This window comes from Chrysemys picta, chromosome 1 (genome assembly GCF_011386835.1).
Source record: "Chrysemys picta bellii isolate R12L10 chromosome 1, ASM1138683v2, whole genome shotgun sequence".
Classification (NCBI taxonomy): Eukaryota; Metazoa; Chordata; order Testudines; family Emydidae; genus Chrysemys; species Chrysemys picta.
This window is the reverse complement of record NC_088791.1, coordinates 256,775,929-257,019,721: the sequence shown is the minus strand read 5'-3', so window position 1 is coordinate 257,019,721 and position 243,793 is coordinate 256,775,929. Positions and strand designations below refer to the sequence as shown.

Genomic DNA, 243,793 nt, shown 5'->3' with positions numbered 1-243,793 from the left:
TATGCCACCCACAACACTACCACTACATATTCTCAAATGGTAGAACTGACTCTCTGTTGATTTCTGCATTGAAAAGGGTAAATTCCTCATTTCACTGCATCAAGATTCAAATGCACATTTCCAGTTAGTAAAGGGGCAGTTGTGTGTTTATTTCCTCTAGATTAAACTATGTCTTCATAGCTTGAAGAGCACACAAAATACTACATAATCATTAAAATGATAATTAAGTTGAGAGGGTTGAAAAACAGCTCTTTAGTTCATTATATAGGAACCACACCGTTTAACAATCAGCCTTTCCCTGGCAAAATTATGCTATAGGCTGGCAGGTATAGTGTATCTACGTTATTCATTTATTTCATTCGCTTCCAAGAGTCATTTGTTTTCTAGTTCTAAAATAATGTGAGAACAGATAACTAGAGATCTGACAATTACATTGCATCAAAAATACACACCTGACGTGTAATTATCAATTTGTGGAGTAAAACAAGACAAAATCCTCCCTCTCCTGCCTACCAAAGAAACAAATTACTTATTTCTGCCCTTGGTAAAGCAAACGATACTAAACTATATAGTAAATACCACGAAGAGATGTCACTTCACAAAATACATACAACTACCATTTCCAAGGAGACTGAAACACTTAATAAAGTTATTCAGAAGTGACCACAGCAGTGCTGGAGATTTTCATTTCAACCGATCAAAATTCACATACTTTTTTGTGATAGAGATTATGGAATACTCTGTACTTTGGGCCCAATCCTGCAATACTGATGTCTGTAACTCCCATCAGTTTCAATAGGAGATGCATAGACTTAAGGACTACAGAATTGGGCCTTTCTATATACTGATAAATTCAATTTTTTTCCTTTTACTCCCCGAGACAATTTCATTTTATAATTAAAAACAGCTGCCCTGTCTATGAAACATTTATCCACTCTCTGAAAGCCAAGGTTGTAAGATATTTCAAGATTTCAAAATATATGTAGGTTATAAAATTTATTTATGTAAGCATTCAGATATGTATAGATGTAAAAGGTATTTAGATTTCACAACAAGCTTCAACAAGTATATATTACTAAACCTGGACAATACATATGATTCAGAATCTACACGGGCACAATTTAAAACTGAAATGTAAAAGTGAAAAAATTCTGTAGGGAAAAAATAAACAATTTAAAGCTTTATATGAGACAAGATGTGTTAAATTTAAATAAACCAAAAGTAGTACCATAATCAGAAAGCCAGCTTCCAAGTGTAAAAAAGAGAGGGATGCAGGACAAATGAGGAAATTTGGATACGCTGAGGTACAAATAGGAGATTTCCATAATAGGGCATTTACTATCTTTTCATGGTGAACCCGTCAAATACAAAATCAAACCAAAATCACTTGTCACATAATTGTAATTTTACATGTAATAAAGGCAACGCAATACTCAGTTATGGCCTGTCAAATATTTACCTCACTAACATTATCTACAGAAGATTTGGTCATTTTGTACACAGTGACTCCTTATACAGGTTTAAAGGGTTTCAGTACAAAAATGACACTATATACAAATCTGTACACAAATCCAACAGAACGCTTTTCTATCTCCCAAAGGAGTTATCTTAAAGCAAAATACCTGAGATTTCACAATATCTTCAGTGTCCTTATCACAAACGTAAATATACATTGCAGATGTCATAAAAAGACACTTCTCCCTTAAATATGTGCATTATGGTTAAAAAAAACTATAGCTTTAAGGAGCTGAAAAACAACACCCCATCTGAGAGACTTCATTTTTGCTGTTGCACATTCAGGAATGTCCTTTCACTGAAGAACACTCCATTTATTGAGCGGTAGATCAACATTAAAGAGCACTTCCTCAATGCAGACACCACAGGATGGCCTGTTGACTTTGAAAAATTCAAAACCAATACTTCAGTGAGACGAAGTATTTCCTCCAGTTAGTGAATATCTGGAGAAGAAAAGAAATGGTTATTTTTGGTCACTTTCAAACTCTTGTTACATAACAAAGAACGATTAAAAAGTCATTAAATTGTGCTGTAAGTAGGAACTTAAAGCTTTCTTCCTTTCAGGATCATACTTTGACACTCTGACTTTAAAAAAAAAAACAAGCTACAGACCTGAATATCATATAAATAAGACATTGCAAGTGCATAACTATGGTTCTGTTCACCAGAATGACAACAATCAATCCTCAAATGTCTTTTAATCGGCACACAATCATTTAATAAATCCTGTGTGTTTTCATTCAAATCCCCTACCTTGGGAAACTTGGTATCTCAGCCACCTCAAAGTGTTCTGGGGCAGGAAAAAGTTTTTGAACTAGACCTTCCTCCCTCCCACCAAAAGAAAAAATAGCTTTGCCATTCCAAAGCTATTTGGGGGGGAGGGTGTGGGGGTGGAGAGGGGAAGAAAAGTTTAATACATTAAGTTTCACTAAATTTTAAAGAATATTAGAGACCAGAATATGCTCTTTCTAATCACTACACCAGAACCCGTTTAAGAATTTCTACTGTTCCTCGGTACTCACCACAACTCGCTAGGGCTAGGTATTGTACTTTAAAATATAAAATCTTGTTAATGGCAACAATTATCGTGATCACCAGTGAAAAGATAGTTTTAGACATTAAAATGTGTAAAGAAAAGAACTTGATACTATAAAAAGACTACACTTTTGTTCAAAGATGTGATCAAATGGCAACAGTATTTAATATTGAGAGTATACTGAAGTGTGCACAAATAAGTGATATCATTTCACCTTTATAGCTGTGTTAGAGAGGAATATCTGAAATTAGTAACTTGGATCATCATTAATGATTTGGATAATGAAGTGAAGAGTATGCTTATAAAATCTGTGGATGACACCAAGTTGGGAGGGATTGCAAGCATTTTGAAGGGCAGGACTAGAATTCAAATGACCTTGACAAACTGGAGAATTGGTCTGAAATCAACAAGATGAAAATCAATAAAAGACAAGTGTAAAGTACTACACTTAGGAAGGAAAACTCAAATGCACAAATACAAAGAACTAGCTAGACTATAGTATTGCAGAAAAGCACCTGTGGGTTATAGTGGATCAAATACAATGCATTTGCAAAAAAGGCTGGTATCGTTCTGGGATGTATTAACAGGAGTGCAATACATAAGACACGGGAAGTTATTGTCCCACTCTACTCGGCACTGGTGACACCTCAGCTGGAGTACAGTGTCCAGTTTTGGGCACCACACTTTGCCAATATCTTTCTTACACTGGAGAGTCCAGAGGAGAGCAACAAAAATTATCAAAGGTTTAGAAAACCTGGTTTCTAAGGGCTATTATACAGTGACCAATTCTTCTCCATGTCCATTGAAGGTAGGACAAGAAGTAATCGGCTTAAACTGCAGCAGGGAAGATTTAGATTAGATAACAGGAAAATCTTTCTAACTATAAGGATAGTTAAGCACTGGAATACATTTCCAAAGGGAGGTTGTGGGAACCCTGTCACAGGGAGGTTTTAAGAACAGGTTAGACAAACACCTGTCAGAGTTCGTCTAGGTATATTTGATCCGACCTCAGGATGGGGAGTTGGACTAGCTGACCTCTCAAGGTGCTTTGCAGTCCTACATTTCTATGATTATCTGAAACTGACAAAAAAGATGAATATGCCTGAAAAAGCCTTTTATTCAAATGCAAAAATATTTTTCTGATGGAAGTTTAGTTTTAAAGTCTTGAAATAATTTTTTGTAAAGACTTTTTGATCAAACTCTCAGGCTTACTCAGCTTCAATCTGCTAACAGAGCATGGACAGCAGATTATCCTACACAGAGGGGGTTAAAAATTATGCACAGTCTCAGATAAAGCTTTTCAATTTTTCTTATGACAGCAGGGTCAACTTAATAAAGTTGATAAACTTTATAAACTTAAAAAGTGGTCAACTTAATAAAAATTATTTTAAAATGTATGGCAATAAAAATTGAAAATGTAATTAAAAAAAGAAAGAAGAACTGATTTTATGTTTTAGGAAAAAACGGTTACTCACCTTCTCGTAACTGTTGTTCTTCGAGATGTGTTGTTCATGTCCATTCCAAGCAGGTGTGCGCACGCCGCGTGCACGCCAGCCAGAAGATTTTACTATAGCAGCGTCCGTAGGGTCGGCTTCGGTGCCCCCCGGAGTGGCGCCTTCATGGCGCTGTATGTAGGGGCCAACCGACCCTCCACCCCCTCAGTTCCTTCTTGCCGATACGCCGACAGAGGGGAAGGAGGGTGGGTATTGGAATGGACATGAACAACACATCTCGAAGAACAACAGTTACGAGAAGGTGAGTAATCGTTTTTTTTTCTTCGAGTGATTGTTCATGTCCATTCCAAGCAGGTGACTCACAAGCCTGAATCTAGGCGGTGGGGTCGGAGGTTACTGCAGACTGGAGGACTGTGCGGCCAAAAGCAGCATCATCTCTGGCCTGGTGTATGATGGCGTAGTGCGCCGTAAAGGTGTGGATTGAGGACCAGGTGGCCGCTCTACAAATTTCCTGCGTCGGCATCCGGGCCAGGAACGCAGCGGAAGACGCCAGCGCTCTTGTGGAGTGGGCCGTGATAGGCAGGGCTGGTATATTGGCCCGACTGTAGCACTCCCGGATGCAGGTTCTGATCCAAGCCGAAATTCGCTGTGACGTGACCGGTAGCCCTTTTATCCTGTCGGCCACAGCAAAGAAAAGTTGGGTTGACTTCCTGAAGGACCTCGTCCTTTCGATATAGAAAGCGAGAGCCCTGCGAACATCGAGGGAATGCAACCTACGCTCCCTCGTAGAGGAGTGTGGTTTCGGATAAAAGACTGGGAGAAAAATGTCTTGACCCATGTGAAAAGGGGAAACCACCTTAGGCAGGAACACTGGGTGCGGCCTGAGTTGGACCTTGTCCTTGTGGAAGACGGTGTACGGGGGTTCAGATGTTAGAGCTCTGAGTTCAGACACCCTCTGGGCTGATGTGATAGCCACCAAGAATGCGACCTAATATGAAAGATATAACAGCGAGCACGAACCCAGCGGCTCGAAGGGGGGCCCTGTGAGGACGGACAGGACCAAATTGAGGTCCCAAGCCGGGACAGGTTGGCGGATGTGTGGGAACAGTCTGTCAAGGTCCTTGAGGAACCGGGTAACGAGTGGGTTCGCAAACACAGAGGTACCCCCCTGTCCCGGGTGGAACGCCGAGATTGCAGCAAGGTGTACTCAAACCGACAAGAGAGTTAGTCCCAGATGTCTCAGATGTAGCAAATAGTCCAATATGAGAGGGACCGGGGTGAGCAAGGGGGCCTGACCCCATTGTGTGGCCCAGAGGGAGAAGCGCTTTCACTTGGCCAAGTACGTGGTCCTTGTAGAGGGTTTCCTGCTACCCAGAAGGACCTGCCTGACCTGATGAGAGCATTGCAACTCCACCGGGTTTAGCCATGGAGCATCCAGGCCGTAAGGTGGAGCGACTCCAGGTTCCGGTGAAGCAGGTGACTGCGATCCTGTGTGATCAAGTCCGGCAGTAGGGGCAACCTGAGTGGCTCCCGCATAGATATGTGCAGGAGAAACGTGTACCAGTGCTGGCGCAGCCACGCCGGCGCTATCAGGATGAGCCGCGCGTGATCTCTGCGGGCCTTGAGGATTACTCGGTGAATCATGGGAATCGGGGGAAAGGCATAAAATAGCCCGTCTGCCCAAGAAAGGAGAAAGGCGTCTGTTAGGGACCCCGGACTGTGTCCCCTGAGGGAGCAGAATTGTTGACACTTCCTGTTCTTGGTGGAGGCAAACAGGTCCACCTGGGGATGACCCCAGAGCCAGAAAATTGAGAGAACTATATCCCAGCGGATAGACCACTCGTGACCTGGAACGAGTGGCTGAGTGTGTCCGCGAGCCCGTTTTGCGCCCCCGGGAGGTAGGATGCTGTCAGGTGAATGACGTTCTGTACGCAAAAGTCCCATAATGCGACGGCTTCCCGGCAAAGGGGAGAGGAGTGAGCACCACCCTGTTTGTTGATATAGAACATCGTTGGAGTATTGTCCGTGAGGACAGAAACGCATCTGCCTGCCAGCTGGGATTTGAAGGCTATGCATGCGAGGTGCACAGCTCGTAATTCCCTGACATTGATGTGGAGCGAAAGGTCCTCTCGTGACCAAAGGCCTTGGGTTCTGAGATCGTCCAAAGGAGCACCCCATCCCCGATCCAATGCGTCCGTTACCAGGGAGAGGGAGGGTTCGGGGTCAAGGAAAGGAACTCCTGCGCAGACCACCCGTGGGTCGAGCCACCATTGAAGGGAGTCCAGTACCGGCCAAGGTAACGTCACCAACGACTCTAGGGAGTCCCTGACTGGCCGATAAACCCATGCCAACCAAGACTGGAGTGGGCGCAGTCTGAGTCTGGCGTGTCTCACCACGTAGGTACATGCTGCCATGTGCCCTAGTAATTTGAGGCAGCCTCTTGCTGTGGTGGTGGGGAAATATTGGAGGCCAAGGGTAATGTTGGATATAGTCCGGAATCTGGCATCTGGGAGATATGCCCTGGCGTGTGTCCAGAACCGCTCCTATGAATTCGATTTTTTGGGTTGGAGATAGTGTGGACTTGGCCTCGTTGAGTAAGAGGCTGAGCTCGAGGAAGGTTTGCCTGGCAAAGACCACCTGAGCCTCCACTTGCGCTCTGGTCCTGCCCTTGATGAGCCAATCGTCCAGGTAGGGAAACACCTGGATCCCGTGTCTGCGTAGGAAGGCAGCCATGACTGCCATGCACTTCGTGAAGACCCTTGGGGCCGCTGACAGTCCAAAGGGCAGAACCCTAAATTGTAGATGAGCATTGCCCACGAGAAACCTGAGGTAATGTCTGTGCCGAGGGATTATCGCAATATGAAAGTATGCGTCCTTTAAGTCGAGGGCGGCATACCAGTCTCCTGGATCCATGGAAGGAATGATGAGAGACAGGGAGAGCATGCGGAACTTGAGCTTCTTCACAAACTTGTTGAGACCGCGCAAGTCTAGAATGGGTCTGAGGCCCCCTTTCGCTTTCGGTATTAGGAAATATCGAGAATAGAAGCCCTTGCCCCGTAGCTCCTGAGGAGCCTCCTCTACTGCCCCTGATGCAAGGAGGGACTGAACTTCTTGAAGTAGAAGTTGCTCGTGAGAAGGGTCCCTGAAGAGGGACGGGGAGGGGGGCTGGTGGGGCGGGAGGGAGGAAAACTGGATAGAGTATCCCTCCTCTACCGTGTGAAGCACCCAAGCGTTGGACGTGATCCGGGCCCACGCACGATAGAAGGGGGACAGACGTGACAAAAAGGTAAGGGTGGTAGGATCCAGAGTTCTGACCGGTAGGTTGTCCTCGACCGGGCCATCAAAATGGTGATCTAGGCCCCTGTGTAAGCCTTGGTTGGGTAGAAGACTGGCCGAAGGGCTGTTGTTGTTGCCTCCGCCTGCCAGCCCTTGGCCTTCTGCGCGAGGCATCCCCTCGATTTTGAGGTTGGTACAGCCGAGGGGCCTGCGGTGGCCTAAACGGTCTACGCTGGGTGACAGGGGTGTGGAGGCCTAGTGAACGGAGGGTGGTCCGTGAGTCCTTTAGGCTATGAAGCCTCTTATCGGTTTTCTCTGAGAAGAGCGTGGGTCCTTCGAAAGGGAGGTCCTGGATCGTTTGTTGGACCTCATGAGGGAGGCCGGACACTTGAAGCCAGGCTCCACGCCTCATGACCAGACCAGTCGCCAATGTGCGTGAAGCTGAATCGGCCGTGTCCAGGGCCGCCTGTAGAGAAACCGGGTAATCAATCTTCCCTCCTCAACCAGGGCGGAAAACTCAGTTTGCGACTCCTGCGGAAGGAGGTCCATGAACCTAGACAAAGCCGAGCACGTGTTGTGTCCATACCGGCTCACTATGGCTTGCTGATTGGCAATGCGCAACTGCAGGCCCCCCGTTGAATAAACCTTGCGCCCGAACAGGTCCAACTTTTTGGCCTCTCTATTTTTAGGCGTAGCCCCTTGAAACCCCTGCCGTTCCCTCCGGTTGGCAGCATCCACCACTAGGGAATCTGGGGGAGGGTGTGTATAAAGATGTTCATAGCCCTTGGTTGGAACGAAATATCGCCTCTCAGTCCTTTTGGCCATAGGAGCCAATGAGGCAGGGGTTTGCCACGAGGTGCGGGCTGTGTCCGTAATGGTCTTTATGAGAGGTAGGGCTACCCTGAATGGGCCTGACAGGGTCAGGATATCACTCACCGGATCCGTGTCTACCTCGATCTCCTCAGTCTGGATCGAGAGGCTTTGGGCTGCTCGAGTAAGCAGTTGTTGGAGGATCCTATTGTCCTCCAAGGCCGGTGCTACTGAGGTTCCTGCTACCGCCTCGTCCGGAGATGAGGAGGAAGAGATCCCTTGAAGAGGGCCTTCATCTACCTCTTCTCCCTCCACGAGGGCCTGCGGCACACGGTACTCAGGCTGCGTGGCCGGTGCAGACTCGGGATGCGGCACCGCGGTCGGTACCGGGGTCAACACCGAGCGACAAGGCGTGCTGGATGGTGCCTGCGGTGTTGGGAGCAAGGTCCCAGTCGGTGCCGTCGTCTGGGTAGGCGGTGCCGTGTCACTTTGTGGCACACTCCTGTCAGACGGCGGTGCTGATGGTGGTGGCATTAGCGGCGGTACCGCGGACGCCGAAGAGACAGATGCAACTCGTGAGCGGGGTCCGTATGCCTGACCCACTGACTGGTGGTAGGCCCACGGCGTCCAGAATGGCCACTGGGGGGGCGGTTGCCACTGCTGCTGCTGCCACTGTGGTGGGTATGGCAGGGCACTCGTACGCAAGGACGATTGCCTACCGTTCGATCTGTTAGAGCGATACGAGTCTGCCTCCGAGTCCGAAGTTTCCGAGTAGGAGGACATAGGAGGCGTGGTACCCACTGTCGCCGTAGAGGGTGCTGTCTGCACCGGTGCCGCTAGAGTGGCGCGGCGCGGGGAACGCGGCGAGAGCAATGCCGGCTTACCCCTAGATTGATAATGGGGCCGAGTGGTAGCCGAAGGTTCTCTGCACCGGTGCGGCGACTCCAGCACCGGGAGGTTCAAGAGGTCTGAGGCGGCCTCGAACGCCTCCGGCGTCGATGGGAGGCGCACTTCCTCCATTGTGTCCGGGGATCTGGGCCTTTCCGGACTCGACCGTACCCTCTCCGGGGCGGGAGTCAACGGGATGGCTAGGTGGGTCTGTGGCACGAGTTGTCCTGCAGTAGACATGGATGGCGCAGGCCCTTTAGAGTCCCGGTGTGGAGAACGATCCCTCACCGGACTGTTCTTTTTAACCGGCACCGGCGATGGGGAACGGTGTCTCATAGAGGCCGGTTTCTTGTGCGCCGACTCTCTCCAGTGCCGAGGTTTGGCGGCCTTGGCCTCACAACTCATCGCCGGAGCACTGCGCGCCAAGGATGAAGTGCTTGGTGCCGTCTCAGTAGGCCTGGGATCTGATTGCGGTCACAGGGCCGTCTCCATTAGGAGGACTTTAAGTCTCTGCTCTCTATCTTTGAGAGTCCTGGGGCGAAAAGCCCTGCAGATACTGCACCTGTCTTTTTGGTGGCTCTTACCTAGGCACCTCAAGCACGAAGAGTGCAGGTCACTCTTCGGCATGAATTTCCCGCAGTCCAGGCAGAGTTTGAACCCCAGGGACCCGGGCATGCCCCAGCGGGGCGACGAAAACTTGGGGAAACCCCCCCCAAGTAACAACTAACTAAGCTAACACTTAACAACAAACTAACTAACTATTTACAACAACGACGGAACACTGCTACGATTGCTGAAGAGCAAGTAAAGTTCCAGCTATCCGTCACCGGCAGTAAGAAGGAACTGAGGGGGTGGAGGGTCGGCTGGCCCCTATATACAGCGCCATGAAGGCGCCACTCCAGGGGGCGCCAAAGCCGACCCCACAGACGCTGCTATAGTAAAATCTTTTGGCTGGCGTACACGCGGCGCGCACACACCTGCTTGGAATGGACATGAACAATCACTCGAAGAAGAATATTAATTATTTTTAACTACAAAATCATTGCGTTAATTACAGTATCATTAAATGAGTAATAATGCAATGAATTTCTTTGAAGTAATTTATACAGCACCATAAAATTAAATAGCAATGTGCAAATGCAGGTAAAGATAGTCCCTACTGCAAAGAGTTTACAATCACAGTAAGATAAGAAAAAAGACAAGACCCTGAACAACAGATAAAGTATTATTAAGTAAAGTAAGATAAAGCAAGTATTATTGATGAGAAGAGGGATTGTCTGAAGGTGTGAGTATAACAGAGGGATTCAGATGAGGAGTTAGAGGGTTGGTTAAGGGATATGTATTAAATAGGGCTGTTGATTAATCACAGTTAATTCACGCGATTAACTAAAACAATTAATCGCAATTAATCACGGTTTAATCGCACTGTTAAACAATAGAATACCAATTGAAATTTATTGAATATTTTGGATGTTTTTCTACATTTTCAAATATATTGATTTCTATTACAACACAGAATACAAAGTGTACAGTGCTCACTTATAGTATATTTGATTACAAATAGTTGCACTGTAAAAATGATAAATAAAAGAAATTGTATTTTTCAATTCACCTCATACAAGTACTGTAGTGCAATCTCTTTATCATGAAAGTACAACTTAATTTTTTTTTGTTACATAATTGCACTCAAAAACAAAACAATGTAAAACTTTAGAGCCTACAAGTCCACTCAGTCTTATTTAGCCAATCGCTAACACAAAAAGGTTTGTTTACATTTACAGGAGATAATGCTGCCCACTTCTTAATTACAATGTCACCTGAAAGTGAGAACAGGCGCTTGTATGACACTGTTGTAAGATATTTACGTGCCAGATGCGCTAAAGATTCATATGCCTATTGATGCTTCGGCAACCATTCCAGAGGAAATGCTTCCATGCTGATGACGCTCATTAAAAAAATGTGTTAATTAAATTTGTGACTGAACTCCTTGGGGGAGAATTGTATGCCTCCTGCTCTGGTTTACCCATATTCTGCAATATATTTCATGTTACAGCAGTCTCGGATCATGACTCAGCACATATTATTCATTTTAAGAACACTTCCGTTGCAAAATTTGACAAAATGCAAAGAAGGTACCAATGTGAAATTTCTAAAGATAGCTACAGCACTTGGTCCAAGATTTAAGAATTTGAAGTGCCTTCCAAAATCTTAGAAGGATTAGGTGTGGAGCATGCTTTCAGAAGTCTTAAAAAAGCAACACTCCAATGCGGAAATTACAGAACCTGAACCACCAAAAAAGAAAATCAACCTTCTGGTAGTGCCATCTGACTCAGATGATGAAAATGAACATGCGTCGGTCCACACTGCTTTGGACGGCTATTGAGCAGAACCTGTCATCAGCATGGACACGTGTCCTCTGGAATAGTGGCTGAAGCATGAAGGGACATGAATCTTTACTTCATCTGGCACGTAAATATCTTGCGACGCCGGCTACAAACAGTGCCATGCAAATGCATTCTCTTTTTCAGGTGACACTGTAAACAAGAAACGGGCAGCATTATCTTCTGCAAATGTAAACAAACTTGTTTGTCTGATGGACTGGCTGACCAAGAAGTAGGACTGATTGGATTTGTAGGCTCTAAAGTTTGACATTGTTTTATTTTTGAATGCAGGTTTTTTTTGTACATAATTCTACATTTTTAAGTTCAACTTTCATGATAAAGAGATTGCACTACAGTACTTGTATTAGGTAAATTGAAAAATACTATTTCTTTTGTTTTTTACAGTGCAAATATTTGTAATCAAAAATAAATATTAACAGAGTACTGTACCACTTTGTATTCTGTGTTGCAATTGAAATCAATATATTTGAAAATGTAGAAAACATTCAAAAGTATTTAAATCAAAGGTATTCCATTATTAACAGCACAATTAATCGCGATTAATTTTTTTAATCACTTGACAGCCCTAGTATTGTATATTAATTCTTTATACTTGTTTCTTATAATTATAGACAAACATATTACAACTCAAATTCTTCCTGTACGAAATTTGGCTTATGTCAATACAGTACAAAAACTGATTAGCTGATGTACATATTTAGCTGTGAAATATACATTTTCCAGAGGTTTTTATACACAGCATTTCCTACTGTTTGAAATATTCTGATAGAGGGTTGGTTTCTGTATGACTCATCTGCTGCTGCAATGCACAGGTGCATGAGGTCATGCTCAGCAACATCCTTTGTCCTTAATATTCATTTAATATGGCTTTTTTTTTTTTTTTTTTTTTTTTTTTTTTTAAGGTGACTGGTTTTGTTCATTCTCTAGACAAGTTTACTATGAATAAACTTGAACTGCATCAAACAGATTTACACTAGACTTTATAAAGCAATTACATATTTTACCAAATTTGCATTTGTTTTTAATTTTACTAGTAAACATACAGTGGTTGGTCCTACAGAAACTCTCTGAAACAACATGTATAATTCATCCCATTACAGCCATGGATGTTCAGTTACTATCAATATATTTGGGGATTTCTGTAAAAAACTCAAAACTTAATTTTAGTTTAAGTGGCCCTTTTTAAATTATGTAGAACTTTATTTATAAAGAAATAATCAATTTCAATATACAAATTTAAATTCAACCATAATTACGTTTCTCAAACCAGAGTATGAACAAATGCTTCACATCTAGAAATATTAATGGTTTCTTCATTAAACTCCACTTAAGATGGAACCCAAGACATACTGGTATATTGCCAAAACAGATGTATATTATATTATAACTGTGGGTTACAGGCATTGAGATTATTTAAAAAAAAAAAAAAGTATATTATTATACAAGCACACTAAGGGCTCAATTTGCATACCCTTAATCACAAGTGGTCTTTAACTTTAATGAGATTGCTTAGACGAGTAAGAACTATTTACATGAGCACCCAGATCCTAAAAACAAGAGTATCTGCATTAAGGCAGAAGAATTTAAAACAATGAGGCAAAAAATATGGAGGTCCAAAAATCAAGGGAACCATAGTTATTCATATCCACAACTTACTACTTTTATGTTAAGATGGAAGACTTTTTGAAAATTTGTTGATATGTTTATACAATCTCTGTCATGCAAGATTGTTCCAGCAGCAGTCTGAAGACAATAAACCTTGAAACACTGGCTTAACCTCAATGAGCATTTTCCTTGTGATGAAAGGGGAAAAAATGTATTAAGTTAAACATATTGGACAACGCTAATGAACATTATTGTGCACTCTGCATAGTATTTTTTTTAAATTGCTTTCAACTATTATCCTGTTTTTTTTGGTTGTTTTTTTAAATATTGGTAAAGTGCACACAATTCATTGATGTATCCTTATTAGACCACTTTGAAACATATTTCTTTTGGGCACTAGTTATTTTAGCAACTAAAGAGATTTAGTTTGAACTTTTCCAAAATTACACTTTTGGACAGAACTCAAGAGTGGAAAGAGAATGATTCACAAGTTCACAACCAGAAAAGAAGAGGGTTTTAAAATGCAAACAGTTTTTACCTTTAATTATAGTGGGCACAACAGCACTTTCTATTTTATTTTCATGTAATATTTAATACACCCCACACACACATTTCCATTGAGCTAGTATCTTGAAATTTGGAATCCACATTCATTGTAGGCCAATGAGTAAAGGAAATTTCCAAATCTGATATTTGATCTCTTCCTTTTCTACCAGGAGACAGCAGAGGTCAATAGTCATGAATGTAAACTATTCAAGTACTCTTTTTAAAATACACACACACACACACACACACACACACACACACCCCACTAATCACTCTCTCCTGGGACTATATCCCACATTGAAAATCTCTGAGCAGTTTCATATACCTACCATTTAAAATGTAACTCATGGTAGTGTTCTTTTTCTGGTTTGGCTTTGCAGACAACACATTCAACATACAGTATGCAGTGTGTGAAAGTGAGTTTATATAGTGAAGACAGGAAAAAGAAATTTAAGTTCCTGATAGGCTGAGAATTTTTCTATTAAACAATTAAATTTTCATAAACAAAGTAAAAGCACATCAGAAAATATTTTATCTTTATAATACAGAAATATCAGTCGGCACTTGTATTTTACAAAATACTTGGCAAATATTAAAGTAAGTCTTGCAATTTTCTGTAAGTCATAATACAAAGATATTTTTATTGTTACCTCTGAAGCCTCTGTACAAGCTGCGACACCATGGTATCTGAAATGCCTGGACAAGCCTCCTCAGCTAAATAAATAGCTTCTCTCAGTTCTTCTATGGACCCCATGTTGTCACCATATGCCTGACTTTTCTCTTTCAACTAAAAAAATGGTAAAACTACATTAACAATGTAATTATCTGCCAAATATTTGAACATGTAATATTATGTATTGATTTCTATGTTTCCACAGAGCTAGACTCCTGAGAATTAGTACATTCATTTTTTTTAAATGTTATCATAAAAAGTCTAGCTATAGAAACACACTATTTGTAACGTGAGATTTTTATCACAGGCCACTAAAAGAGCAGTCTAAGCATTCACAAAAATAAAGTGGTCATGTGGGATGTGAAACCCCTAACCCAAGAAACCAAGGATTATCTGAGGTCACCGGCAATTCTATTTTCCAGATTTTAGAAAGGTGCTGTTGCGTACAAAGTAAGAGTTAGTCTTACTAATTTTGTACTACACTTTGTACTTTCATAGGACCTTCCATGTGAGGATTTCACAGCACTTTAAAATGTTAGTTCGCTGAGTGTCTGTTACACAATAACTTTGAACATTGCAGCTGACCAATTCTAAAATTTCAGTGAATGTTCTAGGTCTCACTGGACAGAATCCTATTTATTTTGGTTCAAATCAGAATACTGGAAAAAGCCTAGGTCAGAGGAAAATCAGGTCCCCCACACTCCCTGATGCTGCAGGAATGGAATCTGCTGCTGCCTACACATGAGAAGCAGCAGCTTAACTGGCTGCATTGGGAGTGTCTGTAGGTTGGATTCTAATAGGAATCAAAGAATCTTACAGACAGAGTGTGTAAGGAGCTAAATGGAGATAAAAGAGTGGAGTAGCAGGGAACACATGAGGGAGAAGTGGAAGCAGGAGGGAAGAGAGAGATGAGGCAGTGGTGATGGGGGGAAACAGGGACCCAGAGGGGAGTGAGGAAGTGGACTTGCTCTTAGGGGGAAGAGAGGATGACTAAGCAGAGACCCACAAGGAAATCAAGTGGTGAGGAGTGGTGGTGATGGGGGATGCAGGAATCCAGAGGTGGGGAGCCAGGTGTGTGGCTGTGAAAGCAGGAAACCAGAATAGGGAGAGTGGAAATTGGGGAGGGGAAAAAAGCAGGGCCCCAGAGGGAGGGCAGAAATGGGATGGGGAAACTGCAGTTCTGGGAAAGGAGGGAAATACACACACACACACACACAGTGCCCCTGCCATGAGAGAAATGGGATGAAATGCAGTCCATGACATGGGGGTAGGAAGAAAAGATGGGAACAGACAGAATCCCTGGCATGAGAGATGGGGGGAGGGGAGCAGCAGGGAGCCCCTGAAATAGAGGGGCATAGGAGGGTGGCACACAGGGAACTTGTGGAGGGGAACAGAAGAATGGAAGGAGCCTCTGGAGTGTGCAATTCACTCAGCCTACAAGCGTCCAACCCCTAATAAATTTAAGACCCAACATCCCCATGAGGAAGGAAAATGCTATTCACCATTTTACAGATGAGACTGACAAGTCGACTCTCCGCTGAGTCTGAATAAGCTCTGGTGCAGAGACCATTCTTCTGGGTAAGTATCTGCTCTACTGTGTTCAATATGCTTGCTACGTGGCATGGAAACCTTCCAGGAGCCTCCTCAAGACTGGGGCTCCTTTGATTAGGAAAATACTTTTGGAGCCCTCTGTTTTTTCCACCCACAAGGGAAGCACAGTCGTAAAGATTGAAACGTGGTTTAAAAGAAAATCTTGTCCTTATTCTACAGCAATGCTAGGGTAGGAAAGGACTGCTTAATAATATCAAATACAGTTCTATAGATTTTTTTTTAAAGTAACTGACTCTATATTATGTCTGTATTCCCCTTCATATGTAAATACACTTATAAAAAATTAAAGAACCATTCTACAGAATATCTGCATAAAATAGTTTGTTAGATTCCAGTACAAGTTCAGCATTTATACTTCAGGGCTTTGAACCTTTTAAACTCTCTTAGCCTAGTCCACCAAGCAGAAGTTGGGGAGAAGTGAGGAGCTGAATGCAGATTAGACAAAAAGACCCAATAATAGGAAAAACTGGTGCACTGCAGTCCAAGCAGTAACACACACCTCCCCTCTTTATTGAATTGTCTCCCAGCTTTATTTTCTCTCCTCATTCTCTTCAATTAGTGTAAGTGATGTGGTTGCTCTGCACAAATGAGCATTGCTGTAAACAAACTAGGAAAGAAACAGATGACATACCAATAAACCAGAATGCTACTGCTGGACCATAAGGAGAGTTAACCTATCAATTACAGTATCCTTGGATATGCCATTCTCCACAGAGACATATATATAGATACTAGAAATAACTAAGTTTTCAGAGGCAGCTTACCTCCACAAATAAAGGAGATATAATTGCAGATAAACACTGAGACAAAGGACGCCTGGGGGTATCTTTTTCCTTTAAGAGAAAAAAAGAGTGTCATCTGTAGAGTGAGTGCGATTAACATTTACATTGTAGCTTCAAAGTAACTCTAACTGAGCCTGAGCTATGCATCCTCATTGCTTTCTATATTTGTTTCATAAAAAAACTAGTTCTAATACACATCTAAACATAAAAATGAGTATGTAAACATGCATACATATGAACTAATTCATGTAGTACATTACGTTTTAATACCATCTATCAAAGTATGTGTAAAGTGATTACATTATGTGTGGGTGTGAATTCAATATGAAGAATGATTAAAGATTAGGATTTTGTACGACAAAAGTGCATTACATAACAATGTTTCTCCAAGAATGTATAGTGAAGCTTACTAAAAATGAAAAGGTTCTGATCTTACTCCCAATGTCTTGACACACGCAGGTACAAAATGCTAAGTCAACCATAATAAAACATATAAAAACAACATCACACGTATTTACAAAAAATCAAACTGTAAGAATGAAAAAGTATTACAGGATGAAATCAATTTGATAAGAGCTGTGCAATATAAGCAACAACTGTAATCTACATAATTTAAAAGTCTTTTTGCAGATTTTTAAATATTTAAACTGTCAAAGGAGTATCTTAAGTGAAACAAAAATTGAAAAAATGTTGGATGACTAAACTAGATTCGTATGTTTAGATGTAGATCTTTCAGCATTAAACATTAATACCTTATTACTTTCTAGTTCCTGTGGCTGGGCTGCTCCATTCTCTACATTCTTGGGGTCTTTTTCTCTGATTGTAAAGATCCAGTCCCCTGACTCACGACCGCCTGTGGCCTGGCCATCGGTTTCACTTTTAAAAAAAATACTAAGACATTTCAGAATTTTTCCTTTACTACATTAGTAATATTGATTTAGTAATGCCAAAATAAGCTTAAAACCTTCACATTTGAGAGTGAATTTAGAACACCATGCTTCTCAGGCCAGTGAAAACAAGGCATGTGGTAAGAATGATTAGGTTGGGTCTTAAGTAAAGATTTTGTTTAAATATTGAACAAAGATGTTTTTCTGTATTAAATAAAGATTAAGGAGAAAGACATACGTTCATTTACTACCTCTGACAATGGTTTCCCAAACTGTATGACACCAATGATATTACTTTTTAGCAGTATAACAAATGCCAGCAGAGGGCTCCAAATTACTGGAAAGTTGGCAAAAGTTTTTGGAAAGTTGGAACACATAATTCAGTCAGTGCTCATTTAGCATTGTAGTAGGCTATGTAGAGAACCCAAATAAGAACGAAGTCAATGTCTTATTTATTTATTTAAATTTAAATAAATATGCCTCTCCAAATGTCTAGAGGCCCAAACATAATTATACAATCAATAAAATTAAATTAAACCTCAGCTGCATTAAAATCATCAGTTCCACAGTAACTCAGCCAACCACCAAGCCAATGCTCCCTTTAAGCTGCACAGCAGTGCATCTTAGGTGGCTGCAAGTGCAGCCAGCACCTACTCTGCCTGCCAGGCCCTCTTGTTGGAACTCATGGTGGGTCCTCTCCGCACCACATAAAGCTTGGGGCCAGCAGGAAGGGTAAAGAGCTTAGTGGGGTGCAGGGGGAGAGGCAGACACTCCCAGCAGGTAGGAGGGCCTGGCCCGCATAGGGTCCTGCTCTGCCTATTGGCCCAGGCGCTCCTTCTGGAACCCACAGAGGCTCCTCTCCGCACCACAGGAAGCCTGAGAGCAGGGAGGGTAAGGAGTGGAGGGGGAGGGAGCCCAGTCAGCCAGCATAGGGTCCCACTCCACCTGCCCGGCCCTCCTGCTGCAACACTTGGCAACTCCTCTCAGCCCAGCAGGGAGCTATAGTGCAGGAAGAGGGGGCCTGTGCAGTTGCTGCTGATGGGGTGGAGGTGCCCAGTTTGTACCCTCCTACATGCTCCAGGCTGTGAAGGCAACTCCCTCCCGGGGGAGGGAGAGGAGAGAAGAGAAGTGGGATTGGATCTGGGGCAGAGAGGGAGGGAAGCAGGGCTCAAGCCAGCAGAGATGGGTAATGAGTGGTTGTGGGGAGGCAGAGAACTAGGAGTTCCACCAGTCTTGCAATTTTTGGGAGCCAGGAGTTAGAATCCTGCACAGATGATATCTTTGGGGAATTCTAAGATACTTATATTGGTGCCATAAGAAAAAGTATTGATTTAAATAGTTTACCAGTGGCATGGTCATAAGTCCTGTTATTCAGTACAGCACCGGAATATAAGATACATTTAAAATAACTTGGTATGATCTTAAACCTCTTCAACTCAATATTTAACAGAATGGAAGATGCCGTGACTAATTACAAACTGACTGGGCAATTTAAATGAACGGATTGGAGAGTCAAAGGTCTATCTAAACATGATGAAAATATGATATGCACAACTCAATACAAACGAAATCTAGAGGAAATGTTGCTCCTTCCTCTTAGTCATCTGGGAAACACATCCTCAGCCTTTTCTAAAAACCTTCTCAAAACAGATTATCTTTTGAAGCATGCCCCTAAAGTTGCCAAATTAGGCAATTTTTGGACCAAGGCAGGGAGCAAGTTCCAGAGTCTCAAAGCCCTCCCAGAGAAAGCCTTTCCAGCTGCTCTCATAATGAGGGGATCTAGCTTGAGTGCTCCTGCTGACTACAGTTGTGGCAATATAACATGGGAAGAGAGGCACTCTCTTATTTAGGGCTTTATAGTTCATAAACACCTTAAACTCTACCCAGAGATCAATGGGCAGACAGTGCAGATCCTGCCATAGTGCCTTAAAGGGGTCCAGAAGCCCTTTATTTCTCAGAAAGGCAATGTGTGCTGGGCTCATTGCAGAAAAAAACCTCAAAGAGTTTGTGTGATTTCTCTGCAATGTCAGAGATTTCAATCTCCAGTGTGTCTACTATCCTCAAAAAGAGGTATTGAAAGGCCTTAAAATCATTTGGTGCTGGTGCCAGGGCCAAGGCAGATGCCTCCTCCTAGACTTCTTTAGGAGGTGAGGTGGAGCACTGGTGTCTCTGTACCTCGGATCCCTGCTCCTCCTGACAGTTGTACATCTGGGGTCTCACCAATGATGCTGTGGAAGAGGGTTATCTTCTCCTCTTCGGGGGTTGCACAGTTCCTTAGAGCTGTAGCCTGTTTTCCACAAGTAGTCCCAAAAGGGCCACAGTGGCGTCCCAAAAGGGCCACAGAGGGGATGGCCAGTATTCGGACTGCAGTTTACCTCTTGCGGAGAGGGGCTAAACCAAAGGCTACAGTGGGTCACAGCGGCAAGTGGATGAACTAGAGACAGCCGATTCCCCCAGAAGGGGGGAGAAAGCGGAGTGGAGCACAGCCAGAGGGCCATGCCCAGAAGAGGATGCTGTGGTCCAGGGAGCGACGCAGGTTTTAGAGGTGGAGTAGAAGTGATGGCAGTGAGACACCACTAGAGAAAGGCGCACCAGCAACCAAGAACTACTTCTCAGCACAACCACCAAGAGGCGCCGAGGTGGTGAGTCCCACCCTGTCACTGCCCATGAGGAAATTAATAATTTTGTCTTCAGATTAGGGTTTGAATAGTATGCAGTAAATGAGACATGGAATCACACATTGAACAATTAGGAAAAAAAAAACAAGATATTGAACTGGTCAGAGAACCACAAACACAGATACATGTGGGACAGAGAAGACTGTTCATGACCATTACAAGATATTGTATCCTTGCTTTGCACTGTTCATGTTTTTCAAATAAGGTGTTAATACACATTGCTTCAAAGCTGTTAACAGTGACATGACAAATCTGCTGCCACCTTGCTCTATCATGGGCTGTTGGTTTCTAGTTGCTGTGGTCAACCTGACATGCTTTCAAGTTTGATTTCAGTGGGTCTTTATACTGTTTGTACTGGCCACCATGAGAAAGGTGTTTGTAGCTGACCATAAAATATAGCCTTGAGTATTCTCAAGTCCGCCATGCCAACGAGATGCCCAGACCAATCAGCTGAACTTTCAGAGCATGCTCTGAATGCCAGATATCCAACGATTAAGGACTTTGATATTGAGAATCCTGTCCAAGCATTTGACCATGTAGACAGACTGAAGACATTTTGAGACATTTACATTTACACAGAACAAGACGCGAGAAAGTGTACAGTATCGAAAAATCCTGCACTTGCAGAGAGATTGACTAAATGATTTCAGTTTGATATTTTTATTCTCTTTATAAAATCTTGAATATAAAATACAATTAGCTTTTTCAATATAAATTATTGGTTTAGAAGTACCCATCAAATGGCAGAATTTCTCAACTCAAATGACCTATTACCTATTATCTTCTCCTTTCCACCAATCACAAAAAGGAGGAAGGAACTAGTAATACTTTATCCTGTTCAGGTTCTTATACTACACTCATCATAGCAGCACGTGAATACCTTCACAGCAGCACTTGTAGAAAATTTATTCTCCATGAGTTCCCCTCTAACATCTTTCATGGCTTCAGTGGATGTACCTACAGTGCCACCGGGAGCAACTATTAATACCCTCTGTTCATGAGCCGAGCCAACCCAATTTTCTTTAGTTCTCCCTAAGGAAAGGAAGTCCCACTGAAAGGCATATTTCCTGAAGGCATTTCTAAAGGTTAAGACACCAGAAAATGATCCCCCTCCTCCTCTTTCTATGCCTCAGAGTGAAGAAGCAGATTTCCATTAATCATCATGACCTTAAGTATATCAATTCCTATAGCCCTAATGACTTGTTGCCAATATTTGGAAGCCTTAATTGTGAACGTCCATACTTTAAAACTGTGCATGTATCGAAATAAGATCTGGGGAAGTGCAAACCATGTCCCAAAAATCCCTAACAAATCATTCAGCAAAACCAAGAAATATCAGACTTGATATTCCTGCTATTTCTAAGGTAAGAAATAAACAGAACAGCACCCCTCCCCCTTTTTAAATTTCCTTTCAGGACCTCTTTAGACAAGATTATCAAAGAAGCATGAGAGAGCAAACCCTCATTTTTTCTCCTTTACAAGTCCCATTTATCTCTAGACGTCTTGGTTTCTTCATGATTTTTAAAGCACCAGGAATGTACTTGCACATTCTTTAGCTTTCAGTTGCTGATACGTACTCTCAATCTTAACTTCAGGTTAATAGAGTTGGTTTAATTTAGTCATGAATATAATTTATTTTTTGTACTTTCTAGTATGACAGAAAACTGTGTGCTGAGCACTGTATGACTGAAACTAACAGTTTGAGATGCCAGAGCAGATGGAGCAAACTGTTTGCAACATGAAATATTACAAAACACACCCTTCCTCAACAAAAAAAGTAGATATTTTATAATTAGTCTTCTTTCACCTTTCTGGGCTTGAAAGCCCTCAAAATATTTCAATTAAGTTTTTAACTTCACATGCCTGGTGAGCCCAATGTTTTTTAAATAAAGAACATCAGCTAACTAGACAAAATGATACACAACTACTTGAGAAAATTCCCCTCCTCTATTCCTGTGTTTACAATTATGTTATAGATTCAACAAACTTACGCATCCGATTCTTCAGAGCTGGAGTCATCCTGGCTCTGTTCAGACTTCCACCTCTTGTGCCTATCAATGAGTTCTGCCAGGTAGGATGTTTTCTTTGCATTTCGTATTATGAATTTGTGTTTCAAGAGCTCCTTTGCTGTTGGTCTCTTAAAAATAAAAATTAATTGTAAGCTACAGTAACTTTTTTTCCTTTATATTTGAGACAGTTGAGATGACTCTCATATCGTGATTTGAAAAACGAAAGAGGAAAACTCATGACAAATAATATAATCAGAAACTTTGATGGCTTAATACTAAACACAGAAACATAGAAATGTAGGGTGGAAGGGACCTAAAGAGGTTATCTAGTCCAGACCAGCACCAAGCATACCTACAACCATTCCTGACAGGAGTTTGTCTAATCTGTTCTTCAAAACTTCTAATGACAGGTTGAAGCTTATTTCAATGCTTAACTATTCTTAAAGTTAGAAAGCTTTTCCTAATATCTAACCTATATCTCCTTTACAAGCTGATTACTTCTTGTCCTACCTTCACAACAACTGATCACCAGCAGTGCAAGTAGTCCAGTACGCCGTGCCAGCAAGCTATTTATAGCTGGTACGGTGTACCGGAAAGACACAGCAGCAGCCCAGCTGGAGGAGAGGGCCGGGGGTTCTGCTCCTTTCCCCGCTGGGAAAGGCAGCGGGGAAAGGAGAATACCGGCAGCTCCTCCAGCTGCTGCCCCCACCTCCGGCCTCGCCCTCCACCGCCCCCGCCCTCCCGCCCTGTCTCCAGAGTTCTGCTCCTTTACCCGCTGCCCCTCCCAGCAGGGAAAGGAGCAGAACTCCCAGCTTCTCCTCCCCCACCCTTCCAGGCATGGAGCTGTGTCTCTGTCTGTGTACTACAGCAGCAGCAGCCCTACCAGACACATCTGCATCATCACAGTCAAGTTTGATTTTATCCCGAACACTAGCGATCGCATTGACAGAAATCTGTCCTTGAGAAAGCTAGGCTCTCTCTGAATCAGTCAATTAGGACTTCTATGAACTCTATCATCTGTGATGGGATAAGACAATTTTTCATAGTTCATGAGAAGACCCTGCTGCTAGAATAGGTAGAGGGAATATTCTAAACTTGATGCCAATTTCTGCTGGGTTCTGTCACATATCACTCAATTGTCCAGGCAGGGTAAATGTGTAAGAAGGGTGTCTTCTGCCTTAGTTGGAGTTGATACACGTAAGGCTTCTTTTAGGAGTTGGTTTATAAATTCCCAGGGACTTTAAGATAACCCTTGAGGGAAAGATGCGCTTCATCTGTTCTCTGGCTGAAGAGGACAATTCCCTCAAAAGGCAAGTCCTCTGTCATGACCAGTATGCCATGAGTAATCCCAAAGCCCACAGCCATGAGGCCCATTTCATACTAATGGCCTTTGCCATCAACGTTGCAGCCATACAGGAACCAGAGTCATCAGCACCAAACTATTGCTGCCGAGGTAACGTGGAGACTGTTGGTCCAGCTGGAGACTTTGCCAGTGTTGAGATGGCCGGAATCTATATTGTTGGTGCTGACTCTGCCAGTGCTTTCTTCACCATTCCACTGTCTGATCCCAGAGTGTGATGAATGCTCAAGGGAGTGCTGGCTGATGCTAGTTGATGCTGATTCTAACAGTCACTTCCGGGTCCAAGGTGACCCGCATGAACTGCTTAAATAAATGCATCTTCTGCATAGCATCCCTGGACTTACCGTGCAGGTCCTGGAGGAGAAGGACTTGCACACAAACCACTTATCCAAGATGTGGCTCTCTCCTAGGCAGAAAAGGCACTGACTGTGTTATCCTTAATGGAGATCAGTCCACTGCAGGACATGCAGAGTTTGAACTCAGAGTTTAGACTCCACCACAAGGAGTGCTGGTTGGTGTGAAGCACCAAACCCGGCTGAACGTGGCGGTGGGGATGGGGGAAGGAGAGTTGTGGACCAAATACTTTTCTTCTTCTTCAAATAGGTTGAAAAATCCTGGATTAAGGTCTCTGAAAACTAATCGGTCAGTCACTCTCTGGGTTCAATCTCACTGCCACAGGGTAGTAAGAGGGAACTGGGAAGAACCACGGCCATTCCCCTGTTTATGCCCTTGCATGGGAATACGAGGTGGTACAGGGTGTACACACAGACACTGCAATTCAAAAAAATCCAATCTCAAGCACATGAGCATATATGTTCCTACAATGGGATCTACACAGATAACAACGTCTGACTGACATGTCTACACTGACATATTCGAAGAACACTCATTCTCATCCAGTGAAATTGGGGTAATGTCTCTAGGGCTTGGAGATGCCTGAAAGAAAGTGTTGGGGTAAGTCAAAGATGAAGAATGAGGAAACAAAATAATAGATTTTAACAGACCTACTGGGGTCAACAGGGAACCACATAACTTTGCACTATGAGAATTCAAGAAACATGGAAGTTAATACTGTCTATGAGAAACTCATAGAGGCTGTTAAAACACCTGTATCACAAAGACACTACGTAGTCACTTTTAACACATTATAGAAGAAACAGAGTACAAACTGCCTGTCTTTCCACAAAGCCAAAGCGCTTGAAGAAACAATATGAACACAAAGCAAAGGGGCTTTAGGGTAAAAAATAGGCAACCCAAGAAATCATTATGGAGTACTGGAGAACTTACCAGGAAGAAGGCAAAGTAACTAAACAGGATATACAGTACTGCCCTAAACAAAGCCAAAGCCCAAAGGACTGGCTAAGAGCTGAAGTCAGCCAAGATACCAGTTCTGACTCAAAGCTCCTTTGCTGAGTCACTGGCTATTGGTCTGTTTTTGTGAGTTATGGTAATTCCCCCCTTTTCACACTGGACACACAGACATAAGTGTTGGAAAATAGGCAATATGGCATATTCAGAATAAAATCTTTACATTTCCAATACCTTTATTTAGATTGTACTGAAGGTAACAGGTCCACCCATTACCCTTATTGTCCATGCCACTAACTGGATAATTCAGATGTCAAACACAAATAATTTTTCCTTGACTATTTTCATGTAAGCAGTTTGTCCACAGGCTTGTTTCTACCACAAATGCAAGATCCTTGTTAGACTTAATACAAGAGTTTAAACATGAGAAAAGATTCCGTTATGAAAGAGGTAAAACCAGACAGCACTGGGTAAGCAATAGGTTTCATGTTAATTAAAATGGTCAAACATTTTACTTGGTCTGAGTTTTCACAAAATTGTATTGAAAATAGTATCCTGATTTTCAAACTACTGCATCTGCTCCCATATGGTCTCTTCAATTTTTAGCAAAAATTAATTTAGGTTTTTTATTTCAGAATTTTCTTTTGATTTAGTTACGTATCTACTCTACACTAATTTGAACCTTGGTTATTAACCTCTTGATACTTTCCTTCCCTGAGTCTTACATTTACAAAAAGATGCTTTCCTTTCTGAAATCATTTCAAGAACTTTATAATAATTTGCATTAGTCCTGGGAAAAGGAGTATCTGAAGATCTACACACACACACACACACACACACACACACACACACTATAGACTCGAGCATTCCAAATCTAAAATTTGAGCTGATATATAGTGTCAGAATATTTAAGCTGATCTAAAATTTAGGGAAAAAAATCAAACCAAAGGCAGGTAAACTGCTTCATGCTAGTTTTGAGCTCTTTCCAGCTCATCACTTGGACTTCGTGTAAATTAATAAGGAAAGAAACTATTGCTGACTGACAACTACAACCTTTACATTAAAAAAAAAAAAAAAAACCACCCGCCTCCCACTTTTCTGCAAAGATTTAACTAAATCAGATTTTCTTCAATATAATTTGCTCTGCACTGAGAGTCGACTATTCTGAATTTAAAAATAACATTCACATACAGTCCCAAATTTGAAAGTGAGCATACATATGTAAAAAAATTTGGCCAGTATTTTCCTAAATCATTTTACAATGACGACTGTTTAAACAAATATTTTCTTAACAATAAACTTCTGTTTTGTCCTACACAGGGCCGGCTTCAGCTTTTTTGCCGCCTCAAGTGGCGGAAAAAAAAAAAGAGAGAGAAACAAGAAAAACCCGATTGAGCTGCCACTGAAGACTGAAGCAGAGAGATTGAGCTGCTGCTGAAGTGCCGCCAAAGAGGAAGAGAGGGACTGAAGGACCCGCTGCTGAATTACCGCCGCAGACCCGGACGTGCTGCCCCAATAACGGACGGAGTGCCGCCCCTTTCTATTAGCCGCTCCAGGCACCTGCTTCCTTCGCTGGTTCCTGGAGCCGGCCCTGGTCCTACAGGGACCATTAGGAGGACAAGTTATTGACTCACTCTTAAAGATAAACATAGGGGACTCTGCAGTACAAATTTGGTCAGGGGGCTCCCTAGACAAACACCCCTTTCTCCACACACAAATTACCTGCTTTTAATTAACAAAGTGCTCTAAACCACACATGCAAAGCTAGGTAGGCCTGGAAACTGCTTTGCAGCTAGAAGGACTTGAGCAGAGATACTGGTGCAAATTTGGGGTCACTTGATCAAGGGATTTAAGAGATACAGCTCCTTCAAACGCACAATGGACTTGAATGTTACATGGTTCTATGCTATGCAGTGCTGCTGAGTGCAAGAACTCAAATGCAGACTGTGATGCGTTGTCATCCCCAGAGTGCAGTCTGAGAGCTGTTGGAACCATTGTGCCCCCTAACAAATCACTTGATTGGCCTCGCTCACACTGCTCTGCTGGTGTCTCAGGCAGCCTCTACAGGCCCTGTTATCACCCAACGCGATAGCAGGTGGTGCCACACACGCAACTGAGTTACCTGAGTTCTTTTTCCTAAGCCACTTATGAACAAACAGGAGACACCAGCCAATTTCCCAGCTCCCCAGCCTTGCACCCCTACTCGAGTATAAACCCAGAATTATACCATCTCGCACTGCACAAGGATCTATACAGCACAAGCTCATTAATATAGTTCGCTCTCCCCCCGGCTGTGGGGAAGATATGCAACAAGCCTGTGTTAACCAAGCTGAGATTTTCCCAAACATTTCACTCAAAACACACTGGTTAAGATAAAACATAAAACAAGTTTATTAACTACAGAAGGATAGATTTTAAGTGATTATAAGTGATAGCAAACAGATCAAAGAAGCTTACCTAGAAAATAAACAGAATGCAAGCTAAGTCTAATATATTAGATCGATGGGTGTGACGGTGCAGCCCCGCACCGTACTAGCCCCAACAGCGTCAGACCAGTAGCTCTGACTGAGAAAGTCCCGCCCCGTTTGTACTGGGCATGCTCCAAGTGCTCTGGGAGTATAAAAAGGAGGGAATTCAGCTCAGTCTGGGTGAGCAGCTGCAGGGGAAGAACCTAACCAGGAAGCTCCTGCGGAGGACCAGCCAACACTCTTGAAGTTGCTGGGAACGGAGGCTTCTACAGGCTGGCATAAACCCCTACTGCAGGAGGAACCTGGGGAGGCGATGGACCCAGAGACCCACAGAGAACTTTAGGATTCATGGGAGACCCCAACTCCCAAGCCGGTAGGAAGTGACCCAAGGGGGGGGGACGGACTGGTACCTTGCCCCCAGTGAGCTTCAGCATGGTTCAGTAGGACCCCCCTGCTGAGCCAGTAGTAAGATCCTATTGACCTGCAACGAGGGCTTATTCTATGGACTCTGGCCACTAGGCCATGCTGCCCTGCGACCAGGGGCAGGTCTGTGGACTCTGGCCACTAGGCCGTGCTGCCCTGTAACGAGGGGCGTAAACCCTCACAATGGGGTTTGAATTAGCAATATCTCACCCTGATTGATACAAGCAGGCTTGCAGATTCTTATGGCACAACCTGCATCTGCCTTGCAGCTTAGGTTCCCCTCCCCTGTTCCAAGTCCTTTGTCTTCCACAGCTTCTTTTAGGTGTTGAGTTGTGGGGCAGTGAAGACAAATCATGATGCCACTCTCAATCTTATATAGTTTCTCTGTATGGCGGGAACCCTTTGTCCCAAACTAAATTCCCAGCCCAGTTTGTGGAAAAATACAGGTACCAAAATGGAGATTAGTATCATGTGATCTGGTCACATGCCCTTGCCTGCTCCCGATGAGTCAGAGCAGCCACTGTCCATAGGCTGTCTGCAGCATTGCCAGGAAGGCTCACCAGGTGGGGGATAAGCTTCTCCTAAGGCTGATTGTTTCCCTTAATGGCCCATTACCTTGAATAGGCCCTTCACAATCAGTTGTCTAGACTGGAAGCATCTTGCCTGGTGGCTGTCATCCAGTTGTAACCACATTTGAAATACAGATACATAGTCACTATTCATAACTTTAGATATAAAAAATGATACGTGCACACAAGTAGGATCATCACATTCAGCAAATCATAACTTTTTCATAGACACCTCACATGAAATATTTTGTAAAAGATTCATCATAATTATGTCATAATCATATAATGATGATACCACTATGATGAATATGGGGTGCAATGTCACACAGACAACACTGAGAGGTTGAGCACCATGCCAGTTTCAAGTCAGTTTTACCAAGTGTTCTAAAATTGAGACAATCAGATCTGTTTGAAATTTGGCATGTCAACATTTGTGTGTATTTGGGGGGGGGGGGGGGTTGTTTTAGTAATCCTAACCTTGTTCCAATGTATATGTAACAGAACCTCTGCATTCTGAATTTTGGGAATTAAGCTCTCATGTTTTGAGAGGGCATAAACAATACCGGTCAGAACTGAACACCTATAAAGTCTTCTGTGTACAAATTTTACTCTGTGTGCAATATAAATCTGCTTGCAATTAAATTATTGTAATGTCACACAATAAGTCAAAATGAATATTTAGTGTGCAGCAAGATGAGGTGTAAATCTACAGCACATTAGTATGCTAGGCACTAATTGTTCATGTGGACCCTCCTGTGTGCATGAAAACTTTCCTAGTATATTCTAATTTACTCCCATTTGCTGTACAGTAACACTGTCCATACGGACAGTTAGCGTGTGGCACATTAGTCAACGTAGACTCAAGCCTGAACATATAAAAAGAAACACTCAAAGCATTGCAGGGAACAGAGATCTCAGCACACGAGAAACAAAGAACTAAGAGCTTGCCACAAGTTTTTCTGTTCACTTTAAAAAAAAAACCAGCACTCTAGTGCGTAGTAAAACATATGAAAAAATGTTAGAAGTACTGTACTTTGAGGCTTTAAATCTAATTTATCTAAAAGTTTTCTTCACGGTGAAAGTCCTTTTTAGTATACCTGTACACACACACACAGAAAAAAATCTCTACATAACGGCTGTATTCCCAATTTAGGCCTTTTTGGAAGAATTCTATGTACTAAGCTCCACAATTCATACACATTTTAAATTACAAAATCTTTGTTGCTTTAGCTAGCAGTCAGTCATCACTATAAAATGTAATTCAGCTTTAAATAAAAATGAATTTCCTTTTAAATCTTGTCCTGACTCCCCATGCAGTAGATTTCTATTCTAAAATTTCTTGGTGTAAAAAGCTCCTTGCAAGGAATTCATGCAAAACACTTAAATGTTTTACTACATGTTATTTGTATGAAAAACAGAATATATTTGTAAAACTCACAAAGCTTGGCTCCTTGTTCAAGCAGGCCTCAACAAATTCTTTGAGGGGTTTACTGTAGTTTCCTTCCAGTGTCGGTGGATTGTTCTTTGGGATGAGGAATAAAACCTTCATCGGATGCAACGCTGAATGCGGTGGCTTTCCGTTTGCAAGTTCTATGGCTGTTATGCCTAATGACCAGATATCTGCCTGTAATAAAAACAATATTTACAGAGATTGGGGGGGGGGGGGAGAGAAAGAGGAACGAGGAAGAAAGAAACAGCTTATTTTACAACTTTCTTGCAAATTACTGCTTTCAAGAGCATGATTTATTTTTATCAAGAAACACTGGTTACCTTGTACCCACTTCCCCTATTCTGTGTCTCCTAGAAAAATATAGTAGTTTGAACAAAACACAGAATTAACTCATCTTATGTTTCATTTACTGAATGAAAATACTATCTTGTTAAAAATGACTGGAGTCTGAACCTCTTCTCTGTAACTCCAGGCTTCTACTCTTCATATAATATATACCTATTAGTCTCTTTTATTCAACAACCTACTGCATTCCAATGGAAGTTTTAAGTATGGGACACAATAATTGAATAAACTTTCTGGAGAAGGCCAAGATTACTTTCACATGGGTCAATCTGATTTTTGGAACAGTGCCCTTAAGGAAACAAACATATGATAGTTGCACCTGATTGACTAAGTATCACATCTGATTTGCATTTTATGTTATAATTAATAAAACATCACTTTACAATCATCATGTTTATTTAATTAATTTAAACTCCTATCCAAACCTGAGGCCATATACAAGGATTTAAAAAAGCAAAAATAAAAATCCTTAATACAACTAAGATATAAAGATTTTCAGCCAAGCTGCAATACAATATAGCCCATGTAATAATGTCAAAAGTTATAACCTGGTATGTCCACAATGATCAGCACATAAACCCATAACATATCCACACAAAAAGCCTACTATAGGAAATAAAACCCCAAAACTATCCCAAATCCTTCACCCACCACATCCTGGAAGAACAAATATGCCTTGCAGTATCTTCTGAAGATTAACAGATCCAGGCCTTGAGAGATCAAAGAGAAGAAGAACAGAGATCCATAGCTGAGGATTCCTTACAGCAGACAAGCTGCCAGGAACTCCCCCCGCCCTTTAAATCAGAGGACTGTACGCTCAAATGTCTCTGCTGACAACACAGCTTCACCCAGAGAAGCAATATTTCTGATTGTAAGGGCCCAAAACATGTAGGGCTCTGTAAGTCAAAATGCTTTAAATTCCATCCAGAAACTAATCTGAAGACCATGCAAGTCTCAGAGTACAAGGATAATATGCTCTTCACATGCAGCACACTTAATATGCAGCTTTCCTAAGTTTCAGATAGACCTTAAAGCGAGATCATGGTGTGAAAAGTGACCAACTATAAAAGAACTGTAGGCTTCCATACTGTGGGGGACTGACATCAATATTGATGCAAAAATATATTAATAAATTATAGATAGAACGTAGGTGAGGCAATATCTCTTATTGGACCATCTTCTAGTGGTGAGAGAGACAAGATTTGAGCTTACCCAGAGCTCTTCTTCAGAGAGACATCTCACCAACCTTGTCTCGCTAATATCTCTAATAACACAGCTACAACAAACACTGCATTAATAAATCAAATGTGTTGGGACTTTACCAAATAGTAAAATTGACCAAAAGAATTGCAGGTGACAGAAAGCAGAAGCTCCTGCAATTCTTTTGGTCAGCTTCAACATTTTATAACATACATACATACACTCAGTTATATTTTCATGACTTAACTAGACCAGGGCATTCGTTATTTAGGAAAACACGTGATTGTGAAAAAAAAATGTAGGATTGTGTTATCAGAGCAAAAAATCTACATGTAAAGTGGCTTTTTTTGCCCTCCCAAGAAAAACTTCTAGGTAAACCTAGGCAAAAAATTCTAGAAATGTCCTCATTGAAGTGAATTTTATAATTTCTCTAAAAATTTCATTCAGAAAAGCTTCTAGGAAAAATGTGTTTAAGTTGGAAATGTGTTAAACCTACATATTCATGTTTTAAACTAAATGTAAAGTGCCCAACGTAATTTCCTAATATGATTGCTATGTACATGGTAAAAGACTTTATGTACAAACATGGAACCTAACTGTGTGTTTCAATCCTCTCCAGAGCAGATCCACACAGAGGAGGACAATCTACTACTGCTATTAATTACTCTACGAGTTCAAGTGGCAGATATCTATGTGATGGATCTGAACATAAGAACGGCCATACTGGGTCAGACCAAAGATCTATCTAGCCCAGATCTATCTAGCCCACCGATAGTGGCCAATGCCAGGTGCCCCAGAAGGAATGAACAGCACAGGTAATCATCAAGTGATCCATCCCGTCACCCATTCCCAACTTCCGGCAAACAGAGGCGAGGGACATCATCCCTGTCCATCCTGGCTAATAGCCATTGATGGGCCTATCCTTCATGAATTTATCTAGTTCTTTTTTGAACCCTGTTTGAAGCACGTCCTCTGGAATGGTGGTCGAAGCATAAAGGGGCATACAAATGTTTAGCATATCTGGCACGTAAATACCTTACAACACCAGCTACAACAGTGCCATGAAAACACCTGTTCTCACTTTCAGGTGACATTATAAGTAGGAAGCGGGCAGCATTATCTCCTGTAAATGTAAAACTTTTTCATGTTAATGATTGCCTGAACAAGAAGTAGGACTGAATGGACCTGTAGGCTCTAAAGTTTTACATTGCTTTATTTTTGAGTGCAGTTATGTTAAAAAAAAAAATCTACATTTGTAAATTGCACTGTTGTGATAAAGAGATTGCACTACAGTCCTTGTATGAGGTGAATTGAAAAATACTATTTTGTTGCAGTGCAAATATTAATAAAAAATAATATAAAGTGAGCACTGTACACTTTGTATTCTGTGTTGTAATTGAAATCAATATATTTGAAAATGTAGAAAACACACAAATATTTAAATAAATGGTATTCTATTATTGTTTAGCAGTGCGATTAAAACTATGAATAATCACGATTCTTTTTATCCTGTAGGGCTGTCATATGATTAAAAAAATTAATTAATTTGTTTTCATGTGGATTGAGGTACATGATGCAAAAAATTAATTATGAGCACCGAGCACCAACTTTTAAGGCACACACAATTATTATCCACATACACAATTATAGATTTATTTGCAAATGGATTAATGGCATAATGTCTTTTTTTTTTTTGTTACTTTTAGATACATCTTTTGTGGCTGCAAGGTATTTTTAGTGTATTTATTTTTTTAAGCAGGCTTTTAATTTTGTTTTTTATTTTGGGACCTTTTTTGTTACCGACGCCCTGTGGTTTATGGGTTTTATTGCTGTTTGAATAATAAGTCCAAAATAGGGGAAACCCATTTTATTTGTGCTTTTGACATCAGCAAGACAAATACAGTGATTTTCCTAGATTTTTTTTTAAATAGGTAAAATGTACCATTTTCTACCAGGATTGCATTTTTTTTTATTTTTTTTTTAGTCTGGGTGGAATTTTTTAAAATAATGCTTCTAATTTTTAATGGGAATATTCTACTCGTACCATCTTATATTATTGTCCTTTACCATATTAATAATTTACATTTGCATTAGCATGTATGCTACGGCCAAGGAAACATTACCCCGGAGGGCACCAACAGCCTGCAAGAGGCAAGGTTGGTCCTTTTTTTGGAATTGCCACCCTATCCTGTATGGAATTTAGCTGATTTAAGGATACCCTCAAGGGCGTTGATAAATTCAGAGGGGCAACGCCTAACATTTTATTTTATTTGCACTATTATGAACCCCCACCCGTGCGCCAATTGCTTTTAATATTATTTAATTGAACATTTTTTATTATAATTTTTTTCAGAACCTGGGGCTTTTAAAGTGCAGGGCAAAGGAACTTTCCAGTCCCCTTTTGTTACCACTTGCAGTTTTGCCTCCCCCAGACCTTTTCGACCAGTGTTTGGGGTTGAAAGGGATTGTTTCAGCCTAAAATGAACTGGCTTTTCTCCCGGAACTGTCTGCTTAGGGATTTCACTCCACAAGTGAATGCACTTGGGCTTAAACAACAGCCTGTCAGTTCCCACCCAGCAACAACTGAACCCATCTGCATAGCCTCGAATTCCTCCCACTAAAAAACCTGCTCCCCCACTAGCCTCTTATGCATACATGAGGATGGTGATGTTGCTACTGAAGTGGTAGGGATTCTCATAGTCGCCAGCATAGACCATTTGTAACCCAAAACATGATACATTGCTCATTCGTGCGCTAATATTTACTTTAAATTTAAGCCTTTTAATTTTACTGAAGTGGGATTATATTCGTTCAAGAGGCCTAAAAGAGTGATTTGTTCTTCCCGATGTTGGGATTAGCAGTAATGTCGAGGTATTGTTCACTACATTTTACTGTCATTTATGGGAAGTTTTCCTATGCCTCGAACACAACAGGTTTCGAATTCACATCACCAAACACCAGCAAAAGCAGCACACAGGAGTGCATTGTTTTCACAATCTTCTAGCATTCACACAGATAATAATTTAAAACACAAGACAAAACAAACTTTTTCCTTCCCTATATAGCAGGAGGTACATTCAACATTTAAGCTAAACTTATTAACTTTTACTTAAACCCATTTGGGTCTCAGTTTGTGTGTGTTTTGGTTTGTTTGTTTGTTGGGGTTTTGGGGGGGGGGCTTTTGAATTTTTAATTGTGCTTTGAGTACAGATCAGCAAATTTATTAGCCCTAGGTTTGCTTAGGGCTTGCTGGGGCTGGCCATATGGTCACTGTTAATTTTGCCAGTGAGTACATATTTTACTGGAAAGCGGGCAGTTTTTACTAACTAGTTTTAATAGCACAGGTGACAATTTCACCAGATATTTCCAATGCTGCAAAGCCCAAACTAGTGCCCAAACCCTTTTTTCACAGGAGGTGAATCCCCTGTTTTCCCTTACTGGAAGGTTAGGAGGCATATGCCACAAGGTAGAGCCCTGTACCATGGTTCTTTCTTAGACCTGGTCTACACTGGGGGGGGGGGGGGGGGAGGAGGGGAATCTATCTAAGATACGCAACTTCAGCTACGAGAATAGCGTAGCTGAAGTCGACGTATCTTAGATTGACTTAGAATCACTTACTTCGCATCCTCGCGGTGCGGGATCAATGGCCACCGCTCCCCTGTTGACTTTGCTTCCGTCTCTCGCCAAGCTAGAGTTCAGCAGTCGACAGGAGAGCGATCAGAGATCGATTTATCACATCTACACGATATGCGATAAATCGATTCCCCGATCCGGCGAGTAGTGTAGATGTACCCTTAGTACAGCTTCCACCCCCCTCTCAGTAGTTGCCAGTTGCAGCACAAATGGCTGTCCCCCAGGGATATGCTAAAGATGGAGCCTGAACCAAGGCCTGTTTTAACTGGGTCATGGCTTCCTGGCGCAGAGGGCCCCAGTTTTATTTTACCATCCCTCCCCCCCCTTTTTAATAATTTATGCAGCATGGTTGCCTTTTTTGAAAATTCCTCAATAAAATTGTGAGAAATTAACCATTCCCAGAAAGGATTTAAGAGCAATTACATTTGTGGGAGTCTGGAGTTTCAGAATCAGCCCCACTCTTTGTTGGGCGGGGAATGCCCCTCCTGTCCCAGAGTTACTCCAAGCCAATTTACTTGTTGGGAGCACAATTGGGCTTTTGGAGAGCTTACATTAAATGTCAAACTTTAAACTTTTTGATTTTTTTATAACACCCTGTTTAATACCTTTATATATTTTTTCCTGGTCTAAGTGCAACCAGGATATTATTTACATAAGAAATTACACTGTCCTTTTTAGGCATTCCATTCCACATCTTGATTACATGGACATGACAAATAACATGACTGTTCCAGCCCATGGGGACCCTGGCAGAACACAACTTGAATGGTAAAAGCAAATCTGTAATAACTCTCCTGATGTAAAGGGATAGCAAAGCAAGCATTGGCCAAATCCAAAACTGAAAACCACTGGGCCCCTCCTACAACGGAGACCATCACCTCCTGATGCTTAGCCACTATGAGGACCATCAGTGGCATCACCTGATTAAGGGGCAGAAATCAACTACCAGCCTCCAAGTTCTGCCATCACTTTTAAAGACCAGCCAAAATGCAGCATCATTGGGGCTTGAATGTTCCACTAAAATACCTGGGCTTAAAAGCCCATCAGTTGGATACCTATCCTGCTTCTGGGGTGGGGGCTCAGGGGCTATAACTAGGATTTCTGCCTTAATTTTACCATATTTTATTTTAGGCCCACACCTACCAGTGTGTTTTTGCAATTGCTAGAACTTCTGGGGGCCATGTCGGCCACTTCCTTTTTTCAGATGCCTTAAGGGGTGCTATCTGGTAGCTTGCTGAAATCGCCACTGGCTCTCAGGGTGTGCCAGGAGGCATTTCCTATAGGACCCTTAATTCCCTTAAAATATTAATGCCTAGGATCCCTTCTCTTCCCAAATCCATTAAGCCAATTGCCTTTTTATTTTTCTTTGCCCCATCAAATACAAAATCCTTCTGCATGCCCCCGGTGTCATTAAATTCCTTAAAGTCTTAACTCCAGCCAGAGGTCCAAACAGGTTTTTATTCTGGGTACATATTAAGGAGTAAGTGGCACTTGAATTTAACACCAAATTCTGTCTGAACGCCCCTCCTTCAAATTCCACATAAACCATGAACCTCCCCCGCTACCCATTGGTGTCCAAATGTGCCACTGTTAGGGGAGCTCAGGATGACTGTCCTCCTTAAGGAGAGGTGGTGGAAGGTGTACTCGGGGTCTTTCCTTCGTGCAAAGCCAACCTTAACAAAAGTTCCAGCATGGGCAAGCCACTTACTTTTTTCCTTTGGCTTGTACCTTAGGAGCCATTTTTAAAATTTCCACCCGCCAGGGATTAGGGGCTCTGACTCAACCCTTGAAGGGCCTGTCTCCCTTCTCTTTCCTTTCTTCCCCTTTGGTCCTTGCATTCCTTTAGAGTCTTATTTGGAAGGGCTATTGCTTTAATAGGGTTGCTTTATGCGGCGCCACAGCTCCCCTTATGGCCATGAAAATAAATGGCAGTCTTTTGGCCCAATCCTTTTTTGTTAATTTACGACTTTTTTAACAACTATTTTTTAAGGCAATAATTAAAATCAGTAGCAGAGTTAACATTCCTATTGCTTGGCAATCACATTTTCAAGGACAGTTAAAAATACTTCCAGTTGTGGCATTAACCATTAACTTATAAAACAAAACACACAAAAATGCGAAAGAAAAAAGAAGCAGCGGGGTGGGGTAGTGAATGGGGGAGGGTTTGTGGAGAAAGAAAAAGCTGAAGAGTAAGGTGGAGTTATGGAGAAAGAAGAAGCGGAAGGAGGGAGAGGGATGGTTGTGGAGAAAGAAGCAGCCGGGGGAGGGTGGGAGGGGGCACGTAAATGGAGGCATGTAAAGAACGACTTAGGAATGAAGAGAAACCTAAGCCTAGAAAAACTTTAAAATACAGGCAACAACAACAAATCTAACAAACTAAAAAGAAGTGGGGCTCTGTGGGCCAAAGCATCTGGGACCCTGTACCCTAACCCCTATCCTGGCTCTGAGAGGCGAGTGGGCATTGCCACCAAATCCGCCGGAGTTAAGACTGGGGGTGCCAGCTATCCTTGCCAGCCATCCCAAGTCCATGTTGTGGTTTAACAGGCCAACTGATTTCCCTGCTGCCCTGACCTGGTCAGGGGAGAAGGACCTGATCTCTACCCATTCTTCCCCTCCTTGGATTATAGAGGCTATGGGCAGGAGTTTCCGTATTTCTTCCAGTGTTTCAAGCAAAGGATCATACGGGGACTGCCCGGAAGCTCTTGGGGATCATCCTTCTCATAATCATAATAGGAAGGATACAAGCCAGGGTCCTTTTCTGACCCATCCCCAGACTGTTAGTATATAGGCTTGTTTGTCAGCCTGGAATAGGATTTGGGGTTTGACCTTTGATACACTTATATCCTTACTAATATGTGTCAACAAAGAACAAAGACACTGTATGTGTTGCTTCTGTCCGGCCGGATGGGTTTGTTAGTATAATGGGAAGAGGTAAGGGATAGAGCAGTTAAAGTGTTACAGGGCATGGTGGGAGTGTAATATATGAGCACACTTTAAGATTGCCTCAACCCCATCTCAAGGCAAGGTCAAACAATCAGTAGGCAAAGGGGATGTGGGGGGGGGGGGGTGAGGAAGGTATAAAACACTAAAAGACCAAAGAAATGCCTGTGCCTTGCACAACCTCACTCCTCACCCCTCCCATGGAATACAAAAGAGGTGGGATGAAGACCCCAGACCCACAAACCCCCAAAATGGAACATGACCATAAATTGTAAGAGGTGGGACTGTAGACGTGCATTGCAAGTATATTTGGGCCTGCTAAGAAGGCGGAGGTGGGAATGAGGACACAGGCAAGGCTCTGGGGTGTCAGAACTGGGAAAGGGGGACATGAGGTAAACGCTCTGAAGTGTCAAGAGCTGGGAACAGAACAGACTCTGCTGGTGTGTAGAGCTATGGATATGCTTGCTTGGAACCCCAATAAACATTGCATTGTCTGCACTTTGGACTTCTGATTTCTGTCTGCGTGACAAGAACCACGGGAGGGGGTGAATGGAAAGCCCTCTAACACAGACTACGACTTCTCTAATCACTGTCGCTATTCACTTCTGCTCTCCCAACATGGCTCTGAGAGCACAACTTTGTCTTTTACATTCCCGTGACCTGCCTGGGTCTTATCCTGGGATTCCTTCAGTAAGGCTCTAACCCTGCTTCTATCTGGGTCTGCTTTTTTAATCCAAATACCTCCTGCTTCAACCCGTCACTCTCTCTCTCATTGTCACACACCTGCTTCTGCAGTGCCACTATATTTGCTGTTTGAGTCAGGTTTGTTGCCCAGAGGGTGTCTGACTATCTTCTGAGTACTTTCTTTTCTATCTCAATTTTATTTTTCTTTAACTCTTCTACTTCTGCCTTTAACTGATTTATCTCTTTCTCTACTACCATTGTTACCATCTGCTTACAGAGCTGCAGGAACGCCCCAGGGACAGTGAAGACTCCAGGCTTCCAAAGACCATTACCATGCTCCTATATATCATCAGTAAATCTGCTCCCCAAAACCATTTCCAATGGTTCTTTCTTTCTAGATATTCCCTTTCCTTCTGACATAATTTCTCCCTCGACCAGGCCACCAGCCTGAGCCCTGAGTCCCAGTAATGGAATGTATATGTAAATTGACTTGTGGACTATGACATGGGGAAATTATAGGTTTCTACACTGCCTTGCTGTCCTCCCCTCTTGCACAGCAAACCGTTTGTATCAGCTGTCCTCTCCTCTCCATGTCTCCTGGCAACTGGCTCACCAAATCTGTTACCATGCGGTGTCAGGAACAAATCAATGGGGACATAGCTCCTCTGTCTGATAAATGATTGGTACAAACAAGAGTGCTTTTACCTAAAACTACTTTTTTATTGCGTTTCAAGCGCCCGTGCGCACACACACAAAGAGTCGCAGAAGGTTCAGAGCATCCCAAACATTTATATTTACCCAAAGTTTGAAATGGTTACGAGGAATCAGCAACCAGTCTTCTGTCCAGGGGCCCTCCTTCTGTCCAGCTGCTGGGGAGTTTAGATGCCAGATCCTTACCCAAAGAAAAGCTTTCTCGGACTGCTTCAAAGTTTATTATTTGCCTAATTTTTTTTTATAGTTAACTTAAGCAAAGCACATAACTCATAGTGACCCCTAGTGGGTCACCAATTTTCCTAATTTTAGCAAACTACTCATTTTTTATTATTAAAACATTTTTAGTATTTTTAGTTATAACAACAATAAAACTTAGGGGCACTAAACCAAGGTTGACTGTCCAAACATTCCTTTTATTTTTATGGTATATTAATTTTTTGTTTTTCAATCTAATTAGCAAAACTCCAAACAAGGACCTTTTAACCTTGCCTTTCAGAACCTAAAATTATTTCTAGCTATGTAGTATTTGGTTTCTAGCTAACAATAGCTAAACACACAAAAATGACTAACGACAGTAATATCAAGTTCTGGGATACATACAGTAATGTCAAATTCTGAGGTTACACACTGACCTGGATAGGAAAGCCTGACAGGCTAGGGGGACGTTGATATATATAGAGAGACTGGTCCTTTGAGAACCATAAACTCTGAGTTTGGAGGGGACCAAGATAAGCCCCCCACTCTAGGGAAGATACATCTGTCACCAATATCAGCAAAGGTTGAGGGTGAACAAAGGGAATGCCTGCACATACACTGACCGGGTCTGTCCACCAATCTAGAGAAGTCAATACTCATTCAGGACTGAGTTCAGATGGTGATAACTTGGCAAAAAAAAAAAAAAAAAAAAAAAAACAGAGGACAGTCAACTTTAAAGATTCCTGAGATGCAGTCTGGCATACCTGACTATGTATATGCACAAGGCCATACACCCCAGGAGCCTAATGCAGTTTTGAGCTCCTGTGACTGGGTAAGCCTTGAAATCTGCAACAAGAGATCAAATTGTTTGGAACTTTGTGTCTGGAAGGAAAGCTCTTGAGTAGAATCCAGTACTGCTCCTATAAAATCTGTCTTCTAAACTGGACAAAGGAGAGATTTCTATAAATTGATCAGTAGATCCAGAGCTTCAAATGTTGACTGGATGGGAGATACACACTGAACATTAACTGAGTCCTGGACCAGCGTCTTAGACTAGCCAGTCATCCAGATAAAGATAAACTTCAACTCAGACTCCTCAAGAAAGCAGCTATCACACGAGATGTTGCTGACAGGCTGAAAGGCAGCATGGTGAAGGGCTAATGAGAGTGCTTCACTACAAATATGAGATGCTTTCTGTGACCTTGATAAATCACCACACGAAAAAGACACCTTTTAAGCTGAGGGCAGCATACCAGCCTCCAGGATCCAAAGAGGGAATAATGGAAGCCAGGGTGATCATGCAAAACTTTATCTTTGTGAGATATCTGTTCAGCTGGCACAGGTCTAAAATTGGTCAAGACCTCCCTTTGCTTTTGGGATTAGGAAATAACAGTAATAAACCTCTTCCCTCTTGAGACAATGCAAAATATCCTCTATAGCTCCTATACGAAGGAGAGAAGGAAGCTCCTGGAGGAGAAGCTCCTTGTGAGAGTAGTCCCTGAAGAGGAACAGGCAGGGAAGGGCAGAAATAAACTGGATGGTATATCCCACTTCCACAGTGCTTAAGACCCATCAGTCTGAAGTAATCCAGGACTATGCACTGAGGAAGCGGTAAAGATGGCTTGCAAACACGAAGGAGGCAGAATCTGGCATCCTGGAAAGTGGGATGGTGTCATCAACTGACCCATCAAAACATCTGTTTAGCACCACCTGGCTGTTTAGATGGAGCAGACATTGATGCAGATGCAGGAGGAGGAAGTGGTCTGCATCTATAACCCCTACTTTTCTTTCTTTGCAGATCCTAACAAGGAGCAGGGACAGAGTAACAGTGGGTCTGCTGCAGGTAAAAATGTTTCCTGGACAGGGTTGGAATATACAACTCCAAAGACTTTAAAGTTGCCCTAGAATCCTTCACCCAAGGAGATTGGAGTCTGTTTCCACCAAAAAAATCAAGACTCTACAAAAGGCAGGTCTTCTGCAGCCAAGAGCGCTTGTGGCAGGTCTTGTGTTGTTTGTTGGACTTCTTGTGCAAGCCCCAAGACCTGCAGCCAAGAGCTCTTGTGCATGGAAACTGCAGAGGCCATGATGATCCTAGGAGCTGAATCTGCTGCATCTAGTCCAGCCTGGAGGAAAGTTCTTGCTCCAGATTTCCACTCATCATATAAAGAGGAAAACTCTACTCTAGCATCCTCCAGCAATATGTCCCTAAACTTTAATATGGACTCGCAAACATTACAATCATAACGTCCCAAAAAAGCCTGTTGACTGGCAATTCTGAGTTGTAACCCCACATTAGAATAAACTTTTCTACAAAATAAATCTATTTTTTTTGGATCTTTGATTTGGAGGTTTGCCCTAGAACTCCCTTTCATTGGCCGCTGACACCAAAGGAGAAACAGGGATCGGGGGGAGGAGGGGAAGCATAGATACTCAAATCCCTGGGAGGGAACATAATATTTACATTTGGCCCTTTTTGACGTTGGAAAATGGGATGAAGGAATCTGTCAGAGTGATTTAATGGACTTCAAAACTGCTTCATTAATAGGTATGGCCACCAATATCAATAAGGCAGTGGGAGGACTCCTTAACTTCCTCCAACTGGATCCCTGAACCTCAGGCAACACTCTTCAATAGCTCTTGGTAAGCTTTATAATCATCAGGAGGGCGTGAGATGCCTCCCAAGGAAACTGCTTCATCAGGAAAAGAGGAGGATGAAGCCAGCCTCGGTTGAGGCTATTCCTCCCCCGCTGTCAAGCAGGGTCCTCCTGAACCATCTCTTCCTGCTCCACAATGAGCCTGATGCCAGGGTCAGGAACAGGCGGTGCCAGGGTCAGGAACAGGCGGTGCCTAGAAAGTAGACTTCCCATGCTTCTCTGAGGTCACAGAGCACGAACACCTCAGGTATGACCTAGAAATCAGGGGGGATCCTCAGGGTTCCAGAAGGACCACTGGACCAGTGGGAAGACCCAGTGATTCCCTGACCACATGCCCGATCCTCTTCCAGCTGGAGGATCTCAAAGCAACCTAGGGAAGTAACACGTAAGTGGGGAGTAGTGTGACTAGCTCCAAGACTGGGAAATGTAAGAGCCAATCTCCAAGTCAGAGCAGTACAAATCACCTTCTATTGACCAAGGGGGAGCTGATGGTGTCAGAGACTAGTGCCGAATCAGCGAAGAGTGGAGAGCAGCCAACACTGCAGGCATACAATTCAACAGTATCAATGGGCGTGAAGTCTGAGGCAATGGAGGTTGTTGCAGTACCAACTACTGCACCAACAATACTGGTGACCCTCTATCTGCCTGTACCAGGGGCACGGTCGCCAGGGACATCGTCACAGATAGGCTCCGCAGATCTCTGCCACAAATGACTCTGATGGGGTCAGTGCCAAGATGGTCTCGGGTCACTGTGGTCAAGTCCAGATGCCCCTTCAGGCCCTGGATTTGACATTATTTGCCTCAGGGCTGGAATCAACATTGCTGGTTTTGGAACTACCAGAGAAGAGTGCTTGGATTTTGGCTGCACTCTACTCCCATCCCTATGCTTAGAGCAGGGGTAGGCAACCTATGGCATGCGTTTCAGTGGCACTCACACTTCCCGGGTCCTGGCCACCGGTTGGGGGGCTCTGCATTTTAATTTAATTTTAAATGAAGCTTCTTAAACATTTTAAAAACCTTATTTACTTTACATACAATAGTTTAGTTATATATTATAGACTTATAGAAAGAGACCTTCTAAAAACATTAAAATGCATTACTGGCACGTGAAACCTTAAGTTAGAGTGAATAAATGAAGACTCAGCACACCACTTCTGAAAGGTTGCCGACCCCTAGCTTAGAGGATTTTGATGCCAGAGACCTTCCTCTCCCAGTTGTCTGTTTAGAAGTCTTATGCCTCTTTTTAGATACTGGAGAGGGTGAGCAGTGCCAGGACGGGTAAATGAAAATAAAGGAGTTTATTTGCATAGATAAAATGTATATCTATATTTGGCACAACATTTATTAGCCTAGTTTTCAAGATCATTGCCTTATATCCAAAGTCTGTGTTTCCCAATGTAGTAAAGAAATACGCAGTTCAACGCATGATACATTTGCTTTATATAGAAGGCCTGGAGTGTGATCAGCACTTTCTACAGGCCAATTCTACAGACATCTGTCTACAATGAATTTTCAAATCTGTGTCCGAATAGTGTGGTAACTCAAAAACACAGCTGAAGTCAGTTTAAATGCAACTATGTATTATTAACTGAAAAAAATGTTTACAATTAAGTTAAAGTCACTGGAGTAGTTCTGAGGGGAAAAAAAGAAAAAGAAAAGACCTTAAGTTCATGATGTCTCAGAGTGTGGGGGGACACAAGGCCCTGCACCCCTGGCTTCCTGCGATTCACCATGACTCTCAGCCAGCCAGTAAAGCAGAAGGTTTATTTAGACGACAGGAACACAGTCCAAGACAGGTCTTGCAGGCACAGACAACAGGACCCCCTCAGTTAGGTCCATCTTGGGGTCCCAGGGGCACCACAGCCCCATGGGGGGCGAGGGGGGGGGCAGAGCCCCATCTGGGCTCCCTCCATTACCAGCCAGCTCCTGAAACCTCCCACTCCCTCCAGCGTCTCTCACCCAGCCTCCCCCCGCCTTTGTCCAGTTTCCCGCACAGAGGTGTCACCTGGCTCCAACCCCCTGGGTTCTCACGTTACATGCTCAGGTATCTTCCCTCAAGGCCAGTCTCCCATCCCCCAATGCAGACCGTCCCAGCCAAACCCCCCTGCCACCTTCTCAGGCCAACACTCCCCACTCAGCATTCAAAGACCACTCCCAGTTCGTCACACATGAGCAACAGCAGTAGTACAGAAAGTGGCTCAGGTGGGCCTCAGACCGCAACCATGTAATTCACAGCCTGCACAAAGCACTTAGTTTATCTAATAAATAAAATTGGATGGGAAGGGGCTGTGGGTAATGCCTGGAAATAGAAAAGTCTATTTTAATCTTACCTTTGAGTCATATGCTGACTGTTTTATTACTTCAGGTGCCATCCAGAATGGAGTTCCCACAAAAGTATTTCTCTTTATCTGTGTATCTGTTAGTTGTCCTGCTACTCCAAAGTCTGCTAATTTTACCTCTCCTTGTTCAGATAGCAAAACATTGGCAGCTAACAAAGAAAAAAAGGCAGTTTAAAAGTTTACAGCTTTGATGTTTCAAAGGTTTTCCTTATCTCTACTGTTTGAACATTTAACCAAAACTATTTTAAAAAAATGATTAAATAACTTACCCTTAATATCTCTGTGGATTTTCTTTTCTGAATGCAAGTAATCGAGTCCTTTAAGTATCTCTCTTAATATTGTAGCAATCTGGATTTCATCAAGACAGCCAGGCTCTAACTATGAGAAACATACAAGAAATATTTGTAAATACTTGCAAACTACAAATTTCAGAGACAACACAGAAACGGTAAGAAAAAATAAACTAAAAATGCTAAGTTCAAAGAATTCATAGAAACATAGGGCTAGAAGGGACCTCAAGAGGTCATCTATGCCATCCTCCCCTGTGCTGAGACAAGGGATACCTAAACCATCCCTGACAGGTATTCTTCCAACCTACAACCTCGCTTGGCAACCTATTCCAATACTTAATTATCCGTATAGTTAGAAAGTTGTTTCTAGTATCTAAGCTAAACCTCCCTTGCTGCAGATTAAGTTGATTACTTCTTGTCCTACCTTCAGTGGACATGGAAAACTAATTTGCACTAATGAATGAGATAGATATATTGAATTAATGAAACTTGAAATGCTAATAAAAATAAGGCTAACATCAAAAATGTATTTTATTCATTTGTCAATAGCAGTTTAGTTTTCATTATTTATCATACCTTTAAATGCACTACTAAATGTACTTTAGTATATATTACGTAATTAAATTTGAGTAATACAAGATATCATTACAGCATCAGCTATTACAATCTTAGAATAGAAGACTGGCCATACTGGGTCAGACCAATGGTCCATCTAGCCCAGTATCCAGTCTTCAGACAGTGGCCAATGCCAGGTGCTTCAAAGGGAATGAACAGAACAGGCAATCATCGAGTAATCCATCAAGTCATCCACAGCTTCTGGCAAACAAAGGCTAGGGACACTCAGAGCATGGTGTTGCGTCCCTGCCCATCCTGGCTAATAGCCATTAATGGACCTATCCTCCATGAACTTATCTACTTCTTTTTTTAACTTGTTATAGTTTTGGCCTTCACAACATCCCGTGGCAACAAGTTCCACAGGTTGACTGTGCCTTATTGAAGAAGTACTTCCTTTTGTTTGTTTTAGACCCACTTCCTATTAATTTCATTGGGTGACCCCTAGTTCTTGTTTTATGGGAACGAGTAAATAACATTTCCTTATTCACTTTTTCTACACCAGTCAAGATCTTATAGACCCCCTATCATATTTCCCCTTAATCATCTCTTTTCCAAGGTGAACAGTCCCAGTCTTTTTAATCTCTCCTCATATGGAAGCTGTTCCATACGCCTAATCATTTGTATTGCCCTTTTCTGTTCCTTTTCCAATTCCTATATATCTTTTTTGAGATAGGGTGATCAGATCTGAATGCAGTATTCAAGATGTGGGCGTACCTTGCATTGATATAGAGGCATTATGATATTTTCTGTTTTATAATCTATCCCTTTCCTAATGGTTCCTAACACTGTTAGCTTTTTTGACTGCCACTGCACAGTGAACAGATGTTTTCAGAGAACTATCCACAATGACTCCAAGATCTCTTTCTGAAGTGATAACAGCTAATTTAGACACTATCATTTTGCCTTTATAGTTGGGATTAGGGTTTTGCAATGTGCATTACTTTGCATTTATCAACATTGAATTTCAGCTGCTATTTTGTTGCCCAGTCAGCCAGTTTTGGGAGATCCCTTTGTAACTCTTCACAGTCAGCTTCGGACTTTACTTTCATGGAGGGTAAGTCCATCAATGGTTATTAGCCAGAATGGGCAGAGACGGTGTCCCTAGCCTCTGTTTGACAGAAGCTGGGAATGGGCGACAGCGGGTGGATCACTTGATGCTTACCTGTTCTGTTCATTCCCTCTGGGGCACCTGGCATTGGCCACTGTTTGAAGACAGGATATTGGGGTAGATGGACTTTGGTCTGACCCAATATGGCCGTTCTTATGTTTTTGAGTAATTTAGTATTGTGTGCAAACTTTGCCCCCCCCCCCCACCTGTTTAACCTCTTATCCAGATTTTTTATGAATAGGCAGAACAGCACTGGTCCCAGTACAGATCCTTGAAGGACCAAGCTATTTACCTCTCGCTGCTGTGAAAACTGACCCTCTGTTTCCTATCTTTTAAACAGTTACTTATCCATGAGAGAACCTTTCCTCTTATTCCATGACTGTCCACTTTGCTTAACAGCCTTTGGTGAGGGACCTTGTCAAAGGCTTTCTGAAAGTCCAAGTATACTACATCCACTCGATCACCCTCATCCACGTGTTTGTTGACCACGTCAAGGAATCACAGAATCATAGAAGATTAGGGTCGGAAGAGACCTCAGGAGGTCATCTAGTCCAATCCCTTGCTCAAAGCAGGACTAACACCAACTAAATCATCCCAGCCAGGGCTTTGTCAAGCCAGGCCTTAAAAACCTCTATGGATGGAGATTCCACCACCTCCCAGGTAACTCATTCCAGTGCTTCACCACCCTTCTAATGAAATCATTTTTCCTAATAACCAACCTAGATCTCCCCCACTGCAACTTAAGACCATTGCTCCTTGTTCTGAGAACAGCCTAGCTCCATCCTCTTTGGAACCCACACTTCAGGTAGTTGAAAGCTGGTATCAAATCCCCTGTCACTCTTCTCTTCTGCAGACTAAATAATCCAAGTTCCCTCAGCCTCTCCTCATAAGTCATGTGCCCCAGCCCCCTACTCATTTCCATTGCCTTCCGCTGGACTCTCTCCAATTTGTCCACATCCTTTCTGTAGTGGGAGCCCCAAAACTGGACATAATACTCCAGATACGGCCTCATCAGTGCCTAACAGAGGGGAATAATCACTTCCCTCGATATGCTGGCAATGCTCCTACTAATGCATCCCAATATGCCATTAGCCTTCTTGGCAACAAGGAGACACTGTTGACTCATATCCAGCTTCTCGTCCACTCTAATCCCCAGGTCCTTTTCTGCAGAACTGCTGCTTAGCCAGTCAGTCCCCAGCCTGTAGCAGTGCATGGGATTCTTCCATCCTAAGTCCTGACTCTGCACTTGTCCTTGTTGAACCTCATCAGATTTCTTTTGGCCCAATCCTCCAATTTGTCTAGGTCACTCTAGACTCTATCCCTACCCTCCAGCGCATCTACCTCTGCCCCCAGCTTAGTGTCATCCGCGAACTTGCTGAGTGTACAATCCATCCCATCATCCAGATCATTAAGGAATCATTAAGGAATTCTAATAGATTGCTGAAGCATGATTTCCCTTTACAAAAGCCATGTTGTGACTCTTTGCTGTGGGGAGAACCAATTTTTGAATGGACTAGATAGAAAGCTTGTCGTTCTGTGAAGTGTGTTTTAGCAAGGTTCTATTGTATTTAATCACAGAAAATATACACATCTAACACCCACAATGCAAGATTGTTTCAAAGGACATACCTACCAACCCTTCCGGGGAAGAGGGAAATTACATCACTAGGTCCATTCAAATCTTAATGAGACTACAGGCAGGGTGCTTTGTTTTTTTAAAAATGTGTACACTAAGGAACAAATGTAAGAGCACCATGAAGAGCCAGCAGACAATAACAACCTTCAGGTCATTAATATTCTATGGCTCGGTGAAGGTCAGAGTTTTGAGATGAAAGTTTTCATACCTTATTACTAACATCCTGAGTTACCTAGCCTTTTTGCACATGAACATAACCTGATGTCATCTCATGGAAAATGTGTTTTAATTCATAGATGAACAGAAACGTTTTCTTCTAACTACTGGGAATTTCTGCATGAAAACAGGGCTTTTGTTTCTTAATATATCTGGTTATGCCACTTTATTTCTCTACTGAAGCAATAATCCTGGGTTTGACAGCACAACTGCTATAGCAATAATGATGTCACACGAGGATTACAGGTGTATTATAAACAGCAGAAACATTCAAGAAATGCATTAATGAAATTTTAACTAAGTTTACTAAATTAATGACGTTCATAACTAGTTTACTTACTAGATCAAGAGCAGAGCCTCCACCAAGGTATTCCATTATTATCCATAATTTTGTATCCTGCAAAAATAGAACAGATGAAATCAGTAGCTTCACACTTTAGTTTCTTTCATGACTTGCTTCACTCATTTTGCTGCAAAATGAATTCTGTAGAATTATTACAGTAAATATGTAATGGCACTGAATTTCACTAAACTATATAATCTGTCATGGCAGAAAAATACTGCTCCTGCTCCACATTTTTATTTATTTGACGTTAACATACACTGACTTCATTCCACTTTATTCATTTTTTTCCATCTTAGATTTTACAATCCTTATTTCCATACACTGTCTTATCCTATATAGAAACATAGGAACTGCCATATCTGAATATACTAGTGGGCCACATGAAGTAGTCAGGTATTATGTCTCCATAACAGCCAAACACAGATGGATCAGAGGAAGGTGTAGACCCCTTAACATTGCCACAGTATACTACTCAGGGGAGTAGGAGATTTCTCTCTACTTCAAGCTAATGAAAACCATCTGGTGCAGTAGGGAAGCCCTACCTAGTTGAACTGCATATATAAAGAAAAGTATTACAAGTGTCTAATCTAGTGTTTCTCAACCTGAAAAGTAGGGGGTACAGGACAGAAGAGAGCACTCATGAACAATGAAAATGAAACAATACAAATATGCTCCAGAGGCTCGATAGAAAGCAGCTTATCGTTTCCCAAGAGTAATGTACTGTCCCTTCCTGCTCTTATAACAATCCTTAAATGTAGTTCATTGCAGAAGTATCTAATATTCTCTGACAAAAAAAAACAACTTAGTTAAGACCGATTAAAGGTGCCCAGTGGTATACTGTGCCTTCCCAGAAGAAGTATCGGAGGGGTAGCCGTGTTAGCCTGAATCTGTAAAAAGCAACAGAGGGTCCTGTGGCACCTTTGAGACTAACAGAAGTATTGGGAGCAAAAGCTTTCGTGGGTAAGAACCTCACTTCTTCAGATGCAAGACCAGAAGAACTTCTTCCCAGAAGAAGTTACTCACCTTGTGCAATAACGATGGTTCTTCGAGATGTGTCCCCCTATGGGTGTTCCACTGTAGGTATGCTTGCATCCCTGCATTGCTGATCAGGGAACTTCGGTAAAAGTGCCAGAACAGCCTAACCCCCGAGTTCCTTCTTCACTGCAGAGTCACTGACAAGAACTCTGAAGTAGACGGCAAGAGGGTGGGTTGTGGGTCACCCATAAGGACACACACTGCACAAGGTGAGTAGCTTTTTCTTCAAGTAGTGTCCCTATGGGTACTCCACTGTAGGTGACTCCTGAGCAGTATCCCTACTGGAGGGTTGGGGCTTCGGGGTCGGGTCAGTTACCGATAACAATATTGTGGAGCCGAAGATGGCATTGGAGGCAGAGACCCCAGTGATTGCATAATGTTCCGCAAAGGTGTGGACTGACATCCATGTTGCCGCTCTACAAATTTCTGAGATAGGGACATTCTAGAAGAAGGCAGTCACCTCTTGGAGTGTGTGCAAATACTATCAGCAGTAGCCTTGTGGAGTGTGTGCAAATACTATCTTGCGGGGTCATGCTGAAGATCTGATAACATTGTCTAATGCAGTTTGAGACCTATTTGGAGAGTCTCTGAACTATACTGATTGGTCCTTAGATTTTTCTGCAATAGAGAGGAAAAGTTTAGGGGATTTCCTGAAAGCCTTCATCCTATGCAGGTAAAAGGCTAGGGCTCTCCTGACATCTAGTGTGTGCAATATAGCCTCCCAGTAGTCGTGATGAGGCATGGGGTAGAAAATTGGAAGGTGAACCAATTGGTTCATGCGAAATGAGGAGGTTACCTTAGGGATGAATTTTGGTTGTGGCCTGAGCATAACCTTGTCCCAAAAGAATACTGGGAGGGGAGGGAAAGAAAGAAAGAATGTGCCATCAGAGCTGCTATTTCTCCTAATCTCCTAGCTGAAGTGACTGCTGTCAGGAAGTCCATTTTCATTGAAAGGTATGTAAGCGAGCAGGTGGCCATAGGTTTGAAGGGAGGTATAATGAGGCCTTTCAATACCAGGTTTAGGTCCCACATGGGAGTAGAATGTCAGGGTTGTGGGAAAAGGTTTACTATACCCCTAAGGAATCGTTTAGTGGTTGGGTGTGATAGCACTGAGTATTCCTCTACCGGTGAAAGGCTGCTATAGCTGCTAGGTGGACCCTGAAGAAACAGAGATAGTACTGAATTTTTTAGAGTTAGGACATAGTCTAGGATCTCTGGAAGAGTCACGAGCGTCAGAGAAATTTGTTGGGAGATGCACCAAATTCGAAACCTGGACCATTCAGGTAGCTATGTCCAGCATGTTAAGGACTTTCTAGTATGTAATAACACCTCTTGTACCTCCTTTGAGCAGGAGCTCTCCATGTTTGAACCATGAAGGAGCCACGCTTTGAGGCGAAGAACCCCCAAGTTGGGATGTAGGGTACATCCTTGGTTCTTCGAGAGGAGGGAAGAAGTGGATTGGAGAGAAATTGGTGGGCATGCCGCGAGTTGTGACAGGTAAGGATACCAAGTCTGTCTTGGCCAAGTAGGACCAATCAGCTAATTCTCTTTTTATTTTTAATAGGACTTTTGACAGTAGAAGAAATGGAGAAAAGGCATAGAGAAGGTCCCTGCCCCAGAGGAGGAGGAAAGCATCGCCCACTGAGTGCTGTCCTATGATTGGGATCACTAGTGTGGACATTTCTTGTTCAGGCAAGTGGCAAACAGGTCTGTGGTCAGCATCCCTCACTGCCTCAATAGGTTATGAAGTACCACTGGGTTTATCGCCTACTTGTGGTCATGTGGAAATTTCCCACTGAGATTGTCCATTATCAAGTTTTGAGTGCCTGGAAGGTAAGTGGCTGATAGTATGACATCCTGGGAGATACACCAGTTCCATAGTCTCACTGCCTCTGCACAGAGGGAGGGGTGATCTGCCTCCCCCCTTGCTGATTTATATAGTACATACATGCTATGTTGTCTGCTAGAACTCTCGTGTGTGATCCCTTGATCAGTTGGAGGAAATGGGCATAGGCATTCCTGACCACCCTTAATTTGAGGAGGAGGATGTGAAGGGATATCTCCATGGATGACCACCTGCCTTTTGTCATGAAGTCATTTATATGCACGTTCCATTCTATGAGGGATGTGTCAGTGAGGAGAATCAATGATGGGGAGGTTTGTGAAAAGGGGATCCCCTTGCAAACATTTGCAGGGTCTTTCCACCCGTCTAAGGACTTTTTAATCCTGGTGGGGTAGTGACAGATATTTGTCTAGCCTATCTGGTCTGTAAACTGAACTGAACCAAAACTGGAAGCATCACATGTGAAGCCTGGCATGTGGTATTACCACTGTGCCCGCTGCCATATGCCCCAAGAGTTGTAGGCAGTGCCTGGCTCATATTTGTGGGCTGTCTATATGAGTATGGCCAAAGACAGGAATCTGTGTAGAGGTACATAAGAACGTAAGAATGGCCCTATTGGGTCAAAGGTCCACCTAGCCCAGTATCTTGTCTTCGGACAGTGGCCAGTACAAAGTGCCCCAGAGGGAATGAACAGAACAGGTAATCATCAAGTGATCCATCCCCTGTCACTCATTCCCAGCTTCTAGCAAACAGAGGCTAGGGACACCATTCCTGTCCATCCTGGCTAACAGCCATTAATGGACCTATCCTTCATGAATTTATCTAGTTCTTTTTTGAACCCTCTTATGGTCTTGCCCTTCACAACATCCTCTGGTAAGGAGTTCTACAGGTTGAGTGTGTGTTGTGTGAAGAAATACTTCCTTTTATTTGTTTTAAACCTGCTGCTTATTAATTTCATTTGGTGACCCCTACTTCTTGTGTGATGAGAAGTAGTAAACAACACTTCCTTATCTACACCAGTCATGAATTTACAGACCTCAAATCATATTTCCCCTTAGCTGTCTCTTTTCCAAACTGAAAAGTCCCAGTCTTATTAATCTCTCCTCATACAGAAGCCGTTCCATATCCCTAATCATTTTTGTTGCATTCTTCTGAACCTTTTCCCATTCCAATATATCTTTTTTGAGATGGGGCGACCACATCTGCACACAGTATTCAAGATGTGGGCGTACCATGGATTTATATAGAGGCAACATGATGTTTTCCATCCTATTATCGATCCCTTTCTTAATTATTCCCAGCATTCTGTTTGCTTTTTTGACTAATGCTGCACATTGAGTGGATTGTTTTCAGAGACCTATTCACAATCACTCCAAGATCTCTTTCTTGAGTGGTAACAGCTAATTTAGACCCCATCATTTTATATGTATAGTTGAGATTATGCTTTCCAATGTGCATTACTTTGAATTTATAGACATTAAATTTCATCTGTCGTTTTGTTGCCGTCGCCCAGTTTTGAGAGATCCTTTTGTAGTTCTTCGCAATCTGCCTGGGTCTTATCTATCTTTAGTAATTTTGTATCATCTGCAAATTTTGCCACTTCACTGTTCACCCCTTTTCCCAGATCATTTATGAATATGTTGAATAGGATTAGTCCCAGAACAGTCCCCTGCGGGACACCACTATTTACCTCTCTCCATTCTGAAAACTGACCATTTATACCTACCCTTTGTTTCCTATCTTTTAACCAGTTACCAATCTATGACAGCACCTTCCCTCTTACCCCGTGGCAGCTTACTTTGCATAAGAGCCTTTGATGAGGGACCTTGTCAAAGGTTTTCTGAAAATCTAAGTACTCTATATCCACTGGATCCCCTTGGTCCATATGCTTGCTGACCCCCTCAAAGAATTCTAGTAGATTAGTAAAGGGAAATCATGCCTCACCAAAACCATGTTGACACTTCCTCAACAAATTATGTTAATCTATATGTCTGACAATATTGTTCTTTATTATAGTTTCAACCAGTTTGCCTGGTACTGAAGTCAGGCTTACAGGCCTTTAATTGCCAGGATCACCTGTGGAGCCCTTTTTAAAAATTGGTGTCACATTAGCTATCCTCCAGTCATCTGGTACAGAAGCTGATTTAGGAGAGCTTTGGCCTGTAAGGAGTTGAGGTTGGCGCCTATGAATTCCAGGTGCTGCACTGGAGTGAGGGTTGATTTCCAGGTGTTGATCTATATGGAAGGACCGGGCTCTGAGGAGGCAGTCAGTAGGGGTAAATCATGATCCCTTGGGAGAACAGGTGCACAGCCAGTACTAAGAGAATCTTGGAGAATACTCTCTGAAGGGATGATAGCCTAAAGAGGAGTACTCTGTACTCGTATGGGGTCTTGTCCTAGGGTAAATCTGAGGAATCGTCTGTGGGACAGTAGGATTGAGATTTGGAAGTAGGAGTCTTGAAGGTCGAGGGCTGAAAACCAGTCTCCCTGTTCCAATGCTGGGATAATTGTTGCTAGAGTGACCATCTTGGATTTTTGAGCTTTGACAAACTTTTTGAGTGTTCGGAGGTCTAGTATGGGTCTCCAACCTACCTTTCTCTTGGGTATTAGGAAATAACCACCTTTGCCTTGTAGATATTGAGGTACTGGTTCTATGATTCCTAACTGGAGGAGATGATCTCTTGTCTTAGTAAACTCATGAGAAGGGTCCCTGAAGAGGGACGGGGAAGGATGCTATGGAGGGGGATAGGGAGGTAAAATGGATGGCGTACCCATTGCAAACAATCTACAAGACCCATTGGTCTGATGTTATACATTCCCAGGTGCTGGGGAACATTGTCAGATGGTAGCCAAATGGGAAGGAAGCGGTGGTCAGCTGTAGCAGTTGGCGGGAGTGGTTTATCGTCGCCTCAACCAACCCATCAAAATTGGAAGTGAACAGTTGAGACATGGAAGACTGCAGGCCAGATGGTTTATGCCTAGAGAACTTAGTTTTCTGTGGCTTGTAGTAACATTGAATTGAGTATTGGGAGATGCGTGGTTTGTGCTGCAGACTAAATTTCCTCTTTTGTCCTGACCTGTAGATGCCCAGTGAGCAGAGAGAGAGGCATCTGTCTTCTCCATGAAGAGCTTAGGGCCTTCAAAGGGAAGGTCTTCGACAGTCGACTACACCTCCTTAGGGAAGCCCAACAGGTGTAGCCGTGACACAGGTTGGCTAACCACCATCGTGGAGATGGATCAGGACAATCTGTTAACTGTGTCAAGGGCAGACTGTAGCCCTGTCTTTGCCACTAGTTTTCCCTCTTGGATGATGGCTTTGAACTGGTTTTGGTGTGACTCAAGCAGCTGATCAATAAAGTTAAGTTTTGAATAGCTGACAGTCATATTTCGCCATCGGGGCTTGGTAATTGGCTATTTGAAACTGTAGCATGGCCGAGGAATAGGCTTTCCTCCCAAAGAGGTTAAAACACTTCCAATCCCTGTCGGGGAGAGTGGATCTCATTTGGTGTTGAGGACCATGACGATGGAGTTGGGTGGAGGGCGGGAGAAGAGAAATTCCATCTCTAGCTGGAACATAATTTTTTTAATCAGCCCTCTTGGAAGTAGGTGCCACCAATGCTGGGGTCTGCCATATGGTTTTTGCGGGGTCCAGGAGAGCCTCATTAATAGGGAGGGCTATTTTAGAGAATAGAGTCATAGACTTTAAGGTCAGAAGGGACCATTATTGATGGTCTAGTCTGACCTCCTGCACAACGCAGGCCATAGAATCTCACCCACCCACTCCCGCAACAAACCCCTAATCTATGTCTGAGCCACTGAAGTCCTCAAATCGTGGTTTAAAGACTTCAAGGTGCAGAGAATCCTCCAGCAAGTGATCGTTGCCCCACGCTGCAGAGGAAGGCAAAAAAAACCCAGGACCTCTGCCAATCTTCCCTGGAGGAAAATTCCTTCCCGACCCCAAATATGGCAATCAGCTAAATCCTGAGCACGTGGGCAAGACTCACCAGCCAGACACCCAAGAAAGAATTATCTGTAGTAACTCAGATCCCACCCCATCTAACATCCCATCACAGGCCATTGGGCATATTTGCAGCTAATAGTCAAACACCAATTAATTGCCAAAATTAGGCTATCCCCTTATACCATCCCCTCCATAAAATTGTCAAGCTTAGTCTTGAAGCCAGATACGTTTTTTGCCCCCTACTGCTCCCCTTGGAAGGCTGTTCCAGAACTTCACTCCTCTGATGGTTAGAAACCTTCGTCTAATTTCAAGTCTAAACTTCCCGACGGCCAGTTTATATCCATTTGTTCTTGTGTCCACATTGGTAGAGTTTAAATAATTCCTTTCCCTTCCTGGTATTTATCCCTCTGTTATATTTAGAGAGGGCAATCATATCTCCCCTCAGCCTTCTTTTGGTTAGGCTAAACAAGCGGAGGTCTTTGAGTCTCCTTTCATAAGACAGGTTTTCCATTCCTCGGATCATCTTAGTAGCCCTTCTCTGTACCAGTTTGAATTCGTCCTTCTTAAACATGGGAGACCAGAACCGCACACAGTATTCCAGATGAGGTCTCACCAGTGCCTTGTATGAGGTGTGTAGTATGTCAAGGAGCTTCTGATGAGAGTCCTTGACTTCTTCTAATGGTATCTGTAGTGTATCTGCAACTCTCTTTGCCAGCTCCTGGAAAAGCTGGATATCATTGGCCAAGGACAGTGGGAGAGGCATGACAGCTCGTCTGGGGAGGAAGAGGATATGTTGGTCCTCAGCACCTCTTCTTCAATGCCGCCCTCCTGTTCCTCCACAATCTGTTCTGGAAGTTCCGAGGCTCTAGATGCCATGGCAGAGGGGAAGCATCTTGGGGGTTCACGGGTGAGACTAGAAGCCCAAGAGGCGTGGGTGTGATATGCAGGCCAAGGATCCCAGTATGGCCACTGGGATGGTGGTGCCTATAGTTGGCCATACCATGGTGGCGATGGGGCTGTCTGGAGGTATGCTCTGGGGCCCTCTTGGTAATGGGCACCATAGGGATCATAAGAGGGGTAAATGAGACAACCTTCTCTGGTTCACTGTCCGAGTCTGCACTAGAGAGTATGGGTGCGTGGCAGAACAGTGGAGAAGACTCCCGTGTTAGGGGAAGACTCTATGCCGAGGTCCCGGTACCAAGAAGAGGAGACATCGGTACGTCAGATACGTGGATGTCTCTCAAGTGCTGGAATTCCAGTGCTACCAACTGACTCAGTGCCACTGGCAGTACCAAGGGGGTTGGAGATCTTGCCCGCACCAACTGCTCCAGTGTTGCATGATTGTGTTGATGGTACAGCGCGTATTGGCAGCGTCTTTTTAGTGAAGTGCTGGCTCCTGTCTTTGTCCTCTGGTGCTGCTGACTCAGTGCCTGTGCGCATTGGTTCCTTAGGCACGTCAACGGCACCTGCCGTTCCAGATCTTTATGAGTCACGGATACCGGACTGGCACTGTCTTGGTTCCAACAGTACCAAGGATACCGAGCGTGCCGGAGATCATTTATGGCTGGCTCAGGGTTCACTGTGGGAACTTCCTGCTCTCTTTTTTAATGACTTGTGAGCGGGGTCAGCAGCTGATTTCTTCAACCTACAGTCCCTGGATGATGACGGCTGTGGAAAAGACTCACTTCTGCCAGGTGACTCTCAGCATGGGTCTGGGAAGGGTTGGAGGGCTGCCTCCATGAAGATGATCTTCTGTCTCAACTCCCTGTGTTGTGAGACCAGGGTCTGAACTGCTGGCACAGACCACACTACTGTGGAATGTGGCCTTCCTCAAGGCAGCGTATGCACTGGGAGTGCTTGTCTGCTACAGAGATGACCTCTTTGCAAGAGAGATATTTCTTGAAGCCCTGTGAACTAGGAAAAGGGTCTCCGAAAAAAGGGGGGTAAATAAAGTCTTTTTGTTGTTGTTTTGTTCAGGAAGAAAGGTGGTACAACTAAGAATGGGGAGACTAACTATAGAAAAGCAAAAGATGATAATGGTCGCGAAGGGATTGCTAGTAGTTTTGTCTCTAGCCAGTGGTGGTTGAGAAGGATCTGAGGGGGTTAGCCCATGTGTGCTGCCTAGCCTCATGGCAGGGCACAAGGAGAGACAGCGCATATGTTGGCCTAATGGACACTGCTACCCAAGTTCTCTGATCAGCAGCACAGGTACGCAAGCATACCTACAGTGGAACACCCATAAGGACGCTACTCAAAGACGAATGTCAAGTTAAGCAAAAAAACTTCATTTCTTGGTTTTCAGAAGAGCTACGGTACACGTCCACACAAATGCAACTCTGTCCCATGGAGCTGGCCATAGCCACTGGGAATTATTGGCATGCACTCCAGCAGCATTCACTGCATAGGTGTAGCTGCATTAAGTGGTGGAGGGATTGGCTGGAGCAGCTTAGAAGAGCTGCAATTGCGATATAGGGCCATCCGGGGGGTCTGCGCGCCTTCAGGAGGGATATTAGCCCCTCTCCCTGACCCGTGTGTGTGACCAAAGAAAAAAGATTAATGTGTATGTTGTGAGACCCGGTATGCCGTACTTCAGTATTACATTGTGCAGCTCTAAGGAGTAGCAGGGCACACGGGTCTTCCTGCCATGAGGTCTGTCAGCAATGCTATTCTATTCTATATAGGTTTACATACCACACTTATCGTAGAATGTGAGCGCGTGCCAGTAATGTCGCATTGAGCAAAGTGACTACACAACTGCTATGTTTGTTCTCTCATCCTCTCTACAGAGGGAGATGTGTGTTTAGTGGAGTGTCTTGTTTTTATAGGGTTTTCGGGATTTTTTGTTTGTTTGTTAAATATGCCTGTGGCTATGGTTATATAAATAGACCTGTAGTTTTATTAGAGAAGGCAAGGTCAAAGAAATGTGCCTTGCACTTAGAGTGGAAACTTTTTGATGTTCCTTTGTTCCTGAGAGAGTTCATTCCAGTCTCTGACCATCCTCAGAGGAGCATTTGTCTTCTGCACAGATGAGCTTTACTTTTATTGTTGAGAGTTCCATTTTGCCAGACAAGTGAAGATGTCTACAAGGTCTCCATTCTGGACCTTTAGACCGGCTTGCATTTAGGTGGGAGATGAGAGTGGTCTGTGTCTTTAATTAAAGGTAAGTGAAAGTATAGCATTAGATGGCATCATGAACATAAGGATAGAGGGATGTAAAAGTGTATGTCATATGTAGCAGATATGATGTTCCTTCTGTGGAGTAGATTAAGTATTTGACAGTAGGGCAGACATAGGTAGCTCCTGCTCAGTACAGTGCAAAGACAGTGTACATGTTATGAGCGTATTGGGGCCTCGCTCAAAGAAGGGAGAGTTAAGGTGCCATGGAGTGTATTTCATGGTTTTCACAAATTCAAGTTTTGCTGAACCTGACATTCTAGAAGGGCACAGGGCACCACCGGGCAAACCTAACTCTGTGTGAAGGTTACGTTTTTTGTCAGTGAATTTCCTCCATTTTTTTAAACAGAAAGAAATGTTGCTGGTAAGGGTTCAGGTCTTTTAGGCAGTTGTAATTATCATATAGATTTGCAGCTGAGTTGTTACTGTGGCCAGGTAATGATAATATATTGCTCTTACACAGCACTTCTCATCAGTACATCTCAAAGTGCTTTAGCAAAGAGGGAAATGTCATTATCCCTGTGGTACAGATGAGGAAACTGGCTCAGAGAAGAAGATAAGTGACCTGATCAAGGTTATCCAGCTGGCTTGTGGCATAGCTGAGAATAGATCCCTGGTCTTCTGAATCCCACTCCACTGTTCTCTCCACTAGGCCACACATTTACAATGAGATTCCTAAATCCTCCTTTCATCTCTACCCTATACACTTTGTTATTGTGACATAGGGATGATGGTTGTATTTTGAAATGTTTGGAGTATGTAATTACTAACAGAGCCAGTGAAAGAAATCTCAGACATGATCTATGCCTCCAAAATTTTACAGTTTTATGACACGGTAGTTTACTGTAACTTTAAGCATACAAGAAAAGATTGGTGTGCCTCTCCCCCTCCACCTTTCTCCCTCACCACCCCCCACAACATAGAGCTCCTGCCTCAATTTCAAGATTGTCTTCCCGTTCCAGTCCCATTAAGCCATTAGCGCCTTAGAAGGCAGGCATCTGAATCTGTGAACTTAAAGAAAAACTTTGGGGGGCGGGGGGTTGTCTATATTTCATGGAACCTCTTGATTCAAGAGACCCAAAATTTGGATCACTAATCTATCCCATATCCCCATGAGAAAGAGCAAGTTCCAATAAAATCTGAATAAGCATGAAGATTTTAGGGTACTTAAAAGAATTGTCCTTTAAAACAGAAAAATCTTCTTAATTATAATAGTAATAACTTGGAAAGTTGCTCTACACATTCATCTGCAGCATAGGAGGCTATGAGAGGTATGAAGTGGCCCATTCATCTCAATGTGACATTCTCATATCAATAAGAACACCTCCCTGAAGGTGAACGAAGCCTGAAACCATAACTCTGAGATGGGTGAACAGATCCATTCATCTCAGTGGGTGTCCTCATCCTGCCTCCACAGTGCTTGAGAATCTCTGAGATGCATCAAGCATGTCTGTTCTCAGCTCTTCACCCTAATCTCAGTAATGTGTTCTTGCTACATGTTCCCAGCATGCCTGTCTTCAGCTCCCATCCAAAAGGATAAACGCTTTTTCCAGTGATGACTCACCTGCAGGGCAGGGAGAGGGATTCAGACATCCCCTGAGGGACAAATCCTGACATGCACAGGAAGCAGGGAACGGATTCAGGCCCCCAGAAAGTCAAACTCCCCTCTCCCCATATCCCAGATGCACCGTAGGGAGAGGGGCTCAGCCTTCCCCAGACTCAGGTACATACACACACAAATGGGGGTTGGGGGGGGAGGCATAGAGAATCATAGAAATGGAAGGCACGTTAAGAGATCTTCCAGTCGAGTCCCCTGCAATTTATTCCGGTGCTTAACTACATTAACAGTAAGGAAGTTTTTCCTAATGTCAAACCTAAACCTCCCTTGCTACAATTTAAGCCCATTACTTCTTGTCCTATCCTCTGCGTTTAAGAACAACAATTTTCCCCCCTCCTCCTTGTAACAACCTTTTATGTACACCTCTACCCCGATATAACGCGACTCAATATAACACGAATTTGAATATAAAGCGGTAAAGCAGTACTCCGGGGGGGGGGGGGGGCCTGCACACTCCGGCGGATCAAAGCAAGTTCGATATAACGCGTTTTCACCTATAATGCGGTAAGATTTTTTGGCTCCCAAGGACAGCATTATATCGGGGTAGAGGTGTACTTGAAAACTTGTTACATCCCCTGTCAGTCTTCTCTTTTCCAGACTAAACAAACCCAATTTTTTTCCAATCTTCCCTCATAGGTCATGCTTTCTAGACCTTTAATCATTTTTGTTGCTCTTCTCTGGACTTAACCCAATTTGTCCACATCTTTCCTGAAATGTGGCGCCCAAAACTGGACACGAGACTACACTGTTGACTCATATTTATTCAGTGATCCACTATGACGCCCAAATCCCTTTCCACAGTACTCCTTCCTAGTCAGTCATTTCCTATTTTGTATGTCTGCAACTGGATTGTTCCTTCCTAAAATTTCTTCTTACTAAATTTCATCCTATTTATTTCAGACCATTTCTCTAGTTTGTACAGATCATTTTAAAATTGAATTCTATCATCCAAAGCACATGCAACCACTCCCAGCTTGGTATTGTCTGCAAACTCTGTAGGTATACGCTCTATACCATTATCTAAATCCTCGATGAAAATATTGAACAGACCCTCCCCCAGAACTGATCCCTGCAGGTCTCTACCAGATATCCCCTTCCAGCTTGACTGTGAATCACTGATTACTACTCTCTAGGAATGTTTTTCCAACCAGTTACGCACCCACTTTATAGTAGCTCCATCTACGTTATATTTCTCTAGGTTATGAGAAGGTCATGCGAGACAATATCAAAAGCCTTACTAAAGTCAAGATATACCACATTTATCACTTCCTCCGATCCACAAGGCTTGTTAGTTGTTACCCTGTCAAAGAAAACTATTAGGTTGGTTTGACATGATTTGTTCTTGACAAATCCATGCTGACTGTTTACTTATTGCCTTATTATCTTCCAGGGGAACATGGGGCTAATAGGCGCCCCTGCCTCTATTCTTGCTTAGTCCTCTGGCCCCTCATTCACATGCTCTCCTTCTCGGTGTCCAATCCCTCTCTCTTCCCCCCCGCCACAATTTTTGCCCTAGGTTGGACCTGAACTGACATTGGCTGGGTATAGGTCAGGATCAGTAGCTACTGCACGTGACCTTGAACTACCAAGCTGCCTTGAAAACTTGGAGACTAGAAAGACTCTCAGCTTCTCAGTCTGTATGTGACTGTGTATGTGAGGCTTAGGAAATTCAGGCCCATGCCTAACTAGAGAGCTAAACTCTCATTAATTTAATTTAAAGTGTTGCTTCCCCCAAGCAGTAGTAGGCTCGGTGCACTGGCTGGGCATATATAGAGACCCCTCTGCCAGTATCAGGGCCAATGGTTTGATCCCTAGGTCTGCACACAAAAACACTGGCAGAATCCCTCAACTTTTCTCAAAGTTTTTTCTCCCGGGGGCTGTATCTTCAGAACTCCTTGGTCAAATGACCCCAAATCTAGATCACTTACCCTACCTATATGTCCCAATGAGGCGCACCAAATTTCAAGGCAACCCAAGTAACCATGCAGATTTTAGAGCACTTAGAAAAATCATCCTTTAAGCAGAAAGCTGTTCATAAACTTAATTATAGCACAGCTGACACCCTGTAACAATATGCAAAACTGTAGACTCAAGCAGCCCAATCATTTCAGTTCCCAAGACACTCAGCACAGTTGCAATGGCTCTGTTGATCCCCTACTCCAACATGTGTTGTTTTTTGGCCTCTGCCTTTCTCCTTCTATAAATGTTTGTAGTCCCCTTCCCCTTGTGTGTATGCTCCTGTCCTCTTCCCTTATTCTTTATGCCTCCCACCCCCAAGATCATAGCTGTAAACTGAATGTAGCATTTAGTCAGTTTTGTTCTCTTCCTGCTGTGTACTGAACAAAACTGACACAAGCCTAGCAAGTTTCATTCTAAGAACTTGTCTACACATATAGCCCTGCAGCTGTGCCACTGTAATGCTTAGTGAAGTCGCTATCTACGCCAACAGGAGAGCTTCTCAGGTCGACGTAGCTACTCCATCTCCCGGAGAAGTGGTAGCTATGTCAACGAAAGAAACCCTCCCATCGACACAGCGCCGACTACACCAGGGGTTAGGTCGATGTAAATCCATGCCCATCAACAATGCAGTTATACCAATTTAAGTCTGCAGTTAGACCAAGACTAAGCAATAAAGGGTTTCAAGCAGAAATGAGTGTGAAACTGACACGATGCTGCTCAGTTTTACCTGGGAAGAAAAGCTTTAGGATGATCAGCCCTACAGTGTAGTCCAGCAGTGCAATGCTTTTTGGTTTTGTTTGTTTGTTTGTTGGAGAGGATATGAGGGGAGGGAGGTGACAGGAGAACAAGGGACTGTGAATGCAAAAATCAGTGGGCTACCCACCTTTCCAAGCTTAATATAAACTTCCAGAGTCCCAAAGATTAGTTACATGTGACATGATTTCCTTCTAGCATTTCCTTTTGTCTTTGAGGACCCTCATGTGTACAGTTTAAACTGTTTCTCCAGTGTGCATGACATTTCTCTATAATGAATTTTATCTCCAGCTTGTTGACAAAACCACCCCATGCTATTAGATCCTAGAAGAGTCATTTACAACCCTCCGTGGTCTCTAACCTAAACAACTGTATTAGAAATTTTTACCACCTTATTATTTAAACACATACAACCCCAACAGAGGCACTATTCTATATCTCGTCCAGCAGAAGGTAGCTTATGATTTATGTTAGAACCATAGATCCATTTTATATCTCGGTGCATTTAGTTCATGGAAAACATTTTTTAAGCTATGCTAACGTCACCATTCTTTTTCAGGTTTTGATACCATGCTGAAACTCTTTCAATTCTGTGCATTAAACCAACAAATACTCAAAAGAGCTCTGGGGTAAAAATGTAAAAATTTATCCTTCACAAATTGAATACTGCCATGTAAGATGGCAAGGAAAGAATTACAAAATGTACCCTAAATGAAAAAACGACTTCTAATTTGAGACCTTAATAACTCAAAGGCAAAACAGCAAGTATACATGAGTTCATAGCCATAGAATTGTAGGCAGATTCAACACCCTGTCAAAAAGTTATAGAGCAAAATCTCTAATCTTTTTTATTTTTCTAAAAAAATTAAGTTTCTATATCTTACGGTTGTTATCACAGTTATAGCCATGAAGGCTCCGAGGGTGCTAGGATGTTCACCATCGGATCCGTGTCCTGAACCACCTCCTTGGCCTTGATGCCCAAACCTTGGGCAGCCCTATGGAGCAACTGCTGTAGAACTCTGTTGTCCTCTAATGCAGGAGCTATGGACGTCCCTGCCAACGCTTCGTCCAGCAACGAGGAGGAGAAAGTGTGTGCCAGTGGTGGAAGCTCCCTGCCGTCTGCCCCAGACAGGTCACGTGACTTCCGGGGCAGCGTTGGAGGAGGTGGTGCCGATGATGTTACCGGGGCCATAGGTGTTGTAGCCAATGTTGGGGTCGGCATCAGTCTCACAGGAGGGAGCTGCATCGGCACGCTCACAGGAGCCACTGGGTTGGGGGGCCAGGTGCCGACATCAGCACCTGGGCCGTAGGTGCCTACATCAAGGTCGACGTCGACAACAGTGCAGGCGTGGGAGCCGGTGCCGAAATTGGAGCCAAGCACGCTGCCGGTGCTGACGACGGTGCTGGAGGGAAAGGCATTGGGACCATAGGTGCCTGGTGCGTATGCACAGCAGAAGGCAGCATGAAAGTGGCGCAGGCAATTGAAGATGTTGTCGAGTGTGGGCCCTGGGTTCCTGGGTTTGAGGCACCGGCGAATAGGAGCGGTACCTCTTATAAGATGGGCCTCATGAGGAGCCGTGGCGGTGCCGACCATCCCTGGAAGAGTCCTTCCTCAGTGCCGAAGTCGCCAACGGCACCAGAAGGCTCCGTGTCGAGGACACCACTGTAGGGATCAGGTCTCTCAAGCCCGGGTCAGAATGGGGGCGCAAGGCTGCCTCCATGAGGATCACCTTCAGCCACTGTTCCCGTTCTTTAAGTGTTCTCGGGCAGAACTCACAGCCGTCACCATGCTGTGAGAGGCTGGGACCCCCAGGTTTGGGTGTAGGACTGTCCCTCGTTCTGAGACAGCAGGTCTGGGAGCAGAGGTAAGGTTTTGAGTTGTCCCTTCTTCTCTCAGTGTGTGTAAAAGAATTCCACATGCTTAGTAGAGGATGCAAAACCAGGCATCTGCCAAAAGATTTTTGTCAGGGTCCAGTATAGCCTCATTGACAGGGAGGGCTGAAGAGACCTGAAGTATATCCACTAACTCATGTGTCTGGTCCTGTACCTCACTGATGGAGATTTGGAGGGCCTCAGCTACCCTTTTAAATAGATCTTGGACATCCTTTTAGTCGTCCAATTGTGGAGTTGTTGGTCGCATGATGGCTTGATTAGGGGACAAGGAGGATAGAGTCATGAGGACCGGGAGATCACCTTCTGGTGTCTGTTCTTCATTTCTTCATTCTCTACCTATGGTTGGAGTGGAAGCAGGAGGGATTGTTGGGAGCTCTGTGGAGTTGTGCCAGATGTAGTGTTGAAGTCAAAAACAAGAGAAACTGGTTCCAGATGCATCTGCAGATCCATCTGTGTCAAATACTTGTATGATGCCAAAAAATGAGATAATGCAGATAGGTGGGCTGGACCCAAATTTTCTTTTGGTGGTATCACAATCTTCATTACAGTAAAGGAAGACCCCTTAGTACTCTGCCCTGGATGGCTTGGCTCCAGTGTCATGAGTGTCAGCACTGAGGCTATTAAAGTAGACAGCACTGGGATCAGTACCGAGCTCTTTCTCAAAGGCATGGTTTTCAGTGCCAGGTGAATCGGCACTGGCACAAGACCGAGCTTCGGCGGGACTGTTCTGGGCCACAAAGCCTCATAGGATATGCAGTGCTGCGGAGAGGTTTTCCTCTTAGAGGAAACCTTAGTAAATGATCTACCACTGGGGCCCCTGGCCCCTTGTGGTCTATCCAAGGAGGATGTAGTCTTCATGGTCATGGTTTGGGCAGCCACCACAGGGACTCTTGAAGGCAGAGAGCCCATATTTCTGCTTTTGGGCTCCAAATCCCTGTAGAGGTTCTCAAACCTGGTTAAGAAGTGGGGCCTCATGGACCTAGTCATCAGGAAGACCTGTCCTGTCAGCAAGACCTGTCAGCAAGACTCCCTGTCCTTCCTGACAAGAGAACTGAAGACAGAAATCATGAGTAAAAGTTAACCACCACCTAGGAAACCTGTTAACTATTAAAGTTATTAACTTGTTGAGAAAGGCTGGCAATCTCTCAGGCAGTCAGGGTTCTGCCTCTAAGCTGTGAGGTGGTGAGAGGAACTGAATGGCGGCCAGAGGAGCACAAGGTCAGACAGGTACACATGGGGCATTCAAAAACTGCTGGCCAAAATGACTCCAATATCAGGCTCATGAGGCACACACGCACCACCATCAAAGGAACACATATATGGACAAGCACTCAAAGGGGGTCCAGAGTTGTTGAAGCGCTAAACCTTTTTAGACAGAAGTACCCTATTCTGCAGGTGGAGGGAGAAAGTTTTCTTCATTTAGTTTATTCTCTTACTTCAGTTCAATGACTGGTTCATTCAAAGTTGAGAAGCCAATTGGAAATTGACAAACTAGGAAAGCTTGTTTTCCTCTTACAATCTATGAATAATAATGAGGTGAGAGGATGGGATTGACTAGTTCTAAAAATCTTGAAGACCACGGTGATCAGAAAAAAATATTGAATTCAATTCATTAACTACAGAGAATACTTCTTTTGTTTAATAGGTCTATTATAAATGAAAAACATTTTATAAGCTATTTTATTCCTTATTTATCCATATTTAAGGTTGTTTTTATCAGTTAAATACAACTATTTTAAAATGTTGATTTGTGCATTTTTAATTCATTTCCAATTTCCATCCAAATGCACCCTGACACAAATCATGAGTAAAAGTTAAACACCACCTAGGAAATAAGGAATTAGTCAATTATAATTTTCTAACAATTAAAAAATGTAAAAATTAAGCATCTGAATACATGTATGTTAACCTATATACTTGCTTAAATAAATGTGTATATAGTGTATCCTCCTGGTTAGCAAGAAGTAGCAGCAAATTTTACTAACCATTGAGGTTCAATTTAAGAAAATAACTAACTAGAAAGCACAAATGTAAAACAAGATTAAAACTATTTATTTAATTTGAGGTTTCCAGCTTGCTGGAATACATATACACATATAGCACATATTCCCCTTCCCTCCTACATCGCTCCACATTTTCCTTCATAATATCAATACCCAAATTTGTGTCCCTTTTGTACCTCATATTGCTCTGTACTCTCATCCATTTCCTCTTTTTTTCCCTTTCTTTCTTGGTGCGATGTGTTGTTTTTGAAAATAAATATTTATTATTTATGGTATTTTCATATCTGAAATGTTATCTGCCAGGAGATGACGAAGAACTAAACCTCCTTCAGAGAAAAAAAGTTACCCACCTTTTTGTAATCATTGTTCTTTGAGATATGTTGCTCATGTCCATTCCATTGTAGGTGTGCGCATGCCCACGTGCGTGGTCGGAGACTTTTGCCTTAGCGGTATCCATAGGGCCAGCTGTGGCGCCCTCTGGAGTGCCACACTCATGCTGTAGTATATTAGGCACCGCCGGCCCTCCACCTATCAGTTCCTTCTTCCCGACAACTGTGACAGAGGAACAGGAGGCCAGGTAATGGAATGGACCTGAGCAACACATCTCCAAGAACAACAGTTACGAAAATGTGGTTAACCATTTTTTTCTTTGGATGCTTGTGGATTCCACTGTAGGTGACTCACATGCAGAATCCTCGGAGGTGGGCTCAGAGTTCACAGTTTTGCAGATTGGAGCACTGGGAACATGTGGACGGATGATCAGGTTTTGGCCCAACAAATTTCTTGGATCGGCATTTGAGAGAGGAATGCTGCCGATGATGCTCTAGTCGAGTGAGCCGTCACTATCACCAGCGGGGGCACCTTTGCCAGCTTGTAACGGTAGCAGATGCAGGTCATGATCCAGGACTGCATTCCTCATCAGTCTCATGATACTTTGGACAAAGGACTGGTAAGTATGTGTCTTGATCAGTATGGAACTGGGAGACGACATTGGGCAGAAAGGCCGGGTGCGGAGGCAGCTGGACCTTGTCCTTATAGAAAATTGTATAAGGCAGTTCCGATGTGAGCACCCTGATCTTGGATACCCTATTGGCGAAGTTATAGTGACTAAGAAGGAGACCTTCCATGAGAGAAGCAGGAGGGAGCAGGAAACCAAGGGCTTGAAGGGGGGGCCCCCCCATATGCCTTGACAGCACAGGTCCCCGATATGCAGGTAAAGGCGCTCCAGACCTTTCAGGAACTGCACCGACCTACCTTGAAATCGAGGGTGGAACGCCGAAATGGCTGCCACATGTACTTTGACCGAAGATAGTGACAGGCCCTGGAGCTTAAGGTGCAGCAAATAGTCCAGAATGTTTTGCAGCAGGGCCTCTTCCACACAAATGTGACGATCCAAAGTCCAACAAGACAACTGCTTCCACTATGTAGCCCTGGTGGAGGGTTTCCTGCTGCCCAGCAGGACCTGCTGGACACCAGCAGAACATCGCCACTTGTCCCCATTTAGCCATGCGGTAGCCAGGCTGTCAAGTGTAGCACCACAAGGTTCAGATGCAGCAGATTGCCATGGTTCTAGGATAGCAGATCCAACTGAAGAGGCAGGTGCCAAAAGACTCATTAGCATGCCGAACCAGTGTTGACAAGGTCATGAGGATGACCGTCGCTTTGCCTTGCTTCACCTTTAGCAGGACCTTGTGGATTAATAGCACTGGCGGGAAGGCGTACATCAGTGCTCTCAACAATGGGATCAGCAAGGCGTCCGACATGGAGCCTTTTCCCTATCCTACAGAGAACAGAACACGTGTACTTTCTGTTCTGCCTGGATGCAAACAGGTCCACCTGGTGCGTTCCGCACCTGCGGAAGATTAGGCTGACCACCTCCCGATGGAGGGACCATTTGTGGCGAAACGAGAAGGTCCTGCTGAGGCGATCTGCCAGGACATTCTTAGTTCCGGGCAGGTGGGCAGCTACCAGATGAATGGCATGCTGCACGCAAAAGTCCCAGAGGCTGAGCGCTTCCTGACAAAGGGCTGAAGACCTGGCACTGCCCTGCCTGTTGATGTAATACATCACAGCAGTACTGTCCATCAGGACCTGCACCACCTTCTCTTTCAGGTGGGGCAAGAAAGCCTGGGCTCTGAGCTCCCTGACATTGATGGTGTTAAATTTTAATCTGGGCTTGAATAGGGACTGGGAGTGGCTGGCTCATTACAGAAGCAGCTTTTCCTCTCCTGGAATTGACACCTCCTCATCTATTATTGGGAGTGGACTACATCCACCCTGATTGAATTGGCCCTGTCAACACTGGTCCTCCACTTGCAAAGTAACTCCCTGCTCTCCATGTGTCAGTATATAATGCCTGCATCTGTAACTTTCACTCTATGCCTTAACCAATCATTTTACTGAAATTTAACTAACCAATCCTAACGTATTGTAACATGATTAGCTAACCAATTATATCCCACCACCTTAATTAGTTTACACCCAGCAAAATAAATTATACAGCAGACAGAAACAATCACAGAACCAGACAGAAACCATGCAAATAAACATACAAAACAATACAGAAGTGAGGATTTCACAACTACATCTATAAAGACATAAGGGTTTCCTAGCTGTGTCTATTCATAAGTGAGTTCTTACCAGACAGAAAACTATCAAACTAAATTTCCTTTTACATCTTCTAGGCTTTTCCCCTTCTCTGGAGGTGATAGATCGGATCAGCTTCCTAACAGCCCCAGATTGCCTTATTTCAGTATGACTAAACAGGGCCTCAGACTGTCACAGTAAGAGAAGGCCCTTAGACAGACAGACAGACAGACAGTGATTTTGATTCTTTCTTTTATACCGCTATAACTAGCTAAGTGATAAGAATACACCTAAATTCTTAAAGTATAGGCCTTTGCAGACAGGCCTGAATATCTATCCTGTTACATGTGGAGCAAGGCTTAAAACCTTAAGACCAGGGCATGCCCACCTGGGACAAAGTCCCCACCGGGACACACACTAACTAAACAATTAACAGCTACTTAACAACCGACTAACAACCGATTAAACTATTTACAGCTAGAAGCACTAGGAGAGAAAACCGCTGACCACTTGCGAAGCAAGGGACAGAGGCGCTCCAACTAACCACCACAGGCAGCAAGAAGGAACTGAGAGGGTGTAGGGCCGGCAGTGCCTGATATATGCAGTACGAGCATGGCACTCCAGAGGGCGCCACAGCCAGCCCTACGGATACTGGTAAGGGAAAAGTCTCCAACAATTGCGCACGTGGGCATGCGCACAATTACAATGGAATGGACATGAGCAACCACTTGAAGAAGAAAGAATTCCCCTCTTTCAAAATGGCTACCATTTCCCTAGTTCTCAATGAGCTAGAAGTCATACACTGCCCTTAGTTAAAATGTCCTCTTTCAAAATGGCCACCACCTCCCATTCTTCCCATTAAAATGAAATCAAGTTACACTCACAGAACATGGAAGCCCCATATGCTCTCAAGAGGCAGAGAGAGGGTATCCTGTGGCCTCAGTCCCACTGAAAGCAATGGGAGATAATGGCCATTTGGGAAAGGCCATCTTAACTAAGAACAGCTCCCATTTGCCAAAATAAAGCAGTCTGCTGAGGAACAAGGGAGCCTAGATATTAATGTCCCTGCCAGATACACAGTTTTGAAGTGAGAAGATGGTGCTTCAAGGCTGAGGACCTTGTTTCTTGTCTCTAGTTTGGTTGCTTATTTATGTTTCTATAAACACATTGTTGGTTCAAAGTAAAACGAATAATTTCTGGATCCAATGCTAGAACACTAACAGGGCAAAAAGAACATCAAACCACAGCAATCGGCTAATGTGCCATTTTAAAACCTCTACAATCCACAATCCCTGGGCAGAGAGGTTGTTCGGGGGTATACACCAGGTCCTTCAGATAGGTATCTATGGCAAGAGATATCCATCGCAGATCAGTCAGGGAAATAACAGGATAGGTTGTTTGATCCCTCCCACCATCTGAATTACTCCTTGTGACTGGTGGGATGTGACAAAGCACAGAATTGTGGATCCCAAGTGGAATCCACAAGTGAAGGCAATGGAGTACCACTCATGGAACTAGTTTGATTTCCAAGGACATCAGCCCCTGAAGGTGGAGGACATCCAGTGCTGCCAGATTAAGAAAAGATCCAAAGAACTTATTTCTCCTTGCAATCTTGATTTTAGCAAGCCTTCCTTTCCACTGTGCTGAAGAGGGCTTTCCAACAGGGAAAGGCATTGGAAGTGGAATGGGTCAAAGGTCTCTTTTCTAAGTTTATCATGAATCATATATAAGAGAGGAATAAATAACATTTGAGACATTGCATCTTGAGGGTCTGACATCAATGACTCCCTGTGCCAGCTAGTCATCTACGTAGAAAATTACCTGGATCTTTCCAGCCCAAAGGGAAAGTGCTGCTGCCACTAATGTTTATAATCCTAGAAATGTAGGGCTGGAAGAGACCTCAAGAAATCATCAAATCCAGCCCCCTGAGCTGAGGCAGGATCGAGTAAACCTGTACCATCCCTAATAGGAAGTTATCTAATGTATTCTTGAAAACCTCCAGTGACAGGGATTCTACAACATTCCTTGGAAGTCTATTTCAGTGCATAACTAACCTTATAGTTTAAAAGGTTTTCCGAATACCTAACCTAAATCTCCCTTGCTGCAGAGTAAGCCTGTTACTTCTTCTCCTACCTTCAGTGGACATGGAGAACAACTGATCATAGTCCTCTTTATAACAGTCCTTAACATATTCAGGTCCTCTCTCAAGCTTTTTTCCTCAAGACTAAACATGCACAGTTTTTTAACCTTCCTCATAGGTCAGGTTTTCTTAACTTTTTATCATTTTTGTTGCTTCCATTGGACTCTTTCCAATAAGTCTACATCTTTCTTAAAGTGTAGGACCTAAAACTGGACACGATATTCCAGCTGAGGCCTCACCAGTGTCGAGTACAGTGGAACAATTACCTCCTGTGTCTTACATACAACACTCTTGTTAATACCCTCTCCCCACATTACCCAGAATATTAGCCTTTTTTGCAATTGCATCACATTGCTGGCTTGTATTCAATTTGTGCTCCACTATAACCCCAGATCCTTTTCAGTAGTACTACTGCCTTACCCAGTTATTCCCCGTATGTACTTGCGGTTAATATTCTCGCTATTGAGCCCTGCTGCATGATACATTTGCACACAGCATGTGTCCCAGAAGCTTCAATCAGGTTTTCATTTGCATTACCAGTTGCGCATTAAGTCTTTGTTGTGGCAGGTATGCCTTTTGGCACCTTGGAATCTAACACTGTTCCTATGAATTCGCTGCTTTGTGTGGGAGTCAGTGTGGAATTGTCCTTCTTGACTCCGACATCCAGAGACGCAAAGAGGTCTTTTGTACAGAGTCTTTGACCTGTTGTGCAGAAGAAATTCATGTCAGCCACTCATCCAAATATGGGTACACCTAGACTCCTTGTCTCTTTAGATGAGCTGCAACCACAGCAAGGACCTTGATAAAGACTCCTGCCAGACTACTGGACAGACTGAAGACTGTACTGACAGTGTGATATTCCTATCATGAATTGCAGGAATCTTTTGTGTGGCAGCAATATCAAGATGTGGAAGTAAGTACACCCTGGTTGAGAGCCATTAACCAGCCTATAGGACCCAAAGAGATGATGGAGGAGGCTAGGATGACTATCCAAAACTTGGAATGTCAAGCGAAGGCACTGAATCTTGTCTTATCTAGGATGCATCATCACCTGCTCTTCTTTGGGATCAAGGTGTAGTGGGAGTAAAAAGCTTTCACTCTGAATTATTGACTTTGGTACCAGTCCCAATGATAAGTCTGCCAGTGTTAAGAAGTGTTTCAGCGCCAATGGGCTCCTTCGTGCTAGTAAAACACTCTGTTGCCTTGGCCACCATAATGCTCAGTGCCAAAAAGCTAAGCATAAATTTCCTCAGTGCCAGAGTGATCTACACTGAGTCTTTCAGTACTGGTGCGCAAGATGGTACCGCAGGGTCAGCCACTTGGATGGTATTGGGTGCAGTAGAGTGCTTACTTAAGAACGTGACTGACTGTGTCCCTTCTGTGGGAGGCTTAGAAGAAGATTTCTGTCTCCTAGAGAAGAAGCAGATCTATGCCATTCTTGGTATGGGTCTCCTTTTGGCCCGTGCTCTGCATCAAAGTGGAAGTCACCAAGGAGCAAAGCTTGTGAGCGTCCCTCGAGCTTAGGGTAGCAGATAGCACTGCAGCTCATAGGAACAACTAGAGGAGTGAGACTGGCTAGGAGGAGGTGGTCTCATAGCTGGCTTGACTGGGTCAGACAGCGTTTCCATAGAAGTCTCCATTAGATGTTCAGTCTACCTTCTCTAAATGTTTATGTGCAGTAGTCTAGCATAAGCTCTTAAGCACAGAAGGTATTTAGCATGACCATCGTTTATAGATATTGCTGAGTCACAGGAAGGGCAGATCCTGATTCCTGGAGCTTTGCCTTCAGCCATTTTGGCTTCCTGAACAGGACAATGGTTGCAAAATCATATCAGTGCCCTATTTCCACAGGGAATGTCTATTTATTTTTAAACCAACAGGTATACTACCTAACAACTGTAGATAATAAATTGGAACTGTAGCTAATAAATCTTTCAGGTTGAGACAGAGATACTGAATAGTTCTGTCCCACAGCCAAGGGCATTAAGAAGGAACCTGATAGATGGCTGAGGCTGCCCTATCTCTGCTAAAGTGGTAACAGGTCAAAGGCACAACCATAACAGACACTCTTATTCAAAAGGAATCTGATCTTATGTGCAAGAGGTGCATATGTATCAAGAGTGGAATCTGTATGGACACTTGAAGAACCACCTCCAAATCTCTGTGATTATCTTTGCCAACCTCTTGGGAGGGGAAACTTCCTATCCTTCTGAGTCTGCTCAGGGAAGTGTCTGAAGTCCCATTCTTCTGTAAATCCTTTTCTCAAAGTCTTCACTTTAGGTACTGTACAGCTTGTCAAGGATTTATTAAGGTTTATCTATTTTAGGATTTTGTTCTGCAAATCATTACCATAATATCTAAGGACTTGCCACATAAAATAAATTGGTAACCCGCATCCTTAGTGGACTTCTTGGAGTCTCTGGCTCTTTTGCCTTTTTAGGATATAAATATCTCTGCCTGGGATAAGTGAGTTTTGTTTTTAAAGGGGATGGTTGATATTTGTGAATGTCATTCTGGATGCGGTGGAAAAACTGTATAAAGAGAATGATTTTGCAGAATTTCCTAAAAGGTAAACACACACTGTATTCAGGATTATAGATCTCTGTTAGATTAATGATCTCAGGTCAGAAGAGGTGAAGAGGTAACAGCTAGGCCTTCAGGAGCAAATCGGCCAGCTTTGTGAGCAGACAGGGCTATGGACTCCTATATCTCTTGAACCACTAAAGAGAAATCCTCCTCCAGAAAGTGTTCCATACTGCTCGACAACTCCTCCAACACCCTTTGGCAACCAAACATCCAAGTTTTAGAGCAAAGCCTGAGAGAGATACCTTCTGTGCCTCGTGTGGAGGTGAGTGGGAATTAGGACATTGAGAAACGCGGTGTCCTCAGCCTAGGAAACTGATGTGCTGCCTTAAGTTTTGGGGAGTGGCAGAAAGAGTTGAACCAAGAGAGGATGCCAAGAAACCTATACTAAGAATAGTCTATTCTTATCAGAGTGAAGCATGAACAGGAATCTAATCATTCCAAAATGGAGTAACTGGTACCCAATTAAAAAATAAGGTTAAGACTATGTTGTAAAATGATTCTCCTTGTTTAACTCACAAGATAAATATCAGTCTAAAGGTACGTCTACAATAAATAAAAAAAAAAAAAAGCCATAGCAGCAAGTCTCAGAGCCCAGATCAACTGTTCAGGCTTGCATTACAGAGCTAAAGTTAGTAGTGTAAATGTTCCCACTCAGGCTGGAGCCCAGGCTCTGAGACCCCCTTGACAGATTTCAGAGCCCAGGCTCCAGTCTGAGCAGGAACTTCTATATTGCTCATTTTAGCCCTGTAGCCTGAGCCCCACAAGCCCGAGTCAGTTGACCCAGGCTCTGAGACTCACTGCCACAGATTTTTCTTTTTGCCATATAGATGTTCCCTTAAAGGCTCAAGGGGCAAAGGATATTACTTTTACAGTGCTCCAACACAATTAATCTAAGAAGTGATGAACAAGATTTACAATTAATTGGAGTTGTCCAAATATTATGCCTTCAGAAATCCATAAACTTGGAGTAATGCACCCCTTCTCCCCTGCTTCTATCTCACATACTCCACAAGACATTATTGTAATCTTGCACAGAATATCTTCCCATCAGCCTTGTAGGAGCAGGAGGAAAGAGACCATTGTGAAATCCTCATTTTTAGCTCTGTTCTTGCTGAGTTACTGGGAAAGAAATATTCATAAAAGCCTAGACAAAAGTTTTCAGCTACACACACAAATCAGAAAGGAAGCAGAGGAAATGCCTCTCTCTGCCCTTCCCTCACCATCATCCCACATAAACAGAGGAACTCAACAGTACAGAAAAACACCTATGATCCACCTGTACATAATCCTTCCCAGGCAACATATGCAGGAACAGAGTAAAACTGACATGGTTTACAATCTGCTGCTGCTCCTTTTGCCATGTTCAGAAAACTCTGTGGAGAGAAACAGAAGTCCTAGCACAATCGTCTGCAAAACTGTCTCATAAGATTTGTGTATTTTAAATCCAGGTAAAAATTATATTTAGGACTGACACACCTTCTTGTTGTTCTAATGTGCTTAAGTTCAGAGCCACATATCTTCTACACTGAGACGGTAGAGTTCCATAAGAAAATTAATTGGATGGTAATAAGATGATGAAAATTACAATACTATTTTGCAATTACTCTATATAGCACTTTTGACCCTAAAGGATCAAAAAATGCTATATAAACATGACAAGCTTCAACTTCTGATAGTTAAGTACTATGCCCATTTTACATATGGGAAAACCAAGCAAAAAAGGTTAAGTGAGTTGCCCAAGGTCACAAAGTGGATATTAGTGCAACATGTACAACTTGAGAGGTCTGACTGCCAACTATGTGCTCTAAACACACTCCCTACAACAGATAATTTTTCAACAAATGCACAACTAATTCCATATTAATAAAAAGTCCTGACTCATCCCCAAAGATGACCATACTGAAAGATTTGACATGAAAAAAATTCCTCATTTATGGAAGGATATGTGGTCTTGCTCCTAATTTGTTTCATATAATGCTCTCTGGAATAAGAACAAGAAAAGCAAGACCTATAATATCTGACCTTTCCTGTGAATAATCTTAATGCAGACTTCATCTCTGGAATTAAGACTGGGATCATGATTTAGTCGTTTTAGCTATCTAGTTCTTCACCAAAAAGTCTATGCCCTCTAAAGGGAAGAACAGCAACGGCAACTTAAAATGGTAAAGTCTGCTGCTACTAAGAACTTATCCAGGGAGCAATTATTATTCTGGAGGTGTAAACAGCAGCATTGGACCAAAATGCAAGTTTTTCTCAAGACTGTGCCTTAGACAAGCAACATGTTCCTTCAGGGACACATTTCCCTCTAAGAGAATAAAACGCACTGCATGCTGCTTTTGCGGGATTCAATTGTAGAACAATTCTTTCTAGCAATCTAGCTTGTACACAAAGAATTAAATGGAAGGATTTGGTGTCTGGGAGTCCTCCAGAGAGCCTTTAAAAAGTATTTATTTAATATATTGAGGGGAATGCTTATTGTTTTTTTCTCCCAACTTGATCCCAAAAGGACATGAATTCAGAGATGCTCAAGTGTTGAGACAGATCCAAAACATGAAAACCAAAAAGGGGTGGGGGACAGGAAATAACTGACTTTTGTACAAACCACAGGAAGTATAAAGTTTCCTTTCCTGTATTTGAGAACACATTCTGAGCTGAATGAACCAGGGCTGTTGATAGCGACGTTTATTTCCATGAACCTAAATGGGGCTAAAACCAGCTGACGAGGCCTTCGATAATTTTCATAAGATATGAGCAAATATTTTCATAGAGGAGCCATGAACAGAAATCTGAGAGAGATGGTAAAGATGTACTGAAGAATATTACCAAGTAGAGGTGCAGGACTGATGAGAAGTATTTGGCTAGGGAGCATTTCTGAGACGCTTACCTCCTTTGAAGTCTGTTGGCATCAGGATGAATGTTAGGTGTCCTCGGGCTGCCATCCCTTTGAGGGGAGGGAGATACAGACGAGCCCAAAGGTTCTCTTCTAAACACAAATCCTTACCCGAAGCTGGCCAAAAGGTCCCTGCAATCAAAGAAATCATTGTCGTTTTGCACGTGGCGCATTCAGGTCCTTTTGTCAAGGTTTGTCAGCCTTCTAACTTGTCCAGCCACAAAAAGAAAAAGAAAAATCATCTGTTGTGCAGCCAAGACAGAACAGAGACTAGGGAAAGAGAAGGAAACGTGGGCATTTTTAGACACTGCTGTAACTCATGTAAACACAGGCTAAAAGATCATACACACCTAAGCAGAACAACATCTGTTGGGAACTTGGTGAACAACATCTGTAAGCAATTTTTCTTTGGAAATGTATAATTAGCTAACATTTAGACAATCTCTGCCGTCCTCAGAGCTTGAACAATCTTCTTTTAAATTTCCATACACACTTACTGGTCAATGAGTCCTACAATCTAACCTAACCATAGCAGTTAATCAATAATAATCAAAAATCATTCAACAAAACTATATTCAGTTAGCTTTGGCAACTACAGTAGTAGTATATCATTAATCCTGTGAATTTATTCTTTCCAGTAAGCCAGTTCTAACAACATTACTTGCAAAATCACTTGCTAGAAAGTGCTTAATGCAAAAATAATCAAAATTCTCTCCCAAAAATTTGACACAGTGATTAGTCCACAATCCAACAACTCTCCAAAAATCAGGTTAAATTAATTTCCTTACAGAGAATTTCACCTCTCAGGGGGAACTGTGCTCCAACAAAAGTAGAGCATAATAAATGAACTTTATAAACTAACTTTATCATAAGCTATGATTTTATTTGCTGAAAAGACCTTTTCAGCCTATATAATCATCCTTCAACAAATGCTCATGGTAAGATTAATCCTTTTCACCACAGACACTTGCCTGTACCTGCAAACTTTACACATGCAAGCACCTCCAATGAAGTTGACTGAAATACATGTATAATACTTTCCAGAGTTGGCCCATCCAAAAAAACTTTATAAACAACTAAAAAGAGGTTCCCATAACCTTCCCCCCAGTCTCCCTTCAGATTGACATCTGATCTCTCTTCCTGGCTATACTGCCAACAATTTAAACACAACATGGGAAATGTACTCAATATATTTTACATGCACAAACATATGTTCTTACTCTTCTATATCCACTCAGAGAATAACTCCGTAAGCTTTTCCATGTCCCAGGTCTGCAATCAATCTATCATCCATGACTTGTCTTTTCCCTTTACTCATTGTGTTCAGGTTGTGGATATGGAAAAGAAGCAATGGGATTTAGAACAATCAGCCCTCACTTTCCAAAACCTTTGTCTATATCCTGATATCTCCTGCTTTGATTACTGTAAGCATCTTCTCTTTAGCCTTATCATCCAACCGGCTCTTTAGCCCAAAAACATTGCCAAATTCATCTACTTTGCCCACAACTCTCATCAGATGACTCTTCCTTTTATAAAATCCCAATGGAACTTATCTTCTTTTGTAGATATTTTACTGTTGTCTTTTCAACTAACCGATTTATGAAGTAGCAACACTTAGGAATTGTACAGTCATTCCTCAATACACAGTATAACGGCCGTCAAAAACACACCATCATGTATTATTAATTAACACAGGTAAAGATTAGTATTTCCCCCCTATCCTGCTCCTACAATTACCTTCCCTCAGACCAGTTTTAACTGGTAGAATTCACTTAAAGACCCAAACCAAATACATTGATATGTTAATCCTGCAATGCAATCACAAAGTTAGCTGACTGATTTTGACTACCGAGTGATGAAACTGTAGCATTAAAACACGTGATGTAATAAAACAGACAGGCTTACCGAATCTCCAATTCCATGGTAGTGATAACCAAGGAAGGAAATCACTTAATTACACTGGTCTACAATTTTTGAGAAGTCGTCTGCTTCAGAGATAAAATGTGCTATTTTGATGTGCTGAATTCAAATATGACAATTAAAACAACTGATTGGCTACGGTTTCTAAGATATTTAAGTTTTTACATTTGATGTCTATGTATATTGTGTCGATAGAGTTTTAATCATAAATTGTAAACCTAGGTCTTTTTGTGTGTTTATGGTTGCTTTACATGATAATAGTTCACCTGTCCTGTTTATGTAACACTTTAAAAATCAGCAAAAGGGTTATATAAATAAAATTTATTATGAAACAAAAGGCAAAAAACTATTAGGTACATAGTTTAGCCCTATTCAGTGTCTACTCGGCGCTTCTTGGCTTGTCTCTTGTATTTATTAAATGGAGCATCTCTTGTCACTGTCCAGCAATAATCTGCAAGCATTGATGGGCTCCATTTGCCCTGATAGCGTTTCTCCATTGTTGCAATGTCCTGGTGAAATCGCTCGCCGTGCTCATCGCTCACAGCTCTGCAGTTCGGTGGAAAAAAATCTAGATATGAGTGCAAAAAATGTATCTTTAGTGACATGTTGCAACCAAGGCTTTTGTATGCCTTGAGGAGGTTTTCCACCAACAACCTGTAGTTGTCTGCCTTGTTGTTTCCGAGAACATTTATTGCCACTAACTGGAAGGCTTTCCATGCCGTCTTTTCCTTGCCACGCAGTGCATGGTCAAATGCATCATCTCGAAGAAGTTCACGAATCTGAGGACCAACAAAGACACCTTCCTTTATCTTAGCTTCACTTGAGCTTGGAAATTTTCCAAGGAGGTACTTGAAAGCTGCTTGTGTTTTGTCAATGGCCTTGACAAAGTTCTTCATCAGACCCAGCTTGATGTGTAAGGGTGGTAACAAAATCTTCCTTGATTCAACAAGTGGTGGATGCCGAAGACTTTTCCCTCCCAGGCTCCAATGACTGTCGGAGTGGCCAATCTTTCTTGATGTAGTGGGAATCTCTTGCACGACTATCCCATTCGCAGAGAAAACAGCAGTACTTTGTGTATCCAGTCTGCAGACCAAGCAAGAGAGCAACAACCTTCAAATCGCCACAAAGCTGCCACTGATGTTGGTCATAGTTTATGCACCTCAAAAGTTGTTTCATGTTGTCATAGGTTTCTTCATATGGACTGCATGACCAACTGGAATTGATGGCCATTATGCAGAAGAACAGCTTTAAGACTCGTCTTCAATGAATCAATGAACAGTCTCCACTCATCTGGATCGTGAACAATGTTGAGGGCTGCCATCACACCATCGATGTTGTTGCAGGCTACAAGATCACCTTCCATGAAGAAGAATGGGACACGATCCTTTTGACGGTCACGGAACATGGAAACCCTAACATCACCTGCCAGGAGATTCCACTGCTGTAGTCTGGAGCCCAACAGCTCTGCCTTACTCTTGGGGAGTTCCAAATCCCTGACAAGCTCATTCAGTTCACCTTGTGTTATGAGGTGTGGTTCAGAGGAGGAGGATGGGAGAAAATGTGGGTCCTGTGACATTGATGGTTCAGGACCAGAAGTTTCATCCTCTTCCTCTTCCTCGACTGACTCAAGTGAGAATGATTCTGGTGCATCAGGAACTGGCAGTCCTCCTCCGTGGGGCAGTGGGCGTATAGCTGATGGTATGTTTGGATAATGCACAGTCCACTTTTTCTTCTTTGACACACCTTTCCCAACTGGAGGCACCATGCAGAAGTAGCAATTGCTGGTATGATCTGTTGTCTCTCTCAAATCATTGGCACTGCAAAAGGCATAGATTTCCTTTTCCTGTTCAACCACTGGCGAAGATTTGTTGCACAAGGGTTGCAGCATATGTGTGGGGGCCCCCTTTTGTCCCGATCTCCAATTTTGCAGCCAAAATAAAGGTGATAGGCTTTCTTAACCATAGTGGTTATACTGCGCTTTTGTGATGCAAAAGTCACTTCACCACAAACCTAGCAGAAGTTATCTGCACTGTTCACACAAGTACGAGGCATCTCTGCTCACTTTGGCTAAACAGAAATGTGTTCCTTTGCAAAATCAAACACTGACAAATAAGAGAGCACGACACTATGATTTCTAGAGCTGATATAGGGCAATCTGTTCAGCAGAGTGATGTAAGCTTAGTTATGATTGCATCATCCATGAATTCTAGGAATAACATGATGCAATTCATATCATGTATGATGCAATACCAGCTTCAGATTGCATCATTCACTGTTTTGCCTAAAAAGCAAGTACTGTCCAAACCCAGTCATAGATCCAGTCAAAGATGTATTTTAGTCATTTCTGGTTTAAACTGAGATCCCTTCCCTTTATAACTCACTTATCCTCCGCCATTCCCAAGTCAAGGGTCGTATATACTGACCCAATAGCATATCTTGAAAACTAGAGCCAATCAACAATTTTAAGCATCATTTTCGTTCTCAGTGACCGAGAATTAGTAAAGTTTGACTACATTTATTTCAGAAGCATTTTGGCTGAAGAGCAGTGTTATTTGTAACAAACTTGTGAAGTATATTATGAGTCCCCTTCAGTGGTGGGGGGTCAATAGTAGATAGCCATCTGCTACTGCTGCCAGTTAGCAGGCTTAATGCTTTACTTCAAGTATGAAGGTTTGTGATTTTGAGCTGAAAGTCCCAGATTCAAACTCTGCTGACAGTGCATGGGGGTGAAGGGTCATCATTTCATCTATTTCCCTGATAATAAAGCATGTTACAGGCAGCACTGTTTTCAGTGGGGATACTGAAGTTCCTACATCCCAGAAACAACAGGAATTATGCACATAACTCCTAAATTCAGATGAAATTTTGACATCACTCTAGTGATAAATTTAGGGTGTGGACGCAAACTCTCTCTTTGTAAAATACTGTATAAGAAGGGTCAGCAACTAAAGCTCCCTCAGAGTACTACTTTCATTTGGAGATGAGAGAGAGAGTACACATAGCCACAAGCTCAAGGAGGGTGCAGGGAGGGAACCAGTAAAGCTAAAAACTAAATTTGTATCTCACATTGGGGGTGGGATCTTTCACAGGGGGGAAGTTTCTAGCCAATCCTTTCAGGAATCTAATTGTCATAGGATTGGAAAAAAAACAGACCTGCCTTCCTCATGAGGATGGGATACAGAGATAGTTGCCAAATGAAATCTCAGAGAACTGATAGAGAGTCTTTTACGCTTAGGTGAAGCAGATAATCCAGAACGAGTTGTATGGAAGCCTGTAAAGGTCTCAGAGGTCCCTTTCTCCTGGGGCCACAGAGAGAACCTCTTCCCTCTCTTGAGGTGAGTATACCTGGTGGAAGGCTTTCAGCTATTTAAGAGAACATTCTGGAGTCCAAAGAAACAGTCAGTTTCCTGGGGAGTTAACCACTAAGCATCCAAGCACTCACATGTAGGCTGAGAGGTCTGTGATGCAACATCTAGACATGTTGAAGGTGAAGGTGAAGTCTGGCATGCTGAGTTATGTATGTACAAGTTGCCATATGACCTAGAAGTCTCAGGCAATTCCTCACTATTGTATGAAGATACATCTTGAAGTCTTGCATAAGAGCAATCTCATCTGAAATCTGGCGTGAGGTAAAAAAGGGCTCACTCTCCTCCCCCTCCCCCCCCCCCATACACAGCACAAGCAGCAGGCTCCCAGGGGCAGCTCCAAGGCAGAGGGCAGGAGCAGCACACGGCAGTGGGGTGAGGGACAGCTGAACTGCCCAGCAATTGATAGCCTGCTGGGCAGCTGCACAGGGAACTTAGGGGACCGGGGCATTGATGGGGGACTGTTGGTCCACTCTGGTTCCAAGCCCCCACCAGCTAGCTCCAACGGGCTGCTCTTTCTGCAAGCAGTGGACAAAGCAGGTGGCTGCCAAACGACGTTATAAGGGAGCATTGCACAACTTTAAACAAGCATGTTCTCTAACTGATCAGCGACGTAACAACGAAACAACGTTAACCGGGATGACATTAAGTGAGGAGTGACCAGCGTGAATGACCTCAGCATGCTGCCCTTGACTTAAAGGATGCCTATGACCAGCATGAATGTGCCTTTCATTTAAGGCCTCACATGACGTTCTTTGGTGAACGTACATACCAGGATCAGGATATTCTTGTAACCCCTTTGCCAAGTGGAATTAAGAGGTTCATGGGTCTAAGGCCTGGTCTACACAGCGGGCGGGGGAGGGGGGGCGGGAAGAGAAGGAAATCGATCTAAGTTACACAACTTCAGCTACATGAATAACGTAGCTGAAGTAAACATACTTAGATAAACTTACCGCGGTGAGTCGACTGCTGCCGCTCCCCCATCGATTCCGCCTGCGCCTCTCGCGGTGGCGGAGTACAGGAGTCGATGGGAGAGCGCTCGGGGATCAATTTATCGCATCTACACTAGACGTGATAAATCGACCCCCGCTGGATCAATCGCTGCCCGCCGATCCGGCAGGTAGTGTAGACATACCCATAGACTCCACTTCGGATTTTGTTTTTACAGTGGGACAGTTTATGTAGGTTAGTTACCTTGCAGTAAAAAAAAAAAAAAAAAGCATACTTTTTTCTAATCAACATAAGGTCATATTCCATCAGACCAATGGTCCACCTAGCCCAGTATCTTATCATTCAACATTGGCCACTGCCAAACACTTCAAAGCGAATGAACAGAACAGGGCATTATTGAGTGATCCATTCCCTGTTGTCCAGTCCCAGCTTCTGGCAGTAGGAAGTTGAGAGCCACCCAGAGCATCTTGATCTTCAAGCCATCGTTGGACCTATCCTCCATGAATTTATCCAATTCTTTTTTAATCCCAGTTATGCTTTTGGTCTTCACAACACCCCTTGGCAATAAGTTCCACTGGTTGACTGGGCCTTGTGTGAAGATGTATTTCCTTACGTTTGTTTTAAACCTACTACCTATTAATTTCATTGGATGAGCCCTGGTTTGTGTGTTATATGAGGGGGATAAATAACACTTTCCTATTAACTTTCTCCACACCATTCATGATTTTATAGACCTCTGTCATAACCTCCCTTAGTCACCACTTTTCTAACCTGATGAGTTCCAGTCTTTTTAATCTCTCCTCACATGGACGCTGTTCCATAACCCTAATCATTTTTGTTTCCTCTCTCTACCATTTCCAATTCAAATGTATCTTTTTTGAGATGAGGCAACTAGAACTACATGCAATATTCAAGGTGCGAGTGTACCATGGATTTATATATAATGACATTATTTATCCCTTTCCTAATGGTTCAAAAATTTTCAGCTTTTTTGATTGCCATTGCACACTGAGCAGATGTTTCACCCCTTTTCTAAATCATTTATGAATATGTTGAACTGCACTGATCCCACTACAGATCCTTGAGGAGCCCTGATATTTACCTCTTTCCATTGTGAAATCTGACCATTTATTCCTACCCTTCGTTTCCTAGCTTTTAAACAGTTACTGATCCATGAGAGGACCTTCTCTCATCTCATGACTGCTTACTTTGCCTAAGCCCCTTTGGTGTGAAACTTTGTCAAAGGCTTCCTGAAAGTCCAAGTACACTATATGCACTGGATCACCCTGTCCACATGTTTGTTGACTCACTCAAAGAATAGATTGGTGAGGATAATTTCCCTAAATCTGGGTTGACTCTCCCACAATATATTGCATTCATCTGTGTGTCTGATAATTCTGTTCTTTTCAGAACAGAATTTGCCTGATGCTGAAGTTAAGGTTACCTGCATGTAATTGCCAGCATCTCCTCTAAAGCCTTTTTAAAAAATTGGTGTTACATTAGCTGTTCTCCAGTCATCTGGTACAAAGGTTAATTTAAGCAATAGGTTACATTTCACGGTTAGTACTTCTACAATTTCATAACTGAATTCCTTCAGTACGCTTGAATGAATACCATCTCATTCTAGTAACTTGTTACTGTTTAATTTATCAATTTGTTCCAAAACCTCCTCTACTGACACCTCAACATGGGACAGTTCCTCAGATCTGTCACTTAAAAAGAATGGCTTAGGTGTGGGAATCTCCCTCGCAACCTCTGCACTGAAGACTAATGCAAAGAATTCATTTGCTTCTCCACAATGGCCTTGTCTTTCTTGAGTGCTCCGTTTGCACCCTGATTACCCAGTGACCCCACTGATCGTTTGGCATGCTTCCTACTTCTAATGTACTTAAAGTTTTTGCTGTTAGCTTTTGTGTCTTTTGCTAGTTGCTCTTCACATTCTTTTTTTGGCCTGCCTAATCATACTTTTACACTCAACTTGCTAGGGTTTATGCTCCTTCCTATTTTCCTAGTTTCTCAGTAGTGAAGACTTGAGAGATCTCAGAGACCCAGAAGTAAAAGGCAGCATCAGCCTGACCAACAAGTAGTTGGTGAAACATTGCTTTTGAAGAAATGCAAGGCATTTGTTTTCTTTTTATTGTAACTAAGTTAAGCTAACTGGATAAGGCATTCACGAGAAGTGTAAATTTAGATAGGTTATGCAAACATTTTGCTTTTCTTCAGTTTCCTCTGTATTTTCAATAAATCATGTTTTGAAGATGATTGACTACTGGCTGATAATTTCATGACTATCTCCTCGAGGAGACAAAAATCTCTTTAAATCTTTCAGAAGAGGTAGTGAGGGAAAGGAGTGTCTGGAGCCAACCACCCCTTTGATGTCCAAATTTAAGAGGGATGCAGACTGAGATGTCCTCTCCCATTAAGATGTTCCGCAAAGGGCTGTAAGCAAGCATGCACACAAGCAAAGAAACCTCAGGACCACAAATGATACAAAAAGTGGAGGGTAACTGGTCTCAGATAACCAGGGACCAATCCATCTTAAAGGTAAGTACCAAGACCGCAAAGCAGATTCTTTACTGGGTGAAGGAGCTGGTGGACACCAGCATAATGTGCTCTTGCTTTTTTGTATTATTTATAAGGCCAGACACCGCATGCTAGATCAACTGAAGCTTCAAGTTGGCCTTTAGATAGTTCCAAGTAAATCACATTTCAGTAGTTAACATTATTCACAGAATTTTAAGGCCACAGAGGACCATTATGATCACCCAATCCATTCTCCTACATAACACAGGCCATAGAATTTCAGTAATTCCTTCACCAAGCCCATATTTCTGGTTGAGCTACAGCATATTTTAAGAAGTAATCCAACCTTGATTTTAAAACATCAAGTGACCCAATCCTTAGGTAAGCAATTCCAATAGTTAATTACCCTGACTCAAAATATATGCCTTATTTCTAGCCTAAATTTAGCTTCTGCTTCCAGCCATTAGATATTGTTAAACCTTTGTCTGGTAGATTTCAGAGCCCTCTACTACCAGAAATCTTCTTCCCAGATAGGCACTTCTAAAAGGCTCAATCACCTACTAATCTTCTCTTGGATAAACTAAATAGAATGAGCTTCTTAAGTCTATAGTAAGCTAGGTTTTCCAGTCCTCAAAATTGTTCTAGTAGTTCTTTTCTGAACTCTTTACAATTTTTCCAACATCTTTTGGGAAGTGTGGACATCAGTATTGGGCACAGTGTCTCACTAATGCTATCTACAACAATAACACCACATTCCTACTTCTACTCAATATTCCCTTGCCTCCACATACGTAGCTTGTGTTAGCACACTGTAGCCCATAGGGCTAGCCTGCCAGCTTGCTATATTATATAATCTTCTTTATTGGATGGATTGATATTATTTTGGTTTATATTTCAGTAGATATTATTTCATTATATTTGGTTATAATGCAAGGAGCCTACAGGTAACCATTTTGAGAATGAGACTTGATATTAATATGAATGAACATGTTATTAATACGTAAGACTATGTTAGTCTACAGAATAAGTGTACCCTAAGATTTATCTGGGTGAAGAAATAAGATTTGGGCATGGAAAATTGGGCACTGACATGAATATTCAGCATAATGCCAAGACCCTATAAGAGGTCAGACCACCACGTGGAAGGATTCCTTCTCTTAGTTATCTTTCTTTAAGTTCTCTTTTGGTTAAGCGATGAGCTTCGCTTATGCAATATAGCTTAGCTACGCAACACCCGAAGCTGATCTCTACCATCCTGGGATTGAGGAACCAGGACCATCGAATTTATTGGGCATGCCAGAGATGAGACTGGTCCTCTGTCTCCTACTACCAGGTCCCCAAGGAAGGGTGTTTGTATGCTAGTTTAAGTGGCTCTTGTAAAAGGGATGTTACCACCAGGAACTATAGAACTATACTACTTCGTCGCTTTGTGGTTTGTAGCTTTGATTACTCTCGTTTTATTGTAATAAAAATATTAAAATTTTGGTTCTGTCCTCAGTGTGAATGTCCCTGCCGCACACCCCGAGGGTCCAGACAAAGTACTGATCTGTCTACATTCCCTAATTCTGTAGCCTGATTTTGGGACAAGAACCTAAGTATCTTCTGGTGAGATAATTGGCAAGCCTATAATAAATCAGCCTTATAAAATCAGGTTAACACAGTTAGCTACAGCACCACCTCAGGAGCTCATATTCAGTTTTTTATCCATCATGATCCCTAAATTCCTTTCAGCATCAATGCGTTCCAAAATTCAGTCCCCCATAAGTGTGACCCACATTCTTCATTCCCAGATTTATGATCTTGCATTTGGCTATACTAAAACATATTGTTCAAGTAAGTGCAGATCATTCTGCAGAAAAAAAGGTTACTAAGCTTCCATAATTGTTGTTCTTCGAGATGCGCTGCACATGACCATTCCACTCTAGGTGTGTGCACGCCCTGAGCACAGTTGTTAAAAAAATTTCCTTCAGTGATACCCGTTGGGGCAGCTGGAGCCCCCTCTGGTGCCACATGCTCACAGCACCGCTCCCCCTCAGATCCTCCTTTCTAGAAAACTCTGATGTACAGGACAGGAGGTGGAGGTGGTAGAATGGACATGGGCAACATATCTTGAAGAACAGTTACAGAAGGTTAGTAACCATTTTTTCTTCTTCGAGTGATTGTACATGTGCATTCCACTCTGGTGACTCCCAAGCAGTTGAATAGGTGGAAGAATCGGAGTTCACGGACACATGGACTGCAGGACAGCGCAACAAAATTTGGCATCATCTCTGGACTTCTGAGGATGGTGTAATGGGAGGAGAACATATGCACTGATGACCAGATCTGTGCTATGAATGCTGCTGAGAATGCTTGTGACCTTGTGGAATGAGCTGTCAAGATAGCTGGAGGAGGATCCCCCCCTCTATTGTAACAAGTACGAATGCAATCAGAACAAAATTGTCTGCAAACAGATTGGGAGGCCCTTCATCCTGTCCGCTACTAACAGTTAAGTGGACTTTCTGAATGGTTTAGTCTATGTAGAATGGTAGGGCTCGTCTAACATCCAATGAGTGATGGCACTGGTTCCTCCCTATTTGCATGTGGCTTTGGGTAAAAGAGAAGAAGACAGATTGTCTGATTGTTATGAAATTGAGAGACCACTTTCGGTCAGAAACGGGTGGGGATATAACTGTACCTTGTCTTTAAAGAAGACTGTGTTTCGAGGCTCTGATGTGAGGGCACAGAGCTCCGAAACCCTTCTGTCCGAAGTGATGGCCACTAAGAAAACTACTTTCCAGGAGAGATACAATAAGAAGCATGTTGTCAATGGTTCAAACGGAGGTCCCAGGAGCTTTACCACCACCAAGTTCAGGTCCCAGGGAGGAACGGACTTTCTTATTTGAGGGTATAACCTCTCTAGCCCCTTCATAAATGAGACGGACATGTCATGTGAAAACATGGATCAGTTATTCACCCGGAGGTGAAAAGCCAATATTGCTGTAAGGTGAACTTTGACAGAGAAGATAGCTAAACTGTGCTGCTTCAGGTGTAATGGATACTTGAGTATTTCCTGTAAGAATGACTACATGGGTAAAACCCCACGTTGGGTTGCCCAGACTGAAAACCGCTTCCACTTTGAAAGGTAAGTAGCCCTGGTGGAGGGCTTCCTACTACCTAGTAGGACCTGAGGAACTAACACCGAGCAAGCCTGCTCTCTGAGGTTTAGCCATGAAGCTCCCAGGAAGTTAGGTGAAGGGAGCTCAGGTTCAGGTGGAGCAGTTGACCATGGTCCTGAAAGATCATGTCCGGATGTAACAGAAGCTGAACTAGAGTCACCACTGAGAGGCCTAGCAGAGTGGCGAACCAACGTTGGCGGGGCCATACTGAGGCTATCAGGATGACCCAGTCCCGTTCTATCTTTAGAAGTACTCCCTGTATGAGTGGGATGGAGGGAGCGTAGTAAAGATGTTCCAGTCACGACAACAGAAAGACATCTATGATACACCCCGGACTGTGGCCTCACAGGGAGTAGAATTGGTGACACTTTCTGTTGTACTAGGTTGCAAATAGATCTATTTGGGAAGTCTCCCACTGCTGAAGATGTCCCTCGCCACGCCTACCACTTAAAATCTGTCTTTCTGTAGTTAATTTGTTCAGGGTTAAGTGGCTTGCGAAATCTCAGCTCAGTTTACAAAGGGTAGTGTGTGTCCATTTCACAGTGAGGGAGTGGCGAATTACTTAATGAACTTGCACTGCTCAAGGTGCCTTTGAGTAATATAAGACTATACAGTCTTGGGGTGTAGGTCTGGAGCTGGGGGGAATTGGCTGGAGTCTCTCTATTGATGGTTTCAGAGTAGCAGCCGTGTTAGTCTGTATCCACAAAAAGAACAGGAGTACTTGTGGCACCTTAGAGACTAACAAATTTATTAGAGCATAAGCTTTCGTGGACTACAGCCCACTTCTTCGGATGTAGATTCATGAGTAAGGCTGTAATTCTGTAATCTTCACTAGCAAATAAGAAAGTCCGTTCCTCCCTGGGATCTGAACTTGGTGTTATTAAAGCTCCTGTGACCTACGTTTGAACCACTGACAACATGCTCCTTATTGTATTTCTCTGCATGGAGTCCCACATGTTGAAATCATATCTATCCAGCAGCACCTCCGGTTTGCAATCCTGACCTGTAACACCCCCAGTAAAATAAACTTTCCTACTGAACAGATCCAACTTCTTGGAGTCCTTTGCTTTTGATGAACCTGCCACAGTTGCCAACTTTCATGCGGTAAATAAGCACTCCGACTTTCATAATAAGCCAAAAATCAAGCTAATCCCATTTCAAAACAAGGCCAAAACAAGCTAATCCCCAAGAACACCAACACTCTATGTGACTAGATCTCCCCGGCATACAGTCTGGGACTGTTGTGGGTCCGCTGTGCACACCAACTCTCGCTCCTGCTTGCCCCCACTTGCCGGGAGCCAAACGAAAAAAGAAGCAACAAGCTACAAGCCAAAAACTAGCCAACAACAACTCACACACCAATTAAGCCAAAAAAGAGCCCAATTTCTGCATTTCTTTCACAGGTTTGGCATGTCTGGAACCTGCCTCTCTCTTTTGCTGGCAGCAGATATTACCATTAATCCTGGGAAGGGGGTGGGGGGAAATGAGAGTACAACTCATAACCCCACACAGGAATAAAGTACTTTCACTCAGATCTTTCTAACACGAGGAGAGGGATGTGGGGGGCTGCCACAAGGCTTTAACAGGGTTCATAATGGCTTCATTGAAAGACAGGGCTACATTTGCTGAGCTGCAGCAGATAAAATATCAACCAAGGTATAGGAGACTCTTACTACCTCCATCTGTATGCCCAGATTTAAGGCCACTCTTTTCAACACTTCTTGGTGTGCCTTATAGTAATACAGGGGAGGCAACATGCCCACTCCTGAAACAGACTTGTTTCAAGTCTGCACCACCTGAAGACACTCTTTCACTCTTTCTCCCTTTCTGCCTCAGCAGGATCCCACTGAGCCGGCTCCTACTGTTCTGTGTCAGGGTCAATGCCAGAGTGCAGACTGGCTGCAGCCCGATGGCATGTTGGTGCCCTTCATTCCAAGGTCACCGAATAGGAGAACCCCCACGGGGTTCTAAAACGGCCACTGGACAAGCACAGGTCCCCAGTGATGACCTGACCATGCACTCAATGGTAGGTCTTTGGCAGGGTAGGAGTATCTTGGGGAGCAGCAGGGACAACTTCTCAAACAAGAGGAGTAAGACTCGACCTCTGACTCCAAAGATGAGACCAAGGACCACAGCGGTACAGTTCCCACCGGCGCCAGAAACTGGTGCTATCGTGAAAATGCCTGCACCAAGGTCATTATAGCCAGTTTCTCTTTTGAAGGTACCAAATGATGACCTGAGGCAACAGGTTCCGATGGCACCAATACCGCCAACTCTTGTACTGCTGGTGATACCAGTACCAACAGCGCTAGATGGTCTCTGGCCACAGTAAATGCCTCCGGTGTGTTCGGCACCAAGATAGTATCGGTATCATGCTATATTGCAGATGAAGACAGTTCATCCAATATGGGAGTCAACAGTGCCTGTGTAGGTGCAGGAGTCAATAGTGCTGACTTCTGCGGTAGAGTAAGAGGAGTGGCCTGTCTTAGGTCAACTCTACTCTGATTCCCAAGCCTAGCCATATTTGGTGACAGGAATCGACTCCTCTCTGCTGACTGTTTCTTGTGCCTTTTCCTAGTCTCTGAGGATGGTGAACTGTGCCCAGCTTCTGGTACGGTAGGAGGAGCTCTCCTTACCAATGCTGAGGCACTCTGAGCTGAGTCAGACTGGCCTAGCTCAGATGGAGGTCTCAGTGCCACCTTCATGAACAAAAACTTCAGTCTGGCTTCCTGGTCCTTCTTCGTGCGAGGCTTAAAGTCTCTGTAAATCTGGCAGCGATCCCCTAAGTGAGCTTCTCCCAGGCACTTCAGGCAGCTTGAGTGCAGGTCACTGAGAAGCATACTCTTGTTGCAGGAGGCACAAGGTTTGAAGGGACAAAAACGCTGCTAACTCGATAAATTACAAAAATTTCACTAAAACTGACTAAAAAACTACTTACAACTATATACAAACATGCAAAATAGAAAAACACTGAGAGGCTTGCCAAAGCAAGGACAGCAGTTCCAGCAACCGTCACAGGCTAATGTGTGTGTTATTTACCACTCCACTAATTCTTGTGTCATCTGCAAACTTTATCATCAATGATTTTACATTTTCTTTCAGATTAATGGACTGAAAAGCACTGGGCGAAAAGGAGATCCCTATGGGACCCGACTAGAAAAAAACCAGTTAACTGATTTTCCATTTACAACTACTTTGAGATCTCTCAGCCAGTTTTTAATCCCTTTAATATGTGCTACAATTATTTTTTAATCACGAATCAAGAACATTGTATGGTACTAAATCAAATCTCTTACAGAAGTCCAAATATAAATGAAAGTCATAGGGGAATGGATAACACTTAATACAAGACTATGTATGCAAAAGGAGCCAAAGAACAAAAGTAATTTCTGGCCATTGATGCTATTAGGGTGCCTAAGAAAATGGACTGTAAAGCAGTGAAATGCACCTTGATGGATAGAGAGGCACTCAGGAAATCCCAGACCTTCAGATCTCCCATCTCAGTCAGAAACAGCTGCACCCAAAGGCTAAGGGGTCAAGTCAGAAAATTCCAGCATCCCCAATCAGAACCATCCAGGGTTCTAAGGCCAGAAGCCTCCTCTTTCATTTACACTGGGAATTGCAGCAGCTGCCAATATCATCTTTACAGCCTCCTGACATGATCATAACTCATTTAACTCTGAAACCTAGACTAATTCCCCCCCCCTCATTTGTTGTATTGTCATTGATTTTTGACACCCCCACCCCCTTCATCCCAAGCCTGTCCTGCCATAGCAACCCTTCAGCTGGTCAACTTCATTATTCATGACCATTGTACTAATTGCCCTTGTCTCCATTTACCCACCTTCCTTCTCTTATACCTACAGCCACTTCCCCCCCGCTCACCATTCTTCTGCCCCACTTTGACCAATGAGTGCTAACACAAATGTATTCCCATTGCACACTCTCCCTATATATTATATATATACACACACACACACACACACACAAGATGTACCCCAATCATGCATGCCGCTGTATTTTGTCTGTAAGTTGCATCCCTTTCATCCATTTTAGATTGTAAACTCTTTGAGGTAAGGTTGGTGTCTACTACAATGCAAGTAGTAACACCTTCATCTGAAAAAGTAGTTCAAGCTCTTTTTTTCTACCAGCATTATTTCAGACTTATATTTTCTGACTGTCTCATGAAGTTGTGCGTTCTCAAGGAGAGTGTCACCTTATTGTCATCCTCATTGGGAGGAACTACATTCATGTCAAGACAATTTGACCATGTGTATTCAGAGCTGTTAAATAAAACCAGTTTAATGCTTGCAGTCCTCCATAAGAAGCACATTCACCACTGGCCCTGTGGGAGAAATGAACTTTATGGGAATTTGCAACATTTCCTTTGTGAGTAAGAATGAGGAAAAGATTGATTTCTCCTTAAAGAGGGAAGAAGGGTTCTGAATACTGTGAGAATCTCTGAGAGGAGAAATTCTTATCTTGCCCTTTCTGGAGTCCCCGTTTCACATATCCACCAACACTTAGTCAGGAGATTTCAAGAGGGGAGTGGAGAAAGACTAAAAGTAGACCCCAATTTATTTTGCTGGCTATATACCTTCACAATCTTTTTAGACTTACTCTATACCTAAGTTTGCATCAGGGCAGTGGTGAGGTATTAGGTCCAAAAGTTTGCATGCTGCCATTTGGGTGAATATTGTGATGGGCTTTTTCTCAAGTTGCCCTAGATAACAAGGCCCAGGCCACAGGAAGCACACAGTGGACTGTCCTAGTGGGAATGGTCATGTATCTTCTGGATCCTCAGAGCAAATCCGTTCTCAGTATGCAAGCAACTGAAAAGCCCAGAAATCCTGATTGGTTAATAAGGGTTTTTTGTTTTATTTTTTTGTTTGTTTGTTTTTTAAGGGCATTCATGCCTCAGAAATGAAGTAGAACGTTCCTAGAATGGCAAAAGTGGACCAAACTTTGTATTTAGGATATTTTCTGTCCTTTGGTAAGCTTATCAGCCATTTTTCAAGAGAAAAATGAGAGCTGTAAGCTCCTGCCTGCACTCTCAGTGAAAAAAAGAAAACTGAGTAACACAGATGGGATAAAGTCAGAGAAAAACAGTACCAAAAAGTACCAAGCACAGTTGTGCTACCTTCTATGTTAAAGCATAAGAGAAACCTCAAACATGAATCTTTCCGCAGAGAAGTACCACCTTTTTGTATCTGTCATTATTAAAACTCATCTCAACTGATTTACTGTCAAGAACTGGATCATTTCAGAGAAAAGAAATGAAAGCCAAGAGGTGATCATTAAAGCTTGTAATTTCAGATGAAACACCAACCAAAACCCATAAAAGATGCATCAGCCTTCATTTCAGGCTACTCTACTAACTAAATACCTTCTGCAAATAATTCACAGATAAACAAATTAATTTTTTGAGCCATTCAAGGTCAAAAACAGGATCAAGTCTAAAAAAAAAATCTCAGTCTTTAAAAAAAGACTACTACAAATCAAGGCCTGACAAAATTGTTAATCTTGATGAAAAGCAGGTACTGAGTTGTTTCTAATAGTTTTATGCAATTTTATTACATTTTCAATGCATTCTAAAATTGAACAATCTAAATATACTACTGCTTGACCTCAATGTCCCCAATGACAAGTCTGTTACTTACACAAATTTCATTTCTTCCTGCCTTTGGTAAAACAGACACATACACTATTTTATTCTTAAGATGGGTCTTGAAGCAAACTCTTCACAAACTATAAGAAGTTCACTCTGTTTTTAAGGTTAAGGGGAAAAAAATATTTCCCCTTCTACTGAAAACTATTCTGCTATTCTACTGATGTCCTTGTCCATAAAAAATTGACGTTTGAACAAAATCTTTCACTGTAACACACAAAAACAAGCATCATCTTACCTTTAAATAAGATCCATAATATTTGGTTACATAAGGACTGTCACACTGACTCAGCACTGTGATTTCTTGTTGTATGTCCTCTATTTCATCTTCCGCTTCCTCTAGATCAATAATTTTTATAGCAACCACTTTCTGAGTTTGATTGTCAATTCCTTTAAAAACCTCACCAAAAGAGCCCTTGCCAATTTTCTCCAGTTTTGTAAACAGTTCTTCTGGATCTGCTTGTAGATTCTGTTAAATTTACAAAAAGAAAAAGATATTCAATACTTACAGTGTTACAAACAAAAATGTTAACACTTCTAAAGACAAAGACTAGTGACTTTCCACAACTCATTAGATCCTATGGAATCTTATGTAGAATGCTACTCTCCCACCTCCGGATTTATCTGTCTTTTCTGCATCCTTTATTTTCCTATTTTTCCACATTTTACCACTGTGCTCTCAACCTGACCCTCCTCCAGTTCAGATGTAATTTCCGTTCCATTCTTTACTGGATACAAAGGTATCTTTGAATTACTGATTTTTTAGCAGATTTCTTTATACAACCCAAGTGCTACTCAGTACTTGTCAGCCTTCCTCCAAATTCTAATTTAAATGGTTACCCAAAACTTTGTTAGTTTTCTGTACCAGCATACTAGTTTAACTTAAAGTCAAGTCCATCCCTTTTGAAGAAAAGAGGGCTTATACAAAAAGTTCAATACTGCCTAATAAGTATAAGCCCCTCTTTTTTAATACCATCTACTCATCCAAGCTGTCAGTCAGGGTGGATAAAAATCAATTTAAAAAAATAAAACTTTTTTTTATTTAAATTGAATTTTTTTAAATTAAATACGGTTTTTAAAATGTGTAATTGACAACCTATGTTAAGGTCTACAGTTATTATAATCTATTAAAATACTTTACATTAAATACAGCAAATAATATTAAACAATACATGTCTGCTGACAAGTTTTAAAGAAAGTCAGACCACTGAACTGGTGAATGTAACTAGCTAAGCACCTAGAATCAGAGTTTATTATGTGCTAAGTAAGTTTTTGACAAGAGATAGCCTCTTCATTCATTTTCTTCATGCATGCAGTTTCTTCAACTACTTCATTTCAATGTCTAGTTCATTCAAAATTAAGAAATTGGGAGCTGAAAAAGCTGAAAAGCTTGTTTTCCTCCTCCAATCTATGAATAAAAACTAGGTGTGAGAGGATGAGACCTACTAGTTCTAAAATCTTGAAGGAAAATTTGACCAGAAAAAAATCAATAAGTTCAATACACTATACATAATGCTTCCTTTAGTTAATAAATCAGTTAGTTTTAAATGCAAAACATGTTTTGATAAACTTACTTTTTGTTTATTATATATCCAGAACATTTAAAGTAATATTATTCAACTAAAAATATTTGAAAATGTTTTTTGTGCATATTCATTTAATTCCATCCAAATGCAATTTGATACAAATCAAATGTAGAAAATTAATCTAGTTAAATAAGAAAATGCATCATTCATCATTTTCGAACATAAAGTAAAAAGTAAAAATCTGAATAAATATAAGTTACACTTTATAAATTGCTTAAACAAATGGGGAAGGTATAGTGCATCCTCCTGGTTAGCGGGAAGCAACACCAAATTCAGTGTAAAAACTATATATAGTTTCAAAGCAACATGTTTTAATGGTAATCAACCAATGAGAATCAATCTTTCTTAGGACAATAACTAAAAAGTACAAATGCAAAACATGATTAAAATTGATTATTTAAATCCAGATTTCCTGCTTGCTGACTTAAATCATTATTAAAATTGGTAATTTAAATTGCTTTAATTTAAATCAATCCACCATGCTTTCAATTTGGTCATGCATATGGAAATGAAAGCATTTCAAAGCATATCAATAGATCTATTTTTTTCCCCTAATAACTAGGGCCCTACCAAATTCACAGCCATGAAAAATGCATCACAGATCATGAAATCTGGTCTCCCCCTTGTGAAATCTGGTCTTTTGTGTGCTTTTACCCTATACTATACAGACTTCAAAGAGAAGACCAGAGTTACTCAAATTGGGGGTCCTGACCCAAAAGGGAGTTGCAAGGAGGGGTCACAATGTTCTCTTTGGGAGGGGTCACAGTATTACCACCTTTACTACTGCGCTGCCTTCAGGGCTGGGTGGCCAGAGAGCAGCGGCTGTTGGCCAGACACCCAGCTCAGAAGGCGGTGCCGCACCAGCAACAGTTCAGAAGTATAATACTATGCCACCCTTACTTATGCACTGCTCCCTTCAAAGCTGGGCAGCTGGAGAGCGGTGGCTGCTGACTGAGGGCCCAGCTCAATACCATACCATGCCATCCTTACTTCTGCACTGCTGCTGGCGGCGGCTCTGCCTTCTCCAGCTGCCCAGCTATGAAGGCAGACGCCACCAGCAGCTGTACAGCAGTAAGGATAGCAGTACCGCAACCACCACCCCTGCCCCCCCCCCCCCCACACACACACACAATAACCTTGCGACCCTCCCACAACTCCTTTTTGGGTCAGAAACCCTACGATTACAACACTGTAAAATTTCAGACTTAAATAGCCGAAATTATGAAATTTACAATTTTAAAAATCCTATGACCGTGAAATTGACCAAAATGGACCATGAATTTGGTAGGGCCCTACTAATAACCTAAGGCTTCAAGTATGAAATCTGGTCAAATGTAATTAGCAAGCATGTTTTCTTGAGTACCTCTAGTCTTTGTACAAACCCAGGCATTTCATTCATTAGTAGCACTGTCAAAGCTTTCCTAGTCATCATTTTATTGTTCACCAGGCACCAAAGGCTATCTGCAATCTATTCACCTTGACTTGGTTGAATTTCAGTTCAGCTCTCCACAAGCAGCTTTGATCTTCACTACAAACCTCACAGAACTGTGTATATACATATTTTCTTGGCAGCAGCACTCACACACATTTAGACACAATATGAAACCAGCTCATGCAGATCTGTCATAAAAAGCCTCTAGCCTTCAAATTCAATACATCGTTTCTCTTTACTTTGAAGTAATAGTTTCAACAGCATCAGCAACCATTACTTCCAAGAAAGAAGGGCCACAAAACTTTACTCTACAAAAATCTTTCTCCCCTCTACAGTCCACAACAGTTTTGCTTTCAATTATATGCAGGAAGGACTTATTTCCTGTAGCAGGTGGGAAACTTAAATTTAAGACAGAAGCAGGAAGCAGAGAATAAATTGTGGTCAACTCCACTCAGCTGCATCTAGTCTTACTATCATTTTTTTAAAAGCAGATTGTTAACTACAAATGACATTTCAAATATTTGGATCTATTATCTAGGGCTGCCATCTCTTCACAAATAAAAAAAAATGAAACTGGCCAACTAGCACTAGAATGGGTTACCTAGGGAGGTGGTGGAATCTCCTTCCTTAGAGGTTTTTAAGGTCAGGACTGACAAAGCCCTGGGCTGGGATGATTTAGTTCGGGTTGGCTCTGCTCTGAGCACAAAGTTGGACTAGATGACCTCCTGAGGTCCCTTCCAACCCTGATTCTCTATGATTCTACGATCTTATAAGATTTTCAAGGTGAATGGAGGTGTCATACAACTACTAGTTTTAAGATGACAGCTAAATACTCCATTAAATATGTTCCATTGAAAATAAGACAACATTAACCTTGTGAATTCCAGATTCATTTTTGGAAGTTTTTACAACAAAAGGGATGCACCTTTCATTTACAGTACTGTAAATTCATCTTAATTGGGGTAACTACAGTCCTGGGATGTGTCCTGGTGAACACACTTCACCTAATGATAGCAGTGACTGCTGCATTTTAAGGATTTTGAAGGAAAAAGTAGTCAAGGACATTGAGGTCAATGGTAATTGGGACAAAATACAACATGGTTTTACAAAAGGTAGATCGTGCCAAACCAACCTGATATCCTTCTTTGAGAAGGTAACACATTTTTTAGACAAAGGAAATGCAGTGGATCTAATTTACCTCGATTTCAGTAAGGCATTTGATACAGTTCCACATGGGGAATTATTAACTAAATTGGAAAAGATGGGGATCAATATGAACATTGAAAGGTGGATAAGGAACTGGTTAAAGGGGAGACTACAACGGGTCGTGCTGAAAGATGAATAGTCAGGCTGGAGGGAGGTTACTAGTGGAGTTCCTCAGGGATCGGTTTTGGGACCAATCTTATTTAATCTTTTTATTACTGACCTTGGCACAAAAAGTGGGAATGTGCTAATAAAGTTTGCGGATGACACAAAGCTGACAGGTATTGCCAATACAGAGAAGGACCAGGATATCATACAGGAAGATCTGGATGACCTTGCAAACTGGACTAATAATAATAGGATGAAATTTAAGAGTGAAAAGTGCAAGGTCATGCAAGGTCATGGATGAATAACAAGAACTATTGTTATAAACTGGGGAGGCATCAGTTGGAAGTAACAGAGGAGGAGAAGGACCTCAGAGTATTGGTTGATCACAGGATGACTATGAGCCGCCAATGTAATATGGCTGTGAAAAAAACTAATGCAGTCTTGGGATGCATCAGGCAAGGTATTTCCAATAGAGATTAGGAGGTGTTAGTACCGTTATACAAGGCATTGGTGAGACCTCATCTGGAATACCGTGTGCAGTTCTGGTCTCCCATGTTTAAGAAGGATGAATTCAAACTGGAACAGGTACAGAGAAGGGCTACTAGGATGATCCGAGGAACGGAAAACCTGTCTTATGAAAGGAGACTCAAAGAGCTTGGCTTGTTTAACCTAACCAAAAGAAGGCTGAGGGGAGATATGATTGCTCTCTGTAAATATATCAGAGGAATAAATACCAGGGAGGGAGAGGAATTATTTAAGCTCAGTACCAATGTGGACACAAGAACAAATGGATATAAACTGGCTATCAGGAAGTTTAGACTTGAAATTAGATGAAGGTTTCTAAGGCCTTGGCTACACTGGCCCTGTACAGCGCTGCCGCGGCAGCGCTGTGAAGCGTGAGTGTAGTCGCAGCACTGTAAGTACTCCACCTCTCCGAGGGGAATAGCTTGCAGTGCTGCGAGCGAGCGTGCAGCACTGCAGGCTCTGATTACACTGGCACTTTACAACACTGTACTCTCTGCGCTTGGGGGGGGGGGGCGCGTTTTCACACCCCTGAGCGCAGCAAGTTGCAGCGCTGTACAGCGTCAGTGTAGCCAAGGCCTAACTATCAAAGGAGTGAAGTTCTGGAACAGCCTTCCAAGGGGAGTAGTGGGGGCAAAAGATATATCTGGCTTCAAGACTAAGCTTGATAAGTTTATCGAGGGGATGGTATAATGGGATAGCCTAATTTTGGCAATTAATTCGTCTTTGACTACTAGTGGTAAATATGCCCAATGGCTTGTGATGGGATGTTAGATGGGGTGGGATCTGAGTTACTACAGAGAATTCTTTCCTGGGTGTCTGGCTGGTAGTCTTGCCCACATGCTCAGGGTTTAGCTGATCGCCATATTTGAGGTCAGGAAGGAATTTTCCTCCAGGGCAGATTGGCAGAAGCCCTAGGGGTTTTTCACCTTCCTCTGCAGCGTGGGGCACGGGTCACTTGCTGGAAGATTCTCTGCACCTTGAAGTCTTTAAACCATGATTTGAGGACTTCAATGGCTCAGACACAGGTTTGATATAGGAGTGGGTGGGTGAGAGTCTGTGGCCTGCATTGTGCAGGAGGTCAGACTAGATGATCATAATGATCCCTTCTGACCTTAAAGTCTATGATTGTATTAGCAAAATATTTGCTCAATGAAGATGCATTTAGCCAGTGCCAAGGAGTTAAATATTATTTCACCAGGTGTAAAACTGAGCTCCAATTATTTAACTCAGAAATTTATAAATTCTAAAAAGAAAATCATTTTTATTCAGTACAGTTATCTTAACACATACACACACCCTGTCCTCTCCATTTTCCGTCTTCCATACAAACTTAGACAATTACTATTCAATTAAGAAATATATTAGTGACTCTTTTTCAAAAACTATGCCTCAATTCAACTGGCTTTTCATGAAGAAAGCCAATCCAAACTAGTTAAACAAAAATTGAGACAATGTTACTACTGAAAGACCTGTTTAATTTGCACTAGATTTTTGTGGCAGATCTTTAAGAAGTCACAGCCAAAAGAAAAACTACTAAACTAAAATGTAGCAGAGAATAGTGTGGGATATCAACAATACTTATTACAGACACTGTCGATATTTATACAGATATAGATGTATACATACACACACATGAACGCAATTATATCTGTGTGATAAATTGCATTTGTCATGCACTTTGATCACTTTGCTTCATTCTGACTATAAGTAACATTCCAAAGGTGACTGTGAAACAAAAGCACCCCAGACTCATGCCCTACACCAGTGGTGGGCAACCTGCAGCCCGTCAGGGTAATCCGCTGGCAGGCCGCCAGTTTGTTTACATTTGCACCGCTGCCTGCAGCTCCCAGTGGCCGTTCCCGACCAACGGGAGCTGCAGGAAGCGGCAACCAGCACGTCCCTGTGGCCCTCGCCACTTCCTGCAGCTCCCATTGGCCAGGAATGGCGAACCGCGGCCACTGGGAGCTGCGGGCGGCCGTGCAAATGTAAACAAATTGTCTGGCGGCCTGCCAGCGGATTACCTTGCTGGGCGGCAGGTTGCCCACCACTGCCCTACACACTATTGAAATAATCTTTGTATAATATATGCCTTATGAGGTATAATTTGAAAACTAACAGCACACTCATTATTAATATTCTTGTGTAATGTGTGTACAAAATGCTTATTAAGAGTTATGAACATAAGATGAGATGATTAAAATGTGTTTACCAGACAAGTTTTGGGGAGGGGTAAATCTATTTCTCAAAGACAAAGGACAAGCCGGCACTTCTAGCCAGGTGTCATCAAAGTTGACTAGCAATCACCTGTCAAGTGACCAGTCTTTGGCAAAGAAGGGGGGCAGGAATAGATCATAGAATCATTGGGTTGGAAGGGACCTCAGGTGGTCATCTAGTCCAACTCCCTGCTCAAAGCAGGACCAATCCTCAACTAAATCATCCCAGCCAGGGCTTTGTCAAGCCTTCCTTAGAGGTTTTTAAGGTCAAGCGATTCTACCACCTCCCTAGGTAACCCATTCCAGTGCTTCACCATCCTCCTAATCATTTTTGTTGCCTTCCGCTGGATTCTTTCCAACTTTTCCACATCCTTCCTGAAGTGTGGGGCCCAAAACTGGACACAGTATTCCAGATGAGGCCTCATCAACACCGAATAGAGGGGAATGATCACGTCCCTCAATCTGCTGGCAATGCTCCTACTTATACAGCCCAAAATGCTGTTAGCCTTCTTGGCAACAAGGGCACATTGTTGACTCATATCCAGCTTCTCGTCACTGTAACCCCTAGGTCCTTGTCTGCAGAACTGCTGCCTAGCCACTCGGTCCCTAGTCTGTAGCAGTACATGGGAGTCTTCCTTCTTAAGTGCAGGACTCTGCGCTTGTCCTTGTTGAACCTCATCAGATCTCTTTTGGCCCAATCTTCTAATCTGTCTAGGTCCCTCTGTATCTTACCCTCCAGCGTATCTACCACTCCTCCCAGTTTAGTGTCATCTGCAAACTTGCTGAGGGTGCAATCCATGCCATTCTCAAGATCATTAATAAAGATATTGAACAAAACCAGCCCCAGGACCGACCTTTGGGGCACGCCGCTTGATACCAGCTGCCAAATAGACATGGAGCCATTGATTACTACCCATTGAGCCAGACAATCCAGCCAGCTTTCTATCCACCTTATAATCCACACATCCAGCCCATACCTCTTTAACTTGCTGGCAAGAATACTGTGGGAAACCATATCAAAAGCTTTGTTAAAGTCAAGGAATAACACGTCCACTGCTTTCCCATCATCCACAGAGCCAGTTATCATATCATAGAAGGCAATTAGGTTAATCAGGCATGACTTGCCCTTAGTGAATCCATCCTGACTATTCCTGATCACTCTCCTCTCCTCTAAGTGCTTCAAAATTGATTGCTTGAGGACCTGCGCCATGATTTTTCCAGGGACTGAGGTGAGGTTGACTGGCCTGTAGTTCCCCAGATCCTCCTCCTTCCCTTTTTTAAAGATGGGCACTACATTAGCCTTTTTCCAGTCATCTGGGACCTCGCCCAATCGCCATGAGTTTTCAAAGATAATGGCCAATGGCTCTGCAATCACATCCGGCAACTCCTTTAGCACCCTGGGATGCAGTGCATCCGGCGCCACGGACTTGTGCTCGTCCAGCTTTTCTAAACAGTCCAGAACCACTTCTTTCTCCACAGAGGGCTGGTCACCTCCTCCCCATACTGTGCTGCTCAGTGCAGTAGTCTGGGAGCTGACCTTGTTTGTGAAGACAGAGGTGAAAAAAGCATTGAGTACATTAGCTTTTTCCACATCCTCTGTTATTAGGTTGCCTCCCCCATTCAGTAAGGGGCCCACACTTTCCCCGACCACCTTCTTGTTGCTAACATACCTATAGAAACCCTTCTTGTTACTCTTAACATCCCTTGCTAGCTGCAACTCCAATTTGACCTTCCTGATTTCACTCCTGCATGCCTGAGCAATATTTTTATACTCCTCCCTGGTCATTTGTCCAATCTTCCACTTCTTGTGAGCTTCTTTTTTGTGTTTAAGATCAGCAAGGATTTCACTGTTAAACCAAGCTGGTCGCCTGCCATATTTACTGTTCTTTCTACACATCGGGATGGTTTGTTCCTGCAACCTCAATAAGGATTCTTTAAAATACAGCCAGCTCTCCTGGACTCCTTTCCCCTTCATGTTATTCTCCCAGGGGATTCTGCCCATCAGTTCCCTGAGGGAGTCAAATCTGCTTTTCTGAAGTCCAGGGTCCGTATTCTGCTGCTCTCCTTTCTTCCTTGTGTCAGGATCCTGAACTGGACCATCTCATGGTCACTGCCTCCCAGGTTCCAATCCACTTTTGCTTCCCCTACTAATTCTTCCCTGTTAGGGGCAGAGCTCTTCTTGACCTGCTGCTCACAAGTTGGTTCCTCCAGCACTTGCACTAGGAAATTGTCCCCTACACTTCCCAAAAACTTCCTAGATTGTCTGTGCACTGCTGTATTGCTCTCCCAGCAGATATCGGGGTGCCTGAAGTCCCCCATGAGAACCAGGGCCTGTGACCTAGTAAATTTTGTTAGTTGCCGGACGAAAGCCTCATCCACCTCATCCCCCTGGTCTGGTGGTCTATAGCAGGTTCCCACCACAACATCACCCTTGTTGCTCACACTTCTAAACTTAATCCAGACACACTCAGGTTTTTCTGCAGTTTCATACCGGAGCTCTGAGCAGTCATACTGCTCTCTTACATACAATGCAACTCCCCCATCTTTTCTGCCCTGCCTGTCCTTCCTGAACAGTTTATATCCATCCATGACAGTACTCCAGTCATGTGAGTTATCCCACCCAATTACATCATAATTCCTTGACTGTGCCAGGACTTCCAGTTCTCCCGGCTTGTTTCCCAGGCTTCTTGCATTTGTGTATAGGCACTTAAGATAATTCACTGATTGTCCTGCTTTCTCAGTATGAGGCAGGAGTCCTCCTCTCTTGCACTCTCCTGCGCGTGCTTCCTCCTGGTATCCCACTTCCCCACTTACCTGAGGGATTTGGTCTCCTTCGCCCGGTGAACCTAGTTTAAAGCCCTCCTCGCTAGGTTAGCCAGCCTGCTTGCAAAGATGCTCTTCCCGCCCTTCGTTAGGTGGAGCCCGTCTCTGTCTAGCAATCCTTCTTCTTGGAACACCATCCCATGGTCAAAGAATCCAAAGCCTTCTCTCCGACACCACCTGCGTAGCCATTCGTTGACTTCCACGATTCGACGGTCTCTAACCGGGCCTTTTCCTTCCACAGAGAGGATGGACGAGTACACTACTTGCGCCTCAAACTCCTTTATCCTTCTTCACATAGTCTGCAGTGATCCACTCAACGTCATTCTTGGCAGTATCATTAGTGCCCACGTAGAGAAGCAGGAAGGGGTAGCGATCTGAGGGCTTGATGAGTCTCGGCAGTCTCTCTGTCACATCGTGAACTCTAGCTCCTGGCAAGCAGCAGACTTCTCAGTTTTCCCGGTCGGGACGGCGGATAGGTGACTCGGTCCCCCTTAGAAGGGAGTCCCTGACAACTACCACCCGCCTCCTTCTCTTGGGAGTGGTGGTCATGGAATCTGCATCACTAGGACAGCGCATATCATGCCTTCCAATCGGTGGAGTCTCCTTCTGCTTGTTCCCTTCCCTCAGATGTATCATCTATTCCAGTGGTTCTCAAACTAGGGCCACCGCTTGTTCAGGGAAAGCCCTTGGAGGGCCGGGCCGGTTTGTTTACCTGCTGCGTCCGCAGGTTTGGCTGATCACAGCTCCCAGTGGCCACGGTTCGCCGCTCCAGGCCAATGGGGGCGGCAGGAAGCAGCAACCAGTACATCCCTCGGCCCACAGCACTTCCTGCAGCTCCCATTGGCCTGGAGCAGAGAACCTCAGCCACTGGGAGCTGCGATCGGCCGAACCTGTGGACGCAGCAGGTAAACAAACCAGCCCGGCCCACCAAGGGCTTTCCCTGAACAAGCGGCGGCCCGAGTTTGAGAACCACTGATCTAGTCCACTCTCCGCATTAGCATTTGGGCAGAGAACATGAAAACGGTTGCTCACCTATATCTGCATTGCTGGTACATGGATACTCCTCTTTCTTCTTCTGGAGGTCACATACTGCTATTTTTCGAAGCCAGATCAATCTGCATTTTAGCAAAGAACAGCATGGAACCTCTTCCATCACAAGACTCCATGTCTCTATCCTTACAGCAGGAATGAACTTTATATAGGGGTAACCCTCAGGAAAATGCATTTCAAAGGGTGACTGGACTATAAAAGTGAGGGGCAAAAACACCTCAAGCTATCTCTCTCTCTTCCCTAAGACGACAAAGGAACCAGCCTTTTGACTTAGGCGGGAGATCCTGACCTGAGAATTTGGTACCAATGTTGCTGGGAACCTGTGATAAGAATTTTACCTTGAACCAAGTCAAGCTTGTTAAGTTTTAGCTACTAAAAAGCATTTTATCTTTATTTCCCTTGTAACCATTTCTGACTATAATACCTTATACTTGTACTAAGGATGTAAATATTTTAAAGAGTACCCGTTTAACCGATTCGGGCCTCACAATGCTTAGGATGGCACTTCTCCCCTCCCCCCATGCCCCGGACAGATGGGAAAGGGCAGCTGAGCTCAGACCAGGGGTGACACAACAGGCCTAGCCAGGAGATCCTGGGCAGTTGAGGGGGCCCAGTACCCTCCTCACATCCTCAGTACCCTGGAATAGGGAGAGGTGCCCATGGCACCTAATTTGTCCCAATGTGGTCTCTGCAGTTTTTTTTTTTTTTTTTTTAAATGGAGATATCCTATCTCCTAGAACTGGAAGGGACCTTGAAAGGTCATCATGTCCAGCCCCCTGCCTTCACTAGCAGGACCAAGTACTGATTTTGCCCCGGATCCCTAAGTGGCCCCCTCAAGGATTGAACTCACAATCCTGGGTTTAGCAGGCCAATGCTCAAACCACTGAGCTATCCCTCCCCCCCCCCCCCCCCCGTTGCTCTGTGCCACCCCAGCAGCAGCTTCTCTTCCTTTCAATTATCAGCTGAAGCTGCAGCACCGACCAGCGCACCTTCCGCCTCTGCAGCCAAACCCCTTCCAGTGGTACAGGAGTAGGCCGAGGACTACTTTAAGCCCACAGCTCCTGCCCTTCCCTCCTCGGCCTAAACACGCTCCCCCTGCCTGGCTAGCCACCCCCCGCGAAGCCCTCGGCCTGGTGGTTTGCTCATCCTACTTCCCTGCACTGCCAGGCGTTTCTTGACCTTGCAAGTGGTATCTTTCCGTCAGCGTAATCATCCCTGGGTCCGTGCAAGTATTTCCCCTCCTCGCCACTGGGGCAAAGATCCCGCTAGACTAGAGCGTTAATATCAACCCAGCCCCTTTACGAGAAGGCTGGGCTCCCAGTGACCTCTCGTGATGCCCATCTCTTCCTGGTTGCCATGGTCACCTCTTGCCAGCATCCCAAAACGGCATCTCTGCTGCAGGAGAACCTGAGACCCACTCACAGGCCCTGACTCCCAACAAGGACTTCTACTAGCTGATGATCATCCGGAAGGAGGTGGGTGAACGAGGGAGGGTTAACTGTAAGAGTAATACTTATTGGTTAACTGTTTATTATTTTACATCCCTAACTTGTGTTCAAATAAAATCTCTTACAGTTAAATAAACTTGTTTTATTTTTAATCTAAACTAATCCAGTGTAGCATTTAAACTGAATTGTTTGATAACTCCAGGAAAAGTAGCAAACTGTTGAATACTGACCCTTCACCGGGGCAAAGGACCTTTAATGTCTGAACTGTCCAGGAAAGGGCTGGACAGTGCAGAACACATGTTTTGGGGGGAAATTCAGGACTCCGAGTGTGTTGGGATCACCCTGCAAGTAGTAACCAAGACTGGTGGAGGCCAGAGTGTGATTGAAGTATTGCTGACAGGATTCTGGGGTCAGAGTTGCTGGACGAGGGCTGCTGCTACACAGAGACACTCAGCGTGCGACCTGCATGCTCTTAGGCTGTTTGTGAGCAGCCCTGGTTGGGAGCTACAGCACCCATGACTGCAGGGCAGGCAGTGACACAACCCCTTGCTAGTCTGGATTGCACCCCAGAACGTGCCAGTAGGCTAGACCCACACAGGAACTTAGGCACATTGCCAGCCAGTGGATTTCACAGCCCTAAGTTAGGAGTCCAGGTTTCTTAGAATAACGCACGGGGAGAGTTAAGTGCCTAACAATGGGATCCACAAAAGCCAGCATGCTGAATAGAGAGCCACCTAAACTAGGAAATGCCAAGGAAAAATGCCTAAGACCCACCCCTCAAAGGAACTGAGGCTGTAAACCTTCTCTTCTGAAGTTAGGCACCTAAGCCCTTTCTCATTCAAAACACAGAAAGCTAAGGAGGCACCACCTTCCCTTATAACTTTTAGCCCAATGGTTAGAGCACTCACTGAGGATGTGACACACCCAGGTTCAAATCCCACCTGCCTGATGGGAAGAAGAGATTTGAACATGGATCTCCCCACTGCTAGAAGAGTGCCCTGACTACTGGGCTATCAGGTATTCTGGGTCAGGGCTCTCACTCTCTTCTGTTGAAGCTGTTCTACTGCATATAAATAATTAAATATTCATTGGAACAGGGGGCTGGAACTTGGGTCTCCCTCCTCCCAGATGAGGGGCCTAATGACTGGGATGTAATCTCTCAGTCTCTGGCCCAATAAATATTTAGTTATTTATACACAATGGAACAATTTCAACCGGAGAAATTAAGAGAGACCTACCCCAGAATACCTCATAGCCCAGTGGATAGGGCACTCCCTGGGAATGGGAGACCCAAATGGAAATCCCTTCTCCTTATCAGGCAGAGTAAGGAATTGAACTCAGATCTACTACATCCCAAGTGATTGCTCCAATTACTGGGCTAAACGTTTTAAGTAGGGTACCAGCATCAACTTCTCATCCTCCTTTTAAGCATGCTCTGAGAATACCTACCAGATCAGGCACCACAGGCAATGTAGGCAGGGCTATGCCTAATTTGAGGATCCCACTGGGAATTAAGCATGAGAACAGCTAGTGAGGAAGTTAGGATATATTCTCTGGCAGATTTTTAGACACCTACAGAACTTTAACAGCAGAAACCTAGGTGCCTAGAGTTAGGCAGCACCTAAGCAGAGGGTTTTAAAGGATGTCAGTGGCACCTAAAAGTTGGACTTAGGCATGTAAATCCTTTTGTGGACCTAGCCCAATTTTTTAAACATCTTTAAGCTTGTCACAAAAGTTTTCTTCCCCCTAATGTGCAAGTTCCCCTCCTTTCTTCCTCCAAGGAAGTTACACAGGTCTGAGGCCCATAATAGGCAACATTTAGTATCACCCTGCAGGGGAGATTCCCAGATACTCAGTGGGACCCAGATCCTGCTTCCAGCCCTGGAAGTTCCTACAATGCCATGTCTTAAAGTCACAACATTTTAAATACAGAAAGCTACATAAAGTAAGCTGAACGGATAGAGAATAGCCTGTTTTTCAGAAATTTTAACAAACCCAACTGAAGTTAATGGGAACTACAGTTTCAGCATCAAACCATAAACCACCTGGGTTTTTCAAAGAAAAGATACAAAATAGTACCATTAAAATGTTTTAAAATTCTAAAAGATCTGTTACAGAAAAGCTATTTTACATGTGACATATACAAAATACAGTGGCATAGTATTAAAGCCTTATTGAATGACGTGCCTACACACCATTTGTGAGTAATACAGGCATCTCAGATTTAAGCTGATAACTTTTATAGCACATCATGCATTCTCTCGCCACCCTCTATTATATTTGTGGTGGGTTTTTTAAAATAAACTACTGGAAGTGAAAAACCTGTTCAGTCATCAAATGCGTGATTAAAAACACTTACACCCCATCAGTATGCTACAAAGCACAGACCAGAATATTTTAGACGCATGACAGCAAGAGAAAGAAAAGTACATAGGTGCCCTCAAGAATTTTAAAATGCTGTAATAATCTCCAGCTCCCATTTTATTTTTAAAGAGATTACACTGGTCTACAATTTTTGAGAAGTCGTCTGCTTCAGAGATAAAATGTGCTATTTATTATGTATTTTGATGTGCTGAATTCAAATATGACAATTAAAACAACTGATTGGCTACGGTTTCTAAGATATTTAAGTTTTTACATTTTATGTCTATGTATATTGTGTCGATAGAGTTTTAATCATAAATTGTAAACCTAGGTCTTTTCATGTGTTTATGGTTGCTTTACATGATAATAGTTCACCTCTCCTGTTTATGTAACACTTTAAAAATCAGCAAAAGGGTTATATACATAAAATTTATTATGAAACAAAAGGCAAAAAACTATTATGTACATAGTTCTTGGCTTGTCTCTTGTATTTATTAAATGGAGCATCTCTTGTCACTGTCCAGCAATAATCTGCAAGCATTGATGGGCTCCATTTGCCCTGATAGCGTTTCTCCATTGTTGCAATGTCCTGGTGAAATCGCTCGCCGTGCTCATCGCTCACTGCTCCGCAGTTCGGTGGAAAAAATCTAGATGAGAGTGCAAAAAATGTATCTTTAATGACATGTTGCAACCAAGGCTTTTGTATGCCTTGAGGAGGTTTTCCACCAACAACCTGTAGTTGTCTGCCTTGTTGTTTCCGAGAACATTTATTGCCACTAACTGGAAGGCTTTCCATGCCATCTTTTCCTTGCCACGCAATGCATGGTCAAATGCATCATCTTGAAGAAGTTCACAAATCTGAGAACCAACAAAGACACCTTCCTTTATCTTAGCTTCACTTGAGCTTGGAAATTTTCCAAGGAGGTACTTGAAAGCTGCTTGTGTTTTGTCAATGGCCTTGACAAAGTTCTTCATCAGACCCAGCTTGATGTGTAAGGGTGGTAAAAGACGGTTACTCACCGTTGTAACTGTTGTTCTTCGAGATGTGTTGCTCATATCCATTCCATTAGGTGTGTGCGCGCCGCGTGCACGATCGTCGGAAGATTTTTACCCTAGCAACACCGGCGGGTCGGCTGTGGATCCCCCTAGAGTGGCGCCTTCATGGCGCTGAATATATACCCCAGCCGACCCGGCGCCCCCTCAGTTCCTTCTTGCCGGCTACTCCGACAGTGGGGACGGGGGGCGGGTTTGGAATGGATATGAGCAACACATCTCGAAGAACAACAGTTACAACGGTGAGTAACCGTCTTTTCTTCTTCGAGTGCTTGCTCATATCCATTCCATTAGGTGACTCCCAAGCCCAACTTAGGTGGTGGGGTCGGAGTGAGACATTGCTGTGTGCAAAACCGCTGATCCGAAGGCAGCATCGTCCCTGGACTGCTGCACTAGTGCATAGTGAGCTGTAAACGTGTGGACTGATGACCAAACCGCAGCTCTACAAATGTCCTGGATCGGAACTTGCGCCAGGAAAGCCGTCGAGGAAGCTTGGGCCCTCGTGGAGTGAGCGGTGAGGTGCGGTGCTGAGACACCTGCCAGGTCATAGCAAGTCCGGATGCAAGACGTAATCCAGGAAGATAGGCGTTGTGAGGAGACCGGTGAGCCTTTCATTCGGTCGGCCACTGCAACGAAGAGTTGCGTCGTCTTTCTAAAGGGCCTTGTGCGGTCAATGTAGAAGGCCAGGGCCCTGCGTACGTCCAGAGAATGCAAACGTTGATCCTGGCGAGTAGCATGTGGTTTAGGGTGAAAGACCGGGAGAAATATATCCTGGTTGATATGAAATGGAGAAACCACCTTAGGGAGAAAGGCAGGATGTGGGCGGAGCTGCACTTTATCCTTATGGAAAACTGTGTAAGGGGGCTCGGATGTAAGCGCCCTGAGTTCAGAAACGCGCCTTGCTGAGGTGATGGCTACGAGGAAGGCTGTCTTCCAGGATAGGTACAAAAGTGAACAGGTGGCCAGTGGCTCGAATGGATGACCTGTGAGCTTGGAAAGAACCAGGTTGAGGTCCCATGTCGGAACGGGTTGACGTTGTTGTGGGTACATCCTGTCTAAGCCCTTGAGGAATCTAACGACCATCGGGTTAGAGAATACCGAGGACGCGAGTTCCCCTGGATGAAAGGCCGATATAGCGGCTAGGTGAACTCTAATTGAAGATATCGCCAACCCTTGCTGTTTTAGGGAGAGGAGATACTCCAAAATGAGAGGAATGGGTGCCCGCAACGGGGACGTGGCTCGTTGTTCGCACCAACAGGAGAACCGCTTCCACTTGGCCAGGTACGTGGTGCGTGTTGAGGGCTTCCTACTGCTCAGCAGAATCTGTTGGAGAGAGTGCGAGCATTGCTGCTCTGCCTGGGTGAACCATGGAGCAGCCACGCCGTGAGGTGGAGTGATTGCAGGTCGGGGTGACGCAGCCGGCCGTGGTCCTGCGTGATGAGATCCGGATACAACGGAAGCGGGATCGGTGTCCGAACCGAGAGTTCCAACAGCGTGGTGTACCAATGTTGTCTCGGCCACGCTGGAGCGATTAGAATGACCTGTGCCTGGTCTCTGCGCAATTTGAGCAGTACCTTGTGGACCAGAGGAAACGGAGGGAAGGCATAAAACAGGCGGTCTTTCCAGGGAAGGAGAAACGCATCCGAGAGGGAGCCCGGGGCTCGACCTTGTAGGGAGCAGAACACGTGGCACTTCCTGTTGTCTCGAGAAGCAAACAGGTCTATCTGGGGAAACCCCCACTTCTGGAAGACGGAATGTATGATGTCCGGGCGGATAGACCACTCGTGCGTTTGAAAGGACCTGCTGAGTCGGTCCGCTAAAGTGTTCTGGACTCCAGGGAGGAACGATGCCGTGAGATGTATTGAGTGGGCGATGCAGAAGTCCCACAGGCGAATGGCCTCTTGGCATAGAATTGACGAACGTGCTCCTCCTTGCTTGTTGATGTAAAACATGGCCGTGGTGTTGTCGATGAGAACTAACACACAGCGGCCACGTAGGAGATTGAGAAATGCCTGGCACGCCAGGCGCACCGCCATCAGTTCCCGAACATTGATGTGCAGGGCTAGCTGGGGTGCAGTCCATAGGCCCTGGGTATGGTGTTCGTTGAGATGGGCGCCCCAACCCAGAGATGAAGCGTCTGTGACCAGGTGTAGAGAGGGTTGTGGGGCGTGAAACGGCATCCCCTCGCAAACCACATTGTGATCTAGCCACCATGAGAGGGAGGTCAGGACCGAGTTCGGGACCGTGACCACCATGTTCAGGCTGTCCCGATGTGGGCGGTATATCGATGACACCCAGGTCTGGAGTGGGCGAAGCCGAAGTCTGGCATGCCTGGTTACGTACGTGCAGGAAGCCATGTGACCCAGCAGGGTAAGGCACGACCTCACCGTGGTAGTTGGGAAGGCCTTGAGTCCTTGAATGAGGCTCATGATGGTGCAAAAGCGATTGTCTGGCAGGATGGCTTGTGCGCGTCTGGAGTCTAGAACCGCACCGATGAATTCTATTCTCTGGGTAGGTTCTAGAGTGGATTTGTCCTTGTTGAGTAGGATACCCAACTTGTTGAATGTGCGCACTATTATGTGGACGTGATCGCGAACTTGTTCTTTGGTGCGACCACGTACCAGCCAGTCGTCTAGGTACGGGAACACCTGTATCCCTTGCCGACGAAGGTACGCTGCCACGACAGCCATACATTTTGTGAACACCCGTGGGGCTGAGGATAGGCCGAAGGGAAGGACTGCAAATTGGTAATGCACCCTGTTTACCACGAATCGCAGGAAACGTCTGTGAGGCGGGTAAATAGCAATGTGAAAGTATGCGTCTTTCATGTCGAGGGCGGCGAACCAGTCTCCAGGATCGAGGGAAGGGATAATGGCTCCTAAAGAGACCATGCGGAACTTCAACTTTACTACGAATTTGTTGAGTCCGCGCAAGTCCAAGATGGGTCGCAGACCTCCTTTGGACTTGGGAATGAGGAAGTAGCGGGAATAAAATCCCCTGCCCCTTAATTCCACTGGAACCTCCTCTATGGCCCCCATAGCGAGGAGCGTAGAAACTTCCTGTATAAGAAGTTGCTCGTGAGAAGGGTCCCTGAAGAGGGACGGGGAAGGGGGGGAAGAGGGGGGAATAGAAGAGAACTGGATAGCGTATCCCCTGTCCACCGTGCGGAGGACCCAACGGTCCGAAGTTATAAGGGACCAAGCACGGTGGAAGTGGGAGAGGCGATCCCGAAAGGAGGGGGCTGGATCCTGGGGGATGACTGGGGCGCCGTCCTCGACCGCACCTTCAAAAGTTCTGCCTGGGGCCTGAAGGTGGTCTAGGTGGCCCCTGGTTCTGGCCAGGTTGAGGGCCGGTCCACCTTCTTCTACCACCTCGCCCTCGCCTCCGGGCCGAGTCCTGTCTCTGACGAGGCGGGGGGGGGGGTAGAAGCGCTGAGGCTGCGGCCTAAATGGCCTGCGCTGAGGGCCCACAACATGCATCCCCAGGGAGCGCATGATTGTTCTCGAGTCCTTGAGGCTCTGCAGGCGAGAGTCCGTCTTATCTGAGAACAATCCATGACCCTCAAAGGGCAGATCTTGTAGGGTTTGCTGCAGTTCCGGAGGCAAACCCGAAACCTGAAGCCAGGAGATCCTGCGCATAGCGATACCCGAAGCCAGGGTCCTCGCAGCTGAGTCTGCAATGTCCAAGGAGGCCTGCAGGGAGGTCCGAGCCACCTTCTTGCCCTCCTCTACCATGGCTCCAAACTCTTCCCTGGACTCTTGGGGAATCAACTCCTTAAACTTCCCCATAGAGTTCCAGGAGTTGAAATTGTAGCGGCTCAGTAGCGCCTGTTGGTTCGCCGCTCTAAGTTGTAGCCCTCCGGCTGAGTAAACCTTACGGCCAAACAGATCGAGCCGCTTAGCCTCTTTTGATTTAGGCGCTGCAGCCTGCTGGCCGTGGCGCTCTCGTGCATTCACTGATTCCACCACCAGTGAACACGGTTGGGGGTGGGTATACAAGTACCCATAGTCCTTAGACGGGACAAAGTATTTCCTTTCCACCCCTCTCGCTGTGGGTGGAATAGAGGCAGGAGTTTGCCATATCGTATCCGCATTCGTTTGGATCGTGCGGATCAGGGGTAACGCCACCCTCGATGGGGCATCCGCTCCAAGGATATTCACGATCGGGTCGTGCACCTCCACTATCTCCTCTGCCTGCAGGTCCATATTACGGGCCATCCTACGCAGGAGATCCTGGTGAGCCCGAAGATCTATCGGAGGGGGACCCGTACATGAAGTGCCCGCCACTGCCTCATCCGGAGAGGAGGAAGAGGATGCCTCCGGTGGTACCGGATCCAAGGGGGGGTCCTGATCCCCCTGCTCTTGGGCCGGAGCATCACCTGCACTGGGGTCCATGGTGTCGGGTGGCGTGGACACTGAAGCCTCCATGCCTCCTGGCGGAGGCCGAGAGATGGTGGATTCTGGGGCCCTTCTGACCGAGTGACCCGAGCGAGAGGTCGATGGTATTGGAGCCCCTTGCTCCTGGTGGTACGCCCACGGGGTCCAAAACGACCAGTGAGATGGTCCATGAGAGTGGTCCTCTGCCATCTCCTGCCAATGGCCCAAGTTTCGTTCCTCGGCTTGCCCTTGAGGGGGGTATGCCGATCTCGACAGGTCCTCCGAGGAGCGAGACACCGATCTTGACGGCCATGGCGGTGCCGAGAGAGATGAAACGATCCCCGTGGGCTGCGGTGCACGGTGCCGGTCCGGAGATGATCTATCTCTGCGCGGTGCCGGCGATCGGTGCCGGGACCGCGACCGGTGCCGATGACCTCGTCGGTGCCGGGAGTCGGATCTGGACCTCGACGAGGACCTGGAGTATGCCCGGTGCCGGGAGCGACCCCTCGACGTCGAGCGTCGACCGTAGCGGTGCCGAGAGCTACGTCTCGACGTTGATCGGTGCCGACGATCATATCGGTGCCGAGACGAAGAGCGGTGCCGCGAAGAAGATCTTGGCCGCGAGTACGACCGGTGCCGAGACGATATTCGGTGCCGGGACTGCGAGCGGCGTGGGGACCTGCTTCGGGACCTGGATCGGTGCCGAGGTTCCAGCCCTTGTGATGGCGGGCGCATCAAGGCAGGTTTCCCCCTCAACTGGACCGTGCGAGTCAACGGTGCAGTCGGTGCCGGTGGTTGAGGCGGTGCCGGCTCCGTGAGAGCTATTAAGTCTCTCGCCGCCGCGAAGGTCTCTGGAGTCGACGGGAGACACTGTATCACCGCCGGCCTGGGAGGAGACGCTATTTGCACCGGACTCAACGGCCTCGGCGCCAGAGTCGACGGTGCTGGAGGCACCTGTTTTCGTTGCTCCACCGGTGGACGCGGCTCTACCCCCGGCACTGGGGGAGCCGGCGTCTTCGGCACGGATGTCCCCGTCTTATGGGCTTTTTTATGCCCCGGGGATAATGACTGGCGCCGAGGCACTTGCTGTGCTTGCGGTGCCGACGAGGTCCGGTGCCGGGGAGGCTTGTCTGACGCCACTCGCGTGGTCGTCATAGCCGGTGCCGCCGGGGCGCTGCGCACCGAGGTGCTAGGCGCCGGGGCCTTGCCCGTGGAAGGAGCGTCCGGGCTAAGTGCCGCCTCCATCAGGAGTTGCCTGAGCCGAAAGTCCCGCTCCTTCTTGGTCCTTGGTCGGAAGGCCTTACAGATCTTGCACTTATCTGTTTGGTGGGACTCTCCCAGGCACTTCAGACAGGAGTCGTGCGGGTCGCTCGTGGGCATAGGCTTAGCGCAGGAGGCGCACAGCTTGAAGCCGGGAGCGTTGGGCATGAGCCCGGCCCCGCGGCCGGGGGAGAAAGGGGGGAGACGACCCCCTTAATCCCCTGGACTACTTAGAACAACTTTAAAACTACTTAACTAATTTACTACAAATACTAGAACTATAACTATAACTATAACTATGATACAACAATATAAGCTAGGGAGAGTGGAGAACAGCTAAGCAGCGCTCCACAGTTCCAACGACCGTCAGGGGCGGTAAGAAGGAACTGAGGGGGCGCCGGGTCGGCTGGGGTATATATTCAGCGCCATGAAGGCGCCACTCTAGGGGGCTCCACAGCCGACCCGCCGGTGTTGCTAGGGTAAAAATCTTCCGACGATCGTGCACGCGGCGCGCACACACCTAATGGAATGGATATGAGCAAGCACTCGAAGAAGAACAAAATCTTCCTTGATTCAACAAGTGGTGGATGCTGAAGACTTTTCCTCCCAGGCTCCAATGACTGTCGGAGTGGCCAATCTTTCTTGATGTAGTGGGAATCTCTTGCACGACTATCCCATTCGCAGAGAAAACAGCAGTACTTTGTGTATCCAGTCTGCAGACCAAGCAAGAGAGCAACAACCTTCAAATCGCCACAAAGCTGCCACTGATGTTGGTCATAGTTTATGCACCTCAAAAGTTGTTTCATGTTGTCATAGGTTTCCTTCATATGGACTGCATGACCAACTGGAATTGATGACAAAACATTGCCATTATGCAATAAGACAGCTTTAAGACTCGTCTTCGATGAATCAATGAACAGTCTCCACTCATCTGGATCGTGAATGATGTTGAGGGCTGCCATCACACCATCGATGTTGTTGCAGGCTACAAGATCACCTTCCATGAAGAAGAATGGGACACGATCCTTTTGACGGTCACAGAACATGGGAACTCTAACATCACCTGCCAGGAGATTCCACTGCTGTAGTCTGGAGCCCAACAGCTCTGCCTTACTCTTGGGGAGTTCCAAATCCCTGACAAGCTCATTCAGTTCACCTTGTGTTATGAGGTGTGGTTCAGAGGAGGAGGATGGGAGAAAATGTGGGTCTTGTGACATTGATGGTTCAGGACCAGAAGTTTCATCCTCTTCCACTTCCTTGTCTGACTCAAGTGAGAATGATTCTGGTGCATCAGGAACCAGCAGTCCTTCTCCGTGGGGCACTGGGCGTATAGCTGATGGAATGTTTGGATAATGCACAGTCCACTTTTTCTTCTTTGACACACCTTTCCCAACTGGAGGCACCATGCAAAAGTAACAATTGCTGGTATGATCTGTTGGCTCTCTCCAAATCATTGGCACTGCAAAAGGCATAGTTTTCCTTTTCCTGTTCAACCACTGGCGAAGATTTGTTGCACAAGGGTTGCAGCATATGTGTGGGGCCCACCTCTTGTCCTGATCTCCAATTTTGCAGCCAAAATAAAGGTGATAGGCTTTCTTAACCATAGTGGTTATACTGAGCTTTTGTGATGCAAAAGTCACTTCACCACAAACAGAGCAGAAGTTATCTGCACTGTTCACACAAGTACGAGGCATCTCTGCTCACTTTGGCTAAACAGAAATGTGTCCCTTTGCAAAATCAAACACTGACAAATAAGAGAGCACAACACTGTATGATTTCTAGAGCTGATATAGGGCAATTTGTTCAGCAGAGTGATGTAAGCTTTGTTATGATTGCATCATCCATGACTTCTAGGAATAACATGATGCAATTCATATCATGGATGACGCAATACCAGCTTCAGATTGCATCGTTCATTGTTTTGCCTAAAAAGCAAGTACTGTCCAAACTCAGTCAGATTTATTCATAGATCCAGTCAAAGATGTATTTTAGTCATTTCTGGTTTAAATTGAGATCCCATTATAACTCACTTATCCTCCGCCATTCCTAAGTCAAGGGTCGTATATACTGACCTAATAGCATATCTTGAAAACTAGAGCCAATCAACAATTTTAAGCATCATTTTCGTTCTCAGTGACCCAGAATTAGTAACGTTTGACTACATTTATTTCAGAAGCATTTTGGCTGTAGAGCAGTGTTATCTACTAATGCTGTGTATTCACCTATACTAATCTACATTTCAGAATTTAGTCACTCTTTCTATACATTGCAGTTCACTGGAAGACTGAATAGTAAGAAAAGCCACTGTTTCAGAGATGTTGCACCCTCACTGCAACATTACTGTGGAAGGAAAAAAACTTGCTCTAGTTGTCAGGAAATACTTCCCTCCCAAAACGTGAAGGGATGAAACTACACTTCCTGTACCTTCACATCCTGTGTCCTACCTGTCACTTTTTACAAAGAAATCCAGTCATTTGCCTCCTAGCATCCACATGGTTTTCCTGCTATAACAGCCTCATTTTTAATATAATCACATACAGCAAGCTCATGTTAAACATCTGGGCTGCAAAAACACCAAACTGTTACACCAGCAGAGTTCTGGATCATTTTTTATTATAATCTCTCTCATATCTATTTTTTTCACTAAGAGGAAGAGGCTAATTTATTCTGCAGTTGAGTGGAATACCTTTGATAAACAAAATATGTATCTTACAATGAAAGCAATCACATTCCACAATCTCGCATTCTTAAGAGCATTTTGTTGATTTTATATATAATAGGGATGTCAATACCGTTTAAAACATTAACCGTTTAAATATGTGTCATTTAAACGGTTAACTGTTTAAGAGGCTGGGCCCACTCCAGCTGGCGTGGGGGTTAATGGTTAAGGCAGTTAACCGGTAAGACTATGCTTCTACACATCCCTAATATATAAACTACTAAATTCACTTGTTCTTTTAAAACTATTGACTAGATTTCTGTAAGGATCCATGCTGAAACTATACTACAAAAAGAACCATGACACTACATTATTCTCCCCCTTTGTGCTTTCTGAATTTCATTTCATATAGTCAATCCTCTCTGGGAACCTATTCCATTCTGATTCTATGCCACTAAGAGAAAATAAAAACAAAAGAATTCGCTCTGAAATGTTTCTAATCCTTTACATTAATTCCTCCAAAGATTTCCCTATAGATATCTTCACTGCTTCCTTTCCTAGCCTCTCCACCACTTTGTGAATTTCCCGCTTTAAGTAAAAAGATTTAACTTTCAACTACATTACCACCATGTGAGACAAACTTTTTCTCTGACTGATTTTCCTCTTTTCACGTATAAGCAATATTCACTAATCACAAATGCAATTAAATCTGATTTTAGGACTACGTTCCCCATCAAAAATATTGTTATCTGAATCCAAACTTCAAAATTTGTCTAAGCCTGAAATAAACCAATGTTTAAAATTTACTTATTTTACTGGCGTCATCTTACCTGGCGGACTTGTCCATTTTCTTAGTATTTTATCAATTTTTGAGGCTGCGAAGACCCTTTCACTTCACACAGGAGGTCTTCCACATAGGCCTTAACCTTACACATAAGATCAGAAGATTTGACTCCGGAGTACCACCTCAGAAAAATAGGAACAGCCATGCTACAAGCCAGATCGTTGTAATTCACTTGTAGGACGTGCATAGACACCACATACAGTTGAGTCATTAGCTTTTTTTATTTGTTATTCTACTCTTCAAAAAGGAAACTGATTACAGGTAGCATCTATCCCCAAAGATTATGTTGGTTTTTGGTCATAACATCTTGGAAATTCACCATTCAGATACCAAGAGTACTTATGAGTAGACTGGATGAGGATTCCAGCAGAAGTCAATCTTTTGGGCATCCTTATCTCACAGGAAGGTCTGCCTGCCTCTGATTTTGGGTCTCCAGACACAACCTCAGGCTACAGATCCTCCATCTAGCACCCCTTCTGATAGCTGAGTCCCTGTGGTCCAACTACCTAGTCTCCATCACTAGTGCTGGCTATCAGAGGCTCCCCATTAGCTTAAGCATACCCTTTTCCAGAGCTCCAACCTGGAAGGCACTCTGGTTTATCATTTACCTCTTCAAGGACATGTGATAATTGAAGTACATAACACACAGGCTTAGCAAGGTTTTGTTTGATGGTTGGGTTTTTTTTTTCTGTTTGTTTTATACGCAATTACACTTTAAATAACCAAAGATATATACAAATCTAGACAAAACAATATAACACATATACACCATCTCTGGAGTGTTCTTTGGGATTTGAGTCATGGGCTTATAAGGATGACTAGGACACTTCCTCTCCCCTAACCTCCTATGCATGGCTTCTCCTCTGGTCTCTTATCATCCTCTCCAGCACAGCTTTTATAACTTCCAGTCCCTTTGTCAGGTGATCAAAGTCTCTCATCAGGTGATCAGCTGCTTAGTTACCAGTTTGCCTGGGCAGACTGGCTCTTTTGGGCAGTAACCAACTCCTTGTCCAAAATACTTCCACATGAATAGAGCACCAAGGTTTAATTACCTTTCGTTGTTAGCCCTATGTCACCACCCCTTGGAATTTTAGACAGAGCAGGAAACAAGCCCCATATTCAACATGGAACTCTCAAGTCTGACACAAATACACGCAGACAATCCCCAACATCAAATAGAATTCAAAAGCTATACATTGACATTCTCCAAATTGTCAAACCACAGTTATAAGTTTACTTTTAAATGCAGTCTGTTATGGTCTGCTCCTGTAATGCTATGTACAGATATCTTGCACATAAACAATCAATCAGGAAGAGAAAGTCCACCTTCCTGAAACAATTTGTAAATTCTGAAAAGAGAAAGAAACTGAATACTAACAAAAACATAACTTAATCTGATACCTTTTGAGATGCGTGGGGGAAGGGATGGGGGAAGGAAGACCAAAAAATTCCACCTGCATTATCCTTGTTTAGACTCCCTAACAGTAATATTAATCACGATTAATTGCACTGTTAAACAATAATAGAATACCATTTATTTAAATATTTTTGGATGTTCTACTACATTTTCAAATATATTGATTTCAACTACAACACAGAATACAAAGTGTACACTGCTCACTTTATTATTTTTTACTACAAATATTTGCACTGTAAAAATGATAAACAGTATTTTTCAATTCACCTCATACAAGTACTGTAGTGCAATCTATCGTGAAAGTGCAACTCAGAAATTTAGATTTTTTTGTCACAACTGCACTCAAAAACAAAACAATGCAAAAAACTTTAGCGCCTACAAGTACACTCAGTCAACTGGCATTCTATTGTTTAACAACGTGATTAAAACTGCAATTGATCACAATTTTTTTGAGTTAATCATGTGAGTTAACTGTGATTAATCAACAGCCCTAATTAATAGTATTTTATAGTAGAAATTCAACTGAAATTGGTACCTTCCACTCATCTGAAGGCTTGAGTTAGATCTAGACTAGCGGCTCTCAACCTTTCCAGACTATTATACCCCTTTCAGGAGTCTGATTTGTCTTGCGCACCCCTCCAAGTTTCACCTCACTTAAAAACTACCTGTTTACAAAAACCAGACATAAAAATACAAAAAAGTGTCACAGCATAATATTACTGAAAAATTGCTTATTTTCTCACTTTTACCTATAAATTATAAAATAAATCAATTGGAATATAAATCTTGTACTTACATTTCAGTGGATAGTATATAGAGCAGCATAAGCAAGTCATTGTCTGTATGAAATTTTAGTTTGTACTGACTTCGTTAGTGCTTTTAACGTAGCCTGTTGTAAAACTAGGCAAATATCTAGATGAGTCGATGTACCCCCTGGAAGACCTCTGGGTACACGTACCCCTGGTTGAGAACCACCAATCTAGACTACAGTTCCAGGAACAAAATACTGAGGAAATTTTATTTGTAGGCCACGAGAGACTTTCCACTGACCAGCCTTGCCAAACTCCACATGCTTTAAGTAAGTAAGAAGCTTTCCTAAAGTAGAAAGATAAAGGTCATGTGTAAAGAAGAGGGAGGGCCCACAAAGAAGCACACTGCTGATTAAATTCGGGGGTGAGCCTTAATTTGAATGAGTTGCATGTTAGGGCTCTGAACTGATTCCTGCTCTGCTCTAGTAAAATGCATGGAAAAAGAAAATACATTACTTTATTCACAAGAAGCTGATATTATTAAATTACTTCATTAAATGCAACATTAGGTTTCAAAAATGTCATTGGTTAACACTCACTAATCATGATTTCAATTTTAGAGATTTGTTTTTTAATACTCTGCCAGTTGATGGCCACAAAGTGGCCTTAATTAATCAATTGCAAGGTCATTTAGGGAAAGGGCTCAGAAATGCAGGCAGTAAACTAGGTTTCACTGACAAAAACATTAATGTAAGGGAAGCCAAGGAACACCTACATCTACATAAACACCATCACATGACAGAGTACATGTACCTTAGCTAGCATTATAGATAGGGCTGTCAAGCAATTAAAAAAAACTAATGGCGATTAATCGCACTGTTAAACAATAATAGAATACCATTTATTTAAATATATTTCGATTTTTTCTACATTTTTCAAATACATTGATTTCAATTATAACAGAATACAAAGTGCACAGTGCTCACTTTATTTTTGATTACAAGTATTTGCACTGTAAAAAAACAAAAGAAATAATATTTTTCAATTCATCTAATACAAGTACTGTAGTGCAATCTCTTTATCATGAAAGTTGAACTTACAAATATAGAATTATGTATTATGTATTAAAAAATAACTGCACTCAAACCCAAAACAATGTAAAACTTTAGAGCCTACGAGTCCACTCAGTCCTATTTCTTGTTCAGTCAATCGTTTGGACAAATATGTTTGTTTACATTTGCAGGAGATAATGCTGCCCACTTCTTGTTCACAATGTCACCTGAAAGTAAGAACAGGTGTTCTCATGGCACTGTTGTAGCCGGTGTCACATGATATTTACATACCAGATGCACTAAAGATTCATATGTCCCTTCATGCTTCAACCACCATTCCAGAAGACATGCACCCATGCTGATGACGGGTTCTGCTTGATAACAATCCAGAGCAGCATGGACTGACGCAAGTTCATTTTCATCATCTGAGTCAGATGCTATCAGCAGAAGGTTGATTTTCTTTTTTGGTGGTTCAGGTTCTGTAGTTTCCGCATCGGAGTGTTGCTCTTTTAAGACTTCTGAAAGCATGCTCCCACACCTCATCCCCCTCAGGTTTTGGAAGATACTTCAGATTCTTAAACCTTGGGTCGAGTGCTGTAGTTATCTTTAGAAATCTCAAATTGGTACCTTCTTTGCGTTTTGTCAAATCTGCAGCAAAAGTGTTCTTAAAATGAACATGTGCTGAATCATCATCCGAGACTACTATAACATGAAATATATGGCAGAATGTGGGCAGAATAGAGCTGGAAACATACAATTCTCCCCCAAGGAGTTCTGTCACAAATTTAATTAACACATTATTTGTTTAACGAGCGTCATCAGCATGGAAGCACGTCCTCTGGAAAGGTGGCTGAAGCATGAAAGGGCATACAAATGTTTACCATATCTGGCACACAAATATCTTGCAATGCCAGCTACAAAAGTCCCATGCGAACGCCTGTTCTCACTTTCTGGTGACACTGTAAATAAGAAGCGGGCAGCACTATCTCCCATAAATGTAAACAAACTTGTTTGTCTTAGCGAATGGCTGAAAGAGAAGTAGGACTGAGTGGACTTGTAGGCACTAAAGTTTTACACTGTTTTGGTTTTGAGTGCAGTTATGTAACAAAAAAAATTCTACATTTGTAAGTTGCACTTCAATGACACAGAAAAGCAGGCCTTCTTTATACAAGTCTATATAGCATACAAAAGCAAAAAGCCACATACAATTCTTTTTTAAAATCACTTGCAGGTGACCTTTAACTATAGTATTCACTATTGCAATAATGTAATAAATGAGGCTTTAACTGCTTCTCATGTTGGTGCATTTTTAAAGTTCCATGAAGCCATATGGCCTCTTTATGAAATATAATACAAAATATATACATAGTATAACTTTTCCCTACACATACTGAACATCTAAGAATAATCTTCTGAAAAATAAAGGGTGATTTCAAGGGTATCAGCAGGAGATGAATGACTTGGCAGAGTACATGAAAGTCAGGAGCCCTGCAGAGCACAAGGATAACTGGACTGAGTGCACACAATCTAAAAGAAAAAAACAAAACACTGTGCATGTATAGTACATGACATGTTTAACTATTTCTTAACTCTTTCCCATCCATTTCCCCCCTACGCTTTTGCAAGTACATATTCCTCTAAAGTTATACGAATGTGAAGTTTTCAATTAAAACCTCCAGGCTATGCTAGCCCAGAAAAACATGAATTAGTGTATTTGGTAGATGGAAAACTAACCAGAAATAAATTCACCTTTAAGCTAAAACCAAGTATAAAAATGTCAACCCCAAAAGTAATTTGAGGAAATTACAAAACAAAACAAAAATGGAGGAAAGGGGGCTCAAAGTGGCATCTCATGAAGTAGCATGCAAGGTATAATAAAGATACACGGGGAATATTATAGTAATACACAAATACTGACAGTTTTAAGATTTCTCTGCAAGTGGTTTGTTATTTTATTTGGACTAGTAAAGATAAAGTAGACAGGGATGCCTATCCCAGGGATCAGGAGCCCTTGACAATTATTCAGAAACAAGTCATAATATAAATGTAACCCCAGCAGCAAATTCCATAACATAAGAACAGCCAGACCAAATCCATCTAGCCCAGTATCCTGTCTACCGACAGTGGCCAATGCCAGGTGCCCCTGGGGGAGTGAACCTAACAGGTAATGATCAAGTGATCTCTCTCCTGCCATCCATCTCCACCCAACATACCAGCTCTAACTAAGCAACTCATAGGACATAACAAAAACCCCGAACACCCTGGCCAAACATCATCCCATCAGCCCCTGCCTGCCAAAGACCATCCTACAGGGATGGACACGACAGCACGCCCTGAAGGGCGACGCTCTTCCATTGCAGGGAGGGTTTGTGTTTCCAAACTCAGCTGAGGAGCGAGGAGCTGAAGGCGATTGAGAAGCGCCTGGAAGATGCGGGCTCTGGGGCGGAACGTAGCGCTCCCGAAACCCGCGCTCGCGCCCTCCACTCGGGCAAGAAAGGGGGCGAGCCGCACGGTCCAGCCACCTCGGGCTTTATTCTGCCAAACGCAGCTTGTTTCCAAACGAGGAGCCCCGGCCCGGCCCGGCTCAGCGAACTGACGGGGCAGTGCCAGAGCCAAGCTGCGTTTCCCGACAGCACCACGACCGCCCTGGGGACTCGCCCCCCAAACGCCCTGCAGCCGCTGCTCGCACCCGATCCTCCCCCCGCGCCCAGCCAAAGACCAACCCCCGCAGCAGCAGCAGCACATAAGGGAGGGAGCGAGGTTTGGGCCGCAGAGGCGGATCTCCGCAGGCGGCCTCTCGCCCCCACCCCTGAGGTCTCTGGGTGCGTTTCCGTGCCGGACCCCAGGCTGCGCAGCCCCCCCAGGGACGGATACCCGCACCCCCAGGCCGTTCATGCCGCAACCCCCCGGCCGGGTGGGACTAGATTCTCACCGGCATCTCCCGCAGGCCCGGCTGCACCGGGGAGTGAGCCATGGCGGCGGCAGCGATGCGCGCTACGCGGGGGTCGGCTCTTCTCGGGCTGCTCCAGCGACGGGAATCAGCTCATCGCCCCCTCCCCGCGCGACTGGCGGCGGTCCGGCGTGTCTGCGCGCCGGGGCTCCCTAGCGCTACTTCCCCCCGCCCCTCAGGTCCCGTCACAGACGCAGCGTGGAGCCCAACCTCCTCCTCCGCGCGCACTGAGCGGCCGTTACTGGTCTAGCGCGGGGGGGGGAGGAGGGGGCACTGCTAGCGTAACGCAAACCACCTCGCGCGAGGGGCAACTGCCGCGCTGTGCGTGCGCGCGCGCTCGCCCCGCCCTCTCCCAGTATCTGCGGGCGGTGCCCGCCGGTGGCACGCGGCAGTTCCTGAGCTTCGCGCCCCGATGCTGGTGACGGGTGTGTCCAGTTGAAGCGCCCGGGATTAAGCTCCCCAGGATCGGGCCTGCTCAGACCCCTCCCCCGTCCAGCTGAGTGGGGCGAATCGCCGCGGGAGTGGTTGCGCCCTGGGGGTGTCTCTAGGTAGGCGTGCCGGGGACCTGCCCCCGGGGAGCAGTGTCTGAGGGGCGGAGTGCTTTGCAGGGGGCAGCCCCCGGTGTTTGTCTGGGGGAACCTGTGTGCCGTGCTGGCATTGGGGAGGAAGGGCGTAGTGTTCCTTTGCCTTGTCAAGAGCATTGTCCTAGTGCTGGAGTCTAGTTTGCATAAAAAGACACACACACATCCAGGTGAAAGAGGCTCCAGATTAATTCTCCTTCATTCTAACCCCCCACCCCAGAATAGCTGCAGACTCACTACACTACTATATAATGAAATTCCTAGCTACCACGGGGTTATCCTGCCTTTAACCCCATAAATATCTATTGTCGTCAGCTCCAGTGTGCTTAAATGACATCAAAGTTGGTATCTTCTGTGCTAAAACTACATACTACTGCCGCTTGATCTACAGGAAACTGCTACTACCTCTTTTATCTGATATACCCTGGTGATGTGCCTTGGATTTAGCTCGCTGGGCTTGGGCCCTCTTTGTAAACTGATGACTAGAAGGTGAGATAACTGCCAATTAATGAACATTTGAGTAGATCGTATTTTATCCTCCAGTGGTGCATATGCGTATTCCTCTATTACCAGGATTAAATGTTTTTCCTTAACACCAGTCATTTGTTATAACCTCACCCATTCAGTAAAGATCATGCACACAGAGGACCCGATTTTCCTCTCACACCAGCATAAGGCTGGGTCTAAACTTAAAAGTTAGGTTGACATAGCTCTGTTGGTCAGGAGTGTGAAAAAGCACACCTCAGGTGTAGACATACCTACATGGATGGAAGAATGTTTCCATAGATGTATTGATCAGGGAGATGGTGTTTCTATACCAACAGAAAACCCTTCAGTCAGTCAATAGGCTGTATCTATACTATGGAGTTATGTCAGCATAGCTATGACAACACAGGTAGGTTGGTATATTCTGTAATGTGGACATACCACAAATCAGGAGTAAACTATCCCAATGCATAGGAAAAATAGGAAGTGTGGTGAGAGACCACTATGGTTTAACCAGGAGATCTTCAACATCCTGAAACTCAAAAAAGAGTAATTCAGAAAGAGGAAACTAGGTCAAATTAGAAATGATTCATATAAAAAACAACACAAATATGTAGGGACAAAATTAGAAATGTCAAGACACAAAACAAGATTAAACTAGCTAGGGACATAAAGGGTAACGAGAAAATATTTTACAAATACATTAGAAGCTTGAGGAAAACCAAGGACAGGGTAAGCCTGTTACTCAATGAGGAGTAATACCTGGCTGGGAGGGGTTGCAAGTGCTTTGGAGGACAGGATTAGAATTCAAAATTATCTTGACAAACTGGAGAAATGGTATGAAATAAATGGAATGAAATTCACTAAGGACAAATGCAAAGTACTGCACTTAGGAAGGAATAATCAGTTGAATGGATACAAAATGGTAAATGACTGCCTTGGAAGGAGTACTGTAGAAAGAGGGTTATAGTGGATCACAAACTAAATATGAGTCAACAGTGTAATACTGTTGCAACAAAAAAAGAAAAGCAAACATCATTCTGGGTTGTATTAGCAGGAGTGTTGTATGCAAGACACGAGAAGTAATTCTTCCACTCTACTCAGCATTGATAAGGCCTCAACTGGAGTATTGTGTCCAATTCCAGACACCACACTTCAGGGAAGATATGGACAAACTGGAGAAAGTTAAGAGGAAAGCAAATAAATGATTAAAGGTCTAGAAAATAACCTACTAGGAAAGATTTAAAATATTGGATTTGTTTAATCCAGAGAAGAGAAAACTGAGGAGGGGGACATAATAGTCTTCAGGTACGTCAAAGGTTGTTATAAAGAGGAGAGTGTTAAAATGTTCTCCTTAACCACTGAGGACAGGACAAGAAGTAATGGGCTTACGTTGCTGCAAGAGAGATTGAGGTTAGATGTTAGGAAAAACTTCCTAAATGTAAGGATAGTTAAGCACAGGAACAAAATACTTAGGGAGGTATCATAAATATAGAGATACGGGTAGCATAAAATCCCTCCTGGGCAGCTGTATTGAATCGCTTTCCCTGTAAGGGGTTAAGAAGCTCAAATAACCTAGTTGGCACCTGACCAGAAGGACCAATGAGAAAATAAGATACTTTCAAATCTGGGGGGAGGAGGTTTTGTTTGTGGCTCTCTTTGTTTGTTCCCTCTCTGGATGGAGGGAGAGACTAATCAGGTTCAACATCTCCTGAAAACATACCTAAAATTACAGAAATCGTAAGTAAGGCAAGGAAATGTGTTAGGTTATCTTTTGTTTTGGCTTGTGAATTTTCCTATGCTACAAAGGTAGTTTTATTCCTGTTTTTGTAAATGTGAAGCTGAGTCCAGAAGTGAGTCCTCTGTGTTTTAAATCTTTTTATTAGCCTGTAAAGTTACCTTCCATCCTGATTTTGCAGGTGTGATTCTTTTATTTTTTTCCTTATGATAAAGTTCTTCTTTTAAGAACCTGATTGATTTTAGTGTCCTAAAGGGTCTGGTCTGTACTCACATTGCTAAGGCAATTAGTTGGTATATTATTCTCAAGCCTCCCCAGGAAAGGGATTGAAGGGGCTTGAAGGGAATATTTTGGGGGGGATAGGGATTCCAAGTGACCCTCCCCTGAATTTTTGTGTAAATCACTTGGTGGTGGCAGCAATACTGTCCATGAGCAAGGAAAGGAATTTGTGCCTTGGGGAAGTTTTTAACCTAAGCTGGTCAAATATAAGCTTAGGGGGTCTTTCATGTGGGTCCCCACATCTATACCCCAGAATTCAGAGTGTGGGGGGGAGAACCCTGACAGGAGGTTTGTGGCATCTCCGTCATTGGAGGTTTTTGAGAACAAGTTAGACCAGAAGTCGGCAACATTCGGCAGGTGGCTCGCCAGGGTAAGCACCCTGGCGGGCCAGCCAGTTTTATTTACCTGCTGATGCGGCAGGTTCAGCCGATCGCGGCCCCCATTGGCCGCGGTTCGCCGACCCGGGCCAATGGGGGCGGCGAGAAGCCGCAGCCAGCACATCGCTCACCCGCGCCGCTTCTCGACGCCCCCATTGGCCTGGGATGGCGAACCGCGGCCAGTGGGGGCCGCGATCGGCCGAACCTGTTGCGTCAGCAGGTAAATAAAACTGGCCCGGGTGCTTACCCTGGCAAGCCGCGTGCCGAACGTTGCCGACCCCTGAGTTAGACAAACACCTGTTAGGGATGGTCTAGATAATACTTAGTCCTGCCTCAGTGCAGGGGACTGGATTTGATGACCTACTGAGGTCCCTTGCAGTCCAACAACATTTCTGTGATGTCAGTGGAATTGTACTGGTATAAACAAGAAGAATCAGACTCAAAATCTATAAAACTAAAATAAAGAAACTGCAATGACTTTATTATTCAAACTAGCTATAAGAAACCCTAGAAATTTCTGGTATATCCTTTTCCTGCTTCCCCTTACTCTGGTAGTTTTCCATCAAAGTTTGGGGTGAGTTGTAAAGCAGGATCAGACCCTTCATATAATATAGCAATGGTCCAATAGTTATGGTTGAGAAGGCATTTTTCAAAAAGAAAATTTTAGGTGAAATTTCTTGCATTTGTTCTCTAGCTAAAGGTGAATTTCTCTGTAAATTAGAAGGAAATCTATTTAGCTGGTTTTGAGTTACTTGAACATGGGGGCAAATGGTGTGTTTCAGACATTAAGAAAATTATTCAGATTCTTTTTTGATCTTGGTTAAATGGAAAACAGCTGAGTAGTTTTCTTCAAGTGCATAATATCAGAAAAAATACCGCACTTGCACTCATGAGTTTTAAGGCAGATTACATGATCTAGTAGTTAGCTATATGTGAAATTGGAAACTGCCACCAGTTCATATTTTATCTTTGATATTAGTTATTTTTGTATAGTCGTGTTTCAAAGCCTGAAGGAAGGATGGTTGAGATCAAGGAATCAGACCTACATAAATGTGCAAACTTTCATGACAAAACTCAAATGAAGAACTGTGATTAATGAAATTCCTATTATCTATTGAAGTTAATTTATATTCCAAGACAAAAAATAACTTTGTTAAAGTGGAGATAAGGCTATCCATGCCTGCCAATAACTAAAAGCTAAAGAGCCTATAAAGGATATTATAATTCACCTTCAAAAATAAACAGAAAGTAATTATAAGTTAAAGGCATAAGGTTGACCTTTTCCTTAACCAACTACATGGAAAGGCAAAGTGAAGGCGCCCTAAACCACTTTAATTCCATCCCATATTTCCTTTCCACCATTCATCTTCAACACTGACCACAATTTGAGACCCATGCCCCCAGCTATGCTGTACTATACAGGGGCGGCTCTAGGCACCAGCAAAGCAAGCAGGTGCTTGGGGCAGCCCATTTGCAGCGGCGGCAGCAGGCAGGTATCCAGCCTGGGCGCTGAGAATCAACAGGGGGCCCTGGGAGCTGTAGTTCCTTGGTTAGCTCCCTGCCTATAGAGCCAGCCCTGGAGCAGGGAAAGAACTACATTTCCCAGCATTCCCTTGGCTGCTATCAACAGGAAAGGGAGGGGGAGGGAGTAAGGTAGCTGAAACCTCATGCTGCAGCTTGCTGTGAATGGAGAGCTCACTGCTAGAGCAGGGTGGCACTGTGAATGGGGAACAAGTATGCCCAAGGAGTAGAAGGCTTTGGCCCAGATACCCCCTTCAGAAGACATCCCCAGACTGGATTAGGGATACTGGTGTGACCTCACCTTGCAGCCCCCAAAGAAAGAATTGGGTGGACTAAATGGACAGTGCCCCTCTCTATCTGAAGCCTAAGCAAGGGAGGTATGTGGATCCCACTAGAATTTAAAATGAAAAGTAAGGGAGGGGAGGCTCCACTGGACCTGAGCAGCTTTAGATACAGTACCAGGCACGTAGGAGTATTTCCACTTCTGAGCCATGGAAGCAGAAATAGACTTTTCCTTTCCAGATTTAGCTGATATTCAGAAAGGGAATCTAGCATCTGCCTTCCAGATTTGAACACCTCAAAATTTAGGAGTGCTCAAGCTCAGTTTGGGCAGCTGTTACTTCATTTCTCCCAAATCGAATACACTGATCCACTGTAACTTGCTGTAGAAAAAGTAGGATAAAATTGAGCAAGAAATGCTTCCCAGTGGTTTTTAGGACTGGAATTGCTATTTTCAACAGCCATTGCCTTTTTTTTTTTTTTTTTTTTAGTTTTATTTGTTTAAAAGGAAGACAGGATATTGCATTGGCAAATTCCCCATTGAAACAAAGAGTGGAACAAAAGAATAATAAAGGCACCTCAACTTTTCCTCATTTATGGAGGACAGTCTTATAATATGCATCCAGATATCCTACAATTACACAAGCTGAAAATTGTTCCACTTTACTGCAGTTCTGTAACCATATGGGAACCAGTCCTGTCTGTGTTCTGTGCACATCCAAAATTCCTGCTGAATGACCCGCCCTGGGAGCAAGTTACCAGTGACCCAGGGCTGGGGCGGAAGGAGGGTGCAGGTGGGGTGGGGGGAGAGCCCACGGCTGGGGCAGCAGGGGGTGTGTGGGTGGAGGGGCACTGGTGGGAGGGAAGGCGGGAGCCCAGAGCTGGGGCAGCACGGGGTGTGACAGGGAGAGCCCAGGGCTGGGGTGGCAGGGGGTGCGGGTGCGGGGGGAGAGCCCAGGGCTGAGGTGGCAGGGGGTGCGGGTGCGGGGGGAGAGCCCAGGGCTGGGGTGGGGACAGCCAAAAATTTTTTTGCTTGGGGCGGCAAAAAACCTAGAGCTGGCCCTGGTACTATATTCACCATTTTAATGTATGCATCATCACCCACTATAAATGTGCCATCAACATGATCACAACTGTCCTGTTCTAGTTCAGGATGGCAGTAAGGATGAATATCTGTGTATTCAGACATCAGAGATAGGAGGGCAGAAAGGGCTGAAGCACTGCACTGATGTGGGGGCTGTCATTCAGGACTGCTAAGTCTGCACAGGAATGGATTCTAATGATATGTACTGTGTTCTCTTTATATACAAATTTTGTAATTCTATTTTTAAAGCAGGTGTGTTTAGCAAGACTCATTCTTTATAAACCCTTGCTATGGTACTTACAATTTCTGTTCCTATGACCATCTATCATATTGTACTGAGAGAAAGCTGCACATATCCCAACTACTGTAGTTACAAGACAGATCCTGCCTAGTCTGAGAATAGACCATTTTTCCTTCCTGTAAAATGGAGTTTTTCAATCAAGTCAGTCTCTAATGCCTTTCCTTTGGGATTATTCTAATGCTATCCACAGAATTACATCTATGTTCTTCTGTCCTGTTTCTGAAATGTAGTTCTCCTTGGAAACAGACACTCTCTCTGTGTTTTCTTCAAGTAAGCGTATGTAGACTTCATTTCTTTCATCTTTTTCATTCCAGCCAAATGTTGTCTCTGACCTCTCAGCTTGTAACTACTTTGTCAACTATTCAGGCCAAGGAAGCATCCACAAGCCTCAGGACCACCTCAATTGGCTTCTTCAATTACAATGATTGCTTGTGCATGTCAAAATTATGACATAAAAAACAACCCATCTAGTTAGAGACTGACCTTATCTATTGGAGAAACACAATTTACCGGTAAAAAAGTTTATCCTTTACATCTCATTAATATTGGCTGAAAAAAATTAGTAATTAGATTTTGTGTGTCCCTCCTAAAGAAAATGTATAGTATGTTGATATATTTATATACAATATGCCGTTCTACATACATCCAATTTCCTTCAATGGTATATTTTCAAGTAAAATTACAGTCTCATTGACATCCTTACCAACTAAAGAAAGTTCACTAATAACTGAGCACTGAGAATTATAATGGATGAGCACTGGGATTTAACAGGAAATGGAACAAAACGCTATTATATGGTATGCCTATTATTAATAATGTGCACAATCTAAGTGCCTGCAAGTATTTTAGTATTCCAGGCAGACAATTAAAATTGGATGGTGACCTAGAACTCATTAAGAAACATGAGACTGTTTGATTATGCTGCTTAGCATCTTTTCCCCAAGTGGTCTAATTTTATTAAATCTTGTTTCTTATTTAAAACAAACAACACAAAAGCAGAATGATATATAGTTTTCTTTTCACATTTCATTTTTATAATGAGGACACCAATTCTTTTCTCAAACTGATAAATGTGTCCATCTGAGGATAGCATAATCCAAAGACTAATGTATCCATTAAAGTTGACCCAGTGATACTGATGAGCTGCAGTACCTTAAAACTGTGTCCCATGACAATAAGTTTTACCACAGATCTAAAATACTTGCCTGTTGTATTATGGCCCATGTGAAGTAAGTTGAATAGAGAGGCTTGCCCTATAATGACTGGATAACAAAACTATGGCAAGTATTGGTCAAGTGAAAGTTAAAAGTTAAATTGGTTTATATCCGGGATCGGCAACCTTTGGCACGGCGGCTCGCCAGAGTAAGCCCCCTGGCAGGCCGGGCCGGTTTGTTTACCTGCCGCATCAGCAGGTTCGTCCGATTGCGGCTCCCACTGGCTGTGGTTCACCGCTCCAGGCCAATGGGGGCTGCGGGAACCTGCTGACGCGATCAGCCGAACCTGCTGACGCGGCAGGTAAACAAACCGGCCTGTCCCGCCAGGGGGCTTACCCTGGCAAGCCGCACGCCAAAGGTTGCTGATCCCTGGCTTATATAATTAACTGCACTGTTTAGTTTCTTGAATTGTAATATTTTAGCACTTTACTCACCTGGTAATTCATTTGTAAGTTTAAATAGTTGTACCTCTCAGTCATTGCGCTGAGTCCCTCTGGGTCAGTAGTAACAACTGAAAGAGATTACCATCTGCTGGATTTTTGATGTTCTATGTGAAATGGGTTGGTAGCTTCAATGTAGTTTTCACCACACAGTCCGCCTTCACAACTGGCACTACTAAGTACCCTCAATCTGAGCAGGGAGACCGAAGACTGACTGTAAACTCACCTACCTGCCTTTATGTATGCCTTTATGTTGTAGCCATGTCAGTTCCAGGATATTAGCGAGACAAGGTGGGTGAGGTAATATCTTTTATGGGATCAACTTCTGTTGGTGAGAGAGATAAGCTTTTGAGCTTATACAGAACTCTTCTTCAGGTCTCGGAAAACTAATAAAATAAATAATAATAAAAAATAATAATAATAATTAATAATATTTTCCCAGACCTGAAGAAGAGCTCTGTGTAAGCTCGAAACCTTGTCTCTCTACATGCCTTTAAACCTGCAGAGATGGTTCCTTGCAGAGTTGAGATACTACAGCAGGGCAATATGGGAATGCCTGCACTGTTGGAATTAAATCTTTTCAGTAGTTAAACATAAGGCTTCAGTCTTTAGTGCCAGCAATCTGCAATATTGCCATCTCCAAGAGTTTAAAAATCATGAGTCAGAACCATGAGATTGGCCTAAGAACATGATAAAAAGAGAATAAATTATGGTTTTTTATTTGTGTTCTGCTTTATGACTCCCCCCAGTTACCCCCATAATGCATGTGTGACAATTACAGGTTGAAAATTCAATCTAGAATGCATACCAAATATGTACACGCAAAAACGCAGGCCCTGTGTACCTGCTCCCTATCTCCTCTCCCTCCCATTCCTCTGTTCCCCACTGGCAGGTCACCCAGCAAGTTCCTTAAGCCACCAGTCCCACTCCATCCTAGCAGGCTCCAGTAGCTTCACATTTCCCCAGTCTTTTAGTCCCCAAACCAGGCTCCTGCAGCCCTTGCTCATTCTCAGAAAACTCCTCCAACTTCCCACTCCTATGGTCCCCAATCCCTTAGTCGGCTCCAGTAGATGCCCCATCTCAAGACTACAGGGCAGTGGGGCTTCTCTGGTCTCTTATCTTAACCTCCACACAGATGGAAGATGCCTGCTGCCGAGCTTGGGAAGGTGGGTAGCTTTGCTACTAGTGCCTGTGCTAAGGCTCTGCTCCGCAGAGACAGAGGGACCGGGTACTCTGCCTGCCCACTCTAATGGCCAAAGGTGGAAACTGCAGCAGAGGAAAAATGTTCTTGTGGTCAGTGGACTAGTCGAGGATCTGGGAGACCTGAGTGAACTTGTTACAGATAGTGACTAATTTCAGTTAGCAAATTTATCAAACAGCATGTTTGACCTGTGGTGAAATGTAGCCTCACAATTACATATACATTTTAGAAGTAAAATGAAAGGGATTTTTTTTTAATCTTCCAGTACCAGAGTTCAAGTTTCTTCTTTATGTAGTGGCACCAGTTCTTACAGGAGAAATACAGAAACTTTGCAGCCAGGGTAGTTCAGTTCATTCTTTACCTATTTGTAGGTCTTTAAACAGGTAGTATTAATTATTACTTAAATTACTATACAATACAACTTGATTTGCTGGATAAATATAGTCTGAATTTCATGTACCTTGTAGTACTGAAATGGAATTGTTAAATATTTATAGTATTTTTGTAAATGTGGCTGAGTCGTTTTATTTATTTATTTACACCTTAGGGATAGTTTTGATTCAGTCATAATATTTATGGGTTTTTTTTAATAAACCTCTTTGCAGTCTTTTGTAGGGCTGTCTGTATACATCTGCATTTGTTTTAGTTACCATATTTTCATTTGATTGACTGTAGTTTTACTCAATCATGAAAGAAGTTCAGCTTTGTGATTTACTTTTCAGTAGTTATATTTGCTAATGAATTCTATTTTTAAAAAGACAAGTTAGAGTTGCACTTGTAAGCTGATAACTGGCATAGTTATTTGGCACTTCTTATTTGCCAGGTTAGTGCAACCACAGGTTTTTAACTTGCTGTGTGATGTTCAGGCCTGAAAAGGAAAGACCTTTAATAAGCTATAATCTAGTTCAATTGAAGTGGTATTAATTGGCGCCAGACATCTCTTGAGTCTGGGTCCTTCTCTGGTTAATTTTAATGTGATTTTAACATTTCTTAGTATAGCAGTGTTGGGTGTTGCACTGTGGTCAGCTTTTGTCTTTGATAAGTATTTTAGTATTTTCTATTTGAAAACAAGACCGCTTTTCATAATTTTTGTGCTATTGTTTGTGAGACTAGCTTTATGTAGAGATGGCTGCCAACATGGTTGCTGCAGGGTAGCCTTTGAACCAACCAGTCAGAATGATGTTGCTTTTCTGGAAATATAGAAATTCTGTAATCTTCACTAGCAATTAGTTATATTTATGTATTAGATAATTTTAATAATTAGATAGTGCTTGTAATAATTGTGACTGATAGTCCTTATTAAAAAAAATCTAAGCAATTAGCCCTTTGATAAATCAAATCCAGTGATGCTACCCCTTTAAAGTCTTTATTAGTATGTGCTTTTCTGCCACCTAGTGGTTGAACAATGATACTTCGCTCCCTTTCTGTATCTATACAAATAAAACTACTAATGTTCTGGGACAGTTTTAACTGAAAACTCTACAATCTGACATACACAATGCTGTCAATTTTAGTGATAAAAGGAAGAAGGGAATCTCTGCTGCACAAGGTAAAAACTGTAACAAGAATTTAAAATAAATATACTTAGATGTCTTATACACAACTTCAAGCCATGATTAACTGAGGGTTCCCCTGACAACAAGAGGCCCTAAGCCATAGGTCTGTTCTATTCTGAAGCCATCCAGAAGCTGCTTCAGTCTGCAGTGGATGTTAAATAGCATCTGGGCTTCTCTGACTTGTTCCTGTCTGTCCATTGTCCCAGAAGTTGGGAATAGCAGTAGCCTAGCAGCTCTGCCTCCTACATCTGGGGTTGTGAGTGGGTTGATGTAGAGCCAGTACACCAGCTCCACATCATGCAGAAACTCCTGTTATGCTGGGATAATTCCTCACTGGCTGGATCCATTTGCTTTACAGCTTTCTTGGGTCAGCAGAGCAAGGAAGAACCAGGCCTGCAATGAGTCAGAGAAGTAAAGAAGACAAACTATAAGTGAGTAGGAGTTCTCTTACAATCTCTTGGAATGTTAATGTTAACATTTGTGGGTACATTCTATCTCTAGATGTAGGGAGGGAGTGTGAAACCATAAGGACAAATTGACTGCTGCTTCTTGAAGCAGAAGAGGGGTTGTAGTATGCTGGTCACTTACCCTTCCCTGAACCCCCAGAGCCTGAGTCCTATGAAGGAAGAAATAATACAGTGATGCAGCCTCTCTCTCCCCATTCACTTTATTCTGTATTCCCTGAGGTAGCTCTGCCTATTCAGTGCTCCAGGCCTTGTCTATATTAAAAAGTTGAACTGATTAATTTTAGTTAAAAGATGCAACCCCCATGTGTGGACACTCTTATTTTTGTTTTAAACTATCTTATATCATCAATTCATCTTATGTTAGTAAGGAACCTGTGTAAGCTAAATCAATATAAGGCACACTCTTAAAGCAAAATAAAAGTGTCCACCCAAGGGGATTGCAACTATTTAACTAAAGTTGAGTTAAATGGATACAATTTTCTTATGAAGAAAAGACCCTAGAAAATAGGATATCCCTCCTAAGGATATGCCATACCTTAGCTATTTTTTTTACCAATAGGGAAGAACCAGAAACACAGCTCTGTGAAGGTATTGATTTTCAAGAAAATGAATTTACAAGGATTCAAGTAATCTAGTCCTCATTGTTCCATAGAAATACATATTTCAATCCACTTGAAGTGAATGTTTCAATTTAGAGTTAAAAAAAAAACGTACCAGATAACGCGAAAGTGGGGAGAGTCTAAACAAGGAGGTACAATACAGTCAGTTAAGGCTTGCAAGGAAGAGGCAAAACAGCAAAAACATAGAATACATATAAGCAGACAGCTGGAAATCTAGGTTCCTTTTTCATCTCCTGGGCATTTACTTCTAATTGTGAAAGGAATTATAATTATCAGAATCAGAAATAGATATTGATCACTGTAACTGTTGTGTTTTCAAGCACCATTTCCCTCTCATAGTCTTACAAACATGTTTTTTCTTTTTGTTTGACTATGTAGGCTCCCTTTTTTTCCATTTTCTTCTTTTTCTTTTTTTACAGGAAGAGAGCTGCCACTCCTGTCCAGAATTTGCCGAGAGATCATTCGGTGTCATTCTTTCAGCATGGATTACAGTGTTGTGATGCACTTCAGAAAATCTACTGACATTGCTGCATTGTGTGGAACATCTGCCCTTTTCTTTCAAATATAGATCTCACTGACAAAGGCACAATTATTGTAAACTTCTTCCTGTAATGACTGGGATCCCTTTGGAATTGATCCAGGGACTGTTGTATGTAGAATATTGCTGTCTAGGTATTCTTTTGTGTGTAAGGTGAAGGGAAACAATAACACCCATTCTCCATGGGCTGTCCTGGTTGCAGAAAAAATTGTGGATTCAATTCAACATCTCATTGAAGTAATCCTTTATCTGGGCCCAAGGTGTATGGCTGTGCCTATTCCTATTGCCCTCCAAGCCTGCTGTTCTTAACTTTAAGGGCTTTCACAACTGTGCCCCTCCTTACTTGTCTGCTCTTATATCTTGTGTCCTTTCCCTGCTTCACCAGTGATGACAGATTTGACCCTTGTTTGTCTCCATCTCAAACAAATAATTTTATACTTTAACTTCTATCCCTTATGCATGCAACAGTCTCACAGAATTAGTCTGTAAAGCCCCAGCCCTCTCCCCATTTAAATCCCTCCCCAAGACTTACTTCTACCATGATGGCTACCGGAAATTGCCAGATGATAATGACTAGGTAGATGCCAGTGGGGATTGCTGATATTTATTTATAAAACATTTTAAAACACATGTATATGATTTGGAACATCAAGTTAAGCACATAATTAAGAACCTGTGTTTTCCACAGGCTAGCTAATATGCTCATCCTCCCTCCGCCTCTGTTTCTTACATGTGTGTCTTGTCAAATTAAATTGTAAGCTCTCCAGGGAAAGGGCTGTACACACATTTGCACACATAATACCAGGCATGTGTCCTTGTACAGGATCCTGAGCCTGGTGGTTAGAATATTCACCAAGGATGTGGGAGACCCAGTTCCCATGTTCCAGTGATGATGTAATTATTTATTTACAGTGCAGCAATTTCAACAGGAGAGACTGAGGGAGCACTGCATCAGAATAGCCCATAGCCCAGTGATTAGAGTACACACCTGAGAGGTGGCAGATCCCTCTTCAAATCCCTTTTCCTGCTCAGGCACAGGGGGGACTTGAATGCAGGGTCTCCCACATCTCAGGTGAGTACCCTAACTGCTGGGCTAAAAGTCCTTCACACACCCAGTTGGCATCTTCCATTGGCTAGCTTAGACAGATCCCTGCCTAGCATGATTTTGTGAATCGTTCCAAGGTGCCAGTCTTTCCCCATGCATTGTATAGGGAGCCTAAGCGCTTAACTTAGGGTTTGTGAATTCCAGTGATTTTCTAGACATCTAAAAGTTAGGTGCTGTGACACTCAGCGCTGCAATGCCTAACTCCTTTTGTGCATCCTGGCCTCTGCGACTGTCTTCAAGACTTGTTAGGATCTGTTCGCCTTTGATGGCTTGGCCTCCTTTTTTGCATTTCTTTTTTTGGCTTGGCTTTTGTTTTTGATGACAGATTGGCTTGTTCTTTCTGGGCCACTGGAGGCAGTTCTCTGTTTTGTCATCATTATCCTATCCTGTGTAAGAGGGCCAGTGATGTGATAAGCACCATACAAATAAAACCAAACCTCTGATTTTTATGATAATTAAGTTGTACTAGTTAATGGTGTTAAATGAGGACATTGCAATTACATGCAGTGGATATATAGTATTCCCTTCTATAGACGATTTAAGCTTTTATTAGTTCAAAACTCTAATGAGGCCTACAGAATAAAACAACCCAAAGCAGTATGTTGATGACAGACACAGCAGGAGGATTGAAAAGAATACCTAGTAGCAGGGCCGGCTCCAGCATTTCTGCCGCCCCAAGCAAAAAAAAAAAAGCCGCGATCAGCGGTGGCAATTGAAAAAAAAAGCCGCGATCGCTGGCGGCAGTTCAGCGGCAGGTCCTTCGCTCCTAGAGGGCCCCCGAATTGCCGCAGGTGCTGCCCCTCTCCCTTGGCCGCCCCAAACACCTGCTTGTTAAGCTGGTGCCTGGAGCCGGCCCTGCTAGTAGCAAGGACTTGGTTTGTATAAGACACTTTAATGTTGAACGTAAACTTCTAAATGTCCCAGTGGAGTCCGGGATTCTCATTTAAACAAGCCAGATGATTTCAGAATAATATAGCAGAACTTTGTGTTGTGTAATATATAACATTAGCAGCATATGGAAATATAAATTCGTACATCAAGATTAAAATCAATCTGCACGTACACAGATTTCATTTCTAATCAAAGTTACAGTAGATTTTTATAATCAGCCTTGCACTTATGACAAACTTCAATGTATCATATTGTCACTTGATTAATATGAGCATATCCTGTCTTCAGTAAAAAATATATATGAAGCCTAATATCCTTCCAAGTAGACTGGTGGTCTAAATAGCATTATATTCTACCAGACAGTGACAAGTCAACTTCAGAAATTGTTCTTGCACTCTTAACCTGGGATAGCAGGGGCTGGACATTCAAACCCTGTGGAGGCAGAGACAAACACTTGTCACTTTATAGTGACTCATCTGGATGTTTAGGCAGCAATACTGATTAGATCCAAAGCCTGGTATCCAGATCTCTTTTATCAGCTAGCGAGTCATTATGACATGGGATTGCAGAGAAGGTGGAACAGGAAAAAAGAAGTGTTTTTTTTTAATTCTGTTTTTATTGTAAATTATTAGGATAGATAGCTGGTGCACCACCAGTGAAAACATTTGTGTGAGATACTCATACTTCAAATGAAGTTACTGTAGTGTAGTACATGCTTTGTGGCTGATGTAAAGTCTAACTGCATTGTTTGTCATAGTTGTGTGCGTAACAAGCTATTTGACAATTTCCTGCTAATACTGTTATATAAGTCAACTCATCTCTAATTTAAATAAGGAAGTGAACTTGGATACTTAATGTTTTCACAGAAGAATAGGGTTAAAATGTACGTGATTCTCACTGAATTAAATGTATTTTATGAAAACGAAAAATATGCTGCAATTTTTCTATGTTTTAGATGGGATTTGCATAGATCTTTGAGATCAGATAATGAAGCAAGTTTCTGTTACCTTCTTGAACATTCTGCTATACTGTAACACTCTTCCTGTCCCCACTCCCACCATGAGCATGACAACTTTTGCCAATTGGCATTGCAATATTATATTCTCTTTTCAAAGCAAGTTAAAAACAAATCATTTGCCTCAGAACCAAATAACCAAGAAGCCCACTCATTAGTCTTTTGGCCAACCTAAAATTGCAAAAAATGCCAATTCTTCACATGTTCACTGAAGATTTATCCCTCTTATCCTATTTGAATGCTTCCCATATACTTAACTCCATGCCTATTAGAGTAGCATATGATGTACCTGTGTATACTTATCTGTACATACTTTTTCTAACTATTACTTTAAAGTTAAAAGAAAAGAGTTAACAGTTTGCAAATAAGTGCTATATTTGTTAAGGACAACACTTTGGGCAGAAGATGTTGTCCTCAATGGGAACTATTTGCTTCTGTTTGTAAACTTAGTGGGCAAAAGAGAGGCTGGCAGAGGAGCCTGTCGTAACATCTTGACAAATCCACTCCAAGTAAGGTAGGGGTCTAAAGTTCTTCCTTAGCATGAAACACTATATTCAACTCCTTTTCCCGCTCAAAGAAACACCTCAAACTACATTATTTTGTTATTATGTGAGTTTTATTTTAGATGCTACTGCTCATCCAGAGTTCCATTCTCCTTTGTCTTCATCTTGGTGGCCATCTGAGTCTAAAATATTTGGTTAAAGTTACCAGTAGTTAAATGGGTAGATAGAGTGCACAGGTGGGTTGGAGGGGTCTGTAGTGCAATACTAACTGGTAACATATACAGTATGTACAGCTTTCTATAATTAATCCATGCATTTTTGCATTCATTATTTCTAAGGCAGTTTAAAAAAGGATTTTCAAAACTCCACTGACCAGTTGCTCCTGAATAATAGTGGGCTGCTGGGGCTGTGCAAACGGCTTGGCTTTAATTAATATTTCCTGGCAATATTTTCCTTTTCACAATATAAAATTACAATACAATATAAAAATAATACATCTTTTCATCACAGGAACTCTTCAACACTGTCAAGTGCAATTTCGGTATTTTAATGCTTTGGGATTTAAGCTTCAGGTCCATTTTTAAAGTGCAAATTCTGCTGGGAGCAAGTTTCCAGAGTTTTCTTAGAGTATCATGTTCAGTACAAAAGACTAAGCTCTTGATCTTGCTCCTCAGGAGGGTCTGCATTTTAAATGAGCAATGCTCTTCCCCCCCTTCCTATGAGAGAGCCCATCCAATGGTTGTTAAGGATACTCCAGTTCCTCTTACTGTGGATGTAGTTAATGGGATGCCATAAATTTACATCATTAAGCTCTGAGTTCATCTTTACATCTCACTCTGAGAGATAGGCCCAGTTCCATTTTCACAAATGCTTTTCTCATTTTCCATTTTCTTCTTTTCATCCTCATCAAGTTGGGCTTCAATCTCAACTGGATCCACATAGGTGTAAAAATAAGCCATGATGGAAAATATAATGCAAACTGCCATCAGTAAAGCAGCAAACAGCACATATTCTGCCCACTGTAAAGAAACAAACGTTATTATTTATCTATAGGCATTTCTGTGGTTCACCATCATAATGCTGTTTTACACACACACACACACACAATTATGATGTGGCTTTAGAAGGGACTAGGTACCCAAATTACTTTGGACTTTTGAGATCTGTCCAGGTATCTCATGTACATCTAAAAATAAACCAAAGTATAAAGTCTGGGCACGCTGAGAAGGCTCTGCAGTCTGTTCCAGGTGATGCTGTAGAGTTACTGATTGACTGCAGATGAATCTCTATATAGTTCTCTTTGTCTAGAACTGTATTTACCCTAGTGCAATGGCTTTCAACCTCTTTTCATTTGCAGACCTTTAAAAAATTTCGAATGGAGATGTGGACCCCTTTGGAAATCTTAGACATAGTCTGTGGACCCTCCGGGTCCGTGGACCACAGGTTGAAAACCACTGCCCTAGTGGGAGCTAAACAGGCATGATCTTATTCCCACTGAAGTCTATGGCAAAGTTTTCACTGATTGCAGTGAGTGAAACTCGACCCCTCACATTCACTCAACCTTTCTGTTCTGTGTTTGTACAGCACCTAGCGCAATAGAACACTGGTCATGAAGAAGTCTCCTAGGCACTACAGTAATACAAATATATAACAAATTAATTATATAAATAAGTACTCAAGAGTGGAAAACCTTAATTAATCATGTTTTGTTTTCTTGCTGCTCAGCCTAGCAGGGGTCAGGAACGTCATAAAAGTCCACGTTTAAGAAGGGGGTCATTTTCCCCCCCTGAACTGAAGCCTTCTAATTAGAGTGGCACTGATACTTTCTGAAGGGATCCTGCCTAGTCCTCGTCGGCCAGAAGAACAGTGACTCTGAAGGTAGAGGTTTTTAAATAATGGGAGGGCAGAAAGGGATTCTGTGGGCCTCATCTGTGGATAGCAGAGGAACCCTGGTGGGTAGAGATTAAAAACATGTTTTTCCTGGGCTGCCCTATTATTGTCCCATTAGCCCAGTTGAGCTTCTACCATTTGCAGGAGTAGTCTTCCCCTCCTCCTGGTCACTGTAGTAATTTCTCTTTTAGGGTCCTGCACTTAGGACAGAAGAATCCCATGCATTACTACAGGCTTGGGACCGACTGGCTAAGAGGCAGTTCTGCAGAAAAGGACCTGGGGATTACAGTGGATGAGAAGCTGGATATGAGTCAGCAGTGTGCCCTTGTTGCCAAGGCTAACAGCATATTGGACTGCATTAGTAGGAGCATTGCCAGCAGGTCGAGGGAAGTGATTATTCCTCTCTATTTGGCACTGGTGAGGCCACATCTGGAGTATTGCGTCCAGTTTTGGGCCCCCCACTACAGAAAGGATGTGGACAAATTGGAGAAAGTCCAGCGGAGGGCAACAAAAATGATTAGGGGGCTGGGGCACATGAGTTATGAGGAGAGGCTGAGGGACTGGGTTTATTTAGTCTGCAGAAGAGAAGAGTGAGGGGGGGGATTTGATAGCAGTCTTCAACTACCCGAAGGGGGGTGGGGTTCCAAAGAGGATGGAGCTAGGCTGTTCTCAGTGGTGGCAGATGACAGAACAAGAAGCAATGATCTCAAGTTGCAGCGGGGGAGGTCTAGGTTGGATATTAGGAAAAACTATTTCACTAGGAGGGTGGCGAAGCACTGGAATCGGTTACCAAGGGAGGTGGTGGAATCTCCATCCTTAGAGTTTTTTAGGCCCAGCTTGATAAAGCCCTGGCTGGGATGATTTAGTTGGGGTTGGTCCTGCTTTGAGCAGGGGGTTGGACTAGATGACCTCCTGAGGTCTCTTCCAACCCTAATCTTCTATGATTTGCAACTTTCAAAAGGGCTGAACTAGCCTGTTTCATGAACAGTGCAGGAATTAGGAGTAGAAAAAGCTTGGGGGGGGGACACAGCTGGCAGGAACTCCTAATAAGATTTTTTTAAAAGAAGAGTAGTTTTAAAATGAATCTTGGAAGAACTAGAGAGTTCCAGCAGAATCTTAAGCAGGTGCTCCAAACTCCAATCCACCAACTATCTCTCTCCCATATAGTAAGGAAAGCGACTCTTCATGGTATGTAACCAAGGATATGAAGGAGCCCCTCCTCAGAACTGTATCTTAATATAGCACCCAGAAAATCTGGTCAGTGTGTACTGTATAGTATACACAGACTTTATCTAAGTAGGTCACAACAGCTTGTGTGATAATGTTAGTTACCAGATTTTCTCAGTGTTCTTCATATGGTCTAGTGAGGCCTTTACATCTGACCTGAGGTCACTCAATGGTAATTCTGCATGGCTGACTGTGGGTTTCAATGACTCTCCTCCAGCTAGTGTTTTTTTTTTTTTTATCACATGCTCTTGTCTTGTTGTTATAATAACTAAAAATCCACCATAGTAACGAAATGATGCAAAAAGAAGGCTATGAGGCTTATCTATGATTGTTCTCCCCTGTACCATAGCTGTATAGTATACTGAACTGATATAGTAAGCAATAAGAATACACTATACCAATACAGTTTTGTGCTAATGTCTATTTACCTGCTCACTGAGTTTTGATGCCCCAGCCACAATAAGAACAATGATGTTACCAACAGCCACAGTCAGCAGCCAGCCTGCCTGAAGCACCGATTTCATGTTGGAAGGTGCCTGCAGAAACAAGATATTTAATTGAATTGCTTTGCACTTTAACACATCTTATAAAAGTAGATTATGTAGGTTCATGTTCAATCTTCAAAGTTTAGCTGATTCTTAATATTAACCCAGGTAAAGAATGTGAGCGAAGCCAAACAGCAAAAATTAAGATGTTTGTACACCAATGCGAGGAGCCTAGGTAACAAAATGGAGGAACTAGAGTTACTGGTGCAGGAAGTGAAACCAGATATTATAGGGATAACAGAAACATGGTGGAATAGTAGTCATGACTGGAGTACAGGTATTGAAGGGTATGTGCTGTTTAGGAAAGACAGAAATAAAGGCAAAGTGGTGGAAACATTGTATATCAATGATGAAGTAGACTGTAAAGAAATAAGGGATGGAATGGATAAGACAGAGTTTGTCTGGGCAAAAATCACATTGGGGAAGAAAGCTACTAGAGCCTCCCCTGAGATAGTACTTGGGTTGTGCTATAGACCACCGGATCTGATTTGGATATGGATAGAGACCTTTTAAATTAAGTAAATACTAATGGGAGACTTTAACTTCCCAGATATAGATTGGAGGACAAGTGCTAGTAATAATCATAGGGCTCAGATTTTCCTAGATGCGATAGCTGATGGATTCCTTCACCAAGTAGTTGCTGAACCAACAAGAGGGGATGCCATTTTAGATTTGGTTTTGGTGAGTAGCAAGGACCTCATAGAAGAAATGGTTGTAGGGGACAACCTTGGTTCGAGCAATCATGAGCTAATTCAGTTTAAACTAAATGAAAGAATAAACAAAAATAGATCTGTGACTAGGGTTTTTTATTTCAAAAAAATTAAGGAAATTAGTTAGGGAAGTGGATTGGACTGAAGTACGTGTGGATCTAAAGGTGGAGGAGGCCTGGAATTACTTCAAGTCAAAGTTGCAGAAACCATCAGAGGCCTGCATCCCAAGAAAGGGGGAAAATTCATAGGCAGGAGTTGTAGACCAAGCTGGATGAGCAAGCATCTCAGAGAGGTGATTAAGAAAAAGCAGAAAGTCTACAAGGAGTGGAAGATGGGAGTGATCAGCAAGGAAAGCTACCTTATTGAGGTCAGAACATGTAGGGATAAAGTGAGAAAGGCCAAAAGCCATGTAGAGTTGGACCTTGCAAAGGGAATTAAAACCAATAGTAAAAGGTTCTATAGCCATCTAAATAAGAAAAAAACAAAGAAAGGAGTGGGACCGCTAAACACTGAGGATGGAGTGGAGGTTAGGATAATCTAGGCATGGTCCAATATCTAAACAAATACTTTGCCTCGGTCTTTAATGAGGAGCTTAGGGATAATTGTAGGATAACAAATGGGAATGAGGAAATGGAGGTAGATATTACCACATCTGAGATAGAAGCCAAACTTGACCAGATTAATGGGACTAAATCGGGGGCCCAGATAATCTTCATCCAAGAATATTAAAGGAACTGGCACATGAAATTGCAAGCCCAATAGCAAAAAAAAGTTAATGAATCTGTAATCTCAGATTCATTACTGTATGACTGGAGAATTGTTAAAATAGTTCCTATCTTTAAGAAAGGGAAAAAAAGTGATCCGGGCAACTACAGGCCTGTTAGTATGACATCTGTAGTACACAAGGTCTTGAAAATTTTTTTGAAGAAGAAAGTAGTTAAGGACATTGAGGTCAATGGTAATTGGGACAAAATACAACATGGTTTTACAAAAGGTAAATCGTGCCAAACCAACCTGATATCCTTGTTTGAGAAGGTAACAGATTTTCTAGACAAAGGAAACGCAGTGGATCTAATTTACCTCGATTTCAGTAAGGCATTTGATACAGTTCCACATGGGGAATTATTAGCTAAATTGGAAAAGATGGGGATCAATATGAAAATTAAAAGGTGGATAAGGAACTGGTTAAAGGGGAAACTACAATGGGTCGTACTGAAAGGTGAACTGTCAGGCTGGAGGGAGGTTACTAGTGGAGTTCCTCAGGGATCGGTTTTGGGACCAATCTTATTTAATCTTTTTATTACTGACCTTGGCACAAAAAGTGGGAATGTGCTAATAAAGTTTGCGGATGACACAAAGCTGGGAGGTATTGCCAATATAGAAAAGGACCAGGATATCATACAGGAAGATCTGGATGACCTTGTAAACTGGAGTTATAGTAATAGGATGAAATTTAAGAGTGAAAAGTGCAAGGTCATACATTTAGGGATTAATAACAAGAATTATTCTTATAAGCTGGGGACGCATCAGTTGGAAGTAACAGAGGAGGAGAAGGACCTCGGAGTATTGGTTGATCACAGGATGACTATGAGCCGCCAATGTGATATAGCTGTGAAAAAAGCTAATGCGGTCTTGGGATGCATCAGGCGAGGTATTTCCAGTAGAGATAAGGAGGTGTTAGTACCGTTATACAAGGCACTGGTGAGACCTCATCTGGAATACCGTGTGCAGTTCTGGTCTCCCATGTTTAAGAAGGATGAATTCAAACTGGAACAGATACAGAGAAGGGCTACTAGGATGATCCGAGGAATGGAAAACCTATCTTATGAAAGGAGATTCAAAGAGCTTGGCTTGTTTAGCCTAACCAAAAGAAGGCTGAGGGGAGATATGATTGCTCTCTATAAATATATCAGAGGGATAAATACCAGGAAGGGAGAGGAATTATTTAAACTCAGTACCAATGTGGACACAAGAACAAATGGATATAAACTGGCCATCAGGAAGTTTAGACTTGAAATTAGACGAAGGTTTCTAACCATCAGAGGAGTGAAGTTCTGGAACAGCCTTCCAAGGGGAGCAGTGTGGGCAAAAGACATATCTGGCTTCAAGACTAAGCTTGATAAGTTTATGGAGGGGATGGTATAATGGGATAGCCTAATTTTGGCAACTAATTGGTGTTTGACTATTAGCGGTAAATAAGCCCAATGGCCTGTGATGGAATGTTAGATGGGGTGGGATCTGAGATACTGCATAGAATTCTTTCCTGGGTGTCTGGCTGGTGAGTCTTGCCCACATGCTCAGGGTTTAGCTGATGGCCATAGTTGGGGTCGGAAGGAATTTTCCTCCAGGGCAGATTGGTTGAGGTCCTCGGGGTTTTTTGCCTTCCTCTGCAGCATGGGGCACAGGTCACTTGCTGGAATTTTCTCTGCACCTTGAAGTCTTTAAACCATGATTTGAGGACTTCAACGGCTCAGACATAAGTTTGATACAGGAGTTGGTGAGTGAGATTCTGTGGCCTGCATTGTGCAGGAGGTCAGACTAGATGATCATAATGGTCCCTTCTCACCTCAAAGTCTATGATTCTATGAAATGCTGCTGGTTCTTATTTAAGGAATTGTGGGAAGGGCAGGGAAAGATTGTGGAAGCAGTAAATTTCCAGTATTGCTTATAATACTGCAATTATTGTGTACAATGAGTGATTAACAAGCATATTTTACATATGACTCAAACTCACTGGGTACAAAATTGTTGCTGAAATCAGAGTTCACAATAACAAATCAAATTATATCTGTCTAGGTACTTATAAGGTACCCATCACAACAGTATATGAGCACAACATGTTACAGTACATATACTATTCATCAGAATGAAAGGAAAAGGACATAAAAAAGAAAAAGCACTCATGGCTAATATGTGAGACAAATTGGAGTGTCTTAAAAATAAGGGGAGAGAAATTATTTAGGGTGATACAAAGTGATACACAATTAAACTGATGCAAAAGGCTCTTATTTCAGTTTAAATAAGATTTGTTTTGTTTTAGCTTAAATTGACAAGGGACACTTTGAAGCTAAAACAAAATAAACCACTCTGAAATAAGAGTGTCCACACCGGAGTTTAAAAAGCAATTTAAATTAAACTAGCACAACGGATGTGTGTAGACAAGGTCTCAGTATCTATTCATTCTGTTTTTAGCTTTTCCCCACCCAGAGCTGGCTCCATAACAAGAAGCAGTACAGCCCTAGTGCCAAGAGTTTCCATTGGCAGGCAGTTTGTATGATGGAGTGACCTGAAGACTGGTGGTCAGATCATCAGCTACTGTAAATCAAATAGTCTGAAATCAACACAAAAGTCATTGAAAAATGCTAATTTACGCCAACAAAAATCTGGCAACTTCTGATTCGCATAGATGGTGGTGGTGATTATTTTTCTTTAGTGATTAGTCTAATTGTTTTTCTGTCTGCTTGGTAAAACTATTACATTCATCAGTAAAAGGTGAAGACATATCTCAGGAATACTAATGTTATTGATGGAAACCTCCTACCTGAGAATAGGAAAATGCCAGCCCAGTGACAGAGAAGACCACTTCACCACATGTCATAATGAAGTACTGAGGGATCTGCCAAGCCATGTGAACTGTATTGGGTTGGATATCTTCAACGTATCTGAGTTCTAGTCTGTTGTTGTTGCACTGAAATAATAATAATGAAAATGGTACATTAAAAAACAATGATGAAAATGTTGCATGTTTTCTAAAGATAAAAATATGCTATGAGATTTTCATCAGGGAGCAACCCTCCTATCTATGTTAAAATAAATCAACAGTGCATAGAGAATTTTAAATTAGTGATAATTTTGTAACTGAGTCCATATTAAGACCTTTAAGCCCTGGATATCTGACCAGACTCCAGGTTTTTAAGTCTGTTAGGCAGAAACTAGAACCCCTACATTATTAACTGATTCACCATACATATTTTGATTCAGAATGCAACCCATTACTTCCATTATTATTTTTATAGTTTATTAAAACTACATTAAGATAAAATATTCTAATATATGAGATAAGTCCATATAGTTATTTTATATTTCAGCAATAGCAGGTAATTTGTTCAATGGCAATTAAAACAAAATTAAAAAGTAATGTAACACAAAAGTTATTCTGCATCTTCTAGCAGCACTGGCAATTTACCTCTTGAATTACAATAGTGTATGCACTGCCATATCCAAATGGTATTGACTGATTTTTGCAAGTCAGTGAATTGTCTCCAAAAACAACAATCTCTTTTCTGAAAAACAAAGAAGTTAATCTAAATAACTCTAGAATTAATTGTACTTACATAATAATACCATGAATTCCATGTACTTTTTCTGAAGACAAAGACTATTTTTTTCCTGGAAGTCTTTGGATTAAGGTAAAGCAAAATACTTACACGCCTCTTGTAAAGGATGTATAATTGGTGGCAGAAAAACTCTTCACATCTGCAAGATAAGTACTACCCATTGTGATGTTGATGGTTGAAGCCAAATTGTTTATAAATCTTTACAAAATAAAAAGAATATAATACTTGCTTATAAAACATGACAACATAAGTAAAACTTACACAAAGCTAACATTCTTTACATTATATGCTGGCAAAGCAACAGATATTTGAAATAATTTTCCTCCCCCATCTCATTTGAATAGATTTTGATCATTTTTAAATGACATTTTCTCTTCTCTTTAAAAATGTATAGCTGATGCAAGAAGCAAAACAGAATCCATCTCCCTTTCCAGATGAGTCAATAAGTTAAAACCTGTTTTTTTCAGTAACAAATGAAGATTCAGGTTGAAGATGCACAGGAAGCAGAAATAAGATATTGACTATAAAGATGCCATTTTAACACTCAGCTGAAGTAAAGCAAATGTTTATTAACGATACCTGATTTGATTTTTTCCATCTTCTGACTTTGATGTAAGGCCATCAAGCAGCTAGTGGAAAAGACAATTATCATTAATAAGATATTTGTGTTGGTATCTTTGATATGCTATGATGTGCACTATTATGTACCAATATCCACTATCTCTTACTTTAGAATAAGACTCCAAGGGTAGATCCACAGAGTTAGGCCAGTGTCTAACTACTACTTTTGGTGCCTAAATACAAAACTTAAATCCTCATAACTTCAGCTGCCATCTAACTCTATAAGCAACTAAATTTCCACTGGTAAAGTCCCCATGGCACCTAACTTTCTGCTGGTGGGCACATGCTAAGACACCTTAATCCTAATGTTCAGCTCACACCTCAGCCCCAATAGGATACCCCACATATCTCACCTGTGGGGCCTGATCTGGTAGGCATTCTCAGAGGCTGTCTACCAGGTTGGACCCCAAACAAAACAGAAGACGAGGTGATGCCAGTGCTCCCCTTACACTTAATAAAGCAGGATATGGGAGAGACCCAGGTTCAAATCCCCACTATGCATGAGCTGGAGCAAGGATTGAACACAGGACTCCTACCTCACTACTCTAACCACTGGGATATACAGTATTTTGGGATGGGCCTCTCTCAACCTCTCCTGTTGAAGCCATTCCACCTTGTATGAAATATTTAAATATTAATTGGGCCAGAGAGAGAGAGAGTCATTGTTACTCTCGCTAGGGCACTCACTTATAAGACCCAGGTTCCAATCCCTGCTCCAATGGCTAAGTATTTCATAAAAAGTGGAACAGCTTCAAGAAAAGACTATATAGTATATAGCTCAGTGGTTGGGGCACTCACGTGGAACATAAGAGAGTTGCATTCAAATCCCTGCTCCAGCTCACGCAGAGAGAGAGAACTGAACCATGGGCTTCCACATTTTGGGCGAGTGGTCTAACTACCCGGCTTAAAAGTGGCACTACCACCTCCTAATTTTTATTTATTTATTTTGTGACAAAGGTCTGACTTAAGCGCCTAAATCGAGGCGATGGTTCATGGCTGTGAATCTTTAGGAGAGGGAGGTGCCTCCTGCTCATCCAGAGATGGGCACCTACCTCTGGCATTTCCTATTGACTAGCTTGGGCAACCCCCCCCAAAATCAGCTTGCTGACTTTTGTGAATCCCTTTCTTAGGGTCTTACTTTCCCTATGCACTGGATAGGGAGATGTGTTGCTTAACTCGGAGCTGTGGATTCCACGAGGTGACAGGGCACCTCAATGCTAGGTGCTGTATCATGGAGGCCTGGTCAACACTGAAAATTTAGATCAACATAGCTATATCATTCAGGACTGTGAAAAATTCACATCCCAGCATGCCGTAGCTATGCTGATCTAATCCCTGGGGTAGATGTGAGCAAGTCAACAGAAGAATGTTTCTATCAACCTCGCTACCACTGCTCAAGGAGGTAGCTTATCTACATCAATGGAAAAGCCCATGCCAACACGGTAGGAAGCACCGGAGTTACAGCATCATAGCTGTGCTGCAATAGCACTAAGTCCCTTTTGTGGACCTGCCCCCAAGTCTCATCTTTAGAGTTTTGTTAATACATGTGATTGTTGTGAAGCATGAAACTAAGACCATCCATTTAAAATTATTTATGTTTATCCAGAAATGTTTAAACTATATATTAAATTACATTAAACTTCACTTGAGATTAAAACTCTCCATTTAAGAAGATTGGAAGGGTATACTAACTAGGAATTAAACAAGCTTACCAATTCAGTTTGGATGCCACCTGTATTTTTTAGTATAAGAGTATGACGTTCTTTTCCCAGAAAATTAAGAGACTGATTTAAGGTTTGATTTCCGTAGGCTATATTCATTCCTGTTAAGCTAGTAGTGTCAAATGTCAGATAGTTTGTCTATATAAAAAAAAAAGAAAGAACATTTGCTATGTATATTCACATAACTGTGACTCTATCTATGCATTTATCAGAATCCTGCTGACTCAAGAGTTCTGAAATTTATTAGGTATGTTGCACATGGTCTCTGGTACTTCATACATGTCTCATAAATCTCACTGAAGATTTTTGTTCACTTTTCTGCATCTAAAACCACTGTAATCATTTTGTCCATAAATGGTTTTGGTTCATTTCTTTCTTCACACAGACCTTTCCACCCCCACACAATCCCATTTTGGGTTGAGACCCCCACGATTACAATACCATGAAATTTCAGATTTAAATATCTGAAACCATTAAATTTATGATTTTTTAAATCCGTTGACAATGTAATTGACCAAAATGGACTGTGAATTTGGTAGGGCCCTACTCATAGAGTGAGGAAAAGGAAGTATCTCTGCATTGCTAAACCTCCATAAGAACTGGTACTGGTTAACATCCTTGTTGAAAGGCTCAGCAGACAATCCAAAGACTGTATGGGATGGAGGCTGCACTATCGTTGAATGCTTCCTCCAGAACAAGGTTGAGGCACATTGGCACTGCCATGTGGAAAATCCTGCACTGTCTCTGTTGGTGCTGTACCTGTACCATGGTTAAACAGAGGACTTCACTCCTCTGTATCAATTTAACATCTGGTGGGAGCAACAAATTTACTTAGAAATAGAAGGAAAATTATCAGCATTTCCACATACTGCTGTGAATGAAATTCTTGGTACTCTGAAGTCTGGGTGAAGGAAGAAATGAACCAATTATGTGAATTCCAATACTGGGGGGTTGCTGTGGGGGATATTGTGCTGCTGCCTTCAGAGCTGGGAAGCCAGAAGGCAGCTGCAGGCCAGGCACCCAGCTCCTGAAGGCAGCACCATCTCCAGCAGCAGAGCTGAAGGACGGATGGCAATACCATACCATGTGACACGCACTTCTGCGCTGCTGCTGGCAGCAGCGCTCCTTTCAGAGTTGGATTCCCAGCCAGCAACCATGGAGTTTCCTGCATTCAGGGAAGTTTCCCAGAGATTAATCTGACCCAACCTTGGGAGTGGCCCATGCAGAGGAAGAGGAAGTCCTGTTCTTCCCTAGCCCCTCCAGGACTAGCAGCAGGAGCCCAGCGTTTGGGAATTAAAGGATCCTTGTGCAGGTTGTGTGTGTGTGTAGGGAGGGGGAGGGTTTGACCACGGCACCCCCCTGACCATGGGGCCCTGCACAGTATCCCACTTGCCCACCTGTAAGGCCAGCCCTGCCCCCCCTTCTAAAGTGACGACCCACCCATACCATGCCACCTCACTTCTGCACTGCTGCTGGCATCGCTGCTTCCTTCAGAGCTGGGCTCCCAGCCAGCAGCCACCGCTCTCCGGCTGCCCAACTCTGTGAAATCTGGTCTCCCCTACAATAGCCAGATTTCACAAGGGAGACCAAATTTCAGAGTCTGTGATGTGTTTTTCATGGATGTGAATTTGATAGGGCCCTAACTATGAGTATGTAAAGTACAATGTGCCCTGACTTCAGTTGAAGTCGCACGCTGCTACTGTAATAGAAATTAATAATAGTAATGCATATGGATATTTGTCAGCTAGAACTGGACTGAGAGGACAAACTAATTTCACAAAGACCAACTACTAGCCATCAGATGGTAATAACTTTTATTCACCACAGACTTATCCTGAACTGGATTTGAACTGATACGCTACAGGTGGAAGACTCTCCATCCCACTGCTAAACCTTAAAATCACCCAGTCCCTCCAGAATCATTATTTCATAGATATCACTTCTATAGAAGTGAAAAATTGACCTAAGTTATGGATGTGGAGTGAGTTCCCCTTGCTGCAGGAAAGAAATAAACTGTTTGATGACAAGAAGAGCAAGATGGCCTGAAAACATAAACTAAATTCTGATAACTCTCACCAGCTTCTCATGCTAATAAACTTTTTTGGTCCTCTGTTTAGCAGGAAAGCAGAGCTAATAGCAGATGACATCAAAAGGCTGAGGTGTTTAGTATCTATTTTGCTTCAGTCTTCACTAAAAAGGTTAATGGTGACTAGATATTTAACACCATTAATATTACCACCAGGGAGGGAATACAAGCCAAAATAGGGAAAGAATAGGTTAAAAATATTTAGATAAGTTAGACATATTCAAGTCACCAGGGCCTGATGAAATTCAATCTAAGGTACTTAAGGAACTAGCTAAAGTAATCTCAGAACCATTAGCTAGTACCTTGGAGAACTCATGGAGGATGATGGGTGAGGTCCCAGAGGACCGGAGAAGGGAAAATATAATACCTATCATTAAAAAGGGGACCAGGGCAAAATCTGAAACTGAGGCCCCCACCCTTCCAAAAAATTTGCAGCCACAGAAATCATTAAACCAAGGGTGCAAAAACACTGAAGGGAGGCCAGTGTGTGAGGGGGAGTTGGAGAGCAAGCCTGTCCTGCATTCACCCTGCAGCAGCAGCAGCTCCTGTCCCGTGGGGATGGGCTCAGCTCCCTGCACCAGGCATTGCAATCTGAAGCATGGCACTGCAGTACCACTCAAGTTTGGCCCAGCTGACCCTCTGTCATGAGGGAGGGGTGGCTGGGCATAAACTGAGTGGTACTGTGACCATGTGCACCAGGTTGCAAAACCACTTGGTTTGGGGAGGCCCCTCTCCAAGAGGGGGCTTAGGGCAAACTGGTTCTTTTGCCTGCCCCCACATGGGCGGCCTTTAAGGGGAACAAAGAAAACACAAGAAATTATAGACCAGTCAGCCTAACTTTGATACTTGGAAAAATACTGAGACAAATTATTAAAAATCAACTTTGTAACCAACTAGAGGATAATAGGGTAATAAGTAATAGCCAATATAGATTTGTCAAGACCAAATCATGTCAAACCAACCTAATTTCTTTATTTGACAGGTTTACTGGCCTAGTGGATAGGTGAGAAGCAGCAGATGTGATATATCTTAATTTCAGTAAGGATTCTGACGTAGTCCCACATGATATTCTCATAAATAAACTAGGGAAATGTGGTTTAGATGAAATTACTATAAGGTGGCTTCAAAACTGCTATAAAGACCACACAAGAGTAGTTATCAATGGTTTGTTGTCACACTAGGAAGGTGTAGCTACTGGGTAAGAAAGCTGTTTTTTTACAAAATGATTAGTGACTTTTTTCTCCAACATTTTTATTAAAAAGTTTTTAAAAACATCGTTGAAATGGTTATCAATTTTTTCATTTACTAAAATGCAGATTTTCAGTAAACAAAACATTTAAAAAAAACTTGTGAAAAATTGAGAAAATAAGTTTTATTTTTTTTTTACCAACTCTAATCATTACTCTTTCTTACCGCCATCAGAGATTCCACAGACATATTTTCAACTCCAGGGCCAATGTCAACTTTTGCAACATCAGTGCCTAAATTTATTACTTTGATTTGGGATTGCCCTTCTTTCGGGAAGTTTGGAAGAGTTTTCTTGGTGAAAAAGAGTGAAATAAATTAAACAGTAAGTAATAAATATAATATAATATATAATATAATCACAATGACCTTAGTACTTATGAAGAAAATTGACATTTGCACAACACCTGTGATTAACACATATGGTGACAACATGTTTCCGTATGCTTCCTCACCCTCTATACTAGAAAGCCTAAGAAAAGGAACTCCTTTTTTCTCAGCAAGACTTCCACAACCCCATACACCTATTATCCATTTTTCTTCTGTGGTTTGCTGTCAACATCAGGACCCTTCAGGACTCAGGATACAGGCATCAGGGGCTCCAAGGCTTTCTCACAGTCTACAACAGGCCATATTTCTGAATTCCCTTTCATCCTATCTTCTGTCCCATTTACAACAGGTGATGACTAACCAGGGTGTAGCCATAAGTGGGACCCTTTAGCAGGAAGGTATCAGGCCAAAGAGAGAAACCAGGCTTCATTTTCACTTCCAACCCATTCTGACAAGAAGATGCCACCATATTAGTGGATAAAATGGCCTTTGTACCTGTGTGCACTGAGATTTGGTAGAGCCATATGCATTTTCATTTCTTTCCCACAAGTACTACCCTACCTAGCTTTTAATGTTATCTCTTTTCCATTGTCCGCATATATCACTATACAAAAATGCTCTCTGGTCTTTTTTAAAATTTCTATAGGTAGCTAATCATTTTGGGCAAAGTTCATCCCTGGGCACGAAGCCAGCATAGGGCTATTTAAGTCCCCCCTCCTCTCAAAACAGGACATAAAGCAAGATGGAACTACACTATTTATACCAGCTGAAGATCTAGCCCTTTAATCTTATCTTTAACAAGCAGTGTTGAAAGTAAAACTCATTGTATTCCAATGGATTCACACAGTAAATCAACAGCATTTCACTCTTAATTTGTGACATCACATAGCGCTGGGGTTGTGTCACACTTACCCTCCACTCAAAACAAATCAAAAAGGTCAGATATGCAAATGAATTCCTCAACAAACCAAAAAACTAAGTCTTCTGGTTTTAAACTTTGAACTTCAATTAAAATTAAAAACCCATAACAAAAACAGATAAGAATACGCTGCTGAGGAATTCTTCTAGCTTATTAATTTTATCATAGATCACATTACATTCCATGACACATATATACCAATACGTTCCCTTCCCTCTTTTTTTAATAAAAACATTCTTGGTTAATTCGTATAGAAAGAAATGATTAATTGCCATGGTTTGGACCACTTGCACTCTCACCAAAATCTGTATAGTAATTAAAAAGCTAAATAGCAATATCATCATTTGGTTGTGTTCGGCTTAACTTACATCGATTTGCACTTGTACCAGTGCAGCAGCAACAAAAGCCAGAGATGCAAGAAACATACCAACTGTAATCTTCCTCAGGGGCCTAGTATAGCAACAAAAAACATGAATGTTAGGAGTAGTATTAATCCAAAAATTCAGCTGTGAGTTTCCATTTCATTATGGAGAACATTAAGATGACTATCGATAGTATATTATTACCCTGTGAGTACTGATATGGTTACAGAAAATACCCTTTTAAGCCTTACATATCTCAGTGTTAGTTCCCAGTTACCATTTAGGGAAATCTAGACTCCTTGAAATTACATCTCTAGTCCATTTAATAATCTGTTGCTCAAGATCTATATGGCTCATTTCTATGATTAGCCATCATCTGAACAATTATTAGGTTTGCACAGTTGACCTAAAAAGTCTGATTTACTCAGAAAGGGAACTTAACCCATTTAAGGCTGCAAAGAATAAAAAGAGCTACAGAAGTGCATAGTTATGGCCTGTACAAAAGGGAGATTACTTATTATGCATATACTACTATGTTCAAATCTGGAAAGTACTGAACTAAAAAAAATTCAGGGAGATATGGTTTTTAGGTCTAATGACATTTTAAGAAATTATTAAATTTAGTACCATGGCAATAAAAGTCAGTCTAGGGCAGGGATCGGCAATCTTTGGCACGCGTGAAGCGGCGCGGGCTGAGGGATGTGCTGGCCGCTGCTTCCCGACGTCCCCATTGTCCCGGAACGGCGAACCACGGCCAATGGGAGCTGTGATCAGCCGAACCTGCCAAAGGTTGCCAATCCCTGGTCTAGGGCAAACTATCTATTTATGGCATCAAATAATGGCTGTGGAGGGCCCATGTATGAAGGAGCCAAGTAAAATTTTCATTCCCAGGAAAGAATATAAAAGGTTCTACCTCTCTGATGTAATCAAAATCTTAGTGGGAAGAGGATGGGAGGGCCAGCAAGTTTGTAATAGGGGAAGTTCACATTCCCACAACAATTTTCATAAATGGATAAAAGCTAAATGTAATAAATGGGTCAGAAAAGAACAGTACAGTCAGGAAATTTGATTTTTAAATTTCTCTTACCATTTCTTTATTTGATACTAAATTTATCAATAATGCCCATACATCAGTTGTGACTGTTTGTTGGGCACACTACAGTTGTAGTACTAGAAACGTGGGTTCCAGACTTATATAAAATCAATGAGGAAAGCAAGAGAATCAGAGGAAAAAAACTCAGGAATATACTATAAATACCCAAAACAGGGAACTTTAATTTGAAACCCTGTAAAATAAATTAATTAAAAAAATAATTAAAAAATTCCAGTTACAAAATTCACGTAGCTTCTTTATAATGAATCACCCCTTCCTAAGACTCAGTTATGAGAGAGCATCTGGATGAATTCTAGCCTAATTTTATGTCTTCCTGCCACTGAGTCTTAACCTAGAATGACTCCTAAAAATGGGAGACCCATTTTATAGTGTATAGAATTATCTAAATTTAGGGAAAAGCTCTTTTTTCAATTGAGTTAACTCAAATCAAGCTAACTTAACACACTTGAAAACCCTATTAAGCCAACTTGATTGAGTTAACTCAGTGGAAAAAAGTACCCTTTTCCCTTAGTTGTTTCAGCCAATGAACCTTTTCCTTCTTTCCAAACTGCATTCCTATCCATGCTATATTGCTAGTAACAGATGGTGCTACATGAAGGTATACATAGCAACACTCTCAACTAGAGCTGGTGAGGAAATGGTTTTCATGTTCCATTAATATTTTTGAGAGTTCAAAAAATTTTCCTGTCTTGATTCTGGGCAAAAAGTTAAAATCTCAAAAATCCTGGTGAACCAAAAAAACCCAAATTTTTACCATTTTGGGTCAATCAAAATATTCTGTTTTGATCATTTTTGTTTTGATTTTGCCCTTCTTTGCAACATTTTTTTCAGTCTAAATAGTTTAAATTTTGAAAGAAGTAGTCATTTTGAACCATAAAAATGAAATTTTTAACTTTGACACACTATTTCCAAACTTTTTTTCTTAAGATTTACTTGAGTCAGGAAATTTGTTGAACCTGACCCTACTTTGCTAACAGTTTAGTTTTCACTGAATTGGCATTTTTTGACAAAAAGTGATTAATCGAAAAATTTCTGGCCAGCTCTACTCACAACATAAAGTGCAGTCTAAGATCTACCAGAAAGTATATCTGGCTTCTCCCATTCTGAGGCAAAAAGGTACTCCCACAAGATAGGAGTAACTATGTGTCTATTTTTTATAATACAAAACAGAAAGAAAGAATGAAGGAAGGAAGAAACCAAGGGTGAAATCCTGGTTCTGTTGAAGTCAATTGGATTTATGGCATTGACTTCAAGGGGGCAGGATTTCATCTCCACGCTGTAGTTTGCCCCCTGCAGCTGGGTTCGCCTTCTCTTTGTTCTTAGAGCTGTATATATGATTGCAACTAAGGGCATGGCTACACTTGCAGATGTAGAGTGCTTTAAGATAAACCAGCAATAGGAGAGCGCAATAGGGAAAGCGCTGCAGTCTGTCCACACTGACAGCTTCAAGCGCACTGGCGTGGACACATTTGTGGCACTTGCAGCGGCATTTGGAGCGGTGCATTATGGGCAGCTATCCCAGCATGCAAGTGACTGCAATGTGCTTTTCAAATGGGGAGTGGGGTGGGGTGGAGTGTGACAGGGAGTGTGTTGTGTGTATGTGGGGGAAGAGAGAGTGGGTTTTTGGGGGCTGAGAGCATATCAGCATGAGGTCTTGTAAGTTCAGACCACAGCAGACTCCCCTTCTCCCCACCCCGCCTCTGTCTCTCACACACAGCATTCCACAGTAATGGTTACTTTCTCTCAGAGCAGATAAGCATGCCGGTTGTCGGAAACAGAGCTTTGAAAGGGCACATCCGCATTCCTGCAGTGATTCAAAAACAATGACAAGAGTGGCCTCTTGAATTAAGGGGATTATGGGACATTTCCGGAGGCCAATCAGAGCACAGTAATGCAACCCCTCGTTCACACTGACGCCAGGCATTGTAGCCAAGGCGCAGCAAATGTTATTCCACTCACTGCGGTGAGGTACCAGGAGCACTCTAGCTGAGGAGTCAGAGCACTCTACGTGCCTTGCCAGTGTGGACGGGTCGGGAGTTGGGCACCCAGGGCTGCTTTATGAGCTCTAACTCGCAAGTGTAGCCAAGTCCTAAGTGTTTCAGTAACATAAAATACTTTTTATATTAACTCATTATTAATAGTTCTACTCCTTGGATTTCCTTATCTTAGTGAAAGCTTGCTCTGTCATAATATCATCAACATAGCACTTTAAGATAAATCATTAAAATACACCTGAAGCTTAAATCAGGCATATGAATTAACTTACGTGAAATTGAAGTGGCATTTTTTAATTAAAGGATAAACCACAGCGTCTACAATTGGGACCATAACAACAATCAGAATCGGGTTCACGGTCTGTTGAATGTAAATATCCAGAAAAAAAAGTTAAGCACTTTCCAAAGTCTTTTTTAAAATAGTGATTTAAAAAAAAGTCTTTGAGGAGTATGTAAAAATATCACAAATGTAGTTTAGTGTACCTGCATCTGGTCTGGCTGGATCTGAATAGCTCCCTAAGGAAAAGAAAAGGTAAATATATTTTAACATTAGAAGACTGAAAAAATGCATAAGAACAAATGAAAAGTCAATAATTCTTTAAAACTTTAAGTTAAAATAACCTACAAAGTTTCCATCCATTGTTGTGGCTTGTAATGTCCATCTTGATCCCTTAATAAAACAAAGTCATAATGAAATGCTACAATAAAGCAATCTGTTCTAGTTACTCCTGAATTTTTTTAGAAAGGGAAGAATAGAGGGGGTGGAGAATCAATAATAAAGGAAGACAAAAACTTTCCTTAGGATTACTTTTTCCTCTGCCAATCTTTGACAAAGGTCTGATCCTGAACTACTAAAGGAAAATGTTGGACTTGCAATGGGGTCTTTGGAGGCAGCTTTATGGCTGTCTTCCACAGTGTCTGCACTGGGGGGATCCTCCCCCAAACAGAACTGGGGCTTTTAGAGGCCTTTTATGCTGCTCCGGTCTTTTTTACCCAGCATATAAGAGCTGGAACCAGGATAAGGATTTTATCTTTAATATTTTTGCTGACATTGTGTCAACTTAGATTATTTTGTAATATATATGTTTGAAATATTAATTGATCATACACTTAAAGCTTCACAAGAGCAGCTAGTGTATAATAGGAGAGATAAATAAAATAACTTACTAGGTACAGTATATAAATAACTGTGTAATTCATAAGTACCATTTTTCATTATCACCAATTTAAATTCTGCCCACTGATTTCACAATATAATGATTGAATATAATTGTACATGTACTTGCAAAAAAATTACACTTTTTTTCTACCTTACCTGCTGATCAAAAAGTGCCCAAAACATGGGGAGAGGAATATACAGGAAAAGTACCCTCAAGACCATCTTAGTTTGTGTAATAAGTCGTTTCTATAGTGAAGAACAGTAAAAAAAAAAAAAAAAAAGTTGCTAAAAATAGGTAAATTCAACAAAACCACAAGTTTTTTATATATATAAAACATATATATATATATGTGTGTGTATATATATACTAAGACTATTACTATTATTCATATTTTATTCATACTATTGCTATTCATATATTTTAATTCACATTAGAAACAAAGGTCCTGATCATGCAAGACTTAGACACATGCTAAACTTTACAGATTGTGTGTAGAGCTTTAGACTTCAATGGAATTATTTACAGTCCTTTAAAGTTAAGCACATGTGTAAGTCTTTGCACTACTGGGGCCTAAATTAAGATGAAGATAAGAACATAACATAAGAATAGCCGTACTGGGTCAGACGTCTTCAGAGAACTATCCACGATGACTCCAAGGTCTCTTTCCTGATTAGTTGCAGCTAAATTAGCCCCCATCATATTGTACGTATAGTTGGGGTTATTTTTCCCAATGTGCATTACTTTACATTTATCCACATTAAATTTCATTTGCCATTTTGTTGCCCAATCACTTAGTTTTGTGAGATCTTTTTGAAGTTCTTCACAGTCTGCTTTGGTCTTAACTATCTTGAGCAGTTTAGTATCATCTGCAAACTTTGCCACCTCACTTTTTACCCCTTTCTCTAGATCATTTATGAATAAGTTGAATAGGATTGGTCCTAGGACTGACCCTTGGGGAACACCACTAGTTACCCCTCTCCATTCTGAAAATTTACCATTTATTCCTACTCTTTGTTCCCTGTCTTTTAACAAATGGACAAAAACGGACAAAACGTGTGCAGGTGTGTGTGAGGAGAAAGGACAAGAGGGGTTATGTAAATAAAGTCCACTGTTACTCAGTAAGGTCTGTACATATATGTGATGGTTACATTGAACTAGACTTTGTTTTTGTTAGTTTGTGTTATTTTATCTCATTTCTGATAGATGATGTTTCAGAAACAAATTTTTAAGAGGGATTTGAACGATAAGGTGGTTTTGAGGAGCATTTTCAATGAACAGGGGCTACATGGAAGATGTCATGTAGGCAGGAATCAGAGAGGAGACAGAAGGGAGGTTGAGATTTGTGTAACCATTGAAAAATCATCAGGGAGTGCGGAAGGCCACCTAAAAGGAGACATATAGATTGGGGATGAATAGCTGAATGGCTTTAAAAGCCATGACAAGGAGTTTGAACTCAGTATGGATTACCAATGAAGGAATGCAATATTATAATAAAGGGCCTGTGCAAAGCAACACATTACTGCATTAGTTACATATTTTCAAGCTTATTTTCACAAGCATGAAGGCTAGGAACCTCAGCTGGTGTAAATAGTTATAGGTCCTCGGTTTTGAAGGGCCTATGATAATTTCACCAACTGAGGTTGTTTTTTGTTTTATTAGGGTTGGAAGAGACCTCAGGAGGTCATCTAGTCCAACCCCCTGCTCAAAGCAGGACAAATCCCCAGACAGATTTTTTTTTGGCCCCAGATCCCTAAATGGCCCCCTCAAGGATTGAACTCACAACCCGGGGTTTAGCAGGCCAATGTGCAAATCACTGAGCTATCCCTCCCCTCTAAATCAGTGGCAGAGCCAGGAACAGAACCCAGGTCTTCTAAGTCCTAGACCAGTACCCTATTCACTAGGCCACATTGATATTGCCTCCCTTATATTTTTTTTAATGTAAGCTTAGATTCTGGAGCACAATTCTGCAGCTAGAAGTGGATTCTCTGACAAATTTCTTGACCATGGAGTCCATAGGGCATTAACTACAATCCTCATTAGTGTAATGTGCATTGTTCGCATGTGTTATCATATATATTGTGTGTTTTCATTCAAAGTGTATTTTGAAGCTGGATTGTTTATATCAAGGCCATAAAATCTACACTGGAGATAGAATACTTGCTATCATATTGAAACTGCTACCAGGTAATTTTAAATATTTGTTCTTAGAGAGAAATACATTTATGTTCAGCCCACTAGAGTTTCCTCAGTGTGATATGTGATCATGCACAAAGCCCTGATACCTGGAGGACAATCTGAAGCTACATTAAGCCATGATGGTAACCATCCTATCTTGCCAGAGCAGTAAGATCTAACTAGAACACTAGCTTCTGATTACTATAGACAGACACAGCATTATCTCCCCGGTATTTGGTATGGGGTTGCATAACTAGTGAACAAGGCAGATGGAACAAAAAAGAAAAAAGGGAGAAAGGCATTATCTATCTATCCATGCACACGTGCTCATGCACACACAAATGATACTTACATCATACTTTTCACTAGCCCAGTCCAGCCAGTGTTCTCTTTTGGGGAACTGTTTTCTGCGATGCTGAAATCTGTTTTTAACAGCAAACTGTGAAAAGAACATTAATAAATTTGGATTAATTACACTGAATACCATTTAAACATGATGCAACAAATATTTGTAACTACAAGGTTAAAGTGACTTCTAATAATAAGAGAAACTATCTTTCAGAGCAATTTATATTCTTTTTAATTTATTTTTATTATTATTAAAAGGTGAATGTTTCTAAGAAACTGTTTTAAACACTTAAAGGAAGTGTTCTGCTATATGTCTCATATGTCTTGGATTCAGGAAAACATTCCCAATATTAGAGGAAACCAAGCAATTCAGAAAAATAGGTAGTGCCTCTTAACACTGGGTGCTGCTGGGAATTCTCTGAGGCCTTGTCTACACAGGTTTTTGCAGAGTACACTTTCAGTGTTTAATAAAATAAGAAGATAGTTTCAGTTTTACACAGCAATTCTTCAGAATGGAATTACACTTTAAAGATAAATTTTGTTTACATGAAACATTAATATTTTCTAATGAATTCCTCATGCCAACAACAAATATTATGTAGCTGTGCTAGAGTTACACTGGCAGACCTGTATGTGGGGAGCACAGGACTGGAATAACGGGGGTACTACAGGTCAGGATTGAAGGAACCTGCATTAAGCTCCACTGAAGTCTCTACCACAGTTGGACCCTGATCTTGCTTGAGGCCTCAAGGAACCATGATAATACAACTAACTACATAATAATAACTAACATTTACTGAAATTAAGAGACCTTAGCAGCTGGATTGTTAAAAAGTGGTTGATTTGAAATTAAGTCAACGCAGGATAATTTAAGGGGTGGGTGGGTGGGTGTGTGATACAACTCATTAGGCTCAATTAAGAAAAACAAATCAGAGTGAGTCTCAAAAACTCAGAAGCTTCTTTTACACCAAAATATCAGATTAATTATGACAGAAATAATTGCAACATTATGATGGAATTTTACTCCTGACTGAAATGGAAGAAACAGTTTGCAAACTACAAAGTTTATGAAGGTCATAAAAATTATCGATGGGTGATAAAGACTAACTCCATTTGAAAAGTCCAGCCATGCTTTTCCAGGTAGTCTGGCATTACTTACTCCAATGCATTTGGAAACCTGGAGCATTATATTGCCTTGAGGATGAGCTTTCTTGTACATTTTGCTTCCAAGTATGAACACCACTACAATAAGTAAACAGAAAAACATTTCAGGATTGACTGAAACTAGAGGAAAATACTTTGGTATACAAAACATAATGACAAAGAGGTTAAAACAAACCAAGCCTGAGTGGGAAACAGCATTTTAAAGAGCAATAAAACAGTTATTTACATATTTTTCAATTAATTTTTAATCAATCTAATATACTTTATCAGATTCCTAAACAGATTCTTATGCAGTCCTCATTCAGGCAAACATCTGTTGTCTTCAGTGAGTAGGCAGTTTGCCTGAGTAAGGACAAAAACAAAACAAAACAGATGGGGGCCTTAGGTCTGGGCCTGCTGAATTTCCCTAATACAACCTATAATTAAAGATGTAATTTTGGAAGAGCAAGTGTATTGGATATTGCAGCTATTTTATCCTCTATGAACTCTGAAAGGGTTCTTATAACAAAATAATTCCTTGGTCTTTGTACTGCAATGCTCATTGAGCAGTGCAGCTGGTAAAATGCAGTGTTTTTTCATAAGCAAGTAAATGGTTACATACAGAAGGACAATGCAATATTTCACCAATGCATCTGAAATTACTGTATTAATATATTACTATTCTGTGCTCATCTTAATCTTGGATATTTGATTAAAGCTTTGAAAAACCTCCCTTATTTAAAGCTTTCACATTTATTTACTGCCCCTGAATGCTCCAAATAGTACCACATAAGCTAAAGCAAACTATGTAATGCAGAACATTTAGGGTTTATTTGAGGTTTGGTCATGAACACAGATAAGGGGCAGTATGTTCTTGAGCTGCCTCTGGAGCAGCTCTCATGGGAGTTCCCCCACTGCTCCACGAAGGGAATAAACTGCACCAGGTCTATAGCAGGCACAGAGCAGGCTCCCTGACATGCTGGCACAGCAATGTACATTGTGGGGGGTGGAAACAAGGCTCTGCCCACTCCCATCCATGTGCATGAAGAGGGATGTAATAGCTCTGTGGATCTTGCTTCTCCTCTGGTGCAATCACCCATGATGTGGGTAGCTGGTGCAGGGGCATACGGGAACACATCCTGCACTCCCTTAAGCCCTGGCACTGCCATGCAGGCCAGGCCACAATTTGACCCTTAATAGTAAAACTATTTTTATTAGACAATTTCTACTTAATTATCAGATTTTGATTTGACTGCTATTTCCAGAGCAAAGTTATCAAGCCTAACCCTTCATTTGTACCTCTAATATGAGAACTCTCTTACCCCCTGATCAGGTTTTGGGATGTTGTGATGGAGTCAGAACTAGTAACCTGAGGAGATGTAGTCCATCAATTTTCTACTTTAATATTTCTGCCATAGTTTGAACCTTGTCCATAATGCTATGTAACCCCTGATCAGTGATACATAAATGTATATTTATATTTTCCCTTTCTAGACTGCAGCAGCACACCCAAGCAATTACAACATATGGAGCTCTCTACCATGCAAATATATTTATCTGTATGGTATTAATTGGCAGTTATGCCAATGCTACATCAGGAATCCTGGATTATAAAAAACAAGGCAGCCTCTCCCTTTAACTCCACATTTCTAAGCAAATAGTCTTATTTCCCCTTCTCGTATAAAAAGTCACCAATATAATAAAGAGAATTTATGCAGTAAATAAACTGGAAAACAGGCAACATACTCAGTGAAACGGCCATGAGTGCAGCAGGCACTCCAAAGGCCAGTGGGTAACACTGTTGCTTGGTGTGAATTCCACATTCTTCGCCTGAAGGAAATAAAACAGGGTTAGACAAGAGTTTTGAATACTAGTGTCAGCTAGCATTGAAGCTATAAAATTTACCTAGGAGTATACTAGCCTGCTAGCAACTAATCTGTCTTGCTCTGACAGGTTAGTCAGCCTTCTAATCAAACCATTAAATAAAGTCCTATCTTTCTTCCTTTGGTTGACTCTTTCTGTTCAAACCACAGAAGGCATTTTCAATGATATACCAGCAAAGAAGGGTCTCTCACATTTTTTCATATGCTCATCTGCCATCTATCCTAGGAAGGATAGCAAATTGTGTTAACTAATAATAAAATGACAGCAACGAACTGGAATAGAATGCCAGAAATCGAAAGGTCCAAGTCTGAGCTACACTTATTTGGGATCATTTGTATAATTCTCTTGTGGCTTTGCCATTCTTGAGAAAGCAGCCATTCCAAAGTCATGCCAATAAAATCTATAATCCATCGTACAGCACAACACATACTCCACTTACAGATGTATGTGTGTACGTGTGTGTATAGTCACTACACTATATAATCAGAGTTAAACATAGAAAGGAAGGACAGAAAAACAAGTATATTTAATCATGTACAGTTTATTAAGGAATGAACCCAGATACTGGTGATTTAGAATTTGTTTTACATTTATCAGGACGTCGCTTCCATTAAAGAAAAATCAGTGAGATCTTTATAATTAGAACACATAAAAATGTCCATTTTGATAGTAGTAAATTTTTGACTTAATTTGTTGTATATTTTAAGTGTCTATGTGTCTATATATTATGTATATGTGCATCTTTTGTAATACCCTTAAACCTCTGAATAAAAAGCTCCCTTTCTTCTTTCCCTCTTCCCCCCACAAAATAGAGAAATCTAATGATATTATTTTCCTCTCCTTTTTTTGATCATTTTAGTGGTGATTTAAAAAATGCTGTGTTAAATATCACTGTAGAACAAAGCCTTCTTTGAGCTACAAGAGTCACAGCAGCAGTGCTGGCTTCTCCACCTTCCTATCAGGTGTGAAAGTAGTGCAGTCTCCATGGTCATTCAATTTTTAGCATCTCTGAGACTGCCAAGAAAGATGCCCATTAGCATCAACTATGACAGTGAGGTTTTGTGATATTGACATTTCTATATTAGAAATAAGCTGAAACTATAAACATGTCTCATAAGCCATCAGATGGTAATGACTTCTGGGTGGACTCAAAGTAGTTGCCTAAAACTAAAATACCCTTATCCAGTACTAATCCAATAAGTGATCCATCCCCACTGCCTTATTCTTTTTTGCTATGCTGTTTAACCAGTTTGTAGACAACAACAGTGCAAGTTTACCTCTGAGAATTGGAGTGATTATAGTAGAGAGGAGACTTCCGGCATTAACAGACAAATAAAATAGAGAGAAGAATCTATTTCTTTGTTTTTCCTGCAGTGAGAGTAAGAAAATAAATTTTAAAAGAACTATTTAGAACATGGTTAGTCAGTATTATGTTGATCAGACTCCGCTGGCCTAAATTACAATGTATGATTGGAGTCCGCCCAATATTTAGTACTGATGACACAGTGTATGTATTTGTAGAGAACACTGAGGTAGGATCTAGCTCTTCTTTTGGACACCCAAGTACCAGAGCAATGGACACCATCTGAAGATGTATATCTATTATTATTAAAAAATGAAATATGAGTCCAACCATGTTTGAAAAATATTGTTACCTGTTCCTCTTCAAACTGATCTCCACCAAATGCTGATACACAGGGCTTGATTCCACCAGTACCAAAAGCAATTAAGATCAGGCCAATCATAGACAGACCACTGGGGAAGGGAGAAAACGTCACTCAGTTTACTTTAGTGTAGGTAAAGGAACAGCATACAAGGAGAAATGCCCAGGCTTGCTAATAGCAACAGCATTAAACAAAGGAATTCTTAACTGTGTCCTAACATTCAAAAATGTCATTGACCGGTTTCTGGTCTATATATACCACTGGGGTGGCTTGAAGGAAATGCAATGGGCTGGAGAAGAATGATCCCGGTGCAGGACCAGCATAGGGCTGAGTTAAGCAGCCCTACACTGCCCTGATTAGATGCACCAGCTTGGAGGGCATGCTGGGGCCAGGGACACAAGGTGGTGCATTAGGGATGGAGGTGCAATTGTAGCACTAAGCACTATGGGGATTCTGAACTTCAGAGAGCCTATAGGCATCTCAGGCAAAGCTGCCATGACGTAAACAGCTCCTGTGGCTGAGCTACCTTATACCAGGGCCATTTCAGGCCCTGCAGCAGCCCAGAATGCAGGCAGTAGAAAGGTGACATAAAACCATCTTTGTCCCTGCTCATCCTGGCCTGTGCTTTCTGTGCTGGAAATGCAGGACAGTCTCTAGCACATGATATTCTGCTGTGCCAGAAAGCAAAGATAAAGTAATGAACTTTAGCTTATTCTTAAGATATTCTTTCTTGGCTCGTTTATCTGGGAGAAATACTCTATTTTATTCAGGAGAATGATATACTTTCCTTGGAAATCAAGGTGTTGTTTTATGAAGCAATATGAATGGTGTCATATGTTGCATAATATATTTCTGGATGTTAAAATTCCAGCTCCAAAATCAGATGAAAGTAAAATAGGATATTTTATTAACTACAAAGTTTCAGAGAACCTCTTTTGCACAGACCTTGTGCAGTGATGAAAATCTGTAGTCTGACTCACAAAACTCATAAAATGTATAGTTCATACTCAATATAGAGTTAGTCTGCCTTTGTAATCATTCTCTTACAGAGCTCAGATTTAAAATAAAATTTGAATGAAATAGATCTGCCTTGAGGTAAATGACCGCCTCACTTAAATTAAGTGAAATCAGTATGGTTTGAATTTTGCACACATCCTGTGAAACTTTTCAGATGCATAAAAATAAAAGGGAGAACTGTTTAAGTAGTGAACTACACAGGTTCTCTTCTCTAAAACTATTCAATCTTGGGAAAATTGATTGTGTAAATTCAAGCTGCTCTAGGGCAGGTTTTTAAGCAGCAGATCAATATAGGTTTCAGTGGTCTTTGCCACTGGGTCATAGGGGTCATATAACATGGATATGACAGCTTCCTTATAAAAGTAGCAGTAAATAAGAAGAGGCTGATCATTAGACAATTTAAGCAACAAGTACAGTACATCAAAGAACTAAATTATTCCATCATGCATTAATCTGGAAGACAGAAATGTGTAATGCAACTTACATGTGCAATGGAATGTTATCGGGAATTCCATCCCTGTTATAGTCTGTCAAGTCATTTATGGAACTTACTGCCATGATCGCCTGTCCAATGGTATAAACAATGGACAGGGAGATGATGGTCCTGTTGTAAAGGAAGAAGACAGAAAATATGTTTTTTAACTGCACAGCTAACTCAGATTTCTTTCTAGTTCACAAGAATGTTTCAGGCAGAAAGTAATTGGTTAGAATAAACAGGATGAATAAATCCACCATGAAATAGCTATGAGAATCTTATCACGAGATACTGTAAATATATCAAAACATTTCCTGAATAATAAACAATTTATCCCATACCAGTTATACTTTTGACACTTTATTTTAAAGGTAGTCTCTGCTTAAGCAAAATAAATAATTTAATTATATTACTTAATTAAATTAAAGTAAGGTAACAAGACAAAAGATATTAGAAAAAAGGCGTGTATTCAGGCATTTTATTTAACATCTACATATTGTGATTGCACCATCTGTCAGTGCTTCAGTGATTGCCTCTTTAATAACCAAGTTAGGGGGAAAAGTAAGATTGTGAAAGTCCTTTTGTCCTATTTAATATATTGTGAAATTTAAATTGTATATGCATTATACCATCAATATGCAACCTATGCTCTGGGTACATAACCATTTATAGTTCTCTATTTTTCTTCATTGAAACTTCAGGGGGGAAATAATGAAAACTACACAAAAGTATCTTCAGAAATAATGAGAATAATCTGAGTGAACCAGCTAATGGGCTAAAGTGTATTCATCTATGAAAGACTAAAATTCAAGACTAGCATCAGGATAGTAGTGCCGACTGGTAGCACCAAATGTGACTATCTCTGTTGCCATTGCATTGGGCAACTGAGTGTGCATATTGTAGTGTGATCAAAAAAATCATAAACTTTAAACTTGTGTCCATTCTTGTTTCACAAAGCCCTTAAACACGTTCTTTATTTTAACTTCAATGGGACTTAAACATGTGATTAAATGTTTTGCTGAATGTGTTCTTAGTACAAATCCACAAACACATACATTTTTCTCTAATCTCTGTCAGTTATAATGATTTTAGGCATTAGTCTTAACAGCAATAGGAAAAACATTTCAGATAGGAGTGTGATTTTGTCTGAGCTGACAGTGAGAAAATCTTGTTGCTGTTCTTTATTTGGGAGTCTCAGATACTACAGTGATAAGGGCCATGTAAGTAACAGAGAGACAATTTATGTCAGGGGTGGCCAAACTTACTGACCTTCTGAGCTGCACACGACAATCTTCAGAAGTTCGAGAGCCAGGGCACACCTGCTGGGGCTCAGGGCATCAGCCCCACTCCTGCTGAAGTTTGAGCCCCAGCAGGCATACCCCACGGGGCTGAAGCCCTGAGACCCCCCTTCCTGTTGGGCAGAAGCCCCTACCCCACTTCAAGGTAGAGGTCCCATGCTCTTTCCCCCCCGCCCGAATCTGGTAGGTGGAGAATAGGAGGGTACCTAGGGGGCTCCACGAGCTGCACTTTAACTGTAAAAGAGCTGCACGCAGCTCACAAGCCACGGTTTGGCCATCCCTGATTTATGCAATTGGTTCTGTATGATTTACGTGTATGTACAGCACATTGCAAAAATGCTATGTATCCTCTTCCACAGACTAGAGCTCCCTGTCCAACAAAGTATGGAGAAAGTCTCTGAGGGTACTCCCAAAAACTGATAGTGTACAGTAGATGGGTTACTTGAGGATTGAGCCTCCATGATATTAATGCTATAATTATTAGTACTTTGGCTAACCTCCACACCATCCTGTCTGTTAACCTTCCTCATGAACTTTACAGTAGTAGTTTTTTTGCTTTAAAAATTACTCAAAAGCATATTTTAGAAGTAAAACAAAAGTTTTATATTATTCCCACTTGCCAAGTCTCAAGTTCTAGGTTCCAACAGAGTAGTCCCAGTGATCTCATAGTTAAGCTTTTGCAAAATCAGGGATTTAAACAGCATTAGCAATCTGATATAAATCAATTATTGTAATAAAAACACAGAATCCTAAAACATGGTGTAGTGAGGCAGCTGCCCCACTCCCTGAGACCCAGAGTAGAGGGCGGGCCTGGGTCCCCCCCTATCCCCTTGCAGTATATCTAGCTATTGGCCGTAGGGAGCGGCCAGTACAGACCATGCCAGATCCCTGATGGGAGGGATTAGACTTTGGCGTGTGTGCTTGACTACGGTGGCTGGACAAGGAGACTGCTGATTGACACACACACCCCTGGAAGGGGGTGTGGAAGGACTGAGGGGAACTGCCGGAGGGCAGTGGTCCCGAAGAGGACGCCACGAGTTGGTGAGTGACGTGGGCTCAGACACGCCAACCGAGAGCGAGATGACAGTCGGGACACCACCAGGAGGGGGCGCTCCACTGGACTGAGCTAATTCCCAAGACAACCAGTAGGAAGTGCCGCGGTGGGGAGTCCCAACCCCGTTACACGTGGTGGAGAATGCGGGCATGGACGTCCACCCCGACACAAGAGGCAAGAGCGAGGACTAGGCAGATTGTGCCACATTGAGAGACTAAGGGAAAGAGACACGATGGTGGAGAACAAAGACTTTTACTGGAGGGCTTGGGTGGCTCGTCTTGCTGAGCAGCAGAGAGAGGTGCTCTGGCTGCTGCGGGGGTGGGCACCCAGACTGTATAGGGGACCAGGCGCCAAGGGCGAGAGGCCAGGGCCTGGGCTCAAGCAATGTTTTGCCTGTGGGCGAAAGGGCTACTTCAGGAGGGAGTGTCCGTACTGGGAGAGGGCAGAGAAGCCTCACTCAGACAAGGCGCCCCCTGTGAGAGTAACAGGGGGGCCTCTGGCTTGTTGGGTCTGTGGGGAGCAGGGACACCTGAAGAGGGAGTGCCCCTACAGGGCTCCCAAGGCCCGGGCCAGCCCAGAAGGAGGGGCTAGGGCCCAGACAAGCAGGACTAAGGCTGTGGCAGGGGGAAGGCGCCAAGGGTGCTTCCACTGCCACACCAAGGGCCACATAAAAGGCATTGCCCCCTGAGGCAGAAAGGGGGAGTGCCTGAGAAAGAGGCTCGGTCTGGGGCTAGCCAACAGGGGGTGGTAGTCCAGGCCGAGGTCCTCAAAGAGAAGGGGGCTGGAGTAGAGAGACCCCACCTTAACCAGGGAACCCACATAGGGGCTGGGAGGGCTGATGTGGGAACCCAAATGGAAGTGGGAACCCACATAGGACCAGGGAGGTCTACAGTGGGGACCCAGACCATAGAGGAGGGAGGCAGGTTGCTCCAGTTAGTGGAGGGCCTGCGCTACGAGAGAGATTACCTAAGGGCTCATCTACGAGGAGCACAGGGGCGATAGGGAATTCCCCCCCTGAGAGGGTTCTTAAGGGGGAGGGTGTGTAGTGGGGCAGCTGCCCCACTCCCTGAGATTATGGGCTGCGGCAGGCCAGGGGGCCTGTGCAGACGCACAGCCAATGAGAGAAGGGCTTGCTGGGTGCCAATCAGGGCCCAGGTTGGAGACAGCCAATCAGGGCCAGGCTCAGCCCTATAAAAGGCTACTCAGGGAGAGCACAGTCAGTCTGTCCCAGACATTTGAGAGGGGAAGGTCTATCTCCAAACTGGGAGGCTAGCACTGCGGACAGTGCAGTATTGGGCAGGCCCAGGGGAGTAAAGGGGAACTCTAGCCCGGTGTCTGCCAGGCTGCAGGCCCTCAGTGGAAGGGCCTAGTAGGTGCAAGGGGCCATAGGGGAAGCGGCCCAGGGAAGCGTACAGACAAGGTGAGAGAAGGAGGACAGCGAGGCTGCTGCCCGAGGGTCCCTGGGTTGGGACCCAGAGTAGAGGGCGGGCCTGGGTCGCTGCTTCTGGGAGCTGCTTGAGGGAAGTGCCACCTGTAGCCTGCGCCCCTGACCCCCTTCTGTGCCCCGACCCCCTGACCCAGCCCCGATTCCCCCTCCCGCCCTCCGAACCCCTTGGTCCCAGCCCGGAGCACCCTCCTGCACACCCAACCCCTCATCCCCACCCCAGAGCCCGCACCCCCAGCCAGACCCCCCTCCTGTACCCCAAACCCTACCCCATCCCGGAGCCCCCTCCCATACCCTGAACTCCTGAGTTTTGGCCCTACCCAACAGCCTGCACCCCCAGCCAGAGCCCTCACCTCCTCCCGCACCCCAACCCCCAGTTTTCTGAGCATTCATGGCCCGCCATACAATTTCCATACCCTCAGGCCAAAAGTTTGCCCACCCCTGTTATAGATGCCTATGTTTCCCGCATTAAAGTCTTCAAAGAGCCTAAATTTCGGTGGCTGGGCATGCACACAGCTGACTAAATCTTGACATCAACCAGTAGATTGGTGCCTAACTAATTCCTAAGCTTCAGTGGGACCAGAACCTATGTATTCCTGGACTATCTTGCCATCAGGGCCTGATCAGATAGGTATGCTTTGAGCATGCCTAAACTCCCACAAAAGTCAATGACAACAGAGATGCCCCTCCCCCCTTATAACGTTTAGTTTAGTGATTAGCACACTCACCCAGGACCTGGGAGACCCAGATTCAAATCTACCCTCTGCTTGAGGCAGAGAGAGAATTTGAATGTGGGTTTCCCACTTCTAAGGTGAGTGCCCTAATCACTGGGCTATGTAGTAGTCTGGGGCAGATCTCTCCTGCTGAAGCGGTTCTGCTGTGTATAAATAATTAAATATTCAGCAAGAGGATTAGAACTTGGATCTCTCACCTCCCTGGTGAGTGCCCTACCCGAGTCATTCTCACACTCTCACTGTCCCAATGAATATTTCTGTCAGTGACTCAAGCTTTTCCTCACTTCCAGTTCTGAGTGAAATCTACTAAAACTTGAAGCCTCTCTACAAATCTGAATTCACGAACACCAGCTTCTGACAGAGTATTCTTGAATCCCGAGGGTGGTTTGGAACAGTCTTTCCCTAAAGTAACAGTTGGAATTTTATTGCTTTTTTCAGTCATGCCTTCATTTGATTGTTTTGCTTTTTAAATAAGCACTCACTTGAACTTTCCCAGCCAGGAGTCAGCAATGATTGCTCCAAGGATTGGAGTCAAATAACACAGAGCAACAAATGTGTGGTAGATGGCTGTAGATAGGTTATCATCCCAGTGGAGAAAAAATTTGAAGTACAGAACAAGCACAGCTACAAGGGGGAACAAAACAATCTGTTAGGGAGGTGATAATCAGTAACTGAAACCAAAAGCAGGTGAAGATTGAAAAGGAAGTTACCTCGCATTCCATAGTAGGAGAATCTTTCACAGAACTCATTGATGACAATGAAGAAGATGCTGAGTGGATAACCAAAGCAACTTGGCTGAAGGGGAACAATGGGACAATGTGAATTTCAACAAAGCCATGAAATGTATAAAGAAGATCATTATCTGGCCACAATTCATAATTCTAACCTGAGTCAGTACAAATTTTACGAGCTACAAGTCAGTTATTACATACCAGTTTATTTATATCTATTGACTGCAGTGGAGCTAGGCAAAATTGTAATTGAATAAAAACTTCATGTATTGCATATTTGGGATGCTAGGCTTCTAATGTATAGAGTAGTTCTGACTAGTATCCCAAAATATGCAAAACATTGTTATTATTCAATTACATTTTTATATTAAAATCTAGTGACATTTTTAGAGCTCTCTTGTCAGGTGCAAATGATGAACCTTTAGTGTTGGACTAAAGCAAATCTTCCAGAAAGACAACCAGTCTTGATATGAAACCATCAAGAAGAGAGAGAGAAGCATCCACTTCCCTTGTGTAGCAAGGCGGTGGGCTACCCCACAGCCCCACTGAGGGCCGAACCTCCCCTAATACCAACGTGGGCGGAGCCACCGGGTCCGGCACCCCTCTGAGGTCACGGCCCCGACCCGGAAGTATAAAAGCCCGCCTGGAGAGCTCAGTGGAGGCCAGGCCGGCGGAGAGAGCAGATGTCCGTGGCCGAGCTCCTGCTTGGGAAACAGCCGCAGGCCGCGACCGGCCTGCTGACTCGCCGAGCCTGCCCCGTGCCAGCTACCCCGAGGAGGACTGGCTGAGCCTGCCCTTCGCTACCTACCAGAGGAGCCAATGCTGGTGGAGACCACCGACGACTCTAACACGGCCCAGGTACCATATGAGGGGGAGTGTGGAAGTAGCCCGGGGGCAGCCGACCCCAGTCTGGCTGCTGCACTGCCAGAGCCAATGTCAGTTTGTTGCAGCCAGGATCCTCACTGACAGCAGTGAACATCCATCGTTGCTAGGGCCCCGGGCTGGGACGCAGTGGAGTGGGAGGGCCTGCATCCCCCCTGCCACCCACTCCTTGGGTGGCAGACTCCCCCCGTTTCCCCTGGCCTAGAGAGGCTGGGTACCTGATTGACTATTTGCTACTGACCCAGCCCCTGCTACAAGGCCTGGGCCGCTGTTTGACTATTTGTTTGCTGCCCCACCCTGACCTAGGGCCTGGGCTGCTACAAACCCTGACCCAGCCCCTGCTTAAAGGCCTGGGTATTTGCCTGACTGTGTGATTACTGCTCCACCCTGATTGAGGGCTCGGGGTTCTTTTCTGACTGTAGCGAGGCGGTGGGATACCCCACAGCCCCGCTGAGGGCCAAACCGCGGCCCAAAACTACTACACCTTGGTAGTTTGTTCCACTGGTTAAACACCCTCACTGTTAACATTTGTGCCTGATTTCTGATCTGAATTTGTCTGGCTTTAACTTCCAGATATTGGTTCTTGTGTTCCTTTTCCCACTAGATTAAAGAGCCCTGTAGAACCCAGTATTTCCAACCAGTGAAGGTAAAGTTTAGGCATGCAAATACATGAGTATATTACTGTCAGGGCCGGCTCCAGGCACCAGGCAACCAAGCACATGCTTGGGGCGGCACCTGGTAAGGGGCAGCCAATCTTGGGGAGCCGGGGGGGGGGCGGGCTCCGGCGGTGCGGCGCTCGGGGGGGGGCGGGCTCCGGCGGTGCTCGGCGCTCTGGGGGGGGCGGGCTCCGGCGGCGCTCGGGCGGGTCGGCGCTTTTTTTTTTTTTTTGCTGCTTGGGGCAGCAAAAAAGTTAGAGCCGGCCCTGATTACTGAGAGTATTTGCATGCTGGATCTTTTAGGCTGTAAGAGTTGATGATTCATGAATTATTGAGTTGCATAGCCATGCTGAGTACTGAGGTGAGAATAACAGAGTACAAAATTAGGCAAATGCAACCAATATATGTGCACAGATCTTTAAATGCCTTTTGTTAGCTAAAATGCTCTACATAATGGTTAATGTTTTTGAGCCAATAATCATTATTGTTTTATCTGCCCTGAAACTGGAATCTACGCTCTTTGATACACAAACTGAAATGCCAGTTAATATATTTTCACTGTGACTTTGACAAGTACCTCTGTGCCATCACCTTAAATGTTATCTTGTAGAGGTACAAAACAGAGTATTATGAATCTTAACAGATACCTCTATATCTCAGCAGCAACAGCACATTGCTTCACAAACTACTGGGCCATGAATTAACTCTGGCCTTCTCAGTGTCAGTATAGTTCCACAAATCTAGTACAGATCTAAAATATGGGCTAACTGCAAAAAATACACAAGATCTGGATTTTTAGCTATAAATATAGGAATCTTTCTATCTACCAAATTAAGAGAAAAGGATTCCAATGGGGAATGCAAAATAGATGGATAACAAAAGGTGTTTGAATTCAAACCTATAGGAACAGGAGACAGTAAATTCCACGCAAGGCCAAAACACAACCTAAAACATCCCACGTGGAACCTGAAGGCTAATGTGATGGGCACTTTCAAAATGTCTCAATAGAATGCATCCTGTCCTCTTGCCATAACTACAGGGCAAGGATAAAACTGATCAGCGACAGGTTTTTATTGCAGGTGACAATGAACATGCAGTTTCTCTTAATCTAGAAGTTTTAATGTAGATGTGGCTATCATGACTGTTTAATTTTGATAACATAATTTACATGCATGAATGATGGTCAGGTACCAACCAGTTTTAGTACAGTCCTCTGTGTCTCAAAATGTGGGTATCTGCTATAAATCATAATTTATCAGAGCAGTACAGCTTTTGTTACTGAACACTACAAGACACCTACAGTATTTTGAAAATAGAAAAGCTAAAACAGTGTCACAAATTACATTTTAAAATTAGTTTTCTGTGGAAAAACAAGAAAGGGATCAGGAGAATGCTCTGCCTTTCATATTTATGCCATGACTATTCATAGCTTACTGTTTATGGGCCTGATCCTTCAAGATGCAGGGTGCTATTAGATCTGTAGCTTGCAGAATCAAATCTTAAGAAAATCTTCATTTGATTTCGATGGAGCTATATCAATTTACACCTACTGAGGATCTGGTCCTTAGACTTAAGTCAGTTCTGTGATTAATACCTTGCTTTTTAAAACACTTGGAAAGCTTTAGTATGTACTATAAGAAATTACCTAACTTCTGAGAAGAATTTCATACTGAAATTGTGTTTGATATCTCATAGTTCAGACTTGTTTTGGATAGCTCATAGTTCAGACTTCTTAAACTGGGGACAATACAGTCTTGTGAGACTAGCTAGTAAAGGGATCACAGGAAATCTTGATATTAAGCCATATAACCCTTGTGGCAAAAGATCAAGTACAGAAGGATCTTTGAACACAGATTAAACATAATTGTATATGTCAGCTACAATTAGTTAAAGTGAAAAAGATTATCAAATAGTGCTTTAAAAAGCAATCAATATTAAGATGCAGGCTAAATCTAAGAGATAATTTAGTTTGAGGTTTAAAAAAATCAATTGTTCCAGAGGTCAAGTTTTTCTGGAATTAAAGAACAATTTGTTGTTGAAAAGTGGCATTTGATACTGTTTGATATCATGTTATGAGATTTCTGTAATTTTTGTATTTAGACTATTGCAGTAATGTTAATAATTCAGATCTAATTCAATGCAAAGAAAAACAGCCCAACAGGTCCAACTGAAAGAAGCTGTACAATGGAAATCCTGCCTGCAGCTAGTGAATTGAGAAGCTTTGGTCAATAGTGGAACCTCTAAACATAGTTCAAATGAAATTCCCACCAATTTGCTCAATTATTAAGAAGCTAGATATGGAAAGACTTATTGAGTCCACCACATTGGAAATAAAAACTAGTGTCTTATCTATCATATTAAAGTGATACTACATTTGAACCCACAGCATTCACAAAAACACAACTCCGTATAATGGTCAGTATCTTGTCAACTGTTATGAATTACAGCTGCTGCAGTGATGGGTATGTTCTGAGACATTTTGTAACACTGATCTTGAGTTCAGAGCTAGTTACACTTGCATGGTAATGAGACATTCTTCCAAGAGACTGCATTGATGGAAGATACACTAATGGCAGTCCATGGGCTGTGGATGAGAAACCTTGTGCTGCATGTAAAGAAGTATTCTTGTAAATATTACAACTGAGAGAAATGATAAAACACAAGGATGGGCCTGCCTAGGTTACATTCAAACTTACTCGAGGCTCAATTTGTTTTTTGTTTTTACAGTTTCTTGACAAACTTTGGTGTATTACATTGGGTAAAATATTCAACAAATGAGCGTAAAAATAAATTTGCTTATTAGGGGTTCTATAAGAGAAAAATGAGACGGGGCACTACCCCTTCTACAGACATACCAGAGCAGTCAGATGAACAAAGGTCTTCCTAATATGTAAAGCTCTCATCCTGCTTAACTACATCACATAACTATGTGTTGGTAGCTACACTTTTTTTAGTGAAGTTATTTGCTGTGTTTACATTCTGCTTCATTTTTATTTCAGGATTTTCTCTTTATTTTTTACTCTAGGCCAAAAAACTTTACTTTTTTGATAACTGAATTAGATATTGAGTTTTTAAAGTAAATTGCAATTAGATATTGTTGGGAGCTTCAGAAAGAAAAAAAGTGAGCTCTGATCTCAGAAGAATGGAATCAGGATAGCAATAATGGTCTGCACACTCTGTCTGGCCAGAGGAGTTTGGGATACTCTTTTTCAAGCAGTGCTGTAAGGAAGCAGATTTAGGTCAGTTTGAACATGAGAAAAGCCAAATCCGTAAGGTGTGTTAGACTTGGTTACAAACTACATGAAGTATATAAATACATACGTGGTTTTTTTCACACACTGATAAACTAAACTTTGTCTCACTGAAACATTCTCACTTTAACTGAAACAAATGTGACACGGTGCCAGGTACTAGGACTCTTCACAGACCACCCTGCTCTTGTTAGCTCACATTTAGGTGTATGCAATGGCTGGGAGTCTTTCTAAAGGCCTGATCTAATGCCCACCGAAGTAAGTCAAAAGACTCCCATTGACCTCAATGGACATCGGATCAGGCTCTAAGGCAATGAATTAAATTCTCTGCTGATGTAAATGGGCACAACTCAATTGACTTCAGCTGGGGTTATGTCCATTCACATCAGCAGAGATTTTGGCTCACCATGTCTATGTACCATGTTAGGAACAATGGGAACATTACTTGAATACAACAATCAAACACTTTTCAGAGTTAAAAAAATAAATACTAACCCCATGTTTTCTTTCCTTCTTATTTTTCTCTGTTAGGAAAAAAGAGAGAGAAACAAATTTATGTAAAACTAGGAAATAACATTTCTTACCAAGACAATGGAAATCACAATAATCTTAGCTTAATAATAAACACAATACTTTTAATAAGAAAAATATTCTTAATTAACTTAAACTAAATAATTCAGTATAAACTTGGCAGTATTCATTAGCCATAAGCATTTTTACAGATAAAATGTATGCACAGGGTAAGTAAACTTTCAGACTTCTATGTGTGGCTTTTTATACTCTGAAACAATTGTTTCAAAATTAAATGAAATTGTTTTTGTATTGTGTATCTATAGTAGAGCAATTGCAGCTTGGAAGTTATATTTATTTTCAGTCCCATACAATAATTAGTAAACTCTAAGATATTTAGGTTATGTATCAATTAAGAGGCATTCGCTATATACAAAAACTTGAACAAGGAAGGGTTTTGAAAATATAATTGCAGGCAGTAAACTGAATAAGAAATTTAAAAAAAAATAGAAAACAAAAAAATTAAGCAAAGTTTGAGTACATACTAAAGCTACCTCTCTATTAAATAGAAACTATAGAAACACACATTTATTGTTTAATATTTGTAGAAAGTCTCATTGTAAAAACCAGTTCTGAATAATATTTGCCATGCTGCAGTCTGTAGGCTTAGGTGTTTTAATGTATTTACATAGGAAACTATCCATAATATTTGAATTTACTTCAGCTCATCCTAGTGTTTGAAGTTTGGTTGCCTTTTATGTATCTGTTTAATAGAGAGACGTGAAATACTTCTGTAATTGGCACCGATTCACATTTGGCATCATTGTTTGGATATTTAGTCCATTGCAAAGGAATATGAAATTGAAAACAAGTTCTAAAGAAAAAAATTGATATTTTGTACAGACTGAAAAAAAATCTTTAAAATATGCTTTCAACCAGCAGGGAACAAGTACTAATATTTCATTTTACTAGTAAGATGAGGGGAGCTAGGAAATACACAAGAATGTACGAGTCCCAAGATTCATACATAGCTCAAATGAAAAACAATCATGAACAATGCAAGGCAGCATCACACATACTGTAAAGCTTGTTCAGACCATAAAATCATCACTAATCCAGGTGGCACAAAACTATCAAACAGCCCCAAAGCAGTGATCTGCTTCAAATTAAGCTCTGGGTGCGCTGCCTTTACAGCTTGCTTTACAGACAGGGCAAAAGTAAGAAGTAGAGACAAGATAAAGACAAATGCCATTCAGCTTGATCCTGTAGATCCTGCAAGATACTGAGCACTACGGCCTGATTCAGCAAAGCACTTAAGCATGTTACTAACTTTAAACATGTGAGTAGTCTCACTGAAATCAGCGGGAAATGTTTAAATTCTTTGCTCGACTGGACGCCTTGATGCTCAGGGCCCAGAGTGGTTTCTGCAGGCCTCTGAAGCATGTTTTTCCAAAGTGAGTTTTGCTGACAGACACGGGGGTTCATGCCATCTCTGATAAAGAAATGTTCGTGTGAAAATGTAATGGACGTCAGCACTTCTTATGTTAAAAGTTCAGTATCTTGAAGATAAAGTTCAAGTACAGCACGGATGTGTACTTTGAAATCCTGGTTTGCAAACTAAACAAAACTATAACAGATTGTCATTATGAAAGGAAATGCTATTTCTGCTTACTTGAGTAGCATGTAGTCCATAGTTCACCGTGTGCACATACACGTGTACACAGTGTACTGACAACAAGAGTGCTGGATACTTAAGCCCCTTTTTCAGTTTAAACCAATTTTTACTGAAAAATTCCTGGGTTTTACAAAAATATTCAATTTTTGTTTATTTTCACTCTACTTTTATATCATTAAAATATATAAAAATAACTTGTTTTATTAGGAAAATACAGTACACTGCATGAGATATATGTATTATGATAATACATTAGTCTGTGTGTATATGCAAAGCTGCCTCTAGAAGTAAGGCTATATATTAGTCTAGAACAGTGGTTCTCAACTTATTTACCATTGTGGGCCACATATGCAGCTCTCTGTGTTATGTAGGCCTCATCCACACAATATATATATTTCCTACATGGCCCTGAGGATATCACACGGGCCACAGCTGTGTGCTGATTGGGCCACAAGTGGTCCGTGAGCCGCAGGTTGAGAACCACTGGTCTAGAACAGCGAGTTCTCAAACTGTGGGTCGGGACCCCCTTTGAATGGTGTCGCCAGGGCTGGCTTAGACTTGCGGGGGCCAAAGCCCGAGCCCCACTGCCCAGGGCCGAAGCCAAAGCCTGAGGGCTTCGGCCCTGGGCGGCAGGGCTCAGGTTGCAGGCCCCCTACCTGGGGCTGAAGTCCTTGAGCTTCAGCTTTGGCCCCCCTTGCCCAGAGCATCAGGGCATGGGCTTTGGCCTCCCTAGCCGGGGCAGTGGGGCTTGGATGGGTTCAGGCTTTGGTCCCCCATCCTGTGGTCGTGAAGTAATTTTTGTTGTCAGAAGGGGGTCGCAGTGCAATGAAGTTTGAGAACCCCTGGTCTAGAAGTGCATGTGCATCTGAATGTACTGAGGAATCTCACGCCCACCACGTACACATTTCAAGCTGTTAGCAAATAACAGTTTAAAGATTTGGCCCACTAAAATGGGAAGAAAACTAAAATCTGTATCAGAATACATTTCAGAACACAAAGGAAGCATTTGAAAGTTTAAAAAAAAAAACAGGAGAAAAGGATGAAGTTGAGTGTATGTGTTGCAAATGGTGTGTCCCAATTATTAAATGTAAATATTCATAGGCTAATAGTTTTAAGTCTACAACAGTAAACTGTTTATTCAAATGAAAAGTTTTATTTGGGGATTAGAGACATACTGTATTCTTAAACTCAGAGGTGGCATTGTGTTTTGAATTCTGTTTTAGTTCTGCAGCAAACCACATTGGTGAACAGAATTCAAAGCATTAATCTACGAAATACTCGCCCCCACCCCGTCTTTCTGTCCACCAGAATAAACCCTGATATTTACCCTGAAAAATTATTAATAGTTTTTTGCACTGACTTTCACCTGTTTTTGTTGTTATGGTCATAAACACTGATACATTCCTGGGAAAAATTAAATAAAATAAAACCTGAAAACAAAGGGTCCTATGGATACTCTTTAAATTTTAGCACTGATTGCACAATGTACTAACAAGTATATTTTCAAGGGTTTTTTTTTAAAGATTTAATCTCTTATTTTGACAAATAGAATAATTATGCTACACAGATAAAATGAATATGGAAAGTAAGGAAAATCAACACATGAAAATCATTGATATATTTTTTCTTTATAAAAATTAATATATATAAAATATACCAAAAGCTGTTTTAATGATACTTTCAGGATACATATCCTTACATGCCATTTCTGAAATTAACAAAAATGTCGCTTATGCAGTTCATAGAATCATAGAATATCAGAGTTGGAAGGGACCTCAGGAGGTCATCTAGTCCAACCCCCTGCTCAAAGCAGGACCAATTCCCAGCTAAATCATCCCAGCCAGGGCTTTGTCAAGCCGGGCCTTAAAAACCTCCAAGGAAGGAGACTCCACCACCTCCCTAGGTAACGCATTCCAGTGTTTCACCACCCTCCTAGTGAAATAGTTTTCCCTGATATCCAACCTGGACCTCCCCCACTGCAACTTGAGACCATTGCTCCTTGTTCTGTCATCTGCCACCACTGAGAACAGCCGAACTCCATCCTCTTTGGAACCCCCCTTCAGGTAGTTGAAGGCTGCTATCAAATCCCCCCTCATTCTTCTCTTCTGGAGACTAAACAATCCCAGTTCCCTCAGCCTCTCCTCATAAGTCATGTGCTCCAGACCCCTAATCATTTTTGTTGCCCTCCGCTGGACTCTTTCCAATTTTTCCACATCCTTCTTGTAGTGTGGGGACCAAAACTGGACACAGTATTCCAGATGAGGCCTCACCAATGTCGAATAAAGGGGAACGATCACGTTCCTCGATCTGCTGGCAATGCCCCTACTTATACAGCCCAAAATGCCGTTAGCCTTCTTGGCAACAAGAGCACACTGGTGACTCATATCCAGCTTCTCGTCCACTGTGACCCCTAAGTCCTTTTCTGCAGAACTGCTACCTAGCCATTCGGTCCCTAGTCTGTAGCAGTGCATGGGATTCTTCCGTCCTAAGTGCAGGACTCTGCACTTGTCCTTGTTGAACCTCATCAGGTTTTTTTCGGCCCAATCCTCTAATTTGTCTAGGTCCCTCTGTATCCGATCCCTACCCTCTAGTGTATCTACCACGCTTCCTAGTTTAGTGTCAGACAAAGAGAAACTAAGTGGATATCAAGGTATCCATGCTAAAGATTAGATCTGTCCATAATATTATCCCTGAATATTTTTACATGTTGATGTTTTCAGAACACCTGCAGCACTGTTATTTGCTATACCATATCTCCAGCAATTATTATTCTTTTAAACATATGTATTTGTTTGTGATATTTTGACCTAAATTGGAAGAAAAAAGAACAATAAAAGAAGTGTAGCGCTCTGAATTCTACAAGCACTGAAAGGAGGTCTTAGCTTTCAAATTCAAATGTTTAATAGGTAAAATAATTGCAGTATATAACCAGTGGGTCCAAGGGGGGGGGATGGAGCACACAACCAGTCTTCTCTGTGACTACAGCTATGCAACCATACAGGGATTCCCTTCTTTATGGATCCCAGGGAGCTGCAAGCCTGAGAGGCTACCATCCTTGCATCCCCTGTGGAGTCCCTAAGCCTTCTCATTTGAGGGGAGGCTCTGAGTAAAACTCCATGAGATAAACTGGCAGAATTTCCGGGCCACAGTGGTACCTCCATGGGTGAAAATGATTAGGCTTCATTTCAATATGCAATATTGGTGGCCTTGCCAGCGCTCAGTCAACAAACAGGTAATGTCAATCCCACTAAGCACTTTTTAACACATCCTTCTGCATGGTTAATTACTGGGTCAACTACTCCTCTGTATTATTCTATCTAAGAATCTTGCAGGGAGTACTGAATCCTCAAGCATGTATTTTTCCCATTTTTTCAAGGCCTTGGTCATTGCCAGATAAAGAAGCAAATCCTCAACGTTCACTTCTTTAAATGAGGGAGAAATGTTCATACTCTTTAGCGTACATTATGGGGACTTATATCTGGGAGCTGATGGACTCTCTGAGCATAATAAAATCTTTTCCTCCTGACAGCTCTGAGGATCTTATTCCTGTCTACCCTCTAATCCTTGGAAGGCAACTGTTCTTTTCTGACTTGAATTCAATCCATTTTTCTTGCTGTGCATTTGAAAGCAACATCCCTACCAGAAAGCTGTATCACATGCATCCAGGCTGAGTATATTTCAGAGCCATTTTTCAAATACTAGATGTTACATTGTGGGCTTCTATGTTTCTGGAAATCAGTCAACATTAATGTTTATGGCTCTGACTTGCTTTTTGACCATTTCTAAACTAAGTCTCAGGCATTCACTCTTCTTCACCAGGGAAGCTGATCAAGTTCTTGAATGCACCAGAGCCAAGATTTTCAAAATGAGAGCCTAACATTGTGCTACTAAGTCCATATTTAGACACCTAAATAATTGGCCTGATTTTCAAAAGTGTTGAGCAGCAGGCAGCAGTTGCCATTGACTTCAACTGCAGCTCAGCACTTTAAAAAATCACTTTATGTGTTGGTGGCATCAGTTTTTGTTTTATGCAGCCTTCACTGTCCTTGACTTTAAAAATAGTTACTTTAACTTGTTTTTAAGATTAACTTCCATTAAACTTACTGTCTCTATCTTTTCCAGGACTGTCTGTTGGCGACATGAGTGACGGTTCACCTGGCACAGAGTATTACTTTCTGGGTGTGGGATTCTCTGGATTTTGGTGTTAAGAAGTTCATTAATAATTTTCCCCTCTTTGGATATTTTTTCAGTAAGGTCAGACCCAAAGAGGCCAGAAAGTATTTCCAGTTTGTATCATCATCCTTGATTCTGCCTTGTAAAATATGCTAAAGGAATATATTATTTTAATGGCAATGTGGCTATAATTTTTTCGCATATTTTATGGAAAATGAACTGCATGACTAACATACTTTCACTGGAAAAGAATATTTCCCAAAGAGCAATCTATACCACTCTTACCTCGTCATTGCCAAAATATTTTTAACATTAGACAAATAATACCTGTTTAAAGCAAAAAGACATGAGATACCTATAATCCTCTAGTTAAGACTAAATCAGGGATCGGCAACCTTTGGCATGCGGCCCGCCAGCGTAAGCACCCTGGTGGGCCAGGCCGGTTTGTTTACCTGCCGTGTCCGCAGGTTCGGCCGATCGTGGCTCCCACTGGCTGTGGTTCGTTACTCCAGGCCAATGGGTGCTGCGGGAAGCGGCGGCCAGCACATCCCTCAGCCCGCGCCGCTTCCCGCAGCCCCCATTGGCCTGGGACGACAAACCGTGGCCAGTGAGAGCCGCGATCGGCCGAACCTACGGATGCGGCAGGTAAACAAACTGGCCCAGCCCGCCAGAGTGCTTACCCTGGCGAGCCATGTGCCAAAGGTTGCCGATCCCTGCACTAAATCTATCTGAATTGGTTATTTACGGATGGGTTAATCCTTTGAGAAAAACACACCATCCAAGCATCTGATTGGATTATCCATTTAACATTCAATACCAGGCTGGTGGAAAGTGTTATGAGTGTATTCTCATCCAAAAAGCATGAAAATTCCAAATCCCATTAGCATTAATGTGAATGCTGTACTCTGGCTAAATGAGACCAATCCCAAGAAAAAGTTTGGTCCTGCTTTAGAAATGTGCAAAGTTTCTAAAATCTCTGGGCCAACTATTTAAAACTCAAATCAGAAACAGCTGTCATGTCCCTACACTCTTACAGTAACTCTTAAACATATCTAGGGCCGAGACAAATTCTTAGTGAAAATATATCAAAGGAAGGTATTTGGAGCACAGTGATCACATGCTCCCAAATTTGAAACAGGCAGCTCTTCTCAGAAGAAAATCTTTGAAGTTCCTGAAAATTTTATTTTATTTTATTCAGAGGAGGTGACAATAATTTCCCCCCTAAAATAGTAATCAATTTTGATAGGGAAAAGTAGGTTTTTTGTTGACTATGAAATACCGATTGGATAAACAATTGCTGGGGCAGAACACCCTGATGTGAATTTTTTTTTACTATAATTAAATAAAAAACTGCTAGTACAACATTAAGATTGCACTGATTACATAAAAGTCAAGGAAAGTTAAGGTTTTTAAACAAACATTAACTCAGCCACATGGCACATCCCACAGTAAATGTTTTGTGGCACAGCACACCAATTTAGCAAGAAAAACAGAAATAGTATCTACATAAACATAAGGTGAGTGAGTTAGCAGTGTTGTGTGAACCTTTTTGAAATTTTAACTATAAAACCTTAATGTAATCTAACTTTTTTTTTTCATTTAAATTTCCTAATTTTGTAACCAAGGAGAAACTGTGTTCAGTTTGTGTTCAATTGGTTTCTGAAAAAGAGATGAACATGGTTTGTCTTTTGCTTACTTGCAGCTAAACTATGTTACTGGTTTAGCAACACCAGTGCCAGTTATGGGTAATTTTCAGATTATAGACAAAAGTGCACACCTTTAATTATTCCAATAATACATGTGCAAGGTAGACTTGATGCTCCCACTTAGCAGGGCTGGGAACCAAAAGGTATAATCACTACTCCTTTCTCTACCAGGGTCAGAAAGGTGAGGGGGTCAGATTAATGACTTGCTTCCTGGGAACTGTTCCCCAATCCTTTATTTAAATTTCCTGGAGTCTGGAGGCCTAAATGCATTTTGAGTTGCAACAGGGCCGTCAAGAGGGGGGGCAAGTGGGGCAATTTGCCCCGGCCCTGGAGGGGCCCCCACGAGAATATAGTATTCTATAATATTGCAACTTTTTTTATGGAAGGGGCCCCTGAAATTGCTTTGCCCCCAGATCCCCTGAATCCTCTGGGCGGCCCTGAGTTGCAAAGCCTGAGAAATCTGAACTGAACATGTGATCTAATGACCATACAATCACAACATTGGGGGGTATATGGGTACAGAAGCTTTCAGGTTAAGAGATAGCAAATAAATAACTTTTCATGAAAAGTAAGGAATTATCTAAATTATGTAAAAATTATCTAAAAGGTAATAAAACCGTGTCCTTTAATTTTTCCTATTGGCTCCAAACTTTGCAATATATTAATATGCAAAATCATCAACCATTCTGAAATTACTACCATATTACACTATCTAAATACAATCGGTCGCATTAAAGAGCCACAACCCTAACACACAAATCTTGGGGAGGGGAAGGATTGGTCAGATTCTGGATTATTTTAGTAGTTTTGTATTTAGGTAACAACACACCCAAGTGTAGCTGATGCACCCGGGATGCTCTGGGTTAGGTAGTAAAAGCAAAAAGAAACAATCAATATGTTTCCCTAGAAAATTTCCCTCTCTGATTTGCACAGTACAGGTTGGCTGAGATTTTTAATTAACTTCTTTATTAATGTTTAATACAATTTCTTTGCAACTTATTTTATTTTTCTATTATTTCCCCCTGCTGATTGTGTTGTATTAGTTCTGACGGGGACTGGTAAAGGTACGAAAGCTTAGCCACTACATCAAGAGGAGCAGCTGCCCTCATGGGCCGTGAGCTCTATGGGCCCGTGGTGCCTGGGCACCAGGAATATTCCTGGTGCCCAGGCACAATGGGCCCGGCTCCAGCACTGGTCTCTCTCGGCCCCACTTCTGCCCCCGGGTGCCCCCCCCGCGTCCCCCGGGCCATTTAAAACAGCCCGGGGCCCCCACTCACCATGGCAGTGCAGCAGAGCTGAGCGGCTTCCTGCCTGCTCACTCCACATGGTTGCCAGCCTCTCCCTGCAGCCCCTGAAGCCCCTGTCCTGCCCCAAGCACCCCTGAAGCCAATAGGAAGCTGAGGGGGCAGTGCCTGGGGATAGCAGCACATGGAGGCACCCCGGCCCGACCTGGCTAGGAATCCCAGGTAAATGCCGCACCCCCGATCCCCTCCCAGAGCCTGCAACCCCCCTTTCCCTCCCACCCCCAAACTCCCTCCCAGAGCCTGCAGCCCCACTCCTTGCCCCAGCACAGAGCCTACACCCAAACTCCATCCCAGAGCCTACACTCCTAACCCCCTCCTGCACTCCCACCCCCTGCCCCGAGCCTGCACCCAGCACCCAAACTCCATCCCAGAGCCAGCACCCCAGACCTCTCCACCAACCAAACTCCCTCCCAGAGCCCAACCTCTCACGCGTTCTGCACCCCAATCCCCTGCCCCAGCCCAGGGCCTGCACCCCAGACCTTCTCCCCCCACCCAAACTCCCTCCCAGAGCCTTAGGCAGGTGTGGGGCGGAGTATGGGGGGCGGGCTCTGGGCGTTCTGGGCACCACCAAAATTTCTACAAACCTGCCGCCCCAGCTACCCTTGCATTGAGACAAGGTCCCCAGTTTTGGCGAGCTCCACTCCACCCCCACCACCCTACAGAGCTTTCTCTCGCCGCTTCAGTGGGAGCCTCGTGCCCCAGAGTAACAAGCAGCGCTGGCTGTGTTTCCCCCACAGCTTTCCGCACGCCCAGCCTTCGGAGCTTCCAGTGGAACAAAGTGGGGGAGAGCGATGAAGCAAGGAGCCATCTTGCAAAACCTGACTCTGCTCCAGTCCCTCCACAAACCAGGGCTGCCCGGGGGAGGGGGGGCAAGTGGGGCAATTTGCCCCGGGCTCCCCAGGGGCCCCCAGGAGAATATAGTATTCTATAGTATTGCAACTTTTTTTTATGGAAGGGGCCCCCGAAATTGCTTTGCCCCAGGGCCCCCTGAATCCTCTGGGCAGCCCTGCCACAAGCACAGAGCGAACAGCGGCCCCAAGGGATTTCCTCAGTCTGCCCTTCCCCGGCTGCAGCCAGGCACACACGCACCCTATTACTCACTGCCATGAGTGCAGGGGACTGGACTAGATGACCTCTTGAGGTCCCTTCCAGTCCTATGATTCTACCCCGCCTTGCGCTTATGTAAAGCGCTCGGTCCTCGCGGATCGCCCGCAGGAATCCGAAGGCGAGCACCTCGCAGTTGCATCATTGGTGGCCCTGTGACCCGAAAGACCTGGCGTGGGCAGGACTGAGAGCAGCGAGGGAGGCTGCTCCTTCCCCACCCGGCTGGAATAACTAGCGCCTGGCCTAGGCGCTCGCCCGCTTTCCTCAGCGGGTGTCCGAGCGCCGCCCCGCCTCTCCGCTGGCTGCCTGAAAGCAGCAGGTGAAGCAGAGGCTGGGGCGGTACCTTGCCGGGGCGCGCTCTGGTTCCCTGAGCAGCCCGGCCACAGCTGGGATACAGCAGCGCACGTGCTGCTGCCAGGGGCACTCCGCCACGCGCTGGTGGGGGGCACTGGAGTCACAAAGTGGGGGTCACACAAGAATCAACTGCTTGAGCAGTCGGACGCTGCTGGCGGAGAACAAGCCCAGCGGGGAGGAGGAAAAGCAACTAAACACTACAAATCCCCACGCAGAAACCTGATCCCCCAAGAGCAGAGCTCTATAGCCCCCGCACCTCCCCCCCCCAAGAGCAGAGACTTGCAGCGGCCAATAAACCTGCAGAATGCCCCCCAAAGCTCCCACTCCAGGCCGTGGGGGCTACACCAAGGATGACTTTGGCTCTTTCTCCCCCATAACCCTCCACCCTAATTCCCCGCAAAGCCTCCAGCCACCTGCCCCAACAACCTTCCTCATCTCCCAGTTCTGTGGAGCTCCCGCCCTGAGGCGTCAGCCCTCACCACGTACCCATGGGGGCTCCCGCGCTGCTGCGGCTGCTCTCCTGACTGGGAAAGTCCTGTGTGGTGTGTGAAGGAGATGATGGCGAGGGCTCTTCTTTAAAAGTGCTCTCCTTGGCCGGGCGCCAAGCCCTACCCAATGCCCTGGGCAGGAACGGCAGAGGCAGAAGCGTGTCTCTCCACAGCAGCGAGCCAGGCGGGAGGAGTCACTCAGAGCCTCGGGGAGGGGGGCAGGACGTTGCACCCGACCAGTGTGGAAACGCTGAGGGAAGAGTAAAGCTTTGAGAGTGTCCCTTGTTCTACCCCTTCAGGGACAGTTCCTTGGGGCGGGAGGCAGCTGCAGGGAAATGGGAAGCACAGAGGTCTGGAGCAGACATTAAGGCCTTAAGATTAGGTTAAGTGAATATTTTTAAGGGTGGGGAATGACCCCTAGAGGAAGAGGAGGAATGAAAAGAAGCCCTAGCAGTAATGAGAGAGATGGGGGGACATGGATACACAAATCCAGGAGCAATGTGAGAGATTATAGAGAGTGAATGAAGGGGGATAGAAAGCTGGGTGGGGGAAGTGGAGAGAAATAATAGATAGGAGGGGGAAATGGATAGAGCAGTGGAAAGGTTGAACTGTTGGCGCAGTTGAGGGGTTGGAGAAATATTGCCTCAGAACAAGAAGATAGGAAGAGAGACAAGGAGGGTATATGTGAAAAGGGAACAGGGTAGAGATGGGAAGACAGATAAAGGAAGAGGCACTAACAGTGAAGTGAGGGATTCAAATGTGAAAAAATAATCGTGAGAGAGAGAGAGAAGGAGGGAGGAAGCAGAATTACAAAACATCATTTGAGCGAGACAAAGCGGGTGAGGTAATATCTTATATTGGACCAACTTCTGTTGGTGGAAGAGACAAACTTTCTAGCTACACAGAGCTCTTCAGGTCTGGAAAAAGTCAGACCTATTTCTATACCTAAAGAATGGCTCTGTGTAGCTTGAAAGCTTGTCTCTTCCACCAACAGAGGTTGGTCCATTAAAATATATTACCTCGCCCAAAAGATATTACCTGAGAGGAACAATTTTAGGGTGGCAGATAAAAATACTCTAAACCTTTTTTATGGTACAAACCAAAAATTTGTGTGAGTGAAAACACAGACACTGAAAAAAATTGGCAAGAAAATAAGAAAAAAGGGGAGAGTTGGCACACAAAAGGAAGAACAAACATGGGAGCTTGTAAGTAGTCATTCTTTTCAGTTTATGGAAAGTTTGCTATCAAATATACATATGAACACACACACACACACACACACAATGTCATACACTAGTCTTTCTTTGTACTATGCTTGTTGGCTCATCACTGGGACTGACTACGTTGGGGCTCAGGCCTGGTTAGAAAATGCAAACAGTTCCTGTGCCAACAACCTGGCCAGTTTTGAAATTGGAACTAGAAAATATCAAATATGTATTTGAGTAGATTATGCTTTAGTTTGACAACAGAGACAGGTTCACTTCCAAATATTCTTTTTGCTATTCTTATCTTTTAAAAAGTTACTGCTTTGGTGGTATAGTGGTGAGCATAGCTGCCTTCCAGGTAGTTGACCTGGGTTTGGTTCCCGGCCAATGCAGGGATGTGCCCTTTTGAGTAACTGTGTGGCTTGTGGTAGTGTGCTGTGGCCATTGAATCTGAGTGGTACCTATGGCTGTGAGTTTGACTACCCTGGCCCTTAAACTCTGAAGGTATTTAGGAGGATTACAGACACAGAGCCATTGAGAGATTATGTGCTGCTAGATTTTCATGAAGGAGGAGGCAACTGCCATTTGAGGCTAGGAAGGCCTGCAGAAGTGGGGCTGCACCCTAGTGGGGTTTCTGAACTCTGCATGACACACACCTTCCCCTCATGCAGAATGGATTTAATAATTCTTATCTGACTTTTGAATAAGTTGTTCATTTCTTCCAAGCTATTCAATCAAAAGAAACTTGACAGGAGCCTAAAGGCTACTCCCAATTAGCATAAAATAGAGCAGACTGCAGTCATGTTTAATATGGTGATTCAGCCTGTGATGAGTACATGTCCCAAGCCACTTGGATCAACAGAGTATTGTATGTTGCAAGCTGAAGTAACTACAGAACGCACCTCGGTATTACAGATGAGTGCTACTGTGAGCTACAGTGTAGAGCTACAATGTACAGGTCCACCCTTGATTTAATTCAACTGGTTCTGATGGATTGCTCCATGTGTTTGTGTGGAGGTAACCTACTTGAAAGGATACTCTGAACTCTGTCATAATGTTAATTACCCACATGGTCATTTTATAAAAACCTTGCAGATTAAGACTTAAAGAATGAATGCATAGTGATAGGGATGTTTATATCATGCACTCCTGGAAAAAAAGCATTCAAAAATAAAAACCCAAACTAATTTAATATAGTCCTGAGGATTTGAGCAGTACATGGCTCCTTCTACATCTAAAGCAGCCAGAATGCATGAGCACTTCAAGTGACACAGCTTCATGCAACATGTGGACTGAAAACAAAATATATAGGACTTCTTTCTAACATGGCCTTGTTGACTAAGCCAGCAAAACAAGCAACCAACTAAGTGTGATGCCCAAACCTCTAAAGGCTCAGCCACATATAGAAATAATTTACCATGTACCATTTCTGAGCAATTAAAGAAAAAATAGCATGCAATCAGGAATGCAATTTATCTCCAGCCATTAGATATGGCCACTTACTCTTCCATGTGAACAAGGGTGAGGAATAATTGTTGCTATTTTCGATCAGGCTCTAAGCACACTAAAATCGGAAGTACGGAACCCCAGGTTCATCTGCCTAGATACAATTTATGGAAAAGCAAAGAAACCAATAGCTCCTCAGATATTTCTTTCTGAAAGTGCCAGGCAACTATGGAAAATGAAAGTGGGAGTTGAGGGAAATCAATTTTTTGTTAATAATTTAAGAGCATTGGGCTGCTGATCATGGTATCTTTGAACACTGAGAACTGCCTTTTTCATGAGATCCTGACAGCTGTAGGAATTTATACAGACAACGGATAAATTGTGCTCTCAGTTACACTGGTGTAGCTGTGGAGTAATTCTATTGACATCCATGGAGCTAAGCTAATTTGTACTTATGTGAGTTTCAGTGAGAGCAGAATATGGTCTAAAAGGATTTACATTTCCCAACTTAGCCTCTTTAACACAGTCTACAGGGCCGGCTTCAGGCACCAGCCTGGCAAGCAGGTGCTTGGGGTGGCCGCTCTGGAGAGGGGCGGCGGGTCCAGCTATTCAGCGGCAATTCAGTGGACGGTCCCTCACTCCCACTCGGAACGAAGGACCTCCCGCCGAATTGCCGCCGCAGATCGCGATCGCTTTTTTTTTTTTTTTTTTGTGGCTGCTTGGGGCGGCCAAAACCCTGGAGCCGCCCTGACAGTCTAAGAGGTGTACTGATGCCAATACTGTTAAAAGTAGTTTTCAATGAAAAAAATTGTGGAAACAACTTTACTTTGTCCTCCCTTGACCCTGACACCAAGAAAAGCAGTGCATTTTCAAGGTTGTGAGTAGGGTGTCATTTGCTATGCGGTGTGTGTCGTAGGAGGAAGTTGCTCTCCCTACCCCCGACTTTTCATAGCTGCTTGCCTGCTGGCCCTACGGTGTCTTCCCTGGTCCTGGGGGGCGGCCTGGGCTGGGCCAGGACTCCTACTCACTGTGTGGTCACTAGTGTCACTCCCTGGGTCCCACAAGCCAGACATGAAAGCAGCAGTGGTGGCCTGGAGTAAATTGAACCAGGACCCAATCCCTACCAGGGTCCGACCATCGGTTAGACACCCCCCCTCCTGGCCCATCACTTCCTCCTACCCCTAACTGGCATGCCAACTCCCTGCCACCCTCCAGAATGGGACCAGCGTCTTAACTCCTCCCTCCCCCATTCTCAAGCAGCCAAGGCCTCAGTGGGATGGTGGAAGCAGTGATGCTGTCAAAATTTTGCCCCTCCCCCCCCCCCCCCAATTTTTTTTTTCTGAAATGACTCCCCAGGTTGGAAGAGGACTTATGAATGCTAGCACTGAAGGCAGGAGAACCCCGTGAAACTCAGAACCAACATGAGATTGGGAAGATTTGATGTAATTGCTTTGAACAACATTAGGTTTCAAGACTGAAGTATGAATTACTCTTTGTGATTACAAACTGTTAGAAGGTACAGTATGTGATTTTTGTAAAAGACTGTGTAGGTTTCAGTTACAAGTTAGCCCTCTCTAAAATGATATCCTGGTACAAACAGCATGTTCAGCTGCAGGGGTGGGAATTTTCACTGATGGGTTACTTTAGTTTGTCATTAAATTAGGTGTCAAAAATATCACTGAGTTTTAACATTTATTAAAGTCGGTAAGATTATTCTCTGTTTTCATGTCTCATCACAGGAAGGAACTTTAACATTTCAGAGGGGAGGGGGCTAATCTTGGGGTTTTTTTTTAAATGTGCTAATTATTGTTCAAGGATTGACTCATCTTAAAGTGGACGAAGTCAGTCCCAGTATAAATCCAAGAGTATTAAAGGAAATGAGGATAGTAATGTTAGTAATGTTTTTACTTATAATTTTAGAATATGTTCCATATGTTTTTTAAAGATTCTGTAATTGTTTTATGACTTAGCATTTTAGATTTAAAAACTGACAATAATAAGCGGAGAGAAAACACCCGGTCTGTAGATGTCAAGGCAAGGAGTGGGGTAAATTGGTAAGGTGCACTTGTAAGGTATGATGTAAGTTCTGAGAACAAACAGAGATAGGGGAATGCTTGTGGTTTCCTGGATTCTTTTCTATTTTATATTTTTGTAAGCAATAGCTGGTTTGACAAATCACTATTGTTGTGCTGTAAGCGAAAGGATATTTGTTTAAATGGACAGTGATAGATGATTTGGACAGTGAGATAATCCCATTATAGATAGTGATGATGGATATCTATACAAGTATTTCTAAGGCCCCCATCACTGCAATAATTGAACACCCTCCACCCCCAAGCATTTATGGATTTATTCTCACAAGTGTTATTGTCCCCATTTTACAGATAGGAAACTGCGGAAGAGAAAAATTAAGTGATTTGTCCAAGGAAGCCTTACACATAATAGACACCCTTTCTAGTACAACTGATGCATTCAGCAAAGAGTGGGAACGTTATTTTACTACAACTAGAAAAGAATGTACAATGGACTCTTCTGTGGTCATCCACTATCATAAAATTAGTTTGCATTTTGTTCTTCGCAAGACATGCACAAGGTTACCAGAGCCACTGGTAGTTAGCTTGCATAGTTATTACAAAGGTCACTATTGTGGCAAATAGCATAAAATAGCAAAGTGGAATCTGCCTTGAGGTTTATTTAATGCAATATAGACTAGCCATAGCAGCCAAGTTTTGTGCAGCCCCATGTGTGACACTTTATGTAAATTGTTTAAGAAGCTCATTTGCATAGCTTCAACTAAGTTACATATAACCATATGGTAACAAGGTGTACTGGCTCTTTAAGCCAAGGCTCAATGGTCAACAGGAGCATTGGATTGGGTATGAACTGTGGGGTTGCAATGATGGATGTTATGTTTAGGACACTGAGGACTACTTTGAATTACTTTGGGCAATTTCAGGGGAGGGCTGATGAGTACCCTGAGAAAAATGATATGCCACTTCTGTAGGTCCCTGACGAGACAGTGACATGGAATCCCCTCTGGCCGCAAGAGGGAGTCAGGCGAATGTGTCCCTACTACACATACACTCCGGCTTTAAAAAATATTGCGTGGATATAGTGTTTGTGCAGGCCTGATGAAGGAAACCATTGCTTTTATCCACAGGGCAGCAACAGGGCAAGCTTCCCATACGTACGTTCATGCCAGTGTTCTTCAATCTTGATTTGGAGGTAATTTCTTCTAGGAGTAACGGGCCACTGGGTTTCTAAGGCCCATGACGTTCCTGGCCTCTCTGGTAAAGTCTTCCAAGTAGCACAAAGTGTGGTGGTGCATTTGTGGGAGCTAGAGCTAAGACCCACTCATGTCATATAGAGATCACCTAACATCCATTAGTTGGGATGTTGAGTTGAGCTGGATTCATATGGGTGATCTACAGCTGACAGGCTCTGTAGAACATTAGCAGTGTTGTCCTAAGGAAACCGGACCCCTAATAAGTATCAATGTTACATCCTGGAGAATGAGACTCACTTTTTGGAAAGTCACTTTTATTAATCAAATTCTGACCTTTTTTGACCTTGCACAGGTAGAGTCCTCCTGTCTCTGGCATAATGAGCAAAATCTCCCTCATACTGCTCAATCTCCTTCAGACAAACCCTATAATAGATATCGTAGCCAATTCTTAAAAAGGACAGTTATCAGTAACCAAAATGAAAATACTAAAAATATAACAATAAAACATATTTAAAATACGTTTTGCAAAATAAAGTCATTTTAATGGTTAAGCAATTAACAAAATTAATCATGATTAATCGCACGATAAAAAAATTAATCTCACGAATAATAAAATTATACCATTTATTTAAATATTTTTGGGTGTTTTCCACATTTTCAAATATATTTATTTCAATTTCAACACAGAATACAAAGTGTACAGTGCTCACTTTATATTTATTTTTTATTATAAATATTGGCACTGTAAAAATAAAAAAGTATTTTTCAGTTCACATAATACAAGTACTGTAGTGCAATTTCTTTAGCCTGAAAGTTGAACTTACAAATGTAGAATTGTGCACAAAAAAACCCTGCATTCAAAAATAAAACAATGTCAAACTTTAGAGCTTACAAGTCCACTCCAGCCTACTTCTTGTTCAGCCAGTCGCTCAGATAAACAAGTTTGTTTACATGTGCAGGAGACAATGTTGCCCGCTTCTTGTTTATAATGTCACCTGAAAGTGAGAACAGGCGTTTGTATGGCACTGTTTTAGCCAGCGTTGCAAGATATTTACATGTCAGATGTGCTAAAGCTTCATATATCCCTTTGTGCTTCAACCACCATTCAGAGGACATATGTCCATGCTGATGTGTTCTGCTCAATAACGATCCAAAGCAGTGCAGACCGATGTATGTTCATTTTCATCATCTGAGTCAGATGCCACCAGCAGAAGGTTGATTTTCTTTTTTGGTGGTTTGGGTTCTGTAGTTTCTGCATTGTAGTGTTGCACTGCTAATGTTCTACAGAGCCTGTCAGCTGTAGGTCACCCATATGAAAGTGTTCTTAAAATGAACAACATGCTGCGTCATCATCCGAGACTGCAATAACATGAAATATATGGCAGAATGAGGGTAAAACATAGAGTAGGAGACATACAATTCTGCCCCAAGGAGTTCAGTTACAAATTTAATTAACTCATTTTTTTTTAACGAGTGTTTTCAGCATGGAAGCATGTCCTCTGGAAAGGTGGCCAAAGCATGAAGGGGCATACAAATGTTTAGCATATCTGCAGGGCCGGCGCTTCCATTTAGGTGACCTAGGCGGTTGCCTAGGGCACCAGGATTTGGGAGGGTGGCATTTTGCTGCCCCCGGCGGCAATTCGGCAGCGAGGGGTCCTTCCGCGCTCCGGGTTTTCGGCAGCAAGAAGTAGGACTGAGTGGACTTGTAGGCTCTAAAGTTTTACATTGTTTTGTTTTTGAGTGCAGTTATGTAACAAAAAAAATCTACATTTGTAAATTGCACTTTTATGATAAAGCGATTGCAAAACAGTACTTCTATAAGGTGAATTGAAAAATACTATTTCTTTTGTTTATTATTTTTACAGTGCAAATATTTGTAATAAAAATAATAAAGTGAGAACTGTACACTTTGTATTCTGTGTTGTAATTGAAATCAATATATCTGAAAATGTAGAAGAACATTCAAAAATATTTAATACATTTCAATTAGTATTTTATTTTTAACACTGCGATTAAAGCTGATTAATCATGATTAATTTTTTTAAATTGTGATTAATTTTTTTGAGTTAATCACGTGAGTTAACTGTGATTAATTGACAGGCCTAATAATTATTCCAGGGACCTCATATTAACATATATGGGTTTGAATTCACAACTTTCATATTCACAGCACAAACCTCTTCCACTGCAGCTATTAAAGTGAAGATGGAGGAAGATATGTTTTTAGCCTCTATGACAGGGGTGGGCAAACTACGGCCCATGGGATCAGAAGCAGGGGCAGAGTGCTCCGTCTGTTGCCCTTGCCGCCAGGCACTGCCCCCCGCAGCTCCCATTGGCCGGGAACGGGAAACCACGGCCAATGGGAGCTTCGGGGGAGGTACCTAGAGGCGTGACAATGGCAGCGCACGTGGAGCCCTCTGCCCCCCCAGGTCCCCGCAGGGGCCGCAGTGCTTCTCTGAGCGGCACGGGGCTGGGGACAGGGCAGGCACACAGGGAGCCTGCCCTGGCCCGGCGCGCGCCACTGCCACCCCGGAGCCGCTTTAGGTAAGCGGCCCCGGGCCGGAGCCCAAACCCTGCCTGCACCCCGCCCCCCAACTCCCTGCCCTAAGCCCCCTGCCTGCACCTCGCACCCCTCCTGCACCCCAACTCCCTGACCTGAGCCCCCCATACACCCTGCACCCAACCCCCCGCCCTGAGCCCCCTCCTGCAGTCCACACCCCTCCTCCACCCCTGCCCTGAGCCCCCTTCTGCACTCTGCACCCCTCCTGCACCCCAACCCCCTTCCCTGAGCCCCCTCATGCACCCCGCACCGCTCCTCTTCCCCAATCCCTTGCCCTGAGCCCCTTCCTGCACACCGCACCCCCTCCCACACACCGCACTCCCTCCCGCACCCCAACCCCCTGCCCCGGCCCTGCATACAATTTCCCCACCCAGATATGGCCGTCAGCCCAAAAAGTTTGCCCACCCCTGCTCTATGAGGATGATTGCATAAATGGAGAAAACACACACTACCACTGAATTACACAACTATTTGTGAATTAGCACTAAAATGTTGGGTACCAGGATTTCCGTGTTCTCTCCATAACCCTGGGAACAGAATATGGCAGTGACTAGAGACAAAATTGCCAAGTGTAATGACAGTCGTGTCTGGGTCATCTGCAGGCTGAACCTGGGATTTCTGGCTCTAAAATGGGTGAATCATAATTATATCTCCCCTAAGGGATTCTTAATAATTGTGAGGTACACCAAAACATTAAGAGTTGTCAGGAGAAGAGCTGGAATTAGAAGTCATGGGCTCTTGTTTTATAACTCATCACACCTTTCCCTAGATTACAGGGTATTGTGTGAACAAGTCTGTTTTCCTCCCTTCTCCCAGACCTCTCTGGTTGTGCAGGAATGTGTGAATATCACATGAGATGTGTGCCACCCGTCAAGTCTGACTAGCATGCTTATAATGGAAATTGATGGTTTATATACTCCAATAAACAGATTAATTATTAAGGAATGTGAGGCACTGGCAAATAAATTAGGGAAATAGTTGTGGTGTGCACGTATAATGCCACCAAGCACTAGAACTTTAACTTGTGTGAGGCAGCATAGCTCTTTTGCCTTCAGCGGAGCTACATTACTTGGCACAGCTGCGAATCTCACCACAAGTATCTTCTTGGAGTTCTTCTTTAAGAAGAGCCACCGGGCACAAAGCAGAACACTTCAATTTCAACAGCATTGAATCTGAAAAAGAAATGGAAATGTATTTGCAAATGAATCATGAAGTTTTCTCTCAGAATTTTCATCGTGGTGTTATTGCAAACAACTTAGACTGATATGGTACCAGCCCTGAACCTTGGTATGGAGATTAGGGAGGATATACCCCAAACCTCTCTGGTATGTAAGCACATGCCAGTTCACTGGAGGTACATTGGAGATTTCCAAAAAAGGTATTGCATGAATGAATTTCACATATTTGATTTTTCATGTGGTTCATATGGTTATTCTGTCACTGCCTCAAAAATTGTCATCCTTTATACAGGATCCTACTAGCGTACTTCTTCCTGACAAAAATGCAAAATTGTAAGACACTTTGCTGTAGATTCTTGATTTAGTAGGCGTGGTGGCTGTTTCTGTGGATTAAGATTATTTAAAACATTGTCACAAGTGCAATATAAAATGAAAAATCTAAAAACTCTTAAATTATTCACTTCTTTAGTTATGTATATATATATATAATGCATTCTGCATAATTCTTTACACACCCACAATGGTAAACAATGAAGACTGCAGCTGTAATATTACTTAGAAATATGAAGTGACATTTGTTTCTCAGGGATCCCATAAAAAGGAACAACATAAAGCAAGATAAGCCACTGTTTATAGTTTATAAACAAGCAGCAATAGGCTAAATTAATAGGACACAATTTAAAAAGATCTGGGGTCTGGAGCCCTGAACTGGGACCTGCATTTGGATTAACCTCTCTTCCCCTCTACAGCAGTCAGATGAGGAACAGAAAACACAACAGCTCCCTCAGTGTGTTGAGGGTCAGCAGTAGATAACAGTAAAACAATGAAAAGTCAATACCTGTGTTTTATTAACTTGAGGATGGGCTGGGTGCCATCTTTACATTTAAACATTGTAAGGAAAAATGCATACACACTTAACCTGAGGTTCCTTTCCCTTCATTGGGCTCATCTGTGCTCAGCTGACAGGGCTGGCTAGACTGCAGCAGTGTCTCAAACAGCATAGCTGGACCTCCCCTGCTGCATCTTTCCCCTCCTCCTCCTCTTCATCCTGGCTGTTTACAGCAGGAGTCTCTGTCTCAGGCTCCTCTGAGGTATCTATGGTGGTCTGTGAGGTGCTGGTGGGATCTCCAACATGCAGCAGCTTGTAAAAGCAGCAGGTCTGTGGCTCAGCATCAGATCAATTGTTGCCTTCCATGGCCTTCTCATATGCCTGCTGCAGTTCCTTCACTTTCAAGCAGAACTGCTGCTGACCCGTCATGCCCCTTTGCCTGCATTCCCTGTGCAATCTTTTCATAGACGTCCACATTTCTATGCCTGGTCTGTAGCTATGCCTGCACAGCCTCTTCTCCCCACAGGCCCAGGAGATCCAATACTTCCAGTCAGGAGCATGTTTAGTGCGTGAGACCAGCAAGGTTAGCTGGCCAGTTACATACAACAAGGGTGAGCTGCTAGGTGTGCTTGCCAAGGGGGCAATCTGAAAAAGGCATTTCAAAAATATGCAGGGATTAATTTTAGGGGGAGGTGGTTTCCAGGATCCATGACCTCTGGGCAGTTTTGTTGACAACTGTGACCAGAGCAGTCACTGTTGAGCATTGTGGGACAGCTGCTAGAGGGTTGTTAGGGTTGACGTAGGTCATGTGGTGTCTACTCACACAAGGCATCGACCTCAGTAGGGCAACCAGAACTCAGTGCTGTTTGGGGAGGTATTCTTATTGTATCACCTTAACAGGGCACTTAACGGCATCAGCTAGAGACAAATTTGGGTGTAGACACATGCACAGATAGGTTGACGCAAGGTGACTTATGTCGACCTAGCTTTGTAGCATAGACCAGGCCTTGATATCTGGTTGGGAATGCTAATTGGATGGTTGGGCCTTTCTGCTGATGTCATAGCTGTGTCCAAACAGTGAAACACTAAATAGGTGTGCCCTCATCAGTGAAACACTAAAATAATGCCTTCATCTATTTATTATGTTAAATGAAGGTGTGTGGAGAAAAAAGGGAGGACAAAGATAAAAAGGCACTATGGGTATGGGGTTAAGACAGGCACTTTGAGGAGGAGACAGAGAAAGGAGAAAGTGACAATTTTACACTGTTTCCTCCCCTCAAAGTACAAGTGAAAAGCTAGTGAGTGCTGGTTCAATGTGCCAAATATAGATTTCATAAAATCAAATTGGCTAGTAACTGGTGTTGAAAAAGACAGCTGGGCTCCTGGGAATAGTGAGGATAGAAGGGATGCAAACCGTCCAAGGTACATTAAAAAAAAAAAAAAAGAGAGAGAGAGAGAGAGAGAGAGAGAGAAACAGTAAAATACTAATATATACAACATAGTAAAGGTCAGAGAGTACTTTTCCCTATGATTTTATTATTTTTAATAGGAAATATGTTTCCTAATAGAAGGAAGCATTACAGAAATCTCCCAAATGTTTTTAAATGAAATGTAAAATTAATTAGTTATGTTCTAATACCAATGAACCACAGTAGGTTGTATTAAGTAGGCTATTGGTGCACTTCTCTGGGGGTTGCAGGCACTCAGTCTTTGGCCTCATACCACACATTGTATTCAAGAAATGCACTGATACCCTAAGAAAAGCATTCTTTTGTCTTATTATTGTAATAGACTGGGTATGAACTGGGATTCTAGACACCTGTGTAGTAATCCTCATTCTGACATTGGTTTGCTATCTAACCTTGTGTAAATCAAGCTGTTAGGCTATGAGTTTCCCAATATGTAAAATAAGGACAATTACATTTGTCTACCTCAGAGGACTGTTATGAATCTGAACTCAAGTATTAAGACCAGTCACTGACAGAGTGGGACATAACTAAAGAACTAAAGAATTCCCGGGTCATAGCCTTGTACTTGTCATTTTAGAACATGGGGGCTCCAGTATCTTATTCTAAATGACATTTTTATACATATAAAAATTAAATTACTTCGAATGCCTATAGGTTACTGAAAAGTTCAAAAGAAATAAGTTCCAGTAATTATATGACTTTGCTTGAACTGTCCATCAATACCAATGGTGAATTGGTAATGCAGAGAGCGAATGCCTCCAGATTCTTCAGTCTGTGCTATTTTTTGCACTCTAGTGACACTAGTGATCATTAGTGATCTATTTTCTCTTCTTTGTTAGTGGGGATGAAAACAAAAACAAAAAAACCCAACCCAGTTCAGATTAAAACAAAAAAAGACCCCCCCCCCAACAGCTTGTATTTTTGCTTATACCTCAATTCAGATCTTTTTTTGAGTTTTGACCATATTCTTTTAGCTTGGTTTTTATTTTCATGTTCACTTGCCTCTCTCTCATTCTGGACCTGAAAGCTGCGTGGCGCTGAGCATCCTTAACTGCCACTGACATTCATAAGAGTTGGGGACACTCACTCACTACCTTGCAGAATTTGGGCATCTGGTTGGTACAAGATGCACCAAATCACCATCTCAATGGCTATTTTCTTCAATATTTTCATCCCAACTTTTCCCTCATGAGACACTTAGTTGACAGACCTGCTGATGTCAGGTAAACATTTGAACTTTTGTGTGTGTCCTACCTTTTGAGGGTCACTCTCAGTTCTCTTTAAACAAGGTGCTATTATATTAGTCCAACTATTTCCTCAATGCAATACATTGAAACTGGTTTACTGGGCACTGCACCAAACTCCTTAAGTAAGTATTTTCTAAACTTATGTAATCAGTGTTGCAAGATGAATCACGTTGTTATTAGCAGGCCAGCACACATTCAAGTGTAGCTTTTGGACCTGCTTTTTGTATCTTGATCAATGTAACTCTCTAAACTTGATCACCTTAAAGAATTGTCTCAAATTGAGTCAATTTTAAGCAGAAATATTGAGATATTTTGATTTGTATCCACATAATTATTTTGTGCCATGGCAGGTAGTGCTGTGTTGTTTAGCTGGATTATATATTTCCCATTTAAAATAATGAATGCACATGATACAAAAATAATGATGTTATAAGATGTTTGAGCACATTTATTGAAGGGAAAATACGAGTTTGGATGCTTTGATGGAGGAGGAGATGGGGAAATTGCTATGCAAAACACTATTCACAATCTAACATAACATCAAGAAGACAAACAGAAATAATAGAGGGAATCTTGTAGCTTGACTTTAGGTCATCTGATTTGGATGCTGAGACTATTTCAGTGTCCAGAGATGTATTCCTTAGTTTGGAAAACCTTCCATTAGATATCCAAGAACCTGTGACTTCTAGAAGTCGATATTGACCAGGGTTGGAAGTTTGGGGACAGGTGTCCCCTTCTGATATGGATTATACATAATATCACCATTCACTCAATGGGTTGTGTTCTTACGATAAAATTAAAAAAAAAAAAGACTTTTTTCTGTTTCCTAGAACCTGTACTATACACATTCCATAGACTGTAAATGAAGATTTTTAGCAGCAATAACTTAAAGAAATTAGTTGTTGAGAAATGAAATCACCATACAATGTGAAGGAATGAGCTCTAGGCCCCTCTTATGAAATTGCTGGAAAGAAAATGTCATGATTTATTTAGATAGGTCTTTTGGTTGTTTAAATAAACGCTCAGCTGGTTTAGTGCACTGCATTCCCATACCATTCCCTTTGCAGGACGTTTTGGGGATAGGACCTGCAATTCTCTTGCTTTTAATTAAAGAAGCAGCATGTTAAATGCATGCCTGATTTGGCCCTCCTTAACAGTCTTTACCTCCAGTTCAGGTTATCTTAAATTAAAACAAAGATTATAGAAATTTCAGTGCTAGTATAATAAAACGTGGCTAAATAATACCAGTGCCTTATCTAGATAAAAAAATATTTGTCGTGGCTCACAGTTGCGTCATTAACCCAGCATCTGTCTTAAAGCCAGAAGTTAGGGACTCAGAGAAATGGTGTAAAAGGGGAAACATACTCTTTTAGTAATATTGGAATTAGTACTGGAACAAGACAGAAAAATATAAAGGCATAGTCAACGGTTCTAGATGCTAAGCCTTCTGGAGTGGACATACCGTGGTTATTATTAGTACATCTGTCCAGTGCAAAGCAACTTTTGTTAAGAAAATGGAAAAAAGTCAGTGCTAATGATTAATGACTGGTACAGAGACATCGTGGCAGTCACACACACACAAAAAAAAACCACAACAGAAACAGTCTTCAAGCTACATATAAAAATGAGCTGTAGCTAGCCTGACATTGACCGGTATGGCAAAGTGTTCGGAGGACACTCAATCGGTGTCAGATTCCACCGTAATGAATATTATGAAACTATAATAATGGGATTAGTAAAGACCTTTGGCCAGTGGATGAGGAAGTTACACTTTTGGAAAATACTTTCCAGTAAGACACCAAAAAGGAAAAAATATTTCCCCTTAATTCAGCATTTACATGTATAACTAAAGGGGTACTAGAAAATTTTCATCACATGAAGGTGCCTTACCAGCCTAATTATTCTATTCTGTATAGGTCCTTATATCACTCTCATTACTGAAGTATCTGAGCACCTTGTGGTAGGGTACTAAGGGATGTGACTAACATCTGTGATTCATTCTCTCTTTCTTCTTAACATAAGAATGGCCATACTAGGTCAACTCATTGCTCCATCTAGCCCAATAGCCTGGCTTCTGACAGTGGCCAGATGAACAGAACAGGGCAATTATTGAGTGATCCATCCCCTGTCATTCAGTTCCAACTTCTGGCAGTCAGAGGTTTAGGGACACCCAGAGCATGCGTTTGGATCCTGACCATCTTGACTAATAGCCACTGATGGACTAATCTTCCATGAACTTGTCTAATTCTTTTTTGAACCCAGTTATACTTCTGGCCTTCACAGCAACCCCTAGCAAGGAGTTCCACAAGTTGGCTGTGCCTTGTGTGAAGAAGTACTTAATGTTCATTTTAAACCTGTTGCCTATTAATTTCATTGGGTGACCGCTGGTTATGTTAAGGGGTAGACAACACTTCTCTGTTCATGGTCTCCATACCATTCATGATTTATAGCCTGTGATCATAGCTCCCCAGTGAAGATGTGTGTGAAAAGTGTAATGTTTTGTTTTAGTGATTTTATTTTTAAGATATAAATGCATCTGTACTGTTGTGTTTATATTAGCAAAGGCAGGTCAAAGAAATGGGCCTTGCCCTTGGAGTAGAAAGTGGTGAGGTTTGTGATGAGTCCTAGGGGCATTTGCTCAGCCCAGCCCCCAAGAAAGCTCTGTTTCCTACACAGATAAGCTTTACCTTCTGGTAGAACATTCCATTGTGCTAGAATGGCTTTGTTGATTGATCACAGACCTCATCCTGGACCTGTAGGTGGTCTTTTAGATGTACTTGGCCCAGGCAATTGTGTGCCTTGATACTAAGGCCTGAGGCCTTGAACTTGATTGGATATTTTATGGGAAGCCAGTGTAGAGAGTGGCTTGAGGTGTTCATGATGGATGTGTTATTGAGGGGCACTGCAAAATCCAATATAGCTGGAATTTCCTAAGGTGTGAAGGCTTCATGCAGAGATGCATCACACCGGTGTAGTTCAGATAGGAGGGGATGTATAACTGAGGCCAGATCATCTGCCAAGATGGGATGGTCTTTTAGTCAACCAGCAATGGTAAAAGTGTCACTCATAGATTATGAAAGAGAACTATAGAATTTAATGGTGATGAAACCAGGCTATTAAAATGCATTCCAAAAATGAGGGGGAAGGATGGTGTTAGGGTTAAGGGACTCGGGTGGGATTCAGAAGATGTGGGTTCCATTTCTGGCTATGCCACAGGTTTGTTATACGACTTTGGGCACAATCACTTAATCTCTCTATGCTTCTATTCACCATCTATAAAATGGGAGCAATACTACTGCCTATCCCACTGGGATGTTGTGAGGATAAATTCATTTATGATTGGGAAGAGCTCAGATATTATGGAGAGAGGAGCCACTTAAGTACATAGACAAGTTCAAATTCCCTATTTTCATTGATGTGATAGGACCCAGCTGTGTGTCCCTTACATAGTATATGTATTGAAGCATGGTAGATTTTTAAAGACCATTACTCATGGTCTTTATTACAACATTCATAATTACAGTCATTAATTTGTTTTTTAATGGAAGAGTTGGTGGATGTTCTGAAGTATGAATCTGAAAAAAACATCTAAGATAAAATATAATGATTCTAAAGTACATGCTACAAACCTTATCTCCTCTAAGCTATTATATGGTGGTCAGGCTCAGAGTGATTTACCAAAGCAAATTATGTTTAGCAAAAACAAGGCTGTAAACTAATAACAATGCTCTTCAATTAATAACTGGAAACATTATTTCTTCATGACTAGGACCTTCCAACATATCTCCTCTCACAAGTTATAGTTTAAAAGAGTATTTTCCATACATCTTAAAAATACATTCTGTCTTCAGGCCAAGCTCCTGCAGACCTAAAGCCCAGAATGAAAAAAATGATAGCTTATTTACAGGGAAAATAGGATCTGTTATACTACCTCCAACCTTACCCTTAAGTCATTTGTATAATGGGATGCCCTTCAGCGGTCTTTTAATTGCATGTTGTGAGAGCAGTTACAATAAGGTGCTTTCTTCCTTCCATAAATTATTGTTCCTTTATCTATACATGGTGGACACAGCGTGAGAGAGAACAATCTCTTTAGTCTTTAACTTGTTGCTCCTCAGGCTATGTCTACACTACCACAGTAAGTTGACTTACGCTACGCAACTCCAGCTATGTGAATAACGTAGCTGGAGTTGACGTACATTAGGTCTAGTTATTGCGGGGTCTACACCGTGGGTGATCGATGGGAGAAAATCTCCAGTCGAATTACCTTACTCTTCTCGTCGGGGTAGAGTATAGGGGTCGACTGGAGAGCGATCTGCAGTCGATTTTGCCGTCTTTACTAGACCCGCTAAATCAACCGCTGGTGGATTGATCTCAGAGCATTGATCCCTGCTGTAGTGTAGACCTGCCCTCAGACACACTTCCTTTGAGAATTACTCTAGTTACTGCTAGCTAGATAATCTTCACTAGTTCTCAGAGAAAGGTTACTTACCAATAAAATGGATCTTTGAGTAATTAGAGGGAAGTCTCCACCATGTGCCCTTTTCTTCAGCATCTTTACTAGATCTTAATCTTTAATGATTAAGATGAAGATATTGAAGGCAGGCTGAGGCCATGGTTCCTTATAAATCCTCAGTTCTGAGCCTTCCTCTCCAGGGCAGGGCATATGTGCAGCCCCAAAAGTCAACGCTTTCTAGAGTGTAGTGATTTGATGTAGAAGGCACAGGGGCATCCCAAAAATGTGGCTACGAACTAGAGTTAGTGGTACACACTCTTTATTTCTGCCCTTTAGTGGAAGAGGGGACGGCTGCCTTGTCTTTGGTTTTGAAGACTTTCCCTTGCTTCCGTGGAAGACTGACAGTAGGCTCAAGGCCTGTTCTACACCTAAAACTTAGGTTGACCTAGCTACAATTTTTCACATCCCTGAGTGATGTAGTTAAGCTGACCTAAGCCCCTAGGCTGATGGAAGAATTCTTCTGTTGACTGGCTACTGCCTCTTGCGTGGAGTGGATTAACTACAGCGGCCAAAAAACCCTTCCGCCATTATAGCAAGGGTCTACGCTACAGTGCTTGAGCTGTGTAGTTGCAGTGCCTCTTAAATGCTTGTGGTATAGACATACCCTCAGTCTCTAGCAGCTCTGGATCAGAAGGGTCTTTGATATCTAGATCTGAACTTGAATTTTGGATAGGATTGATGATGGGATGCATTGGGTGGCAAGTAGGATCCATGAAAGGACTTAGACGTTGCAGTGCTGGGTATCACAATGCCTAACTTTTAGGAACCTAGAAAAATCAAAGAAACAACACTGTAATCCACAAAGCTGAGTTAAAAGACTAGGCTGTCTATACAATGAATGGGGAGAGAGAGGCGCCTAAGAATGAGAGCCACAAAAGCCATCACACTGGTCGGGGAGCTGCCTAAGCTAGCCAATGGGAGATGCTGATGACAGGGGGTTGTGCTAAGCCCCATCTGTCTCATGCAGTTAGACACCTATGTCTAGGCTACAGGGAGGTATCGATCTCTGCTTAGTGATCCACAAACAGGAACCAGCCGCCTGGAATTAGGCATTTTAGGCACCTAAGCTGCTTCTTGTGGCAACCTGCTTTACTTCATACAAAATGGGAGGAAGTGCAGGTACCTGCCACCTTATAGCTTTTAGCCCAGTAGTTAGGGCACTCACCCAGAAGGGGAACTGAACCTGGGTCTCCCACATCCCATGCAAGTGCTTCAACCTCTGGGTTAAAAAAAGCTGGGTGTCACCACCACCATGACTAGGACCCAATCTGTTAAGCATGCTCAGAGGCTGCCTCTCAGATCAGGCCTTGCCTGCCTTCCCCTGGCTTTCTGACATGCCCCAGGGTCTAAAACTTAGGTGCCTACGGAACTTCTACAGCAGAAAGTTAGGTACTGAGTGAATTTAGGTGACAACAAGGGGCAGCAGCCAGGCAGGGGTGTTGTGGATTGCAGTGGTGCAGTGGCTGGGGTCTTAGATGCCTAACTGGTGTTTAGGCACCTAAATAGTTTTGTGGATGATACCCATGGTCCCCTATGAAAGGGGTTTATTGCATCTCTTATGCCTTCTTGTTTGCCTTGTCTTTCAGAGCTTTGGCCAGGGTTTATTTTCCAAATTGGCATAATCTCAAGCAACGAAAGCCCTTCTACCCACTATATTGTTGAGAAGGAAAGAAGAGAGTGTGACTGGGTCAAGGGAAGCCTTGTTAGGGAATATGATAAGAGTCTGAAGATCTGCTTTTTCATGTTTCTTCTGGAGTACCTAATGACACCTTTTTCAACATTGGCCAATCATGAACCTAAGGCCTCTGTGTAAAATCCAATAGCTTGCAGAAATATTATGTAAGTAGGGATACTGGAATACTAGTAACCAAGCAGTCTGATTATATAGGATAACATTCTGCCACCCCCATTTACATGGAGCAATATCTTGCTCCTTCTGTAGGAGGCAAAAAGCAGCCCATAGGGAATTGAAGTGAAGACTAGAAAATGAGTTTAGATACCGAATAAATCCAGAGCACACATGGAGTATTTTGTACTTAATTCTTGTTCTTAAGGCTATTAAAGGTTTCCAGTTTGTCTAAACTGGGACTTTGTTTCTGAATACCTTGTATTTATGTTTTAATTATAAATGTTTATGTCAACAGTCCAGTGTGTGTTTGAAGGTGGACGTATGCATTTTCCATAAAATATGGACATTGAAACGTTTTACTCATTGTGCAGTACCTTCCATATATGCAGCATTGCATAAACCAGTGGCGCGTGCAGACTTAAGTATGTTATGTACAGTGTGAACCAGTGGCAGGGCCAAAATTGAGTGAGTGGTGTTGCAGCCTGGTGCATGGGGGGTCACTCTGATTTGGCCCTCTGCCTCCCTCATCATGAACAACCCTCCCTCCCCCTCAAGCCAACACTCCCAATGCCTCAGTTTCCCTATTTGTAAAATATGATTAACATCTACCTTAGAGAGATGTGTTTATACTTTATTAAATTATATTTGTAAAGTGCCTTGAGATTATAAGGCTGTAAAGAATTCAATATTTCTTTATGATCTTTGCAAGATACTGTACAATGTCACTACCTTGCGTCGTACAATATCTACATATTTGATTTAGAACATCCTGTTCATTTTATTTTTTTGGTCACAGTGTAATGGTCTTACATTGATCAATGTATGTTTATATACAGTTTTTCATCCCAAGAGTTCTCCAAATGCTCCATGGGTGCACAGGAATTTATGTAGGCACAGCATAATTGCCCAGGTTATTTCTTCCTAATACATGTTTAATTTGGTTTGTAACACAATGACATATGTGCCAAAGGTTACCCAACCGTGTGTTGCTGTTTTACATGGGTGAGAGAATATACCTGGCAAGAGCAAAAATCTGTACAGTTAGTTTTCAGAAAATGGGTTTCATGCAATCTACGTATGCTAACTTATTTCTTTTTCATTGCTTACAAAATAATCCTATGTCGCTTTTAGTAGATTGGAATGGAATTAAACGTGTTTGAATAATGGCTTCTTTCAAAGCATTTCAAGAGCCAAACAGCATAATTTATTCCAGATTTTTAGTAACATGTGCTTGTAAGTGCATCTCTAAGAGGAAAAAAGTTCTCACTATGCTACTCAACCCATTGAAGAAACTGGAAAGGAGGACAATTTGCATAACTAGAAGTAGATCAGGTCTGTCCCTCCAATCTACATGAGTTCCAAGGGAAATCACTCTTATACATTATTTTGATTCAAGACTTAAATTCAGAATTGTCTGTTTTAGTAACAGTGTTAAACTGAGATATGCTTTGATTGCCAAACAGTTCAGTATTTCTACCATTTTGGTAAGTGTTCACAGTCCCTTTGAACATTTTGTATTTGTCAGGATTTCATTTTTAGCAAAGTCTTGTTTCTACAGCAATACCAGTTTTCTTCTTCTGCTAGTGTGTGACAACTAACTCCATCCAGGGAGCAAACTCCTATCTGCATTCTTTCTTTGTGCAATACAGGAATGCTGGTTTCATCATAATAGTTTTATAGCGGGGCTGTACTTTGTGGCCTCTCATTTGATAAATTAGGTTATATATTGATTGCTTTTCCCCCCAAGTACAGTAGAACATTTGTTTTATGACCACAGATCTTATGAATGGATATAGAACCTATTTTTATCCCTTGAACAACAAGGTATCCATGTAAGTAGCTGAGCAGTGAGCAGAGGTTATGCGCACTCAGAGCAAGACTGTAATAGGCACATTGTATACATTTGTTACCTACACTACCACTGAACAGTGAATAAATTAACTTATGTACCATACTTACCGTAAATTTTGAGATGTTCAATTTTATGAACTTCTCAATCCCAAATTAGTTTGTAAAATAGGGGCTTTACTGCAGAAGTTCTTCAGCTTGTTTGGCATGTACTAATTCACACATAGCTATTTTAGGGTCTCTCTCTCTCTCTCTGTAAGAGGAAACTACCCATATTTATATTGTAAATTATTCCTGCTCATGTTCAAAGAGTTTAACCTTATTTACTTTTTTATAATAAAATCTATCTGAGGGTCCAAACAAGTGTTAGACAATGTTACCACTCTCCCTGGTTCCAACCTCCCTTCGGCATTCCTCTTCTGCGGGGGGGTGTTATCCCTCTCGTGACTCCAGGGTGTGGTTGGCAGCTCCAGTTCAGCTGGTGGGATGTGGTCCTGCTATGGCTGCTGCTTCCTTTCTTCCCTGTCTACCTAATAAAGACAGTGAGGATGGCTCCTTCTTGGGTCTAGCTGCTTTTACAGCTCCATGTGACAAGTCAGCTCTTCACAGGACACAAGCAAGTAGTACACAGACCACAATTTGAGAATCGGTGATAAAGTGGGTCTTTCCCATCTCTCACTGCAATGATTCCCACGGGGTGCTGAAATGGGAGTGGTTGATGAATCTAGATATTAATCTCTAGGAATTTTTCCAAACATGGAAATAGAATTAAATATAAAGCCATGTACTGAACTTCAGTTTTGATCTACAGCTAATTCCACCTCAGTCTCTGATCTTGCCTAATCTTGTCAGCTAAACTGGATTTGAGCCCAGACAATACTTCCATGAGAAAACCACCATGAAAACCTAGGAACTGTTGCAGAAAGTGGAGCTGGTGATTCAGTAAGCTGCACTCACATTTCAGTATCAGTTAAGAACCAACGTCCTACTGCAGTACTAGGGGCATTTGTGCTGTTGGAAATGCTCTATTTTAGATGAGATTGTGAGGTAGAGTGACTACTGTAGATGTGTGAGAAGGTGGGCAGCAACACACTGCACACGAGTCCGAAAAGCTGAGGAAATCCCAGAGAAGAGTGTTGGAAATAGTCCAGGGGAGAGGAGATGAATATATGGATAAATATTTCAGCATTTAACACAGTCTTAAACAGAGTTGCAGAACTGGTGATAGATTTGTAGAAATAGGAGATACGAAAGGAGAATTATGATCCAGAGTCAAAGATGACACTGGAGTTATAGAGAATGAATGAAGGCAAATAGGATTTCTGAGGTGATGTGTACTGTGATTAGTGCACTATAGATAAACTACAGATAAATGTGGAAGATATGGAGTTGTGTTTAAGGATGCTCCTTGTCTTACCCAAGTAAAGTCCTTCTGAGATTATCTAAAAGAAGTTATGGCAAAGCCATACCTGTGTAAGAAAGGACAGGGAGGAATCAATTATGTTGTTGTTGAAAGATACACCACACTTGAGTATCTTCAGCATAAAAGTGAGGCAAGGTGAAAGGTAGAGATAAGAGTTAGCTCCAGTGGCATGGCTAACTTCCAACTTCAATAATTACAGTCTTCATTCCTACAGTCCAACAGCAGTTTCAATTAGCTATCCTGTTCACTTCCTCCCTTAACTGTTGTGCAACGTTGCTGTACATTGTTAAACTATTGCCACACTATTGCTCCATTTTTCATCAGGGTGAAGTGAGTTTTGTATGTGTTATACATTGTTTTCAAAGTGATTTGAGATGGAAGGTGCTATATACATTTCAATTATGATACTATGTCTCTATTCTTTTAATTTTCTGAGTAGTGATTGGATCGTCCTTTGTAGTTAGATAAATTACTGCAGAAAACTTTTCAACTGTAACAGAGAAAGGGCGGGATAGTAAATTAATTGTAAACATGACTGAAAACATTTTGTATATCAGTGTCTTGTGTAGTGACTAAACTCCCAAAATTATGACTTATTGCTAATTAGAAGTACCAGTGGACTTGAACCCAGGAACTAGAGGCAAGCAAGACTACCAGGCAAGCAACCGCCTTATGCTGCCATCCAACTGCATCTTTAACCTAGCTGCTTCCTGCCACCCAACAATTAGCAGAGGTTATATATCATGGGACGTTCCACCATCAATGATCTGACTGACAGTGGACTTAGCGATCCCCGATTGGTTCCTTGAGCCTACATCAGCCCCTGGGGAGTACGAGGAAGTGTCCAGACAACAATACAGATTCCTAGCTAGCTGCCATACTCAACCCACTTCTATGCCTCTAAAATTCTGGTATTGACCTTGGCTCCAGCTTGGATATTGAGTCCTGATCAACCCCTGGAATCCCAGTACTGACCCTGATACCTGGTATTGACCCACGGCCCAATTCCTGACTCCATCTCTGGCTCTGACCTTTGGTTTGACTCTGGACTCTGCCACCAGCTCTGACCCCTGGCTTTGGTTCCTGGCTCCCATGCTACTGCCACGAGTCCTGCCTACCTTCACCGCGGATCCTGACAGTTAATTAAGAATTACCCAGGAATCAAGACTTTTCAGAAGAGAAAAGACAAAGACCTGAGAAAATAGAAACTTAAATCCCAATGGTAGAATTTCTTCAGCCTTTCACAAGAACATGTAAAGAGCACCGGCAAGTCAGGAAGCCTGTTAACCACACTGTTAGCTGAAGAGAAACTAACCGTTTTCCTTTTCTCTAATCTACTTTGAATGAATGAATGAATGAATTGAAATATAGATACTAAATATTAAGATACTATATGATTTTGCCAGATATAGTAGTGTCAAGGGGTGCACCACTCACCGCTTAACTGGTGCCTCCTCCTGGTCACTCTGGGGATTAGCTCTACAGGGCGACACCCCTGTCTGCAGTTGCTGTCACCCCATCTCTCTCTCTGGTCTGCAGCCCCTCTCTTGCTCCGGGAGCGTCCTCTTTGTGACTCAGCCCTCCCGCTAGGTCTCACAGAGTTCCCCAACTTCCGGGGTACAGTCTTCCTAAGTCTCTGTCACTCCCATAGTGACCCAGGCAGTCTTCCCTTTCACTGCCCACGCCACTCCGCCCACTACTCCAGGTTCCCAGTCCAGGGACCCTCCACCCAGCAGTTCTGGGCTCTCCTCTCCCAGCTCTCACTGCTCCTTCCCTGGACTGCTTCCTACCACTCTTGGTTCCCCTCCTTGCTCCGGGTGCACCAGCTCCAAACCCTCCTCCCTCTTTCAAGGGAGTGACTGCCCTTTCCCAGCAACAGCCCCTGTCTATTGCCAGCTTTCTGGTTTTATAGGCCCCGCCTGTTCCTGTCCAGCTGAAGCTGCTTGTAGGTGCAGCCTGTGGAGTTAACAGACCTCCTGGCCACCTTCACCCTTTCAGTCCTGTTTGGGGGTGGACACCCATCACAAGTAGTTAGTGCTAAATACAGGGAACTAAACTGAATACACTATTTTGGCAAAAAAGTTTTAAGGAAAGTTACTAAACATTGATACAGCTTTATGCGAGATGTAAATATTAATGACAGTGTTTGCCTTTGGGGGACTTCTGTTAGGAAAGAAGGGGTTGTGTTCATATTGATTTCTTTTAAATTAGGATGACGTTAAGAAGTAAGGATAGTATTTGCAATCAAGCATGTTTGTTACCACAAGTTAGTGAAATACACCTATGCTGGAAGAGGCAATAATGAAAGTGATTGAAACCAAATAATGTGTTATAAGGACACTTGATCACACAGTAAAATAATCAGAAATGTAATGGTTTGATCAACTATACATACAGTGGTCCTACAATTATTTTTAAAATAAGGAGAACAGAAATGAAAGATTTATAGAGCTGTTCTTGCCTGCTGGAGAACAACAGTGACTGTGTTACTGCATAGTGGACTATTAAAACAAGTATAAAGAGCATCACAGAATGTGGATAGATTTTGTATAAACTTTTTAAACTTAAACTGGATATTTCAGCAGTCAGCAAAGTGCTAATGGAAAAACTGGAACTCAGGCAAGCATAGCCATGTGAAGTTTGGTGGGGAAAGAAACTTGTGGAAGTAGGTTGCTGACTGGAGCTAAGTCAGCAGCAGGTATTCAATGTATGACCCAAGATGTACAAATGGCTATGGCCTAACTTTTGTTACATAAACTGATTAGGCACAAGATGTTTTGTACAAAGAGACTGGAATTCTCCAGAACCAGTTGCAAGAGTCCAGAAGTGATGTTTCATTTTCTGACAGAATGATGAGAGGTGACAACTGTCATTTTGGTTGGACATTTCAAATCTGTGTCAGAAATATGGGTCACCATTTGATTGGTGCATGTCCACTTCTGTGAATAGAGGAACCAACTTGTAATACCCACAAGAAATGGGATAAAATGGCCGGACTCCTTCAAAATATCTGATATCTGGAGGGGAGATGACTGAGACCCTCAGCCAGCCACCTGGTGATATCAAGTACCTATCTTGGCTACGTACCTTTAACTGAACATTTCTCTTTTCCAGCTGTTGAAGTTGCTCACTAGCACACCTATACAGTCATGACAGTCATCTGCTTCATCTGTGTTTGCAATGTCAGCTACTGATGTGAACAGTAACTGTGCTGAAAGCTGATGGCTGAGCAAAGATATGGTGATAAGTAATAGAGACTGTCTCGCGTGATGACCCAAATCAGTCAATTAACTATTTCTTGAAAAGAGGTACCTAATTAGTAAGGAAGGGTACATGCGTATGTATGTATTTTGAAGATTATCAGCATTACAGTTTATGCCCTTGTTTTTGTAACAGGTTCCTATCAAGATTGTTGTAAAGTAAGTTTTGAAACTGAACAAGTTACTATTATTAATTCAGATTGTGAAACATTGTACATGTGTCTACCCTAGGCAATGAGTTCATACTGCCTTGCAAATTCTAGATTCATTGATTCTTAGAATTTAAGGCCAGAACAAATCAGCCAATCATCTAGTCTGACCTCCTATATATCACTGGTCATTAAAAGTCACCTAGCTACCCCTGTATTGAACCCAATAACTTGTATTTGAGTAAATCATATCTTCCATAAAGGCATCCCGGCATTGATATGAGGACATCAAGAGATGGAGAATCTACCACCTTCCTTTTGTTGTTTGTTCTAATGGTTAATCACCTTTGCTGTTAAGAAAATTGTGCCTACTTTCTAATTTGAATTTGTCTGGCTTCAGCTACCAGCATGGGTTCTTGTTATGCCTCTCTCTGCTAGGAAGAAAAAATCCATGGCCAGCACGGCTAAAGACAATAAGAAGGAGCTTTCTGGGAACAAAAAAAATCCTAGCTGTGATATAGGCCCATTGCTAGATGGAGATGGCAAAATGTTTAATAATGAGACAGAAAAGGCAAAAGTGTTCAACAAATATTTCTCTTCTGTATTTAGAAAGAAGGATGAAGTACTTGTATCATGTGACGATGATGAACTACTTTCCAGACCATTAGTAACTCTGAAAGGTGTTAAACATCGCCATCTAGTAGGGATACACATTTTAAAATCAGCAAGCTGAATACCCAGAAGTCATAAAAGAGTTGGTTGAAAAGATCTCTGGCCCATTGATGTTAACTTCTAATATATTTTAGATTACTGGGGAAATTCAGAAGACCAGAAAAGTGCTAATGTTGTACCAGTATTCAAAAAGGGCAAACGGGATGATCCAGGTGACTATCGGCTGGTTACCCTGACGACAATCCTGCGCAAAATAATGGAAAGCTGATACGGGATTCAACTGATAGAGAATTTAAGGATAGGAATATAATTAATGCTAGTCAACATGGTTTTATGGGAAACAGCTCTTGTCAAACAAACCTGATTTCATTCTTTGATACAGGTTTGGTTGCTAAAGGTAACTGCGTATTGATTTCTGTTGTTAACGGTGGCTAATAAAACTCTATAAAATGAAATAGATATAACTCAAGTCCTTTTCTTAAGCAATTCAATATCCAAAAAACTCTAAGAAAGGTGGCATGGGTAATCAGTTGAGCAGTTTTCCTAAACAAAGCTTTATTTTATGCGCTACCTTTGTTACCCTTGTGTGTGTGTTCTTTAGCATTTCTTATCCATGTTTCCTTTATAATTCAAGCAATTAATGATTTGGTAACTATGATGATTTTAAAATTCAGCTGAGCCAGATATTGCAGGCAGGTTCTGGGCAATTCTTTTCCCTATCTCAACCTCCAAGTTTGCCAATGAGTTTAAATCCTGATTTATAAAGTCACTTACTTGTCAATTACCAGCCACCCCTCTTGATTGAAGACTGACTGATGTTTTAGAGTGTGTGGAAAGAACAGGTGTCCACCAAGGGCTACAGTGAGATTACAAAAATAGTTTCAACTTTCATTTGAAATCAGCTATCTCAATGTGAAAAACTAGTTTATTAACCCTCACCACCACTTAATACTGTGCAATGAGATGTTTCAGTAATTGGAAGGAATAGCAAATTCAGGACTTAAGTGGGTATTAAAGAGGTCATAAATGAATATCTCTTTAAGGCCTAACAAGCCTTCCAATAACATAAATAATCTTATTCATAATTCTAATTTGTTCAGTCTTTAGATTTGTGATTGCAGATATATAGCTTTTTACGAACTCAGATACCACAGTGATGAGCAAGGAGAAATGCCTACATAACTTTATAGCAGATACAAGGAGAATATTTTTGAATGCATCCTTTCTTCTTTTATTTGGGTTCCTAAATATAGATTTAGGTGTCTAATTTCAATGGGAGTGGAATGTCAATGAAACATGAGCATATGCGTGAGAGATAGATAAAAGCTTCACAGGAACCGAATAGTGTTAAAAAAACTCATACACTAGTACTAGTTAAAAAAAATCATACACTGCGGTGATGCACAGAGTCAGTTCTACCACATATGAGGGCTTTCTGTCATTCTGGAAGATGAAGTGCTGTGGGGCATGTATCAGACTCCGTTCAGCATGGAAGGAGAAGACAGGTTGGACAGAAGTGTCTTTTAAATGTAAGAAATGTTGGTTAAATGTATAATGACTTTTCAAGGAACCAGAGGAGGAAAGAGAGGCGACAGTGATTCAAAAAAAGAAGCCCAATGTTTTCATGTTATTTTTGAAAAGTTGAGAAAAGTGACCAAAATAGAGTAGTTACGTATTAGGAGGAGGAAGAAAAGTGGATAAGAGGTTAATATTTCCAAAGTTTCTTATATGTTCCCATCAAAAAAAGAAAGAAAAAAAAAAAAAGAAAGTGCAACCCCTCAATGCCACAATTGCACACTTAAAGACAATACAAAAGACTCACTCAGGAGGAGAACTCAGAACTTTAGAACTGAAAAGTATTTCACAACAAATTAAACAAAAAATTAGACTGACAGTAGAACAGATATACAAACACAAACTATTCTGAACATTGGAATAAAGCAAGTAGACTGCTAAGCACTGAGGCTGAGTCCTGAGGCTAAGTACAATCCTTCAGAACAACCCCCAGATTTTTCTATCCAAAATAGAATAAAATAATCCGCAAAAGCAGAATAAATAACTCTCTCTTCACTACTATCAAAACTTTTCCAGTGAGCAGGAGGAACTGTCTGAAATTTCTTGCAACAGCCAAATTGACTGATCTTACTAACATCAAGCAATAGCTTTTATAAAATACTGGAAACAGAGAGGTCATAAAATCTGTTAGAACACACGAAACCCTTAGACCTGATGGGTATAGGGCAGATTTATACAATACAAATACTAATTTCAGGACAACTCTGGAACAGCCTTCCAAGGGGAGCAGTGAGGGCAAAAAAGCAAACCTGTTTCATGACTGAGCTTGATAAGTTTATGGAGGGTATGGTCTGATATGACTGTTACAATAGCATATGCCCCATCTGCGACTGCTATTAGCAAATATTTCCAATGGTTGGAGATGAGTCATTATGTGGGGAAGCGACCCTGACATTTATTTATTTTTGCCTTCCTCTGCAACATGGGTCACAGGTCAGTTCCTAGTTTGAACTATAGTAAATGGTGGATTCTCTGTAATTTAAAGTCTTTAAATCAAAACTTGAGGACTTCAGTAACTCAGCCAGAGGTGATGGGTCTATTACAGAGTGGGTGGGGGAGGTTCTGTGGCCTGTGATGTTCAAGAGGTCAGATGATCATGACAGTCTCTTCTGGCCTTAGAGTCTATGATTCTCTCCTAGGCTGACCAACACCAACTATTATGATATAACCAGGAGATGACAGGGACTTAAAAATTGTGTTTCATTGTCGGGAGTCGGCTAGGTGCCCCAGGCTGGCAGTATTGCCTAATGGCAATACTCTGGGGTGTAATGCCTACTGGCGAGAGTTCAAAGACCGCCTCACCAAGCAGCTATAGCATAGGTAGTGTTGCCTAGCAGTGAGAGTCCACGGGGCCACTTTGCCTAGCAACAATATCAGGGGTAGTGTCACGTAGCGGTGAGTGTGGGGAGGGGAATCCGGGGCTGCCCTACTCCACTGGGTTCTGACCCAGGGTCCTTCAACATAGGGTACCTTAACAGGGGTTTAAGTCCCAATACCTCTAAGTGCATTCCCTTGGTTGCTCTCTATCCTTGCCCCAGTCCCTCTGGCATCGTCTCTGGAGTTGGACAAGCTAGGAGGCTCAACTATGGTGGCTTGGAGTTCCAATGGCTTCCTGGCAGGAGGATCCTGCACACAACCATTCTCCTTAGTCAGCCCAGACTGAGCTGATCTGCTCCCTTTTGAATGCTCCCCCAACTTGGAGCGTGCCCCAGAGGGGCGAGGCCTCTTGGGTCAAGAACTAGTTTTTAACCCTTGCTTCACCAGTGTGGGGTTGATACACCCCGTCACAGACACAAAGATCGCTTTCCTTTAAGTCAGATTGTAGAAGGCTCATGAAGGTAATTGCAAATCTTCTAACTATACTACACCTGTAAAACAAGATTCACATAACCTAGGAAGTGTTCTGAATATATTCACCTGCACCACAAACTCTGTAGATGTCCCTCTTGCCCTATCGCTAATAAAGACTTTCAAGGTGAAATGGACATCTGTTTGCAGTGCTTTAATATGTGGGATGAAAAGGTTAATTCATCAAATGTATTAAAGTCCTCCATTAGTCTCTTTCCTTTATGTTCAGGGAAGTGGTTTCAATTAAACAACTTTTCAGGACCACAGAGAACTTGAGAAAGGGTGTCCCTTTATCCTTAAAATACACTTTACAGACACAATCAAAACTCTAGTTCTTATGATAAAAAGTAATTAATATTTAGAAGTCACAATAACAGGGGAAAAATGAATAAAACTCTTCCTAAAGAGGACATTGTATTAAACATCACAAAACTAAAAACATGCTTACTTTTACCCTAACATAGGAATTCAGTGCGATTTCTGGCTAAAAAGTAAAAAAAAATCCAAGACAGAAACCAATGATAAGATGACACTCATCCTCAGGAATGTAGATCATGAGTAGGAAGGACTTCTGATTGCTGAACAATAGTATACACAATATAATGTCCCTGGATGAAAAAAAACACCACCACCTCAATTATTTTAACAATTTTTTTTAAAATGGTCAGTTCTATAACTAGCCTGAGCAGGTAGAGTAAAAACCATTAAAATCAATACCATACCCAGATTCCTGTTCCTTTTCTATTCCATATCCAAGATAAACCCAGCATATTAACTTAATTAAATTAATATATTAACTTCTTCAGTTCATTTGAAGAAGAAAAAAGAGCAGAATCAAGGTTCTGCAGTATATGAAAGGCGCAGGGGGACTAGCCTTCCCAAACTTCACCAGATGTCCTACAGCCCCCTACTTAGTAGTTTAAACATGAATACTATCCACAAAACACATTTTAGCTGCCCTTCAAAAACACAACCGAAATAAATACTCTATAAATACCACACACAATAGAATATAAATCCAGACTAATATACAGGACAAATCTCACCTATTTGGAAACACAGACAGAAAAAGAAAATGGACACCAAAACTACTGTTCCATCAAATAAACATTTCTGATTTCCTATACTTTGCTTCAGGCTTTTCCAACAAAATAACTAGTCTAGATGAGTCAGAAAGACAGACTCATCTAGATTAATTATTTCATATTTTCCACTTGAAATTATCAGGCAATTTACTCAATAAATTCTACTTTCAAAAGTAGGGTTACCTCTGCCTGTAACACCATGCTATCCCCATATCAGGACAGACTGACCAGACTTACAACAGCCCATGATGTCTGGTCTGAAAATCAATTGTACAAAAACAGAAAGGACAAATTACTATTCTCTATGCAACTCCGTAGCAGTGAAATACTCAAGATATAGCACCTCTGAGGAGGAAAAACAAAAAAATAACCCCACCCCCCACACACCCCAAAAAAACCCCAGAAGCAAAATTTTAGGGTACAAGAAAAGAGAACTTCTTGGCAGATATCCTAAAAAATGCACATAATCAACTCATAATCATAGAGAACACACCAAGGGAAACCAATCACATGCCTCCTCTATACCTTGATAATCATGCTAGATAAGTATGTGGGAAAAGTGGGGCTACTGGACGACTGAGATGCTAAAGGAGCACTCAAGGAAGATACGGCCACTTTGGAGAAACTAAATGAATTATTTGCATCGGTCGTCATGGCTGAGGATGTGAGGGAGATTCCCAAACCTGAGCCATTCTTTTTAGGTGAAAAATCTGAGCAACTATCCCAGACTGAGGTATCATTACAGGAGATTTTGGAATAAACTGATAAACTAAACAGTAATAAGTCACCAGGACCAGATGGCATTCACTCAAGAGTTCTGAAGGAACTCAAATGTGAAATTGCAGAACTACTAACTGTGATATGTAACTATCATTTAAATCAGCTTCTGCACCAAATGACAGGAGGATAGCTAATGTGATGCCAATTTTTAAAATGGCTCCAGAGGCTATCATGGTAATTATGAGCCAGTAAGCCTAACTTCAGTACCAGGCAAATTGGTTAAAACTATATTAAAGAACAGAATTATCAGACACACAGATGAACACAATTTGTTGGGGAAGAGTCAACATGCTTTTTATAAAGGGAAATCATGCCTCATCAATCTAGTAGAATTCTTTAAGGGGGTCAACAAGCAGATGGACAAAGATGATCCAATTGATAAAGTGTACTTAGATTTTCAGAAAGCTTTTAACAAGGTCCCTCAGCAAAGGCTCTTAAGCAAACTAAGCTGTCATGGGATAAGAGGGAAGGTCCTTTCATGGATCAGTAACAGATTAAAACATAGGAAACAAAGGGTGGGAATAAATGGTCAGTTTTCCGAATGGAGAGAGGTAAATAGTAATGTCCTCCAGAAGTCTGTACTGGGAGTGCAGTTCAACATATTCATAAATTATCTGCAAAAGGGGTGAACAGTGAGGTGGCAAAATCTGCAGAGGATACAAAACTACTCAAGTTAGTTAAGTCCAAAACAGACTGCGAAGAGTTACAAAGGTATCTCACAAAACGGGGTGACTGTGCAACAAAATGGCAGATGAAATTCCCAACTGCACATATAAAATAATGGGGTCTAAATTAGCTGTTACCATTCAAGAAAGAGATCTTGGAGTCACTGTAGATAGTTCTCAATGTACAGTGACAGTCAAAAAATAGAACAGAATACTGGGAATCGTTAGGAAAGAGATAGATAAGACAGAAAATATCATATTGCCTACATATAAATCCATGGTACGCCCACATCTTGAATACTTCATGCAAATGTGGTTGCCACATCTCAAAAAAGATGTATTGGAATTGGAAAAAGTACAGAAAAGGGCAACAAAAATGATTAGGGTTATGGAACAGCTTCCATATGAAGAGAGATTAATAAGACTGGGACTTCTCAGCTTGGAAAAGAGACGACTAAGGGGGCATATAATAGAGATCTATAAAATCATGACTGGTGTGGAGAAAGTAAATGAATATTATTTACCCCTTTTCATAACACAAGAACTAGGGCTCACCAAATTAAATTAATAGGTAGCAGGTTTAAAACAAACAAAAGGAAGTATTTCTTTACACAATGGTCAGTCAACCTGTAGAACTCTTTGCCAGAGAATGTTGTGAAGGCCAAGATTATAACAGGGTTCAAGAAAGAACTAGATAAGTTCATGGAGGATAGGTCCATCAATGGCTCTTAGCCAGGATGGGCCGGAATCAAAACCATGCTTTGAAGTGTCCCTAGTCTCTGTTTGTCAGAAGCTGGGAATGTGAGACAGGGGATAGATCAGTTGGTGATTACCTGTTCTGTTCATTCCCTCTGAAGAACCTGACATTGGCCAGTGTTGGGAGACAGGACACTGGGCTGGATGGACCATTGATCTGATCCAGTATGGCCTTTCTTATGTTCTTATTCAAATGTTATTTTTAAGGAAGAGTAATAGCAGAGAAAATCATCACAACACTGATGCATAAGGAGAAAAATCAAGCAATTACTATACAATATGGCCAAATAAAATACAAGAAACACAGAACTTAGAACGGATCACAACTCAGGTGAGGTAGACAGGCAGATGTTTGGAGCACTAGCCTGTGGCTAATAAATACTTGTATTCTTATCTGTGTAGATTACTACACAAGTGTGTTATTTCCCTCTTACCTATGTACTTACCTGTAACTATTCCTGTAAAACAAGCAATTAAAAAAATAATATATTTGATGAGCAATCTGTAAACATTAAAGATCTGCTTTGCACCTCTTTCTGAGCCACTGCCATCCTAATCTATGCAACCTATCTGAAGATCTGTTCAATTCATGGAGTTCATTACCTGGAAAAAATACATACTGTAATAATTATCATTTATTTGTACTGAGAGAGCACCCACAGAGTATCAAGTGCTATCAACACAAAGCACTGTCCCCGCCCTATAGACTTTACAGCGTAGGAGGGTTAATGTATAGTTCCTGTGGAGACTTCTGGGACAAAAGGTGCTGTAATAAACATACTTCTTGCAAGCTGTTCTCTTGTAACGGGAATAGAACTGGATCAGCCTAGAAATATCTGTGCTACCTCTGGATCAGACAAGTGTGACCAGGTTAGAAAAACTGTTTGCCTTATGGTAATTATTGGCCTATGAAGATGTTGAGATTAACTGATAGTAAATCATAACAAAATGGTACCAAGTCTAGGACCCATTCAAGCAAAAGTGATGAATAGACAGATTAAAAGAACTGTGACTTGTCTGAGAAAAATTAAGTGGACAGCTATTTTCAGTACAGTGGGGTCTGTCTGTTACTAGTACCTGCAACCGTAAAACTTCATTTCAAAGTTAGAAGTGAAGTGACTCCAACACGTCACAGAAAAACTTGTATTCCTTGGTGTTATTTTTTTAAGGTTTCTGAAAATAAGCATGTTTTTTGTTTGTGTTTCCAGAAATGTGGTAATTTTTTTAGATATTAATCAAGACTCCATAAAATAAACCTGAGTTGTGTGAGAGAACATTACACATAACCGTTTGAAAACTGGCTAATTCCTAGGTGGATAACACCAGGGAAATAGCTGTTTTGCAAGGGCGGGTTGGCGGTATTAGTGTAGGATATTCCTTATGATTTCCTGAAAGAGAAATATAGGGCAGAGGTTGGGACTCTTGGCTGCATGAAAAATTGCCCTTATGCCAGTTTATGCAAACACCACTGTCTGGCAACCTACACTCCTCAAAGGACCTGCTAATGGTTTTCAACTCTAGCGGGGAGGGGGGAAGAAATGGATTGGCAGAAATGTCTGAAAGGCAGATGAAAATTGGGGCAGGTTTAAGTATGGAGAACCAGAAGCACTCAATGGATGGGGCTTGGGAGAGAAGGAAGTGACCTGAAAGAAGGATAAGGATGGGGAGGAGCCATTTTTGTTGGGAGAGAGCTTCAGTGTGGGTAGAGGACACTGAGAAACTGGCAACTAATATATTCTTTTTCAGTGCCTTACTGTATTGAATGAAGAAACCTACACTCTATCATGTATAAAATAAGCATCCAACCAAGGGCAGAGAAACTGAAGATGTCAGAATGTAATCAAGAGGTAACACCCAAAACCAATATAGTCTAAGCATGTCTAAATATGAAACAAACACAAAAGGGTGTGTTCCTTTCCTAAGTGTGTCAATGAAACTGTCAACAAAGAGATCTGGAGACATAGTTAAGAGATGAACACATATTCCAATCATGACTGCTGCTAAAGAAACCTGCTTAAATTGTGTGCTTCACTAGTTCTCACATACCTACTTTCAGCAGTTAAGCAAATCTGGTAGACATGATAAAATGAAATAATTTACTTACCCATAGTTATTTTTCTCTGACATCACATTTTCTTAGACGAAGTCTTAGTTGTTACACATGAAACAAAATCATGTTACTGCAGCATTAAGATCACAAGCCCACAAAATTCAGGAAATTCCAGAAGTTTAAATTTCTATTAGAGCCTTTTCTGAAAATACTTTTGAATTTTGGGGCTGGGGGGATGAGTGGGAGGGTGTCTGGATTTAAATCCTTGCAACCCAACCCACTTCTACAATTTTGGTTCCAGGTCATATGCAAAACTAGAAGGGGTGTGCTGTCCAGTTGTTGCTAGGATTATTATTACAGGCAGGGCTGGTAGCACCGCCTATTATTAAGGTTGCTGACACTTCCCATTATAAGACTCTGTTTTTACGTATTTATAAACTTTGCCAAACTTTAACCATTGAGGCTGAAATTTTCCATGCTGGGTGTCTGCCTCAGGCTGATTATTATTTTGTTAAATGTCAGCCACAACAATCCAGCCATTTCTGAGATTGAGACTGGGGAAAACAATGCTTTTCAGTGTTAAAAAAAACTCTGGTGAACTTGTCTTTAGAAACCTCTAGTGCCCCCACGCTTTGGAGGAGGGACTTCAAATTTGGTAAGGTGTGGCCTTTTGGGTCAAGGATGTAGCTTTTGATGTCCCCATGATAATGTGCCCAAATCTGACCATGTTATAAACCCTTGAAAAAAAAAATCAGTTTGCACAGGCTCAGTAGAGTAACTGCTAAAATCTTTGAAGTTCTATGTCCTCAATGACCATGCTCAAGCCTCTTGCAACTCCTATGTGTGACCAGACTATGTATGCACCATCCCCTCACAGCTCTGACATGTAACCAGACAGCACAAGTGCTCCCCACAGAGTGACTAGACATACTCCAGCCCAGGGCTACAGGGGACTTCCCCTGTCATGGCTACCCCTGGCTGGGGTGGATCCCACCACCAGAACTAAGAGTGGGAGCCTTGTCCCCCCCAGGGCTGTGAATCACCTCTCTGCTGGCCCTCAAATAGCCTGGAGAAGGAAGCCACCAGATTCAAATGCAAAGGGGACTCAAGCTGGACCTAGGACATTGCAGAGGAGGCCCAGGGGAGTAGATTGGGACAAGGAGCCTGGGGAGCAAAGACTGGGACTGGCTAGGCCAGGAGACTAGGTCTGGGCGCTGGGGAGGGAAATGTAGGGGAAGACGAGGAGACAGCAGGTGTGTGTGTGTGAGGAACTGAGACTGAGGAATCAGGTGGGGGGACCGGGAATGAATGGGGTGGGTGGGGAAGAGGTCGAGGGAGGGGAGACAGTTCTGACAAGGAGTGGAGGTGTGGGGGTTGAACTGGGACTAGGTAGGCAAGGAGATTGTGACAAGGAAATGGGGAGGCCAGGACATTGAGACTGGATGAGAAGCCTGGGGAGGGAGACTGGGACTGGGAGCCAGTGGGCTGGGTAACATGGGGGGTGGTGGTGACAGATTGAAGAGTGAAGGTGGGAACTGGGACTGTCTGGGCAAGGAGACTGGGGACAAAGTCAGGGGATGGGGTGTAGGGAAGACTGAGACTGGCTGGGAGTAGAGAAGAGTGGGACTGGAAGTGAGGAGCAGTGAGGGTGGGATGTACTGGTTAAGGAGAATGGGACTAGCGCCTGAGGAGCGGAGACTGGACTAACTCGGTGAGAATGGGATTGAGATGAGCAGCCAGTGGTGGGGTAGGGAAAAGACTGGGACAGGCACGGGTTGGAGGGGATGGGGCACAAGGGGTCAGGCTTGGGGAGATTGGGCAGAAGAGTCTGTGCCCACTAGAGAAAACACTCCCACCATTCTTCTTCTGTCAGCAAATATCTGTGAAACACACTGGCAAGTGTCCCATCCTCCTTCAGTGCTGATCTTCACAGAGGATAACCACCTATTACTGCTATCAGTTACTCTATTAACTCAGTGACAGAAGACTGTGTGGTGGATCTAAAGGTTCCAACCCTGCTGATGATCCATGTCAATATGATGGCACATGATGGAATTTCTGTTTTTTCTGTTTGATTTTTTAAAAACCTAGGAGATTACACACAAAAAACCTATGTTAAAAGAACATTAAGGTTATAAAGTTGAACACTCAAAAGTTAGGAACTCAATGGGAGCTGTGTTTGACTACATTAAGTACTATACAGTGCTAAGTACTCTGAAAAATTAGGTCCTCGGTGTCTCAAATTGGGCTTCCAAAATTAGACAATACAGACAATTTGACCTTATTCTCTCTGTGCCTCAGTGCTCCATCTGTGAAATAGAAAGAATACCACCCTCTCCTTCCACAGGAGTGTTGTGAAAATAAATTTATTAATGTTTGTGAAGCACTCAGATACACACATTGAACAGTATGGCGAAAAAATATCGAATAGTTCAGGGGTTCTCAAACTGGGGGTCGGGACCCCTCAGGGGGTCACAAAGTTATTACATGGGGGGTTGCAAGCTGTCAGCCTCCACCCCAAACCCCGCTTTGTCTCCAGCAAATGGTGTTAAATATATAATGGTGTTAAATATATAAAAAAGTGTTTTTAATTTATAAGGGGGGGGGGGTCGCACACAGAGGATTGCTATGTGAAAGGGGTCACCAGTACAAAAATTTGAGAACCACTGGAATAGTTTCTCATTAAATGAGCACTGTCAATTCTGTGAACTGAATGAGGCAGGAATCTTGTGGAAACAACAGCATGTGATCATGAAATTAAAAACTGTATCATAATGCATATGTACAAGGGGGCTGAATTAAGGTTACACAGGCAAGATTATTTCTGGCATTTTCTAACCTCTGAGTGCTTGACTTTGCAACCTTAGTAACATTCTTCTAATGTAGTGTCTTATGTGTAATTAAACTAGCCCATCAGGGATCCCATTCTGCTAGGCATATAGGTAAGATATAGGTAAATGACAGTCCTTACCCCAAAGAACTTACAATATAAAAGATAAGGTATTACAGTAGATGAGACAAATAAGAAAGCTGGGGGAAAATGGGTAAAAAAGCAAACTAAAAACCAGGATATGCATAATCTGGTTTGGAGCAGTAATCACATCTCACCACCTGTCTAATTGTTACCAGATTGCAATTTACTGTATACATTACATAAGAAACACTGGGAGCTTTCCCCTCTTATAACAGGCAGCATGGGAGAAAGTGTGAACATGGTTGTTGGTAAAGATGAGAACTGAGCACTCAAGGCTGGCTTCATCCACAGAATGAAAGCATGAGGAGACCTTCCCATAGTCCTAGAGTTAAAAATAAGATGGTGTTAAAATGGGAAGGGCTTTGAAAGTAAGATAAGACGGTTACTCACCTTTGTAACTGTTGTTCTTCGAGATGTGTTGCTCATATCCATTCCAATAGGTGTGTGCGTGCCGCGTGCACGATCGTTGGAAGATTCTTACCCTAGCAACTCTCGGTGGGTCAGCTGAGGCGCCCCCTGGAATGGCGCCCTTATGGCGCCGGATATATGCCCCTGCCAACCCAGCACCCCCTCAGTTTCTTCTTGCCAGCTACTCCGACAGTGGGGAAGGAAGGTGGGTTTGGAATGGATAGGAGCAACGCATCTCGAAGAACACCACCACTTCAGGGGGCACCTCAGCCGACCCACCGAGATTTGCTAGGGTAAAAACCTTCCGACGATCGTGCACGCAGCGCGCGCACACCTATTGGAATCGATATGAGCAAGCACTCAAAGAAGAAGTAGAAATTTGCGTACGACGCAGTGGAAGAACTTAAGCCAGTGAAAGAACTTAAAGAGGGGAGTGACAGAATGACAAGTCCAGAAGATGATTTTACCAGTAGCATTTTTACTTGAGGGGATCAGAGATTTCAGGTGTTGAAGAGGAGGAGGAGATCATGGTAGACAAGTTGTAAGATGACCAGGCCTTGGATAAGAGTTTTGGCAGGGTAGATAGGCCAGAAAGGTTAGGTTCTGAAGACATTGTCCAGGAAGAAGCAACAAAACTGGATGAGTGGATCAAAACAAAATTCAATGGTTGGAAGTTGAGGTTAGACAAATTCAGACTAAATGTAAGGTAATTTTTTTTTTTGGTAAACAGTGAGGATGATTAACCATTGGAACAATTTACCAAGGGGTTGTGGTAAATTCTCCATCACTGGACATTTTCAAATCAAGATTGGATGCTTTTCTAAAAATATGCTTCTACTTCAAACATAAATCATTCAGGGAAGTCCTACAGGCTGTGTTATAAAGGAGGTCAGACTAGGTCAGTGGTTCTCAAACTGCATTGTACTGTGACCCCCTTCTGACAAAAAATTTACTACATGACCCCAGGAGTGGGGATCGAAGCCTGAGCTTGCCGCCCTGAAATGGGGGGCTCGAAGCCCGAACCACACTTCCACCAGATGGGGTAGAGGACCTGATGTTTGGCAAAGAAGAGGTCATTAGAGGCTTTAGTGTGAGTGGTTTGGTGAAGTGTGGAAGTTAGACTGAAGATGGAACTGGAGGTGAAGAACTCCAAACAGTTGTAGCTGGTGCACTTCATCAGTTTGGAGATGAATGGAAGAAGTGAAATGGGACAATAGTTTGAGTAGGTGATGGGATCAAAGCTGAGTTTTTTTAAGATCAAGTCTGGATGCAACAACAAAAAATAAATTTTACACCTCATAATTTAAGAATACTGGACAGATTTCACAAGGCAATCTAAATATTAAGTTTTTAACATCAAGATTTTCTCCATTTTCTTTGATGAGTTATGCAAAAGCAAAGTTTCAATTACAACATCAGAAAACTAAAAGCTAGTACCAAGTATGGAAAGTTTCAGCGATAAAGAACTTTCTTTTTAGAACATTTATTTTTTCTATTTTATTCCAATTTAATTTTTAAAGACACTTATCCAGTTCCCTAAGCATTTTTTGCTATACTTAAAATACATAAACAAAGGCCAAATTTAAGTATATACTGAGAAAGTAATCCTTTTTAATTTGCTATGTAAATTTGAAATGATAGAACTGCATAATGATCTAAAAACAAGACCATGGCCAAGATATTCTAAAGTGACTTTGGGTGCCTTATTGGATGTCTGACTTAAAACATCTTAAAGGACCCTGATTTTTGGAAGGTGGATGCACAGAACATTCTGAAAACCCAAACTATTTTCAACTCCCAAGTGCCCCAAAATGAGGCACCCAAAATCATGTTACCTGAAAATATTGACCAATAAAACTATAATCCAAATATACTTATCCTCCAATCAAGCTCCTTCAGCCTCAGACCACCTGACTCATCATCCCCTATGAAGAGTGAAAGAAGGGAATTAGAACAGAAACTGTATCTCAGCCATAATAGTGTTTTCCTCTCATGAAAGCCATAACAGAGCAATATCTGTATTTCAAAATTAAACATAAGCTATGGAAACTGACTCGTATATTCTTGGAATGAGAGAAGTGGCATGATATAGTTTCCATTCAAATTCTAAACCAAATCTTTAAGCACCTTACTCAATGCAGATGATTTTCTGATACATTGGAGCTAGATGTGCGATGCCAGCTTTGTACTCTGCAGACACCATCAGGCACTACTCCAGCAAGGATGAATTTATATTTCTGTTAGTATGGTATATTCGCTTAAGACCACTCTTAATATCATAAGGCAACTAACCCAAAGTTATTTGAAACTCTCTGGACTACTCATTTTAATATACAAGTTATATATAATGGGCAATTGGATTAAAAATGGTCTTACCTATTAACTTTCCTTTGAAGTAGCATGTCTGACCACCCTTTAACATGTGAGTGGGTCCTCTTCTCCATCAGAGAGTTGGAGGCACTTAGAGCCAACTCCCAGCCAGTGACACCAGACCCACGACCATATGCTTCTTAAAACAGCTTATGTGAATAGCTGTAAAAAAATAGATTCTAGAACATCCAGTTAGCAATCCAGACATTAATTCCTCTGGTAATGATCAGCTTTTATTACTTTCAGCTTAAATATATGCATTTCATTCTCAAAACCTAGGCTTTACATGCTGCTTCCAGGGTTGTTCTGGTAATCCTGACCTTCTCCCAGAGAAAAGAATTTAGAAGTAAAGACCAAAGTGCTATTTCAGTCTTCCTCTCAAAGGTACATCTGGCAAACGTAAGCACAGGGCATATAGCTAGTCAGTTAGTAAAGGACAATGAACAGGAAGGAAAATATCAAGGCTCTCATGATTTAATTTGATTACATGCATTTCTAAAGTGTCTATTACCTTAATACCTAGAAGGTATCACATGATGTTAAAAGAACAAGCCCCTCAAATAAAAGGAACAAAGCTTTCAGCCCCTCCACCTGAGTGATACTTTCCTTTTTTGGTTTTTAATTACCACAGAGTAAGACTGGTAGTAAATACTACTTCTACTGTGCCTGATATAGAGAGTTTATGATGTTTGGAAGATGTACGGACTGAAGCCTGGCAGCTTCAAGAACACAGATCTGATTTTTTTTACAGCTGTGTGTCTAAAGGTATGCCTGTACTTATGGCGGTATGTAGAATACAGATGCCGCATGGGTATAAATAGTGCAGACAGTGAGGCCCAGCTTAGTCAAGTAGAGTGCCCTATACTCCTAAACTACCAGGGTATATATATCCTACACTGAAGAAGTGCCTCCCATATTTACACTGTTATTTTTAGCAGCTTAGTGTCCTGTTGATTCCCTGCTGTTAGAGCCTTTCCCCACTGCAGTGAAATGCTTTGGCAGTGGTGAAAGGCTCTGACAGAGCTTGTTGCTGAAGCCTTTCCCCGCTGCCTCCCTCCTGCCAGAGCCTTTTGCTGCTGACTGTAGCTACACACCACAGTGATGTGTGGACACAGTCTGCTTTTACTGTGGCACATAGCTACATGTGTAGTGCCTGTATCTACATGCCACCCTAAGTGTGGGCAGTGCATAAAAAGCAAGAATGTTAAACCCTTCAGATTTGTCATCTTTAAGTTTTAGAAAATAAGGGCCAGAATTTTTAGAAATAAAGAGCCAGAACAGGTTTTCATTACTGTGAATTGCAGCACAGCACTTTCTAGCCTTCTCCCTCAAGCCAACAGGGCTAGGATGCACGTTTCTGCTATTAGATATTGGAAGAAGCTAAGACTTTTCCTCATGAGTGGTGAGACTTCATCAGCCCCAAACAGTCTATGATCAAACATTCTGTTTAGGGCCTCTGACTAGGCTGAAAGCGCAACTCTCCCTCCTTTTCAATTCAAGGCTTTTAAAGTCAATTCAGCACAGTAGCAAGCAGTCCTCTCGTTACTACTCTTCTTTCATGGTGGAAAAATGTTGAGTTTTAAAAACAGAAATATACAACCCAAGGGATCTTTCCAGGAACAGGACCTACCCACCAAGTTGGTTTGCTCCTCCCTCCCCCAGCATGGCAGATCCAGTCAAACAGAGCAAGTAAATGTGAGAAGGTTCTCCATCTGTGAAATAGCTCATCTCAGGAGCCACAGAAAGGTAACTCTGCAAGCACTGCTCCCAGTCCATCTCCATTGCTCTGCCAATGGAAAGGGCGCCATGTATGGAGCTTTCACATTCTTCGCCACCAGGCAAAACTCACCCAAACACTTCCACAAGGGCAGGTCAGTTTTCCGCAATGCCTGGGACCCAGCAAGCATGGCAATCTTCTCTAAAATTCCAGCTGTATCAATTCAAGTATTCCCCAACCTCCTTTGGGCCCATTCAACTCCAGGGGGGAAAGCTCCACTCTCTTCTCAGGTACCTCAGTGACTAAGAGTCAGGTATACTCCCCAACTCCTCAGAGGACCTGGGCTCCCTGAGGGCTGACTTCCTGCATTTCCTCTACAATTGCATATTGGACAGTGAGGGAAATAGGAGCTTGAAGCCTTCTTCGAATACTAAGACAGAAGTGGGAGAACTATGTAGGAAGAGTGATTGTTCCCCTGACAGCGATAGGAATCAACCACCAAACTGGACCAAAAAACGCCTAAAAATCTAAAAAGTCTAGAAAGCATAAGAGAGGAAAAGAGGCATTCCAAAGCCTCAGCTTCTTCCATTAGACATGGCATGGCAGTGAGACTGAACGAGAAGTATTAATTCTTAGGGCAAAACGCACTCAGATTGTGTTGCAATCTCTTATCACTGCTGACACAGAGCAAAAAGGATGCCTGGAAGCTGGAAGAGCGGACCTTGTATACGCTCTGCAACACTACCACTAGTATCCAGAATCACCATCCCCTGTCCTCCATTGAGCACATGAATTCAATGGGGAAAAAACAGAGGTCTTGACATGGAACTGCCTGGATTCAAATGTCTCAAGAAAGACACTTCAGGGAGCAGATAATCCTCTCTTGGCACCTCCTGCATTAGCCAATTGCATAAAAATGAGCCACCTCAAAGGCTGAGACCCCAGGTATGGGGATGCACCAACATTTGACACAATTCTTAGCTTTGCTTGTGATGATGCATGGAAATTTGGTTGGGAGATCGCCTTAATGGCCTTATGAGGCGGAACCCAAATCTGTGCTGATGTGGGCAGCACTGGCACTAAACAGTCTTGTCTGACTGCAATTTTAGTCATGAGAGTTTACAAAGCCTTGATTACTTCCATAAATTAAAATCCAAAGCAAAGCAAAGCCCTGAAATACCACAACTCAGCCATAATAGTTTGCTTCTGCAGCTCATGACTTGTTGAATAGTCTGCTCCCTCAGAAGTAAAGCACCACAGCTCATTTGCAGTGACATTCCCTAAGGGATACTGCACAGCTCAATGATTTGGAGGTTTTGGGGGTATAATTTTTTCCTGTTACAGGATTTGACTATTAGGCTGTATATGTGAGTTGCACGTGGAGAGGCTCCATGTAAATGAAGTGCACTATTTTTATTATTATGTATGAAAAAAAAGTTAGTACAGTGTGTTTAAAACATACTGGAAAAGGAATTTTATGACTGTTTCTAAGCTGCATTTTAAAGGATGCTTCCTAAAGCTTTATTATCAATAAAGTTAATACATTGTAAGAGGGAATTTCAAAAGGCGATTGGGAGTAACTAATTTTCAGAACATTTCTGTAGGCACATAAGAGAAATTAATTTGTCTTTTAAAGAAAAATATTTTGGATACTGTGACTACTCTCAGACACTTCAGCCTCTAACAATATATCTTGTGAAAATATTGTTATGCTCGACTAAGGCTGCAGCTCTTGTGTCAACCAAGTGAAAAGCCAAATCACTTTGGTAGCCTGTAGATTCTAATAAAGATTTTTATCATATCTAGCAGAGATTTAATAAAAAAAAAATCAAAGAGCCAGTAGAAGATATGGAGAGATGTGTCTATTTCAAATATGAATCTCGCTCACCTTTCAGGATTTTATAATTGCCAAGCAATGAATTTGCATTTTGTTTCTCTTTCTGACTTTAGAGTACATTATAAGTTATATTCCTTCTTAACTTTTGGGAATCTTTAATACGTGCTTATTCAAGTTCTAGTTTTACAATATTTTTTATAACATGTAATTGTAAGATGGTCAATTCTTAAGAATGCCCTCAGCTGGGTATTAGAAAAGAATGAGAGAGAAAGCTTATTTGTAAAGCTCATCTAAATTAAAAGGACACACACAGGTTCTTTGACAGTGAGAAGCTTGAAAAAAAAAAAAAAAGACCAGGTTAAAGGATTTTAATGTATCTTTGCCCTATTGTTTAGTACTCGATCCTCCCTTAAAAAAAAAAAAAACCATTGGCAAACAATGACAATAGATATTCACCCCCTACTAATGAAAATGTCAGCACATCCATGCTGAAAGGATGAGAAAAATTTCTAAAGTATTGCTTGATGGAAAAAAAATGTTTTTTTTTGGCGGGGGAGGTGGGTCAATGGCACTGATTTACTGGTTATTAAGGGCAGCGTAAGTTATTACAACAAGTATTTTTTGGATGGATTCATGAAAGGACTGCTTCAGTGAGCAGAATTCCTATGGAGGTAATAAACTAACAATAATGAATGTGTAGGAGTATACCACAGGAAATAACGTCACTGTAGAGAAATAATTCATAGAACTTCCATATTGTATGTGTCATATTTTAATTGCAATAATCTGATTTTGTATGAGTGAATTTGAGTTCTTGCTCCTTAATGTATAAACTGTAAAATAATAGAACCCAGAACACATTGTAGAGAAATTAGCTATTTTTTTTTAATACAGATGTAGTACAGAATGTTTAATTACAGCAGGACAGTGCTTCCAGTTAAATAAAATTTAAAACCTTTATTTCCCCAAATATAAAATTACTAAATTAGTGTCTTAAAAGAATAATATGGTAAAAGCTTTAAATTACACCACCAATTAACAGAATACGATCACCTATTTTGTATTCCATTGCTTTGGCAAAAGGGATGATTTTTTTCAAAACAGTGTATAAACCTAACATAGCAAAGACTGTGTACATCTTCATATTGCACTTATTTATATACAAGAATAAACAAACTGTATATAGCATATACTTGGAATGAGCACAAATATGTCACAATTAAGTTTAAAGCAGAAGGCTTGAGATCTGCTATGACTATTTAAAAATTGTTTAGAAATGTCACACATGTATGTACAGAGTCTATGGACTGTATTAACAAACAATATGTACAAGTCAGTTTACCACCACTTACATTCTAGTGTAACTTGGTGCCTGGTGTTCATTAATACAGACATTTGGTTGTACTTAATTTTTCCATCAGCTTTAAGCTCACATACTTTCAATATGCCAACAAGGTATAAAATGGAGCACAACAATTTGTCAATGGTACAAAAACTACTAGTGTCAGTTCCATTAAATTAGTGTCTCTATCTAGTCCCAAAATAGTTCTTGAACTTGGAATCAATCTATATGTGCCATACATAAAAAAAACATCTGAATATTATATATCTGCAAACGTACATTCTACACCACCTTTTTGTAATGTGCCATTCATTTTAATAATACTTTCTAAGGAAAAAGAGAAATTAACTATCATAAAAGTTCCCAAGACAGACCTCTGCAAAGACATGAAAACTTCTAATATTGCCCGCAAAATTAAAAGATATATGTTCACCTTTCTATTTACTTTAGAAGTCTACCACCACTATTGTTTATTCCCGCCTGTCCCGAGATTTAGTGTGCTCAGTGTTTTAGTGCGCTAAATTTACATGGCTTGCACGTGTCCAATATTTAGCTTTAAAATCATCCTGAGTTTGCAAATAATAAAGCAAATCCATGCATATACTAAGAGAAATTACTTTCCTTACAAAACACTCATGCAACTGAAGAAGAACTGGGAATCCCATGAACGGCTGTGCTTGTTGGAGTTCCACTTATGGCGTTGAAAATGTGTAGTGAATTAGACATAACACTGGTCTTTTCTTCAACAGGAACAATCTTAAATGGAAAATAAACAGAGCTATAACTTCACCCGAAAACTGATCACGGATACACAAAATCATGTATAAAATAATTAAATAAACTCCATAAAACAGTGGGGTATTTTCAGAAGGTACAATTTATCTAGTCTATTTTTCATATGGTCTTCAATGGCATACAATTTTCTCTTTTGTGGTGGTTAACATTATTCCCAGGGATCCAATTCTAGTATTGCATTGGGTGCTAAGCCTTGCTACAACATCAGATGATACACCTTCCTAATTAAATGATTACACTTTTCTTGCTGGCTGAGACTCAGACAGCTCCCCTTTCACAAGTTAACAACAGAAATAACTTCTGATGGAAGGAGGAAGCAATCATCAAATCTCAGCTTGTTTGGAAAAATGCAGACAGACAGAACAGTGGGCATTATAAAAATGAAAGTCCATTTGTAGACCATTTACTTCTCAGCCAAACACAAAAAAAGTTTACTTTTGACTGTTGTCAGAGAAAGAATTATGGACAATTTAAATGATAAATATAAAAAATGCTAATACAAAAGCTTTGTTAATCATTCAAAACCCTTGCTGTGCTTTGCCACTAGGACTGCTCTTCCACCTTTCTCCCTCTGAAACTAGATTCCCTTCTTCCCTAATGGCTGTGTTATTTCCCTACCAGGAGTGTGGAACAGCATATTCCTCAGGATGGTGCCTATGGACTGACAAAAAAGGGATCTTACACAGTGAGAAATGGCCACTCTGACTCCACAATATACTTCGGATGTGGGAAAAAGATTAAAGTGACCCAAAGTCTATTCCTAACTTGAGTCAGTTTTGTGCCATGAAGCAAAGTGTTCATCCTGTGCTACAGTAGTAAAAAGAAATTATACAAAACTAGACAGAGACCCTGAAATCAGAAACAAAAAATATTACCATCCCATCTGATCATGTTTGCGAGCAGCACAGGAGAGAAAAAGAGAAGTCTGTTAAGATTCATTTGTATATTAAAAAAACCCTTCATATAACATTTAAAGTTTCTTGCAATCAACTGTTTAATCTCTACACTAATTATTTAGGGCAGTTGATATTAATTTGCTTTTTCATTGCCCGCAGAACAAAAATTAAATTGCTGAAATGTTCTGTGAATTTCTGAACTACAGAAATAAGGTCCAGTCATATAAAATCTACTTTTTAAAGAATTCAAAATGAATTCCAGATAAAAGGTTTCCTGTGAATTATAAATTTTAATTAAAATTTAAATTTGTACACTGTAATTTTATTTCTCAATGAGGACTTTCAAATGTTGAAATATAATTTAAAACTTGTAAAGAATGACTCATTTCACTTTTATCTAACATTTAACTGAATTAGCACATTTTCTAATGTATCATATTTGTATAACAACAACAAACTGGCATATTATAACAGTAGCGTACATTACTGCAGCCTTACAGTAGATCATGTTTGTGTCATTGCGTTTTACAATCACAGGAAGGGAAACTATGTAAGGGAACCAATTGTATCCTCATGCCCCATGCCTGTTCCTCAAAAATCTACTCCGAATGTCCTGCACTCACCTCAAATCAATTTTTTCCGAGTTCTGCTTAATGTCTCTATAATCCCTCCTCGCTCTCACGTTGCTAAAATGCTACTATCTTTCTAGACTTTTAACTGCAGTGTTATTTTAGATTCCTCAATCTTCTCCATCCTCTTGACCACATTCAAGTTCTCATTATGTCCTATTATTTCTTCCTATGTAATATTAACATACAGCCTTTCCCTCCCTATTGCCATTGCTAAAGCATTTGTCCAAACCTTTGCCATTTTTCCTCTTATTATTGCAGTGCTCTTCTCTATGGCCTCCTACGTCTCACAGATACCTCCGTGAGCTTATCCAAAATGTGCTGCTGCTCAGTCAACACCTGTCATTAAAGCCATATGATCCCTCTTTTTCAACTTCTCCGCTGGATTCCTGCCTTCTACCACATCAGGTTCAAATATTATTAGTCAAACTGTCCCATTTTTGTTCACCAAGCACCATCTTATTTCTTCTAAGCCCACTTCTTACAATGATCTTTCCTATATAGTCTTCCTCATTTGCACTGTTGTCCCAAGTCTTTTCTGCCTTCAACTATAAGTTCTTTGCAGCAGGGAAAAAATTTCACTCTACATCTGTGGAAAGGTCATATACATTTATGCCTACATGTAAATACTATTTTTATAGTTTTTGTACAATAAATGTGTTTTCTATGCCCACATTATGCTGTGTGACACTGTAAAAGTCATGTGTGTAGGAAATTTTCTTCTTTGAAAAAGTACGATAGAGAAGATGTATGTGTACGAATAGTCTTATATAGTACTTGCTATGCTCCAAGCTTCACCATAACATTTTGAACATGACGTTAACTAAAGACAATTAAGAAATAAAAATTTGAAAGATGATACACTGATGTAACTTACAGTTCTATGCATTTAAAATCCCACTTCTCTGCAAGAACAAGAACTCAATGAATGTCATTAAATGGAATTCCCTCTACAGAACAGAAAACCCTTTGTAGGGAGAGATGACATTGTGAACAAGACTGTAAGGTGTCAATCACAAAATGAAATGTGTACAAAATGATTTATGGATAGATATTTAAATTAGATAATTAATATACCTAAGAAAATCATAGTTCACACTTGCACAAAATATTTACTGCATATAACATTGTCAGAACGAATATTATTTCAGAAGAAAATTTTATATGTAGGTATTATGCATAATTATACTATGTATGCTTAGGTTTCTTAAAAGAAAATTTTTTAGTGTTTAAGTATTTTTTATTTTAAAGAAATTTTGGCTGAAGTCAACAAAAATGTCCTCTCTCAGCATTAAAAAGTGAAGTCTTAAGCCACCTCCTCTCTATTAAATTATTACTCTGTGACAATTAACATGGGATCATTTCAATAAACCTTATGTAGGGTAAGGACCACTTACAGTAACTTTTGTACTTCGCTCCATGTAGACTACTCACTGACAGTCAATTTTAAAAAATAATTTATGAGTTTTTGTTGTATCCTTGTTGATTATTAATGGATTATTTAAAATATTAAATTATTTCATTTGCATTTGCAGTAAATATGTGTGAGCATTTACAAATATGACAAATTATTGACAAAATTAGAGAAAACCATGTTGTGACCACAGGATAGTAGGAGAGTTCTGATGCAAGAGAAGAACACTGGAAAAAAAAAGATTGAATATTTCCCCTGTAGGTAATGGTGCATATTATAGCTTGGTTGACTATATCCTGGATGGCGTTATATATAGTATTTAGGATTCAGTACATACTTGTTCATGCATTATTTCAGAAAGTTCTTTTGCCATTTCTCTGTAGTTAGCCTTCATTTCTTCTTGATATTCTAACTGATCTTCCTTTATAAGTCGTTCATTTATACCCAAAGCAAGACCACAAGCCTCAACAAATTGTCTGAAGTTGTATAAAAAATAGAAAAGAAAAAGACAACGTTTATGCAAAATCTAGAGGAGAAATGTCAAATGCTAATTGTTAGTTTTAGAATACCTTGTTAGTGTGGCAAGGACGTTGGTAATGTTAAAGTAAATGACTAAAACAAAACCTGCCTAAAACATCAGTCTTTAAAAAGTTATTCAGTGTACATTCAGACAGTTTACCTGAAAACTTCCTTCAGTAATTTCACTTTATTGTCTGGATACTTTTTGGTATTTGTGTCATCTAAGAAAGCTCTTGCATATGCTAATGGACCAGCATTAACCTAAAACAAGACAAAAGAATTTAAAATAAAGTTGATTTGCTATATTACCATATTGTCCCAGCTAAAGCATTTATATATATTTATACCTACACACATATATAGTGAAACAAGTTGTTTGGCTAGATAGGTTTGTTGTTCTTAAGTGAATTTATTGTTTGTTGAATAGATAAAATAGGAAACAAAACTCCTCTGTTTATTCAACAGGTACAACACATCAATATATTTCCCCATGCTGCCACCTCAAAGTGATGCATCCTGACCTGGGGGACCTAGAGGGAAGGGTGGCAGCAAAATACAATCTCTGGTAAGACTGCCAACAAATAGGAAATTTGTCTTCCTTAGTATGCTAGGCAGATGGTGAGCTCATACTGATCTGCTTATTTATCTCCATTATTAAAAAAAACCCTAAACTATCTAAAATTGTGCACACAGCTTCCCTATGCAAAAACATGCTCATATTACTGTTATCCCATTCACTCTCCCCATTTTACCCACCTGCTGAGGCTCATCTTAAAGCCTAAGATTGTAAACTCTTTGGGGAAGGCCTGTACAGTTCAAGACCTGGCTAGCTCTTCCAGACAATGCAATATAAATAAATATACAGTAACAATAAATATATTTTCTTAGAGACAGCATGCTTGACAGTCCTTTACCAATGAATGGAT

At 42.3% G+C, this 243,793-nt stretch overlaps 3 protein-coding genes and 2 long non-coding RNA genes across 27 annotated transcripts in view; 2 read left to right on the top strand and 3 right to left on the bottom strand.

Annotated features, from left to right (window-relative positions):
- Positions 1 to 981: 981 nt before the first annotated feature.
- STK24 (serine/threonine kinase 24) lies at positions 982 to 126,157 on the bottom strand. 3 transcript variants are annotated; one of them, XM_065592653.1, is made up of 11 exons: positions 125,786 to 126,157; positions 94,930 to 95,160; positions 48,660 to 48,716; positions 44,724 to 44,832; positions 44,446 to 44,603; positions 29,739 to 29,924; positions 22,155 to 22,300; positions 17,351 to 17,474; positions 16,581 to 16,649; positions 14,183 to 14,319; positions 982 to 1,958 (listed from the first exon to the last, which is right to left on the bottom strand). In XM_065592653.1, exons 1-11 carry the CDS (start codon positions 125,825 to 125,827, stop codon positions 1,922 to 1,924), a joined length of 1,296 nt encoding a protein of 431 aa, XP_065448725.1. In that variant the 5' UTR covers positions 125,828 to 126,157; the 3' UTR covers positions 982 to 1,921. The 3 variants fall into 3 exon arrangements, with proteins under 3 accessions (XP_065448725.1, XP_065448735.1, XP_065448744.1); XM_065592663.1 differs by lacking the exon at positions 16,581 to 16,649 and having other exon boundaries at positions 125,786 to 126,046; XM_065592672.1 differs by lacking the exon at positions 94,930 to 95,160 and having other exon boundaries at positions 125,786 to 125,962.
- LOC101948674 (uncharacterized) lies at positions 126,129 to 141,410 on the top strand. Its single transcript, XR_257491.5, has 3 exons — positions 126,129 to 126,351; positions 137,219 to 137,291; positions 138,367 to 141,410. It is a non-coding gene; the product is annotated as an uncharacterized LOC101948674 (long non-coding RNA).
- A 472-nt stretch (positions 141,411 to 141,882) lies between these two features.
- On the top strand, positions 141,883 to 145,521 carry LOC135983098 (uncharacterized). The gene is made up of 3 exons (XR_010600593.1): positions 141,883 to 142,010; positions 143,725 to 143,877; positions 144,081 to 145,521. It is a non-coding gene; the product is annotated as an uncharacterized LOC135983098 (long non-coding RNA).
- SLC15A1 (solute carrier family 15 member 1) lies at positions 142,094 to 192,510 on the bottom strand. Of its 2 annotated transcripts, none has more exons than XR_010600587.1 (23): positions 192,329 to 192,459; positions 181,512 to 181,540; positions 176,207 to 176,291; positions 175,979 to 176,120; positions 170,976 to 171,095; positions 169,466 to 169,565; positions 169,088 to 169,178; positions 167,673 to 167,756; positions 165,943 to 166,025; positions 164,788 to 164,874; positions 162,416 to 162,505; positions 161,726 to 161,770; positions 161,584 to 161,616; positions 161,373 to 161,461; positions 157,999 to 158,080; positions 156,550 to 156,675; positions 153,042 to 153,188; positions 151,288 to 151,337; positions 150,799 to 150,847; positions 150,558 to 150,654; positions 149,913 to 150,059; positions 145,545 to 145,652; positions 142,094 to 143,018 (listed from the first exon to the last, which is right to left on the bottom strand). XR_010600587.1 is itself a non-coding variant. In XM_065592646.1 (23 exons), exons 1-23 carry the CDS (start codon positions 192,330 to 192,332, stop codon positions 142,824 to 142,826), a joined length of 2,142 nt encoding a protein of 713 aa, XP_065448718.1. In that variant the 5' UTR covers positions 192,333 to 192,510; the 3' UTR covers positions 142,094 to 142,823. The 2 variants fall into 2 exon arrangements, 1 of the variants encoding a protein (XP_065448718.1); XM_065592646.1 differs by having other exon boundaries at positions 150,799 to 150,906; positions 192,329 to 192,510.
- A 45,625-nt stretch (positions 192,511 to 238,135) lies between these two features.
- The window catches only part of DOCK9 (dedicator of cytokinesis 9), a 319,065-nt gene continuing 313,407 nt past the window's right edge, over positions 238,136 to 243,793 (bottom strand). For 17 of the 20 annotated variants that reach the window (XR_010600573.1, XM_065592481.1, XM_005303903.5 and 14 more), the window contains 3 exons: positions 243,028 to 243,128; positions 242,686 to 242,824; positions 238,136 to 239,370 (listed from right to left, as the gene is read on the bottom strand). Coding sequence is in view for 19 of the 20 variants with exons in the window: in XM_065592481.1 (XP_065448553.1) it covers positions 239,248 to 239,370; positions 242,686 to 242,824; positions 243,028 to 243,128 (363 nt within the window). In the remaining variant the exon portion in view is untranslated. Of the gene's footprint in view, positions 239,371 to 240,027; positions 240,071 to 242,685; positions 242,825 to 243,027; positions 243,129 to 243,793 lie in introns of all 20 variants that reach the window. The other 3 variants (XM_065592546.1, XM_065592524.1, XM_065592497.1) reach the window with 2 other exon arrangements.

Bases quoted from the DNA above. Each gene is read 5' to 3' on its own strand.
- STK24 (XM_065592653.1), bottom strand. From the start codon at position 125,827: ATGGCTCACTCCCCGGTGCAGCCGGGCCTGCGGGAGATGCCG. The intron at 17,475-22,154 runs GTAAGTTTGTTG...TTTTTTTAAAAG, and splicing joins AGCTCTGAAGAATCGGATGC to TGAAACCGATGGCCAGGCCA. The intron at 14,320-16,580 runs GTAAGCTGCCTC...CCATTTTTTTAG, and splicing joins TATCTCCTTTATTTGTGGAG to TTGAAAGAGAAAAGTCAGGC.
- SLC15A1 (XM_065592646.1), bottom strand. The intron at 153,189-156,549 runs GTAAGAAAGAGT...TTTTTTATATAG, and splicing joins CTGTGGAATCTCTGATGGCG to ACAAACTATCTGACATTTGA. The intron at 150,060-150,557 runs GTAAATTGCCAG...TTATTATTTCAG, and splicing joins ACACTATTGTAATTCAAGAG to TGCAACAACAACAGACTAGA.